The sequence below is a fragment of the Aquila chrysaetos genome, chromosome 16 (assembly GCF_900496995.4).
Source record: "Aquila chrysaetos chrysaetos chromosome 16, bAquChr1.4, whole genome shotgun sequence".
Lineage (NCBI taxonomy): Eukaryota > Metazoa > Chordata > Aves > Accipitriformes > Accipitridae > Aquila > Aquila chrysaetos.
In genome coordinates, this window is record NC_044019.1 from 15,877,995 (window position 1) to 16,166,352 (window position 288,358).

At 39.5% G+C, this 288,358-nt stretch overlaps 3 protein-coding genes and 2 long non-coding RNA genes across 26 annotated transcripts; 3 read left to right on the forward strand and 2 right to left on the reverse strand.

Annotated features, from left to right (window-relative positions):
- The first annotated feature begins 64,433 nt into the window (after window positions 1-64,433).
- LOC121233842 lies at window positions 64,434-79,764 on the forward strand. The gene is made up of 4 exons (XR_005934073.1): window positions 64,434-64,641; window positions 74,724-74,784; window positions 76,691-76,796; window positions 79,625-79,764. It is a non-coding gene; the product is annotated as an uncharacterized LOC121233842 (long non-coding RNA).
- An 8,513-nt stretch (window positions 79,765-88,277) lies between these two features.
- On the reverse strand, window positions 88,278-238,277 carry INSC (INSC spindle orientation adaptor protein). 13 transcript variants are annotated; one of them, XM_030038369.2, is made up of 14 exons: window positions 232,128-232,220; window positions 202,207-202,291; window positions 194,588-194,681; window positions 159,220-159,565; window positions 157,778-157,830; window positions 156,016-156,139; window positions 153,437-153,550; window positions 147,398-147,523; window positions 112,806-112,977; window positions 109,947-110,125; window positions 97,151-97,217; window positions 94,119-94,274; window positions 93,371-93,447; window positions 88,278-91,382 (listed from the first exon to the last, which is right to left on the reverse strand). In XM_030038369.2, the coding sequence occupies exons 3-14, from the start codon at window positions 194,638-194,640 to the stop codon at window positions 91,254-91,256; spliced, it is 1,596 nt and encodes a 531-aa protein (XP_029894229.1). In that variant the 5' UTR covers window positions 194,641-194,681; window positions 202,207-202,291; window positions 232,128-232,220; the 3' UTR covers window positions 88,278-91,253. The 13 variants fall into 13 exon arrangements, with proteins under 13 accessions (XP_029894229.1, XP_029894226.1, XP_029894231.1 ...); XM_030038366.2 differs by lacking the exons at window positions 202,207-202,291; window positions 232,128-232,220 and adding exons at window positions 204,330-204,394; window positions 208,901-208,940; XM_030038371.2 differs by lacking the exons at window positions 202,207-202,291; window positions 232,128-232,220 and adding an exon at window positions 238,070-238,277.
- An 18,555-nt stretch (window positions 238,278-256,832) lies between these two features.
- LOC115351554 (calcitonin) lies at window positions 256,833-271,913 on the reverse strand. Of its 9 annotated transcripts, none has more exons than XM_041128996.1 (5): window positions 271,756-271,892; window positions 260,678-260,773; window positions 260,231-260,362; window positions 257,223-257,408; window positions 256,833-256,903 (listed from the first exon to the last, which is right to left on the reverse strand). In XM_041128996.1, the coding sequence occupies exons 1-4, from the start codon at window positions 271,854-271,856 to the stop codon at window positions 257,249-257,251; spliced, it is 489 nt and encodes a 162-aa protein (XP_040984930.1). In that variant the 5' UTR covers window positions 271,857-271,892; the 3' UTR covers window positions 256,833-256,903; window positions 257,223-257,248. The 9 variants fall into 9 exon arrangements, with proteins under 9 accessions (XP_040984930.1, XP_040984929.1, XP_029894240.1 ...); XM_041128995.1 differs by having other exon boundaries at window positions 257,223-257,411; XM_030038380.2 differs by lacking the exons at window positions 256,833-256,903; window positions 257,223-257,408 and adding an exon at window positions 258,830-259,364 and having other exon boundaries at window positions 271,756-271,913.
- LOC115351555 lies at window positions 265,839-269,686 on the forward strand. Its single transcript, XR_003926851.1, has 2 exons — window positions 265,839-266,027; window positions 266,171-269,686. It is a non-coding gene; the product is annotated as an uncharacterized LOC115351555 (long non-coding RNA).
- Window positions 271,914-273,386: 1,473 nt separating the features above from the next.
- LOC115352090 (vitamin D 25-hydroxylase) lies at window positions 273,387-282,593 on the forward strand. Of its 2 annotated transcripts, XM_041128994.1 has the most exons (6): window positions 273,387-273,499; window positions 275,695-275,840; window positions 276,588-276,729; window positions 277,010-277,642; window positions 280,641-280,970; window positions 282,283-282,593. In XM_041128994.1, the coding sequence occupies exons 3-6, from the start codon at window positions 276,723-276,725 to the stop codon at window positions 282,456-282,458; spliced, it is 1,146 nt and encodes a 381-aa protein (XP_040984928.1). In that variant the 5' UTR covers window positions 273,387-273,499; window positions 275,695-275,840; window positions 276,588-276,722; the 3' UTR covers window positions 282,459-282,593. The 2 variants fall into 2 exon arrangements, with proteins under 2 accessions (XP_040984928.1, XP_040984927.1); XM_041128993.1 differs by lacking the exon at window positions 273,387-273,499 and having other exon boundaries at window positions 275,388-275,840.
- Window positions 282,594-288,358: the final 5,765 nt, after the last annotated feature.

The following is a 288,358-nucleotide window of genomic DNA, read 5'->3' on the forward strand; positions in this document are numbered from 1 at the left end:
CCTTTCATTGTACAGCATCTCAGACTAATCGGTTTTGCATTGCCAGTACCTTCAGTCCAGCTTGCAACACAATGATTTTTATGTGTATAACCATTACAGCAAGTGAACATAGGAAGACAAATGCTTCATATTAAAAGGGAAAAACTCAAGTAAAGGCTAAAACCAAACACCAATAGGTACATTTATTTTCTTCAAGAGAAAAGACAGCAAGAAGCCAAAGAAAAACAACAACCTAACATGCACTGAAGAGCCCAAACTTGAGATAGTCCTGGTGAAATGTACTTCATCACTGGCACTTACACAATCCATACGATGCATAATAATAGTATAGGTCCCTAACTGTGGCAAAGAAAAACAAAGTAATTTCTTATGCCTGGCCTTCAACAGGCAACTAAAACTGACAGATCTCTTTTTTCCATTTTACATAGCGGTTCAGTGGATGACAAATGCATCTTCAATCACATTGTCTTCAAGGCAAAGCTTGCTTTTGGTTTGTTTATTTGTTTCTATGTAGGTATGCAGGCACACAGCACAGGCAGCTGAGGCCTCCAAACACCACCAGAAAGCAAATTATACATTTCAAAAAAACCAAACAGTAAATGGGAAAGAAGGAACACCACAGGGAGGACAGAATAAGTGGGCTCCCTCCTGCAGGACTCTAAATGAGAATGAACAGTGGCTTATACAGGTGGGAGACGGGCAAAGAGAAGGGAAAAATCAGGTTGAAATTGTGTGTCAGCTCCCAAAACCTCACCAAGCAGTAGTTAAAACATTAGCAGAGAGCAAATTATGGGGAAAAAAAAATATTTATGTTATGTAGGCACTTCATTGTTTCTTCAACATCTTGGTCACATATATTCTTCAGGGCTGGTACAATCTGTGCATATTTGCAGTCTGAATGAACTATTTTTAGAAGACCAACAGGATTGCTATCTGTAGAGTAAACATTAGTTGGGGTCCAAGATCTAAGTCAAAGCAATTCACTCACTGTGCACTTGACAGAACACCAAAATACCAACAGGAGAATCTTTTCCTCCTATTTTTTGTGTGGAAGCTTTTGATTTTTTTTAGGCAATCTTCTCTTTCACAGGCTCCAGCTGATAGATCATTTCCTCCTCGTCCCTTCCACTCCCTAGACTCAACCACACTGTCTCCCTAGATGCACATTATTCCCCACAAACTCCTCTGTTTGTCTTTGCTGATCATGCTGGATCCTTGAGCAAACTGGTTCTTTGCTTTTAGATATTTACATTTTCAACATGTTTGGTTTGGTGCTGAAATAAGGAAAGGGCAATGGAGAGAAGAGAATCTGCAAAGAGACAGGAATAAACTTTTCAGCATGAATAAAACCAACTACAGATCCAAATGCATTTTCAGACAAAAGTAATTTCAAAGGAAAGTTAACGGAGATTAGTCTTTGGGCAATTCTATCCATGTATGCATGTTTACTAAGGTTAGAAAATTCAAAGTATAAAACAATATTTGAAATTCTTTCAAGCTTAAGAAGTGAAAAATACACTGCTCAGGTACCTAAGAAACCTTAATTTACCCTATCACCTTGCCAAAAAGTAACCATGCAAGTTTGAAAAGCACCTCATAGGCACACAATTAAAGACTAAATTAGAGTGATTGTTAAAAACATGTTTTCATTTCCCTGATATTGATAATTAGGTAGCACTAAAGTTCTAATTAACCAAGAAAACATAATCTACAGTCAAAAGCTGTTGTAGCTTTAGACTACAGATTCTTCCTCCTTCCTGAGTCTCCCAGTTTTGGAGTGTTGTTGTACGTGAAAAACTTAACTATGGTGAGTGTTCTCTGACTATGGTGGACCACCAATCCATACGGGTTCTGGGCAGGTGTCACCAGGTGGTGTTGTTAATCAGCCTTCTGACTTCTGTTTTATTAAAAGAACAAAAACACAAATGAGACTTTTGCCTGGGAAAAATGTTTTCATCCTTGGTCTGTCTCATAAGCTCTAAATACACAGATCCATCAAAACAGGGGGAAGGGTCGGCTCTGCTAGATCACTTCCTGAGACGGAGCAGCTTCCTCCCCAGTGAGGTCTGAGAGTCTCAGAGGAGAGGAGCTATGCTTATGACTACCCCTGGTGCTGCGGTACAAGTATAAAGACTAAGTTTACTTTGCAATATAAATACAATTTGGGTATTTTTTGTTCTCCAATGAATGGCAATCTAATGCTAGAAACTGGCAGAGGGGTAACGGTATTGTTGGCAGCAAGACAGTACGGTTGAAAGAACAGCATATGAGTTTGACTTCATTATAGCACTAAGGAGACATAATATTGATTAGAAAACAGAGAGGAAGAAATGGCATGTATCTCAAGTTGCTGTTGCAATTAATGGCCCAAACTACTAAGCAGTAGTCACATTCTGTCAATTACGCCTCTCTCAGTTTTGACTCTTCTTGCAGTCTGTGCATTTTTCCACATTGTGTCACACACTGAAAGGTCATTCCATCCCTGGTTTTCCAACTCCTACTGTCAATTCAAAAGTGTTGCCACACTTGCAAAACATCTAGTTTAGTGATGCTTGTTGTGGGGAAAAAAAGGAGTATTAGTTTTGCAAACAGTCTTGATACAGGAAAAGTTAAAAACTGCTGACCATAATCTTTTTGGAGCACAGTGCCTCTCTGCGTATTGTTTGTACTACAGAACACTGGAAGTAGTAGAAATCAAGAACTAAACAGAAAAACTTTTTACAGCATAAAAAGCAAACATCGGAAGGAGGTAGAACAAGTTATATGGTGACGTTGTACACAAGCTCCAAGCACAGCATAAGTATGTGCATTCATACTATGAATGAATTTGGGTTTGCAGTAAAAGGTAAGAAGAAACCAACTGACCTGAATAGCATTTAATGGAGGGGGGGGGAGATAAATAAATAAATAATCAATAATTAATGCTATCCTTTTTTCTATAGACAATGGCCCTATCTTATAATCCATTTTTGCACAGACTTGGACTTTAAAAAGAAATAAAGCTGCAAGAGAAACATTTTTATCAAATATTTTTTCACATTTTTAAAACCAATATTCCATTTGCTTGTGTTCATGTTCCATAAATAGAGACAGCTCTACACAGGCAATTGCCCAGAGAGGCTGACAGCTAAGGACAGCCACGCAGCCCTTGCTTTATTATTTTTCTGCCTATGCCATACCAGACTTACTGGTACTGCCCATGAAGGAAGGCTGAAGTCAAGTGGGGCAGCAGTGACAATCCCTTTGCAGAAAATGCATGAATATACTGAAGACAAAATGCAAAGTCATTTGGAATTTTTTACTGAACCAAAATAGAAGCTATCTAGCCACTAGTTCAGGGACTACAGATATATTTTTTTTTTATATTCTAGATTCACAAAAGAAACTTCTTACATGAATTTGGTTTTCTCAGCCATGACACTCTACAATTGCTGTAATTATTTTAATATCTTTGAACTGGATCCTAACTTCTTATGCAGTTACTTATTACTAGAATTAAGTTCTTTCAAAACTAGATTCTTGAAAACTCCTGTTCAAGTTTTCCTTTGGGATACTTCTATACCCCCTCTTTCTCAAATGTTTCACTTCCAACATTTACTCAATAGAAACTGCTTATGATATTGTCTCTTCATCTTTATTCAATGACATCATTATATAGGTACAATGGAGTCTCCACAGTCTACACAGCTTTAAAGGTTTCTGGTGGTATCTGGGATACAGAAGACAGTTCTGGACAATAAAGAGTCCTCATTTAATTAAGGAGTTATTCTTAAGTTAGCTTACAGTCACATCTCCTTGAGCATCTTACAGAAACCACCAATTGCGTTCCAAGCATTTTTCCCCCCATACTTCATCAGGGGTTAAGTAAAATCATAGTTAAGATATAGATAACAATAAAGCAAAAGACTTCAGAGCAAAGCCCAGCTCAATGAATATCTCTTCATGGATGGGTAATCCAAGCTAGTAATAGTAATATATTTAAGAAGTGAACAACAACGCAAATGGATGCAAGTAAAGCAGCTTGTGCACAGAAAAATAAAAGTATTCAAGGTTATGCTAGACATAAGCCTATGTTAAAACTACTTCAACATTTAGGTTTTATTCTGTGCCAGAAATTCTGGCACTAGTCTGTAGCTTCAAATGGCATGTTCCTACTCTATTTTAAACAGCTAGGCATAAGTATTCAACCATTTGAGAGGCAAAGTAGAATATGCAACTCCAATTAACACTAATGGGAGCTGTATGTTTATTCAGCTACACGTGCTGCTAAAAATGTACTTCTTGGCCCATAGCTTTAAAGTAAGAAAAAAACCCACATTCTGAAATGTAAAGGGAAAAGGGTTCACATTTCAGATATTTTCACAGAGTGCAAAAAAAAGAATATTATAGTGCAGTTGTTATAGGCAGTATAAACTGCTACATAAAGGCAAATCAGGCCTGCAGTAAAAGATCCGAACGCCAAATAATCATTGATGTGTCAAGTCTCTTACACTGATATATAAAACGAATCAAGGCATTTGCATGGATAGAATATAGTGGACGTAACTCACAGCTAAATCTTGAAACTTGCAACCAGCAATTATTTTGAAAAGTTTCCAACTGCTCTGCATCATCTAAAACAACAGTATCATTCTAAAGAGAGAATTTGAAACCATCTGTGTTTGTTAATATGGCCTTAAGTGTTAAATTTGCATTGCTGTCTTGAGCTATGTCAAGACCGTTTAAATAAAAGCTGTGACTTGCTAAATCCTGTCCCTAGCTAATTAAAACCATGAGTTTGAAGTATGTTCCTTTTATACATTCCCTTTACTCAGTGTTCACTGTTGATACACTTACTAAAGAATTGCACAATACAGGACACATATTCAGGGCTGTGAATGCAACAGAAAAAGAAATGAAAATGTGAATTTGAGAGAATTCTTAGAATACAAGAAAATCAAATGTACTGCTGTGATTAAAGGGAGGAGGGGCTTCATACAAATGCAGGAAACTCCTTGGTTTGTAAAGAAATACATTTTTTAATGGATAAGACTCATAAATCAAACAAATGCAGGTTATCATCTGACGTAGATGCTTTATAAGAAATTGTTTTCAGTGTTAGAAGATTGACAAAATACAACATTTAGAATTAAGAAAAAAATTGTAAACTCTATTCCAGGAGGAATTCAAAGCACTTATTAAGTAAGGGACATAGCAGCTTCTTAATATGGCAGATCTCTTTTAATTAGGATTTGAGATAACCCAGAAACAGTGCTATGGCTGCGTGCTCTCTTCCATTTTAGGCAGACACATTGTCACTCAGCTGTTTTAGTTCTGGGCTGGTTGCATTGGGAACTGTTTTTTTACAGTCAGGAAAATGTTTTCCTGAAGTCCAATACATTCAAAAGGAGCTAATAACTATTCATGCAACTAGTGCAAGATACTATCAGTAGAAGGAATCCTGCATATAAAGCTCACGTACGAGAAACTTCCAAGCACTGATTAAGTTTAGATCTGGAGCCAAACTTCATCATTCTGGTTCCTCTCTGTCCATCAGTCAGCTTTCTTATGCAGCTGCAGTAAATTACAGCTGCAAAAGCATTATCTATCAGTTACTGAAGAATGGCTAACGATTGCGCATCAGAGTAAAGCTCTTTAAGTCGAAAGAGATAAAAAACATATTCTGGCTGCTGTTGGAGTAGGCAGCTCTTTGACAGTAACCACATATAACATGCAGATATACCGTGCAGAAGGGAAAGAAATATACTTGGTTACACCCACATGAGCCAGAAACTTCTTAATGTTAAAATTCTTCACCTTCCCAGAGGCAACAAATTCTTGGCTCGTCTAAAATATCCGAGACAATTATCAGTCACAATCCATGTCCCTGAAGCTTTTTCTTTAGCAAGAAGCAGCTTGTGCAACCAGCAGCATTCTACTTCTGTAGCAAATATTGGTAATAAAAGTAATACTTCTTCACATCTTAGCAAAAATGTGGTAGTGCGATAACTTAGTAATAGTTATAACAGGGCTAGTGGAACGAGACCTGGCACTCCTTGGATTGCCTGTGTGATCTCTAGCAATGTCCTTAACCCCTCTCTCTCTCTCTTTTTCTTTTCTGTGCTGCATTAGTTATTCGTAATTGCAAACTTTTAAAGTCAAGGATAGGTTTGTATTTTGAAGATAGCCTAAGTGCACGAGGACCTAACTATAGGCTCAGCTGTAAAAGAAATGAGTAGAAAACAGCATTTATTGAGAGTAATCGAGCAGTGAAATGAGAACAGTACTCCTATCTGTGACCTCAAGGTCAAAAGAATATGTCTCCATCCTGAAGAAGACATCGGGAAGCTCACCATTTCCACAGAATGAATACAGGGATTGCAGGGACATAGACTTCATTGCCAGTCATCCTTAAACAAACCACACTGTAAATGGGGACCAGCCATCCAGCAGTACAGTAACACAAAGATCACTGTGTCCCCTTCACCAGAAAGTATGTACAGGCAAGGAGAAAGTCTGTCTGAACATGTGTAAGGAGAAAAGTGACAACACAGGAGAGGCTCCAGGTGTCCTAGTCCAAGTTTCATCTGAGACCTGGGAGATCTCAGGACATCTTCTGTTTGCAGTATTGTTTTCTACAGTCTCAGCAAGCACCCAGGATAAGCATAGAGGAATTGAGATATTCCAGGAGAAGGAAAAAAAAAAAGAGGAGGAAAAGAGGAGGAAAAGAGGAGGAAAAGAGGAGGAAAAGAGGAGGAAAAGAGGAGGAAAAGAAGAGGAAAAGAAGAGGAAAAGAGGAGACTTTGTAAACTTAGAAAAATTCTCATTTACATAAGACCTAAATTCACGCTGAATTTAATGGAATTACTTCAGTTTCCCAGTTGTGTGATCAAGAGTAAGATATGAACCATAGTTCAGTCTAACTGTATTTCTGAGCTTGCTCTCAGCCTGAAATCCCCGTGCATCAGTGTGATATGCAGAAGCTTTAACGTAAAACCTGCCCTTATCTTTTTCAATACAGTACCATGTCTATTATATTCTACAACTTCATTAGCATGAATAAATTCAATCAATATTTCAGCAAAGAACGAAAGCCAGTTGTGCTTCTTATTCATGACCTCTTAAGGAACTTAGTACTGTACCAATGACAGCCTCACACAGCTTTAGTAAGAGGCGTCTAAAGTAATTATTTGCAGACAAACTGGACAATTTTATGTAATTTTTAATGAGGCAATTCCTGAGATAGTAAGCCATTTAAGAGTCAAAGAATGATCACAGCAACTTATATGTACTGTGTTTCTTAGGCCAAACTCAGCAGCAGTGTGCCTGTCTATACATCCACTAACACTAGTGGAATTACATCTCCTTGCAGAAGGGTTAAACTAGAGCTCATGTAACCATGATAAGTTAAACATTGCTAAAGTCAGTTGTTCACGAGCAAAAGAGCACAGCCCTTTCCTAAGACATAGATCTTCTGTAGTTTATTTATCATTAACAGAAAGTGCTTTACAGCACTGCACAGAGGTTGCCATAAAACAACATTTTAAGGCGCTCTCAACCATATTTCAGCCATAAATGTCCTATAGACATGAGAAGGAAAACCACCAAGGTTCAATATTATCATCTTTATTACAGATGACCTCACTATTGTGTTCTCTATAAAGAAAAAATACTAAACCATTAACATAATCTGAATCCTAAATTAATACAGGTTTACTACTCATATCCAGATCTAAATGGCCTTACTTGTGGTGTAATTATTTTTCTACGAAAATTTTGTTGACAGCCCCATTAACGGTTATCATACCAGAATAAATGTTACCTCTTCTACTAAAAATGTGACTTCTGTGGCAGTGTGCCATATATTAGTACACATCCATCAGCAAGTCAGTTTTCAGAGAAGTTTTATAATGAATAACATATTAAAAAACAAGGCACAAATTAATGAAAATTCAGGCATTTCACTATGTGTTACAAAGCTTAAACAGCTGAAACAGCTATACTGTTTAATCCAGATATTTCTATTCCCCTTATACACTACTTCTCACTAGTCTTATTTGTCAGTATGGTTCCACAATACAAAGATATTATTACAAGTTGTATTATTGCAGCTCATAAAGATTCTTATAAAAATCCAAAGGAGACAGTAGAAAAAATAACATTACTTATTGTTTCATTATTTTTTAAAATAAGATGCATATGTTTGATGCCAAAATGTGTTTCTGCTTAACTTGCAGCTCTGTACATCCTAAATCTAAAAAACCCCAAAGCCATTTCTAATGCCTTCTGTCAGAGTATGGCAATAGCAACAGTTCTCACTTTTGAGTCTACTCTACCGCATTATTCTACTGGAACTTCACAAAATTTGTCTGACTTACTGAAAAGTTCTCAGATAAGCCACACATGATTTATGAAGACGGTCAGTTTTACTTAACACAGCAGATTTGAATCATTAAACTGGCTTTCTTACGTTGGAAATAATTCTGTCTGCAAAAGTCACATTTCAGTACAAAGCAGCATTGCTGTGAAAATGGTTTCCCGTCATACAGTGCTTTAGAAAGGACTTTCTCATATTTGCTCTGGAAAGCACATTTTGCCCTATATAAATAATGACGACTGCAGCAGATTAGAGAAAAAAATGCTGTAATTTTTTTTTTTTTTAACTATTTGAAAATACCTCCTTACCCATTTAATTAATTTTTTTTTTTTTTTTTTTTTTTTTGGTCCTCTGGAAGGTACACACAGAATTTCTTCTTCTAGTTTTAACTACAAAGTACTGCTGGAGGGGGCACATGACTACAGTCACTGTACAGTTGCACCAAAACACAACTGTGAACACTGTTCTGCAATAGCAACACGTCTCTGTTAATCTTGGCAATAAGCTTCCAGGAATTTGCCTAAAAACCAGAACGTCTTACTGCTGTAATAGGCCCCAGATTATTCTTTCCTTTTCTTTTGGCTGTTACTGTTTCTCAAATGGATAACACAGAAATCAATTACAGAAAGTTACATTCTTGGGTTTTTAGGCATGAAAGAGGGCCTAGAGAGATATGCAAGCTAGGCGACAGTATATTCTTATTATTCACCTTGATATAGCTTTTGTAGATTGTGCTCATCATAGTTCAATAGTACCTGACAAAACTAATGCTAGTTTTCATCTAACACTAGCTTGTGATGTTAAATAAGGAGCTGTGTGTGTGAACGTGCTTTTAAGCACTACAGTGCACCAAAGAATGAGCTGTTTTCAGCTAACATTGAGCCACTAATGATTTTAATGAGAGTGCCTTCTGGATTCATATTTTTTTCATAAAATACATCACACTAAAACAAAATCAATGAGAAACATTAATTAGGGCCTTTTTAGACGCCTTCTGTGGTGGTGTTTTTCTTTTGAGAAGCACCAGATGAAGAATGCTGTGCTTTATTTAAGCTAAGTTGTTTGACATTTAGATGAGAGAAAAAAGAGAAAAATACTAACAAACACAGGAACAATTTTTGACAGCTCTTTGTCATGCAAGAGAGAAAAAAGGGGACCGACTGTGAGATACTACTTTGAAGCCCTGGAAATTTGTAATGAAAAATTTAAGATACAAGAGAGGAAGAAAGATGAGCTATTCATTTGGTTCTGCATATATTAACACTTGTAATTCAAACTAAAGGTTTGCTATGTGTTTTCATAATTTTGACTCTAATAAATATCTTGGAGAATTGCTTTGATATTCTAAGATCATGCGTGTAGCTTGCATCCATTAAGAAAAATGGGGAACAATCATCATCAGCCCTCTTGGTGCTAATGAGAAGGTCATTGCTCTTTAATTATCACAGACATGAAACTGAAATATTTCAAAGGGTTTGTGGAATACAGTGGCTATGGGCAAAGCTGTATATCTGTTTATAAGTCTGTCTGTCACTGAGCAAATCAAGTAGGACGTGCATCTTCCATTCTGTAGCCTCCCTGCTTTTGTGTATATTTAATTTTCAAGTTTGTATCACTGTTTCTTGCACATTGGATTAATCTGGGAAATTTAGACCAGCTATTAGCAAGGGCCAAGGAGGAGGGAGGAGGGCAGGGAGAGGAGGAGAAAAAGGGGTAGAGATGTGAGAATAGTAAAATGTTCCTCATCAGGAGGTATTGTGAAATAAGTACTAGTGTGTTGTGTGACCTTATTTCCCACAGTAAGGGTGTTATGAAGAAATAGAAACGATGAGGTGTTGCAGGAAAATATTAGCAAATTAAAAATTTGTGTTTGGCATTGGTTGTGATCTCACTCATATTTCCACCCTTGCAAAGGAAGTGACTATGAGGGGAACAGATACAGTTGAAGCAACAGACACAGCTAAAGCAAAGCAGGGGGTGGAATCAAAAGTAAAAGCGAGGATTTTCCTTTAGGTTCTGAATTCCCCCAAACACTTTCCTCCTACTCTGGTACAGAACTAAAAGAAATCATTACTCTCACACCTAATATGTTTATACTAAACATATTATTTTGGCCCAATAGCAAAATTTGGAATTACTTCAGAATTAAATAGACTATTTTTACTTTAGTAATAGGTGAGCACCCTTTCTTTCATGCAAGTGCCTTTCATGTAAGTGAAAGACTGAAGAATGGAAAGAGAAATTTCCTCTCTGAAGAAGAGAGGGAAGAGGAAGATCCAACTTTTAAAGACTATTCCCATTTTGTTTCGCACAGTTTGGAGTACTACTGCTGAACAGCTAACTTCTCTCTTTTTGCTCAATTTTTACCTTTGGGAGCAGTCACGTTCCCAAATGCAGGGTGGGAGCATTAAAAAAAAAAAAAAAAAAAAAAAAAAAAAGAGAGAGAAAGAGAGAGAAAAAGCATTCAAAATGCCAGCAATTAACCCTCACTCTCCTCTGGATGCTTTGTTGTAATGTGCTTTGTTGTAATGGAAAGTTATGGCAATATGCAAAATTAGCTTCTAAATCTAAAATTCACAAATACTTCTCACAATTAAGACTGTTTCTATTTGCCAGCTCGGGAAGACTGATATTGAAACTTCAATACAAAGTCACTTACAGAACTCAGATCTCTAAATTTTCATTACTGAAATCTGATGTTAATATTTCAACAGAGTAATACAACAGCAAATCTTTATGACAGATGAAAAGTTTACCTTCCTGCAGCAACCTTCATCTTGAAAACCAGTTTAGGTGGAACTACATTAGGTGAGGAGGGAGTGATTTTCCAAATTACTTCCCACAGAAATTCCAACTAATCCTTTTCACAGAGTTTGACCTTTCTGTGGAAATAAGAATTCCCTTTCCTCCCCGTGCCAGACATCAGGCCAGAAAAACTTCTGGGGACTTTCCATGAAATTCCAAGAGCAAAAAACACTACCCTATTTTTTTTCAGTCTTTTATAACACTTTACATGCAAAAAGGCAGCGAGAAACTTAAGTCCAAAAGGACCAGGGGTAAAGTCAGTATAGAGTGGTATCTGCACAAATCTTGTCCATTCAACTGGTAATGCCAACGAAAAGCACTGGACACTGGTAGATGCCCTGAAACCAGGTAAAGTGGCCTAATCCCCAAAGAAGGCAAGTCTCCAACTAAGGGATTCTGATTAAAAAAAGATTGCCCTATTAAAAACTAATGTAAACATTTTCATAGGAGTTTTCCCTTGAGATCTACATACATAGCATTGTATAAAAACATCAGACTGCCTTTTTTTCAAAGAAAGACTCGAGTAATCATTTCCAGGGTGACTAAAGTGACTGACTTGACACGGTCAAAGCAGAAGCATAGCCTATGCCTGTCTGAACCAAGATATACATCTGAACACCCAAATCGAGAAACGTTTTCTGACCTTTCTCCTTCCCACTCTCCTAAGAACCTGCTTTTGACAGTAAAGAAATTTGTTGCATGAGCCAAATGGGGAGCACATTGTACCTCCCACAAGTAGTGCAGATACAGTCAAGGTTACCCTCTGACCAGACTGAAAGGTGCTACCCCTTCACTGCAACAGAAAAACAGAGTTAAAGAGAAGCCATGCTGACTGTGCCAACTCACCCCCACAGCTGGACACTAGCTAATCTAGTGATTGCAGTGATCCCTTCATTAGGCCAGAGAGCTGTCAGTGCTTTCTCTCTTCCCCATTATCACCAAACCCTGAGTTCAATCAGAGAGGAGCACAGAATCTCTGGAATCTCCTCTGAAAGTGTGTATCGTTATCTGGTACTCCCATGACTGGTATTTATAACTCTGTTCATTCTCACCTGCGCTTGTTACTGGACCATTTTTAAAAGAACCTTTGGGGAGAGAAAAAACCCCAACATTTAGTCAGTAGGTAAAATTTTCAAGTGTTATGTCGGAAGAGAGTCCAACCCCTATATGTAGGGATATTGCCTGTGAGAGGAGCTCAAAGGAGACCGTTTGCTAATGACAATCTTGCTCGTGAAGAAAGAGGGGACATTGGTTGGATTTCAGAAGTTGATATTCCTCAGTAATAACTGTGTCCTGAATTCCATGAGAGAAAATATCCACTGTCCAAACTAGGTAGACAGAAACACTGTATAAAAGGGCTTTAGTTGTTCACTTTCCTTCTGCAAAGAGCATGGGAAAAACTGCAAGCATGGACAGGGAAGGCGGGCAGGAGGCTGGAATTTTTCTTCTAAATATATTAGAAGAGGTATTTTCTAAAATTATGAGAAATTCAAAAGCAAATCATTTAGCCCTTGTGATCCTTGTGCTCTCTCTTTTGCACAAGCTTAAGGAGAATGGCACTGTGCAGTTTCTAGCTGCTATCACAAAACAAGTAAATGATAAGTGAAGAAGATAAGTGCTCACACCTGAAGAGAGACAATTTTCATCTGTAAATCAGGCAGCACTAAAAGCACCAAAGAGCAACTTTTCTGCTTCAAGGTATAGTCCTGCTGGAAATATTTAGCATGTTCCCAAATACTTCCCATTTATAGTATTTTCTATCCTAAAAAACACAAAGCCAAGGTATAACTTCAGTACTGCATTCCTAGTATATATTTGTCCCTAGCTTTATACAGCTCAATATCCAGGAATATAAACTACTTTCTATTTATGTAGCTAATTTATCCAAATAATTCTTACTTATAGTGCCCTCTTTCTTTATTTTGAATACCCTTTGCTTTGTATCTTTGGCATCTTAAATCCTTTTGTCATATGTTTTTTCCTCTTGATCATCAAGATATAAAGTAAATTGAATTAGTCCTAAAATTGATCCTTGTGGCACTTCATTTTTCTCCATCTCTTTGTACCCTGAACTGACTTAACTCACAATTATTTTTTTGCCTTTGGTATCAAAGCACTTTTAAAAAAAATCATCAGTTCATGTAGTAGACCCCTACACAATACTTACAAAACTTGCATGTAATTAGAAAATGCTTTGTGCAGCATTGTATCAAAAGATTCTGAAAGGAAATGAAAACCGAAGAATGCTCACAATATTAGAGGACAAAAGTTTATAAAGCAATTTTTACCAGGGCAAGTTGCATGAGCTTTTGACAGCCAGCGGGGAAAAAAAATATTAAATTTTGCTATTATTTTAATCTCTTAACAATGGAATGCCACACAATGGACAAATAACATACCTACTCAAGTTTTCTATTGCCTCAACGCATCTCCTTCTGCCATTATTACCAACCCTTCTTCCTTTTTCTTCACCCCTGCATCATATACAACCCTGAAAGCAGCATCTACCATTGAAAAAGAATACCTTCTAGGCATTTGCTTTTCTTTGTGGACTCCCCATTTCACTGTGATTAACAGCACAGAGGATAAAAAATTGCCACTGATGGAACTGAGCAGCCACTGAGGTGGCTGCTCAGTTCATCTCCATTGCTCCCACAAGAACCAAGTGTGTTGGTAGACATTCATGGAAGGCACAGTGTGCTTCCAGAACTGAGCTAGTAGGTGAAGAAAACAGCTGGATGCAACTCACAGTAAAACTACCTGGAAGTACACAGAACTGCACAGAAAAAGTACAGTTTGCAGCAGTTACAGGGCTCTGCCTAAATGTATCTGAAAACCCAAGCCATGAGATCTAATCTACCCTCTGGGAATAGCTTTACATGTGGAAGGCAGAGGTTGTTCTATAGTTACCCACTCTCAGGGTTAACCAGTGTCTGAAGCAGGCAAACATACTAGTTAAAGAAATTGAGCTCTTACTGCACAGGTATCGTGAAAAAAACTACACATACTTATTTAGAAATAGGAACACTGTGAAAGCTCATGAAAATAAGACTGCTGGAGCTGTAAGGCAATGGAAAACCTGAGCATGAGGCAATGAATTCCTAGACCAACAGGGGCCTAAGGGCCCAAACCCTGCACCTATTAATTTCATGCCATTGGCTTCAATAGGGCCATATCCAATAATGACGAGTGATACTCCTGGTGCGGTTGTTTTTATGTTGTGTTAATACAGTGTTAAGCCAGTTGTTTAAAACTGCTTTGCAGTAATTAAGTAATGGCAGTTACTGTTACATGTGTTTATTAGTAAAAAATAGTAAAGAACTGTTGCTGTTCTGTTCTTTATACGTGGCCTTAGGGACTCTAGCTTTTGTACTCCCCCAAGTGCCCTCTCATTACTGAACTAAACTTGCCAATAAAATACCACAGGGGATAAAGGAGTTTATTTTTTTTCGGTGGGGATGGGAGTTCAGCTGAACCTGAACATCACCAGAATGGCAGCTGCTGATTTCTCGGAATGGGAGAGGTAAGCCATGCAGGGAGGGCTTTCCGTGCCGTTCTCCTCTCTCCTTCGCGTTGCAGCATCACTGCAACACAAGAGGTGTATAGGTAGATGCTGCAATTTTCTTCCTACTTTGTTTCTCTTCAAGAATAGTACACAGGGCTGAAGTCAGCAGTAATTCTTCAAATGAAATGTCAGAAATCTGTAGCACAAAAAGCATGGAGCATTTTTAGGGCAACACTCAAAAGTATTACAAAACAGATCACAAAACCAAAATCCAAATCCACTTCTTTCCTGTATTTGCTAGAAAAGACAAAACAAGTCTGGTTTTTCCATTGCTGCATACCTCATATACTCAACAGGAATGTGAGACTGGCAACACGTAAGAGCTTTACACTCATCGTTCTGACATTTGTCCACTAGACAGGGAAAATAAGGAGAAACTACCTGAAACCCTGGGATAAATGGAATGATGGCAATTCAAAGCATATCTTACGAGACTGCATCATGAACAACCCCAACAACTTGTGACCCACAAAGGATAACTGTATAGATTGCCATGAAACATTTGAGGATCTAAAGATCAAGTGACTCCACTTTTCAATTAAGAAAGGAAGTTCACTCCTTTTACTTGCTGACTTCTTCCAACTACTAAGCAATAAAAGGTGAACTTCTATCCCAAGTAGGTAGCCTAAAACTAAGATAACATGATTAATATAACCATCCCATGTCAAAGGAACGTTCCTTAAATTTACATTTATATTCCACATCTTCTTTTAGTTTTCATATAAATGTTTTCCATGCACTCCAGTTTTGACATATCTTGCCATAAGGAGAACTTTAGTAAGTTCTGAATAAAAGTCTGGCAAAGATGAGCTATGCCTAAAGGTAGCATTTCCAGCAAGTTCAGTAACATGCAATAGTTACAAGATAGTAAGATGGTTTCTCTGGACAAGACTAACTTTCAGCAAATCACTGTCCCACAATACCACAGCTGTGATATTTTAAAGACTATTTTGTCATAAGTTTTAGTTTAAATGCTGCCAATAAGTAAATCCTATGCACATCTGACTTTAAAAATTCAGGAGCAATAGTCTTGAAGATTCTTGTTAAACTGTTTTCTTTCTCCTCAACTCCTTATTTGAAGCATATTTTTAATTATGCATCATTGCCCACACATAAATTCATTTATGTATATTAATTTTTGCTCCACTTAGCAGAGTGGTCACTTAATTAAATGTCTTCAGTTGTTTTAATGAAAAGAAAAAAAAAAACAGCTTTAACAGAATGTTGTAACACTATACATTTAAACATACTATTTGTTGCCTTTATTTCAGTCCATTTGTAACACTGATACTAGGACATTTGTGGAACCCATATTAAAAAGTAATATACTTTTCTAAAGCCCCTAGACTGTTTAGCAGATTTTTAAATTGAAATCAAAATTATACAGATTTTTCATTCTGATAATTTTACCAATTCACTAATTCTTTAATCTTTACAGGTCATTGAACAGCTTCACATTAATGAGATGTAGTTAAGAACAAATTTTACAGTTTTTCTTTTTTCTCTCTTTTTTTTGAAAAATGTTGCATATCATTTGCAAATTAGAAAGAACTTGTTCCATTTATGGTACATTTATTTAAAATAATCGAATGCATGAGAGCCAGCTGAACACTGTGTGCAATGACGCTTTAAAACAAATTACCATTTATTTATAAGGAAGAAATAGACTTTTAAAAAGCACACAGGCTGCGTTTCATTATTAATGGTGTTCTCCATGCAAAACTGATTTCTTTCAATAAGATACAGAAACAAGAGAAAACTCAAAGAAAAAAACAGGAAGAAATCCTATCTTGGGAACATGCATATTTTGCATATTAGAAATTCGTAAAACATAAACAAAAGCTGATGGCATCTGAGGTGCACATATGAGGAATTTCAGTGGCAACTTTTCTGCAGCTGCTAGACAGTCTCAAACTACACAGTGGATGCTGTATTTAAAAAGAAGTCAAATTACTCAGCACGGGCATGTAAAAACTTCACTTTCTTCCAGTATGCACAATGTATTCAAGAAACACTTCTAACATCAAATGCCTGAAAGAATCAGTATTTCAAAATTATTGTAGACTGTAATTTCATTATGTGGAAACAGTGAAAGGTAATCACTTTGGCTCAAGTATGTTAAATTACTATTATTCTATTCTAAATTGAATAGGCTGTTTATCTTTCTAAATGGCAAGTTAACCACCTAGGGTTTCTCGGGCCAGGTTTGGTGCATAGATGCATGTGCACACCACCCATGAAAGTCAGCACTAGTCACTGGCCCAGAGGTCCATTGTTATTCAGTCAAGAAAAACTAACTTGCTGAAGATTAGTTACATGTCCTAGCTGAATATTTTGACTGCTGTTCAACAATTCTCTAGGCTCATTTGTAAAAGCCTGCAAACTGTGCATTTGACTCCCTCTGGAAGTCAAATGAAAAGCATTTTATATTGTTTATAAACAACTATTTCATTACAGAAGAGCAGCAGTCAGGAACAAAGATATTTTTGGGGTAGGTGGTAAGGGGTTTTTCTTTCTTTTTTTTTTAAAGAATAATTGAAAACCATAATTCCATGAGTAAGTGTCTATTATAATTTCAGCATGCTTATTCCCTTGCACTTTAGCTCCCTCTCTCATATTTTATTAGCTAAAATCTGACCTGTAGCTTCATAGCTCAATATAAAGGGGTGCCACACATTTCTTGGTCAATTTTAACAGAGGTACAGATGGAAACATAAGCAAATTTTCTTTTCAGTCAGTTTTTGGAAAGGCTTAGAAAATACTTCAGGTTCAAAGACATACAAACTGTTTGGCAATAATGACTATGCACCTGATTATGAAGATTTCTGGAATTTAGAAGGATGACGTACATAAAGCCTAGAACTACTGTTACTAATTAAATTGCTGTTAACAGGCAGCAATATCAATGCTCAACTGGAAATTCATATCTCGCCAGTGATCTGACAACAATTCCAAATTACTCATTAGTGATCTTCACTTGAAGAGGTGCTTTGTAAAAACCTGAACTAATTCCCTCTTCTCTCACTGAAATAGCTATTTGCATGATTCCTGAAATACTAAAATTTAAGTTTCTCTGTAGCTGCCAGCTATTGTCACTGATGAGATTTGAAGGGTTTTTTTCTTCTAATAAGGTTCTTTACAAGATTTCTTAGCAAAGAATAACAAAGTTACAGATCCTGGGGCCTTTTTCCAGCTCTGCACTCAGCTCCTCTGATGACCTTGCTTTCCAGCTATTCTGATTTTTGACTCTTGCAGCCTTGGGGAGCAACGTGGTCTCTGCATAAGTTCTACTTATTTATTTTAATACTGCTTTCCCACAGCGAAGGGCCACTGTGATGTGGTAGCTTCTCTGATCCTTCATTCCCTCACTTGTTCTTCACTGTCTTACTACCAAATGGGGAGAGAACAACATGCACAGGGTTAGCCTGCTGAACCTCACCAGGCCAGGCTGCAACTCACACCTTAATGTAGCAGTTATACAGCTACAATGGCAAGCTGTTCCGACAGCAGATCTCAGGATTCAGAGTAGACCGGAAAGAAAAATATTTATCCTACCCTCTATCATTCCTTTTTGGTTCCATTTCTCTAACCACAGGAAGAAGGCAGGGAAACAGCAGAGCTCTGGATGAAGACGCTGTCGTGGTTTAACCCCAGTCAGCAACTAAGTACCACACAGCCGCTCGCTCACTCCCCCCACCCAGTGGGATGGGGAAGAGAATCAGAGGGAAAAAAAAAAAGTAGTAAAACTCATGGGTTGAGATAAAGACAGTTTAATAGGACAGAAAGGAAGAAAATAATGATGATAATAATAATAATGACAATAATAATAAAATAATCGGAATGTACAAAACAAGTGATGCACAATGCAATTGCTCACCACTCACCAACAGAACCCCAGTTAGTTCCCGAGCAGTGATCCGCTCCCTCCCCACCCACCCGTTCCCACCCAACTCTCCCCAGTTTATATACTGGGCATGAGGTCACATGGTATGGAATATCCCTTTGGCCAGTTTGGGTCAGCTGTCCTGGCTGTGTCCCCTCCCAACTTCTTGTGCCCCTTCCAGCCTTCTTGCTGGCTGGGCATGAAAAGCTGAAAAATCCTTGACTTTAGACTAAATGCTACTTAGCAACAGCTGAAAACATCAGTGTGTTATCAACATTATTCTCATACTAAACCCAAACTATAACACTATACCAGCTACTAGAAAGAAAATTAACTCTATCCCAGCTGAAACCAGGACAAGACACAAGATAAAAAAGTAAAGACAACACATGGGGAAAAAAAAAAAAACCAAAACAAGAAGAACATGTTCATGGCAGAAGGCTTTGGAAAGTTCAACTTGTCTGGATGCTAGTAGCAGTGAGCAATGTAAGGAAGACAGAGGACATGATTGTCTACTTTTCTCCTCTGTTAGCTCCAACATAAGGAAAAGATGTGCTGCCCTGCATCATCTCAAAGATAATGGTCTGCCTTCAAGTACAACAGCTTCTGAAAGCCCCTGTCATGCACTTCTTATTATGGCCTACACAACAATTAAGCCATTCCCAAGACTTTTTTCCCCCCCCTTTTTTTGGTCCACTCTCATCCAGTATTGGATTTGCACCCTTTTCTTCATGCACTGGCTAATGGAAAGTGCTTAATGGAACCACTATAAATAAGGTTTTGTCTGAGAATCTGATTTCAGCTGAGTTCTAGCTGAGATAAGTTATAAAAGTTTCTGGCCAGCCAATGTGATTGAAACCAAAGTCCATCAACGTGAATTTAAATAACTCATGTAGCAGTACTTTTGAAACATGGTTTGGCTTGTGATAATAAAGTTATAAAGTTAGAATTTGTACGGACATGGCTTAAATTATTATACCCCTAGCACCTAAGTAATATAAGTTTTTATATCAGTAGTGTTTGTCCTACATGCTTAAAGTATAATACTCATGCAACATTAACAAAACTTTACATTCAAGCCTGATTCTAACATGGATGGATGGCCAAGGTCTATCTCTGCTTTTCCCATTAAGGGAAAAACCATAACCTCCACTGCACATCCAAGCATGAAGCTTTATATGGAAATTGAGAGAATAATAGTACAAAAATTGGAAAGGTTCTTAACTTTACCCATCACCAAGTTCTGTGAATGATCAAGAATATACAGGAGAACTGTTTCCTTCAATTAATGATCCCTGTTTCCTAAGATTATTTTCCCACTAAGGTTATTTGTGTTGAAACTTCTAGACCAGCTTTCTAAACTGCGAGTTCTCTGTACAGAGCTGCAGTACACCATGCCTCTCAAAAACATAAAGAAGAGTGGTTTCCCTAAATGTTTTCTTCTCCTCTACTGAAAATAATAATGTCCAATTGTTTGGTGATGCTAGCCTTGGCATTTCTCACTTTATTCTGGAATGAATTTGGACTATTCATAACCCTAGTATATTATCACAGCCCTGATATTGGTCACCACGTGGGCTGGGCACTGGAGCTGCGCTTCCATTGCCTCAACCTGCACATAGCTTACAATCCCCAGGCTGGTCCCTTCCAGTGAGGAACAAACCTGTAGAGTCCCTGGGGGAGAGTCCAGGCTCACAAAGCTGCTGAGATGAATCTTTGTGTTCACCATGGTCATCACAGGAAACATAGTGTGTGGTAACTAATAAAATATCTTTAAAAGCTATCTTTAAAAAAAAAAAAAAATAGGCAGAAGAGCACTATAGTTATACTGAGATGCCAAGGCAACAGTAAAAATAATAACAGGCTCATGTAAGCTTTATTTTGACAAGAAAACACAGACTACTGTTTTCTCTTTGTTACAGGGTAACACGAAGAAATTATTGAGAAAGTAGTTGCTGTAGACAAAAAAGCATTTGAACCCTGCTACTTACAGTTTAAATAATAGAAGCCATTCAGAAAGTGTAAGATGTCACAGTCCTTTGATGGTTTTAGAAAAGGCAGTCACAACTCACTGACAGGAGACATTAATTAATATTCAAGGGATATAAACAATGATAATAGCTTTTGGACAGATATAAACTGCTGGAGAAAGCCCTAAAAGTGCCACAAAACTTTCTCCGATATTAGTTTATTTACCAGACACTAGTTTACCCAGAATAATATCAACCACTAATTTGGATCACATTACTCATGCAATTAAGACAGATCCATGCAGATACATGTGTATATAGATATACAGATCCATGCAAAGCAGAATAACAACCTTTGTTGTCTTTACGTTCACTCTCATGTCCTCTAGTCAGCAAATCTAATCTCTTTGTCTTCTAAAAATCCAAAACTAGTCTTGCCATACCCTGTTGGAGTTGGGCTGACAAACTTCCTAAGCTCCAGGGATTTGTCCTTGCAAAATTACATTCTCCAGCAAGTCAACAGGGCCTTCTGCTGAAGAAGTCTTTGACTTAGAAGCAGAAGAATTATGCAATATTCCCCAGATGTGATCTAATGCTTATACCAGTGTTGTTGCTTCACAAACTAGCTGCATGCCTTAGAATGATGGAAATCGGTAGCATTGTCAGAAGCATACGTACAGGAACCACAAGAAGTTACATTGTGGAAGAAATAAAGGTAGCTGCAAGAGAAAATGAAAGTCCCTATTCTCCAGCTCCTCTCAGCTTTGCAAGCTAAGGCTGCTTCAGATAATAAAGGCACAAAATCTGGCCTGAATGCAGTCTGTCAGGATCGGACTGAATGTAACACTCCAGATTAGTCTCTAGGTAATGTCTGCAATGTTTCATTTCGTGCCCAGCTCCAGGTGGTACTCTCGTTTCAGACAACAGTCTATACTCCTCTGAGCAGCCAGCTGCTTTTTTGTCTGAAAAAGTTCATCTCCTGCGAGACCTACCTCAGATAAGCTGGGTGGTCTGAGGGAACAACCTGGCACAGGCACACGTGTTGACACCTTGTCTCTAGCCCAAGCTGGGTGTTTTTGCCTGCGTTACTGATACTCCTCTCCATTGCAAAAATGGCGAAGTCCATGAATGGAAAATTTATAGCAAGTAGGCCACAAAAAGGAAGAGTTTTTACAAAATACTCTTCCTCTGTCAACACACCCTCACTTCCAGCTTGGTTTCTCAACAGAAGCAAACCCTGTTTATCTTGGGCTCTAGGAAGATTCCTGTGCCTCCTCGGGGCTCTGCAGCTCACCATAGGAGCACAGCGTGGCCCCGTGCTGCTTGCCTGCCAGCCAGCCAGCCAGCCACACAGCCCAGCAGCCCCTGCCCTCACAGGCTCTGTCCCCTGGGGCACCCACTGCTAGCATGAACCACTCTTCGCAAAGGAACATGACACAGCCATGATCGAACAAGAGCGTCCTAATCGTATACATTACAGCCACAAAATGGACATCTATCCCCTTAGGCCAGCTTTAGGGAAAGTCAGCACACAGATAAGTAGAAAAAAGTTATAACTATAGTTATCGTTGTAATAGTTATAACAACCCATTAAAGTTACAGAAAAACTATATCATTGCAATAGTACCAATGAATTCTTCATGTCTTTTCATGCATCTTCTGAGCTCTCCAAACCAACTCTGAATAAAAGTATCTCATGTGACGTCTACTTCCTAACTCACCACGTTTATCCTTAAATAGTCTCTCTATTTCTCTCTCAGGGACATGTTCTCAAAGCGTTGCTGTACTCAAAGGAATTCACAACAACAAATATTTCCCTTCAATTTGCAGTTTTCTTAACAAAGTGCTGCTCTCCTGAGCAGAACCACGTGGTTCTGTTTTTTTTCCCCAGACACTTGGGTGGATGTCTCATTATAATGGGTTTATAACAGATACTGGACCATCTAGGATGACATCAGCCAAAAGCCTAAGCCAGGAAAGTTTCTGCATTTATAACAATCATGAGAAAGTACTTCAATTCTGAATGCTTTAATTGAGGTAGCCAAGAAAATTTGCTCCTAAAGTTCTGCCAAAAAATACTACAGATTGCATGGAGGTTCAACAGTTTGGGATGCTCCCCCCTTGCCTGCCCATTAAGGAATCGATTAATGTTATCATGTTGATGTTATGTGGTGTCACAAATGTCTTCATAGCATTCACTTTTGCATATCCACCAGGTGAGAGACAAGGGTCAATTAGTAAACAGGAGTAGGGAGCTGTTGTGGCAGGAACAATTGGAAGTTAAGGCTCAGTACATCCATTCACCCAGTTTTGCCTACAAGAGCAAAACTCTGGAGCAACGTGCAAAGCAGCCAGCTACAAGGTAAGCAGATAGATGAGAAAAGAGGATTTATAAAAGTTTCATATGATAAAAATTGAAGGGAAATGAGAAGTTTCACACAGGAAAGGAAGAAAAAGAAATTATTCAGCATGTTTTTTCAGAAGAGGATTAGGGGCTGGTCATCAGACAAGACTAATCAAGACCAGAGAATTCAGGCAATGAGAAGAATCCAAGTAAGAACTAGGATTCACTGACAGGCGCCTGGGATGAGAATATTGTAGTGACCATAGCATTTAGTAAACAGTTAATTACACCACAGAAAAACTGGTTCAAGAAAAGGGTGTTCCTGCAACAGGATAGCTGAGAAAATAGTTCAAACTGCTCAAAACAAATAATCTATAGCAAAAATTAATCCAGCAGGGGCCTTTTATACTGTGTGTCTTGCATTAATCTGAAAATTTATGCATTATTTTACATATCAGATCTGCATTTTAAAACTTACAACTTACTGTAACATTCTCTGTTTGTAGAGACTGCTATTAGCAGGCAGTCACACCGTAATATGAAAACAGATATACAATAGAAGCATGCAATAAGTTAAGTTGGAAGAGCCCTCTGGAGGTCATTTGGTCCAAACACCCCACTAAATGCAGGGCCAGAGACAAGGTTAGAGACAACTTCAAAAGTTACATCGAGCTTCTCAGGGCCTTGTTCAGTTGCATTTTGATTATCTCAAGATGGAGATTTCACAGTCTCTCTGGGCTCTTGTGCCAATGTTTAAGCACCTTCAGTGTGAAATTTCCCTAATACCAAAACAGGATGGCATATGTTGTAACCTGTGTCCATTGCTCCTTTTTCTTTTGCTGAGCACATCTAAGGAAGAGCCTGACTCCATCTTCTTTATAATTTATTAAGCAGTTGAAGACAGCAGCATGATTCATCTTCTCTTCTTCAGACTGAACAAACTCTGAAGACGCTCCTTGTACATCAGGTGCTTCAGCCTCCTCAGTGATCTTGGTAGACCTGTGCTAGACGAGCCTCTCTCTTCACTAATGTCTACTGGCAAGGCCCAAGCTGGAGACAGCACTTAAGATGCCATCTCCCTTTCACCGAAGAGAGGGGAATCACCTCCCTCAGCCTGCTGGCTGCTCTCTTGCTGATACAGCAGTAGGTTGCTGACCTTTCTTGGCATAAGTACACACAACTGACTCAGGTTTGACTTGTATCAGCCAAGGCCCCAAGTGCTTTTCCAAAGAAGTGCACCCTTGCCAGTCTGCCACCACAGGTGCAGGGATTTGCATTTGGCTCTGATGAACTTCATGAGATTCCTGTTACCCCATCCCTCCAGCACGCCAAGGTTGCTCTGGATTACTGGACTTGCCCCTCAGCATAGTGTCATCCACAAACTCACTGAGGGTACACTCCATTCCATGTCCAACTCAGTAAAAAAGACATTAAAGCGCATTGTCCCTAGTATTGACTCTTGAGCAATGCCACAGTAACCAGCCTCCAGCTGGACCCTGAACTAGTAATCTTTTCAGCTTGTTGGTGCAGCCAGTTTCCCACCCACCTTAGAGCTCACCTTGTCAGTCCATATCTCAATAAAACATAATAAACAGTTAAAACATTACAGTCCATATATATTTCAGAACAGTCTCAAGTAGGTAGGCAGAAACAGATTTGCCATCCTGAGGAGAAGGGACCAAGCTACTCCTGTGAAGGTGGAGGGGGAGCAGGGACAAGAGGCCAGAAGACTGGGAGATCCCAGGGGAGAGCTTTTCCTTATGCCAGATCTGCTGCCAGTAGTGGGTACAGCTGCCACCTGCCAGCAATAACCACAGAGCACATCGTGTTCTTAACTTCTCCAGCAATATCAGCCAGCCCGAGCCTTCTGGGGCTGTGCACCAGCAATGGAGGGGCAGTAGGGCCGTTTTGCTACCCACACAACTGCTTCTTGTACTGTGACTGTAGTCAGCCTAGATACTATTCTTGGTTCAACTTTCCGGCCAAGCAGTCCATAGCTATAATGTGGAAATTGTACGCGTGTCAAACAAGTTCTTAAAATTTGCCAACATAAGTAAACATTAAAATTGTGATGTGTGTAAATTTTTGCTTTTTTCTTTAAGCATGTATAAATATATATAAATTCTTATTTTTTTCCAGGTAAAATAACAGCGGTGTCTTCTTGCGACTTAAGAGAATCATACCACGTTAGCAAATGCTTAAATAACCAAAGCACTTGCACGTATTGATCCTTCCTTTACTCCCTACAGATATTAGTTATTGCAGTGGTTTGGACCAACTGAAAAATATGTTTCCAGTCATTTACCATTGAAAGCTTATACTCCACTTTAAGACCCACACTAGTGCCTTTTTTTCCCCCGTAAGGAAAAGCATTAGAGATCTTCCATGTCCCCTTTGTGAAATCTGTGTGCTTCTGCTTCACTTCTCAATCCAACTTAACATGTACATCTGTCCTGTTTTAGCAAAACACAAAAAATAAGAGTAATAAATGACACTTGGTTTTAAACTAAGCTTAAGTCATGAATAAAAATACTTTTTCTTCAAAGCTCAAAAGAGACCCTTTCATAACCACTCTTGACAGACCACAGAGGATGGGATCTAGACATCTTTTAAACAAGAGGTTGTAGATGCCAACTTTATTTCTCAAGCGGCTAAGCCAGATGTATTAACTCAAATGGAACAAGAAAGAAAGATGCCTTCCCTGTCCCAACAAACCTATTATCATGAGGGTATGAATATTACGTTTTAAATGTTCTATGTGAAAGAATGAACAGTAAAAGCTTTCAAAATGAAGTCAGCTGTAAAAGCATACTAGTTTTTGAACTTAAGATGCAAGCTCCCATGAAAGTTGGCCTTTTAAAAAGTTAGAGAACAACATTTGAAAAATGAAGGCATAGCACATATAAAATTTCTATATTTTTAGAGCAAATTCAAAGATGCATACACCATAACCTTGTTAAAATGAGATTTTTCACTATACTTCTAGATATGCTTATCTGATGTTTAAGGATGATGTGTAGATCCTTCCTGCTGTAAATTTTGTGTATTTCAAAAAACAAGCATTGGTCCCAATTCAAACACTTATCTTGAATTTCAGTGTATTTGGTATTTTTTCCAGAATGACATGTTTTGAAAGCAGCATTAATTTCAAAAGTAATAAAAAGACAAAATTGCTAGCTTCATGGTTGGAGAGAAAGGCTGGAAAACATTAACTCAATACGCAGATGAATTTCCAGAATATATTCCAGTTGAAATAAATTATCTTTCTCACAGTAGTTATTTCAAAGCAAAATGGCTTTTGTTTCATGACAGAGTGGCCACACAGAGGGATAGTCTGCAGCAAATGACATGCCGTTTCCCATTTTTGCAAAATATCTTGATTTCCTTATTCTCATATAGATTAGACCTAGGCCTTCCAGGCTACACGTGGAAATTACGGAGAAACCTATCTAGACCCACATTTCATTTTTTTTTCTCCCCAGTCAAGACTTCTTAGGGGGTAGAGGGCAATTATGGCCAGCTCTAGGCATAAAGAGTTCTGGCCATTTCCTAGGCTGGCAATCAGCTTGCACATCAAAGATGGCTGTTGCCCCTGAATCTATTTCAGTTCTACAAGACCCCAGTAAGTCAAGCTGGTGACAGCAGCGCTCACTGTCCCCAGCAGGGATACTGGGGTGGGTTAGGGCACAGGGTTCTCCTCACTGCAGCAAGAGCATTTGCTGCCCTCATCCTTCCCAGCCTAGCAGGAGCAGCGAGTCCAACACTGCAGGGCCCTTGCTCTTTCCCAGTCCCTCTCCTTCGCAGGTGAACTCACCCTGGCCCCTGACCTGCACAGTTTCTAAATTCAATTTTTGTTTCATACTCCTGAGAAGCCACAAGCTGAAGCTAAGCACAGTTGCCCATGCGTGAGTGCTTGCAGCTGACTATTCCGGGAAATAAGTTATTGGGGAGCTCTCTAAGGGGGAACGTTTACAACAGGACTCGAGGACTAGTTCTGTCTTAGTGTGTATAATGTGTGAATTACTGTACTTCCCTCACTGAGGATAAATAATGCAGTTCTTTCTGAAGCAAAACATACCCCAGGTCAAGTTTTCCCTCCTCAGTTATACTGGCAGCCTGGAGTACATGGAAACATGCCAGACTCAAAGTGGACTGTAATAAAGTCAATGGCATTTTATCAGATACCATAGCTAGGGGCAGAATATGATCCAACATGTACATTTTGAATAGAATTCTTTTAGAAAGCACTTCAGAGAAATAAAACAAAAACAGTTTATTTTCCTTGATAATATTCAATCCATGCAGTACAACTCACAAGAGGCCAATAAATGATTGTTACTGGAAACTTTGAAAAATCATTGCAAAAGAAAACATTTATACAAGTTTATGAAGGCTTCTGAAGTATGGTTGATATGTTCAGGTCCAAAAGGACTGTAAAGTATCAGGATATTACATAGAGTAACGCTGATAGTTCTTACTCTATTTACATTGAATGCTGTTTAGTTTGCTTTTTGCATATGGGAAAGGTTAATTCTATACTGAACAATGTTTTGATTCCACTCTAGTGAATTTCTTATAGAAACACAAAAGATTACTTGGATTAATAACAAGAGTAATAAAAATAGTTCCCACTTTATAATACAAAGATAAACATATGTATTTGTAACAGAAAAATGCGTTTTGTGGAAAAGATATAAAATTCAGATCTTGGCAAACAGGTTTGGAGAAAGTAAAAGTAGCCTTGAATGCTCACCCAAAACCTCTTTTTAGCCCCTATATTTGTTTATAGCAGAAATATTTTTCTTAAATCATTTTTGGTTTAAGCTTGCTACCGAAGATAATTAGATATGCTTAATCATAGTAGGGTTACAGCAAGATTTTAATCAAAGTGTGATGCATCTCAGGGCAGCTTTTCATCAATATTTGAGCCAAGTTTGCTAAGTTCATGAACCTTTCAGTAAAGCTGGATCAAATCTAGAATGAACTCAGATTGATTTATGGCATTGCATTTAAAATAGAAGTATCTTGTTATCTTCAGAAAGTTCAAAAATTAAATAGTAGCCTCGATATTATAAATCAATGGGATACCCTCCTACGGAATAATTTTGTTCTGTCTATCCTACCTTGAAAGGAACACAGAGAAAGAAGCGGGCAGCTGACAGGATTCGAAACCAGGCAACAGTCATGATTGCAGCCACAGAAATACATCCACAGAAGGAAAGCTTGAAACACTTGGAATTTTTTTATTGCAGAGGAAACACAGGGGGAAGAGGGAGGGAACATGCTAGAGCTACTGCATCGAATGCATGGTATGAAGGAATTCAGATGTTCCCATGTCCCCTACCACTATGTGAGAATAAGCGAAATTTCAGTAAGATTGCAAAAACACTTTTTAAAGTGGTAAAGAAGTTGCTCTGTTTTTTTTTAAACCACAAATTATAAATAACCTGTAGAATTCATTGTTACAATCAAAAAGCTTAGTTGGGTAGGGAAAATGCAGTGATTACATCCAAAAACTCAAGAATATAAAACACGATGCTTAGCACAAAAACTGACTGGTTAAAGAGATTAACCTGATCAAGACAAAATGAAACTTCCCTCTTGAGCACGTTGCCCTTTGTACCAAATACTACTACTACTGCTGCTATTAAATTTATCCATTATTAATTCAGCATTCATATTTCCCCCTATTAACGCCATTAAACTTCCAATTTTTTTTTTTTCATTTAAAAGTTATGTTAGTCTTTATTGCCAAAGGATTGCTCTGAGATGAATCATCTACAAAGATTTTGTGTGTTTTTTCAATGCAGAGGCTTCTAAGAGAGAGGCCTGCAGAATAGGAGAAAGCACTTCATTCATGATTGCTAGACATATCTCCTTGCTTTTGAGCTATCAATAACCTCCTTAAAAATAAAGATAATATAGCCAGATAATTCATATCATTCTGGTGATAATTGATCTTTATCACTGCATACCACCAGAGTAGTCTGGATACTATCTACGAGCTTCACTAAAATATTTGCATAAATCATCATCATGGAGTCCCTCTAGGCATTTGTTGGGTCTGAAGTAACCACAATGCAACAAATTCTCTTTGACTAATAGTCAAAAGACAGCAACTGACACCAGTCGATGTCTGCAACTCTGAATCAGCCACACCATATTTCTCCAGAAGCCTGGGCAAATACAAGTAGGCGACATGGAAAGAAACTAGGAGTGGCGTTGAGAACATGAAAGAACTAAGGATATGTTTGCTGGAGTTATTGGAAGGGGGTGTAAAATACATGCAAGAGTGCCAAATAGTATGGATTAACTACAGGAAGCCAGAGGAAATCAGAATTCAGTTTCTGTAGTCACAGAAACATTTGGTCCTTTTTCTCCAACTTCCTCTGATGTATCAGAGATTGACCACAGCCACAAAGAAAGTACTAGGTAAAGGTGGAAAGCACTCAGACAACACAGAATACGTGTTTTCCTAAACACATAGCTCAAGGTATGAGAACAAGTCAATTAAAAGCCCCTGCTATTCAGGGGGTCACATTAGACCATCAAACCATTTCTCTTCTTCTCAGATTCTAGATGTTAATCATGGGCTTGAGCCATTTTTCCTGTCTGCTTCATTCACTCTGGGTATGACACATCATCTATTGGGTATGGAGAATGGAGGCACTTCGAGGAATAGCAACAAGAAATATTAAGGATTTGAATTTCACCTTGCATGCATGTCCTTCCATTGCCTTGAATACTCTTGCAGTGTAAATGTTCATATGACTTAGGTTTAAGTATGAAGGTTAGAGCATTCAGACTTACCAAGAACAAACTTGGAGCAGACACCCTGCATGATATTTGTTCCATGCCACAGGGCTTTATTTTTGTGGCAATCTGTCACACAACCTTAGATTGAAGTTGTTTCTGTAAAAGGCATTTGCCTCCAGGTACACAAAGCCTGCAAAACATTTTTTTCATTCCTCCAAATGCAACAGGGGTCTGCAACAGTCTGAGGCGCAAAAAAGATTGGGGAAGTATTTTTGAGACCTGTTTTCTGGGTGCCCAACAAACCATTTAAGTAAAAGAAGGATGGACATTGCATTGGCAGAGACAGTCAGTGCAGACACTGACATGTTGTAGGATCACCCCTCCACAACAGAAGGGAAACTTAGCTCACAGCTTACTACCAAGATGTCTCTGGGGAAAGCAAGAGGACCTAGCAGCCCTGCCTACACACTAGATTTCAAACTGCCAGTCCAGCCCATGGCATTTTGCAAACATTACAAAACCAGTTCATATCTGTAGGAGCAGATATATTAAGGGAGTTGACTGAGGCCACTGACGACAAGTGCTGGGCCTTGACTTGAAAGTCTTCCCCTCCACCCGGACTACAGTAGCCTGTACTGCCAGAGGAAGAAGCCTCTCCTGGAGAGCAGTCTCTGGTCAGCTCAGACGAGCCACTGCAGTTGCTGTGTGGCAGACAAGCCAACTCAGCTGGACAACCAGGAGCTTGCAGAAGTGTAGCCATAGCTCAGATTGAAACATACCCAACAACTGAGCTCCACATCTGTGATGTGCATGAACCCAGTAACCTTCTGAGCCTCACGTGTCTTGTGGGAGCAGGGGGAAGGCATTTAAGTTGCAAGATTGGTGGGGGTGGTGATAAAAATAAAAATCACAGCTACTTCTATGATCAGCTTCAGCTGACAAAGCTATTGTCACAAGAAAAAAAAAAGCTAGAAAGTTATTTCCCTTCAAAATTTTAAATTTAGATGAACCTTGATGTTTCTAGGTAGGAGGCCAAAGTCTAGCTCCAGGTAACAGCACATATGCTATGTATGTCACTTATGAAATATATACAACAACTAAAACACATTAGCTGAGAGGCCCATTAGTCATTTGTGTGTTTACAACACACTTCCTGCTGCTTGAACATAGCTTCTCTGGCTTGATGAAGTATATACAGAATACCATTGTGATTCTTCTATAGAACGCTAGCTGGTATCAAGAAAATGCAAATACTGCATAGTGCTATGAGATCCAAATTCACGGAGTACTGTTGTAGCTGAATTGTTTGAAAAGACATATGGCATCCCAAGTGTAACAGATAGTTGAATCTCAAGGGGGAACCATTGTTCATTCATCTGGACCAAGTGACATTCTTTATGCAAGAATAATTCCTGATTAAAGGGTGAGTTTTAATGGAAACTAATTAGGCAACCTCTTTAGCCTGGGCATAATGATCAAATGAGCTGTCACACAGTACCTGATACAATGATCTCACTTGGTACAAGATTTTATTCCTTAGCAATTACACTCCCACGTTGCACTGCATGTGTTTATTGCCTGGAGCACACATGTCAAATTAAAGAGCAGCTTATGCACCTGATATTTAATTATTGCCTAGCACTACAGACAACCGGGAAATGTCAAAGCGAGCAGTCCTGCATTGGAGCAACTAAAACTGATATCTTCTTTGGCAAAGAAAAAAATAGAGATAAAATATGTATAGACGATTCAGTTGTCTTACAATTCACAGTTACAAAAAATGGCCTCCCAAACCTTAAATAATTTACCACCATGCTCAATGCAGAGAATTCTGTCAAAGCAGACGAGTACGTGAAACAGGTTCACTGGCTCACATGATTATTTGTATTAGATGCATCTTTGCATGATTAAAGTGTTTACAAGAAAACGGTGGGATTTGAGCTGTTTTATACCAACTTCAAATACCAAAGGAATAATTTATTTATTCAGGTATGGACTAATTCGCAGGTGTTAAAAGAAACATTTATTTCTACAAGTCTGTTATCCTGCAGTTAACTTAAAATCATCCTTAGCTTACTGGAAATTTTCCTAAATTCCTTCATAGTCAAATCACCTCCTTAATCCTAGTTGTAATAAGGCTGAAATGAAAAGCCAGCAATACTAAAAAAAGATGTAAGCAAAGTGTTTCCAGCAAATTGAGACATGCTAATCAAAAAAGAAAGTTTTATGGCTGCAACAGAGGTGCTGACAGTAAAGTGAGGAAAAATCCATACCGCCCCAAGTTTTGAGTGCAATTTTTAATAAAGAAAAAATGTGCACAATACAAAAGAGTTTCCCTTAGTCATTGATCTGTAATGGAACACCCAAATAGAGATCCAATGGTATCCTGTGGCTAAGAAAGTTGTGTGTGTGTCTTGGACCATTCTACTCCAAATAAAGGAATCTAATTATCTGTAATCTTAATTGCACAGTCTAATACTAAAAAGGCTTAATAAGAGTGCTTTTGTATTTACAAAACTGCACAGCTTGTGAAAGAACCCTCAAAACATTTGGCAGGAATCCCAGCCGAGGTATGACTGACTGGAACCTCTAATGACTACAACATGTAAACAAGTGTTTTGTTTCAACTGATAATCATTAACTTCCAGTGTCAGACTTATCCCACAAGGTTTTGTTCACTGCTTCACCAGCCTGCTTTACAAAGGCATCTGGTGCTAAGGGAAAGGGGCGGGGGGGGGGGGGGGGGGGGGAAGGCGGAAAGTGCAGAGTGCTATACAGTGTTGTCACTCTTAAACTAAAGTGGCAGTAGGCAAATGAAAGGGTCATGAGGTAAATGCTTCTAACAAGGAGCAAGCTGCTGTGATAATTCCCACCATTCTTTGATGGTCCCTCTTACTGTGTGACTTAGTGACATAATGTGCTAGACCTCCTGGTTATTTTACTTTTTAATGAAGAAAGGTAATTTGAAATGGAGCCTCTCTGAATTATTGTTTCATGCCTTGGTAGCTTTCAAAATTAAACATGTGCAAAAAAAAAAAAAAAAAGGAAATTTGGTTTCCCTAACTACTGCAGTACTGGAACAATCTGCATCTAAGTGCTGCATTAAAATAAAAGACAGAGGAGCAGTTGAATATACTCCTACAAGGACAAATCTGGTATCCTAACAGAAGGGAAGCATGTCAGAAATTATACAAACTGCACTGGTTAGCTCAGCTTTGAAAGGGTGCTCAGCAACAGTCATTTTAAAAGTGCACTTCAAATGGCCAGATCCTCAGCTAGAGTAACTCTGCTAAAATGCAGACACGATGGAGAAGCCTACCCGGATTTCTCATCATTCATTTACTTTAACAATAAAGTAGTTACTGTTCAAATAATTTTATGTAGAAACACTGGAGAAGTTGTAAAAAATTATGTCCGTTATGTAAAGTGTTTGGTAAAACCTTGCAGTCTATAAACAAAAAAAACGAATAGCCCATATTTACATTCTCAACCTTTTCTTAGCTTGAGAAGTACAACTACTTCGGTAATTTTTAATCATGCAATTGTATATAGCCAGTGTTTCGAGTAAAACAGCAGGAGTAGCTTATAGATTGCAGATCTAGTACTTCTGTGGCTACCTGTAAGTAAAAGGTCATTTGTAAACTCCATTTAACTATCAATACCATGGAGACTAGTTTCAAAGGTTTACACCTATTTCATGCCCTGCTAGGATCTTGCCTGTGTAACAAGCATTTCCTGATCAGTTTTAGCAGAGCACTGGAAAGCGTACCGCGCATAGCTCTCATGACTGCATGAAGGAATTTATGCATGCAACTCTCCAACAGCTTTGATATATAACCCCGCAGAATCAGGTAGGAGCACTGAATCAGCCTGGTTAAATTTATTTTAAAAACACTTGGCAAAGCAAGTTTGCAATTGTTTAATTTTCATTATAACTGCTGCCTCACAAGATAATGAGCCCTCATAACAGTGTTTTATATAAAAGCACATTATGCCTTTACACAGCACACACAAATGGCCAGTGATTATTAACAATGTTAAAATGTCAGTAGAACCAAGCCAGCATAACTGCATACATTTAGATGCCATAAAAGCTGCAAATGACTGTTACATTGTTTTAAAGGAAGCATCTTAAAAAGGCACTTACAAATAGAGGAAAAGAAATATTTGTTACAAGGAATAGAAATTTATGATGAAATGTCAATCAAATTTGACTTCATGAAAAGCATTAGCCACAAGAATCAGCTAAGCTCATCACTGCTGCTATTAGTACTCTCAGTTTTAGGATTAGAGACAAAATGCTCCATAAATAATTTTTGCTTTTACCTTTGACTCGATTTTTTTTTCCTTGCCATTCTAGGGTTGCAGTGTTTTGGAATGCTTTAAAAAAACATTCTCAAAGTAAAACTTCGGAGAGTCCAAATGTGCACATTTGCCATTGATTTATGGTCTGAAAAAAGGTCCAACATTTAAATGAGAGTCTAGCAAAGAGTAAAAGGTCTAGACAGGGTAATCACTATCTAAATTATTACAAATATTTTAGAGGCTTTTAGCCTCAAAATGTCACTCAGAGCATCATCTTAGAGACAGGTGGGTCTTACTCCTATTCACCGAGGGGAAAATTAACATGGTAAGAATTTTGAATCACAAAGGATTCATGTTGTTAGGCTGTTGTTGGTTATTTACACCAATCCTCCAAAGTTATTCTTGTGAATTTGAAATTATTCAACTAATTTATTAGGCTATGTTTAGGTTCATTTTATTTTTAAATTAGAAGGAAAGAAGGACTGTGGGGAGGGGTTTGGGGGGATTTTTATTGTTGAAGGGTTTTTTTGTTGTGTGTGGGGGTTTTTTTGTTTGTTTGTTTGTTTTTAAGTAACCACTATCTGGCAAAGAAAACAGCACCATCTAAAATTTGTCAGAAGAATTACTGTTTTGTTCCATGTAACTCACAAGCTCTACGAACCCGTGCAAGTTAAACAAATCATTTTTAATTTTAGCTTATTCAGTTGCAAGGCCACAGGCTGCATTTCATTTAATTTCATACATTAACAAAAGGTGTTCAAGAGCAAATGAGTTGTGAATGCTCATTCCCCCCTCCAAAGATATGGTTTTATAAACAAACTTTCAACACCTTTATTAAAAGTGAATATAAACAGAAATGTGAAATCAAACATTTTAGACTGTCCTAATCCACATAATCAATTGCCGATAATATTTTTTTTATTCCCAACTACTATAATTTTCTCTTACACAGACAGTAGCCTATTCAAATGCAATATTCAATAAACATTTGTATCTCCCTCTCATTAACCACAGTCCTAATTTTTTTTCCCTCAGTTATTTTAAACCAAATACTTTAGAAACTGAGTTAGCTCAAAGAATAAAGTGGTACATCTGTATCATTAACATAATATATATTTTGAACCAGGTAGACAGGAGATATTTAAAACATGACTTTAAAATATTAATATTTCATTGCTCTCATTTGGCATTCAATTGTAAACTGAGTTAAGGCAGTAAATTAGTCTTCCTTAAACATGCATTAAATAGATATTGTTTCTCTAAAGTTGGAAATCTATCATTTGTCTCCAGTCAGCTTTAACACTTAGCAGGTTTGTAATAAATACACATGCAAGCAACAAAAGCCTGAACATTAGCAGAGACATTAAGAGGGCAATTAAGCAAGCCACATTAGTACAACGCGATCAAAAACAAGGCATCAGTATCCTTAGGGCAAAAACACATTTCAGGTCAAACTTTACACACACACACACACAGGTATACATATATATACAAACAGGCACACATGAAGAATCAGACAGACCCTTCCTTTACATTAAGTATAAGAAAAAGCATCAGAGTAACTATTTGCACTGGCTGCTTCGTTTATTTGCACTGTAAATTATTTGAGATCAGATTTTAAAGCTCGTTTGATTTTTGATACGTACAAAAAGAAGCCATTGTCTCATATTGTATATACTGATTGCCTGGCACCACCCAATGGCAACCATCAGAAATGCAGATGACGGTTTTTACAGACACATGTAGAAAAATTATCAACGCTTAAACATATTAAAGAAAACAAGCAGTGGGTGTTTTCTCAAAAATAATAAACAGGTATTTCTTCAGAAACTAGGTGGCTGCTCTTAGTCATGTTTTAAATTGGTTCAACAAGTGTTATTCTTGCAAAAAGTTGAGTGCTCTCCAAAATTCATAGCAAAGCAAATTAGTTGGTTAGTGAATGCTTTATTTGTTTTTTAAAAAACACCATTAAATGATCACATTTCTTATGACATCAAAGTTCATAACCAGATGAGAATTATTGTTAAGTCTTCTGTGACAGGAAAGCTCACCTACAGTGCATAACTACAGAGTAAAGGGTAAAAGTTAATCAATTCCATCAACTAGGGAAAGAGAAATAGGTAGATTCAAAGCAGAGAAGGAAAAAGTCTTTAGTGATTTCTTAGCTACTGCAAACGTTATTCAAGCTTACTTGGTCCATGATGCACACTATGGATAATTTAAAAAAAAATAAAATATATGCACACACATACACTCCTCAATCAAATTTAGGAGAGTAAAAAATTCCACTAGCTTGTCCATTCCTCAAACAAGATAACAAAAATCATAATCTGTAAAATCAGGAAAGCTGGCCATTCCCAATGAAGAGACAAAATCACAACTTAATCCTCAGGCCATCTAATCAGTCAGAGCCTTTGTGCAACTCCAAATTAGATTTCCAACATTCAGAATTACAACAAAATGTACAGGCAATATAAAGAGCCCAAAGCTCTTGTTCAAAAATCCTTGGAAACAACTCACTTCCTTTTTTCTCAGAGAAGCTGCTAAAAAGCAGCGTATTTTCATCACTGTTCTACTCTAAGCTGTCTTACGCTCTGGTGCATAGTTTGCTCTTCATTGCATTCCTCATGAAGGCTGAGCTTTATCTAGTGTGATAATGATTTCCTGCAACTCACAGAAAACAATAAAAGAGAGCAAACAGTATTTAGGCTTGTTCTTTTTTTGTTTAAACATACCCATAAGAAACTTGAAAAAGGATGAACTAGTGAGGCATATTCTTTAATTGACAGACTGCTTACTATAGGCTTTGCATAGAACTTAAATGTACTGAACATCTCAAAATTTAAGACCTTCTGGATCTCAAGTGGTACAAACATATACCACCTGCAGAATTCCACAGAAATGAACAGTGCTTCCACAGGAAAAATTAAGTCTCAAATGCCATCATGAACTAAAAATGCTGTGGCAGCTTTATTTAATTTCAGATAAGCTGGATCTTTCCAATGTAAAATGAAGTGAATGGAATAATACATAAAGTTTACTTGCTCCTGCGTTATCTAGTTCCATTTAAAGCTGTTATGCCTTGCCTGTATACTTTCAATATGTTCATGTAGTTCTGTGGAGAATGATTTAAGTATCTACAACTTGTAACACTCGATGTTCCTAAGGACAGAAAGGTGAAGTGAGAACCAACATATGTGTATGTTGCAGATATTCCTGCGATAATGATAAATTGTTTTAATTATGACAAAACCTGCGATCCTCAGGTTTCAGGCTCAACAGTTCCAGCCTAATGGAGGCAAAACAGTCTATGTTTAGAGAGATTGCTCTGGACACTTGAGTGCTAGGAAAGAAAATATTTACACAATTTTTTTTTTTCTGCAGTTCAACAGTGACAACTAAATCACAGATTCTGGACCACAGCTCCATATAGGGACAACAATTCTGCTGCAGATTTCACAACCAGAAAACCACAACACACCTGCGGTCATGAGAGTAGCACTTTCATTTCCATAAAAGCTTCCAGAGAAGAGATTAAAAATCCTTCAACAAATTAAGACACACACAACAACTCCAGAGGTGAGCAGATATTATGACACGTGCTTTATAGCTAGAATGGAGGTACACAGGGATTTAATAATTTTCCCTGGATCAGGTGACAAGTCTGAAGCATCTTGTGTCTTACTCACTGAAACATCCTTTCTCCCTTTTCTTTATTCTCTAGGCAATAGTCATGCTAACGACAGTGGTTCACAGAATTCACTGAGAGAATGGAAAAGGCACAGAATACGTTCTTACGATGGTGGATTTTAACTCGGAAGGCATTATTTGTCAGAAATTCCACAGCTTCAAAAGGAAAAGAAAACTAACAGCAACAGCAAAGCTTGCAGCACTAAATATAATAGTACAATTTATATGTTATTTTCACAAGGATAAGCTGTTTTCTAAGGACAAGACAAAATAATCAACCCTATAGAAGCAGCTTGAGTAGTCTAAATATGTCCCAGTTAAAATTGTTAATGAAGCTGCAGAGTGAATGCAAATCTGCAAGTCCCAGAGCTGGTGTAGCACCATGTAATTTCTAAGTAACAGTGCCTGAGAAGTCCCCTAGCAGCACACCGCAATCCCTGCTAAAGAACTGAGTACTCTTGTAGCACATTAGTGGTCTACACAGCGGCATTCAATCAGTTTCTTTAATCCAAGGAGTGCCTTTTTACTTTGTGAGGAATCTGACTCTACTGGGGGGATTTGAACTGGGGGCCCTTGGATCCAAAACCAGCAACATTACTAACGCGAGCGAAGGCAAACCTCCAGTACCTTTTAGCTGGAGTCTTAAGAGGCCTGTAAAAACAGTGAGAGTCTCTCCCTTGCAGGGATACTAGTTATAAAGGGTAAACCATTCTGCCGGGTTTAACAGAAACGAATGGGGGAGAAAAAAAACCACACAGGAAAAAGGGATGCTAAATTATAGAGGAACAGTAGCATGTATGTTGTATTCATTCCAGGTCAGAGTTCACAAGGCATTAAATCCTGGCAGAGCCTGAGTGCTTTTGGCTACCATAGGGGCAAATCTTCCCATCTTTAATGTTTCCTTATGAAATAGCAAAACTGCCAGTGACCTCCCAGATTATTTTTCCCCACTTAGAAGATGTGGAGTGCTAAAATGAGAGGGAGACGCGACAGAACTATTCTGGCTTACAGAGAGAGATTTCTCAGCATATCTTCTCCCTCTTAAAGAAGGGGGGAAAATCAAATGCATAAGAGAACAAGCAAAGAGGAGAACAAATGTTTCTCATGAAAACTAGAGGCAAAAGATGACTTGTTTTCCTGCTCGGTAGCAGGACAGCTTCCCCCACTGCTGGAAGACTTGGAGCACTTGCACACTCCTTCCCCTGGAAAGAGCTGCCCCCCCGCTCCTGCTGCTGCCCGGTTCCAGGTGAGATCAGCAGCTCTGAACTCCAGCACACTGGGCTGACGGGAAAGCTGAAAGCCTTTCCTAGGGTTTTTGGCTCACGACCTCTAACTTTTTGGGATGATGCCAAAGTACAGCTCTTTCTGTGCTTGTTGGCTCAGCAGCCCTAACAGACTGAACTAAAGCACAGGCCTCTAAAGGACAATTACTCATTTATGCACAATGAGCATACAATCTTATAACAACCAGGACAAACACAGCACTTCAGGGTTAGACTCTGCTTTTGGATAAACATGAAGTGAATAACACACAGTGCATGTCATTTAGACGTTTTTGAGCAAGTCAAAAAAAGCACGTGCTTACACAGAAAAGGAAACCTTACCCCCACTTGACATAACACAGCAAATATTGCTCAGTTGTGCTCTATTTCTGCATTGCATTTGTTACATCAAAGGGGAGAAATCTTCACTACCATATACAATTCTCCAAGAGACACCCTGGTTCAGAGAACTGCATTCATACACTGACAGACAACGGATGGCTCCACAAAACTCCTCAGGAAAAGTTGCAGGATAAATAGGGAGCACTTGGATCCAAAATTTATGTAGTAATATAAAATATTAACTCCAGCCAGGGTGTGCAGCCTTTGCCAAAGCTTGATTGGCGTTAGGTGATTTTGGCAACATTGCCTACAAAGATTTCAATGGAAACGTGGGCAACTGGAAATTTAGTGTAAAAAAAGTTATATGGACTAGCATCTACCTTTAAGCCCTTGTGCAGCAGAAGAGGTCAACCAGGTAGCTGTTATTCTAAAGGCAAGGAGGTGTATTTAAAAGCAGTTTTAAAGCTTTATAAAAAGGAAATACTGATATAGAAGATACCGTGAAACCTCACCTGGCTAACAGCTTATTCTAAAAAGCAACGCCAAAGAAGTGAAAAAAGCCAGTGAGCATGGGAAACCAAGAAAAAAATGTGTAGCATAGGGGGTTCTGTCATTTCAGCTAATTTCTGTGTTCGTTATTCATTAGGTCTTTTGTCTACATCTACTGATAAAAGGCTTTAATCTCTACACTTCAATTCCAAATCTCTATGAATGACAATTTAAGGCATTTTATTTACCCCGTATTTTTAAAAATGTGGTAATTAAAATAATCTGTTTTACACTTATTAAAAATAAATTATTGCATATTTTAATGTTTTTCCTCCCTGCAACTTTTTCTTAATTAGTTATTTAAACTGCGTTGAAAATCCCAAGCCAATACATTTCAATATTCATTTTTCTATTTCAATTTTTCAAACAAGAAGAAAAGTTCCCCTCTTTAAGATGAAAATTCAATTAAAAAAGCAGATTAAATACTCATTGGTGTTATTTTACATCGTTGACAGAGAGCTTTTTTTTTCTTCAATATTTATTAATGACGACAATCTTGCATGTACCCATTATCTTAACATCTATTAGCATCTTTCATCTGAAAGGATCTTTAAGAGCTCTAACAAATGGACACTTTCGTAACTAAGACGAGGGACTGATTCACCAAACAAACCTCTCTGGAACAGAAAGCCTTCAACAGTTTAAAAGTCCATAGCAATGCTATGAAAAGCAGCAACGAGTGCCTTAGCGAACATGAGCAGAATTTAGTGCAAGGTGGTCCCATTCCCTCTTGCTCCCATTGAATCCTAAAGTAAAATTCATAAAGTAAATAAATCAAATGTCAAGCCTGATTGGCAAAGTGTAATTACTTCTGTTGAACTCTAAGATATCAGGCCTTGTATCCCTAAATAAAGGATTAGTAAACTGCATATTCCCAAATTAGAAGTGGCTACACATAATTTAGTAGCACATACTTTCAATTGTGTTGCTGTTTTACTCTCTGAAGAGCGCTGTCACAAAGCCTACTAGTGGACTACTTCAGTATTAGCAAAGAATTACCAAAAATATTACCAAAGACTAACTGCCATACTGGACAAGATGCTCAGCAGATATAAGCAGGTTTTAGCTGTACGCCATGGCCACACAGCAATGCTAGAGCAGAGACATTCAGTCCAGCAAAGTGCTATGACGAAGCTTACAGGGTCCGATGCAGAGACAGAACTCAATCTGTACTGGTGCCTGTCAGACCATAAATACAACTGGATGACCTCCAGATGGGCTGGAAAATTCAAATTAATACATTGCAAAACATCCATGAAGTTCTTTGGGATTTTTTGGTTGGGTAGGTCTTATAAGGCTCTTCTTATATATAGATAGGTGCAATAGAAATATTTTACTAGCATATGCATACAATTTTATGTGGTTTAAATTTAATTGTAGTTACAGATTTTGTTAAAAGAGTTCCAGTTGAAGATAGAAGCATACTCTCAGCTCAGCTGGAACTGAGGTAATCATTACACAGTGTGGAATGGTAAGAAGAATGAACTCGGTAAGTTTATGCAGAAAGTGACTGAGTTTAAGGGGTCCCTCCACACCTTAAAAAAAAAATAAAATTCAGCTCTTTGAATTTCCATGTCTTTCCACCATGGCATATTTTAAACAAACTTTTTACAAAGTTAGGCATATATTGTACTGGGTTTGGCCAGGATGGAGTTAATTTTCTTATGCCTATGTAGACATGAATGTTCAGTGTGGCACGCTTTTTCTACAACACTCAGAAAATACATATCTTCCATGATTTCTGGTTTTCTACATCATGTGTCATTAGAACAGCCAGTGTTACTTGTGTCATCTCTTGTTCCCATGATATCGGTGATGACTGAAATATCTAGTTTAGCCAGTCTGTTTCCAGGCTTTCACATAGATGTCCAGTCCAAGTTGGGGGGGGGGGGGGGGGGGGGGGGGGGAGTAGGTTCCACCTTCATCAATTCCACTATTTTTGCCACTGCAGACTGGTGTATTACTCACGTTGAAATTAAGAAGGTGAAACAGGAGAGCACTGCCTCAGCACAGGGTATTTCACCATCTCCAGCATCATTTTTATTGCTTGCATTGTTTAATGGTTCCCTAATAAATATTGTCTTGCTCTTTCATGCTAATCATATCATAGTGTATGCTACTCTCTCTTTACTTGGCTTAATCTCTTCAGTGTTTGACTGGTACAGTACCTTTCCATCTGGAACCCAGTTTAATTTGGGATAAGATGCCACCTAAAGATGAAAATGACATTGCAGTGATTTACAAATTCGAAGTTCTTCAGTTCCAACACCTCCTTCCCAAGTTTGATATGTAGTTGCCAAGAAACTTTGCAATTTTATACAGAGAACATCTTTAAAGAGCTGAAATAGGCTGCTGCCGGACTCAAAATTTTATCAGTACTTCAGTGTAAATATTAAGACCAGATTCCTAGGGAAATTCATTGCTCTGTGTAGTTTTCACCCTCATAAACTTCCTCTACTCCTTTTCATATAAAGTGTGACCAGTATCTGAAAAACAAAGCAGTTTTCCAAAGTCCACTTTAGAAAGGAGAAACAGAGTAATCCCGTACATGCATGTACCTATAGCAATGCAAACTCCATGTCAAACTGACGTTCTACATTTCTGTCACTCCTGGGCTGGAGTTGCAGAGTCCTGAGAAGCAATACAAGCCAAACAGCAGCGAGTGACTGCTTCTGACAGGTGCCACAGAAGACAGCACCAGGAAAGTTAGATCCATGCAGCTATGAATTCCTTGTTAGGAGTGAAGATGACTCTAGTCTAACCTCCCAGAAACTAACTGCTATCACCTACCATATCCTGATTAACTAACCACAGCAATCCTCCTTCCTCATGCTTTGAGCACACAGGGTAGATATCATTCCTGATTGCCAGGGCTAAGGGTAAAAGGGGATAGCAAAAGAACCCTGGTTAAGTTTTGTCCAACTTGGAATGCAATATTTCCAGATAATTTGCCAGAAGTACACATTGCACTAAATTGAGGCAAAAGAAAAAATAATAAGAGATTTACAAGTTTATGGATATTGCCCAATAACAATATGTTTTCCCATTCTTCAGCCTTATTTCCTTTCAAAAATGCATCAGATTCTTCTTCAGTCCTAGAGGCTTTCTCTGTAGTTCAAGTGAGATAGGCAAGCCATATATACATGACAGAGCACATTATATCCACAAAAAATATTCTTGTGCCCAAGGCAGTGGGTTTTTTTACTTTATATGATCAACATGTTATTCCTACTTTTAACTCCAACATAACCCCAAATAATTTTGCAAATGTCTATCAGGAACATAATACTCTAAAAAAAAATGGTAGCTAAAAGAGCTAGTTTGCACAACAAGGATTAGAACTGGACCCAACATTTCAGCCTAATGCAGGTTAATACAGCTGAAGATCTGAATTTAAAAGTTTTAATATCTGCACTGTGACCAACTGTCCACTCTATTAATTCTGTAAATTGACAACACTGAATAAGAGCAGAAATCTGCAGATCTCAATGCCAAATCAAAGCCAAATATATTGACTGTCACCATAATGTCTTTATTCATGAAAAGGGGGGTACACATGTGCACATAGATACTCTGTACACTGTATGCAAATTCTCATTCTACAGGAATTACACTCTTGCAAAGCAGAACTGGGAAAGCTCTACACTAACGCTACGTCCCTGTGGAAATACTGCATAAAAAGGCTTTTTATTTTTAAAGACAAATTACATTTTTTGTATAATTGAGTCACACTTTTCATGAGGCACTCAGCCTAGGGATGTCTGCAGGAGAAAAGAACAATATCTTACTAAATCCCTTTTAGGATCATTAAATTTAGATCACAAAACTCTCACAGGCATACAATTCCAAACATGTCACAGAAACAAAAGAACAACAAAAAATGACAAGCTTCCCTTACATTATTTTCCTTCTTTACAATGATGTTTAAGGTAGCAAAGTGTTAATGAATTCAGTACAATGTATGATGCATTGTGTTAGAACTTTTATATTGTTGAAAAATTGTCATATTTGGCTAGGCAGCTGCATGGAGAAAAAAAGCTCTGACAATATCTAATTGAGTCTATTTTTACTGTCTTTCAGATAACATTGTTAAAATTATGTACTGTACATATTTCTTATTTTTAGTTTCATACTCCCTCCCCCCTCTTCACAGCCCTTCACTGCGACAGTATTTTACTACTGCTGATATAAATCCAGGTCATTTTCACAAACGAAGAGTGAGTCCTATTCTGTAATATTGAAATGGGGCTACAAGCTGTTATGTAAATCACTATTAATAAACAGAGTATTTGGGACATGTGCCTTTTAAAAGCTAGTCCTTCTTTAGAACTCTGACTGGGACACAAAAGCTTCAAGCTCTGTTTCCTACTTTATCATAGGCTTCCTGGGCATTTTCAAGCTAAACATTTCACCTCTCTTGCTCCTTTCTGTAAAATGGGAACAGCAGAATATTTTCTTTTTTTCTGCTTTTTGAAACCATAAATGCTTCAATGCAAAGACTGTCTTTTCTGTGTATATACCATGTCCAGCATAACTGCTCCAAATCATATATACATTCAGAATTTCAGGTATTGGCGTGGGATACTTGTAGGGCTTTCACCACAACAACTTTACAGCTCTCGTCCTTACCCAGCCTATTCTCAGCCTTTTCACTCGTGATTTTTCATGAGTCTCCCAAGCCTTCATAGTCTTGTAGGAAAATCAGGTAGGTAGGTTAGTCACACAGACAGAACCATTTTCTCCAAGGCTAGAGAAAGCATGTCCTGTGCCTCATCCTTTGCAGTAGCCTGGTTCCCCACCTGAACTGGCTAGGTGAGTTGCATGACACTACTAACCAGGACTGTCAGGAGCACAAGTTTCAGCCTGACAGAAAGTCTTTTTAAAAGGAATCAAATTGCCTGGGGATGCACACACCAAGCAGCACCACCACTGCAAAAGCACAGGTGGAGAAAGTTACTCTTCACACAGCCAGACAAGAGGACAGGACCTTCAATTTGTGCAAATGGAGATACCGTATCCTGCTTCCATGCAGGAGAACAGCACACCAAACTAGGTGAAGCAAGCCAGGCAGGTCAAATAGCCTCAAGTCACCACACAAACAATTTAAAATTACTACTACTCAGACTGAATCTGTCTTAAAAAATATCCCACAATTTAAAAAAAACAAAAACCCCACACCAATATCACCACCCCCAACCCCAAGCATTGTTGTTTAAATATATTTTTGTACCCACAGGCTCAAGGCATGGACTTTTGGGAACAGGATCCCCAGTGAAAATTTCAACCACTCATGACCCAAGAGAGCATTTTGCTATATAATATATATATACATACATACTGGGGAGACTATCAATAGCTGGGCTCCACAACACTTTGGAGGAAAACATTTATTGGGAAGCAGCAGAACTATTTCAGGGACAAGGTGCAGGAGAAGACAGTAAGTAAAGAGGAGTTTCAAGATGGGAAAGCAAACCACCTCACAAAAATTACAAAGACTGCTCAGCTTGCTTACTTTGAGTTTCTGTGACTTCTCTGGTTAGCTCCTATTAGCACTACCAAGATTTTTCCCCAGAAAGTAGAAGAAAAATGTCTCCTCTTGCACTTTGATAAATGTACATTCATGGGGGTAAACTGAAACATTGAGCAAGAAGTCAAAACTCCAGAAACTGAAACTAGTGCATTTAACAGAAAGAAAAAAAAAAAAACCAAAAAAAACCAAAACAAAAAACCAAACACTAAGTTTTACTCTTACTTTTTTCCACCCAACAATAGAAATATTTAGTTTAAAATGAAAAGTAAGATACCATTTTACAGAAGACCCACAAGGTAAAATACAAATTCCCTACACCTCCTCCTTGTCCCTTACCCTCCAATTCAGTCTTCTATAAAAACATATTTTATTGTTTTCTGCATGATACCCCACATTCTCATCATAGCAACCTAATACTGAAACATTGTTCTGAGTGACTCAAGCTTGTGTAAGCTTTTAGGTGCCCATGGGGACACTGATTATTAGAGGAACAGGAGTGAAAAAAGGAATGAAAATAGAACTTGGAAAGCATGGCAGTCTCAGGGAAGAATAGTTGGGATCTAATGAGGAGCTGTACCTGTGAAACCTAATAGCCAGAACAGAATTAGCCATTCAGGGTGACTTACTCAAAATAGTTCTTACAGCAGTTTTAACAGCAGAAGTGCTCCAAACCATTATAAAGTGCAGCTGTAGACACAAGTAACAAATGCATGAGTTAGTAGACCTGCTCCTCCGTTACAGATGCCCAGAGGCTATGGTCAGACATCCAGGATATGAAAATGGATATACCATATAATCAAGACCATAATGCCCACGGCATTCACTTCCATTTAGCCTGCAGGCTTCTGAAAGTACAGGGAAAAGTCTAGTTGATTATGGGAACTGGCATTATATATGTATTGCCAAAAAGAGCAAAATTCTCTAATACGATAACACCGCTTTTCATTTTTCATGAGTTTCCTGATTTACAGTGCATAACATACTGGTCTGAACAGATGGATTTGGGAATCGATTGGCTTGTGCGCAAACTCTCTTCTGTTATTAAAAAAATCAGTATAATTTTCACATGTGGATCTACATAAAGACTAAAAACAGAATGTCACCAACTTTGTAGGCTGAACTGTAATAACCTTAGCAGAGATTCTGCCCATGTCCCTCTGCCTGTTCTCAGTAGAGGTGAGGACTGGGTCTCACATGAAAAGCTTTTTAAAAAACAAATTAAATCTTCTTGACTACTACCATTTACTGTCTAGTGTTATTATGTGACTGCATATAAAAGAGTAACTGCTAATGACAAAAACCCAGAAATACTTAGTAAAGGAGATTTCCACTTTCTGAATGCAAGATAAGCTGTAGCCTCATAATGATTACTGTGACATTTATTATTAATAGTATATTTTTGGAAATAAAAGGATATGCCAAGGTTTTTTGTGCAACATACAGTCTGACCCTTAACTGCCTACTGTCCATACTCAAGATTATAGTTTAACATGGGAAAATAAGCAGCATGTTATAGTCATTTTATGTTCACTTCCAAGCTATACACAGGATAACCATATGCACAAGCTTCCTGCAGAAACACAGAACGTGAGAGTGCTACCTGGACTATCAGCTCCTGGCCTCATAGCTGCACACTTTATATAAAGCCTTTCATAAGCAGTTAAACCTCCACCTTGGAAACAGTAATTATGGTCCATAGGTCTCATGGAAGACAGTTCTAGTCTCTCACTGCTCTGATAGTTAGGTTTGCTCCTGATTTTCAACCTGAATCTACTCATGGCCAACTCATACCGTTTGTTCCCGAGTGTTCCGTGCTCTTGCATCTTCACTTCCTCTATATAGTCTGCTTCCTCTGTTGTTCAATTTTTTCTCCCTTTCTCTTCTCTCCTTCCTGTCTCCCATGCTGTCCTTAAGAGTTTCTTGGGTAAATTACTGTTTGCAAGGACCTACTTGACAGCAAATTATTCATTTCCATTTTGCACAATTATGCAAGTAATTTATTTAAGCATCCTGTTGAACGTGTATACATATAACACACACAATTGTTACTAGTAACTGAATTATCAAACAGCTCTACATGACACAAGTAAAAACAGAGACTTCATTTTTGTGTCAGTAAGAACACTTACGCTCACTAAGGCAGAAAAAAATGTTTTTTGGCTCTTAGTTCTGTTTATAGCAAAGTCAGTTTTCAGAGTGCTCCTGCAGTACATTTCCTACCACAGTGGAGTTGCAGAAGCAAGACTGTTTTCTCTGAAATGTCTCTGCTTCTGGCAATTGTCAAAGAAAACACACTGGACTAAACACACCATTCATTTGCCCCAGCCTGCATCATGCAAGCAGTTCTTACAAGTGAGTTGCAATACTGGACCAATGCTCAGGTTTGTGAACAAATTCCTGCCATAAGTGTCAGTCCCACACCATCCTTCATTTTGAGAACTACCCTTAATAAAATTAGCAGAGGCTGATTATACATTCTTCTCTCTCAAGTAAAAGTAAACACTGAAAAATCATTGCAAGGAAACAAGGGCATCCATAAAGGGTCAAAGTTTCAAAGAAGCATATGTAACAGGATGTAACCATATCTCTATTGTGTTCCGTGCTTATAATCCAGGAAACTAACTAGTAGGAAATCAAAGATGTACTAGAAAGTAAACTCAATTTTAAAACATCAGAAACAAAGTTGAACTTCGTAAGCCAATGTACAATCCATCTTGAAAATATGGAAAAATTAAGCCTCATGCATGGTTTGAGGCTTTATCAAATTTACAGCCTTAATATTTAAAATTATGCAATTGCTTCAAGGCCTCCCTCTATCTCTTTTGGAAAGTCTAATACAAAATTTTCATTAAAGACGACTGTAATCTTGTCTGTGGAGCCAAATAATTTCCTCCTACCCCACTTAAGAAAGCTCTTATTTTACAGGTCAGCTTTGCTTGCAATACATGCCCATTTTGTAAAGGGTTATAACTCATGCCAGCTAGACTAGTGGATGAGCTGTAGTAGAATAAAGAGATTATCCTGGTGACTTGGGGGAAAGAAGTTTATCTAGCAGTTCTATCTGATTAATAAAACATGTATTTTGCATTTTGAGACTAACTTAATTTCTCTTTCCCTTTGCATTTCACAGCCTGTTACAGCCAAGTGGCTTTTTCTTTTTTTTTTTTGTTCTTCCCTCTGTTCACCTTCCTCACTTCCCATGTACTACTGTCCTCCTAACTCTCTGTATTCTCTGTATTGTCCACCTTCCTCCCTGCCACACTCTATCTCACTGCAGATCCACCTCATTTTCTGCACTTCTCCATCTTCCTCTTTAGAGCAATTCCTACATAATTGAGTCCTCCTTCCAGGAGCTTCTCATTCCTACCATGTCCTGAAGGGCTTCTAGCCTGATAACCACCTTTTATCACACACACAGATCACACACAGCAAAAAGCACCCCTCTGGATTGCAGTCTGCTCCCCTCCACACCAGGGCTCTGCAGATTCACAGCACTGGGGTGTCCTACGCGCTGTGAAGGCAAACAGCAAGCCCTTTGCTCCTGCAGGCCAGGGCCTTCTCTACCAGGAGGGAGAGCAAGTATGTCACTGCTGCTTTGATTCACCACACATTTCCCAGACAGGGAGCCAGAAATGCACTCCAATTCTGTTCTTTAACCAGGGGTCTTACAGCCCACATAGGGGGTTCCCAAATCACCCTGCTCAGCTGGAGTTTTGGAGTGTGTGTATTAAAAACTAGGACTTTTCTAGGTAGGATAGCCCAAGAAAGAGAAGAGAAGGAGAAACCGACACGGAACCATTGATCCCCAAACTCTGCTCCCACTGAAGTCAGAACAGCCTTCAGGCTCAGGTCATCTGGTTTGAAGCCCCCAAAGATCACTGACCAAATGCAGATTATGACTGTTTTACCATTCAACAATTCTTCTTCTTCTTATATCCCATCTTCTTATCAAGAGATACACTCTGTACTAGAGCTTACAAAAAATAAAACCCATCTATGCTCTCTCTGCGTGTCTGCATCCAGAAGGGGTGGCTTTTGTCCTTTTTTGCTGCTCAAAAGCAAAGCGGAGAATCTTCCCCATTTATTGATTTCAGAACCCTAAAGGTCTTGAAATAATGTCTTTGCCTTTCAGGCTGGAAGGGTTGGAAGCCACGGCATAGAAAAAGTGAAAAAAAAAAAAAAAGAAAAAAAAGAAGGAAAATGGGCAAACAAAGAAAATGTTTTTTGAAAGCATTCACTCAGCAGTTCAGAATTCATCTGCAGAGCGTGTTCCACTTGCGTTTGCTTTTCACAGCCATTAGAGCAAGAAAGCTCTATTCGCACTAATGCTTTGCCAGAGGGGTGGGAGACTGCAGACAGGGGCCTCGTCAGCTGTGCCCACCCCAGCTGGTATAGCAGCCTAGCAGAGTCAGGCTGCTATTGCACAGAGAGAAGCAAAGACCTAGTCAGAGGCCAGGCCTGGTTAAAAGGAAAAAGCATCAAAAAGATCAGAGACAGCCCAAATGCCCACACTCCAAACCTGCTCCCTCATACATCACAAAAGGCATTTTACTGCAAAACTGGTCAAAAAGTGCAGACAGCTATGTCCCTACTTCCCTTCATTCTGACCTCAGAGAATTAGTCACTCACAGGGATCACTGCACACCGCATGGTGGGGAACGATGATCTTCCCCTAAGCTTCCTCTCTCCTACCCACCATTCGGTTATTCAGTATTCAGCAGCCATAAACTACAGGCTAGCTCCAAAGGAATGAGTCTGTGAAGCAATAAAAGCTGTTGCTTAGCCTGATCTGATAGTGGGGAATTTCTATAGGTCAGGACCATACTTTCTCAGGTAAGAAAAAAGAGGGGAAGGCAGCTGAATCTTTCCTTACATCACCTATTGGTGTATACTTGGCAATTCAAATAAAAAAAAACCAACATGAAAAAGCACATCTGCCCAAGGCAAGTAAAGGGATAACCATCTGTTTGACCTTTAATTGATGCCAACTCAAATTGCTCCATCATGTCTACAGCCACGCACTGAACCACTTGCAGAAAGGAAGTTATTTACCCCAATGATCTCCTGTAAACTTCACATTTTCTGTGTAATCTGAAAAGACTGCCAAAATACTATTTATTTACTTCCTAACATAGAGGCTGGTTCAATGGACCTTCCACAAGTAAAAGAAAAACCAAGCAAGCAATCCTTTCTCTGTCACAGAGCAAAGTAGTTCCTCACTGCTGGAATGCAAGACCCCAAACTTCTTTGGCATATCTCCTGTACATTGACACAAAACAGTACAGGAAGGAATAGCTGTTTGACCTCTCTTTCTACTGACAATAAGCACAACAAACATATGGGATGTATCTCTGTAGTGAGAAGAGCAGACAAATTCTTTATTTATTTAATGTTATCAGAGGCTGGAAGTATTCTGTGACTTAGAAGGTCCCCTACAAACTCAGGCTTTCGTTAAGAGATTATCACCATGGAAAGAAATATATTTAGAGATCTGTTGACCTGACACTTATGAAAAGTATCAGGTTACAACGATCTTCAGGAAGTTAGAACTAAAACAAAAGGAACTTATGGTTTTAGAAGAGACTCAAAAGTTCAACTTTTCAGAATAAATTTCACTACTTCAAGATTTTTAGAAGAAAAAAAATCACACACAAAAAAATAAAATACATGTTTCTCTAACAAGTAGTCCAAGGTTCCGTGGCAGGAATATTTGACAGCACTTCTCATCTTTGCTCTACCAAGATTTTTATGCCATGCCTATGGCACATCAGAGACCTTCATCCTAACAGCTGCCATCCTTTTTCAGTAATCAATACTGACCTGTCATCAGCCAATATAGGAAATTCTTTCCTGATCTCAAACAGGTATCATGATGATGGTCTATACCGTATAGGGCGTCACATCGACATATTCTGCTGCATGATTTGTCACCTAGAATCACTTCAAGTCTCTTGTAATGTTTCTAAATATGCTGCATAGATTTTAGTCATCACATTCACCCTATTACTTGGTATGTTTCTTTAAGGCTGTTCCCTTTGTTGGCCTAAGAAACTTTAGTATATGACAATGAAGAATAAAAAAAAAAATTTGGAGAGATCAAATTCTAGTTTTGTATCTCTAGTCACAAAGCTGCTCATTTTTAATGAAAAACAAGTTATCATTAGAATTCCTTGCAACAACCACAGTACTCATATCTTTCATGGAGCTTCAGGAGAGGTGCTGTTTTTCAGCAGAGCCAGACTTAGGCCTAGCCTGTGTTAACAGCTCTAGGAAAACAAAACAGAAACCATTTAAACAAATCTGAGTTTAAGCTTTCTTCCTGACAAGTTGTGACTGTGCAGAAATTCTTTTTAATGCTTTGGTGCTACTGCCATAATTAAATATCACAGATATTCACTCAGAACTACAGCAACACAAGTGTAATTTTCACCATGTCAAAAATACAATGAATACCGTACTTTCTAGTCATCTCCTGGCCACAGCATGACCAAAAAAAAGAGAGGGGGAAAAAAAAAAAAAAAAAGCTGTGGGAACTGCCTCCTTGGGAAAAGGCTGGAATTTCAAGTCTTGGCACTATTTATGCATGCTATGATTTCTTATGCACAGTCTCTATAGCATGAAAAAGCCTACATCAAATATGACCATCTTCTGAAGATTCTGTGTGGGTTTCGAAAAATCACTTTACACATTCCAGTGCTAGTAGGTACCCACACTGAGTTATGAATAACTCCTAACATGTCTCAAAGCCAGCAAGCCTCTGGCACTACTTCAGGATATGCCTGGCAAGAGAGAGTTTTCCTACAACTGTCATTAGACTCAGGTAGCATTTTGGAAAAAAATATTCTACCTATTGAGCAATCTTTTTTAAGAAAGGGTCACCCAAAGCACTCTTCTTTATATATAGATATGCAAATGGGTTTTTAAACCTGATTTCCTCAGAAAAAAAGGCTGATGCAATCACATTTGTTTATCTGTTTTTCCTCAAAGCTTCCCATGTCAGCACATTTGCAAGTAGAACTAGTATCAAAGATACTACATTGAGTGAAAACATGCTGTCAATAGAAGGAAAAGCTACAAGCTGGGCTTGTGCACTTACTGGTCACCAGAAAAGTTTACACTGGGGAGACCAAAATAATTTTCTGTCTTTGAAAAACCAGGATGATAACCCTAGGGTAAGACAGGAGATCCCTTCAAGCTGGGGGAAAATGTCAGATTTCACTATCAAGCATTCTATGCAGTTCCATCAAAAACGAGTCTAAAGCAGTTCCTCTGCTCACAGAATTACTTGCTTTTACCTTTCATTTTGCTGTTAGAATTCATGTAGCTCAGCAACATTAGAGATCAGAATTAATCTGTTCTGGTTGCACTTGTGCATGTCTGTACACTTTCAAAGCTACTTCATTGCTTTTTTGTTCCCATTTGGAAAGAGAATCTGCACCAGATTCACCAACAAGCAAGCTGGGCATACAGGTCCCATACATCAACTTCATTCATTACACAGGCCTCTTGGAAAGAGCCTACATCTTCTCATTCCTTTACACATACACATTTTCTGAAGACTTGTTATATAACATATTTCAGCGTCACTAAGAAAACTTAGGAGGAGTCATACTCTTTCTCAATCAACTTGGTAAAATCAGTATGATTTGACCCGCTAAAGCAAGGTCCAACCCCATTTTTCAGAGCACAGAGGAGAAATAATCTGGAGCTTTAATTCACTCTTAAATCTAGTTTAGAGCTCTGAAAGTACATCTATATTTGCACTGTGTTCTCATTTGGCAGATAAGCAATAAAATCACTCAGTTTGCTTGATGCTTTCAGCTGATGGCAGGCAGATTGTACATGGCTTTCTTTATCTGATTTTTACTTTAAAAAAAAAAAAATATATATCCAGGAATGAATGAGAACATTAGCCTCCACACATTCCGTACTTTATGCTATTTTACTACTGGATAGCCCTGGAATATTTGCAGCTGGCTATACTGTGTTTTGTACAATGTAGCTCTTTATCATGTTTTTTATCAAAGAACTGTGGTTTAGCACAGAATGAGGCAGTGCTGTATTGAAGCTGTAATGTGGCTCAGGTTACTAGATTGCGTTCTTGATGATTTGGTATTAAAGTGCTCAACACAAAATAAAAATCAACATTTAAAAAATGCAAGTGAGAAAAGCTCTAAATAGAGACTGAATAAACTATAACATTATAGAGATTTTGCCTTACTTTCTATATTAAAACGAGTAGCTTTGAATAAATACAAGTGAATCTCCTTATTATTTTCTTTCTGAGGCAAATTTTCTACTAAACTTTTGCTAGCAGAAAGTCAGGGGTGCGAGGACATGGAATTTGCAACCAACACAGCTGTGCTGGCAAAAGGCCCTAGCATAGATGTGGTTTTACCAGCAAAATTGAGCTTTTGCCAGCATAGCTAATTTCTCTCTTGGGAGTTAGTTTTGCCAGTACAGCTGCATCCAGACTAGGGATCACTGGTGTTACAGACTTTTACAGCTCTACTGTCACTGACTTTCAAGCGTAGGCAAGCTCTTGGTCTCAACCTAACAGTAGTTTGCCAATGTGTGTACATGTTAGTCTCTCTGAGATTGCAACCATGACCATCTAACAAAAAAACCCCAACCGAACCAAAGTCACCTGGCTCCTCCAAGACTGCTTCCAGTATCCTGAAGTTAGTATTATGACTCTTCTTAATATGGTCCTTTGCATACCTCACACAACTTTTTTTACTGCCACAGCTAGTAAATATTTATTGAAGCAGAGACATGTATGTGAGCACATCATATCTTTAATACTTTAGGGAGAAGCTTTGCTATTATGTATGCTTCCTTTCTTTCTGCTTTGTTCTCTTCTTGACTGCTTCCTGCCATCTCACTCTTCTAGCCTTTTTCCAGAAGGCTACATTCAACATATTTACTCCTTTTCTTACCTTTCTTTCTTGTTCTGACTGCTTGCTGTAGGGGTATCACAGGACACTAAGCTAAACTTATAAGGAAAGTTGAATTACTCCCCTCTCTAGCAACCTCAGGTACATCATCTTCTCTCCATTCCCTCTACTCTCCACAAAGGCTTTATGCTTCTGAGCTCAGGTCTGGTTTGCAGCTGATACCTATGCTAATAATTGCCATCAGCTGCAGTTCCATCACCTAGTTATGGTCTTTGCTCAGCTGCTCATTTCTCATCCTAAAGGACTACTGCAGCATGCCATTTCTGATATGCTGCTGAAGTTGTGCTTTAAAGCGTTATCTACTACCACCTACACCCCCTTACCAGTTCTTACTTCTGTCTTTCTCAAGCATTATTGCCTCCTGCCTGTGGTTCTCTTTCAAACTGGGATCTCTCCTTTTCCTGTGGGAAGCAATTTCTGCTGCTGCACCAGATATCAGACGGGACTGCTCCCCCTGCACATTTTAGAAGCTATTCTGCTCTAGTCAGAGTGCAACTTTTGCAGTTAGACGCCACAGAATACAATTGCCTCCCCTGTGCCTCTTCATCAGTAAAATTCTGAAGATGTTGCTCCACGTCACTGTCTGCAGAGCAGTGTTTTGATTTTTTTAATAACTCCTCTGCCCTTAACCTATAGTAAAAAAAATAAACAACAAAACATGGTACTATTCCTGCTGGTAAGGGGAGAAAGACCAATCATAAAGCGATTTACATCAAAGTAAGTCGAAAGAGTAGGATTATTCTATTTTCTACCACTGCTGAGCAGACTCCAGTGAAAATGGGAGACTGTCTTAGATAAGATTGCAGCATCTCAAGCATTTGGCAGGGGGGAAACAATGACTGTTAAAATACGGAATGTTTTTCCTTGAAAGATTGTTTTCAATGCTCCTTTAAACAACAGCTGATTTAAACAACAACCACAAAACCCGCTGCTTTTTAAAAGTGTGTTGTGTTCTTTCTTGGGATTTAAACTGAACCATCTAAATCTGTCATTTAAGTTGAACTTTTAATGATCAGAATACTGTGAAATTATAATTCCTGGCATCCTTTGAGGATGCCTGCTTTTTGGTTCGGTTTCATATACAAATACATGGGCAGCAATTAAATTCCAACAGAGCACTTTGTTCTGTGTCAGCCACCATCAAGAGTAGCATAGCCAGCACCTCCAAAGAGGCTCTGTACTCAGCAGCATCAGAGGTAGTCTGCAAATATATGTAAGGGGTTGCTTTATTAATAGTCCCTCAGCACAGCAAACTAAGGCCTTGATTACTAATGTCCTCAAAAAAACAAACACAACAAGTTGCTACCAGATTTTCTAAGAGTAAAAGTCTTGAGTGAGATTTCTTTGGGAAATAGATTATGTCTATCTACTAATTAATAAAAGCCAATTCAGAAAAACATTTCTTTTTCCTCCTATCCCAGTTACATCATTGCAGGTAAAATACAAAAGCATTCCTTAAGAGAGAAAATTAAACCCCAGAAATCTCCCATCACAAGACACAGAATTCAGCTCTGACGCAAAGCATCTTGCATCCTTTTTGGCAAAGGGCATACAGATAAAGGGATAGTGCTTGCCCTGATCATGCAATTTTTATCATCATGACTAGGATAATCTCCTAGGAGATGAGCAATATGTTTACACATCAACTGGGTGTGAACTGGTAGGAGTGCAAGCCCTTCAGTAAAGCTATGCTTATCCTGAAAGGCAGCTGGATGTGCCATCCTGCAATGGGGGTCCCTGATGGATGGAAGCCTCTACCCATCTCCTGGGACCTTACACTGGGAGAGCTGCAGGATGTTAGAAAACACCCTTCCTTGGGTCCAGGGTTTAGTAGCTCCCTGCACAGATGACAATTATTTTGAAGACTGTCTTTTTGAGGAGATTAACTTTCCTCAGTCATTACCCAGAAAAGACAGAGATGTAATTTAGGGTTATGGATTCTACCTTGAGGATCAGGTGCCTACAAATTGGTTGCTGCAATGAAATTTCAAGTGTCCAAATCTTTAGTGGGTCTTTCCAGTGTTTGTATTGTTTGATTTTGGTTTATTACAATATTCATGTATTTATATCTGCCTCTCCCAAATTGCTGACACATAAACTTGACCTTAGCTCTGCCTTCCTGTAGCATTTTGTCAGAGAAGCTCCATAGTTATTTAATATCCAAACAAAAGCAGTAAACAAGCACAAGAGGCAAGCCTATGATACTTCTAATGATTTGTTATTTAGTATTGGTATTGAAAAATTTTTATTCATTTTAGAGGACATTCACTAATTTGCTAAACACACCAACAGCTAGTTGGTTATAAATGAGGCTTACAGTGGTTTTGGATTTTGGGACAAGCACATAAGACTACCACACTGTACAGGTGAATCTAGCCTTTAAATTGTAAATCTGCTTTGCTCTACTGTTGTTTTTTTCTGAGAACATGCAAAATGGAATCAGGACAAAGCCCGTCCCCATACTTGATTTTTTTTTTTTTTTAATTTTTTTAAATACTAATGAGTAGTGATTATGTAGCCATGAAGACTTTAAAGACCAAGGGAAGCAGTCCAAATAATCTACCAGTGAAAACTCTTGCTACGTGTATTCTGTCCTTCATACTCTGGAGCTGTTACAGCCAAAGGTGATGCCGTGTTCCCTTTAGCCCCAGGAAAAGGGTGATACTTGCCTGGGACACTGCGAGAGTCAAAGAGGTTCAACTTCAGAATCCTCCACCTGGAGTTCTCCAGGCTACTGGCCTGGGCTGAGTTGTGAACAGCTTGGCTTTATTACACTCTCTTTCCTCCATATTCAGTGAAGAGCACAACTGGTACCAACTAACAGTTACTGAGTGTTTAAAATGCCTCCAATTATGCATTGTTGAAACAATTTGAGACAGAGGAAATGATACAGATGCTGCTGGTTTGTTGCTTGGCTGTTTTTTTTTCAAAGCGAACTAGTTTTCACTTCTATTAAATGCAAAGAAATGAAGGGGTTTAATTGTCAATTCTTAGAAATTTATTTCTAACTTAAAGAAAAGATACTGTATGTCCAGAGGGGATATTCTGCTTTTTGTGGGAGGATTTTTTTGTACGAAATAAAAAGTTAAATTCTGACCTCAAGTGCAAAGCAAAACTCCAGTGTAATCAGTGGGATGCAATAAGCATGTAACTTTGCGTTTGGTGGCCATATGAAAATGCACACTTGATTACATACAACTTATATGGGCCAGGTAATGACAGGACCGTGGTTCAAACTGACAAATTCCAACAGATTTTTTGCTAAAGCTAGGACTTTTTACATGCATTTGGGAGAGATTTACACACACACACAGAGTACCAACCATACACTTCATAAGTACCCTAACAGTACAGGCTGCAGATTCAACTTATCCTGAGCTTTGCATTTCTCAGCTATTGTCAATTTGCATCACAAGCATAAAGTTATTTAATATACAAAAGCTTTAATGCTCCTTCCACATCATATAACAACACATGTTTATCTGAGTGCTAAATAAAAGCTTTCAGAACTTTAAAGTGACTTTATGAATTGTATGTACCATAAAATAAACATTAGAGTATAATAATATTCTGTAATTTGGAAAACAGCAACAGAAACCAGTAGAAGACAAAAGAACAAATGCTTGAATAATCTGCTGCATGTCAGAAACATTAAATTAATTTATGCAATAATGTAAGCACAGTGATGTTAAGGTAATATGAAGGACATAAATTATACATTATTATTGTCAGTTCTAGCACTTATCTTAGTGGTATGTCAAAATAAATCCTGATATGTTAATATTTATAGAAATGAACAACAAGTGTTACAGCTCAGGGATTCATCTGTGATATTTTTATATATAATTTGCATTTGCACATATGGTTGTCATTGTCTTTTCTGTAATTTGAGAGGTAAGCATCATGCAATTCATTTCTAATGCATTTTACATTACCATGAAAGCACATTATGCTTCCTCCACTAACGCTTTTCAAATAGATGGCCTGCAATGATTTAGAGATTGCACAAAACAACTCAGCAAATGGGTGACAATCTACCTGCAAAATCTGCAGTAACAATAGGTTACTGGTGAGCAAAGTGCATAGTTTGCTAGTGATAGATTGTCTCCATAGAGTAAATACATCCCAAAGTTCTTGCAGTGACGCATTTCTTAAAGATTAATAGCTCCAAAGAATACATCTTTTCATTCTTTACATTTTCACACAAGATGGGGGAATAATTCATCCTCCTTCCCCTAAAATCAGAGGATCTGTATTTTACCCCCTTTTATCATCACCATTTTCATCCAACAGATAGGTTTCTGGCTGAAGGTAACTGGACGCAACTTGACTTAGCATTTGAAGCTGACAGGAGAAGTTGCCAGAAAAACAATACAAGAGAAGGTCCCCCAGAAGAATTAAGCACACTCATAGTTGCTGCTACCTCAGAAGCAAGAGGCATACATTCTTCCTTCAGCAAGAGACCATAATTCTTCCCCTGAGTAAGGCTGGGTTAGGGATTTTGGCCTTAGGCCATGTCTTCTGGGGTCTGGGAACCATGCTTTGGATGAAAAGGTAGCTATAGAGTTTATGAATTGCTGAGTCTACAAGTAAGGCTACTGTTTCTAATTACCCAAGATCGTTTTGCTGTTTTCCAGAAAAGTAGTGTGAAAATACTTATATTCCCTGATTCAGCACTGAAAGACTTAGCCTGAACCTTACATTAGTGTTCTGCTTATGGAAGGACTGCCATGTCAAAATGATTTGGCTAAGTCTGATGATCCTATCTTTTCCCAATTGTCTCATACACAGCTGAAGCTTGTTGCCCCAAAGTTCATCTGTCAGTATTTCCAGTGTGGAAGAGTCTAAGTTCAGATTTTTGTATCTTTATTAATGCAGATGCCTGTTTTTTAAAAAACTCAACAACCCTCCCTGGTACCAACCTTTATGCTCCATCTTATCTTCTGAAAGAGCTCATTTGGAAAAACAGCTTCAAATTTTTTCTTTTAGTTTCCCTCCCAAAGTATTTCTGGGTCTAATTACAAGTCTATGAAAATCAACCTAAACATTCATTTTGATGCTACCATAGGCACTGAATCCAGACAACAAATATTAGAGAAAGTTAAAGGATTAAGCCATGAAAAACATTGACTATTGTATGTTGTGGCCTAACACACAGCCAAGTTCCATTTGGCATTGCATGAGTGTACAAGAAGTTACAAGAGAAAACGCAGGGAAGTCTCAGAGAGTGGTTTCTGATCAGCATACTCTAAAATCAGCCTAACACTTGAAAGAAAAGAAGGGGCTGCAGAGGTGAAAATTCAGAGTATAAATTGTCCTGTAAGCCCTTTGTCAGGTGTGACAACATGGATGAAAAATCCTACTTGATTTCATCTTTCGACAGGAAAAAAAACAAAACCCAATGACCACATTTTCACAGAATCCATGTACAATTCAGGAGAGTGAAAAATAGCACAAGGGAGTACAATCTCTTTGCACATGAAAACCGTACCTGAAAGAATTCCATACCAGTAAAAGCAGCGAACTACATACATTGAAAGTATATAAGTAAAGCATAGTATGTGGGTCTGATTTATCACTTGCCTTTTGTTTATAACATTTTATGCTCTACAGAAGTATAGGATTCTCTTCCATCATTAAAATGAAACTCCTGTCATCACTGCAGTGAAATGAAATACTATAAAAGGCTGCTTGAAAGTTCTGGGAACAGAGAGGAAACAGACTTGGTGTAAGTGCAGAAAAAAGCTTCTAAACATGCAACTTCACAATAGCACTTAGTCCCTATGGGATAGGTCTTCAGCTACGATAAATGTTATCACTTCACTGAAATCAGTGGAGGAATAGCAATCGATATCAACTGAGGATTTGTCCCACTGACTTCAAAGGACGCACTTACAGTGCACACATTTAAAGCAAATGTATAAACCTTTCCAACACTGGGGACTTTAATGTAAGCACACCAAATCCTGAAGTCCTTACTTAATATTTTACACTACCCTTAGTCAGAAATCTCTCACTGGAATCAATCAGGATACGTAATGAACAGAGTACTAAAAGGTGTTTTCAGACCAAGATACTACGTATGAGAGTCTTACATGTCAAAGCTGTTGAGAAATGCTCTTTAGCAAATTAAGGTGTTGAGTTTCCTGTAGATTTGTATTCTGGAACTGAAATATTTCTTATTTCTTGGGCTTAGGAAAGAAGGGCGTCCTTTTTTTTATTTTTTTATTGTAACTTTCCCAATGTAGATGAAGCAGAGAAGACAGTGAAAACAGGAGGAAAGTTGAAAGTAAGCATGTGTAGACATTATGGATTTTAACTGATTCAGTACCAAAAGGTACAAATAAGAGAGGCAAGAAAAAAACTTGATTCTAAAATAGTGAATGTGTTTTGCAACCATTACTCATTTTTCAACTTTATAAAATAGAAATGTTGTCAAATATTTTAAAGTATTTCATAAACTGTTTTTCCATTTTCCAGCCAGTTCTTAGACACATAACCTTTTAGATTTTATATATATTTTTAGTAGAATTTTAGGAAAATATAAGATAATGTTAAAGGTGTTTAATGTGGGCCCATCCTTCTTGAGCACTCATAAATCCTGATATGGGGAATGGGAGTTTAAAGCATAAAAACATATTGTATATTTCCTCCAATTTCTTCCTCGCTTGGTTTCATCTAGGCTTCTGTTGTATGTATTTGTATAAATTGTGCAAAGTTACTGGAAAATTCCAATAATGGGCGTACAGAAAAACAGAGTAACTGGCACTTGCCAGCTAGAAGGGAGGAAAAGGTGCAACTTTATATTGTGCTGATAGGGCTAAAGCTGCCTCTCTCTCCTAGATTTAAAGGACCCTTTACAAAATGGTCACTACAGCAAAGGTATCTTTAAGATATTTGATCTCTGCTGCCGAGTGGGGTTTAAGAGGCAGCCTGATGCTTGTTTCTTTGGTTTCGTTTGAGCTTTGCCATCACTGCACTGCAACGTATTTTTGGGTCACTTCTTTTTCTCCCCTCTGCAATGTCTCTAGTTTTGTTTATTTCTCCATGCTGCTTAATAACAGCTTCCTTGTTGCCTTTGGCTCTGTCCATCACACTACTTCTCTAAGTTGTCTTCCTTATCCTCCTAACCTCCTTTTTTGTCGCTTTCTCACACATGACCTTTCTTCTTGTCTATCAAACATAGTGTGCTTCGTCAGCTAGCCCACAGTGTCCAACAGCACTCTAACCCAAAAGATAACAGGACACATCCTCAGCATCTAGCCAGGAAACCAGCAGGCCCCTAGGCAATGCTTCTGCATGGAGAAAATCCCTAACTGGCATTGAGCCACTAAAGCAACATATATGGCACGGGCTTTTCTTGCCCATGGAATACAGGATATGTTTGGAGTACAAATGACCTTACTGGACAATCCCAGTGCAGTATCATCTCCTCGAACAACTCTGCAGGCGGTCAGCCAACCATGAGTTAGCACAGTCCTTACGTTAACCTAAATTATACTGGCCACTAGGAAATGACTACGGGATTTGGAATGGGTAAGCATGCATAAACCCGCTGCTGCTTCAACATTTTCAGTTTCTAAAAACATTTCCTTCTGCCTCCCTACATGCAGCCATCACCAAAGTGTTCTTTGGTCAGATACACTGCTCTGTTCCCTAGAAATATTCTGTTCCTCTCTCTCCACGGCATAAACTCCCATGACTTTCTGTTATCAAGCACAATTTCTATTAAGTCACCTCTTAGGTCTCTTCAAGGTCTCCTGACTCTGCTGAGCACCAGCTACCTTGTCTAGACAAAAAAGGTTTAACACTACAGTATTCCTGGCAGGGCAGAGAAGCACATGTGTGGCTAGAGAGAAGGAACAGAAGTCAGAGAGAACCAGTAAAGGTCTAATACCCAGCCACAAAACAAGATCTCCTATACACAGATAGGACCTACTGTATTGCCAGATCTCTATTTAGTGAGTTCTAAAGTGACATATCCCTTTGTGAAGGAGAGCAACAACACGTTTCTCAAATTTTAGGATCTATTTATACTTTTCTACAACACTCACCACTCTCACCTGGGACTGTGTTGAGTCAAATCAGCTTGCTCTATTGCTTCAGAGTTACTTTTCTTCCTTTTTTTGATCTCTCAGGCATAAATACAGAGCATCCCTAATGCCACTGGTAGAAAAAAAAAATCTAAAAATAAAACAGAAACACAAGTTCACACCAAGATAATTTTATTCCAGCTAGAGAACCAGCGTGCCTAGTCATGTGGTGTGCACCTGTAGCTCTCTCTCCTTCCTGTTTTTCACAGGTATTAGGCTTTGGTAGTAAACACACACCCCACACTTTCTCAGGGTGGTACGGGGGTGACATAGCCCGTGGGTGTTGAGAGCAACCAGGCAGGGCTGTGTATGTCAGCACTAGCTGTTCTCTGCAAAGAATGTGTGTTACCATGCTAAACAGGATGCATCTTTTCTGCATTAGGCTAGTAAAGCTTTGCAACTTTGTCAACCTTTTTAGCATTCAAAAAATTCTTTTAAACATATGACTTTTAGTAAGTTAATCCATTCATTGTCTGGAACTGTGCAAAGTGACATAAAAGCACAATGAAGCCTAATTAAACTTGTTCTGTGAAAGCTAATTTGTCAAACCCAGAAGCATAGTTCATAGATAAATGCTAATATTTGAAAGTCAAATTAAAGTTGAAAAGGTTTGTAATAACAGTTAATTAACTCTTGTTTTGTTTTCCTCTCACAAACTTGAACCAGCTGAAATACTGCTCAGTTCATCTTTAACATTTTGGACCACAAAGATAAAATTCAAAGCTTTGAGATAAGCCTTTGATGTTGGTATTCTCTACAGATTATATATTATTTTAAGATCTCTTTGTTTAAAAATTCATTTTTATTATCCCTGCATGAAATGCATGGCAATTCCCCAAATAACTAACCATCAGGGCAATTAACATCTTCGATCGACACCATATTCCTGATAATTAATACAGACTTTGTACCTCCCCTGTGATAGCTGCAAGGGTTTGATTTTTCAGAGCAACTGTTCATTTACAGAATCAGTTTCATCCTAATGAAAATGGATTGTGAAACTTTAATGAACAAGACTTTGCTGTCATAATAATAAAGACTTTGAAACAACACGAAGACCTACATAACAAGCATCTCACTATACTTGTGTTGCTACGCCATATCAAACCAATTAAGCTATACAATGAATATTAACACCAGTGTTTCTGTAAACTACATGGCATCAGATAAACTCACAAAAGTGAGCATAATTTTGCTTCGAGAACTTCTGGCATTACAGCTTAATAAACTAGCATCTGTAGAGCAAGATGGCTTGATCTGCCCTCCTCCCTTTGGTTTAACAAAGGTAAGCAAAAGTCTAGAAATTAAATTTACATACAGTGCTAGTGTGTTTGCTATGAAAGGCAATGGATTGCCTTTCCTGTGTGCTTCTACCAGGTTAGGAGGTACATACAAAGGCAAACAAGCGTGAAAGAGAGCTGCCAAACAATGCTGTCTCTGGCACGCGTGTAAGTGCCTGTACCAGTACCTCAGAGGATAAATAATTCATCTATTAATAGGCAGGCTATCCTGAGGAAGAGTTTGCTGCGTCAACATTAATCTTGGTTGGCCTTGCCAAGAATTCCCTGTCAGCAAAGGGTTAAAGGGTTTTCAACGAGGTAACTACAACAAAAATAAAAACAGAGACAAGGAGAGAGAGTGCAAGAGAGACGGAGCGGAGACAGCAACAGCCTGCAGCGCAGGACTTCGGCACGCAGGGACGCTTCACCTCCCCCGGCCGGCCAGAGCCGGGCCGGGAAGGGGCAGAGGGCCCTGCGGCCCCGTCCCCTCGCCACCCAGCCCCAGGGCGCCCAGCCGCGCCGCCGGTGACTCTCTGGGGAACGAGCGACGAGGAGGCCCCGGGCAGCCTTCCCGCCCTCGGGAGCTGCCCCTGGGCCCGCGCCCTCCTCCCTCCCTCCCTCCGGCGCCTTTCCGGCTCCGCTTCCCGCCTGCCTCATCCGCGGGGACCCGCCTGGCGTGTGGGGCTCCCGGGTGGCCCTGCTTAGCCCCGTGGGCCCTGGCCTGCCTTCCTGGCCCGGGTCCGCGGGGCCGCCCTTGGCGGCGGGGCAGCCCCCGGGCTCCCAGCTCACCCCCCTGCGAGTGAGGGCACCTGAGGGGAAGGGCCGCCTCCCCTTCGGCCCCGGCTTGGAAGGGCTCCGACACATAACCTGAGACGTCCCCTCTGGAAAGGGCCCGTCAGCCTGCCGCTCAGCTTAAAACCAACCAACCAAAAAAACACCTGGTGAAAAAATAAGGTATCTGGCAGGAGGGAGGGTTAAAATTTTCACCTGCTAGGCCAAGATGGTGTTTTTATACAGCCTACCTCACCTCTGTGCAGGGCTCCCTGGAAAGCTCAGAAAGGAATTTTGTTCTAGCTCTAATGCCTTGGCCAAAGGTCTTTCAAAGTTGTAATCTAAGCTATAATACGCTCTTAGTTTTCGTTTGGCTAAATCCCCTCAAACATGGAAATGGCTGATTGTTCCCATTTTAAAAAAATGGTGTACAGGAGGGAAGGGATAGAATCATTAGTAAATAAATGAATGGGATGCTTTTAAAAAAGAATAATTTGCTCAATCAAGAATAATTTGAACAGCATCTAAGTAGTCATGGAAAATCATAAACTATTACCCTATATAGTGCTCTGTTGACTATTAAATGTCTCCTTTTTCACACCACTGGCCTGAATGAATAACTTGGCAGCACAAAATTAGCCAGGTGGCAAAATGTGCTTGTGTCAGCTATTGGCCAAACAAAACAGCAAATAGCAAAGCTCATTTTGCAATGTCACATTAATTCCTTTAACACTGGGGGTACGTATTTTTATATCTGCTGTTTAGAAGTACCTGGGAGCAGGCCAAAAGAGAACCGCTCACTGTCTGCAGCACAGGTGGCCCTGCTCCTGCTCCACTCGTCGCAGTTGCAGGTTGAGGTGATGTTTGCGGTTGTTTCCATACCTGGCATCTGAGATTATACGGAAGGGGCTGCTCTGACATCTGTGTCAGCTTAACATCCCAGTTTGGAAAAACTGTATTCTCCGATGCTCTTTACTGGAGGTTATTTTATGCACAACTTCCTTTACCTTTATTAGAGCCATCTCTTCACATTATCATCATACTTACCAATTTTTCTGTTTTCATATTGTCATTATCTTATGTTTATCTTCAGCTTCTAAGAGACCTTCAGGAAATGGATGTAAAGAGCATGAAGCCAAGTGTTACAGGACTAAACTTAACTGTATTATGTTCCTGGTAGCTTCAATGGAAATACCTCAGAGATTAATCTGGAGTTTTACTTACGTAGCATTACTAACATATTATATATGACAAAAGGACACTTATCTCATTGATGTCAGTGGGATTCTTTTGATAGATTTCACACAATTTATCAAGAGCAACCAATGACCTTTTTCAGTCTAGAGGTTAATATAGGGGAACAAAATATGTTCTTTTATAATTAGCACCCTTTCCCAGCTATAGAAACTCACCTTCGCATTGCACAGCTAACAGTAGATCCCTAAATTTAAGACTGGGCCTGTTTTTTGTTAACAGAGAATTTATTTAACCTTAGTACGTAGTATTTCCCTGAAGTACTATGGAATTTCATTAAGAAAATAAAGGCAGTATTTCATAATTAAGTTGCCAGTTTAATATTTTTTTACATGAGACATGCTTTACTGATAAAACTGACCATGTCATTCACTGTAAACCCAAAGCAGAAGAGGGTAGGATATTGGCAGGTCTATTTTATACAAAGGGCATTTATAGTTTTTTTGGTCCACAATGTATATATCTCATATTTAGATTCACCTCACTTCTGAAAATGATAAACACATTGTACCTAGCCAAGGATGATGTCCTGTTCTTATCCAGGCAGTCTCTTTTCCACTGAGTTGTTTTACATGCCGTAGGCAAAAGACATGGGTGAATATTTTCCATTAAAAACAGCAGTGGTGGGAGGAGGGAATCACTAGTACTGTAAGTTAATGAGATGGGGGGCTTTAAATACACTTAATAAACAGTCACTTAGGCTGAGCATAATAAGTCATGGAAATTTACAAACTATTACCCACTATAGTACTTCATTGACTATTAAACATCTATTTTTCACACCACAAGCCTGAGTGAATAGCTTGGCAGGAAAAAAAATTGGCCAGGTGGCAAAACGTGCTCAGTACAACCCATGTCAGATATTGGCCAAACAAAATAGTCCAATAGAAGCTGATTTTTAAATCCTTTTTTAACCCTTGATAGCCTATCGTGAAGTTTTCTAGGAGCAAACACACTCATATTCCTGAAAAGAATAATATGCATTAGCACTATTCATGTATGTTTTCCTAATGTCGAGTGCTTCTGTCTATCCTGGATACCTGTCCTCTCTATACTGCATATCTGTGCTCTCCAGTTCTGCTGATGGTCACAGCCTGGGGACAGAGGCACTGTCACCTGACGTGTGAGAGTGCACCTGACATAAAGTTTTCACTGCAGGCTTTTAACCCTGGGTTTTGGATCATGCTCTAATTTGGGAGCCTCTCTCACCCTTATTTAAAAATAACATCTATGGAGGACTGGGGGAATTTCCAGTCTAGTTAAACACATCGTGAGTCCTAATCGCTCTTCCATGAGTGAAAAGACTTTTTCTGGTGTAGAGGTAAGGGTTTACCTCTGGATTTAAAACTGTGGCGTGCATGGAGTTACACAGGACAAGGAACGTCTGAGAGGAAATCTCTATGCTTGGTTGCTTGGCCCCATATTAGCTCTGCTGATGTCTGTGGAGAGACCAAAAAACCAGATTTCTAGTAGTTCATCAAACCTCAGCAACCCCCAAGCTATTTAAGCATCTTAGGGTGTCTCATGCCTGGCTGAAGAGCCCCTATATAACATAGTGTAGAAGGGCTAAAACTGGTAGCATATCACACATTGGAAACTATTCAAAGTGCAGATGAAAAATGAGAGGTTTGCACTGTATCTGACCTTTCATCATCCTTTGTGACTTCGGTTAGGCATAGCAGCAGGAAGACAGCAACCTTGTTTTCCATTAGGTCCTCATATCTGTCAGAGCAAAGGATGTATTCTGATTCAGTTTCTCACCCCAGCCTCATCTGTTTCTTCCTTTCTCCCATCTAATACTGTCATTCTGTCTTCAGTGTACTCATCCCCTCTCTGACAAATTTTGGAAGCATTTTATGAGGTTACACAGACAGAATTATCTTTATCTCTTGCCGATACCATCCATCACTACAAATCCAACTGTGCAGCATATAGTGGGTTACACCTCCTGCCACAAGCTGACTTGACAGTGTTCATGTGTGCCACTACAGGGCTAAAAATCATTGTGTTAGAAGGATGACTCAGCCTCCAATGTCCAGTCTCTGTCTAATAGCTGATCCATTCACTTTTTGGGTCCCTATTGAATACTACCATCTAGAAATGCCTCCCCTACCATCCACTGCTGGAGAGGTGGTACAGATATACCACTGAAAACACATCTGGTGAAGCTGTGCAGGCATTAATTATATTCTTGGGACAAAGGGCTGGTGGGAGTGAAAGGAGAGCTTACATAGTGTCTGTTTGCATCGGTCTAGCTGACAAAAGGCGGGGCAATGGGGCAACATTGAATTGAGCCCAATATACATAGCCAAATGAAACTGCTGAAGCAATGTGTGTAGGTAAAAAAAAAATAAAAAAATCCAATTACCGGGCCTGGAATTAGGCCAGAACACCTTCACTAACACCTCTATTCATGAAAAAAGAAAAAAAAAAAGTGATCCTTAATGACCACAAATGATCACAGACTCTGTTTTACATCTCTTACAAAAGCCAGCATATTCAGCAGCATTACATTCCCCAGAGCTAGACGGATAAAGGGGAAAATATGTCATTGATTTTTTTTCCCCCCAAGAAATTCATGATACTGTTTGCACTAATTTCAACAGTACAGAGATTTTCAAAAAGAGAATCAGTCCTGTTTAACCTGGAAGCTAACAGTATTAAAAACCTAAGGTGTCTCACTCACTGCTTTCTTTTGCAGAGGCAATCAGGATCTGCTTCTTTTCAGCTACTACGCATAAAAAGCCTCTTAACCATTAGACTGTAATGCTATTACCTGCAGCAGAATGGAAACAATCAGCCCCTCTAAAGGTACCTTGTAACATCATTCCAATGGGGCAGTTATTGGTCTGTCCCAAAGCCCACTGAAGTACATGGAAGGGCTTCTGTGGGTCTCACTATGTTTTACAGCCAGGTATGCATGCACATAGAAAAGACTTTGCGTTTTTCATTTCCACTAATGAAGGACTATCAGTTTATATGAATGCTAACTGCTTTTAAGGGTCATGCCTTCATATGCCTCTTCTGATATATATCGTTCCGTCTCAAAAATGTCCTGTTTTATACTCAAACCTTGTAACCTATTCATCCACTGGTTATTCTTTACCAAAACTATGTTCTCTGTTACTGGCTACTATCTCTCAGTATTTTGTCCTGCAGTCAACCTCCCCCTTAGCTGTGCAAGTGAGATGCTCAGTTGGGCTAAGCTTAGACTAATTGGACTTGAACTACACAAAAGCTCAGTGGTTACAGAATTAGCAATAGCTCATAATGTACAAAGGCACAATGGAGTATCTAGCTGCTGGATATTTAGCGCTATACCTTATACACATATAAGCCACCAAAAGTATTCCAAGTTCTCTTCAGTATCCATGGGTACATTTTATTTACTGCATGGCACCATTCATCATAGTACTTTCTAATCATTTGAGCCACCAAACTGTGTGAACAGAATGGCATGACTAATGGCAGCAGGTGGCACAATTGAAGAAGCTCTGAAGAAAATGGATATTTAGGGATCCCTGTCCATGAGAGAGGTGGATTTCACCAAGAAATGAGCTTATCGAGCTCTTTATTAAGTTGATAAATATTTTGTGAGAGAGCAAGAAAAGGATGTTGTTTTCAAGTGAAGAACAAAATCTACATGGAGTTCTGTAACTAGATGCCTACATAACACTTTAAAAATTAACCTCAAGATATATCTCATTATTTCAATTAACAGGATCATTGAGATCTGTCCCTTGAAGTCAGATTTTCTATTCATAGGTTAGGAAAACAGAAGGGCTTCCCTGGATTTGCAAGAAGAAAAATATTTTTTCTGTGGAAGAGGGGACAAAATTTACTCTTGCTATCAGGTAGCCTATGCTGCACTTCAATTCATCTATTTTTAACTTTAAGGTTTATTTATTAAGCAGCATAAACCTGAGGTTTAAAATACTTATACAGGTATCCCTGTCAGCCTGTGGCTTGGATTCAATAGGAATCTGTATCTACCTTCTCTTATTCACATACAAACACAGAGATATATCCTCCCCTTCTCCTTATTCGTATTTATTCAGTTCCTTGCCCCCATGAAGTTTGGATACACAGGAGTAAGAAGGACTAACTTGCCTTTACTTACCTATCCTCTCCTCAACTGCAGAAGGAAGAGGAATGAAGAATTAGGAGATAGTCTTTTCCCCTCACACACTTGCTGGTCATCAGTTCTCATTTGGATTCAATGTCTTGCGGGACAATTCTTGGCATGGTGTATTCTTTTTCTCAATAATTTGCTCATGCTATTGCCTACTAAAATCTCACCTTTACTTCGCATGAAAGTTACTGAATTGAAACTAAAAGAACAGCTCACATGGATCTACATATATTCCTCAGATTATTTGTTCAAAGAGACTGATATATTTCTGCTGTCAAACTTACAGTTGGCTTAACACAACTTGGAGCCTATAGTGTTGCTCCAACATGTGCTACTGGTAAAGTTTGCTCTTTCCAAAATGTTACGTTATTTTTCACTGCCAAAGCACACACCAATCTTGTGCTTAGCTATGGAAACTTAATGAATGAAAGGGGGCCATTTCTGAACTCTGAAGAATTTATTTTATTTCATATTCTTTTTTACATTGGCTACTACTCTGAAACACTTCTGCCACTTTAATGGGCAATAAAAAATGGCCAAAATCATTGCTGTCCTTAGACCCTGTGGTGATTAAATAAAACAAAGCAATATTCCAGCTTACATGTTGAGAGGGAACACATAGCCTTACTTCACTGCCAAAGCAGACAAGCATTTTTGCTTATGTGCTTGCAAAGGAAGAGTGTTGTCATACCATCATTGTAAGGTTCGGCATTAGGGTTATTGAACCTGTTCTCATTTCTAGACTCACTATTGTTGGGAAAAAATCCTACATTTAACACCCTAGGCTGACAGGAGAATTAAGAAGCATGAAGGCTTGTTGCTTAATTTCTGATGGGGTGGCACCTTGCTGCTGCTCTGCCAGGGTCCCTGTGATGGATCTGAGCAAAATACTGGTGAACTTTTAAAGTGAAGCTTCACGCAATCCCTTTTAGACAAGAAAAGGACCTCTAAAGTGGCGGGTTTGCTTCATATTTATCTACTTTTATTTCATCTTTTGTCAAAGGAAATAATTATTAGACTCTGGTAACATGATCTCTTCCTTACCTTTTATTTACTGTCATCTTACAACCCTCTAAATTCTGAATTTCATCTAGCAAAAGTTCAGAGGATTTATGCTCCTCTAAGATGCTTGTGGTGTTGCTTTTTTTCCTTATTATATGCCATTCATGGCATCTACACAAACTTGCTGTTTCAGCTATGGAACAAATCCATAAGACAGCACTGTAGATGCAAACCATGTACCCAAATGAGTTGATTTTGGCACCCAGGTTGCTGATGAAATTTATGCTTCATTAACAGATGCCTAGCGTATATAATACACATATTTTAGAATTGACCTCAACCTGGCCAGGGAGGCTGGCTGACCCCATGAAAATACAATTACCTAATGAGAGATTAGAGAGTTTTGCTTATTGTATTTACTATTTCTAGGAAATTACTTTGTGTCTCTGTAGCTGCGTCAGCCTTCTTGCTTAAAGTATGTTTTAATGTTATTAGAGCTTGCAAGCTAAACTAGTGGAAAGGCAGGGAAAGGCAGCACAATTTCCTTTTAGATCAGAGCCAATGTTTCTCCAAAACCTTAGCAGGCTGGGTTTGCTATAAGATCAATGCAGCTGAACACTCCACCTGCAGAATGAGCTCACTGTCTGTGCATTACGCTAGCCCTCTGCCAGTCCAAGTAGTAAGACTCCTGGGGTTGATCTTGAACCTGCTACTCCCCACACTGGAGTGCTAAGCTTTGCTGCCAAGACACCAGGCCAGGTATTAAATGCATTCTTGTTTCTGTTACTTTCAAGCACTCAGAGGACCACATTAGAAAGCCCAGAAAACTTAATTGGAAAGCAAGGAGAATGCAGAATGCTGAAAGACCTTTTACAGACAGGAGTATGTTCTCAAAAAAACCCAAACCAAAACAAAAAAAACCCCATGGTTTTAAATATTCAGCTCACCTTTTCCTTACAGAGGCATCAAAATGATCAATGCTATTTGAAACAAAAAAATAAACAAACAAACAAATCAGGGCTGAGTAAGCTTGTCTTCATCACTGTATTAAATTTTATGTGGCCTGCTCATTTCAGCATTGTAAGGCTTCCATCTTTTGGAGAAGGGGACTTTATGGACACTGTAGCTCAAATCCACAGGTGTAAGAGCCCTGGGGTATGAACCCACCAAGGACCTTCAATTCAGTCTCACTGAGGACTTTGGACGGGGCATGTGCCCCCCGTGAATACCTTGGAAACCACAGCGAAGGGCAGGAGTGCTGCTTTTAATTAATTGGAGTAAAACTAGTGAACAGGAAAGTGAAGTTCCCATAAAAGCGATTTGGCAGGAGGGTTTACCTTAGGTTTTATAGCTCTTGCAAGGGAAAAATGAAAAGTCCATTTGTGGTTTTCTAGTTGAGATTATTGGAGGTAAAAACTCAAGCACCTCAGGTTTATCGTTGTATAGATTGTATGCATGGGAAATAATGCACAGTAGAATTCGACCACTATGTTAAGTCAAGCTTCTTACTTACAGGTTTTCTGAAGATCAAAACAGCAACAAGAAGCAATTCAAAGATTCTGAGATGCAGTGAGGAACTCGGAAGCACATAGGCACTACGACACATTTTTTCAATATAGCTGATTGTTAAAAAAATTAGTAATTTACTGCTTTCTGAACCAGAGCTAGATTTGAGTCTTTCGTTGTTTCACAAGACTACTACTTTTAACTGTTTATTTGTTCCAATACAAGGAGCTTCCCTATTAGCTATGCTTCTTCCTGTGGACATCTTGCTAGCCAAACTCTGATAAAGAAGAAAAGGAAAGCCTTCCATTTGTAGTTATATGTCTTAAGAGAAACATTTCTATGGTATTTTAAGCTACCCTAAACATGACACTGCCTTCAAGCTACTCATGTAAGTCAGGGGGAATAAAGAGGAAGCAGTCATATAAATTTGTATAGCTCCACTATTTACAGTGGAACTGCACTGATTTATCTCTTCTGAGATTTTTAAAACTTAACTGTGTTGTTGGGTATGGAGAGAGAGACTTCCAGTAAAAATTATTTAGCATGTAAATAATGAACATTTGAGAAATCCATAAACCTTCATCAAAATACATGTCTACTGCTGTAAACAGCAGTTCCAAGTTTTCTGTGCCTTCATTTGGAAGAGTTCTCCATTTTGAACAAGAAATTAATTATCAATGAACAATAATTAATCTGATGGTTTTGACAGCTGCTATTTATGTTGAACTTTGAAATACAGCCCAGTCACAGCTTTCTTGTTGGTGGCTTCACAATAAGGTAATTGATCTGGACCCAGACTAAAAGGCAACCATGTCTCATCACAGTTCTACAATGTCAGTCCTCAGTGCAGAGGGAAGCAGTAACTTAAAGAGGCTGTTAATATTTGTGAATAACTTACTTGAAAAGAAAATGCATAAAGTTTTGCTATTAACCCTAACATATTCATCAATTTTCATTTGTACAAGAATAATGAATCTGCTTTCCCTCTGATTTGGCTAGGAACAATGCCAAAGCTAGGAGTGTTTGCACATTAGTGCAAGTAGAGGGTAGCAGTAGAGTTAGTATACACATTTGGAGGAACTATATTGTGTAAAGGAATAGCTCTCAACAGGCTTGATGCCCCTGACTCCCTGAGTAAGTACAGAAATATCAAGCAAGAGCACTAAAGTGGTTTTGTCCACATACATGATATCAGTGAGATCTTTAGATCTAAAAAAAACCCCACCAAAAATAAAAAAAAAACCACAAAGTAAAGATACTGAAATGGTCAAAAAGTTATAAAAATGTGAGATCAAAAGCAACAGGCATACAGTGAGAAATATCAGAAGCTTTATCTGTGTAACTCAAATGTTTTGATTACATCCCAGCCATACTTAGATAGGGGAAGGAAAGTTCTTTGTTATAGCAAGGTTCTTTGACATAGCATGACAAGATCCCATAGCTGAAGATTAACTTCAGCTTCCAGGTGAAAGAAACTCACATTAGAAATACACTGGTTTTCCTTTTCTTTTTTAAGCATAGATCATCATTAATCACTGGAGCAATTTAAGAAAGCAATCAATTTACTGTTAACCCTACAGTAGTTCAGTCAAACTAGGAGGATCTTTCTCTAAAAAACATATACTGACTCAGGAGCTATAGGACAGAGGCAAGGTCACTTATTGCCTTCAAGTGGCAAGCCAGTCTAGATCATCCCAAAGTTTCCCTCCAAAATCCATGACACAGAACAAGAAAAATTCAGTTTAAATCAGTGGAACTATGTAGATTATGCCCCTTAAAAATTGAGGAGAATAATAATAATTAAAAAAAGAAAAATCAGAGTCACTGGTTTTGTGTACTTGTGAAAAGAGACACTGAAAAATATTCATAGGGCTATATGCTAGGCAAGGGGACCTCCCATCCTATTTTGAGTATTATAGTGTTTGGATGCTGACAAATAAATTACATTAATTGCATTCATTCTAGCAACCACTTAAACACCATTAGAGCTTATGCATACAATAACTGTGCCATTAGTCAAATCTAGATACCTCGCTGCTGGTAATCAACATTCTGTCTTCTAGTATAACTATCCTAATTTCTTTCTGCAAGCCTCCTTCAGCACCATTCAGCTTTTGAACATGAAATTAAGGACATTATAATTTTGCCTAATAACATTACATGGTGTTCTCTCAGAGTTATAGTCTACTGGGCGATTTGCAATTACTTGCAGAGAAAAGCTGAGAAGGTTTGCTGCCTATGCTACTGTTTTTTGCCATGCTGCAACCACCTGCTGCAATACCATCCTCATATTACTGTTATAATTGTTGCTCTGCTTCTTTCTTAGTCTGGGGGGAAGTAATACTCATTTTCTTTCCTCTCTCTCTCCCAGTAGACTGACAACCTGGGCCAGGAGGGACATGGAACATGAGATACAGAAGACTAAAAACTGGGTAATTTGCCTGCCCCCTGTATCCACTTTGAAATAAGAGAAAGTGGAGGGTGGAGTGGGTGGCTTCTTGAAATCTGTTTTCCTTCCTTGCCCTCCGGCTGGCTATAGGAACTGCCATCAAGCCCACAGAGTCCTGGGGTTAGGAAGCCGATCGCTTGCCAAAGCTGCCTCTGCGTGCTCTCCCAAGAGTTGATCCAGCTTTAGGGGCATGTGGTCTCAGCAGTCCCCGAGTACCAAGGAGTCCCCAGCTTTGCCATCACTATAGCTGCTTCTGCAAGTGAGGAGCAGGGGACTATGAGCCTTCTTTAAAAACTAGCTTGAAAACACTCTTGGAATTTCACCAGTCCTCTGTCAGTCCATGAGTCACTCACAACAGTGAGATGATTTAGTTTTCATATTGACAGCAAAAACTCATCTATGCACCAGGGAGAAATTCCTTCATTATTTGAGTTAGAGAACTCCTTTATATAATTGGGGGAAAAAATTAAAAGGCAGGGTAGGAGGCTTTAAAACTGATTATTCAGGTCACAGAGATCTCTATTTTTATCATTTCATTAGCATTTGTTTCTGTTTGATCAAGGCAATAAAGAAAGGGATGAGTACACTCAGCATGGTATTTTGCAACTTTGGAAGTGTGTTTTGTCCACACCTTTAAGTGAAGCTCAGTAATAAATCAGCAGACCTGAAAGATGAATCTTGGGAACAGCATCTCGCCATTAGTTCAAACTCTTCATTCCACAGACAACACCTGGCCAAGATTCTTAAATTCAGCATTGATATGGCATTGTCCTAAATGTAACAGTTGTTCATTAAAATCAAGTTCTTTCATTTATGTTCATTCTCCCCCCTCTTGTGGTTCATTATAAAATCACAATTGTTGCTTTCAGAAATGTTCCATAGTTGGGCTTTCGTGCAGAAAGGATAGAAAAGGATCCACAAAATCTAACCAGGCAGTGCTACTAATAAGCTCAACAAAATGCAAATATAGTAAATAATGAGCCTGTCATTCAGGGTAATTCTCATTGCTAATTTAAATGTTCTCTGTAATCTCTGATTGAAAGCAAATCTTGCCACAAATTATATGGAACACATTTCAGGCAGGTTTACCATAACTATTAATTGGATATCATGTGCTATTGTCTGGGGAAGATTTTAGTACTCGCACCCTCAATCATTTATTGTCTTACTAGCTTAACATAGTGTATTGTAGCTATAATGTCTTCAGCAAGATCTTCATCTTGTATAAGTGGATGTAGTACTAAAATACTATGAACTTGTGCCAGATGGTATGCCAGCTCCCTTGTACAGGCAACTGTGTGCATTTCTTACATAGAGGTACGTTTCCCCACCAGGCTGAGCACCCTGACCTGATTCAGCAAAGTGTAGTTATGAAAAGTACTAACTGAAAATACACAAAGACTTTGTGTACAGATCTTGGGTATTCAGAGGTCTGCAGTAAGAGTAGGTTTTAGCCATGAAAATGGTTAGAAATGGATGTGGAGATGCATACAGACTCATGGAATCTCTGTTCAATTAAAAATGTGTTATTTGTGTCATGATAATTCTAAAGAAACTTGTGAGCAGCAGGCCAGCTAAATAAGATTGATGGATTGATAGAAACTTGTCAGTCTAGCAAATCAGAGACACAATGCAGGAAAGTCAATATGTACTAACAAAATTTTTTTTGAGGATTAAAACTTATTAATAAAGTCAGAAAACTGTCATGTCAGAGTTTCTTACCATAATGCTGATAGCCGAACAGTTCCAATTTTGTAGTACGTAAGTTAGACTATCACAATTACAATCTCTTTAGCCAGGCAGTCTCATAACCAGAGCACACTGCTAAAGTGAAGCAACTACCAGTACTAGAAAAACTTTTGTGACTGGGGATCTACTTTGATTCACAGGACTCAACCGAAGGCTGCAGGAATAGGATATTACAACAGGTCATACGCTCACAGGTGCAAAAATCAACATAAAATCTCCACACATCTGCAACTTTCAGAATTAGAGGTAAGACTGGTGGTAGACTTGCATTTTGATGAATGACAGCAGATGGTTTCCTTTTGTCATACCATAATAATAAATCTCCTTAACAGTAGAAAATCCTTAAGGATAGCTTGGTAGAAAGCTTTACAGAAAGTTTCTCACAGATTAGGCAATTGTTAATAAAAAGGACATAATGGGTTAAAAAAAAAAAAACAGGCACAATAATGTGAACCAGCTTCATGTAATATTTGAAACAGTTCTTAGTAAGAATGAAAAATATTTCTTATGCCTGTTACTCTAAATATTGCAGAAAAATCTAAGTGCTGCAAGGTCTACCAATGATTAGCTTTTCTACTAGGAAGATGAGTTTGACTCCACTAGATAATCTTGAATCAGACACTGAACAATCATTTAACATTACCCACCAGAAATCACACAATTTATTTAGTGCATTGTATGCAAAGGCTGAAAATGCAAAATGCCAGGTAAAAGAGTGAGTTGCTGAGAGCCTGTGGAACTACTTCAGACATTGGTAATTTGGCTTTTAGTTTAAGGTGAGCAGGAAAACTCCTACTCCTCACTTTCTACGATTTTTAATTGTATGACACAATCGCATCATACAATCAGGTCAAACTTTCTAAATTCATAAATTCTTTGGATTTTAAGAATTAAAGATTAGGGATAGATGGAAGGGGGTGGGATAGGTAAATTGCAATAGCACACAGATAACATTGGAAAACACACCTCAAGGGTACATCTCAAAGGCCAATTTATTGCCTACATCTTCCTTGTCCCAGAGGGAATTATTTATCACTGGTTCATAGTAGTAAAATTTTGGGAAACCCTGACCCCCATCCAATCCCAGTAAGCCAGTCAGAGGGTTTTGTGTCCCAAGAGGGATTGCTTCATCTTCTCCAATCCCATCCCCCTTTCCCTCCTCTCTGCACACTCCCTCTGAGGAAGCAGATGTATAACCCTGCTGCTCCTGCAGGCCCAGTCCCAAGGTCCAAGTAACCCACATCAGGATGCAAGAAAAGCCTTCGCACTCTTATTGGGCATCACAATCTAGCCCCAAGAAATCAAGAGATTAAAGTTAGAACATGGTTTAAATGGATCTGAGTGAACAATTTTTAATGAATTCATTTAATGATGGATGAGTTTCCTTCCTTTTTTCCATGAAATGTGGGGAGCAGGTTGCAATTTGCTTCACATATTCCTTCCTCATTTAATTCTTTTTTTAATTTCTTTTAAAGTAAGGGGTTGCTACTCCAAGCACAAACTCACTGTTCAATTGCAGTTGGTCCCATAAATCACTTAATATTGTTTTCATCCTCCAGTCTAATGAACATAACTCATGGAATCAGCTTTGTTGTACACAGGCTTACAGAAAGCACATTAGAAATTCACTTTTCATAGTATTCCTGTGTGAGCTTAACATTTATTTCCTGCCAACAGTTATGTGATTAAAGTTTAATAACTCTATGAGTGTGTGCAGGAATTGACACCAAAAGCAACCCCAAGATGGCTGAAGATTTGCTTCCAAATTTGCACAAATATAAGTAGAAATTGTTTCTGCATTATTCATCCAACTTTAGACCTAAACCAAATAAGTCTTGCTAGCAGCCTTGGAAACATACGATGAAGTGTTTTAAAATTCCAGTAGATGTCACCACTTCTCCCCCAGCAAGTCCTTAAGTGCATCTAAAAGAAGCTTTTGAAAACTCAGTTTGCACTACATTATGAGTTGAGAAAGCAGAGAGACTCGTTTTGCTTTGGGTTACATCTATGTGTTTTGACAGAAAAAGAATATATCCATTTTTCTAATCTGTGTCAATTAATTAATGAGTTTATAGAACTCATGCCACTATTGTAAACCAAACCACATGCAGATTAGCTGTCAATTGTGAAGTGATGTTGCCAATACAAAACACTATCTAGTGTTGTATTAATTTTTCCCTATGTCATTTGATACTTCATAAATATCAAAGTTTTCAACGATACTTTAGCCCAACGATACTATAGCCCTGATTGTGACTACAGTTGGTTTTCCAGCTATAATGTTCATATCCGGTCCCTGCAACATTGATTTGCTTTAGTTTCCCAAGTCTAAACAAGCCCCAGTAGTGTCTCCTTCCTAAACACTTGGGTTCAATTCTTTTCAACTTTCACTTGCTGTTATCCACCCCTCTTATGAAAAATGAGACCCCATGCTTCAGTTCACCTGGTTTTCATGGCTACATTTTTCCCCACTCCCATTGGGAGCAAGAGGCCCACGAGGCCTAGAGTTCCCACATTATGGAAGAGGACTCATACTCCTTCTGGTCAGCTACATCCAGACAGAGATTTCTGGTACTTTCCCTTCCCATTTACACACTAAGTCTCCATCAGAGCATATATTTTAAAATAAATATCAGATTAAACCCAAGGCTGGCTAATATCTGGATCTTTGATTAAGGAGACATGACATCAATGGATATTCATTTGCTTATACTGACCTTGACTCCTTGCATCTGACAGCTGTAGCATCTTTCATTGTTCTCTATAAAATTAATAACTTTCCATCACTTTATATTTATCTGCATCATGGAATAAAACAAAAAATTACTTGGTCTACTCTTTTAAAAGAAACTCAAATCCACAGAACATGATAATATATAAAAACAATCTAAGAAAAACTTATCCTGCTATAGAAAAATTCTGTAGTCTAAACTTCATTTTCTGAAGAATGTATTATTCTTTTTCTTTAGAGACAATTTTTACATTTTTTTAAAGAATATTGGAAGACAAAATTAATCCTCAACAATTCCCAAGGCAAGATAATATTTTGTGTGATTTTTTTTTCATGTGACCAGGTGGCCCCAAGAGAAGCTGGCTTTCTGGCTACATTCATCCCTTAGACTTGGAAGAGAATTTGGATGCAGAGCAATGCATAATGATCACATATTTCTGATGAGTTCAACAGTGTTTTAAAGACTTCAGAAAGGTTCATTTGCAGGTCTGTAGATGACTTAATCTTATCCAGATTTCACCCAGATTAAAACAGCCAAACTGACTAGAGACATTACACATGTAAGGAAAATTGGCTCTTAAATATTTTAGGAAGTGAGATAAGATTCAAATGAATCACTAAGACTTTTTAAAATGTCCTTATTCATGTGACTGGGTCACTTGAATTAGTTAAAAAACTATCAAGCACTTTTTAAGAATATTTAAAACATTATTGCTTCAATTCCTTTCCCACCCAGCTGTAAAGGGGCCTCTAGATTACTGTATTGTCAATGGGATTTGTCGAATAGCAGCCAGAACTAACATGAAACTGAACAATAGCAACATTGTACTCCTTCTCAAGAAAAAAGAAAAATGCAGCCTAAGGCAAAACCTTGGGCTGCTACATGATGATTGACTCCTTTTACAAGATTCTTCTGATTGCTTTCTATTTTTTAAAAATCAACCTTCATGTTAAATTTTTAAAATTGCTTCCTTGTTTAAAAATAAATTAAAATTGAAAAAAAGACTTTTTACCTGAACTGTTAAAAGCAGTTTATTGACTTGACTAAAATATGTGACTGGAGAACAATAATAGGAGCAACTATCCGTAACAAAATTGGCTAATTATTAACATTAAGTATTCCAGAAAATGCTTCAGTATTACTAAAATAATGCTGTCTGTACACAAAAGAAATATATTAGTTATGTGGTGAGTTTGACTGCAGTTTTCTAGATGTCAGAAAAGCCTGTCATGAGCAAAGAAATAGGAATGAAGATGGTACTTCAGCGGGCAAGAGTTACAAATAAAGCGGAAAAAGAGAGGTATGCAGATAAAATCAGAATTATCCACAGGGCTGCAGCTCTCAGCTGTCCTGATGTGAACAGGGAGAAGTTACCGCTCAAGAGGTTTTTTTAAAAAGTAAACAAGTCCACAGGATACTGAATGAAGGCAATAGACACCTGAACTCATTAGGGGCCACGGAGCATTCTCCAAATGAAGAAGACTTGGTTGAATCTTCAACAGGAGAAAGCACTTTCAGCAAGACCTTCGCTCTTGCTTGTACTCAATACATTTCCTGGCTCTTGGCCTCCCATGTGAAACAGACCATCAGTTTGCAGGGTAGGACTACAAAATTGCTGCAAGTAAAACCACACGATGTTTGTTCATTTGCCTGTGACTGAAAAAGTAGCCCCTGGGTCAAACTAGATTTTCTTTTGTCCATTGACACTGGAGTGTCTGGACTCAAGGTAAAAAGGGACATACAACCTCTGTGAAATGTCCTGAAAGAAAACAAAATATGAGAACCTGTTTAGTAAAATCTCATACAAAGGCAAACTGAGTATCTAGAACTGCTGAGACTCACCGGGCAGTGAAGAGGTGTTTCAGGACCTTAGGGTGGTTTGTAACTGAGAAGTTTATTTTATTAGTGCAGTTACTAGGCCTTAGAAGAACTGCTAAACTGAAATGTATTAAAAGAAATACTGCATCCTTCTAAAATGTTTACCTACCAGCAGCTGTATTTTATTCTACTGATTACAGCTAAGACCTGTAAATAGTTTTATATTAGAAAAAGTAGCCTCAGAATCTTAATAAAATGTATAGTTTGTCTATTGACACTCACCAGAGAATAACCTGGTGTATTTATTCATAGGCAGCAAGACCCTAGAAAACAAAGTAATGGTTAAAGAATTTTTAACTGATTGGTATTGTGGCTCTTCTCTAAACTAAACAGTTTTTTCTTTTCTAGTTAGCTTTTTAAAACAGCAGAGAGGGTCAATTTCTTTTTTTTTAATAGAAACATTTTTAATTAAAAATATAACCTATTTAAGAAGGAAATTTTGTTGAGAAAAATATATCCATACTTCTTTAGTAAAAGATGTTCTACCTCAAAAGTATCTGAGAACTAATTCAAAATACTTAAAGTCTGAGATCCTGATGTTAATAACACCTCTGTACCAAACCCATGTTTTAATGATTTAATTTTCAGTAGCCTTTTCAATTATTGCCCCTACCCCCCACAACTTACATTTAAATCAGAATTAAAACAGCTACGCCCCCACCCCTTTTTATTTTTGTTAAACTAAGTTGGAGGAAAAGTTAACTAACAGGTGCCATTCTCCAAATAAAATTAGAGGTTTTTATTGATTTAGGCAATTCCACACCCAATATTTCAGTTATGTAAATTTTCCCTTGCTTCTCCACCTCCCTTCAAGATCCTAGTAAAGAAACTTATTCTTCTTTCAGCAGGAATATTTTGCCTGCCTGACAAAGTAACTCTCCTCTTCCCCTCTCCACTATTAATAAATTCATGGTGCATTAATATCTTTCTTCTGCTCACCATGATTCTACTACATGTGTTCTGGTTTCATGGTTAATAGGATAATGCATAGTTAATGTATCTTTAGTATACAGTCCATTTAATGCTTCACAGATCATTCACAATTAATCATTGACAACTGCAAGAACAAACAGGTGAGCTGAGGTTCTAAACTAACAAAGGGGGAAAAAAGAGTTCAGTGTAGTTTTGACTCTGTTCAGCTAAAACCAGATGAATTTATCTGCTCTAGGTAGCAGTGTGATGAAGTAAAAGAGAACTGATCCATTTAGAAAGACATTAGACATGTAACGAACACTACAGAGAAAATCCTAAATCTCTAATTTATGAGGCTACAACTGCAGTACCAGCACATGAGCTTTCCTCTGAAGGCTTTAGCGGGACTTTTGTGGAAGCTGGACCTGAAATTGACAGGTGGATTTCAGCATACAAAGAAAGATCTTTTACATGATTAGCAACAAATAAGTCCTTAAATATATCCTTTAGCATGAATAAAAATCAAAACTGTGTCATCAGAAAACTATCTCAGATCTGGGACATTTTCTTATTGATGCACATAATGAGAAAAGTGAACAAATTATGAAGGTGATCAATGGATAAATGAAGAAGGCAAAACTTAACTGAGCATGAGAAGCAACAAAAGTATTTCCACATGAAAGGGGCACTCAGTTGAGCTTGCAAACAATAGATGTATCAATGGAAAAAATGTTTTAATTCAGCTGTTCTTTTTGAATGAATGCTGCAGCTGAAAATGTGCTTGGACACAAGCAACCATCTCAGTTAAAGCCATGTCAGATTATTAACCGCAGAACAAGCTACTAAGACATTTCCACACAAGGAATATCATAGGATCACAAACACAAAGAACATGGTACTGCCAAAGGAGCTGGTCTTTGTATTAATACTTATTTTTAATATATCATATTTAAGTGGCCTCAAATGAAATGAGAGATCTCAGAGAACTTAGTATCATACAAAAAGATGGAAAGGAACATTCCATCCGTGCAATTTTTAGTCTTAAGTAGGAAAGAGAGCCAAAAAATGAGAGTAGAAACAATTCATGCACATTCATCTGATCTTTGCAGCAGAATCCAGAAATTCCGTCAGAGTGCGCTGCCCAGTGTTTTGGTAACTATTCTACATAAAATGCTTTCAAAGGGGAAAAATAAATAAGATCTGAGTCTTTGAGGAGAAATATTTGTCAGATGGTGATAACTGTGCAAATGAGAAAACAGACAATCTTTTAGCCAAGGTGCTAGACCAAGAGATTGCCTTGATGCAGATTGACAGAGCAATGAGACAGCACCAGCAAACACATTGTAAAACATGTCACTGTTTTGGAGTTCACAGATGTTGGGTTTGATCTTTCAGTTGCTTTCCCTTATATTGGACTGATACTGAAAAGCTGGTCGAAGAAACTCTCTAAGACTTGTTTTGGAGTTTTAGAAAGCAGGCATTCTTTCTTGCAGCGCTGGATGCACGGGGGATAGTTCCACCTAGCGTGCATACCACAGCTTTAGCACTAACAGGTTATATAGAATAACTAATTGCATATTAATCAGATTAGTATACATATACATAAAAATAATTGCAACTGATTATCTTAGTACTGCCTACATCCGATCATGCACAATGAAGGATCCATTTGAGTCAAAGGGCTGCTTTTGCAACCACTGACCCATTTGAAGTTCTTGTCAGCTGTCCTTGAAGTCTTTATTCTTCTCCTTGTTCTTTGCTCTTGAAGCTTAACGCAGCTTCAATCACGTGGTCAGTTTCAACATTGTTCTCATCTAGCGTACAGGAACATCTAGTCATAAGAGCAAAGAACTGCAAAACTTATGAGTAACTACCTCTACTAGTTAATTCCTTGGCTATACTTTTGTCTATTGTTTCAATCATAGTGTTAGTATAAGATTTCTAATAATTATTTACCAAATCTCACTTTTACAGTCACCTAGCAGCAAACCAGTTTCCACGGCTGGTACAAAATATTAAAACCATCAAAATATTTAGACATACCATACAGAATGTATGGAAATAAGCTATCAGGGCCATGCAAATCCTTCAGCTGTGATTCACTCTAAAGGCAAGCATTAATCAGTTGATGTCAGGTGGAAAGGCGTAGAGAAAATTAGAAAGGAACACAGTTGTGAACTACCACATATATATCATCATCTGCAGTGTAAAGGGTTACTAAGGTTTGCTAGCTCAGTGCTTAAGCCACAGTAAGCACAGCAGCAGAGACTTCCATGCAAGGATTTAGCAATAGCCTTGATAGTAGGCAACTTCCCTTTATGTTTACAACATGCCAGCATGGCTTCCAATAGGATGGCCTGAACCACCTAGAAATAGTCCTCATTAATCAGTGTGTTACCCATGATGCAGCTCAGTCCCAGACTGCCTTGTAGTAAAGGGTCCTTTCTTACTGTTATCCTGTGGACCAAGCTTGGTAGTTGTCTAGCCAAGTGCAAAAATTCAGAATACAAATGTTGACAAAGTCCTCTATAGCTACTGAAATGCTGTTGCCTCTATTCTGTCCTCTAACCATGTGGGAAAAAAGGGGTAAAGAAATTTATTGCAGTCCAGCAAAAGTGTATCCAAGAGCTTCTGTATCTCTGGCCTACTGTAAAGTGATGGTGTCTGTGAAATGGCACATTAACGGATATTGGTTTTAAAATGCACCTATATTTATCTCATGGTGTTAATTTATAAAAGCCATACCTCATAATCTCAAACAGCTAAGTGAAAAGCTCCAAGACACACCATTTCTGAAGTTCTCTTGAGTCTTTAAGAGCTGGAAATACTGGATTTGTCTATAACCATAACACAGTTTTTCATTATTTCGAAGAGCAACATCCTCACACAATTTTTCAGTTATCTACTTCATTAAGTAGGTGCTTAATCAAACACTTGTTTTAATGTTTTTATGCAGGAATGCATTTCTAAGGAGAAATGTCTTCAAGTTTTTCAGGTTTCGGCTTTGTATCTGTTCAGCATTCATTTTTCATTTTTTCACCTCTTATTTATCTAATACCACATTTAGAGCTAAACATTTTGAGTTCAAGGAAGAAAAAATTATTAATGTAACAGTAATTATCATGAGATCTTTAATACAAGTGAAGCCAAAGAAGACAACTTGACAGGTAAAGACAAGATAATAACATTACAAGACCATTCTAAAACAAAGTCAGAAATGTAAGAGGAATTTCTTCTTCTTAGAGGTCAGCTTATTATTTTTTGGGAAAGAAGGGATGCTGGGTTTGAGGGGGGGGGGTTGTTTGTTTGTTTGTTTGTTTTCTGGTGAGCAGTAGCTTTCCTGACACGTGCAATGCTATTTATTAGCTCAATGGCATTTCACATATTGTCCAGGATAGCTCACTCTGGAGACCATTCTGTGTTAGTGTCCTGTGACCTGTTTTCTTTCTCCCTTTCTTTAAATGCAAGACATTTTTCTCTAATAAGTATATTATCTGGTATAATATTCTAAGCTTGCTGAGTTGGTCTAGCTATTCCTTGTTTTACAACACTGGCAAACAGGAGTCATCATCTAGTGCATACCAAACAAGAAAATAATGTCTCAGTTAGTAATTTCAAAGGGAGAATCTGATGCTGCAAAAATTTCTCTTCTGGTGGAATTGTATTTGATACATAAACAACCCATGAAACCCCAGCTGAAAAAGTGCCTTCCTTTTGTCTCCAGACTGAGTCTGGAATTCATCTCACATGATCTGAACTAATAGTTAGATGTCGAGGTGTTTAGACATCTCCTCCAAACAAATCATCAGCACTTTTTTTCCATAGCCATGGGGAAAAAAAGGCAGTTCCATGGCATTATGTATACTCTCTGCCTTGGGCAGTCATCCTCAAAGAGGAAGAATTGCCCACTTCTTTCTGTGGTCTACAGAAAGTACCTAAATTACTGGTCTGGGCTATACTTACAGAATTGAACTTCAAAACAGATGAGAATTCCCCCCTAGAGTAAAGCACATGATAGATTTCTTGTCCAGATATTCTAAACCAATAACTAGTCTATCTCATTCCTCAAAGTTTGTGTCCTTTTAAGGATGAGACACTCATGTAAATGATTGGCTGTGCTTCAGGGTATTTAGTCACTTCCCTGTTTATCCATCCCTAAATATGGGCTAAACTTTTGAAATCACTAATTTGTAATAATTGCTGCTCTGAAAAAAAGTGTGGTGTTTTTAATAACTAAGCAGTACAAAAGTAAAGACCTGTGACAAAGGGCATTGTATCTTGCTTTGGAAGTGGGAGCAAGCATGCGTAAACAAGCACGTTACTTAATGTACAAAGCATACTCCTTAAATATTCATGTTTATCACAAAATTTTACAATTCATTTACCCTTAGCTTCATATTGTGAGTTTTTATTTATTTTATTTTATGTGTTAGATCTCTACAGTTCTAATTCTAGGAAGAATCTTGAAACCTGGGGGTTAGCTCTGGCTCTTCTTTACTGCAGTGCAGGCACACTGACTTACCATAGCTTCAAAGAAGTCTTCCCTAGATGATTTGGGCCCATTCCATAATTATTCTTTTGATGCAAGTGAAACATGGCTGTTTCTGGATCTTTTTCAATATATCTTCTCGACTTACCATAAACTTTGCCTTACCTGATGAGCATACATAATGGACATATCTTGTTAGGTATATCCTTCCAGAACTACTCAAAAAGAAGATTTTTACATTATGTGGTATAAAAAAAACAAACCACAGACTAAATTTTTATATACACCAAAATCAGTAGGTTCCTTTGAAGATACGTGTGCATTGTTAGGTCACATTCTAAAGGTTGTGGAGGACATGGACAAAAGCTAGTTAAAAGACAGTGGTAATATCCAGAAAGCTTGAAGAAAAGGGTACAAGCAGTGTACCTTTCAATTAGACATTTGTGACACAGGTGATCACAACAGTGATAGAAAAGATACTGCATTAGGCACACCTCCTTCTTCGTGCCATTTAAGTCTTTTGATCCCTTTTAATTTCCCTCTAAAGCAAATTAGCTGTATTACCTACTACACTTTTTTTTTTTGCGCTGGTTTCCCATAGGTTCGATTGGGTTCTAGGCACACTTGAATTATTAAAACAAAAAGTCACTGCTTGGCTGTTGAAAAGAGAAAAATCTTTGATCTTGCAGTGTTTCGTCTGCAGGTCTAGTGGTTTTCTTTTATTACTTTGATTCAGTGATTATTTGACAGGGGACTGACCCATTCATAAACTCTTTGCAAGTCTGCTTGTAAAAGTACCAATACCTGGAAGCAGACAATTATACATATGTTTTCTCTCAAGTTTTCTGGAGAATATGCTGGTTCTTCCCCCTGTTGTGGGAACAATAAACATTTCTTTTTGTTCTAGGTGACCTAGAGTACATTTCTTTAACAAGCTATTTTTGTTACTTAATTTCTCAGCTAAAACCTTATGAATTTAATAATTAGCAGGACCAGACCTTGGAATTTAACTCTCTTCTATTCAGATAGCTAGCAATTATACAAATAACACTCCCAAGAGGAAGAAATTTGTCACAGCTAGAGAAAGAGATACTCAGACCCAAGAGCAAACTAGAAAGTAGAGATAAGGATGTCTGCAAAGCATGTAAGTATCTAAAATAAATGACCCTCTGTTTTCCTTGTTCCTGGTTCTTTAGCCTGTCAAGGGCTGAAACTATTCACCCACCTCCCCACCAGTTAAGCACTTCCAACTCAAATGAACAAATTCACTCTAGACCTATCTTTCAATGCTCAATGCCATCTTCCCTCCATCCCCTTAAAAATGAGAACACTAGTGAATAATTTACAGTGTCTAGAGTGTTACTTTAAATACATTAAATCTAATATAAATTTACACTGAAAATCAAAGCAGATTTCTCAAAATACAAAAGCCAATGTTATTTTGACTGTTCATTGCTGTTATTTAAAAGGAGATGGTCAACATACATATTGGGAACAAGCCATATGAGATACCAGAATCAGTCTTGTGCTAAGGCAACGTGACACCCTACAGACCAAGTCCCGTCATTTGGATACTAACAGGGAACCCTAAAAAATAGGTGAGACATCCATTTACCAAGACATTATCTTATCCCTTGTAGATACAAATATAATTTTAAATAGAACAGGTCAGACAAGTTACATTCCACATAAGTGATTCATGTACCAAACACAATGAACTGGGAAAAAAAATTTATTCTATGAATGAAACATCTGGGCCCCAAATATCTGTAAACAGTTCAAACTAAAGGTGAAATTTGAACACATTGTCCAAAGTCACTGGAATGTAAATCAAAGTTACAGAGAATCCTGCAGTTTACTGCACGTTTGTCTAACATTTCTAATCTCATACAAAATCTAAAATGTTCAGAAAAATATAAATGAAACTACAATATTTCTGATAAGTATAACATTCCGTTTCCAGAATGATTAAGCTAATATCTAACCTACATGCAGTGTCTACAGGTCAATGAGTCCACATATATGAATTGACATGTAAATGTATTACACATACTGTCTACCTCACTCTACTAACTCTATATGTATATATACAGGAAGTCCAAAGATTGATCCACCAAAATGCATGTTTTAGTGAAAATCTTTTGACACAAAATATTTTGTTTCATACTACATTGAAATCAAACATGTTTATTCTGGCTTAAACTGTTCCTCTTTTTTTTGGTTTAAAAACTGAGAAGTCACTTTCAAAGCAAACATCTGTAATCCAGAATTCATTCAGAAGTAATGAGAAAATAATATTTCAGTATTTTTAATGACTTTTTATTTCCAAGTTAATTAAGAGGAAAGGAAGAGTTATGTTTATTTTCTCATAAACTTTAGCATATACAAAAATAAAGTGCACAACTTCAGGTGAGAGATTCAGACCTAGCAAAAATGGTTTCAATGACACTTAGGTGATAACAGGTCTGAACTGGCTCTTTCAAGATATATTTTTCTACTGCAAATATGAGATCCACCTAAATGTATTTTATTTCTGTAATGCAAACAGCCACATTCATAATATGAACAAATGTAAATGGACAATATGGGCCTAGAGTTATGGCCACACATTTACAGATTGAGAGTATCTGTAGTAAATTCAATTGATGTGAATTCACATTATTGTATCTAAGAGAAAATTAGACTCATTCATTGCTACTGGCCTGCTCACTGAATATTTGATTGACCTGTTAGAAATGGTTTTAAAGCATTATGGGTCATAATGGAATTTTCTTAATAGCTACTTCAGTTCACTTTACAGGTAGGGACGTTTTTTTAAAATGAGATTTTAAGTTTACCTATTATGAGATAAACCCTACCCCATCTAAAAACTCCTATCTCTGGTGTTAGTTGCAGCTGACAGAATGAGGTTTGGTACAGCACATTCACAACAGAATTTGATATGTGTACTATTAGGGATTATCACGCTATCAGCTTGATAGCAACGGGACCTTATTGAGTTCATTTTTTATGAGATTTATGAGTTCATTGTTTATACCAAGAATGTTGATGTTACTATTTAAAGCATCCATGGTTCGTTCATACATGTATTTCTGCTTAGTGAGGAAAGTGTTAAAGTCCATCACTTGTATAACATTCTTAAAGCTGTACAGTACCATACCTCTTAACAACCTCGGAGGTTTAAGGAGCTGTCTCAAAGTTAGCAAACAAAGCAGAATTCATCTCTGCTCTTACTAGAAAATTACATCTGTGAAACATCTGATTCAATGCTTATCTTTGAGTAGTTGCTTATGACAGAGGTCATTGTATGTTTTCTGTTTTAAAACTTCAGTCAAGATAGAGCTCATAGTTAAATGAAGAGATCACAAGGAAGAAATGTTGTTAAGACAGAGACTTCTTAACCCATATACTCAAAGGGAGAAGAAAGTAGCCACCATGTATCACTGCTTGAAGCAGGACAGTTTCCTCAGACACAGAAAATGTGGAAGACAATCACAGCTTAGCAATTTCCTGGTGCCTTTCATCTAAACACCACGTAATACTAAATAAACGTTAATGAATTAAGCTGCTTAGCATATCTACAAAGTAAGTACAGTAAAGAAGAAATGTGTTTACTTTTTTGGCAGATTTCCTAGTACCCTAAAGTTGCTGATCATAAAATGATCCAGAGCGATAGATGCAAGCCATCAAGGAAAAAAATACATCTACTTTCATAATCTACAGAGTGCTTTGTGAGAAGTTGGGGGGAAAAACACTCTCAAGATATTGCTGGTTGAGTAATTTTAAATTTATATAGTTTCTTAATGAAAAGAAAATGGTAAATTTTAAGAGGAATGTTCATGAAAAAAAAAATCTATTTTTAAATCAACTCTATTCTTTATGTTGTTATCCAGTGGTTTAATCTCCTTTGTCAATTCCAAGAGCTCCTGAACATCCCATTTCACAGTTTGAGAAATACAGGACTAGTTAGAAAAATGGAAAAATGGAAATTCAAGTTACAATTAATTTATATGTTCTGATTATTTAGTGCATGCATGGGCAACTTTTCACAAAAGTAGTAGCTTGAATATTAAAAACATGTCTGGACATGCTCACTTCCACAGTGTAAGAATGTCCTCTAACATCATTCCAAGTCAGTATTTGAAAATTTTCTGAAAAAATTTCTCAGCTAATCTATTAAAAAATAATAACATTTAAGAACTGGACTCAGACTGTAACATCCCTTTCATTTCAAAGTATATACTTCTAGCTTTAAGGATTATTTTACTTCTAATGGAGCAAATGCATGAGACTAAAACATTTCATAAAAAAACTGCAAAATGTTCTAACTGTAGAAAAATATCAGCGATAAAACATTATTAGAAGCATTTAACATCAGAGCACCAAATTCTTGGCTTTGTTACCTTGATTCAACTATATTAAACAAGGCAACATTTTGTTAGATTGCAGGGATAAGGTCTGTTGATGTGTCTTGGCAGGAAAAGAAAATAAAAAATGACCTTTGCAAACCACTGAAACAAGTTTGCTCATTCTGTTTCTTTGCTCCTACAAACCACATGTTCATGGTTTTAAAATAAATAAATCATAAATAACAATAGGACTAAAACTAAATAAAATTGTATATGTATTATCTTATTGTATACCTATCACTTTGTTTATTTTTCAAATAATTTTTCAAATTATTTTTCACATTTATACAAAGCTCTCTTCCATATTTGTGCATAGCAGAAAGGAATCCACAAGTCTGGGCTTTACTAGCTGCTGAAAATCTGAATCTTCGAGCCCTTCAGGACTCATAACTGCTAGTCTCCGTAGGGCTGCCTAGAAAAACAAAACAACACAATTGCAATACTGTTAAGGTTTGACAAAGTCTTCGTTGCAGAATCCATTATAACTATCTCTAAATAATAGCCAAGACTCAAAACTGAACTGTGCAGGTCTATGGACTCTTCTACCTGGCTAATGTCTCATTACTGTCTTCATCTGTCAGATGAATCTCCCCTCAAATGCAGCTATGAAATGACAATTCTTTTGGGGCACATTACTTTTAGACCTGAGCAGCAGGGACAGTGGTGTTAAAGAACACAGAAGTGAGACTCAGAGCACTTTGATGGTAAACCTATCTCTGATCTGCTGCACATTTCACACTGCCTCTTTGTATCTCAACTCTCCTCTCAGCTTTTGTCTTATTTATGAGATCTATAAGCCATCTGATTTGGAAAACGTGTGCTACTGAAGTTTTATGCAATGCCCATAACAGAAATCTTCTAGATACTAGTGTAGTAGAAAGAAACTGTATATTTCAAACCATTTGGGAACAAATAAAACTGCCAGTTGTTCCAATTATAAGGCTGCACAATACAGATTGCATTGATGTTACTATTATCTTCACAAATTCTTCCCTTCTAAGAAGTTACCTGTTTTTCTCGCTGGAGAAAAATATACAACAATTACATACCTTCTAGCAACCTGACACGACAGATGCAACTGGAAAGCAGGCTGGCTTTCCTCAAGAACAAAAATTGTCTTCTGTTAGTAAGGTCTGATAGTTGTGATCAGCTTATCGCTGTGCTGTTTTTCAATGCAGCACTAACACAAGAGTTAATCGCCTGCTTCAAAATATACAAAAAGTAATCAACCAAGCTAAAAATACCAAACAGTACAAGCCCTCAGACTTTAGTGATTATACCCATCAGAGCCTGAAGCAGCTTATGTCTCAAGGACAATATTTTTGCCGCATGTTTATCAGAAAGTGTCATCAGACAGTTACTAAAATATCAGGAGAAGCAGAATTGCTAAGACAGACAGGCAGGCAACATACATCTCAAGCGGTAGGCATGAATTCAAGGAATGTGCAGCAACAACTTCAGTGAGACAGAAAGATCACAGTCTGGTTTGCTGCCATCACTCCGTGGCCTCTGCTCTAGCTGTACAAGATTAACAAGCCTTCTTGGCATATATGAAGAACAACCACAGCATTTCTTATGCTCACATTCATACTCTCTTCATCCTGAATGAGTCCTGCTTAAACGAACAAAACTTCTCACGTGCTGGTACAGAACTAGCTGTTAATCAAAGCTGCAATAAACCAAGTTTTACATTTAAAAATAACATTAATACTAAAAAGCACTGTCAAACAATTTACTTCAGTCTTCATTCATCAAAACCTTTCTCCTAACCCTAGATCACCCATGTCCCCAGCACTGTCCTCTCACAGAATGCTAGGTGAAATTACTCAACTCCAACAGTTGACTGGGGCTCACAGTCCATGCAGTTCAGGGCCAGCAGCTGGGATTTTTCTCCTAAGCAGAGAAAGTGTTAACCTTCTCGTGGCCACTCCTTGGCTGGACACTGTATTGTCTTGGAGACCCAAATATCAAAAAACGGATTGTAGTGAAAGCAAGAAATCTCCTTTCCTCTTTGACCACTTTTACATAAATATTTCCATATATTTGTGTGTGTGCAGATAAAGGGCTGCTACCCCTGTGATTCAAGGCTCATTTCAGCAAACATAGCATCATCAGAGGATGGAATTTAAGAATTACTGAAACCTTAAATTCTGAAGTGTTCCAGAGAAATTTTTGAATGCTCAATAATGTTAAGATGAAGCCATTTTTCCTTATGTGCTTACATCTTCAGTCAGAGGATAAATAATTGACACTGTACAGGATTATGCTTAAGGGGAAAAGCAGGAGACCCTGGCATGAATTTAAAACATTCCTGCAATACTTATGCATTTTGAAATCTAAAGGGCTCTTTTTTCTGCATTTTTCAGGATAAGCATGAAAGAAAGATTAAAATGTACCTACCAGACATGCCACTAAAACAGAATCACTGTTATTTCTTTCAGTTGGTGATCTGCAAAGTTTAATTAGGCGAGGAATACCTGAGTGCACAAAAGAGTATCAGGAGAAATAATTTAGAAAAACAAACTCCTTATTTTGAGATGGGGTCTTTTTTAAAATGTTTTATATTTATTTTCCTTAGTAGATATGATCTCTAATGCAAAGATGATATGCAAATACTTAAGGGACTGTCCATGAAGCTATGCAGTTCAGAGCAGTCATAATTAATAGTTGTAAAGCATAAACAAACAAATGCATTGTTTTTACCCACTATTGCTGTTTCAGAGTGGAAATTGTGACCTCCATTTCTTCCCTATCAATCCTCCCACATGCCCTTAAAAAAATTCTGCCAAAAGAACATGTTCCTTCCTGTTAGATTCATCACAGCTGAACCTGCAGGGGTCCAAGTTTTCTGTCCAGACAGATCCTGCACAAGGGTTTACATAAAGGAATGGAGGAGGCAGCACTGTCAGTTGGCAGAGTCTGCCACAGCTATGTGTTGAGTGGACGCTGCACCTCAGGTTCCTCTGGGAAATGAGCCAGAGGTTCATTTAGTACAACCTCCTCAGTCACTCACTCTCTGGACAGACTATATAGGGAACCTATTTCATAAAGTGTACCAAGTGAGGCTAAAAATTAAAAAGAACTTCTCCATGACTGGCACTTCCTCCCTCTTTTTCAGTCTGCCATTAAGCTAGTGATACATCCTTACAGCTGAGTTTTACGGCTGCATCTGCCACTTCAGGATCTCGGCTGAGTCGTGCCAGTGTAACTGCAGATTTCTGTTGGACTCGCTCACAAGCAGCAACTTCTGCTGAATTTCCTGAAGATGATCTTTCAAAGAGCATTTCCATTAAAAGTTGAACACCTGGAAGGATGTAAGAGCCATTGTCATCCTCTCTCCAGCAAAACACTCAGTCCAAAAAAGTAAAGGGAAAAAGCAAGCTCAGTAAATACAGACCAATCACTGCCCAAATAGGGCATGAAGAATGCATAAATGTAGACTGCAGTTTGGCCATCAGCATTCAGGCACATCTGATCTCTGCCTAAGTTTGTCTTCGCTAGGAAGCTACAGAACTTCTGGAACTAGAAAATGCACTAACTCTTCCCTTCTCTAACTTCTTGACTCCTCTACAAGTTAGTATTTTAGATTTCACAAATATATTTCAGTCAAATTAAATGCAATTCTTTATTTGCTTCTAAACTAACCTGAAGGTAAATCACAAACCTAAAAACCTGTAGTGACATATTTCAGGTCTCTACATGAAATTTTGCTTTGAATTAAAGGAAAGTAAAACTTGGTTTTGGTTTGTGTATTTTTAAGCAAGCCTTTAAAAGTTCCCATCTCAAACTGTGTAGGGGTATTTTAGAATGGGGAATCCTTTAATGAGGGAAATGATGAAATCCTGCCTCTTGAAGTTTACTGTGCGACTAACTTCACTTCAGAAGAGGCAATGTCATCCATGTTGAAATGGTTTCATTAACTTATTGTTGCCTGTAGGAGTTGATATTCTTATTGTAACAGCACAAAAACAGATGAGACTGTACTGATTTATATTTTCTAGATTATTTTAAATGTAAGGACAATTATGTGCTATTAGACTCCATACGCTATTAGGCATTCAGATTACTTCAGGTAGTATCAAAGGATTTTAACTGTTAGAACATTTGCATAAATAATTAAGAGAATTACCATCAGAATCATGCAGCTAGATAATAATCAATCAACATACAAAAAAGTCAAAGTTGAGAAGAAAATATATCTAACTTCTCCAGGATTCAAAGACCCTTCTCAATTTGTGAATCTGGCTTCTGACCAGCATCTGATTATTACAACATTAGGCAGACACAAAAAGCCTTTACACACAAGATGAGTGTCAACCCTTCTCAAAAGCCTGGGGGCAAATGGTTCTGTGTGAACTTCCATTATGAAGTGCATTCACAAACTTTACTTCATCACATTGTGCGTGACAATCCACGTATACATCTCCACCTACTGTAGTATCTAGCATGAGTTAGGCTTAGTTGGCTTAGCTGTTAGTATAATTTCATGAACTCCAATCAAGTTTCTGCTGTAGTAGAAATAGAAGAAATATGATCCTACACCTGTCCAAAACAACAAAACAGGTTTTGTTGTGCTCCAGGAAATAGATAGCCAAACTACATAACCTATCTGTTAATCATAAAGGAGTGCAAAAGCTTCCAGGGCATATCTGGATTGTGAGTGGTAACAACAGCGAATCAGGAAACAGCACAAGTCAAACAGACAAATCACCAACAGGGTATTTGCTACCCAGTCCTGTAAGTACAGACACCTAGGAAATGGGAAATCTCCTGGGAAATGTCAGGGTCTTACCAAGAGTTTCTGGAAAAGACTCTGGGTAGGGAAGCCCCATGTGCCTGCACCAAGAGCTCCAGGACCACCTGTCCAATCTCCAGAAACACAGGGAGCTGGGACCAGGCTCATGGCAGGAACCACCACGTGGGCCTGACCGACCTCTCTCTGTGACTGCCCCATCTGTCCCAGGCAACAAGGAGGTCATAGAAGAAACAACCATGCTAACCTGCCTTGCTCCTCCCCCTCACTGCACTGTCTTCTGCATGGGACAGGGAAGTCAGGTAATTTGTAAAACTGCATATATCTGTGATTAAATTGCTTCGGTATCCAGATCCTTTCAACCGCCACATTGTCATTTGGTCTCAAACTGCAACACCTATCCACCTTAGCAAGGACATCAAATGCATGCTACCTCTGCACACAGATGGATCACATCAAGCAAATTAGTTGTGCCTGGTCCTTGCAAGTCATATTTGTGTGCACAGAGCTCAAACGTTCCACTGAAATGCAAGAAACATCTAAATCCACTATTACAGGAATTGGCCAATTCTATTTCCAGACCTAGTTCTATGTAGATGCTTTCTGAAACCCCTTCTCTCACCTACAATCAGCCATGTCTGAGATTCAAACGGATCCAAACTCAAACCATTATTACCCAAACCTTAATTTAAAAAGTGTGGAAGGGATATTCCTAGGACAGAAAAAGCAATATATGTGAAGCTTCGCTGTAATTTAATAACTCCAACAACAACAACAAAAAAAAGCTGTCTTACTATATTGGTTGGCCATGAATTTGCTGGTAGGTGTATTAACAGGGCAGTTACGTCCTCCTGTATCCTAATCCACAGAATTATGAACCTAACTTCTCAGACTTCTGGTGGGCCTGTAACACCTAGGGTTTTTTCAACATAATTAATTTCTCATAACATGATATTTAAAGAAGTGTGGGAAAAAAACTGGCAACTGCTGTATAGTAATAAAAACATAATGCTTCAAAATTTATAATACTTCTGAATACCTGTGAAAAAAGTGACACAAAATGCAGGTATGCATGGCTCAGTATCAGATGATGTTGTAAGAATTGCCACCTTATACAATGCAATTACTAGAATAAAGGTTTTTGAAACACTTTGTTCTACCTTGCTTTGTATCTATCAATTGCTGAAAACATGAGCAATAGGGTCATACATGAAAAGTTTTCTAAAACAGTGGCAACTTCAGTTACATAGAACCATCCCAAGGACTCATTTTGCACCCTGCAGCAATGTGCAATATTAAGCAGAGACGGGATGCAAAATGGAGTATTATTAGCGAAGCCTTTCTCCTTTACCTTGTAACCACTACTTTCGCATCTACCCACATTCTCCACAAACAAATCCAGAATATAATTCAGCTGAAATACATACCATTTCCTTGAATGATTTCTGAAGCGCACTGGTCCAAGACAGACATGTTTGCCAATATTGTTACCACCTGTTATTAAAAAGATAAGAGAATATGAAGCATAGCCCTACAATTCAGTAATATTAAATAGCACTTTGGTTTATAAAATTAGTATGGCAGAAATATGGCAAACCCAATACAATTAAAAAGCATTCTTGTGATTTCTCGGGGGTCTTTATCTTACATAAGACTGCAAACTGAAATCCAGACAACATGAAAAGTAAAACATCTCTTTCTCATGCTCCTATACTCATGCATAAAAGTCTGTCGTATAGAGATCTATGCAGCAGATTTGTTCAGTGGTCAAATTGGTAGAAAGAGGAAGATGAACATTTATAAAAACCAACCAACCGAAAGAACCTTGGAGTCCTACAAAGAATTCAGCCAGGAGCTGCCCGCCCTCAGGAACCAATCGGGTAGTCACATTCCAGCTCAGGCAGAGCTCCCAGTGAAGGCTAAGAACCAGCACACAGCATACATTCAGTAGTGCCAAGTTATTGCTACCTTTCTGCTTCGGGGTTCAGCTGAAATCTTGAGAAATCCTCGCAACAGGTTTGGAGTTTTGAGCCTTGATTCAAGGGAGTATTTAAGGAATACTTTTCAGTTTTATTGAAGCCATAAGTTGTGTGCATGTCAAAGCACTGTCTCAAAATGAGCTGGATTTTGAAATCCATTTATTCCTTTCCTGAGCTAAGGCCAACACTAGGTTTTGTGCCAACAGAAGCACATTTTGAGATCCTGATTTACAGAATTTCTTACCCAAATTGCACTAACTGTTTTCAAGATTAGCTGTAACTCAGCTTGCTTAAAGTGATGCAGCAAGCCGTTGACAGACACTGGATCATGTGGAGCTGTTGGCTTTCAATCACCCATTCCCTTCATTGATATCATATACTTTGTCTCATACATCCTGCAAGATACTCTTTTTCTACTTTATCCTTCAAATAACTTGCTTTCAGCATGCAAACACATCTCAATATTAACAGCATATGTGAGAGACCAAATAAATGTTATAGATCATTAGAATGCAAAATAGAAATAATATTCTTTCTTTAATTTTGTCTATTCTAGTTGAGAAAAACTGATCAGCCTCAAAAATAATGATCAGCTTGAGAACTGGTTATCAGCTTTTTAACAGTACAGTGTCAGTTCACAAACAAGCAAACTCCTTAGATGTAAGTAGGCATGAGATCAGATCACCATTCTGATCTCACTTTGCCATTTTAATAACAAGGATGACTCATTTTTGAAGCTGTGACATAAAGGTCTTCCACTTTTGAAGGTAGTGTTACAGTGTCATCTCTCTGAATAAATATACTTACTTAGGATGCAAATGAGTTGCTGAAACTCTACAGAGTGACAGGTAGAAATATGGTAACTCAGTATATGTCTATGTATTTATTCCATATTAATTATTAACTGTGTTTCAGGCTGAGTGTATATGTTTTCTCATTCTAAATTATATCCTGTTAATGAAAATTGCTTCCTCTATGCAGAGTCTGTACCCCATGTGGCTCACTAAGCCACAGATGAAGAATTCAATTAGCCACAATTTGAATACATGCCAATTATTCCACTGCTTCAAGTTATTTTGTCTAATAAGTATTTTCATACATAAAAATATTTTGTGTGCATCTTTTGACACCAAAAATTATTTGAGGTTATATCTATACTTCCTTTGCGTTGATTATGTGGCCCCCTATATTTTGCAATGTATTTATGAACTAGCCTAATGGGTTTATATGTAACCTTCTCCAGAGGGGTTTATAAAAGACCCTTATCATCAATAACCATCAAGTTCTACCTATATTATCTTTTAAAATCTTTGTAGGACTTCAAAGGCAGTTAAACTATAGATTAGCTCACTCCATATGGATAGATTTTTTCTTTCCCCCCAAAAGTCACATTTTCCTATGAGGTACAGAATGTAACATGAAATAGCATAATGTAAACACATAATGGGCAAGCTGAATGAAGAGTTGACTTTAAATGCTGTATTTCCCCTATACTTGACTATTTTAAAATTCAGTATACGTGCAGCTGTCCTGGTTTCAGCTGGAATAGAGTTAATTGTCTTCCTAGTAGCTGGTACGGTGCTGTGTTTTGAGTTCAGTATGCGAAGAATGTTGATAACATTGATGTTTTCAGTTGTTGCTTAGTAGTGTTTAGTCTAAAGTCAAGGATTTTTCAGCTTCTCATGCCCAGCCAGCGAGAAAGCTGGAGGGGCACAAGAAGTTGGCACAGGACACAGCCAGGGCAGCTGACCCAAAGTGCCCAACAGGGTATTCCATACCATGGGACGTCACGCCCAGTATAGGAACTGGGGGGAGTGGGGGCGGGGGATCGCGGCTCGGGGACTAGCTGGGTGTCGATCGGCGGGTGGTGAGCAATTGCACTGCGCATCATTTGTACATTCCAATCCTTTTATTATTCCTGTTGTCATTTTATTAGTGATATCATTATCATTATTAATTTCTTCTTTTCTGTTCTACTAAACCGTTCTTATCTCAACCCAAGAGTTTTACTTCTTTTCCCGATTTTCTCCCCCATCCCACTGGGTGGCGGGGGGAGTGAGTGAGCGGCTGCATGGTGCTTAGTTGCTGGCTGGGGTTAAACCATGACAGCAGCTTACATGAAAATTTCCTCTGTAATACAGTCCAAAGTTCAAGGAAGTTTAATACTAAAGATTACCTCTCTAGAGGAAAACACAAACTTAAATGTAGACTCAATTTGCTTTGAAAAGCAACGCTTCCATGAGCACTGGTATTAATGAAGTCTCATTTCTTTTGGATTTAGAGTTGATCAAAAACCATAAACAGAACTTTTCCAGTGGTATCTCTCCCACTGTAGATTTTTTTGTTTAATGATACATAGGCTCCTGCTGCAGTCTTTATCTTAGCCTCTCTTTTCCCATTATCTGGCTCCAAATTTCATAAAGCATTAGGCAGTCTCTCAAAAACAACTGTGAAGTCTTGTTGAATCAGCAAACCAGTTCAGGTGTTATTGTGAGACATGGAGCACCTAAACAGATATAGATAAAAGTGACTGCCTAAGCCTCATTTCCACCAGGAAAATAGATAAAAATGACTGGAAAAAAATATATACAAAAGCCTCTTTCAGAATTGAAATAATTTTGAAAGAATTGAAAGACTTGAAAATATTTAACACGGAATCCTTACTGTTCAACTGCAATATTTATTATCAATTTCATTAATTGTTCAAGACATTTCTTGTAAAAGATTACACTCCAAGATTACAAAGGACTGGCACCTGAGACAATTTATGATTCTTGCAACTTTTCTGGATTCCTAAGCCATGCAATGAACTTGTAGTCAGCTCAAAGTATAAAAAAGAAAATATCCTGAAGACAGGACATATGAGCTCTGATCACCTGCAAGTGCTATCATACCGTGCAGAAAGTCTGTGCTGAAGCCACCCACAAATTACAGTACCCTAGTGATATCTTGATATGTGGGATCTGCAGATGTGCTATTAAGCAAAGACTGTCAGAGATTTTCCAGAGAAAAAAAGAAGTTGCTTCATCATATGTGGAATTTTTTAATGAAACATCTGATCTCACATTCTATTGCCAAACCTAATGCAGGATTAGAGTGGACTCCCTTAAAAACCATGTTCTGCAAGAACTGATCCCATTCAGCATAATTCCCTGCCTCAGCACCTGTATGTCTGCTAGGCAGATCTGTTCTGGAGCTAGATCTTGATCCATGCATCTCCAATATCTGTATTCTAACGGAGGTCTCCAATAGACTAACCCAGGCTAGTCCACACTCTGGTCTCTGTTATCCAGATCCATCAAAAATTGCAGGTGCTTCTCTACGGCAGGACTCCGATAAACCTGGTAGCTGCAGCTTTCTCTGCAGGAACTGGCAGCCCAAAAACCACTGCAGTAACCACAGAAAAATAGACTTGATCAACAGATAATAAACTAATACATTTGTTTGCCATCAGATGAAAGCTGAATTATTCAAGTCAGTGTCACATGATTTACACTACTAAAAACAACCAGAGGAACAGGCCTTTCGGGTTTATCCCTGCATTCACCACCTACCTGTTAATATGTGCTATGCACTATGCACCTAAACCACATCACAGTGAGACAGTAAAACACAAAATGCCAGGAAGAGAATTCTCAGGCCAGCTCATGTTTTAGCACCTTTTGAAGAGGCACCAATGGATCAAGATGTTAACATGCAGATAGCTTCACTGGAACTAGTAAGATTTTTCACAAGACTAAGAGGCTAAGTAGTTAACTTTCAGAGCTTAAAAAACCATACCCAAAATCAAGAAGCTATGAAAGTTCACCTTTAAATAATTTGTTGGTGAACTAAGTATGCAGGGGCATTTGCAGGGGAGGGGGCTCCCCTTTAAGTCCATGGAAAATTTCCCTATTTAATAAATAAACTTAAAAATAATACAGAGATTTCATACATTCCAAATGTCAGTACAGCATCATGTTGCTAGTCTCGCAGTTGCCCTGGAAATTAATCTAAAACCTAACTAAAAATGTCTATTTCTCTAGGCAAAATAAGTAAACAGAGAGTAAACACAGATACCTCACTGTAGTGACAATATCATCCATTATTATAAAATTGGCAGTGTTAATCTTGTTGGTTACTGTAGTAAACAAAATCCATTTTTATAATTTGAAAGGTGGTTTTAGTACCACATAGTTTCCTTCCACTTACCCAGCCTTTCACACACATACTGAATTTATGAATGACGAACTTTCCTTTTCAGTTCTGGAGTCTGCTTTGCACTGAACCATAGGAATTTCAGTTGTCAAGAGTGATTTAAATTTGAGAAACCATGGTTAATTATGAACCTTTAAAATAGTTTTGTTCAAAACCTCTTGAAGAACAGTCAGCTTGGAAATTCTGTTGCTAAAAAAATGTAATCACTAACACTGTAATAACCTTTTTCCTTCTAAGCAACTAATGGTGAACAATGCTCATTAACCAGTGCACAAAGGTACTGAACGTTTGTTGCAAAAGTGAAAACTAGATGCAAATACCTTGTTATAAAACTAAGATACATACACTGAGAGTGTAAATCTCAAATGCTTTAGTTAACAAAGAGATATAAACCTATAGAGCGCATATGAAGCAGAAGGCTTCTTTGATAACCTTCCCTTAACAGGAGATTTAAGATGATCTGAAAGTGTTTCTCATTATTGTGAAACCAGCTACTCAGGAAGAAAAATGCAACAGGATTTGGAAGATGAAAGCACACGTTTTAGCCTGTTAAAGGGGCAGTATCTTCCACATTTGAGGGTCACTTACCTCACTTGGGGAGGGGGAGGTGTCTACAGAGCTGGAAGATGTGATGCTAATATACTTTTATTGATAATAAAGGCACACGGTTCAGTAAGCTTTTATTGACAGTCCCAACATAAATAGAAAGTCACAAGCTCACAATGAGAATTAGCAAGTTATTTAATTGAGTGGAAAAGTAGATCAATATAGAATTGCTAATTCTCTTACTTAATTACCCCCTTAAGGCTGATTCATCGCTAAGTAAAATTAATTCTTCTACATATTACAAGTATTTTGTAATTCGGTCAAATAAATGACATAAGGATAAATCAGAGAGTGTCTGCAAAGTTCCACATACCCATCTTCAGAAACAAAGGGGCATTTGACAGCTAATCAGAAGCAAGATGGAGTCTTTGTTTCTGAAAGTGAATTGAAAACATCTGAACCTCACGATTCAAGATCAGTCCACAGGGAGACAGCAAAAGAGTACATACAGCAGGGGTCAAGAACAGGCATTACATGAAGTCTGGGTAGAAAAACCTTTCGGGATACTATTTATTGGGAGAAATAACTTTGCTAAGAAATGTCTAGAAATTTTCTCTGGGACATTTTGTTGCTTAAAATAGAAAACTTAATTCCCATTGCTTCTGATAGCCATTTTTATGGTTGGGAATTCAGTTTTCTTCCTGAAAACAGAGAAATAAATATAGCTAGATAAGCAGATCAATAGGTCTTTCTGTCACCTGACTGAAAGAGGCAAACATCCCCCATAAAATAATAATAGCGGTTAAGAGACAGGAGCTGCTTGCGAAGTGTAGGTCTACTCTGAGACTGTGTCAGGGAACTATAATCTTGGAAAGCCGAGGCAGAGAAACACAGACTAAAACTAAAGGAATCTTACTCTTTGGAATGAAAGATGTCTTTACTACATTTTTATTTACTTTACTTCATATTGCTGACTAATCTAGCTAAGGAATAGGCAGAATAACCAGTTTCTCACATTTTTTGTTTTAAAAAGCACATAGGAAATGCATCCTGCATGGGTCACATGGTGAATGGGCATGTCCCATAAACCAGGTCACATGACTCTAACATAGCGATGGAGCTAAAGTGTGTCTCCTACCTCCCTTCTCAGGCCACAGTTTTCTGTCTTTCAGATGAAAATCCAGGGGAAAAAAAATAATCACCCCTCAGACTTCTTTCATGGTATTAGAAAGCTGCTTAGATTTTGATACTGACTCAATCAACCGAAGACACCTAAGACATCTGGTCTCCCTAGAGCAGAGCACAGTTTGGCCTAAGCCAACACACAGTTGTAGGAAACACCTTTGCTTGTCTAGCTAGTCCAATTGGAATTAGGGTTTGAGTATGTGGGAAGAAAGTTAATTACTCCCATTTTAGAGGAGGCAAAAAGTGCAGAGAACTAGTCCAACTGCCGCTAACTCAAGCAGAGTGGTCAGGAAGTAATTTCTGGTGCCTTCCTAGAAGGTAACAGTTTTCTACTTGAGGAGGAAAAAGAAACAAGAAACTGTAATCTGCAGAAACAGTTTATGAGCTCACCTGCTCAGAACCAAGACTGAAATAACAACCTTCACCTAGGCAGTGATTCTGTTTTGGAAAAAAAGATCAGTGGCAAAATTCAGAGGCTGTTCGAAATCTGCTATCTCATTTCCTGAAGGACTGAAGACAAAAAGACAACAAATGCAGCAAAATGCATACACAACCATGTCTGACTTACAGCTTTATGACTGGTACAGCCTGCAGCAAAGTCTCTTGTTTATAGTTTCTGCAGTAAAGAGCCCAGCACCAGCCTGATTGTACTGTGAACCTGGCAGGCAAGGGCAGAAAATAAAAACTGCAATGAATTGTGCTGACATAGCATGTTTCCTCTAGAGAGACTTTACACTGAGTAAGTGCAATGTCTGCCCAACTTTACAGATGATTAAACAAAAATGCAGAGAAGTTAAATTGCTTCTTCAAAATCAGAGCAGCAGCAGCAATATTAGGAATCGATCCCAGGAATAAAAACCTCACCACACTAAGCTAGCAAAGAATAGCAGAGTTCTTCAACTGAGCTGAGGTTTTACTCTTCCAACTGAACCTATTGCTTTGCAAGTTGGAGCACATTGTCTTATCCTGCATCAAATCTAAATGTGAAAGGCAGAACTGTAACTAAACAGGCATTTTGTCTCCAAAAAATTTAGTGTTTAAGAGAGAGAGTCAGTATTGGACCCCTGAAATGTAACAACCCCTAACATTGACCCCATAATGCCAGTCAATACTATTACTTGTATTTTTATATTGGTCGAATGTATATGCAAAGACAGTGATAACCAGTTAAAAAGAAAGAAAGGACATTAGGGAAGTGATTACAGTCTTACACAGAAAACTAATTAGGATATCAATGATATAATGGCATGGTTAAAGTTCAGATACAGTCATGTGACTTTTGGCCTAATTATCATTTTTGCATCTGTTACTGACAGTCTTGTTTCTTGTTTAATTTCTTAAGGTTTATTAAATAACTTAATTATGTAATTTATCACCTCTCTTTCTAGCTATATTAGTTGAAGACACGTTTTCTCAGTGTGATCTAGTCAATACTGGAAAGGATCACACAATTTTAGCATATAGTTTACCAACCACAGTTCACAACCAGAACACTGAGAGGGAGGGTAATCCTAACTGCACATCTAGTCACCACTATACTAACGTCAGAGCTGGATATGAACAGAGACCTGTGCAAGTAAACTGTGCAGATACCCTTTTATGACCTCGTTGTCCTTAAGTAAAGACTTTGTGTTGCATTTTTACCCACAGTGTGTAAATGTACAAAAGTGTATTGAACTGCAGAAAGGATGTGTGAGCATGCAGTTGAACCACTTGGGACTGTTAAATGTTACTTTGCAGCTGATCTTGAAAATAATTTTCAAGAACTAGACAGGAAGCTTAGGCTTACTGAAGTCAGACCTGACAGGCAGACCACCAAAATTTCCTCCTAACCCTGTCACTGGCTGCTTGTGTAACATGCCATAGGTGATTGAGTCCCAGGGTACCACATGCATTTCTTCTCTGGGACAGACCAGCTGATGGCCCAGCAGTGGAAGCGGTATTCCTCTTCTGATCCAACTGGGAGAGGGAGCTCCTCCTTCCATACTTCTTTTGCTCCAAGAAGAGAGCTTTAAAAAGCATAAATGAGGACTCTTCATCAACTGCCTTCCCCCTGACCAGCAATGATTTTGTCTAATACTTCTTGTCAGATGTAAGGAAGACACACACCTCACATGGGCTGCACTGCTCCAACTCTACTTCAAGCTCCCTGTTCTTATTAGCCCATACCAGCTTCCATACATATGGGAAAAATTGGGCAGCAGTTTAAAAAAATGCAGTCAGGAATTCCACAGTCTTCATGAAAACAAGCAGAAACAAAAAGCAGTTGGCAAGGAGTAATAAATTCCCCAGTGTTCAAGAAACTCAGCTTGAGAAGTAGCACTGCAAGTTCCTTTCATCCAGGCAGGGATTTTCAAAAGAAGTCTAAAAGACCTGTTAATATTCTTCTCATTAAAAACATTGCTCTCAAAGTCTTTCACTGGGTGTTAGGCAACATTTAAAAATCAAAACTTCTTTATGTTGAAGTAAAATCTGTCTCTGCTCTCCTCTTGACCCTACAATCTCCCATGTAAGAGAAGAAAGGGCAAAAAAGGCAACAAAATGCCCTGAAAAAAATGGGAGCAGAGAAAAGGATGTGGAACCTAGAGGAAGAATAGTATTGAGGGTTTCAAATCTTAAATGAGACAGAAGGTCTCAGCTTCAGAGCCTGCAGCATCTCCCAAACACCATGAAAACAGGAAAGAATCTAGCAGAAAAAAAAGCAGCAACCATTTCCATTTTCTCCTTCCAACTTAAAAGACTTTCTCCACCTCGGACCTTTTTGAAACATAATTCACTGATTTTTAGACCTAGAAATAACCACTTTAAAATGGATGTGTTCACTGCACATTAATTCTTTGTCTGCCTGAATAACAGAAGATCAGAACCTGTTAGACTATACCTCCACAACTTCACGGGTAAGGTGAGAATACTAGCAACACTGAAGAGACAAGTGGGAATGCAGAGAGAAAAATTTTATTATACATAAACAAGCTGTGCACAAACATACATATTTCATGTTTTTATATGTACAGTCTAACATGATGGTTAAAGTCAGGAAGGCCCTGAATGATAAGTGTTTTGGCTAAATCCTTCTTCTGACAGTGCTTAAACTCCATTAAGACATCTGACTGTATACATTACCCTGCTGAATTTAGGCATGAACCCTCTGAAAGGGTATTTTCATGCTCCTTTGAAGTAAAAAACCTGCTATCCAGAAAGTAAGTATCTGCAGCAAGAAAAAGAACATGGCACATTCATATCCATTTTGACCTATAACTAGAGGCTAAGGTATCTGGAAATTACAGCTTTATCTGACAAATCTTATACAAAGTATTTTGTTATAAAACTAAGCAATCTCAATGTAATACTGCTGGTTACAGTAGAAATACATGCTTCTATAAAATGGATAATGATTATCTTGTTTATCATTAAGTTCAGCACTCAGTTCTAGATTTCTTACCTGACCTAATCTAACACTGCCTGGAAAATGAAAGAGGAAGGAGGTGGGTTTTCATATAGTGAAGGCAGGAAATGTCTGTTATCACTTCCACAAAAAAGCTTTTCAGAAGTCAAAAGAAAGAACACTTTTAGAGGAAAATACTTTCAGGAGGCAACACACAATGCATCTGACATCCAACTCCTGGGCAGAATGTTATTTATTTATACCATGATGAAGGGTGATAACTAATCAGTGCTAGCTGTCCTTAGAAAGGCTGTATAGAAGGACATGCTGTGACTTTAAGACAAGGTAAAACAGCACAAATGAAAACAAAACTCACTTTTCTTTTCTTTTCTGGCATTTCAGCCACCTTTCTCCCATTTTTGGCTTACAGTGAGCAAGCTTCAGTCTGTTTTGGCAAATTACAATTTTCTTAAATCAGCAGTAATGCTGAAGTAGTAATGTATTTAGAAATACTGGGTAGTTTTCTATAGGATAATTGTGTTACTTAAACTAAAGCTCTGTATGAGAAACAGGGCATTTAAGTTTGAGGGGCTCTTTTATAATGTCTTATGATAATTAGACCATATTTTGTTGTATTTGCTATGAATCTTATTCTTACTTTGGTTAATTGTTTCAACATTTAGTATAGCTTAATTCTAATTCATCTATTTTATTAGCCAGGATGACTTGATCATTCAGAATGGACATTAGTCCATAAAAACATATTTCCACAGTGGTTGCATATTCCAAAATAAATCCTTGAATCAAAAAATTTCCAAACTTACTCAACTTTAATCTACATGTCCTTAGGCAAATGTCTACTAGCTGGGACATAATAATATATATAATGGGAAAAGTTAGTAACTATGCTATGTACCTAAAGGGAATTAAAGTATATATATCAAAAGCCAAAATGGCAATTTAGGACACCCTTATAAAATACAGTATTGTAGTGTTGCTTTTCTCTCTGGCTGAGTGTGTTTTCCTCATTGCAACAACTAGGCACAGAGCAAATTAAAAAGCAAAATACTCCATAAAACTGTCATAACTGGCAGACACACCAAACACACGCCCCCCAGAATAATACTGAAACAACTACCCTTTTGAAAGGTGAGCAATCTACTCAAACACACACTTGTTCAGGAATTCTAAGGAAAACCTAAGGCTGTTGCATTACCAAACCCACTTGACTAGTGACACTGACAGCTCTTAAAGAGAAGAGGAGCAGCATTCACAGATTCCACTTGAATACCAGGTGCTCAGTAATGGAAGAACACAAGGTAGGATTTTATAGTCCCCATTGCTGCAGAAATAACAAGGAGTCAGCTCAGAAACTTACTGCAGCACACCACAGAAAACGTCACACCTTTCTGATCTAGTTTTTCATTCCAAGAAGGAATGCAGGGGGTTATTGGGGATGAAATCTCCTCAAGTCTTGGAAGGAAGCCACTCAGTTCTCTGTTCCTCTAGCTAATGAGATGTCCTGCAAGTTGCAAAAGGCCTAGAACTAGTCTCTTACCTAATAAAGTCATACATATTTCTTTAAATCTCTGCCTTCCTTATACAAAGAAGGAGCTTGCTATGCTGCCCACAGAGCAAACTGCAAACTCACAGCTGACAGCAGAATTAAGATGAGGGCATAAATAAATAAGGAAGACAAAAGTATGAGAGCATACAGGAGGAATAAAAAAAGAACATAAAGAATTGCACAAATGTAATAATAGTATACAGCCATGTCAAACACGGCAGCTGACTTTCCCCAAAGAGCAATATAGTAATTATGGCTTAACTCCATCTTTTCATAAACACTCTTGAGCTAGAAAACTACTGAGTGCTATTAATATAAGCTAAAGCAGCCCTCATAACCCCTCTAGAACACCAATAATCAGTTTCTAAGGTCCTTTGTGCCTTGATTTCCATGGCCTGGCTCCTGTTGAAGGGTACACTTAGTTTTCTGTGGCAGTGCAGATCCCAAGTCTACCATAAATCATCTTTTGGCTACTTCGGAGATGGGAAGGGGATGGGCTTGTGAGGCCTGAATTACAGACTTCTAGTTATATTCACAGTGTCTCATAAACAGATGGAGGTTAACAGAGGCGACTAGCAACCTCCATCCCTTAGTAATAACTGCTGAAACCCTCAAGCCTCATACTTGTTACTCTGCTGAGGCAAAATTAATCACTGAGATGCCAAATAAGCAGTGCCTCTGCAGCACCCCATTGCATGGCAGTACCTGAGAGGAACAAAAGTATTCCCTCTGACTTAATCTGTGCATTAGCAGAGACCTTTAATTTTCTGTGTTGCTTTACTAAAAAAACTGGTGAAAAAAAAGGGAAATGCAGAAGTACATCAGCAGTATTTGCCAGTAAAACTTGCAAGCCATCTACCACGCCGTTAGGACTTGATCCAAAGCCCACCGACGTCAATGGGCTGAGGATCAGATCCTTATTCAGCTTTTGGAGCTAATTCATCTTTGAACTGACAATTGTATATTTAGGCTACAGTCTCCATTTATATCTTACTTGCCTCAAAGCTCTGTCCAGTCAAGTTTTGAATACCTCCAAAGATGAAGATTCCACAGCCTCTCTGGGCCTCTGTGTCACTGTTTGGCCATCTTCATGATGAAAAAAAAATTCTAGTATCTTAGAAATATGGAACTTTGGTTTTGCTTTTGTTTGTTTTCAAAATCACATTAACAGCTGTCCTATTTCATAATGCTCGTAATAAAAAGGAACAGAAACAGATAAAGAGTGAGCCATATAATGAAAAGAACCAAGAACGGAAGACACGAAAGCAACTTAGGTTTGACTATGTCAAAACAGATATAGAGCTGAAACCTGTTGACTTTTACACAAATGTGCTCAGACAGCATCTTGCTAAGAAACCACTCACCTGATCTCTGGAATATGGAGTATCCACTATGTGTTTGTCTGAACATGCTGCTAGAAGAATCTTCATCGCGTTTAACTGGAGCAATATTTCACAAGCCATGGTATCAAAGAAAGTAATATTGGCAAGAGCTGCTGAAGCCAGCAGGAAAACTTCACCAGAGGAGGCTTCTTGGCACAGTTCTAGGAATGCAGAAAATAAGTTGAAAAAAAGTCATTCCTTCATCGCAAAAAACATGGTTCGGTGTTTCAAAGCAATATATAAGCATCTGCAACTTGCATTAGTAATTGTAGTATCTAAGATCAAGTTCATAATCATCAAGATAAAAAAACCAAACCAAAACAAAGAAAATCATCTTAATTTTGTCAATTATATAATATCATAGAATCATAGAATCATTTAAGTTTGAAAAGACCTTTAAGATTATTGAGTCCAACCACTAACCTAGCACTGCCAAGTCTACCACTAAACCATGTCCCTAAGTGCCACATCTACACATCTTTTAAATACCTCCAGGGATGGTGACTCAACCACTTCCCTGGGCAGCCTGTTCCAGTTCTTGATAACACTTTCAGTGAATATTTTTTTCCTAATATCCAATCTAAATCTCCCCTGGCGCAACTTGAGCCCATCTCCTCTTGTTCTATTGCTTGTTACTTGGGAGAAGGGACTGACACCCACCTCACTACAACCCCCTTTCAGGTAGTTGTAGAGAGCGATAAGGTCTCCCCTCAGCCTCCTTTTCTCCAGGCTAAACAACCCCAGTTCCCTCAGCCGCTTCTCACAGGACTTGTTCTCTAGACCCTTCACCAGCTTCATTGCCCTTCTTTGGATGCACTCCAGCACCTCAATGTCTTTCTTGTAGTGAGGGGCCCAAAACTGAACACAGTATTTGAGGTGCGGCCTCACCGGTGCTGAGTACAGGGGGACGATCACTTCTCTAGTCCTGCTGGCCACACCATTTCTGATACAAGCCAGGATGCTATTGGCCTTCTTGGCCACCTGGGCATATGTCACATTGTTATGGTGCTTTATAAGCAATATTAACATTAGGCACCTTCAGCTGAACCACAAAAGCGGGGAAAGATGGAAAATACTAACCTGGACACCAAGTGTTTCTAACATTGATCTAATTAATGAGATGGTCTACCTAGTATACCATTCTACAGGGAATATTCCACTCAATGTTGTTCAACATAAAGCTTGATATAACTAAATAAAAGTAAATACAGGAGTCAGAAGGCTAACAGTAACTGATCCATAAGAGAGTAATTCTGCTATATATCCTATTCTTTAGAACAAGATACATATACATGTGGCCCATCTCTAAACCTATTCCTCTGTAGTCAAAGATCATCCTGTGTATTTTCCAGCTTCAGTAAGAAGTGCTGAAGACACAGCTACCTTTTAATTCCATGCACACATGTATTTTAACTAAGGTCTGAATCACCTGGTAATTGGATTTCAGCATGGTTTAAAAATTAAACATATTACAGTAATTCAATTACTGAGTTATAAATATTACAAGGAAACTAGTGTGTGATTACTGAAACGGCTCTTCCAAAGTTATACATGTTCTATTTTTAATGCTCACATTTCTTGGGCAGAGTATATACTACTAAAATTCCTGTGGAACTTAAACAGTGACAATCAGGGAAATGCTCCACTTGCTACTATCTTCTGGATAGGCTGTTCAGATCCTCCCTTGACTGTGGTACACTGTAACAACCTGGAAAATCATCTTAAATAAGTCATGTCAGATGCCTCTAGCAGTCTAGCTACAGCAGAACCAAGCTCAGCAGAGGTTAATTCCACCCACTCAATTCAGGGCAGGTTCAGGGCAGAACCTTCAGTGTTTGTTGCTGGACAGTCTAATCATCAGGAATAAATTGTTTCCTTGATTTCTGCAGCACTAGTTCTGTTTGGGCGTATTGAAGAATGCCTAAATACATCTCAGATAACTCCCAGCCACTGCAGAATTCTCAAGCACTGGCACTACTATACTCTTTTCTTGTTCTATTTTAAAAAAAGAAAAAAACAAAAAATGCATGAAAATTGAAGGGCTGTAGTTTAACTGTAACCATTGGGCTCAGTATAGAAATATCCAAATGTATTGATCTATTATATATGAGAAATCAAATTAGATGACCCAAACTGTACTTTCTGACATGAGACTCTGGGAAACTGAATTTCCAGATCATAGAGAGGAAGAAAACGCTTGACTGAAAGCTTCTGGTGTTTGCGAGGGATGGAACACAGTGCCAGAAGTAAAAGATTCCTCTCTGTAGAAAGTAATGAGAAATATCATTTTATTTTTCTGAAGTGTCCTCACTGACCCAGGTTAAGGAAAAGCTTGCTGTTACCTTTGCCTCATTTTACCATGGATCAGAGGCCTAGACAAGAAAGATGGACCTTTTATTTTCTTGTAACAGTGTCCATAATTATACTATACTGTACTTTTCCTTTGAAGTATCATACTAATGTAGATGCAGTGGTGAGCCTGAGTTCTAGCAAGTTTAGAAAATACAACAGGCATAAAGGTTATCAACTATTAAAAACTGCTCTTTTACAGACAAACATGGGACAAGAGGGTACTTTGCCGAGTCTCCTGTGGCTGTTATGGTGGAATTTCACACAGATGTTATTTTGACAAATATGCAAAAATTCTATTCAAATATGGACTGGAGTAAAAAATACTATGTAATTACCGAATGCTCTGATTCAGAATTAAAAATTACTGAGTTCCTTTATCTAGTAAGGAAAAAATGGCAAACATTATTTAGGGAATATTTCTAATGAAAGAGTCCTACCCCAACGTGTTATTTTAACTGGAAAGACTCTGAAGTCCTATAAAGAACTTACTGACAAGTGCTGTTACAATTTCTTCCATATTTTCCAGAAAGCTGCTGAGATGCTGAGTGAATGTGAGATGCGGAGATGTGATCTGTGCAATTACTGCTGCTGCTTCTGCATGAGTTGCTTCAGAATGGCTGTTATCAGTAAGAATGTCAGCCAGGCACAGTATCCCATCAACCTATGGAAAAACAATAGGTATAGGTTGGAAATACTCCAGGAAATACTTTTGCAACCAAAGATGGGTTTACAGTTCCCTTTTCTTGGCTGTGGCTAAAGTACTCAGTTTATTTTTAAAAATTACTTAAACTTGGTGGCATTTATGACATAAGAAGTTTCAATTTAGCAAATACAAATGAGTTCAGCCTGAAAGTTTGTTGACTAGCAAAGTCTTGCATTTTCTTCTCCCTTAATGTTTCTGCTGAATTCATTTTGGTCAAACACACAAGTCTTTTCTGACAGACATCTCTAGTTAAACATTAATCCAAAAATAAGCTCTGATAAGCAACTGCTAACTGCTACTATGCCACAGTCTCATTTAAGCTCTTGTCTGAATGTGTTACATTGGAAAACTTGAGCCTGAGCGTGCAGTAAGTTCTTCGCAGACATATTTTTTTGCCACTTTTTTCTGAACTTGCCACAAAGCCAATGCAGGGTCAAAAAATACTATTAAGGAGCGGCCCTGGCCAAACCACACCTGATGAGCTTGCACAGCTCTCACATTAAAGCTAGGTCCGTATACCCCTTGCTTACTTGGAAGGGAAACAGAGATATGAGTAAAATGTACATAGGTTTATGCTTTTAGAGTGCCTGAAGTGTTCTGAACTCATTCCTTCCACAGTTTAGGCAGATACATCATATATGCACACCTTGCTCTGGATTACAGGAGACCCATTGACACAATGAAAGACTGCAACTGTGCATAGCCAATGGGATGGCTTAAACTGCAGAAACATATCAGCTGTTAACAACCAAACCCAGCAAAGGAAGGTTCTCTGTAGACAAGGATATAATCTGTGAACTTCCAAATTAACAGGACTATGTTTCTTCTGCTGTTTAACATACCCTGAATAATTCATCAAGTTGTCAAGTAGGTAGGTAGATGTGCTTAGAGGGGACAGAGCATGAAGAATTATGTAATTAATTATGGACATGTTTATGTCAAATTCACATAAATTCACTAATTATAATCTTTATATGAATAAAACTAATGTAACTATAGGGATAGTTTACAAATGATCAGAGCTTTTACAAACTTCATAGAGCAAATGTTTTAAAAACTGCCCTTATTTATTTATTTATTTATTTATTTGAAGTTCTGAAAAAGCGTGGTGTCAATTGCCTTATATGTTGCTTGGACACTTTATAGATACAAAGAGGAGTTATAAAGGCTTAGCACTGAAATAAACTTTAACAGTCAAACACAAACAAACCCACGTTTATGTTGTGCATTCACCAAGACTCTTTCTTAGGTCTGTTGTTCAGACTGCATTCTTTGTCTATTCAAAATTTCCTCAGAGCATGCACATTAAGTCCTATCCATTATCTCCACCAAGGGTATTTAGCAAATCTCTTAATCACATTTTTGTTATTTATTAATACAGAAGGTTGAGTTATCTTAATTACTTATCCTGCAATGGGCATGAATTAAATTATTTGATAAGCACTGACAGTTACTGTATTTTACAAGAAAAGCTCTCAGATTGATGGGAGCAAAAATTACCCTCTGGAAGATCATTCATTGGGATGCACTTTTTAATAGGCAGTAGACTATATCATTGGAACTCTAATAACATAGATAAATACAAAAGAAATTATATCTCTATTTTTCCTCGGATTACAAATGGGATTTAGTATAGAAGCTCAAGTACTGGCAAGAAGAGGAAGAATAAATTTTCAACATTAAACTTTTTCTTGACAAGCTTTCAACATGAATCTACCTACAGCAAAATATTTCCTCCTAGTTATGGCAGAATTCTACAGCTTGAAACAGCGGATTCACATAATTCACTTGGCTTCAAGGTATATTAATAGATCTCAGTGTCAAGAATTAATATATGTCCTCACAAGATGATTTAGTAGCCAAAGTGTGCTAGACAATATCATATGCAAAAACCCCCAACTTTGTCACCTTGAAACCTCCCCAGATCACACCTTGTCTGGGGTCCGAAGGATGCTAATAACAACAGTCAGTATAAAAAGTTAAATATATTCCAAGGCATTAAAAAAATACTTCACAAGAAACTTCTTCTAAGATCTGGTAACAGGATACAGCACTCTTCAGCTCTAAATTTACTGGTTAAAATTCGCCTGGCCAACTCTTATTCAATGACCTTGACAAAATGACTTTAGAGTAGTTTTATGCTATTTCAGAACAAGTAATGGCTTATGAATGACAGGTACAAGCACCTTGTTAGATTTTTCCATCACCACTGATTGTTTATATCTACACTATAAAATACAAGCTTCTAACAATACAGGGCTGTACTTAACTTTTAAATTACATCTTTGATTTTTGTATTTGCTAAGTAATTGTTTTTGGAAATTGGGAGTTGTTGAATTGTAAATAGAAGTGGATATATGGTTTTATTCAGCATAAAGGTACAATACATATTTTGGATCCATGAAAGCCAGCACTAGTGAGTTTCCTTTCTATTCAGAATCATGTAAAATACTAACAAATTCAGCCTAAAATTTGCTCTGTACACTTTCGTCTTCCATCTTTAATATAGAAAATAAAATAATTCTACTTCAGCAGGCAACCCCATTTATAAGTGTCTACCAATAAATTTTAAAATGACAGGGGAACAATCTAATAAAAGCACTTTAACATCGAAAAAGAAATTGCTGCTCAAAGCATTTTTATAATTAGCTTTCACACTGAAAGGAACTTTGGATGGCTGCCCTGTTTTCTGTTTAATTTTGGTGAAGTAATCAGCTAAACGTCAAATCTGTTCATCACCTTGGCAATACAAAAGAATCAGTTAGCCAGATAATGCAAACAAATGAATTCCATGAATGCAACAAGATGCTGTGGAGACCCTGCATTTGAGGAATGGCGTTCAGTAAATGCTTGATCACTAATATTTTAATATTGATAACTGGAAAAATGCCAGGAACTTACATCCTTATGAGCATAGCCCTGTTATAGAAACTTAATCCAAGTGACAAAATAAATGCTTGACCGCTTTACTGCATAGATCAAGTCTCCTGAAAGGAAATAATTTCTTTTCTCTGCAACAGGAATGAATGAGTTCTGGGGCAGACCTCTTCTTTCTTCGGTATACCTGTTCTTCCTCCTAAATATATTAAATAAAACTAGGCATCTGTTAAAGATACCAATACAGAGCTTGGGATGAAGTGCATTAATGACTTCATGATTTGAAATATTAAGCACAACAACAGTCTTAACCCTCTGCTTTCCACAAGGAGGTTCAAGGCAGGCTTTCCATGCCACTCTGGCAACCAAGACCCATTGCTTTCTTTTTAATAATGTCTCTCTTCATTTGTATAAAATGCTGCTGAAGGTCTTTTCTCATACTATGACTTTCTCTAACACTCCTGTTTGCCCACTCTTAACATTCAGACAATCACTACATATTGGTAAACTTTCTCAAAGGTTTTTTTCAAGTTCTTTATATTGATCTCCAAAGTCATCTTGCTGATATTGGAAAGCCTTACAGGCTATCAGTTGATTTCCCACTGTCAAATCCATGGATAACACTATTAGCCTACAGCTGGGTGCTTCTGGTAAGCAGCACCAGCAGGTTCCAAAGCAGTTTTAAAGGAAGAATGGAAGGGAGATGTTGAGATCCAGGTATAAGATAGCAAACGTGGAAACAAAATCACAAAGGGGATCACCTCTTAAACACTGCCTCAACCTTCCCAGGAGGGTAGAGGAAAATTTCAAAAGCAGCAGCTGCTTCAGTCAAGAACTGACAGAACAGTGTTGTGTTTGTTTTATCCTTTCACACACGCTGTGATTGAAGCGAGGACAGGTTAACTATATAGGTGAAGACATGAACATTAGCAGACTAAATAGCAAATGCATAGCTGGATGAAAACCCAAACACATTAAAATTTATGGGATGAGGAAGAGGGCAACAGAGAAGGAAGGAAGGAAAAATTAACATGTTCAGAAAATGTTTGAATCTCCTGCTCAGCATTCTTTGAACACAATCTACTTCACTCCCCAGACCATCGCATGAGCTATGCAGTCACTTCACTATTCTGCAACTCCATTGAAAATGTCATCCAGCAGAATTCATATACTGTTATTTTGATGACTTTTTACTCATGAAATGAATTCCTGATCATCAAGGCTCAGGTATATCCTATGTCAATTTCTGTAACTTATTCTGCACCTGTAGAAGGCCTACAAGTCTTCTTTAATTTCTATGTTGAAAGAAAGGAAGGGAAAAGGACAAAGGTATTCTACCTTGCACACAATGATCTTTCATATTTGAACAGTTGCCCTGCCAAGTGCTCAGCAGATAAAAACTGCCTTAGCTCCACTGAGAGCTGTGCTGATTTAGACCAGATGAAGATTTGGTCAGCTATTTTTAAAGTGAGATGATATATTAATAAAGTCATGCCATTAAAATGTCCACAAATACTATTCCAAGTAATCAAAGCTACTGCAGCAATTCCATGGTAGCAGCAGTGACCAGTGAACAGAACTGTAATGACTTTTATAACTACTGCTGTACTACAGTGGCCATGGGACCTAATTTATAAGCCATGTTGTATACTCTACAGAATAGTGGGGGGCTGAATAAAGGTTGAATGGTTCCCAGCTCAGTAGCTTTAAAACTGCTGGCAATAACCTTAGCTTTGAATCTAAATTGGCTGTGAGTGGGTGCTTTAGTTCATGGCAACTTCAACTAAAGCTTTCCTTTTAAACTTCTCTCCTTCAGAATGTGGTCAAGCTAATTAAGAAGTATTTGTTCTTCCTTGTATTTAGCCATCAAGGGGCAGTGTGAAGATGATCTGATCTATATGAGGAATATTGTTATATTGCGTGAAAAAAATATATCTCAACCTTCTCTCTCTCAAAAAAAGGGGAGATAGTTGGCTGCTTCAGCTTGAAGGATACATCAAATGTGGCAATGCCTAAGTAGCAACCTTGCAGCCATGCTGCAGGAAGAAACAAACTGCAGAGCAAGATGAATTAACAAGTTCCTTATTCTGGGCTGACTAGGAGTGAAAGGATAAACAGTAGGTAACCTTTTCTCACTACAAAACCTAGGGAAAGCAGTCAAGTAGTCACCTCGCAGTGCGTGTTCTTTGGCACTCAGAGATGCTCTAAGCTTGTTGCAGATAAAAAGTACAACTGTTTATCAAAGAGTTAATAGAGAATAAGTCATTTTACAGAAAGGATGGACAAGATCAATAAGATCGACATCCACACTTCTCTCTTGTCTTTGCTTCAAGGATAAGGGAATAGCTGGCTTTGAGCTCCCTCAATTTTGAAGACTGATATGAAGGGTAAGACAGTCTTTTAAAGTTTTATTTCTGTAGTAGATAAAAGAAACCGGGAACTGTGCTGCTATTAGCCTAGCAGCTCACATATTCCCACTGCCATAAATCACAGCTTACATTGCTTCAAACTACCCTCTACAAACATAGGTGAACCACTCAAGGATACATTCAACTTTCCTCATCTGCTCCTCACATGCCTCCAATGCTACATGATAGCTGCTGAGTCGCTACAAAGGGCAGAAGGAGAAGAAGACAGCAAAGGAATTCACTTGCAGTTATGTAAAGCTCTATAGTATAGATCCTTCTACTCAACCACTGTTGGTGTTTATAGAATTGGGATGCATTGATAAAACAGAAGGAAAACTACTGAGCACAAATGAGTACGGTGGATTGGAAAAAAGACATTTGCAATGGCCTCTGTACTCAGCATTTGTTACATTCTCTTTCTCCTGTCCTGTCACAAATAAAAGACAATCACAATAATGACTATGTTATCTGTAATCTCAGGAGCATACAAGAATAGGGGAGAACTATTTGTGTTCACATATAGTAAAGTTAGAGATAAAATTCTTCAAGTTACATGACACATGACAGAAGCCAAAGGTTTCTCAGATTCTTTTGCCTTACAGTTTGGAGGGCTGGATATACTGGCTTGTTTTTACATTGCAGGAAATCTATTCCTATTTGTAGGATTTTCTTGATATCTGCATTACAAATTCCAGAAACTACATGCTTGTTTCTTTTAAATAATGGATAAGGCTTTATATATTATACTTTGGGGCCTGAATTTCATTAAAATGAAGCCACACGGACACAAAAAGGACTCGGCAACAAGATGAGAGGAACTGTCATGTGTTACATAAGAATGCTGAACAAGATACTGGGACCTGAAGTCTGAGTTAGGGAAAGACCATATATTAGTAGTTTTCACATAGCCCTCATTTTTATTTACCCTGGGGGATCATAGTCTGAGAAAAAGAAAAAAAAACCACCTCAACTATTCCTATAAACAAACAGGGGCTCCAGGGTTATGCATAGCAGGGCACTCCAGAAAATGAGATGTGCTCACTGAAAAAAACATGCTCCGATCATCTAGTTTTAAATAAATAATGTCACAGACACTTCATTGCATGAGGGCATATTCTCAAACACCTGGTATCTGGCATTTAAAAACAAGAACACTCTTTCAACGTGTTTGATTACTTTGTGTCATTTAGGTTTTGGTGTGACACCATGGATTTTATTTTCAAGAAGTGTCTGTTAGTGTACCTCTTCATGAGAAAAAAAAAAAAATCCCATGCACACCACATTTTTAGAGGACCCTCTTCATCTATTACAATAATGAGAAAGTGCCTCTATCCAAAAAGAGCAGCATGGAGGTCATAGCCAGAGAATCAGTCATTATCAACTAATCTAACTCTTCACAGTGTCTTTCTTCTCTCAGGAAAAGTATCTGATAATCTTCCTGCTAGAATTCTGGATGTGTTTAAGTCAATACTTTCAAATCTTAACATGATTATGCTAAAGACTTACTAAAAGAGCTTATTATTATTAATTATTACTGTAATTTCACATACAACTTCTTCTCTCATCAGATTAAAATTCTTGAACAGGTCATTTTACCATGAAGTTAGAAACAAACATAACCCTACCCTATGCTCAAAGTATGACAATGAAAACACCACAGCAGAAAGTAGAGAGTTACATTAGAAAGCTAGAAAGAATGAATGAGCAATGGAGATAGCACAGGATGTCACTTTTTTTACTGTTACTTTAAATACGAGATTCTGCAAATGCATTCAGAAACAGATCCTTATGTAAACAATTTTCCTGCAAATATTCCTCATTTCAATGGTGTCAGTCGGTTTAGCCTAAAAAATATCCAGTCTCTGAAATACAAAGCCTCTACAGTATTTGAATCACAGGTACACTAATTAAACACTCCATAACAGTAGGACATTTATCTAATAGAATGCATTAAATATATACAGCAACTTGTTCAGAAAATATGTTTCTATGTCTAAATTCACATAATTGCCAAAACTGACTCAGTGCTTCACCCATGTTGTTCTTTCTAAAACTTTTTGTTGCTTTTAAGAAAAGCACTATGAGGCACTAAGCGTTAATATAATTGTTTGCTACATTCATTGCTTCACAATGGCTGTTCAATTATTTTAATAAATTAATTTAAATAAGTTAGCTCCAGAACCGACCTTGTACGTGCCAGATTTTTATTGGCAGAGAATTTTTACAAGCAAGTTATAGAGCTTTATGATAGCCATTTATAATGAAAACACTCACAGCACTTTAGCTATAAAACTTTTAGTGAGCAACTCAATAAGAGTCCATTCGTGTTGTAATAACAACAGAGGAAATTGCTAGCCTTATTCAAACAAGAATTTAAAAAAAAGTAAAAATGTAGCATTTTTCATCTGGTGAAAATTGATGGAACTTCACTGGCTGCAGCAGGCTCAAGCTATTTGGTCCTAAGATTCGTCTCCTGACAGGAAAATCTCCTTGGGTCTCCTACAAACATTGATTTATTTCTATGACTGCAGTGGCAATAAAATAATTTCAGAATTGCTTTAAGCATAAGAATTTCAAGTTTAAGATCAGCTGTTTGCATGGAATCTTTATGAGCAGTCAGAGGTCTACTATGAGCCATCAGGTAAAATGATCTCATAGGTTTTTCTCTCCATTAACACCTCCCAGTACTGCTCTTTGGTCAAATATAGTTGCTATATTTATTCTGTATTAGAAGAAATAAGGACAATACTAAGAGGCTGAGAAAATGGAATATTTTTACAAGCTGAATTTTGATTTTTCTTCTACTCAATATAGTTTGCTGCCTTACCAGGTCTCAACATAAATAAGCATCTTTATCAAGGATAACAAACATAAATATTTAAAGTTAAGCTACTGTTTGAACACTGCATTGAAGGAGGAACAAAACCACAAATTCGGTTACACTTTCAATAGAGATTATTTCTGCAGCAAGCAAAGATAGCTACAACATAGCACTGTGATACAGGGGCAGTTGCAATTTGCATTCAAAATCATATTTGCAAGTCACGCTTAATTTCATAAACTGATCTCACATCAGAAAACCATGTCAGAACTCACTGAAATTGAATTTATCTAGTGAGAAGATTTCAGCTTCAATAGCCCAGGATCTTCTCCAGTTATTTTAGATGGAAAAATGTGTAAGCATTATGTTATGGCAAAGATAAAATCTCAACTTGCCATATTTTAGCTAAGAAGCTGCATAGATCTGGGAAAACAAGCATGTTATTGAGGAAAGTCCCAAATACTGTTCTGATTCTGTCATTCAGTCACTGCCTGTTTTTCTAATAGTGTCCCTAATCTATGAGCCAGTTTGTTCACTTGTAGAATAATACTTCACAAAAGATGTTATGACAGAAGGAACCTAACAACTAGCAAGTACTAAATATTAGAATTCCCCAGTAACACTCAAGGTTCACTTCACATAAGCAGTAAAAACTCTCATTGCATATTCCAAACCAACCTAATCCTCCTGATCTGTAAAGCCCAAGTCTGGGCCAGAAATCTGACGTGATCAGGCTTTATTCTGCCACCTGCCAGTCCACAAATAACACAAGAAGAGCCATGGCAGCTCTCCACAGAACGGTACAGGGCTTCCCCTGGCTCCAGGAGAGGCTCCCAGGATTAGGACCTATATTCTTCTGTTTCAGAGGGAAGCAGAGATAACATCATGGGACATCTAGAAGAGATACTAGAAAAGCGTGACAACTGAAAAAAAGGGGTATAAACACGTCACTCTGAAATTGGAACTACCAAACCCTTGCGGCCAAACATAACTTTAGATCAAGGTATACCAAACTTCTAGAAAGAGTTTAAGTTCTGTTGAAGATCAAAGAGTCTGGGAGAAAGAAAATGCTGTTCTGAAGGACAGCACCTTGCTAGACACTAGAATGAAATAGCGGCTTACTGGATTATCTCCTGAGACTTGCTTACACTGCACTGTCCTTTTCTAACAGCACTAACAAACAGAATAAATGTCATAGAAACATAGAATCATAGAGTCATTTAGGTTGGAAAAGACCTTCAAGATCATCGAATCCAACCGTCATCCATGCCCACTAAACCATATTCTGCAGTACCCTGTCTACGTGCTTTTTGAATACCTCCAGGGATGGTGACTCAACTACTTCCCTTGGCAGCCTATTCCAATGTCTGACAACCCTCTCAATAAAGAAATTTTTCCTTGCTGCAACTTGAGGCCATTTTCTCTCATCCTATCTCCAGCCACCTGACAGAAGAGACCAGCACCAACATCACTACAACCCCCTTTCAGGCAGTTGTAGAGAGCGATAAGGTCTCCCCTCAGCCTCCTTTTCTCCAGGCTAAACAACCCCAGCTCCCTCAGCCGCTGCTCATAAGACTTGAGCTCCAGGCCCCTCACCAACTTGGTTGCCCTTCTCTGGACACGCTCCAGCACCTCAATGTCTTTCCTGTAGTGAGGGGCCCAAAACTGGACACAGGACTCGAGGTGCGGCCTCACCAGTGCCGAATACAGGGGAACAATCACCTCCCTGCTCCTGCTGGCCACACCATTTCTGATGCAGGCCAGGATGCCATTGGCCGCCTTGGCCACCTGGGCACACTGCTGGCTCATATTCAGCCAACTGCCAAGCAGCACCCCCAGGTCTTTCTCTGCCGGGCAGCTTTCCAGCCACTCTTCCCCAAGCCTGTAGCGCTGCATGGGGTCACTGTGACCAAAGTGCAGGACCCGGCACTTGGCCTTGTTGAACTTCATGTGATTGGCCTCAGCCCATCGATCCAGCCTGTCCAGATCCCTCTGTAGAGCCTCCCTACCCTCAAGCAGATCGACCCTGCCTCCCAACTTGGTGTCGTCTGCAAACTTGCTGAGGGTGCACTCAATCCCCTCATCCAAATCATTGATAAAGATATTAACCAGAACGGGGCCCAACACTGAGCCCTAGGGAACACCACTTGTGACCCGCCGCCAACCGGATTTCACCCCATTCGCCACAACCCTCTGGGCTCGTCCATCCAGCCAGTTTTTCACCCAGCGAAGAGTACACTTGTCCAAGCCATGAGATGCCAGCTTCTCAAGGAGTATGCCATGAGAGACAGTGTCAAAGGCCTTGCTGAAGTCAAGGTAGATAACATCCACAGCCTTTCCCTCATCCACTACTCAGGTCACCTGGTCACCTGCAGGAGATCAGGTTGGTCAAGCAGGACCTGCGTTTCGTAAACCCATGCTGACTGGGCCCATCTGCTTGGGAATCTATTTTGGAATAATTCAGATTGTAAATAAAATATTAAAACAGAAATATTTTTACAACATTTCAGCTCTACAGCTGACAAAGAACAAAAGGAAGAAATAATTGTGAACATGTCTCTATTTATATTAGGATTGGAAACTCTTTCAGCCACCTCTTACAGCACAGCTGTGTCCAGCTTCATTGGGCAGCAGGTAGAGCCCGGGTCACATTCTTCTCACCCGTGGGAAATTGTTGCAACAAGTCTGAGCTAGCACTGTAAGCAATGATAGCAACTGCTAGGGAAAAGCCAGTGCAAAGCCTGTGTTATATCACTCCCACTATTTTTTCCCAGAGATTAATTCAGCGTAGTTTTTAAATTTACTTTGACCGATGTCTGATGAAGAAGGTGAGCTATACAAAATAAGACTTAATATAAATCAGTTATGCCAAATTCAAAGCCAGCAAGGATCCTGGCAAGGGGGGAAGAATAATCAGTGCAAATAATTTTTAAAAATAACCCACACATTTTAACATTTTATTCTTGCTTATCACTAGATTAGTAGCCTCCAAACAGAAAGTTCAGGCCAATATCTCTTACACATTTTCTTTTGCTCTCCACGTGTAACTTAGAAGAAGAGACGTTCTAGTAAAGATCATCCAAAACTTTGTCTTGGACTGAGTCTCTGGTGTGCTAAGAACCACTGTCTCTCTCACTTTCCATGAACAAAGAGCATGCTACAGGCTTAGTTTCACATTAAATGTGTGAAATGTGCCTTGCAATTCAGACACATTAATCATACAACAAACACAAGTCTTATCGTTCCCCAGTGAAGTTAGGGCCATCAATAAAAGTCTTTCCACAGGATCAAGACCTAGTTGAACTGAGAACTGTTCCACATCCCATATTGTCCCAAATTTCACTATAGGTCTTTACAGTTAGGAATACTCTCAGACTGCCTAGACACCTAGATGTTCTGTTCACAGTGTCTGCTCTAAAGTTCTGTTTAATAATCTAAACAACAGTTGTTACATTGAACAAGTGGGCTTTTTTTTCCAAATATTTATAGAATTGTCAGTTCTTAAAGAGACTGTGTGTGTGTATGTGTGTGTACATACAATAGTTAGCATCATAGGGTTTTGGTCTGTGAGTATGCTTTTTCCTGATACCCAAATCAAATACCAATAGCATTTGTTTCCATATTGTTCCACATCAAAATAATTTCCATACTGCCAAAAGCAAAGATAGCAGCAACACTGTTGGAGTACTCTAATTAAATGCTTTCACTCAACGCCTTCTAGCATTTCTTCCTGAAAGCCTATGGACAAGTTTGTCACAACAATGTGACATTTTGTTAACTGTAAGATCTATTAAATATCAGTACATTTACTAGATGTGTCTTCACAGTCTCCCAAAAGCTACGTTACCATTCACCTGTACATGGTATTGCCCTTGAATATATACACATCTTAAATGAGTTTCCACCTTGCTTTTCTTTCCTGGCACTGTTATGTCATTCTTGGAAGTTACAATGACTGGTTGACAATTTTAGAGAGCACAACTTCTACATTTAACATTCAGACCCCAAAGAAAACATTTATGTTTATAACAGCGCTCAGACTTCAGCAGAGCAATGTAGAGGGTTTTTTTCAAAGTCTTTTTCTAAAACACTTTTAAAACTGCTTTGTAAAGCATCTTTTATCGTGCAACCAGGGAATTTTGGAAGCAACACATTTGCTTCTAATTAACTGTTGATTTCCACTCAGATCTTCTCAAAATCCAAAAATCCATTCACCATGAACTCTGGAAATTCATTAGTCACATCAATGAACAAAGGTGTCTTTATAGCAAAGCAGATCCAAACTACCTTCTAGATGGTCCTTGCCACAGCAGAAAGCTAAGGTTTCCTACTCCTTATGCACATAGCCTGCTGGGTGTCTCTTTGTTGTCTCCATTGCCAGCTATTACGGACTAGTTGCCCATCTACAACAGAGATATTGGCTGGGCTTTTATTGACACCTATGGCTTAGATCCTTGGTTGTCTTACTGAAGAGCACCATTAACCAGAGGCAAAATACAGAAGTCTTTACAAACCAAGATGATTGGCCAAGGTAAGTGCAAGATAGTACCTACTCCAAAGCCTGAAGGATTTTAAAGGAAAGTGCAGTTGTGTTTCTGTTCAGAACAGCGGCCACAAACCATTCTGCTTAACAAAAAAAAAAAGGGGGGGGGGGAGTCTAATCAGTCATTTTTAATGAGCTTGAACAACTAATCTTTCTTAATTCAATTGTAAGTCTTAATCCATGTTACTGAAAACGTCTTTGATTGTTGTATCCTTTCCTATCTCTCTCTCTCTCTCTGTTATTTTCTCTTTCCTGCAACTCTAAAATGCCATTTATTGGTATAGCCTGACTGGCTTCTTTTTAGGATCAGAAGTCAGCACTTATAGCTTTCTTTAAAAATTAAGAGGCAAAAGGAAAAAAAAAAGCCAGCATCATCTCTACTTAAAATTACTTCCTTTTCCATTACCAGTTTCAGCAATTGCCATACATTGTGTCTTTTTTTTTTCCTGTGAGAAAAATCAATTGTAATCACATGAGTATGTCTCAATTGCCTGTCCTTTTGGGGGATTAAAGTCTTCATCTGATTAATTGGACTCCTCTGTCCTAATGCCTTCTCCAATGCCCTAGGTCCTAGGTGCCTTACCTTCTTCATACATTTTGTGGCAAGTCCTTTATTTTGACTAGTTCATACAAGACAGAAATCCTTCTAGCAAAGAAGTGGTAAAACTGTGCCAAAAGTTAGATGCAAGTGTGTTATTTCATGTTTAAAGGAGTTTGAAGGGAAGATGAACCAAAGGGGAACAGCACACAGAACTTTTACTTAGAGTAACATCAATATTGCTTGCAATACAAGTTAGATGACAAAGCCAGTACAGGAGAGGTGTAGGGTCTGCTTCTCAACATAATCTGACACAGAAGCACAGAAGTGCCATGGGCTGGGGAATTCAAACACTGCTAGTTCCCTGGGGCACAATTCCTCAAAAATCCTCTTCTGAGTAAGGGGAAAAGCAATTTGTTACAGCCTTTAAACACATACAATAAATTCCTCTAACAGGAGCAGGAAGTCAGGAGACATATGGCTTCATCCATTAATATCTCCTATGTGAGATCCTGTGACTTGTAACCCAGTTCTTCTTCCAGGATACAGGATGAGATGGGAGAAATCTTTAATGAGTAACAAAAAAGGTGTCTTATGCCTTTTAATAATTTTGCTCAGCGCAAATCAAGTATCTAGCTCAAAAATAAATTGCAAACATATTCTAACAGCTCTGATTTGCCTTCCCTTTCATTATAATTCCTTCCTCAACTTAGACAGTAGTACAACATCATGTTTGGATCAGCCATGAAGTTCATATCACACATTTGAGGCAGCTTCTTACTCTTGAGTGATTTAGTTTTGCTCTCACACGTTGGGCTATAAAATGAAGATAAAAACCTACTTACCTACCACCACATAATGCTTGGATAAATGCCATTGTAATGATGCTACCTATTATCATTAAAATAAGCAGCCATTTCTCCAGAAATTATGAGGCCATGTCTTACACTGAATAGTAACTTAATCAACAGAAAGTCCTGGTGACTTAATGGGATCACTTGCAAAATATCATACTGCAGCAGTGGCAGAGCATGCACTTAATAAGCAGCCTCTTCTGCCTAATGACTTTTGCACCTATGAAAACAATTCCAAAGTGTGTAAATAAACTAGTCCAACTATCATTCTCCCTTTCTTAAACTCTTTCTTGACTGCAAAACAACAGTTACTAGAACATGCTTTCCTGCATCCACTTCTCCTTGCAGATCTAAAATGATTTCAGCATGGCCAAAATGCCAAAGCATCCAGTGCTTACAATGAAATGTTAAAATAAATGCAAAAAAGAGGGGTAGAGAATACTAAACCAGTTGAAAATGAAAGTTTTCTAGGAACTCAGATCATCATCCTCATTAATCACTTTTTTCTGATAATATCAGACACTGAGTAGGCATGCAACCTGGAACTGAAATCCAAGCTCAATAGCACTAGGTACACAGGAACAATTATTCTAATTCATTCAATTCTCTTTGGCACTACAAGTTAGTTACTCCCAAATCCCTGTTCACCACAACTATTTGCCATACGTAACTCCTGAGAAAAAAATAAACAGAAGATGACACATATAGCCTCATTCCCCATGGGGCAGCATGTTGACCAGCCTCATAGTAAATAATATATTCTTTAGAGAAATCTGATGTTCCATGCACATTGTAACATATCGAGGACTCCACGTTAGGGGGGGTTGATCTGCTTACAGCTTATTATTAATGTCCGTTTATTTTTGGTGGTGTTACTGTTAGCATTGCCTGAATTTAAAACATTAAAATATGCTCCCTAAAGACTTCCTTCCCACCTACGTGACACACATCTGGCATTCCTCCTGTTCTCACTCCTCTCTCACACACCTTACAGCCTATTCAGATTATTGCGTCTAAGCCCAGACTACAACTGAATGAGGAGCCATGCTTTCCTTCTGTTCCTTTCCCCTTGCCCCCAGGCATACATGCTGCTCTTCACTTTCTCTCCAAGTTTTTGAGGCTGATGCTGTCGCTATGCAAGCAGCACTTTCAGGGCAGTAGGAGTAGAGGGCATTTTTCTTCCACTCCCCAGGATGCTCTTGCATTAGGTGTTGCTTAAGGTTTTTGAATTAATGCAGCCAAAGCAGCGAGTCTGTCCCGTAGGAAAAAGGTCCTCACGCTATCCAGAGTTTGTTGTGAATAGATAACATAAATGCTCAGATAGCCTAACCTTTTCAAATTATAAGCCCGGCTGGCAGGTAAGAGTTCTTGATTTAGGAGAACACTTAAGTTGTGCATAGCTTTGGTCCTCATAGACCTACCTTCCCGAATCAGCGCCTGCAGTCCTAAACTCGGGGTAGATTTGGGCAAGCCTGACCCAGCAGCAACGGAAACTTTGCTGTAATTCCCGCCTCCACTGGGTGCCACTATTGCATAACGCAATGCGTGGGTTACACTGCATGAGTCAACAAATTGGCAAAAATGATTTTCACCTTGCACTTCACTCTCATGAAGTTTTCAAACCATATTCAGAGAGTTATCGCTCATTTTTTATGTCCTTAAAATACCATATGATAATCCTTTTAGAGACAGAAGTACAAGGAGGATTTAATTCATCCTAGATCACTACAGCAAAAAGGCTCAAGTGCAGAAGTGCTCAGATTCTTTCCTGATTTTGTACTTGAATAGGCTTTTTAGCCCCACGAGTGGGTCTCTTCCTCCATGCTGACTGATAAGCAACTTAGCACCCTATTTTGACTTATCTTTTTTGACTTCTGAAGGGACAATAACCACATGGCTCTGAGCAACCTGCTCTAGTTGAAGATGTCGCGGCTCACTACAGAGGGGTTGGACTAAATGACCTTTAAAGGTCCCTTCCAACCCAAACTATTCTATGATTCTATGATTCTATGTCTCCCTCTAGTGTTTTGATGACCGTTTAACTACCACAAAGGTAAAACCTTACCACAAACCCACAGGTGACCTTAACAACACTCACTCAGTGAGCATTCTTAAACTGTGTGCACATCAGAAGGATGCCACGTGGTACCGCTGAAAATACATTATCAGCCAACTTTTAATTTAATGGCAATTAAGTATTAGTTTTATAGAATGGATGTCATTTCCATCCAGTTGGTGGATATCCACAACTTGCTACATACCCAATTTCACTCTGGTGACTTAACCTGGAATCCAAAAATACTGAAATTTAATATTATGAATCACTTTTGAAAATTCTGGCCAGACACTGCAGTCAACTTTAGTATGTCTGTTTCACAGCACCCCTGCTCTCAGATTTTGCTTTACTTCCTTTTCCCAGGCCTCTGATAAATAAATAAATAAATAAATAAATAATACCAAGATTTAATTTCAGTCTTACCTAATAGAAGATTCTGAAAGCTTATTCTAAACATGAAAAATTCTTACAGGCAAAAGACTGTTATAAAGAGATATCATGCGATCCTTCTATATGGGAATCATTTGTCATACTATTCACTTGACAGGACTGACATAACCACAGTTGTTTCAAGTTGCTGAGGACAGAGGAAGCAGAGCAGTGTCTCTGTTTATGAAGCCTACCTTTATAACTTCTGGTCTTTCCTCTCACTCCTCTCAATGCTCTCTTGTCTGGTAGATGGTGGCATCGATAAATACAGAAATTTCTATAGCCATTGATCTTTGAAAGGATCTTAGACTTTTTCTAGCAGAAATCCAAAAGACTTTCTTGAAATTCTGTTATATTCTAACAGATTTTCCTGCAAACAGAGGCTTATGTGACTCTGCCAACATCGGTTGTATTATCACAGAGATGGGCAAAAAAGGAGAATGTGTAAGCAGTTGTCTGGCAGTACAGGCTCCTTTAGGGCAAAGAAGATACAGTAGGAAGGGAGAAAGAAAGAGACTATACGACAAACCAGGGAAATCAACAGAAGCAAAGAGCAAGTAGACTAAATCTTAATCTGACCTGCATTTTTTCCACAGCCAACTAAATCACTGGCACCACGCAGCAAAACAGATCTGTGGTGCAGCTCTGCAGGCAACAGACAAGCCCAATGCCCTGAAGTCTGGCCATTCCTGAGTTGCTGAAAAACTCACAAGTGTCTGTTTGTGGCTAAGGAGAAACAGCAGTTCATTTGGTAAGGTAAACTGCTAAATTCAAGAAATCCACCCAGGGCAGACAATAGAAGTACTTGCAAAAGAAGATTGAGACAGAGGCAGCATTTCACTTTACTACAACAGCCCTGCTAGGGCTCTCTTCTCAGCATGCAGGCTGTTATTTGTCAGACACAGCAAACTCTGCGGGAATGACTATCACCCTTGTACTTGCTCCCGTTGGAATGACTATCATCCACATAGCTGCTCCCGTTATACTTACTTATTGAATCATATTAAAAACAGCAACAAGATAAAATAACTATCTACCTGCTCTTTAAATTGATACATGGCTATTAGATATATGTGTGTGGATGCAAAGGAAACATCACAGATGGGAAGAAGATCAGGATTATAAATCAATTTATGCTATCACAAAACTGGAAAATCCCCATCTTTCCATTAACAGCTGAACTGAAAATTTCTCAGTAGGAGAAAAGCCCAGTACTATTTCTAGGAATCTAGAACACATATATTCTTTCCTACCTCACCAAAGGCTAGGGAAACCGCCTGTTCACAACCACCAGAAATACTTTCCAAGACATTCTTGTTCTGCCTTCAGAGTTCTTCCGAGCAATGATCAGGCTACCAGAAGACTTCAACCTCAGCATTGCTGTCTCATTTTATTTATTTGTTAAGGATTTTTTTTTTCTTTTCTTTTAGGTTTCATTTCTTTCCCTTATTTCATAAAGATTAGTTAATGAGGGTCTCTGGTCAGAAATGAAAGGACGCTAAACGAATTTTATCTCAGCTAGACATAGCACACTGCAGCATTACTCAGTATAGATGAAGATCTATAGACAGTAGACTGACCTGGGAATGCTTTCATCACATGCATGTGATGATGTCATCACATGCAGATCTTGCATGGCTCTAGTTGCACATCTTCATGTGACAAGGTCTCTGGTAGCATAGGACTTCAGCTTCATCCTCATGAGCAACCAGCTCTGCATTGCCTTCAGTCATGTCAAGGCTGTCATCCACTCCTCTCAGAAAGGGGCTTTGAAAATTCAAGATATACATAAAGATGCATATTTCCTTACAAAAAATGGATGCATAAATAGGTGGGAGGAGAGGGTATAAAGTCCTGAGGGCCAGAAGCAGTGCTTTTAGCTGGTATCTCAACCACTCAGTTGTAACTAAGGACAGCAGTGTAGGGACTAGTAAAACTAATGAGACAGTTTCTGCTCTACAAAGATATTACTGTTCACAGTCCTTGAAGTTAACAAGTAGGCTATATCACAATCTCTGCCTTCTGCCTTTGGAGAGTTTAGCTGCTACAGGAAGTTGCTTCTTTCTTCAGCAAGATTATGGAAAAAGTTAGAATCATGAAATGGTTTGGATTGGAAAGGACCTTTGAAGGTCAGCTAGTCCACCCACCCTGCAATGAGCAGGGACATCTTCAACTAGATCGGGTTGCTCAGAGCCCCATCCAACCTGACCTGGAATGTTTCCAGGGATGGGGCATCTACAGCCTCTCTCAGCAACCTGTTCCAGGGTTTCACCACCCTCATCATAAAACATTTCTTCCTTATATCTAGTCTGAATCTACCCTCTTTCAGTTTAAAACCATTACCCCCTGTCCTATCACTACAGGCCTTACTGAAAAGTCTGTCCCCATCTTTCTTAGAAGCTCCCTTTAAGTATCTCTCTGGAGCCTTCTCTTCTCCAGGCTGAACAACCCCAACTCTCTCAGCCTGTCCTCATAGGAGAGGTGCTCCAGCCCCCGATCATCTCTGTGGCCCTCCTCCGGACCCACTTGAGTAGGTCCATGTCTTTCTTATGCTGGGGACCCCAGAGCTGAACACAGTACTGCAGGTGGGGTCTCACCAGAGTGGAGTAGAAGAGTGGAATCATCTCCCTCAACCTGCTGGCCGTGCTTCTTTTGATGCAGCCCAGGATATAGTTGGCTTTCTGGCCTGCAAGTGCATATTGCCAGTGAACGTCCAGTTTTTCATCCACCAGTACACCCATGTCCTTTGCTGCAGGGCAGCTCTCAATCCTTTCATCCCCCAGCCTGTCTTGATAGCAGGGGTTGCCCCAACTCAGGTGCAGGACCTTACACTTGGCCTTGTTGAACCTCACAAGGTTCACATGGGTTCACTTCTCAAGTTTGTCCAGGTCCCTCTGAATGGTATCCCATCCTTCAGGTGTGTCAGCTGCACCACTCAGCTTGGAGTCATCCGCAAACTTGCTAAGGGTGCCCTTGATCCCACTGTCTATGTTGTTGATGAAGATATTAAACAGTACTCTCCCAGTACGGACCCCTGAGGACATCACTCATCACTGATGTCCATCTGGACACCAAGCCATTGACCACTACTTTCTGGATGTGACCATCCAGCCAATTCCTCATCCAACAAACCTCATCCATCAAATCCATAGTTCTCCAGTTTAGAGATGGATGTTGTGGGAGACCATGTCAAAGGCCTTACAGAAGTCCAAATATGTGACTTCAGTAGCTCTTCCCTTGTCCACTGATATAGTCACTGCACCACAGAAGGCCACTAACTTGGTCAGGCAAGACTTGCCCTTGGTGAAGCCGTGCTGGCTGTCTCAATTCACCTCCCTGTCCTCCAAGTACCATAGCTTCTAGGAAGATCTGTTCCATGATCTTCCCAGGCACAGAGATGAGGCTGGCAGGTATCTTTCACTAGACCAGGTTGCTCAAAGCCCCAGCCAACCTGGCCTTGAAGACTGCCAGGGACGGGGCATCCACACCTTCTCTGGGCAACCTGCTCCAGTGTCTCACCACCCTCATGGCCAGAAGCAGTTCCCTTGGCCTGCCCTTGTGTGCCATGTGCCCTGGCCCCACACCTGTATGATGAATTTAAGCTTCCTGACAACAGTGGGCTTTCTTCTTTGGATTTTGTGGATGCCAAGGATCTTCCAAAAGCAACTACTTTACTAGTATAGCAGAGCTTGATGCTAGGAGCATGGTGTAAATGATGCCAGTATAACTAGGTTTATTTTTACAGTGCCCATCAGCGATATGCTTGTTTCTCGGAAAATAATCTTCCTTTCTCTTTTTCTTCTTCCTTTATATCTGCCTGGATCTGGAGGACGAGAGCCCCTCTTAGCATTCATACAAGCAGCCACCATACAAGAAAAACACACACAACGGGTTTATTACGGATGGGTTTATCACTAAGCAGTGCAACTATTATGTGCTTACTGTCATCCTGCTACGTAACAGTGCGTGTTTTTCCCCGTGTGCTGTTTCCCACCCTGTGTGCTTGTCACCAGTCAGAGGACACGGCTGCAAAGACGGGCATGGAGGCTTAGCAAAGTAACCGCAGAACCGAAGCCATTAAGATACAGCTCTCCTAATCCTGAAGAAAGAGTTCCTCCTGAAGGCAAAAACTGGGACCTGTGGCTCTAAGTTATTTGAACTTCCCACGTGTTTGCATTGCATGTAAGAAGATGACCCTTCCTTATTATACTTGCACTACATTGAGCCCTAAGCCCCAAAAAAGGAACATGCAATCCAAGGAGTGCAGTTACAGAGAAGCAAACATTTACAGACTGGAGGAACTCCAGCGTGCAGGCAAGGCAGTAGTAAGTGCTGGGGAATGACAGTAGGGTGATTTCTTGCCAGAGAATTGGCACGCTGCTTGGCATCGCTTAGAGTGAGCAATGGATTTCAGTATTCATTGATGGACTATGGCGGTCACCGCTCATGTTGCATTATATTGGTAAGAACTCTGCCCAGACCGGTTGTTTCTCTCCTAAACAGCTTGATTTACGTCTTCATGATGACATTTTCACCCATTTATTTCTACTTAGGGCCTAATCCAAAGCCTGCTGGTGTAACTGAACATTTCTTTCTAACTTCTGTTGTGTCTCCATAATGCCACACTTGTGTGTCTCTACAAGAGTCCTAGTGTTTCCTCATCTGTCTGTGTTTAAAAGTGGGGTTAGCTGGATCTCAAAAATTGGGCATTACTGGCATGAATACTTCAGAAAATTGGATTTGGAAGGGAGGACGAATTTTGCTCTTACGTACATGCTGTGAAGCCTTGTTCACATTCAAAGGGGAATCTAAAACATCTATTGGTGAAGAAGTTGACCTTTTCTATTAAATGTGCCATCAAATTCTGTGATGGCATTACTGCAACTAAACAGGGCATTTAGAAAAACAAAATGTTGCTAATAATTGCACGTGTTTTAAGGGGTAATAGTGGATAACTGACCCTGCACAAGAAGTAGCAAATCACACAGGGCGTTTCCCTAAGAAACAAGGTCTGCAAGAAACAAACCTCTTACAGTGGGTTACTGTAAAACATGTATGAAAAAAGACAAATATTGGAGCTTTGTTAATTTTGTTTGTATCTTAAAAGTGTAAAATTCTTTTCTTGTGACTGAAACTAACAGTTTGTTTCAAATAAACCATCCTGTACTCAGTGACAGGAAAATAAGGTCATCTGGCAGCTATATACGAAGTATAAAGGGGGCACACATACCTGCCCAGTATGGCAGGATTCTCAGTATTAGGAGATAGTGTCAAAGGCCTTACAGAAGTCTAGAGAGATGACATCAGCAGCTCTTCCCTTGTCCGCTTATGTAGTCACGCTATTGTAAAAGGCCACTAGGTTGGTCAGGCAAGGCTTGCCCTTGGTGAAGCCAAGTTATTGGGGAATCTTCCTACACCTTCTTTGCGAGATCAGAGTGACAAAGATGAGCTCTTATAAAAACTGGAAAGACTTCTACCTTCTTAACTGCACCTGCTCATCCCATAGGGATTCCTTCTGCAAGACCTCAGCTGAGGATTCTTGTCAGATCAAACTTTTACTTGAAGTCTAAAAGCTAGTGGAGTTAAACAAAACCAGCTATGCACAACAAGGCCTAAGAGACAATCTTCAGGACTCCAGATCACTTCCAAATTAAATAACACTAAACACCCAGCTCAAGTTTCCAGCTCAGGTTTATGTCAGCCCTCATTAATCTGTGAACTTTACCTACCTACCAAAACACAAGCTGGAGCAGGAAGCCTGCCATTCTATAACATGCAGCAAAGTATCTGAAAATTGAGGTTGATTTTGCATATCAGCATGCCCTGATCCATACAAAAGCTTGTTCATCCATTCCCAGGGACTGCAAATGAACAAACTGAAAGCCCTCTGAAAAAGGAAAAGCTCTAGACAGTACTGGCAAGGGAAGGAACAGTCAGTGAAAGAGCTATTGTCTGTGAATTTAATGACAGGCAAGAGAAGTAAGATACAGTAAATATATAAGCAATGCTGTTAGATGTTTAGTTTTTCAAAAACAGGATTATTAACTTAAACGGATGAGATTGTTTTTCCAACAGCTCTTTAAATGTTTTCAAAGATGCTTTATGAAACATGAAAGTTTTAGTATAAATCAGGCAGAGTGCCAGATCTAAGTGGTTTCCTGCAAACAAGCCTAAGCAAAAAAAACCATTATACTGACGCACAAACACGCCTTTACATCACCTGCCATTAATTATTATTTAACCTTCACTTTTTTAAGAAATACATGGAGACTCATACGTGTCATGGGTGAGCTTCAGCTAAGCCGCACAGCAGCTCTTATCTTATTACAAACGTGAGGTAAGAAAAAACTTACACAATTAACTTCCTTTGTTTTTGTTAGGAGCACATGCAGGATACTTTACCTGACTAATTCAATACTTCCAGCCCTGACTTAAAATGCACATCACAAGGAAAGGATACTGAGTTTCAGCTGATTAGTCAATTAATTAGCTTACACTGCATTTGATCCTCTGTTTCTTTTTTACAAATAGCTCTGGGAAAAAACTCAGCTCTAGTAAGAGTTAGCATTTGGCCCATGCGACAGAGTCAAAATATACCAATAATGACAGGAAAACCCTGAGATAGTTTTGTGTTTATATAATGCTGTTTGAGTGGGAAAGATAACCTGCTAAGTGCTCATTTAAACCAAGCAAATCTACTGGTAGAAAGTTCAACAGTGGCCAGTACTAGAACTGGTCAAAGCTGTTATCATAAAAAAGATTCCTGTATGTACTTTTACCCTGTTTTGTAAAGCATTTTCTCACTTTGTTGCAGTGATATGTACTGGAGAGAAGGAAAGAGAAAAGAGGTTTTGAACCATGTATTTTGACCATAATTTTGGCAAATAGTTGGTGAAAACAAAAAAATACAAGCAACTGTATATGTATAAAACGAGATTTTCCAAAATACAAATTTGTGAATTCCCCCCTCAGTAACAATAACCAGAGCTTGCACATTTTGGGAGCACTGCTAGGGCCTGATTTGCAGAGGTTCTTTAGTACCTGCAGCTAGAAAAGATTCCCAGCATACACCTGCACTGAACCCTGTGTCACAGCAGGACTCTTACAGCCTCACTGCCTAAGCAAGTGTGAACACCGATAAGTGCTGTGATGCAAGAGGCTTGTTAGCCCCATGTTGAACCCAAGGAGGGGTAGTTACACTCATGGGAGTACAAGAATTACAAAAGTGGTTTTGGAAAAGAGCCAAGATCTAAGTTGAGCATAAGCTGAGGTTTATGTATTTTGCTAGTTTGAACTACTTCTAAAAAACAAGCCCAAGGAAGTGGTCAAGCTGAGAAGCTAACTCTCAATATGGATGTTCTTGTGAGGAAAAACAATTTTCTGCAGCACCCTCAGGTCCTGACTTTCACCCCAATAGATGACCAATATTAATTACCAGATCAAAGCAAGTCAGTCACTTTGTCTAGCAGCCTCCATCATGTTACCCTTAGGTATGACTGAGATCAGCTCATTTATGGATGAGTTAAAAACTCCAGCAGATGGAACATACAGAGCTCTCTGTTTCCAACTGGCATGCCCCAAAGAACAGAAATATAAATCACCTGGAACAAGGAGAAATAATTTTTTATTTTTGAGAGGTTTGTTCATTCAGTACTTCTCTAAGTGTAGTTTTATATTAGTGAGGAATTCCACAGCTGCAGTTAGATGAATGAAGAAAGGATTTTCTCCTTTTGCTTTTCAGTATTGTGCATCTGTGAGAGGTCAGTCTTTCAAAATTAAACATGTGTAAAAGTTTTGAAAGTCAATGTTATGCAAGCAAGAATAGATACACAAGAAACCATATAGAGCTCTAGAAAACTCCCAAGAGTCATAGTGAATTCAGGCAGGAAAATAAATATGGCAGAAGCCTTAGAAGGGAAAATAATGCTAGTACTGAATTCTCAGGGTCCAGAGGCGTTTAAATCCCTGTTGTATAACCAGATCTATGTAGGTACGCTTTTCTTCCTGCAAAGATCTCTGAAATCAGTGAGGTTTTAGGCAGCTCAAAGGTCAGCCAAACAAGAACTGGAGGCTCTGAGCAGTAAACTCTTTGGACTTTCTAATGAGTCACAAAAATCATTAACAACACTGAGTCATGACATCTGCAGCAGAATATGTCGGTTAGACTAGCATATCTAATTTCAGCAGAGATTTTGTGAGGGGGGAGCTATCTGATGTGTCTGTCTCATTTAATAAGTATTTTCACCCCTATCTCTCCTCACACTTTATTGTGGCTACAACTAAGCTATTTAATGCATACAACGTAAGCACATTCAGTATGTGTGTTTACATATGGATACAAATGCAGATATGCAGTGCAACAGATTCCTGCTGAGTGAGAAGAAAAGAATTATGAAAGCTACTCATCTGATAGGTCTTTCTGTAAGGCCTTGTCTTTCCAGTTTCTTTTCTGCCTCTATCAGGGACAAGAGGAATATTTGAGGTCCAAAATAGCTCTCTCCCTGCACTCTTTTAAACACTTCAATTGATTCTCATTAATCTCTGCCTTCAGTTTAGCAGCTGAGTAAGCTTCTTCTTTCATCTTAAAATTAAATTTGCTTGATAGATTATTATTATTATTATTAGGTAAGGAAAACCCACCTGTCATTTGATGTGTTGGCTTCTGTTCCTTCAGACGTCATTCGTGGATCATTTGCTGCCCTGATCATTGTCATCACTTTAAGCAATATTTTAAATCATTACAGAAAAATCATCATCTGGTAATTTCCAAATTATTTTTCATTTATAAAATTCTTTTAACATCCTGACTTTTGAAACATAAATCTAGAGCTATTTGGAGTGCTTTAAATAAAATACTTAGTGAAATATAAAATCAATAGATAGCATAAAATACCAACATAACTGACTGCAAAAACCATGTGTAAATTATATGGGAGCCAAACAAGTGCAGAGTGGTAACCTGGCACCAGCTCAAATTTTCAAAATGAAGTTGGAGGGAATGGCAATCTACAGGCACTGCTCCAATTTGATTTTGCACATTGCAGCGTACACATCAGTAACCTGGCATAGTCTGAGGACTTTCCTTTTCAGCTTTCAAAATCTATTTCAATGAAACTTATCTTTCTAAAACAAGCAGAAGAAATCTGAAGATTCTCTCTCTCTTCCATACCTCAGCTAAAAAAAACAGAGGAGCATAAAGAGACAGAGCTGAGAGATAGATGAGAAGAGAGGTTGTTCCTCCTACAGTGACTGCATCATATAGGGGAATCAAATGCCAAAGTACACCTAATTCTATCAGCTCTCACTCTGCATGGACACTGCTCTGGAGCCATGAAAAAAATACAACAGAGCAGTGGCAAGATTTACTTGCAGCACATCATTGATAATACCTGAATGCCACTGCAATACCTTCTCCTGATCAGGTTTTGCTGAAACATGACAAAACCTGAATAAAACAGGGCTGCTTTAACTGTTATGAAATTTTTGCATGTGGACATGTTATTACAGATCCATGCTTAAGTAATATGCCACTTTAAGCACAGGACAAAAGGAAGCAAAGCCTAAATCTGTGGGTGACATGGAAGGACTCACACTAAAGGCAAAAGACTTAAAATGTTTATTGTTGGGTTAGAAGACTGCTTGCGCTTTTGTTATCAATTTATAGATAGATTTATATCTCAATTCATAGACTGCCTGCTGCGCCTCTATTGGAAAGACAGACAAGGTTTATCAAAGAGTCTGGTACCTATTTGATCCGACTCTGAAAGTTTTGCTTTGTTGCACAGCACTATGTGTTCAGTGATCACCACATGAATAATTACTCTGAAATTTATTGTAGTCTGAAACCTCAATCATGAACAGACCAACAGATGTGCATCTCTGTTGACATTTTTAACGCGTAGCGTAGGGGTTCTATGAAATTACTCACATGCTTAAGGCTAAGTGCATGTGTATATGTTTGCAGAGCCTGGGTCAGGCCTCATATCTAAATGAGGATCTACTGATAAACAACAGAATCTGTGTCCTCCAAAGGCAGCTATTCACCAACTCCTTAGCTAAGTCTCACATTGTCCTACTTCGCCAGTATTATCAAAATGTTTATCTTTAGTGCTATGCTTGCTGGCTCCTTTCTCCCTCTTCTAAAATCTATAATATGATTAAAGTGAAGCAAGGTTTGTAAGGAGAGGTAATATCTTTTATTAGAGCAACTGATACATATCTCCTTAGACCATCAGGGCTACAACAACACAACCACTATAATTTCATTAGTCATTTTAACAGAATTGGAATAATGGCAGCAACCTCAGCCAAAGCATTTTGTATGTACTTTTTTCCTACAGAGATCTGGCAATGTCCCATAATCCTGCACTAGCATGTCTGTCTTTATTCAATTCCATGTCTCTTGAATATGTCCATCAAAAAACCACTTGCTTTTGTCTTTGCATGATAAAGTGGGTACTACCATAAAGCAAACAAATTTTAATCTGCTGTGTGACTGGCAGGAGGTTTTCAACAGACCAAATGATACTGCAGAGATTAGCTGCCAGTTGGTGGTGGTTTTTTTTTTTTCAGAGGGGGGTTGTTTTGTTGTTGTTTTCTTTTCTTTTTAAACATGTTTTCACACTGGTTTTCAGTATTCAGAAACGTGTCCCTTCCATGACTTCCAAAGCATTTTGCCCTAGGACTGCAGTGTGTCGCATCTGAAGATGGTCAGATTCTGCAACAACCTATGAAGTCTTGCTACACCTGCCTGAGATTGTGCTGAAAGAAGCTGCATTTACTACTTATGTATACATAGCTGTGTAATCAGGAGGTAAAACTTGAAACACCACCTAATATATACGAAGCCAGCAGTTGAGGAAGGGCAGTTCCTGCACTCTCAGATATGATTTAATGAATCTTGCAGGGGCTTTGACAGAAATGTAATTTGCCAAACCCAGCACATTTTTCACTGCCAATTAATTAAACAGCCTTACTGAGAAGAAGTGTCCAGTAAATTAAAGAGCTGCAAGCCTAGAACTTTACATTATCTAATTGTACCACAAACTCAGCTACTGAAATAGATTTGCCTGGTTATCAAAAAGGCCATGTGAAAAGCAGCTTTTGAAAATGTTGTTCCCCACACTATTCCTTACGGTTGGCTTATATTTCTGTTTCATTGTAGCTCTTCATTCTCCTGTGACCTACACAGTTACCCAGTGACAACAGTGTGACACAGTTCCCAGCTCCAGCTATCAATGACACCAAGTTTCAGTGTGCTCTGCACTGTATGTCAAAAGTTGCCTGAACTAGCCTTTAAAAGTTTATCCTCCTCTCTCAAAATTCAGAAGAGAAATCTCTTTATCCATTCCTGCTTACTGTTCATAACTTTACAAGCATGATTTCAAAGCCTGGCTACAAACGGCCGTGGAAGATGAGCCAAAACAATGTTTTCAGATGGAAAAAAGAGCATTATGCAAACCAGAAGAACAATTGACTTTCCAGCCAAAGAGTTGTAAAAGGAACACATCACTTGAACTCTCTCCATCTAAATCATCTCTCATGACTGAGCACACAAGCCAGTGTACTGTGGTTTTAAGCATGCAGAAAGAAAGTCTCCAGTCTCTTCCCAACCATGAAGCTTCACATGTTTTTCCTGTAAACAAACACTACTTTGGGGAACAAACAAGAATCATATTCCCCTTCATAAAACAGTGTTGAGAATGTGTTTGTCAACACAACCCATGAAAAACTCAGAAAGGATTATAACTTTGCATGTTACCTGTTTTTGTGGGAAAGAGACAAGGGCCCCTTATCAACTTATCACCTTCTAATGACTTCTAAAAGTCCTGTATTTTGCTGTTAATACCCAGCCTTGCCCTATCTCACTCAGGAGACAGAATAACATGAAATTTGGCTTTCCATGAATTAAAACTGATTTTTGAAAACTATGGGTTTTTTTAAAAAATATTTTTCTTTTAAAAAAAAAAAAGCTTAATCTTTTAAGCTCTTGAATTCAACTCATTTTAGAATAAAATAGCTGTGTAATTTTCATCATCTTATAGGCCCATCTAATCCCTTGTTCTTAAACTAACTGGGTGCAAACCCACTGAAATAGGCCATAAGAATTTTTCATATATCTACCAGACAAAAAGAAATTTTAACACAAAGCTCTTCTCTGAGGATAAGAGAGGCTAACAGGCTGAGGCAGACCCCTGCACTTCCTGGATTTTCTCATTGCTGAACGTCCCGTGAATAAGCCACTACCTGCTGTAATAAAAATCAACATTTCACTGCTGATCAGAAATCTGCATACTACTCTTGCGCTTCTTAAAAGAAGCAAACAACCTGCAGACATGCTTTAAATGAGGCAACCTATGGGTCTCTCCTTCTTAATCACTAGCAATCTCACACACCTTTTCTAGGAGACCATTACTAATGTTTTGCTTCCCCTGGTATTTTGCATTTGGAATGTCCAAATATGAAGACAGCTATATAGTTCATCCAGATCAGGCAAATTTGTGATCTCTTGTGTGGTATCGGAGTTATTTCCATCATATACCAGGTACTATGAAAATAAAATCATTCATGATTTTGGAGCATTCACATGCTGTGACAATGAAATCCGTGGGCCACCAGCTAATTTTTGTGTTCAGATTTTAGAAGTGGTGAATATACCCTCATACCAGGTCATCCAAGCTCTCATAATCAAAGCCCGCTCCATAATTCTCACTTCTGTCTCACTCTACAGCTGCACGAACCTTAGTAGTTTTAGCAGCCCAGATTTAAGGCAACACATATACTTCATCTGAAACAAAGTTACTCCCTGGTTTTGACTGAAGTTAATGTTTGAAACTGAGAGTTCAAAGTGGTTAGAGCTGAATGAAGTAATCAGCTCAGATTCACCCAAAAGCTATAAGTAAATGGTAGTTGTAAGTGCTGTAATAAACTTTTTCCTTAATTCCCACCAAAAGCTTGTTTTTCATATATATCGACAGACTACATCCCCATCATGCAGAAATTATTACTGTGTATAAGATCATGGTTGTTCTTAAAATTCAGACTGGGTTCACAGTGAACAATACATTTTAGGTCACTTATGTTTAAGAAGTCTTCATGAAGTTCATACAGTTTCCCAACCACAAAAATTGTACACTTTGTACTTGCTTCCCCCTTCAGATTCTTTTTCTGGAGGTAAGTAATTTGATATAATGTGCTTTAAATGAAGGATTCAGAGCAATTTATAATGTATACCTAGGCAATTTTGCTTAAAGCACAGTGATAAAAGCTGTGTCATTCGTTAAAAAGAAGGTTTTATGAAAGTAACAACTGTTGTCACCAGTCTCTCTGGAATATCTTCTCTTAATGAGTTGATTCCAGGCGTCTTGCTATCTGGAGTAGTTTAAATAGTGTAAGTAAACATACACTGCACAGTGTTAATATATACTAACAAATATATAGCTGCTTGAATGACTATTTGTATAAATCATTATGGTTTTGTGGCAGTTGAGCCTTAATCTAGGTCCCAGCTGAGTTGCAGCTTTTTAATGTAATAATGTTTCACATGCCCAGTAAAAATTGCAGTACCTTGCACTATCTGTTTGCTATTTATTTCTGCACTAACTCTGCAGTTCTTTTATTGCAGTGGGAAGTTTGCCTCAGTGAAAATCACACAACTGAGCTTTAGCATAGGGCAAAAATTGGAAAGACATGCCTTCTAGTACCCGTCAAGAACAAGCATTGTATGGACAGATTTGAAGCAGAGAAACTGCCACAGTCTTTAGACTTCAATGAGGCTGCATGCCAGCATATGCATAGGAGACACTATGTTCAGAGAGCTCTGCAAAAGAAGGACTTAATGCAGCCTCAGGAAAGGAAAGGGCTGAAGAACTGCTTCAGGCAAACAATGTGCTAAAGATGTACGACTGTATTCAAACATAAACACCTTTTGCAGGCAAGGTTGCTTCACGTTGAAGACAATATCTGTTAGATTTTATGTGTATCTTGATAATGAAAATGGTATTTGAAGTACAGTTATTCCTAAGGTAATTTGCAGGACATACATTATCAATCAGGATCACTTTTTTTTTTTTTTTTTTTTTTTTTTTAACCTTAAGTTTCATGAAATGCACACATTAATCTGTTCTAGCTCTGGGCCTTCATCAGTCCTTCCAACATTGGGAACACTTGAGGTAAATTAAGTTTTCAAAGCACACTGATGAAGGTTCAGATATTCTTCCCTCTCAAACCCTCAACAAATGCCTATGTTGAGAACCAATCTCCCGCTACATCAATGTATTTCTGTCCTAAGCCTCAGGGCTGGATACACAAACAGGTCTGCATGTTCTTCAGTTTCCAGTCATGCTCACGTCCCCCAAACTCCTTTCCAGTTCTTCTGAATTTAGCGATTTTAGCTATTTTCTGTATTATCTATTACCTGTATTATATATTGACTCTGCATAAAATCTGGAATGCCTAAACCAAGAATAGCCATCCTTTCTGATGCAGTGAGCTTTCTCCTAAAAAGTTTGCATGCTCAAACGCCACAAGACACAGATGACAAACCTCTCTTGGGTACAGGGACAGGCAGCTACAGGAATAATGCAAAGGAGGAAAATTCTGATTGCTTTTCCAGGGTCTCTCCACTCCTCTCTGAAGTGGGACTGGTGAGGCAGCTGAGACCCAAGAATGATCTCAAACCTGCTGGTGTCAAGTGGATTATGAAGTTAAAGCGTACCAAACAACCGGACATCCATAAGCAGCTCGAAGGACCAGATTTCCACTTGTGGAGCACAGCTTACATAGAACAACATTTATTTACACACAGTCCTCAGTCACAAAATGAGACTATTTCTTCACTATCTTTAAGTGCCTGACTAATTTGTTACTGTTGAGTTCCTGGACCTCTGTAGTTCAATGTACAACAAAGTAACAGTAGTTTTTCAAAAGTCAGTAAAGTACTTGCAAGTGAAATAATAACTATTCTAAAAAATATTTTAACCAACAGATTTTGCATTATTGTACATACAACCAAATAGATTCACCTAAAAGAGTAAAAGCTAGTCACTGCAACAACTACTTGTTCATTATAATTATAGCAAAGATCAGCTTGTTTATCAAGATAATGAAAAAGTAATAATGGTTTCTTCAAGTGTGGTGGTAAGAGAATAGTGCAGATATATAAAGATGCATGACTGGGAAGAACAAGAATTATTTTTTAAAAACTTAAGGAAAATATTTTTGCTTAAAATAGGTAATTTTCTACATCTTTAGAAATGAGCACTCAACTGTTACTTTCCTTCACTAGTAAAGGAGGACAGTATTTCCACATTGCAATCCAAAAACTCACTCAAGACAAATGCTTTAAACCCAGTATAACAGCATTCACATTAAATTTGAACTAATTATAAAGAAAGCCTAATATTCAGGTATCTTAAAACCCATGAAAAAATGTTAAAATACTCTCCACTTGGATTGCCTCCTGTGATCTACTGACTTCCTTGCTTGCTTTCTAAATAACCATCTACGTTAACACAGATGTTCTTGTGACTTTCTTGTGTTGCTACTGAGTTGGCAAGATCAAGGAGCATTGGATAAATAAACAATATTCCTAATGTCTTTGTTAATTAAGCACCACAATTACTGCAGAAAGTATACCACCCTCCTAGTTCATCTCCCAGACTTTCTTTTAAGTGGTCTTTTAAATGCTTTAATGGTTGTGAAATCTAATTGAAAAACAGAGGGGGGGGGTGTTGGGTTGTCTGTGGTTTGTTGGGGGGGTTTTTTTTGGGGGGGGGGGGTGTTTGTTTATTTGTTTTTTTTAAACCTTGAATTACCTAATCTGAATTGTTTGGAGGCCAAGCTTTATCTTTTTGAATGAGGTTTCTGTCATTAAAAATCAAGTTCAAATTGCACTGATGTTTTAATGCACTAGGTGGCATAATGATATTCACATTAGAGCAAATTAAATGCTTCACCACCACCCAGGTACTTAATTGCATAATAGAAGCTACCCTTTCTGCCAGATAAAAAGTCCTATGGTAATTTCTGTAATGAAAGGAATGCTAATATTGTTAACCCTCTTTTTTGTTCTTTGCAAGAGTACTTCAAATTTTGAAAGAAAAAAAAAATCATTCTTATTTAAACAAGCCAATATGAAAAACTGGAGTGCTGTTCACATTGAAATACTGGTCAACTGTTCCATGCACTTTCCATTGATTCCCTATGGCCAGAATATCTTATTGCTTCTAAATAGGTGCACAAGAAGGGTGAAAAGAGAGTACAGAGAGTAGTAAAACTTTCTCATTTACTATCCTTCCTCAGCTCTATAAACTGGTAAACCTGGGCTGTCACCAGCTGATAGATTATTTACAGATGACATAGCATTGTACTGGCCTGTGTTGTTTAAACTCCATTAGCACTTGGAGGATCATTAACCTCCTTGCAGAGAAAATTTCTTTGTTTCTCTTGATATATAAAATATCTCATTCTCCCCCACCAGAAATCAGGCATGTACTGGATCCACATAACATACAGATCCTCAGCAACACAATTTTAAGCAAAGAAGTGGACAAGGTGATAACCAAATACTCCTGTCATAAACCTGTCTGTTCAGTCAAGTCAGTAGGATTAATATCCAGCCCCTCGTGTTGCAGACTCAGTTTTTGGCAAGATGTGATTTAAGAATTGAAGGCCCAGGTGAAAAATGAACTACTGAAAGCAGAGAGTTCAGTTAAAAATCCTTTAAACCCTACTCCAATCCTGATTGTGACAAAGTTTACCCTGAACAGTTTTACTTGTGAACAACATTGAAGTAGATCAAAGACACACGAGTTTGAGAGTTATCACTTTTTCTATGACTCCTGTTTTGTCAGCTTTAATATGGGCCACATTAAACGCATGCTGACACTGCCAGGAATTAGACCAGGTGAGTTGAATCAATCTTTTCCATTTCTAACTCTATTAATTCCACTATTATAGTGGACATAATGAAAGATCCTTTTAGACTGATTCTGGTGTCAATCTGAACCAGCATTATGTCAAAAAAAATTTAAGTCATCTTCATTTACTGTAAGCTCAGAGACTTGCTTTTTGCTGCAGATGTTCTGTCACGGTTTGCTTAAATTCTGGGCAGTAAATTACAAGATACGTCAATGTAAAGTGGCAGTGAAATCATTTATCATTAACTTGAAGAGGCCATTATTCAGCTGTAGAAGATGACTGTTTTATGAAATACAAAGGATGAGATCATGATTTAGTGACCAGAAGTGTTCATTTTCCAAAACACAGCAGTATGTAGTAAGAGTGAGAAAGGAACGGAGCCTAAGCAGTTGATAAAATTTTATCTGGATAATGTTTTGATGTTTGCTGTCCCAGTTAAAACTGGCTTTTATGAGACCTGCTGCTGATTAGCAGACTTTTCTCTATTGGCTAGCTACTATAGCTGTCCCAGTTCTTTCTGTGCAATTTTACAACTCTCACAAGTTACTGCAGTACCACAAGCAGGTGCCCTACCTGAGCATCAGGAAAGGATTTAAAGAGGTATAAAGCTTTCTGTCTTTTAAGGGTTATTTAAAACATAGGAGTTTCTAAACAAACACTTCAGAGAGTCCAGAAATTATAATTTCCCTAGTTTTTGACATATTCACTAACGTGTTTACCTATTTTATGAAAATTATCCCCACTTAGAAAGCTTATTTGTGCAAGCAACTGAATAGGATAATGTTATTGCTGGGACTAATTTTGTAAAGACCGAAGATGCGCTCAGTACAGAAAACGTGAGCATAATATGGAGCACAGTATCAAACACCACCAAGTTACCAGTTCCTAGAAGAGATTATGACACAGTCAGTAAAGAATGCTGAAGTGCCTACCTTTTCCAGCTGGTGCATCCCTTCCTCTACGCAGCAAATGGATGCCAATGTTCTCAGCGTCTGGGGATAAAGACACCTGAAACAATCCTGGCGACAGATCTTAAAGAGAGCAACTACACCTCCTTCCTGCAGGGGAAAAGCAAAAATCAGCACTGAATGTTTCTCTGGTATTTAACTGAGATTGGGATGGGGGCAGATTCCTCTAGTAATTTATCCAAATTAGCTATCATCACAACACCAACAAAGAGGGTGTTAAGCTCACACAGAGAACTCAAGTTGATTAACGCTTATATATTAAGTGATGAAAAAGTAATATAGCCTCAGTGGGAGGTGTGCTTAAGCGATTGACTTTTACCAATTACAAGCACAATTTAAATTAAACTTGACATTCATGTGAAAATTACAAAGAATTATCAATAGGCAGTAATTGGAGTGACATATAAGTCATAGTTAAACCATATACTATTAGTTTAAAACAGATTTTTGTTAGCATATATCTCCCATTCCTCTACATATCTGAGCTCCATACAATATTTACTTAATGCTAAAATATGAAAGAGAAGATCATATAACTGAAGAGCTACTGAAAATAAGGTGGAAATAGGTGTCAAGTTCCATACAGTTACAATCCATATCTTCATCCTCTAATACATAAAACTTGCATTCCTACAACTTTTTTCTTTAAATGTGGCAATAATGACAAACACTTCAGTATATACACAACCTTACAATAGCTATCCTTAATCATTTCTAACACAACTTGTAAACATGTGTGTTAGCAAAGTTCACACAATAAATGGAAAGATATACATAAATAGAGGCAATATATGCACTTCATGTGGTGGGGTTTTTTTGGCTTGTCCTTCATTCCAAAATGTTATGCCATCAGGTAGACTACAGATGCCTTATACTATGTAAAAGCAGACTTGCAATGAAAAGGAAAATATTTAAAATATTAATGACAGATGAAAGATCTCAGACTGAAGTATTCAGATTACAGTAGTAAATTAAAAATAGTTGGAATCATGGACCAAGTGGAATATACAACCTCCTTTTTAAGCCTAATTCGGTAGCTTCAGTATAAAAATATTTTTCAGATTCACAGAAATAATCTTTTTCTCCTCAACCATTTGTGTTATTTGAAAGCTCAACAGGTTGTACTGACATAAAACCTCCAGACTACAATTCAGACTTCACTCATTTTCAGAATTCCACATTTTTGTACCAGTTCTGCTGGAATAGAGTAGACAATAATAGAGCAAGCAAAGCTATCTATTCAGTCTAACAAAAATATATACCAATTTATAAGAAAATTAGAATTAGACAAAATTAGCACCTCAACATATTTTCAGGACAGAAGTTTTTTATTATGTCTTTGCACACATATACATAATTTCTGTAAGATCAGTGAAAACAGTAGGCTTACTGAGGTTTGCTAACAGTAAAATTTATTTCTGGAATTGTAAGAAGTGCACATGTATCTCTATGAGTTATTTTATATCTAGTACTGCTATATATAGCCTACTGCAGAAAGACATTTCTGAGCCTTTAAAGTAAAAAAGAGGCAGTACACCAACAAAAAAGTTTGTCATATTTTTCCTTTCACAAAGGATATTGATATTTCACCCAAGCGGTAATTAAATTATCTATGAAAAATATAGAAAAAAGCTACTAAAGTATTGTCCCCAAACCTAAGGTAACTGGGTTTATTTATTTATTTTATTATCAGTTTGAAAGTCCCCACAGTTCAGTGGAATTGGAGATGATCTGATTCTCTGCTTTAGTCATAAGCAGAAGTTTGTGGACAACACTAGTAAAGCTCAAGTGATGTTTGCACACTTGCTTCAAGCTTTCTATATGACAAATGGGTGCCCTGCTTTTGCCTCTGAGGGACAGGAAGTGATTTATCACTGCATAGGAGATCTAAACTGTTTATTTTGTGCCCTGTGTGCCATTACCAAGCTGTAAAATATTGATCATGAGTAATGAACCTAGAGAGCTGTAAGTGAAATATGGAATAGGTAGGAAATACTGAGCCTGATTCTATGGTTTGTCAAAAGCTCTCCCCTCACTGGGATCTCAGTGTTCCTCAGGACGTATTCACCTTTTTCAAGATTTGTCCCCTGCATCTTTTGCAATGATGACAAAACTGTTCCATCTGACAGGGATACAGATTGGTCAAATGTGTAAAAGGTACCATTCAGACAAAGAAACATAACAGCACTCAGCTTTGCTTGCTTTGGAGATTAATTTGCATCTTTCCAAAAGCTCCCAATATGTCTAAGCATGCTTTTATTTTTCCTTTGCAGACTTTTTGGCATTTCCAGGTTTTGACCAAATAACACATAAAATGCTGCTCTTGCTGTAGTTCAAGTTTCATCTGGGACAGGCTTCACATATTCTGTGAAGCAGTATCTGAGAGAGAAGAACTTGCTTTACTGCTTGATGACCTACTTCTCTCCTATATTAGATTAACAGGAATTCAATTTCATTGAGACATCCCTGAGATGCTGTTCAGAATGGCTAGTAGTAGATAACAAAATCACCTGAAATACAATCACAAAAAGTATGTGAAGGGGGTCACGACTATAAAAAGCCCCACTATGCATAGTGAGTTGAATGAACACAGAGGGGAGAGAAAAGGCATCCAGCTGTAAGGTGTAATATTTTCCAGTTTCAGCCTGAAATAACTCAAAGTGCAGTGAATTCTCATCAAGCCTTTCCTCATGATGAAGGACAACATTTATAATTAGCTTGAAAAATGATCTCCAAAGAAATCTTTATAATAAATACTTGCTAGAAAAGGAACTGACATTCAAAGAAGGTAAGGCCAAGATGTATTAGGAGCTTCTCAGAGCAAGTGATCTGCTGCACATCCATATGGAACTCAAGTAGTCAAGCATTCCCCAAAGAAGGGTGTGATAAGAAGGTATGGCTATCCTCATTATCTTCATTTTTGCTTCTCTGTCTTTTAGGAGACTATTATTATGGCATCCAGTTCAACGCAGTTGGTATTAGACTCTATCATCAGTGAAATGGATTTATTTACGATGACTTTTTTCCTTTATCATTCTATGTCCCAGTATTTATTTATTGTAACTCTGGAACTGATTTTTACTGATTTCTGGTTGATAACAACTTCTTCTGGTTGTTATGAGGCCAAATCAGGTTAGAACCAGTCTACTTCAAGTAATGCTAGTTTTTGACAGTTGCTCTAGTCCACTCAAAATTTATAATTTCTGGTTTTTAGCATCTCCTTATGCTCTCAGAACACGAAGGTAAAGTTTTAACAACCAAGTCTAATTTATAATTTTTAATATGAAAGATCCCAGGATCAAAATCTAATAGATGTAATGTAATAAAAAAGACTTTTGTGAACACATCCCTGCAGACAATGATACAGCAAGTTAGTTACATTGTTTGATGCTTAAGTATGTGTCGTAAGACTTGACAGAGAAGTATTTTAGCAGTATTTGGTTCCAAAGGTAGAAAACTGATCTGCAGACAGAAACCTGACTAAAACTTTTCCCTGGTAGTTACAACAAGTGCTCTACTTAACTCTTCCTTTCGTCATTTTCTCTTTTTGGTTTTCAAATTATCTAAACTGGTGGAGTTTCAATTATGCTGCCACCAGTGTAGTTGCTTGTAGATGAATACTACCTATTATGGTTCAAAACTCACAGCTCAACGTTGGTTATTCTATTACCTCAGAATTCAAGGATTATTATTATTATTATTATTATTATTATTATTATTATTATTATTATTATTATTATTTAGGCTTTCTATCTTCATTTCTTATCTTGCCCTTGCTGCTACTCACTTGTGTTAGAGATCTTAGTCTTTATACTTCTGACAGCTAGTGAGAATGACTAGCTGGCTGTCAGGGTAAGTCAGCAACATGACTCTCTCGCAGCAGACTAAAGTTACATGCTAAAAAAAAAAAAGTCAAAGAATGCCTCCAGGTGGAATAAAATTCTAGGTGACACTTCAGCATAAGGGGTTGGTTTTTCAAAGCTTTTTTAAATTTTGGTAAAATACTGGCAGGGGAGGAGAGGGAGAGAGAGAGAGAAGACCAAAACCCTTATCAAGATGTAAAGTGAGAAACCAGTTCCTATAATATTCTAGCTTTACAATATTATCATGGTTCTTTGTTTGCATGTCCAAGATTTTGATTGCTTTAGAGTTGTAATTTATAGCTTGGGATAGGAAAAAAGTGAACAAAGTTCCACAAGATCACACATTGTCATGGAGAGTAAGACTGCAAGGTTACATGAACAAATTTGTTTCGTTTTGCTTTCACTGTAAATAAATATACCACTTCTCTGGCTAGTTTTTACAGAAGATAATGTGACAACTCTCAAGGGAATTTCTGTACCTGTGGGAGGTTTGAGATCTTTGCAAAACTTGAATCCATTCTCACCCTCTCAATGAGTGGGCACAGTTCCAGATTTTTTTTTTTTTTTTTTTTTTTTTTTTTTTTTTAAATCACCCTGCACTTTCACTGTCATAAGCTAACTAGTCAAGTGATTGAATTCAAAATTCTGGTCTGTTACAATTCCTCTGCCACCTTGCTCACTGATGCAGGTAACTGAGGCAATACAGAGGGTGAAAGATAATGGTGAGTCAGGACAAATGTATTTCACAGTGCACAGAGGAAACGGACACATAGGACAGGTGGTGCAATCAGCACTGTAATTTGGCAACCAAACGCCACTTAGGGTTCTTTGCATAAAGGGATGCACTTCCTCCCTTGTAAACCTGTGACACATCCAGGTTTTAGCAATAAATTAATTTAGTGATTTGTGGAAGGTCAGACTTCACTTCTGCTAAATTAAACTGTTACAGGATTCACACAATGATAAAAAGCACAAGACTGATTTTCCTCAATTTGTTAGTTCTGCACTTCCTCAACACTCAACATTTTAACATTTGTTTTTGGATACCACTGAGTGGAGCTCAAATACCAATTTAGAAAAAATTAAACCTCTCGGGCTGTTGCCAGGATCCACTACATGTTTCTGAGTCTACCTCATTTTCAGCCTTCAGAACAGAGCAGTAACTTTAATGAATGGTGCAAACATCCATCTAAAGGCAGATCAAAAGTAAAATGAATTAAATGCTGCTGTTTAACCTCATCTCTGAGCAGGACAAGGGATTGGCACACCACTCCACAAGCAAAAGCTTGAGAAAGGAGGTTTTCTTCTTTCTATATACGCTGTGGTTGTGATTATCCTATCCTCGACTCACACAATGCCCTGCCTTTCTCACTTTTTCAAGATCCAAGTGTCCTCGAAGGTGCAAACTCTGCAGGGAATGCCAGTATCATTGATCTTGGCAGAACAATTCATTTATACCAAAAGTTAGCATTAACTACTCAGTAAACAGGAACACATGCTGCCAGAAGTAACTCTGTACATTCCTCTGTAAAAGGAAAATAACAGATGCAAAGTATTTCTAAAATTACATCTTTAATAATATCCCTAACCTCCTCCGTACACATAGCTCAAGAGGTCTTGCTGTTTCTCTGCATACTCAGCCATATGCATGGCTAATTATAAAGTTTCTCTCCGTGTATGTGTCTGGTACTTAAAAAGTACTCTCAGGAGAGACAATAAAAAGATGCCCAAGATGCTGAAGGGAGTGGTAATACCTCAGGTGGCACAAAGACAACTGTAGCTGAATCAATGCCCAGAAGCCTGTTGGAGCTTACCATCCTACTGCAGTTGCTTGCACAGGCACTGAGCTTTATTAAATTGAAGATTTGGGGTGTTGCAGCCTTTTTTTTTTTTTTTTAATATAATCAGATAATTGTGGTAATAAACCCTGCAGAGTAAGGCTTGCAAAAGCAGCAAAAGAAGAAAAAAAAAATAGTTTCTCAGAGTAAATTTTGTTGTTCTTTAACCTAGATTGTCTCCTGAAATACAGAATTTCATCTTGTACTGTACATTTCAAAACTCACAAACATTACTGTGTTCAGTAAAAAAAACTCACTTGTATTACTAGTCTACTTGGGATTAAATCCGTATATCCCCTTACCTTAGCGATGATACGGCACAGATGAGAACCTTCCTGGGTAAGGCTGAATAAACTACTAATCGCTGACTCAGTGATGTACATACTATCCGACAATTCTATTTGTCTCAGCAGGTTCTGTGTGACATAAGATAATAAACATAATTTACTTCTAATGAAAAACTTTAGTGTTATATTTAAAGATAAGATAGAGTAGAAAGACTAGTTCATTTAATCCATATCATCTTGCTTCTCACCCAGAGAAAGGAAAAAACCATGGGCAGGAGTCAGACTGATAACACCATAACGCATTTATCATTGCATTTGAATAGATGTAACCAGGAATAGTGATATTTAAAGATAAATACGAATAGAGTAAGAGAACACATATGTGTGTGAGAACATTCAATAAAGAACTCTTCAGCTGCTTAGTAAATTTTTATTGGGTTTGGCCTGGGATTGAACTAAAATTTTCAGAAGGCAACTAATTGTCTTAGTGTAAGAAGCTGTATCACAAGGTGATACAAGATTTCCTCCCTTATTTATAAGGAATATTGCTAAACCCTTTCTAACACTAATTTCTAAGGCTCTTGGTTCATCACTCTTCTTGGTCTATGCAGAAAATATCATTGTCCAATACAAGGAATTCTTGTAGAAAAATATAGTTTATTTATCCAATGTATGAAATAGGTTAAATATTTTTATCTTTGCAAATAATTATCTTGCTTTTGCATGTGTGCCATTGCAGCTTCACAGAGAAACACAGCTGTCAAAAGTATGAATTTTATTTAATCTTACTCTTTCTGAAAGTACATAAAATCATTAGAGGAAGAACTAATTATATTTGCTAGGAGGGAGAAGGTAAGCATTTTTATATTTAATCCAAACTTTGAAAGAAGTGCAAGGAATTATCCTACATTTTACACTGTTATTTATACAAAATTAAATTATCTTCCCTTTAAGAGGCTGTGTTCTCCCACCTTTAGCATTAGAAAAATGTTCCATAAAAGACATAACTTACCAGTTCACATTTTGATATGCAGCTATCCTGAACAAAATCCTGATATGCTGATTAGAAAAGAAAGTACTTGAGTACACAAGTTAAACTGAGAGTTCTGGCCCCTCACACAGACACTTGGTCTGTACCAGAGCAGCAAACTACCCTCAGACAATGCGGTTGTACGGCAGAAGTGGGCACGCAGCCTGACCGAACGGCTCAGAAAACTGTTCTTAAAAGTGTTTTTATTAATGACCTCTAATCCAAGTCTTCAGCCACACAAATACATACGAGATGATGCAGAGTAATTAATTCTGCTCCCTTAAAAGAAAAAGGAATTAGGATTTCAGGTGTATCAGTAGGTGCCAAAGTGCCCCAGGATAGGAATATTAGCAATAAGAGCTGCTCTTCAGATTAAAAAACAATAAGCATCAAAACAACCACAACTTACTCACTGAATTTTCAATATTCAAAATTATTAGCACATTTCAACTCATATGTGGCATTTCATGTAGTTATAAATACTAACCAAAGAATGTTAGCAGGTACCTTGTTGGCTTGACTATAATTCTGCAAATGTATACTGGAGATTCTTACCTCCTAGTAATAATCTTTTAAAACTATAAGGGATGTTTCTGAAAGAGCCACAACTTTTTTTTATCTGAATGCATCAAGGTATGTTAGAATTTGTCCAATACCATGCATTAATTTTGTTTTAGCACTGTAGTAAGTACCATTTAACTATTTCCTCTTCACTAAGTCTCTCATTTCTTTTTCTCCAGGGACAACACAAAATTTTAGCATAACATCACCTCTAAAATATGGACAAATTAATTGAGCATAATTACATTTGGGGTTTTTTATTTGAGGAAGTTTAGAGGGTGCAACGGGATTTCTAATGAGATCTCAAGAAAGAAACCAGTGTAAGTCAAGATAGATTGGTTAGACTTGCAAGTTGTTGCTATTTCAAGAATGGTCTAATGGAAAAAAAATTAATGCATTTGTAGTCTCTGCCTAATTACTCAGTGTATTTATCTACATTTAATCACCTCTGGAAACTATACCTCATGCCTGCAATGACACAGCAGTGTTTCTAGATAGTTACACACACACATATATAACCTGTACACACACTGTATTTTAACACTACTTCCTAGAGTCTAAGACATGCACTGGTTAAAATGTGTTCTGTAATAATATACTTGCTATATGTACATCTTCTAAAAAGTTTAGCTTTTAGTGAGAATCACTGAGAGCAGGAGAGACTTTTTTCAAGGTTTCTAAAGAAAAGTAGTGTCTGTATGAAAGGAAGAGAAAATGCATCCAAAGGTTTTATTAACAAGACATTGTCCAGAAATTAGATGTCCTGCAATGAAGGAGACATCAGGAAAAGTAACATAGTGAGCCAAAAAATCATTTTGTTTGGGATTTGAGGTTATTGGAGAATTTGAGAATACAAACACCTAAATCTCTTTGCAAGTTAGTTGAATTACTGATCATAAATTTGCTGAAAATTGAGAGCTGTAATTCTAATCCTTCTCTTAATAGATGCTCCCCCTCAAGATTCAACAATTTTGAAAGACTGTTTTTTAAACTATAAACTAACCTGTGCCTCATGTGTTAAAACCAGCTCTATCAACTGGCCAAAATACTGAGCAACATTAGTGAGCGTTTCATTAATAGAAGATTTCATGGACTTCAGTATCTGTTCATCTTCAGTTTGTATGCACCTGAAAAGGAAGAGAAAGGAAAGGAGTGAAGGAAAAAAGATGCAACAGACAACTATTGTTTTATCAAGCTGATTGTCACAGATGAGGTCTGCGGGGATATAATCGGAATTCAGCTGTTTACAAGGACACTGTCTTTGTGCCATTAGCATCATACCAGACTTTAATGAAAGCTTTGTCTACACATAGTAAGTATACCAAGGGACAACAGTGGACATTAATGAATAATTTGGGCATCACAATGTACTTCACAGACCGCAGGCCAATTTTTGCTGCAGATGCTGTGTCTTTATACCAGTGTAACTCTGCTATTTTTCCACTTATGCTAATAGTTACAGTCACCCTAGGATGCTTGCATTTCAACTGCAGCTGTGTATATCCATCCATCTTTCATGACCAAAGAAGTGCTTTCAATAATTTTCATTTCTTAATGATAGCAGGGTAAGGACCCAAAATGGATGTATGTCCAGATGAGTAGAGTTCATTTAAAATTAAACAGCATACTCAAAAGTAAAATTTGGCCTTCTACGCAGAAAGATTACATACAGCAGCTTTACAGAGTTAGTAAAACTGTTCTGTAACCAGTGACATTTAGCTGTAACTGAAGAAAGGAGATAAAGATAGAAAACTTTATACAATTCAAATGAAATAACTAATACTTCCTCACAGAAATGTATTCATTTGAATTGTCAAAACATATTCCACCCAGGCAGGCCACTGTAATGGAAGATATTATTTGGTTGATCGGTGTCTCCACCTACACAGTAGGTCCCCTTCTCAGCTCTACCTTTCTTTCACCCACCTATAACAACTTTTTGTCAAACAGACAAGCAGGGAGAGGGCTGATTTGGGACAGGCACTATGAGATCAGAGCTCTCATTAAATCAATGTGTCTCATAGTAGACTATAAAAGTAAGTAAAGTCTGAGCTGCGTGGGTCTGGCAAAAAGCAATAGTACTCAAGAAATGTTCTTTCCTGATAATTAGATGGTCTCTTTTTCCCTGATGATCCCCCGAGCAGAATGACTTGCACAGTGTTTAAAGTAAATCAGAAAAGACTGACTGAACTGTGCTGGAGGAAACAGGGTAACTTATGTTAGGCAGAGGAAATATCATGAGAAGAATTATAAAGACATACTTATTTTCCAGTCTCAGCATCCTGGAGTGCACAGAGCTGAGTAAACCTACAACCACAATTTAAAGGAATGTGAATTTATTTCAGTTTGATTTACTAATACGTGGATATGTGCATACAGGACCATGTAGTATGACAGTCTTGCAACTTAAGTTTTCACACCAGCTGAAATCTTGGCTCCACAGAACTTGAAGAGAATGTTGTCACTGATATCACTAGAGCCAGACTGTCTTCCTTGATGTCTAAAAGCCAAAAAAATCCACTTGCATGTAGCTTTGTGTCTATGCTAGGCTCTGTGCAACAACAGATCCCATCTTTCATTAGGATGCGGTTTAGATAAAAGCAACTCACTTCACCCACCAGAGGCTAACATTTAGAAAGCCTTTCAGAGCTGCAGGGGCCTAGTTCAAACATTTGAGGGTGTTAGTGGATTTGTGTTTCTCATTAGAAATTCTACAACATAATAAAACAGCAAAATTAATATTTCAGCTAGAAAATTTAAATTACCTTTCTGTGAATGCTGTAAATTCTGAGCACTTGTCTATTAAAAGTTTTTCAAACTGCAGAAAGAGGAGAAAGTGGTTTTAAAGCAATATCCATATACACAATTGCTTTCTAAAAATAAATAATGCTTGTTTATGATACTTAGGTGAAAATCCTCCAGAAACAGTATTTCATATGGACACACTTTTTCTACTCTTCTGAATAAAACAAGTAGAGATGAAACGGGAGTTTTAAACAGGCAGAAGTGTTGATCTGCTTGAGGGTAGGAAGGGAACTGGACAGGCTGGATTGATGGACCGAGGCCAACTGTATGAGGTTTAACAAGGCCAAGTGCCGGGTCCTGCACTTGGGCCACAACAATCCCCATGCAACACTACAGGCCTGGGGAAGAGTGGCTGAAAAGCTGCCCGGCAGAGAAAGACCTGGGGGTGTTGGCCAACAGCCAGCTGAATATGAGCCAGCAGTGTGCCCAGGTAGCCAAGAAGGCCAATAGCATCCTGGCCTGTACCAGAAATAGTGTGGCCAGCAGGACTAGAGAAGTGATCGTCCCCCTGTACTCAGCACTGGCGAGGCCACACCTCAAATACTGTGTTCAGTTTTGGGCCCCTCACAACAAGGAAGACATTGAGGTGCTGGAGTGCATCCAAAGAAGGGCAATGAAGCTGGTGAAGGGTCTAGAGAACAAGTCCTGTGAGAAGCGGCTGAGGGAACTGGGGTTGTTTAGCCTGGAGAAAAGGAGACTGAGGGGAGACCTTATCGCTCCCTACAACTACCTGAAAGGAGGCTGTAGCAAGGTGGGTGTTGGTCTCTTCTCCCAAGTGACAAGCAATAGAACAAGAGGAAATGGCCTCAAGTTGCACCAGGGGAGGTTTAGATTGGATATTAGGAAAAAATTCTTCACCAAAAGGATTGTCAAGCATTGGAACAGGCTGCCCAGGGAAGAGGTTGAGTCACCATTCCTGGAGGTATTTAAAAGACATGTAAGATGTGGCACTTAGGGACATGGTTTAGTGGTGGACTTGGCAGTGCTAGGTTAACAGTTGGACTCAATGATCTTAAAGGTGTTTTCCAGCCTAAATGATTCTATGATTCTATTTTATGACTCTGTAAAACTGAAGTTAAGAAAAAAGTAGTATTTTCTACATCATAAATGCAAAGGAACTCACAATGGGGCATCTAGTTACTTTAGTCCAGTAGTCCTCAAAACCAAAACTTTTTTCAGTGTAATTTGTCAACATTATTAACATTCAGAATCAAGCCTATGATAAAATAGGATCCAAAATTAGCCAAGAATGTTTCTATCACTGAAATAGGATTAGAAAACCTTAAACAAGCGACAGGTATCAGTATGTCAGGATTTCTTACAGACTGTTTAAAGTAAGTTTTAATTACTACAATAAAAAAAATTAAACAAGAGAAATGTGACATCAGGTAAGGCATCCAACCTGGTGCATTTCTTCTGAAGAATTCCTGGTGAACGTATTGTATTCATTTATCATTGAACGTACATGACAGTTGACTCTTACTGTCATGCTGTGGACTCTCTGCCATCTATTCTTCTCTAGCTTTTGAGCAATCCTGGTCAACTCTGTGCTTATGATCCAAGCTCTTTTTAATAGCAGCTGCAAGTTATCACATGTTCTATATTGTGAGGAAAGGATAACTTCTTTTTGTTCATCCTTCTCAATGCTGATTGGCTTGGACTGGAGAATACACATACATTCACAGTCTGTCATCAACTTCAAATCTTCCATCCATCGCTGAACAGAATCCATTTGAATTAAGTGCATGCTAGAAGGCAAAGAAAGAGCAGGAAGAATGAGGTAAAGCAAAACAACCTTAGAATTACCACCAGCAATACCATACGGTTGCATCCACCTACCAGGTTGCAATGGATTAACAAAAGGCAACTAATTGATCAAACAATTTGCTTGTAGTAACACAGTAACATGCTTAGCTTTCTATTCCAAACACAGGTTTTGGTTGTCTAATCATCTTTACGCTACATACCCTGTTATAAAATTATTCGTGAAAAATCAGTAGAGATTAGAGTTAAGTAAACAGGAGAAGTTTAAACTACACTTTTTGGGGGAAATGTTTCTTGTACAGAGTTTAATATGATGAAGAAGCAAAGTTATGGGTGTGTTTGCTTGTTGTTTATGGGACTGTACTGTCAGCTTTTTCTAGACACTTTGCCTATTAGACACTTAACAGAAAAAATTTTACCTTGCAGCATCTCTCCAAAGCCCTTCCACCCACACTGACACAGCCAAACCAAGACAGTGAACAATACTGTCAGCAATATCTGTTTCTGTGATATCATAATCCTTTAAACCTCAGCTGGATTCGACTTCCTGACCAGTCCTTCACCTTCCGCCTTATTTCTCAATGCTCTCTGTGCAATTTGCACATCTGACTTCCAAAGCACATTTTCGCAATACAGCAAATATGACGTGAACCAGTGAGGCTGAAAAAACCTCCTTGATGAGTATAAATATATATTTGCAACTAGATGGTCTTTGGCACTAGATGATCTTTAAGGTCCCTTCCAACCCAAACCATTCTATAGCCTGACACGAGGTCAATGCATTTTGTGCCCTTGCACCCTCCAGCTAGTAAAATGTGGTACCCAAGGCAGCAGCTGTACTGAGCGTTCTGACCTCATCTTTGTGATGGATCCGAGTTCCCCAGAGCCTTGCGGTAGGGTTGCCTAGATTTTTTTTCTTGCAGTGTGGTGCCCAGATCCTAATAAAAAACCCCCTTAATCCTCATCCCAACCATATACAGAGACAGGTTTTATGAGACCTGACTAGCATTATTAACATTGTATCTAACAGCATATAGAGGCCAGGCAGAGCAAAGTTTGCACAACTGCATTCATCTTTACCTACTTTGTCTTTGCAGACAGGCTATGGTTTCTGCTTTTGTTCCATTTAGCTGAGGGAATTCCTTAGTGGCAGCACCCTGATCCCTCTGACTCCCTGAAAATTCGCTCCCTCTCTCTGAGGCCTGCCTGGCCCATTACTGCCTCCTGCAGTCTCTCAGACCTTTTGTCTGCATAAAATGCAGACTCCCAGCTTTGTATTTTGACTCTCACCTACCACACTTAAGGCTGGACCTCTGTTTCCCTTTATAGGAGGGATCTCCCCAAGGAAGGAGTGTTGCCTCTGCCAAGGGGTCCCATCTGGCCCTTGGTTCCAAACCAAGGACAGAACTGACACTGTCTATCTCCAGAAATCATCCGTACAAAATTCTTTTCAGATTTACCAGTAGGTGCAGATTATTTCAGTTTACATTTCCCCTCCTCAATCCTCACAAGAAACCAGTTCCTCTGGTAAATATATACATAAAAACATACATAAAACATTTTAAATATCAATAGTAGATATATAATAAGTATGTATATAAATATATATATAAATCTAAGTGAGAGTTACATAGAGCTAAGGGAAAAAGACAAGAGTTATTGTTAAAAAGAAAGCCATAATGTATTTTTAAATTACTTAAAAATTTACCTTATCTTTACGCAAAAGCTTAAAAGATTCTGAATGATGGTTGCTGAAGTTAACCATGGTTGCAATGGTAAAGACTGACTTTATCAGTATCTGTCCCCCACTAGGCCCATTATATCTCCTCTCAGCGCAACAACATTCAGTGGTAATAAAGCAAAGCAGGAGACCAAGAGTTCAAAGAATCATTGCAAGTCTTCATGGCTTAGGGGATTTTTATTTTTATAGGTCTAAAACAGTTCCTGCAGAATTTATAAACACAAGCATGACCAGCAAACATAATATTTGCATACACAACACACTTCCAAAAGAGGCACTTTACTCAGCAAGTATTTCAGATGTCTTATCTACAATGAATAAAATAACTTTTTCTGACCGTTTTCATCAGCTGAAGACTCGGTCTTAATTTTTGGCAAGTCTTCTTAATAGTACCTCTTCCCCTAGTGAAAGATGGATTAATACTAAAGGATTCCAATGAAACGATGATGAAAAGTAAAGAAGAAATGCGATTAAGTGAAAGCAGGAGAGACTGGGCTTAATTATTTTTTTCCAAACTTCTATTGCTATCCTACAGCTAGTCTGACAGCGTAGTGGATTGTTGCTATACCAGAAAGAACAGAAAGAAAGTTTGTATTATAGCCCCCACTCTTTTAATCCAGATACTGATTTATTGCAACTCAGCTTCACAGCAATAATGCTCTGTGCTGTTATATAAGCCTTACTGTTAGAACAGAATCTGCAATTACATTAACCAGGCTAAGGATGGCCAGGCCAAAGGCCTTTAATTCTTGTGCTTTCGTTTATACACTGAGTACCAGCTGAACTCAAGAAATCTCCTTCCAGACCACTGTAGTAGTATTCCACAAATGACCAAAATTTATTAACACACATATGAAAAGGAGGCTCACTTCAAGTATAGTTTCATATAAATCAACAGCAAATAAGATAAGAGATCCGTTTCATTGATCCAATCCCCCTTTTCACTATATACAATGAAACTACTTTTAATTTTAAAGTTCACAGGCTACTGCTATTTAAGGTTTTTGTTTCACTCATCTTTGAATATTGTGTAATTGCATTTCATGATCGATTGTGGCTTGCTTTTTTCTTGCTATGTGTAGTCTCCTTATTGCCTTTTTGGATCTGAAGCAAGGTTTCCTAATAAACAAAAATACCAACTTTAGAAGTTTGAGACCATGATTTATAATGATGTACATAGCTTGCATGCAGTACAGGATAAACTCATTTGACACAGAGTAATGTGTTTTTCATTTCTAAAGTGCACTATGATAATTGATTAAATCTCTGTTTAGTAAGTACAAATAAACTCCTACATTATAAATTCAAATGGAAAAAAACTAGAATAGAAGGTTAGTCAGGAAAAAAAAAAAAAAACAAACCAAAAAAATCATTCATATTTCCTTCAACCCCAAAAGCCAATCTTCACTCTGAGGAGAAAAAAGGATGATAGAGTTGTACAAAAAGGGTACAGATGTTAAAGAAACTCTCCTTGTTTGTCTCTGTTCCTACTAATTGTCAGAAGTACAACTGTAGAGTTTAGGATGTTCTGTCATTGCAACTTAATATTCCTTAACTCACAACAATGGCAAAAATAATACCATTCACCTCTTCAGATAGAAGAGCCACAGAAAACTCCCCCTGCTCACTATGTCAGCTTTTCTGACACATTATTCTTTAAAATACACATATATCATGATTACTCAAGTGAAACATATAAATGATTCACCTTCATCCACTTCTCCCTGCATTTAGAGAAAATCTTCCTAAGCATTCAGTAGATGAATTTGTAGACTTATTTTTTTTATATATTAAGGAAAGCAAAAAGTGTGATCATTCCCAATTAGCTATTAAGAATCACATTCCAGACAGCATTTACTGAACTCCAAAAACAAGTTGGAAATTTCCATTTTGTCTCCCCATTACTGAAAAAAAAAAAAAATAAAATCTACACCTACAAAATAAAGACAGCCATAATGGGTCAGACCAAAAAAAAAAAAAAAAAAAAAGAAAAGAAAAAAATCTGTCTAGCCCATTATCCTGCTCCCAACACGGCCATTAGGAGATGCATAAGGAAAGATTATAAGGGGCACAGCAAGAGCTGAGCAACCCCTCCTTCCCATCTTCTGGCAATTAGTGGTTTAGGAACTTCCTAAGCCAGAAGTTGTGTCTGAGCAGGATGTTTTTACAATTCATGAAACAAAAGCAGCCATTAATCCCTTTTTGAACTCAGTTAAACTTTTGGCCTTTACAACATCTGGTGGCACTGTCTCACATTGATTATTTTTTGTATGAAAAAGTGTTTCTTATTGTTTGTTTTAAACTTGCTGCCTGGAGATATGAACACAAACTCTTTAGTTCTTGTACGCCAAGAGATACTGAAATGATAGTTCCGCGTTCACCCTCTTCGTGCAATTCAATATTTTATTTGCTCTACCCTATCTTTTCTCAGTTATCTCATTTCCAAGGTAGAGAAACTCAGTCTACCTAGTCTGTCACCATGTAGAAGTGATTTCACTCTTCTGATCATCTACTTACTCTCCCCACCTTTTCAAAAAGCCTTTTCCAGTTTTCTTATGTCCCAAGATGTGATGGCAAGAACAGCATGCAATAACCAAGATTCAGGTGAATTATGGATTTATACATTTGAATTACATTTTCTGCGCTGTCCTTATTTTCCAAAAATACCCAAAATTAAATTTCTCTTCTACTTAAGTGTTTTCCAGAGAGCTGTTTCATTTTTACCATCTGGAAAAATCTACTACTTTTGATTTCAGAATCTTTTCCATGAGTGATAATATATAATTTACAGTTCACTATTCTATATGTATTATGAAAGAGATTGTTCTTCAGTTCCCTTCCCCTCCTCACACGCACTACTTTACGTTCATTAACATATAATTTCTTCTGGCATTTTACATTTCAATGACTCAGTATTGTGAGACTTTGTGTTTACACATTATTTTAAATGAACCTGAAAAGTTCTGCATCAGCAGGAAGTGTCCTGCTATTATAACTATTTTTCAGGTTGTTAAATACATTAAGCAAGATTGGTTTGAGCATAAGGGACCCTACTAGTGTGATTTTCCCCAGTTCTGTTTAACTGAGCAACAGTAGCTGGCTAACTGGCAGAGATCCTGATGTACAGACATGGTAGTTCCCCACCAGTTAGAATTTCTGAATTTAGTATATCATGGCATATTGACAAAAAAAGCAATTTATCTAGACTCTACACTATAAAAGCAGCATTTCATGTAAAAATAGTAGTAAAAATAATTCAGTGCAAAATAAAAATTCAAGAGAAAGTCTCCAGCATTTCTTCAAAGTCATTCTATTTTAATTGAGGTTGTAAAATATTTGATGAAGTTTTCAAGAGCACTCAAATGAACTTGAGTAACTAGCAATTTGAATACTCTGAATTCTAGTGTGCTTGCCAAAAAACAGTCTTTTAAAAATTGTGTTATTTTGACAAAATCATTTGGTGTCAATGGCTGAGACGAACTTAGAACAACAGCATGTTAAAAGTATATTGCTTTGAAAGATGCTCAGACTTTGTTTCATACAGATGTTTCTGCACCATATAACACATTGCAGGCAAATTTCATCCTGGAGGAAGACTCCCATAAAAAAAAAATACTCCCATTTTAAATTTCTAAAAAGAGGCATATCATATTCAAAGTTCTGTTACCAGCATTTCTCTTCTTTTTTGCTATTTTCTATCATCTAGTAAGTAGCTTGTTAACTAATGAATCACAAGATCTTTAGGATAGACAAGATGGATTGACGTCTAAAGGATTGTTCTGTCTTATGTTGGTGCTACATGAATACAAAAGTGAAGAATGAATAACTAGATCATTTGTTTAAAACTTCCAGCTTGGAGCTCTCTACTACTGTTTTACTGGCAGCACATGCACTTCTTTTTTAAATTGCAAATGTTACAATGAAAAAGAGTTATACCTCCATTTTAGCACTGAGTTTCACTAAGTGCAAAAGTTTCATGTTTTATAACATTGTGTTGAAGTCTGAGCTGATCAATTCACGTGAATAATTCTAGCGGTCATATTTATAAAGCATAAAGACTTCTGCTCAGTCTTAGCCTTTTTATCCATTTTCACCTATTATGACAGATTTATTACCAATCCTAATGATAGCATTCAGTACAGCTTCCAGATAAGCCTACGGTGAAAGTCAATGCCAAGTCTTACAACTGCGCTCAGATTTATTATTCTAATTAGTGGTAGGTAATTAATTGGCAACAAACAACTTCTTGAATGGATTTAGCCCCCTCTTTGAACATAAATAATCTCTAATTTTTTTCTAATTCATCTTTTCAAAATTACTCATAGGTACCAAATATACCCAGGGTCAGTTTCTACATCAATAAAATGGACAGCAGAACTCAACTCTCAGTGGAAGGATTTAGTGAAGAACCATCAAGACAGCTCTTATTTATCCTCAAGTTGCTTTACATGAATTGCATAAAAGAGCCTTGTAGATCCATGATATTGTATTCACACTGATTTTAGCAAAATTTTATAGAGCTATCTAGAGAGCTAGCTTAGAAGACACAGAATAGCTTTAAGGTAGCTGAGAATCAGATTCCTGATTTTTAAGCAAACACACTGGCTTTGTAGATCATTCCTTTGGTAATAGAGGTCTATGAATATTTGGTATTTGCAATTGATGTGGCAAGCTAAAAGATTAGCCAGATGATTTGCACTGTGTTCTCTTCTCCATCTGATTTTATGTTCTTTTCCAGTAGGACATCAGCAATCCAACTTGACTAGGACAAAAGATGAGTTTAGTATGAATTATTTAAACCTTTAGAAAACACTGATAAAAGCAAGTTAGTTCCTAGTTTTCAAAAAAGTTAACAGGCTATATTAAAATGGTATTTTAATTTGCCTCAATGATTACTCAATCATTATAGTTATTAAAGTCTAACAATTTCTCCAAATTAAGTCAGTAATAGATAATGCAAACTACAGCCCTGAAACATTTCTCAAAACAAAACAACTTAAGGAAAGGTGCACTGTAGTCAGCCAGATATACCAAAGTGTATTGTGGAAGGCAGAATTCTGTTAGCCAGCATTGATCACCCTTCTACATTTTAACATTTCCATTTAATTTAGGAGTAGGTTTAAACCACAAAGAAATGCAGCAGAAATAATAGAGGTAGTACCACTAGTTTCAGGAAGCTGCACACCTGTGGGCAGAATAAGTAAATATTGGTTACAAAACCAGAATTACTCAAAGATCACAAGTGAAATACAAATGTATTACAATAGTGCTAAGTTAACTGTTTTGTTGACCTCAAATATTGCTACTTTTCTGATCTCTTCACCTGACCTGAAACAATGGTCCCTCCTTGCCATTTACTGAAAATCCAGTACCACCAAATTCAGTCTGGCATCTGCACTCTGGGATGCTGGAGTTACTCAAACCACCAGCCTCCTCAATCAGTGCTACCATAGAGAAAATACATTAAAACCACAAACAGTTTGTGCCTTGTTAAGCACCCATCCAAATTCTGCAGGGAGATAAATGAAGACCAGCCTGTGAAACTTAGAACTGAACATTTGTGGTGAGGCTACCGCATTTTGTGAAATCTTATGTATTCACCACTATAGAAATGTCTATAAGGAAAGTAAAAACACTATAAACAGTGGTAATATATAAGGTACGATGTGTAAATTGACTGTAGCTTCATCGCACCTATTTAAAAGGCCACATAAATCATTTAGTGTTAAGTGCTGCACCAACATTCTTCTCAGATTTTTATGTTTTTCTGAGAAATCCTCACTGTAAGTTGTCCCTCTAAAAACGTCTGGAAATATTATACCATCCCAGAATTACTGGCACACTATAGAACATAAGGAAGACACAATATAAAACCACAGACCGATTCAGCTTGCTGATTAGCTTATGTAAAATCTGGGATAAACTTATCGCATATTAATTTTCTTTGCATGGTTAGAGTTTAAGTAGGCCCAGATCCTTTCCAGCCTCTGTCAACTGAAGGGATAGTCAGAAGGCAAAAGGACTACTTCAAATGGTTTTTGTGGATTTTTACTTTGTGCCTGGTACATTAAATTGCTAAAACAGTAGCTGTCTCGACAAGCACATAAGCCACTGAGTTCACAGAAAGTAAAGACAGCAGTAAAAGAGAATATAATTTCCTGGCGGAAAGGAGCAAAATGCTAATAAACCCTGCTATCAGCAAGTTAACGACAGTATAAGGCTGCTAATTGGCCGGCTTACAGGCAAAGCTGAACAAACAGTATGCTAACATTGTGACAATGATCACCAACTAAAATATGTGTTGAATTTATATTTGTATAGTATTATTAATTCATACTTGCAATGAATACTATTGCATTTGTAGTGTCATTATAAACTAGTAAACTGACTAAAATTTCCAAAACCAATTAGCTTGGTGAACCTTGTGATATTGGCGTATTCAGGCTTAGTAAATGGACTGTTATGGACTCAGATCAGACTTGATGGACTTTGATCCGACTTGAAGAATCCACTAGACTTAGAAGCAGGCAATTTTAGGCACTCTACAGTTCATACAATATGGTAGATAAGGAAAAAAATGCTCTCCCACTGGCCCTGCTGCTTGATAGTCCATTCATGTTGAAGTGGGAGTGGGGGACTGCCAATATAAATCCACTGCTCCTAGATCCCTTCACCAAAACAAGTTGGTATGAGTTAATGACATGTTTATATTTTTTAGCCTCCATTTGGCCACTGGTAAAACTAGAAATGAAGGTGAACTTATCAAATTTTGCAAGTGGAACTCTATCATAGAGCACTTTTTTTTTTTTTTTTTTTAATATTGGCCTTTTTTATTCTGTCTCTGTGTAAGAAAGTCTGTTACTCATTGAAGGTCAAAGAGAACCCAGTTGCAACAGGACACTGATCATTACCTAAACTATGCTTATCTCTGCAAGTTCATTTCAGCAGCAGTATGCACTCCATCAGCTACACTGGCCTATGTGTTCTCTGGGCTGAGATGTCTCACTTAACCAAACCATATGGTAGTTTTGTGCTCTGCACAAAAAAAGAAACTTCAGGTAAGACCATCCAGTGAATTCTCTCTTGGATCAGCTCCCGTTCATTTTTAATTATATTTACAGAATATCAGTGTGAGATAGACAGAAGAGTTACATATGAAGTAAAAACAAACAAACAAACAAACAAAAAAAACCCAAACCACCACAACAAAAATAATCCGCTGACCAAGCTTTATGAAGGAAATTGGTTCTTTTGTTCAGCATGTTACTTGATTGTTTGTTCTGCAGTGAGTAAGCAGATTCCCTTCGTTCCTCAGGCAAATTGCTCTTTGATGAGCTGGATGAAGTAGCCATTCCCTCCATCCGAGGTTAGGTCCTGAAATAAGAAACTATTCTCCAATGCATAGACAAAAGCAGTGCTGAAGAGGCAAGATGCCACTACTCTTGTTCTCTTTACAGTTGACACCCTGGGTCTTGCAAAAACATGAAACAGTTATAGTTTTTCTGAAAAATGAGATACCAGAGCTGAGGGGTCTTAGCTTTTTGCACAATGACAGAATCCTTGACTTTAGACTGTATTTAGCCTAATATAAGCAGAACAGGATAGCCTGATGGAACATCACAAGGCAGATCTACTCAGAATATTTTTACAGCTTCTTTCAGGACTTTAAATCTGACTTGGTGACTGAAGTTTGTTGATAATCTTGAAGGGATGTTGTCATCAGCATATATTTAAATTGCTAATTACCAAGTACACAAAAAGTTCGCACTCCCATAAATAGCTGGGCATGTTTTCTGCATTATGTGACAGAAAAGTCAACAAGGCCATCAACAGGAGAGAATGTGCTCAAGATATTAACCAGAGAGTTCATCCCAGTTCACTGCTTCCTGATGCTTAGGCTACGCTTGCAATTGCAGAGGACAATATTCCTCATAGCCTTGTAAGAACAATATGCTGTAAGAAAGTAGTCCTCGTAAACACCTAGCAGGGAGGGACAAATAGAAATGAAAGAGAGAAGGAAAAACACAACACTGGAAATAATTTGGGGCCATCAACCATGGAAACGTTCAGACACAATCACAAGCCAGGTCTAATTTGGAGACTAACGTGAGAGTCCATGAAAATAGTGCCAGTGCCTCATTGAACATTTTTTTTTCTTCCTCCAAATCTGCCTTAATTTGTAGTATAATAACAAACAGTACAGCTCTCTGTGCCTTTTTCAAAGGCCTTATGACATGCATTATGAGCAGCACCATTAGCCTTTCACCTTTTACTATTTACTCATTTAAGGTCCTAACCCTAGTGATTAAGTAAAGCCTGGATTACTTAATGAAGGAAGCAACAACCATTTTACAGGGAGTTATGAGATCAGTATCACTCAGGAGACCACAGAAATTTGGGGACCCTCAGTCACATCTATTGCACAGCAGCTCTAGCTAAAACGGTCAAAAAAAGAGGTAAGAAAAGGATAGCATAGTGTTGGCTTTTCTAAGATTCACATTAGAACATTAACCCTTCAACAGACAAGTTAAAAAGATGAAAAGCAGCAACACAGTGTCACAAATACTGGAATGAGTTGGTAAAAAAAAAACCTTTAGTAGTCTTATTCAAATAAGAAAGCAGTTTCTAATAAAAAAAAAATTCTATATTTATGCACATACTTATATACTTCTGTAGAAGTCAGAAGACTGAAAATGAAATCTTACATCATCACATCCACTCGTCTGATACCAGAAGCAACCAGATCAGATAATTTGTTCATAAACAGCTTAAAAATCAACTCTAAAAACTATTTCTTGTGGGCTCAAAAGTGTTCTATTAAGTGGCTATTCTAGAATCACACTGCTCCGATGGTTAGAAATTTCTTATTTCTAATCTAAATTTCTTAAGAGCCAGTTCATTCCCATTTGGTTTCATCTTTCCTTTTAAATAAGAATTTATCTTCCAATGCATTTCTAGAAAGCAAACACATGCTCTCAGCTTTGTTTTGCAAGACTTAACAAGCCAAATTCTTTACGTTCCTTTTATGAAACTATGTCGCTTTCCACTCCCCTTGCCCTAAACAGACTGCTAGATCTGTAGCCACTGCAAAATTCATTTTTTACTGAATGACATTTGCTGTCAAGCATGATAGCAAAATGAAGTCTCACAGTAACTTGCACAGTGACATTAGTACACCCTTATCTCCACCAGAAATATCTCACTTCATACAGTCTGGGACTGGTCTCGCTACCTTCATCACCACATCTTCCTGACAAATGCAGTCACAGTCCTCTCATTATCAAGTAGTCTACATAGGTCCTTCTCCTAATTTTTTTTCCCCATTGAATGGACTACAAATTGTTGCACACTTTCTTGTTCTCAGCCTCCAAATGTAAAACGTTGAGATTTCAATTACTCATCTCTTTTCTTCAATACTTGAAGTCTACTTCTAATTCTCTGCTTTCAGAAATAACCCTTGCCATTACCCTTTCCCATTTTACCCTTTGACTAATAACTACTCCTTTCTGTATTTACTAGTAAATTACCACAAGTATAATCTCCATTGAATTTCCTTTGTTAAAAGGGAAAATACAGAAAACAAAGTTACCTTATCAGAGAATGACAGCAGATTATTCAGTACAATGCATCTTTGGCAGGTTCATGTTTTGGCATCCCATTTCCTGCTCAATCCCAAACCTTTAGCTACTCTTTCCTAGAGTTTCTTTCCTGAATTTCTCCTCTCTTCCTTTTCCTTCCCAGTTATCTCTTATTCTACCCTCTCTCGCTCCTTAGATATAAGCATTATGTTTTGCTACTTTCCACTTGGAGTTGCTACAAAATTTTGCTAGCAAGTTCAGCAGCCTAGAGTAATTTTCTTGCCTTTTGTAGATTGAGTTGTGTTTTGTTTCTCTCTCAGATGTTTTTCTTTCTCTTTCCATGCACTTGACAGAGTCAAAACTAGATGATTAATGTTCCTGCCTGCTTTGTTCAGTCAGGGTATTATGACTGCATTTAATATCTACTCCTTACTAATTGCATAAAGTAAGCATTTCTTACCTTCTTTTTTAATCTGCACGGTTATTGAATTTAGATAGTATTCATATATATTAAATTGCTTCCCTGAACGAAAGTCTCATTGGAAAAAGTATAACTGACAGTATTTACTAGACTAGAGTCCTAGATAGTCAAATCACCACTTAAAAGCCTATTATAATAAACACAGACCTGCTGTGTTAGTCTGCCCACCTGGACCCTTCTTTATACTCCAAATTAGGGTACAATAACACCAATTACTCTGTGTACGTGTGTGTGTGTATGTACACACATATGCATATGACATTCCCCTTCTCTGCACACTACAGCCCTCCCAAACAACAGATTTTGTCTAAGGCTCTGATCTAATTGGAAGAGACCCTGTTTCACTCCTGCCTTTTGAATGTAATTCAAAATTCCGATTTCTCTTTCCTTTCCCTCCTGCTGATACTACTATTTTATTCTTTCTGCTTCTGTATCCACTGCTCAGTTGCCAGAGAGAGACCCCTGAGCCAAGCAGAAGCAGGAGATATTTGCACTCCATTTGCTGTACACAGCCAAGCTTGTATTTTCTGAATTACTTAAAGCTTGTGCAGCCCTCCAGCCACAATATATTTACTCAGAACATCAGAGTGATCTAGCGGATAGACTCCTTGAGTAGAAATTCAGAAAGGTGGGCTCCACTCTTTGCTTTCCTACTAATATTCTGACAAGGTTTGTCACCTTCTGCCATCCTTCTCTCCTGCTAGACTCTGTCTCTCTCCTCTGCTTAGCCTATGAAGTGACAATTTCTTGCTTTTGCACTGAGCATGGCGCAGTGTTCTGATCTTGATTGGAGCTTCCAGATGCTACTGTAACACACGTAGCAGAGAAAGGCAAAAATCTAAGTTTTTCAAAGCAATGCTGAGAGGAGTTCTGAAGTCCAAATAGCAAAAGGAGAAAGGAAATGAGCAGTTATTTTTACTATCATAAAGTTGCTTTTGAATGAGGGACAACAGCTGAAGCGTGAAGAATGCCTGAGCTAGAACAGTCTCATTAAATTACAAAATCCAAAGCATTAGATCTTGGAATTAGATTCCAAGACCTGAAAAAGACAAGAGTTCAGGAGGGTTCTTCAAAATGCTGAATGAGGTGAGGAAACAACCACAGTCTGGTTTCCTGGTGAAAGTAAAGAGTGGGTTAGGAGTCCCACAGATTGCTCATTCCTTGGAAATAATTCATTAGCAAGGAGTTTTCACCTTACTGCTGTTCACAGCAACTCTGGTAATCTGAGATGTAAAAGAGGAGCAAGGGAGAGAGCAAATCTTGCTGACAAAAGCCCCATTGCACAGGTGTCAATCTTCCTCTTCAGCAGGGAACAGGTGAAAAGAGTTACATACCATGCAGCATAGAACCAGATGGCTTTTAGAGGGACCCAGAATATTACAATGATGACAAGAGGAGAAGATGGAAAAAAGATCTCTCTTTTTCCCCCTTCTTAGTGAGTAGGATGAAACAGCATATCTATTTATTTCTCTTCATTTAGCAAGAGCAGGGTTTGGGTCACTGTCAGTGAATCTCTGGCACAAATGAGTTATCCATGATTCATAAGGGTATGCAGGCTTCACATTCTGCAGTGCATTAAAAACAGAACAATGATGTTTTCCAGAAAAAAAAGCATCGTTCTGGTATCACTGCACAAAAATAAGTCAATTATCCCTTCTTAATTATTTATTTAGCATTAATAAACTCTTAACTGGCCATGAAAGGAACCTGGGAAAGAGGAGTGAAAAAGTGTAGTGAACACCATTGATCTGCAATAATACATCCCAGGTTCAATGAATTAGCCTCTGGCACCAAATATAAATAAATGGGTATTTTATATGAGTACAGTATTTTGCATTAAAAACAATTAAAGGATAAGTGGAACTAGGTTTTTGTCCTGCTATAATGCTTTATAATATCTCACAGTAGAGCAAGCAAATTGGATGTGAAAAATGTATCAGAAATGGAAGCAAGGAAATGTTCCATAATATTAAGTCTGTTATCATCACTAGCCTAGCTAAAGAAGTTTGCTTCATATAAATTACTGTGGGATGACAGAACTTCCTCACAAATGGGAAAGACATGTCTGATACACAAAAAGTGGCTTATTCATTGAATTTTCTCTTTTACTTTTCCTTTGTCAGTCTCTATTATGAGAGTAAAGTCTTCAGAGGAAGGAAAAATCTCTCTGTGTATTTGTCAAGTGTCTGATTAACAATCCTTTCCAGCTGCCATCATATAATCAGAAAATAAGATAACTGACTTCACTGTATAGAGAAGCGAATACAAGTAGATCCAGTTTTCTATGTGATTTCTATGTTCTACTGTTTTCCAGAGTGCAAGAATAAATCAATTTAGCTTTATTAAAGGATTTTCATCAGCTCATAAAATTTTCAAAGCACGCGCTCAATAGTTTCTCAAAGTCTATCAGTTCTCAAGCAGAATGTACTTTTCTGTAGCTTCCACTGATACAAAAATTCAGGCAGGAATCTCAGCGCTAACTTGGCACACTGACTGCAAGCAAAAGGCTGTACAATTCAGGTTCCACATCTCACCTGACACCTGTTTATGGAAGGACTCAATGCCCTGAAACCCAGATCCTAAATCTGAAACATTTGAAACAAGTTCAAAACTGTGCATTTGGGGCTATCTCTAACTCAAAGGGAAATGGAGTTTCTCTCTCCAGTGTCCTCCTCACCAAAAGTTTCACTTAACTAAATTCATTATTAGACTGGAAATTATCCATAAAAAGCAAAGCAGCTGGACCTTCCTCCTGAAATCAGCAGACAAGAACCAATTATGCAATTCCCATTTTGGGAAAGATACAGCATTTCTCTTCAATATATTCCAGAAATTAATAATTTAAATAGATGTGCTCTTCAAAAGGCACTGGCAGGTACCTCTGTTCTGTTACCAATAAAACAGGCGTAAAAAACCCACGCATCCCCCAAACCAAACAAGAATGTGCCCACTTTCCTGCTTTTCACTACTGCTATGCACAAAAGCCAAAGACAACTCATTTCTAGTGGACAGCAGAAAAGAAATGCCAATGAACCTATTTAAGACTCATCAAAAACAGGCATTAGAAATAGTGTGAAGAAGGTGCAAGCAAAACTAATAGCTCACCACAATTTCCCACATTTAAATTACATTCACTTCTCTATGTAGAAGTAGGGGGAAAAAAAAAAAAAAGAAAAAAATCAATGCTAAATGCTGCAAACTTACTCTTATAACTGAATTGGTGAACACAACATTAAATATCTTCCGTCTGTATTTTGCCAGATGTGTACTGACAACAAAAGTTGTGTGCTTACATCTTTCCTTTTCTCTTCTCTTCCCACCTTTTCCCACCACCTCAACCCTCCAGACATCTGACCTGAACTCAGAAGTTTTGAAGACTTGAGATACTCCAGACCGCACTACTCAGGTCAAAGTATGACAGTGAAGCTTTGAAGAGCAATGCTGACAGAAGTGCCGTTGGTCCTACTAAGACTGGGGAGGGATGGGACAGTATCCTCTTCCTGTATTCAGGAAATACCACCTTTGTCTCACTAGACCCTTGATCTATTAATTATATGGCTGGATTTTCCATCAAGCGTAACGTTACTGGAACTAGTCTTCCCTGTACTTCACAGCTGCCTGGAAAAATGGCTGGTGATATCAGGAGTGAAACTATGACAGGGCATATGCCAATTAAGTCATTATCTTACTTGTGTCCGTATCGTATGTATGCGCTTACTTGTAGAAACACATGCAGTTTAAACCAAATGCCACCATCCTTCATACGAAAAAAAATGTAATTACTAGATCCATGAGACTACAGACCAAATAGCATTTTGATATTTAACACATCAGACCTAGCAGTGGCTGGCCATTTTCTGAGCAATTTTATTTGTTTTTCTCTTTCCCACCACCCCCCTTTTTTTTGTCAGATCAGTTTTTATGTACCAGATTTGCAGTCACAATGAAGAGTGCACATATATGCAACCCACGCTAGTAAAAAACCCAGCACCTGGGGATTAATAACAGGCCAAATATCTCCTGACTCAGACCACGAAGCTGTTCCTTCAACACATTTTAAGTATATTCCATCTGCTAGCTATTTGCCGTTCTAACATTGGTCTCATGCAATAGATAGGGAAATGGTTCCAGCAGAATCAATACATATATGCATATTTATCCAGAAAAATATTAGGGCATTTATACTGAACTTAGCCTCAAGTCCCCACTTCAAGGGATATTTTTAGGAAACACAAGCTATGTGAGAGAGGGAAAGATCTTCCTCTGCTGGTTTCAAATACTTGAATAGAATAGACAAGAAACATTACACAGAGCTAAAAAAAAAAATGCATTTGGTAGCTGAAATATTCAAACAGAAGAACCATTTCTCAGCCAATTGTGCTCAGAATTCTTGTTAACTTGTTGCATGACTTCAGCTTTGAGAAAAACAAATGCAAAGACTTGATACACAGTCCTACAACACCCTCTATTCCCCTTCATTTTATTCACAGACCTAAGCTGCTGTGAAATAATAATCTTAAGCCTGCATACAAGATTCATTCAACTTTCTACCTTCATATTTCTTAAGAACACTGCAGAAGAGAGGTTCTCAAAGCAATTCTCGGCCATGCTAAGTAATCTGAGTCACACTACTATTAGCTAGGATACCCTTTGACGGCCTCTTCAGCAGTATGTGGCTCAGCATACCACTTGCCTACCCCTTGCACAGGTGCCTAATAGTGACAGCATTCTGGGCACCACAGCTTCACAGGTTCCCAGAAAAAAAAAGTTTGGAGAATAGTGTTAAGGCAAATATCAACAGCGCTTTGCTGCCTATTAGCGAAAAGTTCCACTATTTCTGACATAAAAGAATGCCTGAAATCCTAACGTCTTCTCTTTTGTAACCATAGTAAATTAGCTAATCTGTACCACATTTATCTGCTTGGAGTAGAAAAAATTGTCCTAACAAGCTGCAGAGATGTATACAGACCTCTGATGATAATGGGCTGTTTCCACGGTTAAAGCTCTTTGAGATATAAAACATAACTAAGTTCACTTCTAGTTATAGACCACTTAAGGACCTAATTTGGGAAGCAGCATTGCTGTACTCCAGCACAGGAGTGATTGGAGGCTATATATAGGTCCAAATAAAGCTAAGGTTAATATACCTGCAGAAAGCATGTACGATTCCTGTCTTATGTTTGTGAAATATTATGCATGTTCCAGCTTCTCAGTTTTATCTTTCCTAATTAATTTAATGCCTAGCTGACCATATTTGTCAAAGGCATTTTTTCAGAGTACGAAACAGGTAATCAGAGTCATACGAAAAGTGTTAAGGGTGGGTTCATCTGTTCTTCACATGGGCGTCCCCATAAGCATACTTTTACAACAACGTGGTCATGTGTCCATGTACAAACAAACATTGAGGGGGGTCCAGATGAAATGCTGAGTAAGAGGTGAGTGAATGACATGACACCAAGTATATACAAAGTTAATACAAATGGAGGGAGGACCTCCCCACATAATTTTGGTTTTCTTTGTAACCTGTCTTTGTAAGCAATTCTGAGAAAATCTCAGCTCAAGTGTCACTGTCAAAAGCATCATGTATACAAAACAGAAAGAGCAGTGATGCAAAAGCATTCCTTGTGACACACTGGGGGGACAGCAGGAGAGATAGTTATAAGTAAAAAATAAATTATAAACCTCAAAGAGAATGCATCACTCAAAAAATGCCTAAAAAAAATAAAGAAGTAGAGAGGATAGAAAAAGAATGGCAATAAAAGTTTTTGAAACATATGGAGACCTTTTTATTTCTTCCAAACGCAGTTTTAAGCCTCTCTCTGGAGACATGAGATCCTGCACAGATTTGCTAGAAGAACAAACTGAAATCAAATTTTCTGTGCTATTGCACTATGAAAAGAGTGTGTACTGAATGTATATCTTACTTATCCCTATGTTGTGTCAAATTAAAAAGCAGATAGCCAAATGCAGTCCTAAACTTTAATTGAAAAATAAAATCAGAACTACCCAAAGACCTTCCCTGTTTCTCCCACAAGCGCATACATACACACACTGAAATTTAATTCATAAGCAGAGAGCAGTATCATTTTTAGATGCTGGGAAGTTCACAGAGATAACAGGAGAAATGGCTTGAACTCTTGTCTACCATTATAAAGACAGTAGGTAAAGCTTTATTACTCCAGTTTCTCACCTCATGAAGACATGGGGCCTGATTCATCCTACCGGGCACTAACAAAGGCTGAGAGTGGATGCAACTGCAGTATAGCTTTGACCCTACTGCAGACAAAGCACCTGTCAGTCCACTTTAGCTTTCACCTCTGTTACCATAGTCCTTATAGCACACACAAAGCACTGTGTGCCTGCAAACTTCCTCCACACGTGGTCTTCTGACACATCTACTCTTGGATGCTACGCTACACTTAACAGTCCTACAGGGCTGGTGTTCTGCTGGCTTAAAGGCCCTCCGTGTGGAAGGTGTTCAGTAGGTGGGCTGTGGAGGATTGGTTCATGCAATCCAAACTAAGGAGCTGGAGCAAACGACAAACAAGGACCCTGCTTCTCACGTCACAGCAGACATTTAAATTAAAAATCCAAATTCAATTTTTTTGGTTGTGGGATCAGTTGAGGAAGTATGTAAATTGATATCAAGGTGTCAATTTCAATAGTTTTTTTTACTTTTTCATTTTTTATGCTCAATTTGAGCATTTACTGAGGGCCTTGCATTTGCAGCAACTAGAACTACGATAGAACAATGCTGAGTCCAATGTACACTTTGAAATACCACCACCACCACTCCCCCCCTTTTACAGCAGGGCAGCTGTGTAGCAGGTTACTGGGTTGGACTGTCTTCACACTTTACCAGTAAAAAGATACTTTTTCAAAATTACGGAGGTCAACCTCCGACCCAGCAGTTGAACCACAGAGAACGTTCAGTGCAACTCCAGCCCTTTGGAGCAGAACAAAATGCTTGGGGAAAAAATACCTTATTTTCCCCCAGCAGTGGCACACTGATTTATTTCCAGGTTGTTCCTGGTACTTTAGCCAAGAGCAATACTGGGTTAGAGTCTCTACCCAGCTAAACCAGGAGTGTTCCGATCTAATCACTTCCTGATTCACTCTCACGACATAAACACAGCCCTTACGCCTCCACATCAGGACTGTGCCACGGGAAGTTCTGACAGGTTTAAGAAAAGGTTGTTTGCTTTTAAATGAGATGGAAGAATTAGCTTTATGCCTGAACCACTACTGAGAGAAGTTTCTGTCAAAAGAACGTTAAAAAGAAAAATTTATGAAGAGATATTGCTCTGCCATATTTCTCCATCCTGACTTCCCACTGGGTGCACTGGACTATAAGAAAATGTTAAACATGCTACAATAGTAGCATAAATATATTGTTTCTTGAGATCTGGAAGCCTGAGAGATTCAATGTTATTCTCAAGATTGGGAACCCAACTTAAACACTTGTGAAGAAAGGACTCTTGGCTGCTGCAGGCTGGATGCATGTAATATTCACTAGGTTGCTGCCAAGGTCTCATCCTTTAACCCTTGAAGACAGGCCAGCATGTTAGATTTTATACTGAAAATTTTAGCCTTAGTAATTGGATTTAAGTGAATTAGTTTTGAAAGTGACAATCATTTTTTAAAAAGTTCACAAAATAAAGGGAAAAGTGTCATTTTGCATCAATGGCTCAAAACACAGAAATCTCTGATCTTGAATTCTGAAGCCACTGGCCCAGAATTCAAGCCTGTCCTATATGTCAGCCTGCAGACAACTATGGCTCCCTTACTTTGGGATCCTGACAAATAAGAATAACAGTCTGAATAAGTATCATTAGCCGATTTTACTGCTTCCCAATTCCAGTATTTACTTATCCTTTGCTTTTTGTTCCCCCACCCCCTACATTTATCCCAGAAGCAAATTGGCTAACACATAATACATCAAAATAATTTGACCAAAGTTTGGAAAACCAGTCTGTAAATATGAGAGTTACCAATATAAAAACAAAGGGGGGGGGGGGGGGGGGGGGGGGGGGGTGGGGGAAGAAACAGAAAGAGATAGCCCTGCTGCAAGCAGCAGATGGAACTATATGGGCTGGAACACCTCCCCTATGAGGACAGACCGAGAGAGTTGAAGTTGTTCAGCCTGGAGGAGAGAAGGTTCCAGGGACACCTTTTAGCAGCCTTCCAGTACTTAAAGGGGGCCTACAAGAAAGGTGGGGAGGGACTCTTTATTTACTTTGTGCTCTGAACTCAGCAGAATATTTTTAAAAATGAAAGATTTGATAGAATATCACACTGTGAATGTTTGCTTCCTGGCTAGTTAGAAACCATAGATTCATAATCATGTAACATCCTTTACTTTTCAATTTATTAATTTTTAAACTACAGATAAGCCAAATTAATTTGCTCTTCTTGCATAAGTAGTATCAAAAACAATTTTTCATTGCTGCAGCACAATAACTTACTTCCTGCATCACATGTTTCAAATTGGATCTACAAAGTTCATTTGAAAATGCAAAGTAGATAAATTCCAAAATCAAAATCTATGTGTGCACAGCTGATACTGAACAAGTTATTTTTGCTCTGTAGCACTTCTAAAAAGGTTGCTTTCAACTGTCTTGCAATCCACTTCGATACCATTTCCTGGTTCTCCCCTTTTTCCTTTGATAATTTTCTCAGCTTTCCCCTGTTTTGCTCGTGTCTAATCTTTATTCTGAGCTCAGTCCTGCTGCCATTTAAAATAGTTGAAAAATACTTTCATTAACTTTAGTTGGACAGAATATTATAGAAAACATCTACATCAGGAACATATTTCTATTGTACCCCTGGAATAACTTCAACAATAAAGTATCCACAGAAGGCAAGATACAAAATTCAAATACCTGAAGCATAGTCTATACATGCAACATAATTAAAAGTTTTTTCATTAAAAACAAGTAAAAGATTGCATACCTATAGTCCTTTAGGCATATTGCCATAAATAAAATAACATATACACACACACACACACACTCTTCATAAAATTCTCTAAAATACTGTAAGGAGCAAAAAGAATCAACTGGCACTGCTAACAGTCACATTTCAGCTTAATATTGAACCCCCGTATGCATTTTGCTCCATCACTCCAAATCCCTTAGGGTTAATATGAACTCAGAAATCCAACCGCTAACAGACACTAGCAAATTTAATGAGACTAGAAATGGGGTCAGAGCAGCACATTTCTTAAGATCACTATACTATTTGTCAAAAAGGGAAAAAAGCAAAAATCCATTTACAAAGTTGTAGCATTGTTCTGCTAGCTTTCTTAAATTTGCTCATTACAAGTTACTGAACAACTGATTACAAGATCCTTCCACCATCCCCAGGCAGCAGTGAACCAGATTAAGAGAGACCAGACGATTAAGTAAGGAAGAATTTCCCAGGAAATGTGAACTGAAGTGACAAATATTGTATTTAACACAATATGGTACTAGTATTTCTAATAAATAGTTAAGACGACAAGTCATAGTAAGATCATTAAAATATCCTTAATGAAGTGATTTATTTTTTAAAATCAGATTGTGAGAAAACACCTCAAATAACAATGTATGGGTAATTAATCATCATCCTCTGTTATAGCCACAGCTGTAAAGAGAGTTTAGTGAACTCATGTGCCAGGCAACACCACTGTGAAAACAATGGTAAAATATAACACATGGAAGAAACAGGTTAGTTTCTGTGAACAGAAACACGCTCTTCGCATTTACTGAAAGCAGCTGCTAGGTAGTATTCAACATTACCAACCTGCTACAGTACAATAGGATGATGCACACATATCAGGCATAACAAGGCGTATGAGTTCATAACATACCGAGTGCTATATAAGTCTCCTTTAAAATAGCAACTTGTGGACATAGGCTAATGAGGACTTCCATTGTGTTTCCCCAGCTGAGGTGGAGGAAGGAAAGACACAGGAAGGTAAAGTGGTTTGCCTAAGGCAAGAAGATTAATCAGCATTACAACCGAGGTAGAATCAAGAGGAATGATGTATAATGCTAAATCAAAATTAAAGTTTCAACAAACCTTACTGCCCTTTTGAAGATGGCAACACTTTCTCACAATAAGATAATAACAAATTCAGTGAATATGCTTTCTTGAGCATTAGGATCCCTTCAGTAGTCCGATCTCTGTTTTCAAGTTACACGAAGAGGTATATTCCCATTAAGGAGGGCCACTTGGTTCTTTTCCTTCTTGGTTAGCACAGGGAAGGTGAATGCCCCTGGAATACTTCAGCAAAGCTTGCATTTTATACAGGAAAGATATTTTGGATATATTGAAGTCAACAAACAGGATTTCAACCTTAATTGCCTTCCAGGGCTAACAAGAACAATTCCAGCTACATTACTAACATGATAACGGCAATAATATGGCCTAGCTGCTAAAAGGAGAGGCAAAAGTATGGATCTTTACTCTTGCCAGCAGAACACTAAATTCAGATTGCTTGATATGCATAAAATTGCATAGAAAGTCAAGGTCTCTCAGCAGTTTTGCAAAACAGATAACTACTAACCCCATATTGTAAATGGAAAAACAAAGACGCAGTCTTTACTGTAATTTGTCAGAGTTCAGAAAGACCTGGAAAGTAATCAAGTCAAAGATTAGACACTGCAGGCTCTGTTTTCCTTGTAAGCTTCCTGAAGACTCCTTTTAACATGCAAACTCTTCCATGCATGACAGAACTTGCTAACAAATCCAAAGTAAAGTTTTCTAAGATGCACAGTAAAAACTGCACCCAGTGCAGCAAAAAAGTTCTCTGTACAGTTCACAGGCAGCATTTGAGGCTCTCCTGTGCTCTTGTGGAACAGAACAGGAACAAGGATGCAGTTAGTTTCAGGATGACCTGCCAATGCCAGGTTTACCGTTTCTGGCTCACTGCTTCTTACACCCAGGAGACAGCGTCTGAGAGCAGCCTCAATCCCTCGAGCACAGCACCACTGCCAGGCACACAGCATTGCTCTATAACCACGAGACACGACTGCAAGATACAGTCTTGAGTTCTGCGAGACACAGCCTTCAGAATTCCTCCACTCTTAAGTGCAAGTTTGACGACTGCTTATCTTGCGTGTCACAAAACATAGCAAGTCATCATGATGGTCTGATCCTGTCGTGGTCTTCTGTTTCTTACTCTGTATTCCTTTTTCCTTCTTAGCCATACAGTTGCCAGGAGAGGTTCCTTCTGCATATCCATTCCCCACAGCTAATACATTGGGTTCAGAAAGAGTACGCCTGCAGTTCAGGCTTACTATTCTTTGATGCCAGGAAGTTCACGTAGACAATACAGAAGCCAAGAATGTGGCTCCTACCAGCTCCCCATGGCTGAAACATTATTACATAACAACATACATTCTTGCACAGCAACAACTCAATCAAAGGAGCTATTGAACTTCTATGGTAGGTTTTAGGAAGTTTTTCCTAAGCCTTTGTGGCAAATAAGCAAGACGTGGTAAATAAGCAAGATGTCTAGATACTTAAGATTGTACCAAAACTAAACAGTTTCAGGTTTTGGTTTTGTCGCCGCTCCCCCTTTTTGGGAGGGGGGGGTGGGGGCGGGGTGGCACATATGGGACACCACCTGTGAACTAAATGGGAAGACTGATAATGCTAAAACAGGTATAAAGTGTAAATCATTATAATAATAGGCAGAGAATGCTGACATTAAATTCTGAGTTAAAGAACTAAGATGGCAATATAAATACAATTACTTTACAGTTTAAAAATTCCATGAGCTCCTCATATATATTCCAAACTTCCAAGAATCCATCTACATTACTAGAAGACTCCACAAAACAGGCAAGCATCGAATTGCAGTAAAAACATTTGGTAGACTAAAGAAATCAAAGCATTTGTGTCAATTAATTCATCGTTCATATTGTTAGATTCACAAACAAGAAAGACGACTCCTACGTGCAAGATAAAACCTTAAACACAAAATTAACTAGCAAGGCTGTCTTCTGAAAACAGAGCATAGACATCCAACAGGAATGGTAGAATATGTGTAAACCTGATCAGCATCTCTTCTGAAATGCGCTACAGAAAAATAAGTATGATGAAGATTTGAATGCAAGTAAACATAACCAACCACAAACAACACATGAATTCTTTGAAAAGGTCCTGCCAGTACCAGGGAAAGTTTGCAGAGAAGCACAAACCATGGAGTCAAAGCCATAAAACAATGGCTAGAAGAGGTAGCTACAGGGTGCAAAGGTTGACAGGATTACTAATTTGATGTCATAATAAAAATTTCATGCAATAGTTTTGAAGATGCAGTCAGAAAGCATCATTTATGTCTGGCAGATAAGGTAACCTAACATTCAGGCATGTTCTGTCACTCTTGTTTCAAAGACATTAATTTGAGGGTCCGTTCTGAAAAGGATACCAAGTCCCAAACACAAGATATTCATCAGGCAGATGGGGACTACTATTTCTCTAATACACAAAAAGAAAAGAGTCTATAGAAAGGATGCCCACATTTCAAAAATATGCATTCTGAAAATAATCAGCCAAATTTCTTCTATCATAAAGGCTATACCAGCACTAGCTTGACCTCTTTACAGTGCTTGTGTGCCCACATACTATGAAACATCCTACTGACTCTGACAAGAGGAATTCAGGATAAAATCTTAACTGTCTTTAAGATGAAAGATGGTGCTTGTTCATTTAAAAAAGTTCCCAACTAACAGCAAGCCACAAATATGAAATACCAACTAATGAAAAAAAGTCTAGTGAGGCCAGTTGAACACATTGTTTAAATTCATCAATTCGTTTGCATTTTAAAGTCATCATAAGTTCACAATTATAATGGACAAACTCAAATTTCCTTCAGGTCAAAAGCCAAAATTCTTTTGACTTCTACAGTTCAACATAAAATATTTTACAGCATAGCTCTGGGAAGTAATATAATATGTTTCTACAGCATGTTATACAACTGAATATAAAGATATAGTGATAAAGCTATCAGAATGAAAAGGTTAGGAAAAATCTTGCATTCTGGCAGACTTGCACACCCCAAAAATGCATAAAGTACAAGCAAAATGCAATCATTTTTACTGCCTGTGAGCTAAACTGCTGACCTACATTTTAACATCCTGAATATAGGAATAGAGATATTTTACCCAGAGATTCAAAGAAAAAAATAAAAATCTGTTGGTTCATATTCCTCATGAATGCCACCAAATGATGACAAATCAATAGTTGCTACTTTACTAACATCATCCTTTGGATCCAGTCAAACAGCATATCCGAAAATCCTTCCCAGAAGGACCATATGGATACACAAATCTGTTTTAACTACCACCATCAAAACTCCCACAAACAACCCGGCTTTCAGTTTGGTTACAGGTGGAATATAAATCACTAAAATCAGAAATACTTCAGAGTAAGATAAGCTCCCTTTCTGAAGCTATAAGATTCTTTGCTGAATTATTAGAGGGTAACTGAGTGAAATGAAAAGAATACAAGGTCATTAAATGAAGCATCACTAGTGCCTTGATCTATGCAATAACTGAATTTATTCCTTGTCAGCAGAAGGTAACTTTATTGCATTATTAGCAGAGCACCTTTTCTTCTGTGGTACTCTATTCCTACAGCTTGCTGCAAAAAGAGGTTTTTCAAAAAACGTTTTCAATTCCCCAGCAAGCATTCCATTCTTGAATGGTTTTTAAAAATACATACATAGAGCAGCAATTCATAGAGCCACATAAGCACACTGAACTTTGAACTCTGAAAATCTTCAGCTCTAGCTCTAGTATTACAGCTAACATACATTTTTTTCTCTAGAGTTTCTTGCAGTCTTTAATCTGAATGCTTTAAAAAGAGCCACAAAATACAAGTTCCTGACATCATCCAAATAAAACTGATTCTATGAAATGTAGGATTCAAATTAGCAGGGCAAGATCTATGCACAGTAAGTAGCCTGTGAAATACAAACAGGAAATACAAATGTTTTCTACTTTGCATGGAGTGCTTGTCAGACAGGAAGTTCACTTGGCAGACATGGGTGGGAAAAGCCAGAAGTACAAGCCCTTGATTATCAGCAGACAACACTGTAGGAAACCATGAAAGAGTTCAGCACTTCTAGAAGATGTCTAGAAGTGTAAGGCCATATACAATCACTGATTAGACTAAGCATTTAAAGCACTTGTACTTAAACATGATTTTATGATTAATTATGAACATGAGCACAGTCTTAGAGTTGTGCATACTTACAAATGGATTGCTCATTCTTGAAGAGTCAAGGTGCTATAAAAAACAAATGAAAAAGTGAGACAAATCTTGTGAGGACAGGCACTAATAGCAGAAGTGGTAACAAAGTGCAGAAGCCATGCAGATACGAATTAGAAAGGTAACAAGAACTGAGATGGTGAAAAAAAGAATAGACCAGAATGAGATAAAAGGGAATAACCTTTATTCAGGTTAATTGACGGAAGTCACATCCCTAGGAATCATTCACTTGAGAGATTCATGTCTAAGAAAACAGGTAGATAATGAAACAGGAAATGTTTCAAGGAACTGACATGCAACCAAATAACTTGCTGCCAAAATTCAGTCAAAACCAGAATTTAACACCAGATGAACAGATGGTATCAAAAGCTACAGATTCCCATCACCTACAGAATATACAAGGGGCAAGAGATCATTGGCTAGCTGAATAAAAAGGAACATACCTATGCAATTTTGGCCAAGACTCACTTTTTATGACTGGATAACATAATTTCCCTGCCTTTGACTCTGAGGACTAAATCACCCAGTATTTGTGAAATTTTAGAGCCTCTAGGGACAGAAGCCCAATAGCTGAATCCATTCTTTTCCTGACAGCCCTATTTGGGGTTCTATTTGTTATTAAAGAACATCCAAACACAATATTAAACAAGTTAAAAAGCTCTTCACATGTCTTATACTTCAGACTCAATGTTCTCAAAATACCTTGTTGTGGTTTAACCCCAGCCAGCAACTAAGCACCACGCAGCTGCTCTATCACTCTGCCCCCCCTCAGCTAGACAGGGGAAAAAAAATATGATGAAAGACTCATGGGTTGAGATAAGGACAGAGAGAGATCACTCAACCAATTACCACCACAGGCAAAACAGACTCGACTTGGGGAAAATTAACTGAATTTATTACCAATCAAACCACAGTAGGGTAATGAGAAATAAACCCAAATCTCAGAACACCTTCCCTCCACCCCTCCCTTCTTCCCAGGCACAACTTCACTCCCGGATTCTCTACTTACCCCCCCCAGCAGCACAGAGGAACGGGGGTTGGGGTCAGTTCCTCACACAGTGTCTCTGCCGCTCCTTCCCCCTCAGGGGCAGGACTCCTCACTCTCTTCCCCTGCTCCAGCGTGGGGTCCCTCCCACAGGAGACAGTCCTCCACAAACTTCTCCAATGTGGGTCCTTCCCACGGGCTGCAGTTCTTCACAAACTGCTCCAGCGTGGGTCCCTTCCACGGGGTGCAGTCCTTCAGGCACAGACTGCTCCAGCGTGGGTCCCCCACGGGGTCACAAGTCCTGCCAGAAAACCTGCTCCAACCTGGGCTCCTCTCTCCACAGATCTGCAGGTCCTGCCATGAGCCTGCTCCAGCGCGGGCTTCCCACGGGGTCACAGCCTCCTTTGGGCACCCACCAGCTCTGGCATGGGGTCCTCCCCGGGCTGCAGGTGGAGATCTGCTCCACCGTGGACCTCCATGGGCTGCAGGGGGACAGCCTGCCTCACCGTGGTCTTCCCCACGGGCTGCAGGGGAATCTCTGCTCCGGCGCCTGGAGCATCTCCTCCCCCTCCTTCTTCACTGACCTGGGGGTCTGCACAGTTCTCTCTCACATATTCTCACTCCTCTCTCTGGCTGCAGTTTCTGTGCCAGAGCAACTTTTTTTCCCTTCTTAAATACGTTATCCCAGAGGCGCTATCACTATCTTGATGGACCCGCTGCTGGCCAAGGCCGAGCCAATCTTGGAGCCGGCTGGCATTGGCTCTGTCGGACAAGGGGGAAGCTTCTAGCAGCTTCTCACAGCAGCCATCCCTATAGCTCCCCCCAGCTACCAAAACCTTGCCATGCAAACCCAACACACGCCTCTTCTGAGCTGTGCAGAGGCAACATAAATCTCTAGAAGTAAAATCTGATGTGAATAGTCCTTGAAATAATTCAGTTCCTGAACAGGTAGAAATGCATCTTATTTTACAAAGATTTTTTTTTTTTTTTTTTTTTTTTTTTTTAAACACATCTTCCTTACTAGGAATATTTTGTCAAGTGTCGAGGCTTTTTTGGATGAGGAATGCAATTTCCATTATAAAAAAATATAATCCATTATAGACTTTCATATTTTTCATCTCATACGTCCATATGTTTCATAAAGTTCTACATGTTTATCATCCTGATTTGGCAGAGAAACAAGTAGAATTAATGCAGTTTCTGCATTTCTCTTGCTTCTATTTCAAGACTCAACTTCCAACTTTTGGCAAATATTATATGTCAAAATATCAGTTAATCCCAAATATAAACAATTAATTTTTTCTTCCAGTTTCATAAAGGTTTTAGCATCATTTCAATCAACACCTCATTCCCCACTGGGCAAGCAACAAAGTACTTAGCAAAGTTGTGAAAGAGAACATGGTGCCCAGCACTTCATAGATTGAGGGCATTGGTCCTAGAGCTCTGGAGGTAGCCTTAGAAGTGTTTGCTCTCTGTTTGCTTAGTAAAAACATGCAAGTTATTCTGAACAATTCATAGAATCATAGAATGGTTTGGGTTCGAAGGGACCTTAAAGATCACCTAGTTCCAACACCCCTGCCTTGGGCAGGGACATCGTCCACTAGACCAGGTTGCTCAAAGCCCCATCCAACCTGGCCTCAAACACTGCCAGGGATGGGGCATCCACAACTTCTCTGGGCAACCTGTTCCAGTGCCTCACCACCCTCACAGTAAAGAATTTCTTCCTAATATCTAATCTAAAACTGAAAGAGGGTAGATTAAAACCATTACCCCTCGTCCTGTCACTGCACTCCCTGATAAAGAGTCCCTCCCCATCTTTTCTGTAGACCCCTTTAAGTACTGGAAGGCTGCTAAAAGGTCTCCCTGGAGCCTTCTCTTCTCTAGGCTTAAACAAGCCCAAATCTCTCAGCCTGTCCTCGTAAGGGAGGTGCTCCAGCCCCCTGATCATCTTTGGGACCCTTGACTTGACTCACTTGAGCAGGTCCATGTCCTTCTTATGCTGGGGGCCCCAGAGCTGGATGCAGTACTCCAGGTGGGGTCTCACGAGAGCAGAGTAGAGGGGGAGAATCACCTCCCTGGACTTGCTAGCCACACTTTTGATGCAGCCCAGGATACGACTGGTTTTATGGGCTGTGAGCACACACTGCCAGCTCAATATTCAGTTTTTCATCCACCAACAGCCCTAAGTCCTTCTCCGCAGGGCTGCTCTCAATCCACTCATCACCCAGCCTGTATCCATGTTTGGGATTGCCCTGACCCATGTGCAGGACCTTGCGCTTGGCCTTGTTGAACTTCATGAGGTTCACACAGACCCACTTCTCTAGCTTGTCAAGGTCCCTCTGGATGGCAATTCACCCAGAATTCTCTACAGTCTGCAGTGAAGTGGTATTCCAATTCATATCATTTGCTGAGAAAATAAAGTTTCGGGGTCTCTCTCACTGTGCATTCCTTAAATCCTTCAGTATTGTCCTTGGATTTTGACTGTAACCAACAAATTCTTCTTTTACTGCAAGTCCTCACCCTTTAACACCCCATCCCCCCCCCAATTATCCTCAGTTCCTCTGGACCCAAGGGGACAAACGCATTACAAGCTTCCAAATATCAATTTCATCTGTCCTTATACATAGTTAGACGAGGAAATATAGACACAGAACAGTATTTTTTTCTCATAACCAAGCCAAAGCTGACCTCAAATTTTTATACTGTGAGATTTGGCATCTTCTCCACTTTAGCTCTCTGCACCTTAACCTACTGTTTATTCAAGGGCCATCACGGTGTGGGCCTTGCAATAGCTCTGTTGCTATATTGCTATCTCAGCTATGTGGGGGCTTGTCACACAGACCTTTCTAAAGCCCTGCTCTTGCTGCATGTTAGAGAAGCACATTCCTCAGCACATATTACTACTTCGGAAAAGGTTTCAAATCTGAACTTAAAGAACACACTGATTTTTGTGTATGACACTGGAAAATAGCAACTCCTGCATTTGGGGGTGTTTGTTCGTTTTAACTACTCCATTTATTTCAGCAAACCTGAGTTTGGGGCAAGATGATTACATTCCTACCTGGACTTAAAAGGCATACTCTTCTCACATTAACGATGTTCTTGCTTCCATTGTAAAGTTGTGCCTATAACAGGATTTTTTTCTTCAAGTCATTTTATGAATCTCCTTCCTTCACTAACTTCCATCATATCTTACATAATGTACAGATCAGATGTAGTTACTACAGCTTGTACAGTTTCTTTCACCAGAGAGAGCATGCATGCACAGTGAACAGATCTCCACCTACCACATTACCTGCCATGCACATATACAAAAATAGCACTGCAAGAAAAAAAAAAAAAAAAAAAAAAAACAAAAAACAAAAAGTAGGCTAAAAAAAACCCCAAAAGCATACTGGAAGAAATTTAGATTTATTAAGAGCTGATAGATACATTAACACTGATATTCTTAATAGCAGAGGGCATGTTAATCTTAATTTATGTAACAGGACACCTAAGCAGATCCTCTAGAGAAGTTACCAGAACACCTGCAGATACACAGTACATTTTAAAGAGCAATGCAAGGCTATAAATATGCATGACATGACCTTATTCATATTGTTCTTTCACAGGACTCAGATCTTTAGTTCAACAAAAAAAGGAAGAAAGTAACAAAAGGAGGAAAGACTGTCTTTTGGTTAAGAACTGGGAGACAGGAAGCCTGGATTCTATTTTTGGCTCTGCCACAGAAGTCCCTTACGGCAAATTTTTCCAGCTTTCGGGTATCAAATCAAGGAAGTGATTTTGAGAGATGAAATGCTACGAATGACTTAACCACAACTACCTAGATTTGAAAGGCTTGTCTACTTTCTCTGCCTCACCTCCTTCATCTGAAACAGTGATAAGAATTCATATCTATTTCTCAATGATTATGTAAACTTCCACCAAAACACAACATAATAATAATAATAATATTAAAACCAGGAAAAAGAAACTAAATATAGACACCTACTAGGTTTATCTTCCTGGTCTTCATATTCAAAGTATTGACTTTTTATAAGCAAACAAAAAAATCTTTAAATAATCAGTATTGCCCTTTTTTTGTATGCAAGTTGAAATTATAACCTCCAGTATCATCTTTCATTGTTGAAGCTATAAGGATGTTTAGACAATGTATTAAATAATCCAGCAGTATTGCATTTCTGAAGATCAGGAAGACAAATTCTCTCTACTCCAACCCCCACTTCATTTTCAAGAGTACCTCTGAGATATATAGCCCAAATTTCAACATCTTTCAGCAAGATCGGGGCGGGGGGGGGGGGGGGGGGGGGGGGGGGCAAGGCTGGGTTGTTTGTTTGATTGGTTTTGTTTGAGGGGGTTTGGTGGTGGTGGTGGTGGTGTTTTTCCTGATTTCCACACAAGACCTTACTTTATTCCTTTTTAAAAAATGTCTAATCATACTGTATTTCTCACAATTGCAACACTGAACTGAACATATAATCTGAGAAGCAAAAAGTGTCCTATTTCACTTTTTGTTATGAGTACTCTTTCTTTAGCTGAATGACTCCAGATTCAGCACTCCAAATGTTTAGTTTACTATCCAATATGAAAATTACAAAAAACCATGACAACAATGGAAAAAGCTGTAAATTACAATTTTAACTTAAAGAAAACAAAAAGGCCAATGATTTTTCATTATACCGGGGGGGGGGGGGGGGGGGGGGGGGGGGCAGGGACAGAAGAGAAACACAGCTCCTTTTACATTGCCTTTCCCATCTGGAAAAACTGACCAGAAATATGGAAAACCAATACCAATAGAGAGATGTGAGGAAAGGGTCACGACATTTTTCAAAAGCTATAATAAAACAACCCTACTACAGAATGAGAATATATGCATCTCTAAGGAATATATACACATTTCACCTGCTATAGTGAACTGGCCATCACTCATGGCAACAGATTATTTTTTATGGTCCTGTGAAGTGCTTTATGTAGGACTACTGACAGTTTTTGGAGAGTCACTAGATCAATTCTTTATAAAAGTAATCCAATTCCAACTGTTTTCTCTCATAAGGGACAAAACTGTCACTAATTGTAAATTCCTAACTCACTGAAAAAGAAAATAAAGTTTCTGTAACAATAATTTGGGTTTTTTCCTCAGGATACTCTCTAGTTTTAAATATTGTATCCATAGCAGTCTGGATGTCAATTAGAGAAAGTAGGTCTGACAGTATGTTAGAAAACCACTAACATAGTGACTCAATACTCTAGAGACTTGCTGATACAAGCTGTGTTTTCCCACAAAATCTGAGGAGAGAGAGGAGTGTAAACAGCAATACATGCAGCATAGAGACTTGGTTTAAGGCCCCAGTTCTAAATTCCTTATGCAGCCAAGATAACTGTTGACTTTAATGGCTGCTGTGGAAACACTTGGAATCAGTTTGTATGTGTATGGTACACTTTTGCTATGGAGACAGATAGTCTTGCTTGGGGATGTGTCTGCTTTTACTTCTGAAAGATTCTGACCTAAACATAAAGCAAGACATGGTTGTGGTGCTCCACAGGACTAACTTCAGTTGGATTTGTGTTACCTTTTCCCTGTGACAGGACAGAACAGTGCATGCCTTCAAATTAATTCAAGTCCCCCTCACAAAAAGAAGGAGCATGAACTGGAATCCTGAGACAGGCTTACATCCTAGGCTTGGTTACATCAACAATAAACAATAAATAATACTTGAATCTTGTTAGTTATTTTGAAACCTGACTTAATCCTTTTAAACTCCCTATAGGATCCATATCACTCCTTTCTCTAACCCAGAGAAACAATTCAATCTCACATAAATTCCATTTCTTTGGAAAAAGCTATTATGTTGAGTGTTTAAAAAAAATCATCAAGAAAAGCATTTTGTACAGCTCCTGGACTTTATTGATCTAGTCCATACTGGTTTTTTTCTGCAAATTCTTAGGGTAAAAACATGTTTCCTCATTTTCAGTTCCAGTCTTCCCTGTGCCCTTCACCTGTCTGACAACTGATAACTTCAGTCTGCCTATCTTATTACATGGGCTTTCTCTGAAATAACCCTCATCAAAAGGAAAAAGGATTCCCTTTCAAAATAAACACAGAAATTAAGAGCTCCTTATTTTATTTGGGTTGGGGGAAAGTATTTATTTTTATATTTCTCTGTATAGCATTGCCCTGCTGAGCCAAGCTGTTTGCCAGAACATAGTGCTTGTTATGTGGGACTTCTGCAGATCACTTCTTGTGCCACGATACATTGTAGTGCAGAGTCAGTGTAAGGTGGCATGGTTTTACTCACATAGCATGGCAGAGTTCTGCTTCCCTGGATGCAGTAGAACTGACCTGCAGGCAGTTTCCTTTTTCAGAAATCTTTAGCCTACAAAATTCAGTGCTCTTCAGTTCTGTGCTGCTGTTACCTTTGAGTGCTGCATGCAATATTCCTACTCCACATTTCCAGTCACTAGCTTAGAGATTTTGCAGCCAATTTCCCCATTTATATGTTGGCAAACAAAACTTGCCACCATCAACCTGGATCAGCCATCCACAGGACCTACTGCCTTTGGTTCTGCTTGCAGCTAGTTTTCTACTACAATAAGAGGCTTCACTGGCCCATTTTGCAACCTAAGTTCTTGGCATAGCAGCTGGCTTTAACAACTTCTTTGACTTTTGATCCAGGATTCAGCTTCTGGAACCCATTAGTTATCACCAAGCAATTAACCTGGATGTCTGACACCTTATCTGACCATTGGGTTGGCCTGAGCATTTCCATAGCAAAGTCATTAGCCTGTTTTCACTGCTGTGTGCATCTGAAGTTATATTCCATGGCTCCATCCCATGGAAGAAAATTAAACTAGTAAGTAATACAGGACACCTCATTGCTGTTTATACCAGCCCACTCCATGCTTGGCTATTCAGGGCTTCTAGTACTCACTGAATTCCAAAGCAAGTTTTGGCTAGAATCTAACAAACAGTACCAGTTACTTTGGCACCTAGGATACCCGAACTATGTTCCTCCACATGGTATTTCTTCCAGAAGACAATATACTCATATGGTCTTACTGTGACTGTGAGCTTAACGGCATTACCAAAGTATCTGCTAGAAGACTCAACCAGGGAAAGGTAGAAAAATATCAAATTCCTTATGAAGAAAACATCACATTTTGAGATTGCATGTCAGCAGCCAGTTAACTACAACAAAGAATTACAATCTGACCTGGAGAAAGACGACTAGGAGAAAGACTGAAATTTCAATCCTTTTTATTTCTGATTTTATTCCTGCATTCAGCAGCAACCTCCCCCCCCCCAAAAAAGAGTCAGTTGTGCCACATATCAAGACTGTAGTTCAAAGAGAATGCAGAAGGTTATTGTATTCATTATTCATTTTTTTCTTTTCATGGAACCTCCTTTACGCTAGAAGTGAAAGTATGCTATGCAGATACAGCTACTAGATGCCAACCAACAGCCAGATTTTAAAAACTTGTTGATTAGTAGAGTCACCAATGTCTCCAGTCCCACCAGGGCACCACAGACTGGAGAGATTATACTATAACCTTCGTATCATTACAATAGCTACACCTGAAGAAGTCAAACAGGTTAAAGAAAGTTATATTTATAGTTTTCAGCAGTCTTCACAGAGTGCAGCGAGTTCCAGTGATTTCCATTATGACAAAGAACTGATCCAGTAAACACAGTCACATCTCTACTGCAAACATGTTCATCCACTTAAAATGATGACTGCATAGTCACTGTCATGATTTACCAGACTTCAGGTATACAAAGTTGCAAATGCTTTGAGAAATGCATCCCAGATTTCCACATTCATTCTCAACATACTGTGTGAACTTTACCTAAAACTGAGTTTAAAAATAAGTTTTTAAGTGTCTTTGGATCCTCAAAGGAAAGTGCAGCTGTGGCCTTAGAGACATTGAATCATTCAAGTCTGGATGACAGAGTGCACCACTTACCGCTGAACAGGTAACGGAAGAGAATCTAAGTGGTCCTCGCCCTTAAAAGCCATATTTATCCTATTCTTATGTGCACTTCCCCATAGGCTGGACTCTAGAAAGAAAACAAACAGTCATTTAGTAAACCTAGGGAAACTCAGGCCTCTTCAGTCCAGGGTGACATGACATTCTCCTACTGATCTGTGGAGCTAACTCAAAAACAATTCAAAAGGCTACCACGTAACTCCAGCCAATAACCAAGGCCGTCAAGTAAATTTCATGGCATAAGCAACATAGGGTTTGCGTATTCCTGGACTACTGCACAGGTCAGAGCCATCTGGGTTGAACATTTCTGAGTTAATATTGAGTTATTATTTAACCTTGTTTATTTTGAATTAGCTTGAACTCTAGAGGAAATTGATTTAGTATAATTGTAATTCTTCATGTTATTGAGAGAAAGATTGCAACAGAAAGCAAGTGTATGTGCATACGATTTCAGGATCATTTAGTACTACATTTACAGAAAGGCCCTTGATGTCTAACTTACTGAAGTATTAGATCCTTCCATGTTAAATGACTTCATTTTTCTATCAGTTTGAAATGCTGTACACATCTTTTTTCCTCCATGTTTTTCCTTTATACCTGGTGACTAAGAGACACATCCAAATACTGTTGTACTAGAAAGAGGCAAGAGAGAAGGAGAAAGAGAGCGTCCTCATTTTCACAAAAAGGAGGGGTGCTGCCTGTCTCCCTCTTCTCTTAATTAGCCCCATCTCACATTAGGGCATTACCTACTATAGATCAATACATATTCTCAACAAAAGCCAGAGACAATGTATCGCACCAAAAAAGGTTAAGTCATTCCCACTCACCCACATGGCTAGAGGAAAACTAATGCAAAATATTTGAAGGAAAAGATTAATCTGTGACTTAAGAATAACAAGGAGGAGATGAATGAATGTGGAGGAGGAGACAGGAACAGTGGGGAAACGATACTTTCTTAGATGTGAAGAAAAACCTGGGATCGATGGATCTCACTCTTGGAGAAAATACTTTACACAGGAAATTAATGTTGTTTGTGTCACCAACTGAGACAAAGTTTTTGATGTAGCCACTTGTGAAATTCTGCCATTTGGTTATTGGCTACATTCTGCAAGCTGAGTCAGCCAGCATTTAAGATATTTGCCACTCCAAATTGCTCTTAATTGACACAGAGTGGTCCTCAGCGTCCTTCCTAGCAAACTAATCTCATTGCTAATGCATGTCCTTGTTTTTTTCCCAAGATCCCACAAACATTGTCCTGAGTACATAAAAGTATTACAACCAAAGTAATGCATTCACATGCCCTGTCCAATTTTTGCACCAGATTGCTTTGGTAATGGTGTCATCCTGTGTTCCTCCCTACCACCCAAATTTTCCTGGAAATAACAAACTTAAACTTCTTAGTCCATGCATCTAATAAAGGAGTATAGTGAAATATGGGAGAAGAACCTCTTTAGAAAAAAGAATAAATAAAAAATAGGCAGTTCAAGTGTTACTGAATTCTCCAATTTAAAAAGATTGCAGACATTTGATAGACTGTGCCTGAAAATTTATATGCCCAAGTATGAAAATATTCATATGTATCCTGCTCCCATGACACACCAAGATTTGAAAAACAAGCTTACTGTTGTTTTTTTAAAGCATTTAGCATATGATGCACAGACGTCACTAACAACTGGAATAAATCAACTATCTTCATTTCTTTTTACTAATAGAATTTTTTGGTCTCTTTGTCAAAGACTTTTGAGATCACCAAATACAGATAATCATATAATCAGATTTACTGAAAATAGCCACTTATCATGATTATCACTATCTTCATTTGGAGGAGATACCCTTAATCAAAGATGAACACATCAGCATAAAACTTTAATCTCCAAGATGAAGTTTCCTCTCCTAAATCCTATCATGTAAAGGATTGAGAAAATAGCATTTCAGCCTGCAGAAGTACAGACTTCATCAACACTAGCTATCTCTTTCTGCTCAGCCTTAGGCACAGGATTTACTTTCGTATGCTACCAACACAGAATCAACAGCTTTCCTCTGGCAAGCTAAAGCTACTTCACCATTACCTCAGCCCACTAACAATTTCTACACATACAAATCAAAGCATCTGCTTGTACTCCATTACTTGTGATCAGTGACATAATGTACACAGACATAAATTAGATTATTGCATGTCATTGTTCCCTATAAATTAGAAACCTGACAAGAATGCAGCTTCTTATACGTTGTCTTCCCACAAAACACACATTTATATTATGGCTGAGAGCCTTTAAAAACATGATCAACTCCTACTTAGAGGTCACTTATGCTCCAGGAACAATAACAAAATGCCCACACCGCTATCTTAACCAAACAGTCTATCTCAGGACTACGATTAGGTATTAGCTCAAATCTTTAAGCCCAAGTTAATGTTGACAACATGAGGAAATGCTCTCCCCAAGCACCTGGCAGGCTGCCAGAGGACCAGCTGTACCCCCAGGACAGCAAAGTACCACACTAGCCCACCTACACCCATGACTACAAGTGGGGGTTGAAGACCCAGTGCCTGATACGGTACAGGCTTCTGGTCCTGCTCAGAATGCTCCTCCATGCTCTGGGCAATTACGGTGCTCAATGGCAGACATTCAGTTTTCAGTCTTCTCATTCACCTTTCCAAGTAAGACCAAGACAACTGTACTTCCTAGTAAAGGCCATGACAGGACTGATGAATCCTTCTATTTAGTTGATGCTGCTTTTTATTAAAGGCCACAACACAGTGTTGAGCTCTAGTCAGCATTCTAAAAGGAAAGTCTCCTACTACAGCTGACCACGTAGATGACGCCCTAAGCATCACCAAGTCAAAGCAAGAAGCTTTCAGAGTATCAAGTATTTCATCTTCTACAAAAAACATCCTACTCGGGGTCAAAGTCTTCTTTAGTCTGGCAAATACAGGACAACAGACATGGAAGAACAGACACATGCTGTTACTAACAAACACACATGCTAAAAATCTGCCATGAAAACCTCTTCAAGACTTTTTCTTTGAGGAACTGAAACACGGGTAGGGCAATGTGCACAGCCTCTGCTGTAGCTGCTGTCTGAGTCTCTCTGCAGAAACACCAAGAAGTTCAATATCTTTCACACAATGGCTATATGCAACTAAAACAGGTGGCACACACATGAGCACATGTGCTCAAGGGTACACAAACTGTAAGCATACGCCCACATCTCAATCCTTCCCGCTAGCTGCTTCCTTACAGATGGTGGAGACAGTATTGTAGCAAGCAGAGCTACATATCTGAAACAGTGCCTCAAGTCAGAGACCTTTCTCCTAACGACCATTTAAAAGATGCCCCTCTGACTTAAAATTTCATAAAAACATATATATGCTTTGTATATACGTTCTGCCCAGGGAAGTGGTGAAGTCACCATGCCTGGAGGTATTCAAAAAGCGCATAGACAAGGCACTTCAGGACATGGTTTAGTGGGCATGGTTGATGGTTGGACTCGATGATCTTAAAGGTCTTTTCCAACCTAAGTGATTCTATGCATGTGTATATATACACACACACTCACATTTATTAAATATATACATACTAAGAGGCAACATTAGCAGAGTTGCGCAGGAGAGGCTAATGGCTTTTTTCCACTGGTTTCAGTGGCCACTGATCAGCCACACAGCTGGTCGGAGATGCTGTCTAGGTAAACTTGTACCAAAAAAATGACAGTACTTGTAGTCTGCAATATTGGTCATTTTGCTACAAGCCTGAGCTCCACTTAGGTTGAAATAATAAAATTGTCGTTCTTCGACACACACTAAGGCCAATTTTTTAATACCTTACATAGGATTTTACATAAATAAATGGCTGCACATAGATTTGTATCACAATTATAACGACTTATAATTGGTTAAATTCTTCTGGTAGATAGCAGCGTGTGCATGTGGAATTAGATGTGTTTAAGGCAGCAGTCTCTGCTTGTGTCCTTCATCTTTCTCTTCGTCACATCAACACTGAATTAGATTTCAGGATGTTATTTCCCCGTGTTTAGTGGATAGATGGAGATAAGCAGACCACAAACCACATTTCATTCCCAAAGACAGTCAGCCAAAAGCTTCTTTCAAAGAACTACTACACAAGAAAACAAAGCATCACACCTGAAACAGCACATAAGCATTGCTCACAGAAAAAGCAGTGTCAGCAGAGGATGTGACCTTCATGGCCAACACCCACACCCCCCCCCCCCCCCCCCCAAAAAACCCACACCACCAGGAAGAGGGAACTTGCTCATATAAAAGCACCAGGCCCTGATGCTGGCAACTGACAGAGAACCAAAAACAGCTTAAAAACCTATCAAACTAGCCCACCCACAAGTTAAAGAAGGAGGAGCCTCATCCTAAATTACACCAGGCTTGGCAGGACCTGTGAAACCTTTGGAATGCCCCGCTAGCACAGCAATGCAGCTGGGAGCTGTTAAACCACTGGTTCCACAACAGCAGACAACTCCTGCCTCACAGGAACTCCCTGCTGGGAGCCTCCTATTGCTCAAGTCTGTTTAGCATTGGAGGGCAGCTTCTACAGTGCAACATGGCTTTTTAGCATCCTACAAAAGATGTTATTTCTGCTAGGAAAACAAATTGCATCTTGTAAAATCTCCCAGTTTAAATTTCCTCACCATCATTCAACATGTTAGCTTATATTTAACAAGCTAGAAATTCAGAGGATTTTAGCCGTCAGGATTCTGTTAAACACATCCTTGTCCAAAAGTATCACAGTAACGGCATGTATTCAAGGTAAAATAAGTGTGACTCATTTACTCCTACTACTGATGGCCCTGAAGAAGTTCTCCATCACAAAATTATGTCCTAAATAACTAAGCCCTGAAACTCATACAATTAATTTCACATTTTTTAACTCATTCACTGCACGCGTGTCCAGCCTTGTAAAAGCTTAAATCAAAGAGCAAATCCATAAACTTTCACCACCCCATTTCTAAACCCTAACTTAGTAATTTCAACACTAAGCACATCTTAAAATAAGGTCAATCAAGAGCATCATTTCTCTTTCTGAAAGACAGAAATCCATGAATCTAGCCTTTGATTATTAATAATCATCAGAATTAGAAGAGCATGTTACCTCTAAGTAATATGGTTAACCTGAGAATAAGAAGTCACTAGCTAAAAGTCATTTCAGACTAAATATCACTTGATTAATATGAACAGTTCCTGTCTGTAGTAAAGTACAATCTCTGTTCTGCCAAATGGTGCCTGTCCTTATGTTACAATTCTGGGAGTCTGGGAATCATTAATTATTATTCTCCTGGTACACAGAATAACTGTTAATGGAATGCCACAAATCAAGTTAAGAGCAAAATTCTGACAGCATTTATGTGATAGGTCAGAATGTAAATACATACACTCTGTCCTTCAGCAACACATCTGGTCCATCAGAAGTTTTTCCACACTAACCATTTAAGGACTCAGGATCCCATTGTCATTTTGCATTATAACAGGTTTATATAGATATGAATTAATTACAATAGTAAAAGCCAACTCAGAATTAAGCTGGGTGTCACAAATCTAAGCAGCCATAAAGCCAGGAGCAGAAAATAATGAAGAGTCCTTCAAATGATGCATTAAAATGGGTTGTATTAGCATGGGATCATATACACAGATGTATGTACCACACTCCTAGAATGCAAAATTAAAACTAGAAAAGGGGAGATGGGAACAGGTGCTACCTGCAGCATTCATTCATGACAGCCGCTCTTACAGAACCAATAATCAAAGGGGAAACACTGATGAGTAGTTTATGCCTTACACTTCAAGTACAATCTGAAGCATAAATCCATTTTCACTCACACAGGGTTTTATTTTTAATGCATATTTCTTCCCATCTTTTCTCTCTATTTTCTGCAGAGATGATCTCATTTTAAACAAGTCTTTATCTTTGACAATACTCCTTTTTATATATCATAGAAAGGTTTGAGTTGGAAGGGACCTTAAAGATCATCTACAGTTCCAACCCCCCTGGGGCTGGGTAGGGATACTTTCCACTAGATCAGGTTGCTCAAAGCCTCATCCAACCTGGCCTTGAATATATACATATAAAAACATATATATTGTATAATAGAGTATATATTTGACATTTATTTAAATATACTATATTATTATATCCAATTATATTATTTTAATATTTTTTCTAAAATATTTTATATTTTGTTATTTTTAAATTATTTTACATTCTTTCTATTATGTTAGTATTTTTATATATTATAATATATATGTGTATATAAAAAGGGGGTATGGTGTGTGTATATATATCTCTATCTAATGTAGCTATTCATGCAAACTGAAGCCTGTGCTACTTCTTGTGTTCTGCGTTTTTCTCATCTTAGCCTTACTGTACACAGTTATACCTTAGAAAGTACCTTAGAAATACACGGGGCGGTGGGGGTGGGGCAGAAGAGGAGAAACAGATAAAGATCTATCTCAGTTCAGATAGATCATCCTGAAAATTACAGACAAGGGACATTACTTTGTAGATGTTAAGATAGCACAAGTAGTGCAACATTGCCAACTGCAAATACCAGGGTGGGGGGCTGTGAGGGGGAAATCTGAAGCCAGTCCCATCCGTTTGCATACAGAGTTTGATTCCTTCGTGCACCTTCTGGTTTTAGAGTCTTCAGCATACCCTCCTTGAGCATATACAATTTTTTCTTTATGATAACCACAACACAAAAGTCTGTTTTTCAAGCAAGAGATGTTGGATTGCTCATTCCATTTCTTTATTTTAGCAAGCGGATCATATGGAAACACAGTAACTAGAGTATCTGCAATGCAACCAGAAGATCTGATTGCATTGAGAGGGGACACATAGACCCATGTTACCCAGGTAATCCAGCTTTCCCCACTACACAGATTAGGAATGGAAGAGATCTGTCATTGCACACGCACTACAGTTAGTCCTTTTGCCAAGGCATGAGTTTTCTTACGATGTATCTTTAGCAAATTTTCCCATTTAGATATAAAATCTCTAGAAAGATGGAGTTTACATCATCATGGACTACATTATGAAAATATTCAATATAAGAAGATAGAGAAGGGCATAACAGATTTTAAGGTTTCCTTTCCACCACTACCACCCCCCTTAAAATTATTTTCGGCAAAAAGCCACTGGACTAATCACTTAGTTGGCACCCTTTTTTAAAATCTTATTGTGAAAGTCTTTAAAAATCTCCCCTTCTGGAAGGTGCACACCTATTTATACAGATGGCAGTATTATGGGAGCAAACTGATTAGCGGTCACATTTCTAGCAATTAGCATTTTAGAGGCAGTTTTGCTGGAAAAGAATTTGCTTTTGAGGTTCAGGAACTGAGTAATAGGTGGCAAGTTGGTGCACTCCAGAGCTGTATTTTATCTTTTATGTGATGCAGAACAATCACCATATAAAAATGTTTATTGGTTCTCAGAGCGGTATTAATGCAACTTGCTACCTTAAAATGCTGAGAGGTACAACTCCTCTGTATTTACACTTCCCTTGCTTTCTGACAGGATGCATAGTGCTTTCCTCCTCCCTTCTTAAAATAAACCAAACAGCCAATTTGACATCACCCGCACCAACAAAAGCCTCAGTTCGAACCCTCACAATAGACGCATCCCTGCTGCTGGTCACAGCCTCTTGGTTTCAAAAGTATTTCTGAGGAAAGAAACAGATAAAGAGGCTTTAACCACCTGGTTTGCAGACCACCTCTCTTCACTGCGGGTCGCCCTGAGCCATGGCAGCGCCTGCATCGATGGCCCCTACGTGGTACGAGGCCTTTCTCTTCGGAGACACCCAGCTGCCATCAGACCAAAGAACAACTCCCGCTCCTTTTTCTTCCCCCCACTGCTTCCCGCCTGAATATAAAGCAGCAATCGGGAACATACCAGCTGTAAATTCAGTACCTCACAGGCACGGCTCCGAGCCGCCCCCCCCCAGGCTGCGAGGGGAGCCCCCAGCTGCTGCCCACTGGTTGGAACCGGTTCTAGCCGGCCCTGAGGTAAGCAAAAGCCCAGCAGCAGGACCCAGCCCAAACCGCAGGCCAGGGCAGCGGCCTCAGGGCTGAGCCGAGGAGGGTCCTGCGGCCACCATGAGGGGAACCGCGAGGAGCCTGCGACCACCATGAGGGGGAACCGCGAGGAAACCATCGCCAGCACCACCTCAGCCCCCCAGGTCTCCCTGAAAATAAGGGCGGTGGAGGCCGGGTTGGGGGGTCCCCCACACTTCCCCCAACATCTGTATTAGAGGTCGGAGGTTTGCGTCGATTGGCAAGAAATCAATTCAAGTGAAATTCCCCTGCTTTAGTCCGATTTACCCTCGACACCATAGCCGCATGCAAACAACATCCAGTCTAAAGGATTTCATCTTGTCCCCTCAACAGGAGGTGGGATCTTGTGTCTTCCCAGTCTCCGTGTGGAGAACAGAAATAAAATGGCTGTTATTTCAACTCGCCTTTGTGTGGGGCGCAACAAAAAATAGATGGAGGAGATTTTTGCACCTTACCTTGTACAAGCCTGTACAAGCGTAGACCATGCTGCTCAGAAGAAATGCCTACAGAATATCATGGTTTTGTTATTTGTTAACACGAGGCTTCTGAGTGCAATGAAATTACAGCTAAGACTCATTACTTCCCCTACAAGCATCAAAAAAATCCAAAAGGAGCTTGAAATGAGGAGATAAAAGAAAATCATTTCCCTATCCAGGCAGGAAAGAGAGAAACAAATTAAGTGATTTACCCAAAGTTAAACGTGAGGCAAGTACAAATTGAAACCAAATATTCCAATGGTCAATACTGTAAATAAGTACATAGACAAGACAATAACGTCGTATTTAACAACTTCAATGAAAGAAAAAGAATAAGGACCCACACAAGTAACTCGCTGCAAGGAAAGATGACAATATCTTTGCACATCTCTGTGTACAACCCATTTTCTGTAATGAAAAGATTTCATCTTACTTAATATCCATTCCAGTTCATCACACAGGCAGTCTGAAAGGCATCTTTGCTTACATTGATATTCCTCTAAACAACAAAAAAAATCTGACATTTTAACAGAGATGAGCAAAACAATATTATTAATTCAGGTCACAGCCTACACTAGCCAAGTTTCTATCGGAGTATCACAAGGCATTACATGGTAAACAGTGGTGGTATTTTCACAATATTTGCCAGCAGCCATTAAGTTTTTCATTTTCCAGGGTTAATATCCAATTGCTCTTTTTTGTCATAGCTCTGAAAACCTTAAAACCAGCTTTAGACCACTACAGATAAACACACATTTACCTAAAAGTTAACACAAACACAAAAGGACAAGAATAGCTCTCTCTAGTCATTGAACCACCTCTCTATTTGAATTACTGATAAGCTGGCTACTTCTATCACTAAAATTTATCATTTTTTTTCCCTTTCCTCTACATATTGGGAAAAGAAAGAAACGGACATCAGAAAGCTATAGAAAAGTTAAAATGGAAGAAAGTACATGGGAGATGTTAAAGTTATTGCCCGCTGATAAGGTATCTCAAGAGAATACAAGAACAGGAGATCCAATTTAGTGACAAGCATGCAAGATGAGCCAACACAAACCAAGGAACATGTAAAGCAACTGTGGTTAAGCTATGTACTTTCAAGGATCCCAGCTCTCTGAACAGCGATTCTCCTCCACTAGGCTATCTTCATGCTAATTACAGTCTCTACCTTTAAGCATGTCTTTTCTAGACAGTGACAATTGCAGTAGACAAACACAAACTTCTTCCTACAAGCTGAACAAAAAAAAAAAAAAAAAAAAAATCAGAGTATACTTGTGAAATTACCAATACACACACACACAAAAAAGAATGTTTGAGCCTACAGCAACATTTGAGTGTTGTTTCTATTTCTTGCTTTTTTCCTTTAATAACTCCAGTTAACACTTGCAGACAGCCTGTCAGCAGAACTACGTTGCCTAGTCATTAGAATTCTACATAAAGGTCAAGTAATAAAGCAGCAGTGGGCTTTTTTTCTTTTTAAGGAGAAAATATTGCATTTATATTTTTGAACCACTGCCAAAGAATATCCAATCATCAGACATTTTCTTCTCCCTCTGTCCTTTGCACAAAACAACATGAAGGAGCCAAAAAGCTGTAATAACAATGCAGATAGGGAATCCCCAGCAGGACTTGAGGCACAACCGCCCTGTAGGATCGCTCCCATACTCAGTGTCTCAGGGGCAGGTGGCCCATGACCAGAGCACATCCAGAAATCCCTAGCAAATCTAAAGGCTCAGGAGCACTTTGCAGCCTGTACACATTAGATTAGATTTACACCAGAGACCAAGTTGCATCATGGGAACAGCATGGAGCAAGAAGTGCAAAGCCTACTAGTCAACATGCTGCACTCAGTCTTTGTGTGAAAAACACTCCTGAGCCTCTGGCTGCAGGGCTCTGGAAGGACAAGCGAAAACAGTTCAAATGGTATTATCTGATGTAATGACACAGTTTTCATGGGGTTTTGTGGTTTGGGTTTTTTGTTTGGTTGTTTACTTCACGTCTGACATCCCCCCCCCCCCCCCCCCCCAATTCATAGGCTGAAGTTCTAGTATGGAAGGGCCAAGGAGGAGAGCACAAGCAACAAAACAATAAGGAAGAGACTCAAGGAGAGAAGCATTGTTTGTTAGCAAGTAAAGTTTGGATGTTGATGGATGTACACATGAAGAACTGCTACACCTGAGAGCTTATAACATTACTGATCCTGACAGAACAAAACCGGATGCCCTTCTCCAGAAACGTGTCCATCAGTGAAAAGTTTGCATGACTTAGGATTCAGTGCAAATGGGAAAGACAGACCCTCAGGGTTTGCCACTTACACTCAGTACAAGGACAAAAACATTAGTGTAGAGCAAAGAGGGCTTTGTGCGAGGCCTTTTGGTTTTTGTCTTTTGTTTAAAGTTCAGCTATGCTGTAGAGACAACACAACATCCTCCATCAGCTTATAGCAATATTGAGTAATATACGTCATAACTCTGTATTACACATTACCATTCCTACAAATATTGTAGCTCAGTAGACACCTGTGTAGTTTGATTTAAAAAGTGACTATCTACGTGTCACAGTACTTTTACTTAGTAAAGCTCCAAATTTGGAAGGTATACAAGTTATAGCCTCTTCTTTTTCATTGGTAACTCCCAGATACAAAGCAAGTTACTGGAGTCCAGCAACTTCACAGCTATCAAGTGAACTACAGTAACTGACTGTGCTCCTCAGCTGATATTTGGTAACCTATTACACAAAGGAACTGACAGGCAAGTTTTGAGTACGCGATGAACTACTTCACAGTCTGTTCCAGGACGGCTGTATTATCTTTCTCATGATTTTCTAAAAAGTGATATCAAAAGTAGAGAAAAATTATCTTTTAAACAGTACAAGTCTCATTGCAGAAGAGGGCTAATGTTTTGATAAATATTTCTCATTATTATAATGAGTTCTAATAGTTTGTGATGGCACAAGTAGAGATACATACACCAGAATTAGTTGGAAGTAAAGGTCCCAGAGCCAAGCTTTTCCTATTAGTAGCCAAATTCAATTAATTCCTAATCATTAGGCTTAGGAGTGCTCAGATTCCAGACTTTATTTTTCCTCCCCATAGAAAAACATAACTGTGACTTTGGGGTTTTTATCCACAATTTTGGCTTGAGCCTTTCAGTTATTTATGACTACACCACAGAACTTGGTCATTAATACTTCACTGAAAGTCAAACAGACGGATACACATTAGGTTCGCATTTGGAAAGCAGTCTGTTCACTCCCTTCCAATGCAAGCCTGTGCACTACTAACCCTCCAGGCACATGAAATTGGTAAGACCAAGGAAATCTTTAAGCAAGAAAGTTCTCCTTGAACTTCCATTCCCAGAAATCTGGTGTTGACCATTTCAGGTGCAAATGCACCAAAACTTAGCAAAGGTCACAGAGCTGATCCACTGCCCTGAAAACTTCAGTCTTCAGGCTCGTTTCTGTTATTACCTGTGATACATGGGCTGTGGAGCAGACCATCTCCCATTTGCAAGAGTAGCCAAGTAAACTCCAAATCTCTCCAAAGAGCTCATTTCGCTATTAAAATACCAGCATTTTCCCATCTATCATCTCTAGAGAGAATTTAATGTTTAAGAGCTTCATACATCTCCATTTTTCATGATCAGCCTCAGAAAACTCTGCTCATCTCTAAATACCCATCATCTCCCAATATTGCTAATGCAACCAAAGCCAATAATCAGCCTCAGCAAGAGAACAGACAGGTACCTAAGCCCTCATGGGGAAAGAGTATATATTCCACCCGCAAATATAGCTTCCATTATTTTCAGGGTACCTAAGCTTAGAGACAATCAACAATCCAACATTTACATCAACTGGATCTGAAGAACTGCCTGTGCCAATTACACTTATGTTATACCAGTAAATACCTGAGGGCCAGGCCTATCAAATAACTTGCTAGGTATTGCCAATCCCCATCTACCGATGTGCCAGTACCTTAGCATCCAAGAGGAGGAAGAATCTGCCATCTGAGCAGTCAGGGAGACAGTATGCCCCACCAGCAGTAGAGACTGCACATAAGTTCTTCTTTAGATATGTGTTATCTGGACAAGACTCAGCACAGAGGTTTCAGGGGAACAGCCCATGACCTCTCAGTCAGTGCTCAGGTGAAAGAGTAGGATTCCTGAAGCCACATACCATCTGTATTTATTACCACAACTTGAATGTCACATAGGTAACTTGAAGCTTGTGTACACGGGCCAGCTTTTGTAGCTACTGTCAATACAGACCTCAGTGAAAAACTGTCCCCAAAAGCAGAATCAATACTTGTACAGAAGTCCCCAAAACTGAAAAGTTTTTATTTCTTTAAAGATGGAGAGCTATGACCAGCAACATATACATGCAAGTTAAAAAGTGACATCCTTAAATTAGAGGAAAAAATTTAAATTACTGCAGTGGTAAATGTAAATCAGTTCTGAGACCCAGCCACCTAATTGTCCATTAAGATATCAAAAAACAGATTCTTCTTTTAATTTAATAGTCTTCTAAAAGAGAACCCAAGAAAATGCTAAGCATTACTCATGGTGGAACTACAGGACAGAGCTTTCGACTCATGACTCATCCAATAAAAGTGAAAGCAGTTCATAAGCAGATTCTGAAAAGTTTCAAAGCAGAAGATGAATTTACCTTTAAAAAAAAAAAACATTTCAGTAAAAAAGGGGGGGGGGGGGGGGGCGGGAATCAGTTACAGGAAACATAGGGCAGCAGTTACAGCTAGGGAATGAAAATAAGGAAATCATCCTGCTTTCTACAACAAGGTTTGTCACCAACTTCCTCGCAGCTACACAGCAAGTTATTTAACCTCTCCATATTCTGAAGTAATGGTGTATCAATTTCTTCTGCTCTCTTCAGTGCAGTGACAGATTACCTTTGCAATAATGTTGGAGGCAGGGGCTTTTTTGTTTGTTTACAGCCCTTGAACCTCAAGTTGATTATTTCAAAATATCTGCCCAAATCTAATTCCAAGAATTGAAGAGTTCATACATGCGAGAGTGGAATGCCTACTGCACAAAAAAAAGTTTAAAAAATATGAAATTGTTGACCAATGACAGGAGATGACTAAGAGGGGAATTCGGTAGAGAATAAACATGGAAAAATAGGTCAGGAAGCTTAACATCCTGGAACACCTAAAAGATTAGAAGAATGAAAGAGAGCAAAGTCAAAACTCAGAAGTGAAATTCTTTTTTTGTAAAACACGTGCCACTTGTTCCCACAAAGTCACTGTGACTCAAAATCAGAAGCCAAACTTTCAATGACATCCTAAGAGGAGGATGCAATACAGGTAGCAACTGTCTTGAGGTGCAAGACTTGATTTACAGATAATTTTAATTAATTGTAACTTTGATAGTTTGCATTACTCATAAGAATGTTCCTTTTTGAAGTTTACTGAGGTCCCTTCAACCTCAACCATTCTGTGACTGTGTGATACCAGCTTCTAACTGAAGACCAACCTATTCCAGGATAACAGGGACCTGAATGGAAGAACTAGATGGGCCAGGAGTAGTCAATGAGAAGGACAGATGCTTTAAAGCACCTAACAGCCCTGCCACTGACTTCAGTGGTAAAATATGCCAAAAACATATTGTACATTTAGGAGTTAAGATTGACTGGGACCTTTCTAAAATTACATATACAAAATAGCAACTTCTGCAAATAATTATCAGGTCATATACCCATAAAAGTCAAGAAAAGATATTTTATTACCTGCTCATCTTACTTATTTACGGAATAGAGCCAATATCAGTCAGCACAAGTAGCTGCTTGCAAGCAAGAAGGCTTCAATCAGTAAGGAAGGGAGGTAATTAAAATGAAGGAAATCCAAAACACAGTTATACCTACCAATCATGTCATCTAAATTGTACTATTTTATTCATTAAAAATAAAGCTTTGAAACAAAGATGCCATATTTTATGCAAGTTCTTGATTACCTTTCTGCCGAGGGAGCGTGTAATTTACAAGAAAGAGGACTTAAAGCTTTAAGTGCCTCTGACTTAATTCAGCTTGCTGTATTGATGGTCCCATTTAGATTATTCCATTTTAGGCCCTTCTAACGCATTAAAGGCATGACTTACTCACATCCATTTGGCTAATGATCCCCTACTGCTCTAAAGTAAATGACAGCTATTTACAGTAAATTATTCAATTAGATAGAGGGAAGTGCAGTATTCATTTTATATTGTTTGACACGGCAAAACAGAAGTGTGCAAGAAGGCAGGTAGGGCATTTTAATCTTTCAGAATCAATTGCTTAATCCACAGCAAGAGAATAAATACACTCCACAATACTTGTCAGCATCAGATTTTTATTGTAAACATTCTAAGAGAGACTGAAGTGTTGCAACTCCAGATAATACAATTCTGCCCACTTCAGAAGTAAGTCATCATACAATGCAAGGAATGCTAGTAACCAGCGTCTTATAGAACTGCTTTATTTTAAGCACAATTTCAAGTAACACAAAGTGACTTCTTTTTTTGAAAACGCATGCTAGCAGAGGACCAAGTTTCCATTTAAAAAAAAAAACCAAACAACCCAAAAACCACTAGGCATAAGCAATTCTGAATCCCATTTATTTGTAATGGGATTTATACTACTAAGTGCCTACCTCACTTTCAGAAACAGGACTGAGTCTTCCAAGACATTTGGATAGTGGGGTATTTTTAATTCATGAAATCCCAGGAATGGGCAGCTCAGCTGCCCTCACAAATTAAGAGGGGGATTTGGAAAAATAATCAAATAAAGGACAAGCTAGAGAAGTGCAGGTTGGGGCTAAAACATAGCCTAGAAGAAGGAAGAATGATCACACTGCAATAACTCGAAAACAGTCTTAGATTTTAAGACCTTTTTACACATTTTTCTATTGTTTCCCAGGTGCTGAAGAGTGTGCTTTCATGCATGAGCACACACACACACATTACAATCCCCACTGTATACATGCTAGTGTGGCCACCACACCTGGAAAAAGGCTGAAGCCATGACTTTGATGTCCCCTGTCAAACCCCTGCCTCATAAAAGAGAAAATAAAGGGGAAGTTCTCTTTATTATGGGTATGAACACAAAGTCCAAGGTGCAGGTAAGGCTACTATGCATCCTGAGCCTGCCAGTGACCATGCTTTGCACAGTTCTCAGGCCTCCTAGCATTTAATACAGAGGGGAAGAAGGAAGAGGCAATTTGTCCGAGCCCTCCTGGCTAGCCTTGATTTTGAGAATTTCTCTCTTCCACAAGCCCAGAGCACCTCAGAACAAGTGCTGAGCACCCCAAAGAGAAGAACACTTTCCTCTGGCTAACCTGCCAACACATTTAATTTTCTACAGGCAGAGGGCCAAGTTCAGCAAGCACAGCTCCCACTAAGTTTAATGGGAGTTGCACTTGCCAATGCCAGCAAGTGAAGTTTGCCGGAGGACTGCAAGCAACACACTACAGAAAATACAACTGTAGCTAGCATCCCTATTCAAAGGATACATTTGAATGGACTACTCTTTTTTTTTTTTTTTTTTTTTTTCTCCTTACTATTCCAGTTCTTCTAAAGCTGCTGACACAATGAAAACCCTTCCTACTCTTAGTATGTATTCACTCACTTCCATGAGCAAGGATTCCAGACTGGCTGTTTGTAATGACTATTTTAGTCAGACCAGCTTACTGCAACTAGACTATTATGAATTTAACTGTCCTTTGGTGCCTATATACCCAAAAGTGCTGGCCAGGTTGTTCAGAAGACCTCCTACACACCTGGCTCCTGAATTCCTAACGAAGGGCTGCATTTCAATGGCTCCAGAGGCTATTTTCTGCAATTTGATACTTATTAAATACTGCTTATTTTGCTAGCTACTTTTCCCCTCTTATGAAAGATTTATCTTGTTTTAATTTCTAGCTCTACCAGAACCAAATATATTAAGGTAATTTTAGTCCAGATTCTCAGTGGCTTTAAGCTATGGATGCTATGCCAATTTTTACTAGGCAGCGATTACTCCATTATTATTTACAGAAACTCAAAAATCCCCTCCTTTTGAAATACCTTTTGGAGGCTATAGTAATACATGTAATAGTAATAACAATTCTAGACCTTAGCAAGCAACACTCTGGTCTTTCAGTCTCCAGTGGTTATCTCTGCTTGGCCTACACCTCTTCATACAATGTCTTCCTTGTCTGCCCTCCTGCTCTCAGACTAAACATACTTATATCTGCTGACATTCCCTCCAGTGCGCAAGGAAGCGGCTCGGACTTACATTCTTTAAACATGCAATGATCCTCTGAAACATTCCACAGTTAATTTCCACTGAAAAATTACCTGCCTGAAAGGCACCGAGTTAAACCAGATGGCAAGCCAAATCCTTCATCTAGTAAGAAGTTAAGATTAGTGAAAACACTTAGAATGGCACTTGAAATCACCCGGGAAGCCCAAACTATTAAAAAAAAAAAAAAAAAACAGATTAAAAAACCTGGGGGTAATGTGAATTTGGATCCACATTTTTAATAATTCACTAAAATAGAATTCTTTACACCAAATAATTAAAATCTATATTTTTCTAGTTCTGAAATCCCCCAGACAGCCAAACAGGAAAGTTCAGAGCAACCGAGACATTCAAGGTACCTTGCCAGTAAAGCTGCTACACATCATAGCTACACCAAGCAGTATTAAAAATGAAATATTGAGTGTACAAAATAGTATACATATTTCTGAACAGTTGTTCAGAATAGGCTGCTTGGAGTGGCAAAAGTTAGAAGACACTGTAGTGGAGGATGCTGGAGGAGTGAATATTGCACTTCAGTTTTTCCCTAAGCTCTTCACAGGTAAGTTCTTCCTTCCCCAGGGTCAGGCTGTGATGGATGCATTAGCTGCCCACGCAGCTGTTGGGAGCATACCTCAGTGGGCCGCTCACACCGGCAATGAGAGCACAGCCAAGTTGGCCTAAGAACGTGGCTAATACTGTTGCCAAGAAAATATAAGAGCAACTATTGGAAGAAATGACTTGGCCTAGGGTAAGTCACTTGACATCATCTCCTTTCAGATAGAACAGACAGGAATGTCAACTTGCAGCTCCCGTGTCCTCATCTCCACTTATTGCCAATCCCTGTTGTCCCAAGCAAGAGCCCTGTCCCTGTTGTGCGCAAATTTCTCCAAAACAAGGACATTAACTGCTCCCAATGGACTTGATTTACAAGAATTATTTACAAAGCACCCAAACATCCCTTGCCGAGAGGCAGACCACAGTAAAATTTTACCAAAACACAGTACAATTTCCCTCCACCTTATGCAGGTGCACTGCATCTTCATTCACATTAAAATTAACAGACAGTACGAGTCAGGCACACACATCAGCTAGAAAATGGCACAATGATTACTTAGCCCAAGCCTGCTCACATAACATCAAACTTGCTTATTTTTTTGAGGCTTTTTTTTTTCCTCAAAACCCTTGACATTGTTCTCTAGCTATGTTAATACTTAGGTAAATAAAAGAACAGGCAACATTTCCACATGAGATATTGAGTACACTACCCTATAATGGCCCATCTCCCTAATTTCATAATTCATACATGTTTAGAGTAGAAAAAGGTATACACAGAGTATTTTTAATAGAACCGAGCACAAGGTAGAATGATTCCCAGAGTCTTTCCAGGTCTCCCACAATGTCAGCAGCTGTTTAATACATCTCTGTAGAAGTGGAAGTCCAGCAATATTTTTTTTTTTTTTTTTTTTTTTTTACATTTTCTTTCTCAGCAGCCAGAGGTCACCTTCTTCTCATAAGTCCTATGAATGCTCTCCTAAGTCATATATTTCAGAGCTAGAAGTGGGAGGAGAGAAATAAGAGCACTCAAACACACAAAGGATATAAGAAAACAGATACAAAAGAAAAATCTGCTCTATGGAGGCACTTGCATTGAAAAGGACTATGCCCTTGTCTGACAAATAAGCAAAGAAGATGCACCATGAAAAAGTCTCATTGCATCCTATGCTTCTAGCTTAGCACATCAGTCTGTGTTGGAGACAGTAAGTCCCTGGCATGGGGCAATGCTTCAGCAACAAGAGCACATTTCAGGCACAGTACTGTGTTATATTTTACTCATGCATCCTTCAACCAGACAATCCATGTTGGCTACATTTTTCTTTTGTAAATCAACATAATTAAGGCTCTTTTAAAATTCCTCTTTTCCTTCATTTAATGATTTCTCCAGAAGTGCTTAAAATTGAGGACATTGAGAACTAAATTACAAGATCTGGCATACGAAGGCTCAAATTCCTATAAATAGATGAATATCCCATTTTCTGGAATTCTAATCAGCTTCTGCTTTTTATTTCATCCATATTAGATGGCAATCTCCAGAGCATTTTTATGACTGCTGAATATTCATTCCTGCTTTTTCCTTTAAGGAAGCCTATTGATTGACTGATGTTGTAACTCACATAAAAGTGCAGGTCCCAGGAGAACAAAAATAAAGTGGATATAAAAGCACCAAAGTTTATACCTTAAAGTAGAAGGATAACAGAATTTCAACAGCAAATCTTTCTACTTGAGAGGCAAGTGTAAAGCTCTGCACCTTACTGACTATACATTGGTGTCCAACAGTGCTGCACAGCATGGCCACAGTGTAACACTTCTAGAGAAATCTGGCTCCAACTTTTTATCTACCTCATGTTCACGGATGATCTACATTTTCTCAGGATGAGAGCCAATACCATGTTTATATTAAATTGCTACTCTAACTCAGGGCTAGCAAGAAGGGCCCTTTGCTGGTTAGCATGGGCACTTGGAGAAAGCAGGGAGGATGGAGCTTTGCGTGTAACAACACTCTCCAGCCTTCTCATTCTTCTCTCCCACTCTGCTGCCAGCAATTGCTCCTCTGACTTCTTCCCAGCGGTCAAATTCCCTCACCAGCGCTGCAATGGGACCAGCAGGAGCAGCATCCAGCTTGTGTCTGCTCAGGTACCTCAGTGGCCGTGTCAGGGAGCTGAGCAGTACCAAGTCACAGCTGAAGGCAGCACTGGGAGCCCTGTCCCATGCACAGTTGTCAAAGCATACACTCACCTTTTCAGTTAGGAAAGTCCGTGAAAATAGGAAATCAAACCAGACTTTCTTTTGTTCACATAGCCGTGTTCCTGTGAGCACCTTATATAAAAAGCAAGAGAGGAAAAGCTGCTACACAATACACACCTAAAGTAACCTTACTTCAGCTGCACTTTGGCAAAAGGCCTAGGCAGCAACAAGACTTTTCCCTTCAGCTAGCAAACAGATCCCATTTCCCTTTTTTCCAGGGCCCACATCCGTATATTCAACTATAGCTTTGGTATCAGCATTTATAGCTTTCATATGGTTACCATTCCTAAAGGAAACCACTTCCTCAGTATAGACACAGTTAGTATATTTTCTTATTTTCATGCTATTCTGGATTTGGCAGAATACTTGTAGAGTGTGGGAGAAAGGGAAGGAGAGACTGCGAGGGATAGAAATCAGACCTCGAAAAATCAAAGGTGTTTAAGACACAATAGATCAAATACGCAAAAATCACTACAAAATAACGTTTCAAGCTCACTTTCTGCCTTTCTTTTCTCAGTACAGCTATTGCAACCATTCAGATCTTTTCTGGTGGGATTTCATGTAAGTGTGTAAGTGTTGTGTGTAGAGGGACTAAAGCAGCCAGATCATCATCTTCACTGCTATTATTTGCCTAGGTGTATCTAGCTCTGCTTTCCTGGGGAACACAGTGCCCTGGAGAAAACAGTGAATTTGCTCACCTGCACTGTCTGGAATATGACACAACCATCAAAGCATCTGCAGAAAACGCCAAGTGGAATCTCTAGCACATCTACACCTTGATGTAGTGTATCATGGTGGCTAGCTAACAGAAGCAGCAAAGGAAACCAAAGTCTCCAGCACAGGTTGGGTATTCTTCTACTTTATTTTCTTTCTGTTCTAAACAGCTTAGAAATAAGCCAACGCTAAAGCCTGTTCCAACAGACAAGGAGTAAATTTGTCATTTCAATACTAAGTTTTGAAACAGCAGCTCCAGAATCCAACATACATGAACTCTTCAGGCTCTGAGACAAAGACTAGTGTTAAATACCATGGCTTTTAAAGAAAAATATAAACCCCATCCTCAGTTTGTCCTGGTATTAGTGGCTACAGTCTCCCAGGAGCAGGCTTTTGCCTACCCTAACAGTTTACAGGTCAATGCGTTAAACTGATACTGATAAAGACACAAGTCCAAGAAACTCAAGAGCACACGTTTCAGTCTGCCACTGCTGTTTGCAGGGATTGACGTCAACCATTGCAGCTGCTTGCTCCATCACAAGATATCAGAACGATTTTTTTGACACATAATAAATACCGCCTTCAGAAAACAACCAGCCACCCATCCTGAAACATCTCACCTGGCCTGTAACAAACAAGAGTCAGAAAAAATAAAATACCAAAAGGTCAGTCCACTATTGGTACAATCAATGCATTCAAACTCCCTTGCATTTGGGCTGAAAAGACATGTTTAAATCCTATACACAGTGTATGCTTGACAGTATAGCTCCTTTATATGAAGAAAGCTGACATTTGCAAATTACTCAGATCCTGATCTTTGAGAACAAGTCAACCTAGTTTTAATTCTTCCTGTGCTTGACTCTTTGAACAGGTTTGCTTTCCCAACCACAGCTCCTGGGAAAGTATATAACCCAGCCAGCCCTCAAAGATTGTTCCCTACAGTATTTTCTAATGGTTTCTTTCTGATAACAGCAAAGATCTTATGTATATATTTTCTACCTGTTTAATCTGCCGGTGGTACTCCACCTGTCTTCTGAAGACAGCTAATGATCAACAGGCCATTTGATGCCAGTGAACAATTTTTCAAATATATATATTTTTTTTCCTCCAAATGAAAGTAGATCTCATGAAGCAGATCTTGAAGAACAAAATCTCTCAAGGAATCAGATCAGATTCAAGGAATCAGATTTTCAAATAAAGAAAACATAACAAAAAGAATCAGATATCTTTTGTAAGTTTGATGAACACTCATTTTCTGGGTCAAATATACAGATTCCAGGATAACCCAAAGCACGCATCTGACATATGAATTGGAAAATTACTTTTCTGAAGCAAAATATAGTGTTGTAATATAGATTGGTTAGGAACATAACCTATGGTGAATCAACACCTTCTGTTTTAGTGGAGGACAGCATGGATTCCAACAAGAGTTGGTAATCATGGAGCAGTGCCAGGTTACATCAGCTGATATTATGGCTCACTCCTCTTGCCATAGAGAGCTAGAATCTAAGAATACTATGTTATGGCCCAGGTTTATTAATGTGCATTTCCAGCTATTGTACATTCTCTGAAATTTTTTATACTCTGTCCTGAAGTAGTCAATGAACTAGAATTCAGCATATGCAATGCAACAAGCCATCCCTGGGTAAACGCAGCATCTCTGTGTACCACTTCCCCACACAGAAAACTCAGTTGTAAATGCTACACTTCCTTTCCCCCATACATTGGTCTTACCTTGCAGTATAGGGCCAGTAAGTGGAAATTAAAAGCTGATTTTCTGTAGGATCAGAGCACAGGCTGAAACTATGATTCAGAAAGTCCTCTTCAGGATATATAGTTTAAATTTTGTAAATACTAAGAATTTATCAGCAGTGAGCTAGTTAAAAAAAAATCATTTGTGTTGTCACTATTAACTAGTGTATATGAAGAATAATTTTTAAATCAAAATAACTTGAAGAGATATCACATAAAGCAGAAAAATATTTAGCTGCTCTTTCGAAAGTTTTGCAACTTTATCTACTATTTTTAGAAACTATTTACTGAGCTGTGTGTTACAAAGAACTGTAGTCACACAAAACACCCAACTAATGAATCAATTGACATTTCATGATTAGTAAAACACCATGTTAATTACTACCAGAATGAAAATAGTCTGACTTAAAGAAAATGAGAAAGAGATATCATTATCACTATGAATGAAGGCAACATTCATTTCCAGTCAAAGACTGAGATTTTGATTCTGGTGTTCACCTCATCTTGTAACACTTAGAAGCATGTATAAGCCCATGAAATTTAAAACTAGTCAGACAACCCAAAAGGTACCTTTCCCTTTAAAAGCTCAAACTGTTCCTTTGGATTATATGACACAAAAACACTCACATTAAGGCTTAAAAGTAGTTTTCAAAACTAAATCAAGAACAACGAAGAAGCCAGCATACTAATGCAATATAGATGTAAAGTTCAATTTGTTTTTCACAGCATAGTAGCACAGCTTAGTACTTAAATGTGGCATTTACTTTTCTGTCTTTTAATCCACCCTAATAAACAAGCAGGCATTTATCCTACAAGCCACTTTTTCAAGCCATCTATAGGACTGTTGAGTGCATTTCTGCCCACTGCAGGCTTGCAGAGTGGAGAGCAGGAGAGTAGTAAATGCTTTAGCCCTGCATGGGCACACTGCATCTCTATACTAACTACATAGAGCACATACTTCTCCTAAAAAAAAAAAAAACAAACACAAAACAAAACAAAAACCTACATACTGCCCAAGAGATTGCTACATCTTCCACGTGCTCCTTCTTCAGTAACCTGAACAAAGACAAACTAGCAAAACTAAGGTCAAAGAATTGCTCCAAGAGACATTTACCATAATTGAATTAATAGGCTTACCAGGAAGGGGATGAATGGTGCACAGCTTTACTTATTTTACTGTTCTTGTGAACACTAGCCTGCCTACCAGTTTGGATACCACTGGAATATCAGATACTATTAAACCAAAGCCTTGGCCAGCAGTTGACATAATGCTGAAAGTAGACTCAATGCCTTCTACTTCCACTGGAGCAAGGAACAAAAGTTGAGATCATGTTTTGTTACCAAAATGGAATTTTTAGAAGAGAAATGAAGGGGCCAATTCAGCCCTTTTGAAAATCTATGCAACCTCAAAATAATAGTCAGGTCTGTGATGGGATTGAGGCAACTGGTATCATATTTTGGGGGCCAACTTATTGGGTATGCTTTTGGAGTTACAAGTTTACATCCATCTGGCTGGAGGAACAGCAGTCATTTCCAAGAGATCAGCATTTAATTGTTAAAAAGGTTTGGGGGTTTTGGGGGGTTGGGGTGTGTGTGTGTGGTTTTGGTTTTTTTTTAAATAAAATTCCTTCTGAAATCATATCCTCTTTGGTTTTTTCCTTGGCCCAATTTTCAGTACTGGAAACTCCTACAGTCCATCTATCTCGGACAGACTCATTAGCTGGGAAGACAGAGTACCTAAAGCTGGAACAAGACTCCTTCCTCTGCCTGAATAGTTTCCCTCTGCACTGAAAAACTGCTGCATTCTCCCTCCTTTCAGGCCAAAGGATGGCCTCAATCAATGTGTAAAAATCTGTTTTAGAAGAACAACAGGAAACCTGCTAGCTATGACAGTGCAAACTGGGCAAGTACAGTCCAGCTCCTGCTGCCTGAGTCGTGACAGCTCTCCCAGCCTCGGTTCAGCTTTCTTCTCATCAGCCAAAAGGAACATATGTTGTTCTATGCTGAAAAGTCATTTGATGGTTCTTAGCATTTAATTCAGCTAGTTTATGCTAACAACTAACACCTTTTGAAAAATTCATTGCATACAGTATTTGCCATCCAGCCTCCCAACTCCCTCTTCAATAATATATAAAAACAGAACGAAGAAACTTTACAAAAGAGAAGGGTATCACCACCAAAGAGACATGGAGGGGCATATAATGCAATCATGAAACATAAGCAGAATCAAGCTCAATAGCACTCATTTTCTAGTATAACTAATACATCATTTATGACCATTTGCTGTTAGCTGAGTTCTTACCTGAGCACATTTTGTTTCAGAGGAAAAGCATAAGCTCAGCTGTTGCCTTCATGCTAAGTGCAAATACAACTCTCAAACTCACCTCTTTTTTGCAGGCTGGAATACAAATAATTCCTTCTCTGCAATGACTTATTTGACAAAATTGCAATTCTCTCTATGGACAGCCTCAAAGCTCTGGAAGAGGAGTATTTTCTGTTGGTTTAAATTTTGTGGGGTTTGGGAGGGGTTTTTTGTTTGTTATCCCTAAGCTCTTTAAACTTGTTTGCATATCTAATAGCAAGAGAATGTAGACTCTTAAATATTATAAAAAACAGTAAACTCTTTCAAGCACAGAAACAAGCAAGAACAACCAAAAGGGAAATAGCATACCTACGATACATAATTTAAGGAAAAGCTGCAAATCTAAAGAAATTCTTGCTTTAACTTACACCGCTTAATGTGCAAAGATATCCAGGGTTTCAGTCCTGCCAGGATCCCAATCCAGCAAAGTACTTAAAGATGTTCATAGGAACCAAAATGAAAAACCTCACATGTTTAAAACCTGACACCCGCTTAAGTGCTTTGCTACATTAGGGCCAGCAACCTCAGCACTTCTCAGCTAAGCTGCTTGTGAATCTTCACTGAAATTAGTTGCGTTGTCCTTCGGCGCTTGCCTTTAAGCTCTCCAAATACCCCATGGTTTGGAGCATGGGCCACCTGAGGCTTGCCTCACCACAGCTGCTGTTTCTCCACTAAAATGCATGGAGTAAAAGTGGTTTCTAAGCCTTTGACATAGCTCTTGAAGAAATTAAAGAGAAACCTGGTACAGAAACTTTCAGTAAGAACAATGCTGAAAAGAACATGACCCCCATGCAATTGCTTAGACTCAAAACATTTTTTTTAATGCGTCGTAGGGAATGGCTGCACAGCACACCTACCTTAAGGGCTCTTTGGAAGCAGCTGCCCCTGGTAGTTCATTTGGAAGCAACACACTTTTCTGGACAGACATGGTTTTCTGGTTAGAGCACCAGTCTTGATTCTGTCCCTGGTTCTCATGCAGCCCAGTGAGTCACTTACACCCTGATTCAGCAAAATGCATGTCTAGACAGGAAGATATAGAGCATATGCTTAAGCCTAATTTATTGCATTAAGATTTGAGCATGTTCTTTACCAAATAAAGCAAGTTTCTGCTTTGTTGGACTAAAGGCTTATTTTATATTCTACCAAAAAAAATTTAAACAGCAGAGGGCTATTCTTCCCTTTCACCTGCCTTTCTCTCCTGCCTATTTAGTTGATCAGCTCTACCAAAATGAAACTTCCTTGGGTTGCCCCTTCATATTTAGCACAGTGGAATGGTTTTCAGTACAGGTTTCTCAGCACTGTTATGTGGTCCACCTTCATGGTGAGTGTATGCATTAGGATCTTTAGTAGTGCTTCTTTATGAAGTAAGTCCTTAAAGACATTAGGGCTTGGGGGTTTATTGGGGGGGAGGGGGAAGAGGTTTATATGAAGAAGTCAAGAACAACACTACAGCATCTGAAAGTTTTGGTTTTCCCTCAAGCTCCAAGAAGGAAATAACTGCAGTGTATTATCTAGGAAGGAGCTGCAGCAGAGCAGATGCAGAAGTCTGCTTCCCCTGAGTTGCCTCAACACAGTTATGCTTTTGACATGGTGTCACTTGGACACAAGCTGGTGGTCCAGCCCTCCAATCAATCTAGATTAGAAATAATCACATTCCTCCCATCATTTCTTGCTTTATACTATTCCTTCATCTTCCAGTAGCCTCAACAAATCTAGGTCCTGGTTACCAGATTTGACAGGTATACAGGACACACTCAGAAACCTATATTTTCTGGACTGGATGGAAACTCATCAAGTTCAAAATTTTAATAGGTCTGAGAAAAAATTTCAGTCTATTTTATCCTCTATTGTGTGAACATAACTCTCAGTTAAAGACCATTAGGGTAAATTGAATAACTCCAAGATGTGAAAATTTGGCCAACATGGGGGGTTTTTTTAGACAAATTAAATATACACAGATTGCAGTTGGCAATCTATTTCAAATGATAAAATATGAGACACAGCAATATGCTGTACAGACATCCACAGCTTTCGTACTAGAAACACAATGCGTAGCAACCAAGTCTTTAGATGTGTGTTGCAATGAAGAAATAGTACCAGACACATAGTTGTAGGCAAGCGATGGTCTTGCAAACAACAACATAGATTCATGCAGAAAAAACAGCACGAGTGGAGACGATCTTGTGAATAAGAAGTTGAACACGGGACAATGATATCACAACTCACAAACTTAGATACAAATTAGTTTATCGTTTAGAAAAAAAAGAAAAACAAGGGATGGCAAATTGAGGCTGCTTTTAGTTATATGCAAGTTTGTCTCATTCTTTACCAATACCCTGACAAGTCTCTGCACATGCTGTCCTTTACGGTAACAAGACACAATGCAAGGGCTACACATCTGTCGGGAGGACAATGTTTTAACACATGAAGGAGGTGTCAGCACACTGTGGGGATGATGCAGCATGGGTGGCTGACAAGCATCTGCCTTTTCATCATTCAGCCTCTGATCCCCTGAAATATTATCCTCTACAGAAATTATTTGCACAAATGGGTGTTTTGAACATCAAATGTAGAAAGCCAGGGTACTAGGAAAAAAACCAATATATGGAAGTATATAAGATTGTCTCCCTCTCTTTGACTAAAAAAAAAGAAAAAATAAAATAAACCAGGTTAGCATAAGCCTTGCCTGCATACACGAGTATGTCTCTGACATCGGCTCACTGAGACACACCACCAAAAAGTCCCAGGTTCTAGTAGCAACCCACCACACCTACTCATCTTTACCTTGTAACAAAAATCCAAAATCCACACAGGACTAAGTTCCCCATGTATAAAGCAGGAGTTCATTGTGCACAGAACTTTTGAAGAATCCTTCTGTTAATCTGGGATCCCCCAACACACAATAAGCCTATTAATACATGAAACATCCCAATATTTTTGGTTACGTGCCACGTATCAGTAATACTGGAAATCCAAGTGTAGCTCTATCATACATACAGTAGCTCCAGCACTTTGAAAGCAAAGCATATTTACTGCAGAGATACAGTCACAGTACTTAAAAAGCAGTAGTCCAATACTTCCTGGGTGCTTCAAACTTACCGCAAGTGCACATAACAGCATGAGTATATGTATTTGGCCAAGAAATCCCAGACTGGCATATATTAACCCCATTTAACTACCCAACAAGAAATGTCTTCTTTCATATGTCACTAGAAAGCACAGAACCTTCAAACGAGGGACAGCGTTTCCACTGTAGCAACCAGCACTGCAATGCTCAAAGAGAACTTCATCCCACGCTCACATCCCAGAGGAGTGATAAGGGCTCTCCAGAATAAATACAATGGTCCACTATTGTGAACCTTATTTATCAAGTGAACCTACTGACTTCTTGTCAGTACAAGCACTTCTTTTCATCACCAGAGGTTTGTCAGACCAGAGAATATTATTTTGATACCGCAACACTAAAAACACCATACCTTGCATTTGATCTAATTATGCTATTGCCTACAATTTCTAGTGGCACTTCAAAGTCCAGACTTTACTCTTCTGCAATAGCACTATAATAAACTACAGCTACATACAGTGAGGCCTAACAGTTTTTATAGCACTATCTTAAGCTTTCTTTTAGCAATACCCTTTTTTTCCATGTCATAAACAAGGACTGCAGTATACCAATATTGATCAGCACTGAATTATGACAGATTCCTGTCAACAGAGCTGACTTGCGTTGAAGTTTGGCCAACTGCTCAGCATTCAAGCAATTTCACTGAAATCCTTTTCTAAGATGCATCGCTTTTGTTACTTTGGACAAACCATAAACATCTCAAAAGTTGTCTCGCTGTTTGCTTATATTTTAATGTATTAGTGTAGTGGTTTTGATCCATTTGCACAGTATTTGAGGGCAATGTTACAAAACCATGCTCACAGTCTGAGGAGGGACTGCACACAGCTACCATTGAATCAGAGCCACGATGAGAGCCATGTCTAGCTTCCTTTTGTTTCAAAGGGGTATGAGAATGGGCAAAGCTACTTCTTTGGCTGGATAAATGTAACTCCCCCTCTTGCTTAGCAGGCTTATAAACAGCGAGTAGGAGGCAGAGGGAGGCTTTGTTCATTCCATGCACGCTGTGTACTTGTACAGAAAGGCAATAACTGATTTTATTAGTAACACCTTGGAGGTTTCTGGCCTCCCTGGTACCACACTTGCCTTCTCAGACAAGAAAGCTTACTGTAAAACTGATACACCAGACACTTTTATGCTAAGTTTATCAAGCATAAAGCCTTTCAGATGGCTCTAAGAGAACTTTTAAGAATCCAAGACATTAAAGATTACAGACATATCTACAGAACTGAATCTTCTTTCACTCATTGTTAACAGATTTCTACTACACAACCTTTTCATCATTTTATCAATAATTTATCTATTAACTGGCCATCCAGTGAATTTTTATAAAAATATTAAGAAACCTCTCCAAGTTTAACCACTTCTCATCTAAACATATATATCATTAACTGTGTAAATGAATTTGCAGAGCGATTCATTTGAATCTCCCCCACTTTTCAAGGAATACTAAAGCCATCATAAAATACAAGTTCTAAATTGCGTCTTGTTTTTCTCTCATTAACATTAGACGAACACACAGAGTACTAACACACTATTAAAACCGCTACCGAGACAAAACGTCAGCTCTTAAAAGTCCTACATAGGTGGCTGCCTTATTTGATTTATTGTAGCAGAAGCCACATAGAACACCATGTGTGGTCTTTGGGAGAGGTCTTTGGTAGTGGTGTTGCTGCAGGAAGGGGTTGCAGCCTCCCCTCCACTAGGCAAGACACAAGCATGAGAAAAGCCACAGACTAGACCAGGACAAACATAAATAGATCATGAAAACATTACAGACATGGGAAAGACCCGAGACAGGCATGTCCTGAACTCCAAAGAACTTTGAGGAAGAGACAAGACTTCCTATATTAAATGGGCTGCCAAACAGCGGTCACAGCCAGGCTTCAGGATTTTATTTCCCTGCTGCTTTTAGTCTCTTCTTCCCCAAATCATCACTATATTGTTCAACAACAAACACAGCTGATTCCACCCTTTATGCAGAATGAAGTAAATGTTTACCAGCTGTGCCAAAGCCATGAAAGGCTCTGTCATGAAAGAACAAAAAGAGAAGCTGAAGTCTTTGGCCATCCCAGTACATCAAGCTATCAAAGTGTTTGAACATGGTTATTATTACATCTCTGTTAACATTAAAAAAATTAAACCAACAAACAGTGATCTTGTACTATATTTGTATAATAACCTATTAATCAACATCCCTATGCAAAGTCTGTCTCTTACTAAAAAAAAAAAATTAGCTTAACAGATTAGCTCTACAAGAGCAGAAAGTTGTCAAATTAAAGGCTGTACCGTAGTTCTCCCCAACAGCTTTTGGCAAAAGAGAGATTGACATAACTTTTCAACATCCCTAGTTAATTCACTGGCAAAAGGCAGAAGAATTTATATGCCTCTTGTGTAAGGTTATGTTAAAATTGCATCTATTTTTGCAGCAGATCTTACGCATCCAAATCCATCTGTAAATATCCTTCCTCTTCCACAACACTGAAGCCACCGGGAACCCAGCACATCAGAGATCAGACAATGACGAAACCCCTGTCTTCCCACTTGCAGTGTGTCATATGCAGATTGTGTATCGCCTGAAAAAATAAATAGCAAACCCCTGACAAAAAGGCAAGATCAGGATTAATTCTTGCTTTGCTTTTAGGTACCACATATTTGAGTTTGAACTCTACAAATTCCAGGAAGCCAAAGAGCAAATCAGAACAAACAAATACCGACACAGCACAGTTTTCCCAGGTCTGGCACTGCCAATCTGCTGGTTTAGCAGTTCCTGTAGGAAGTGGTCTGCTTGCACATCTGTTTTAATTTCAGCATTCGAGACCATTGCCTACTTAGAAAAAGATATTGGGTCTTCTTGACTCCTGGATCCTGTTCTCATGTGTGCCTATGACTAAATGAGACTTTGGGTATTCACTAATTTATTTTTCCTACAATTTACATCATATTTACCTTCCTACACATATGTATAAAACACTTAAAGATTAATAGCTGGTCTAAAGGCTTCCTAGGAAGTGCATTACAGTATGTGCAATGAACCAAATTGTCTTTTCAGACACTTAGGAAGATTTGGCTCCATAAGAACAGTTATCACAGAAACCCCCAAAATACTTTTCCCTACACTTGCCACACCACAGTATGTGATGTGCCACAGCCATTTCCTCTCTCTGAAGATGCGCATAATTGTGGCATGTTAGATAATGCAGTGAGCATGGAGAAATGGTAACTTTTGAAATGGAAAAATGATAGTTTGCACAGTAATTGCAAGCTATCATAAATGGCAGAGTTACTTCACCACAAGACAGAACAACGGCTGGCCCCAGTTTGAGGCAATTAAACTCTGCAGCAATCAAAATAAGAATAAAAAGCTTTTGTCACAAGTGTACTTTTTTGTTTTTACTGGAAATCATGAAGGAGCTCAGCCTCAATGAATCAGAGCTTGAGCCAAACTACAGGTCTCCCTCTGTGAAGACTCTGGTCTGTGCCCTTTGTGCTTTCTCTGGGCAGCTGGCACCGAGGAGAGGAACAGGCAGCAGCTCCCAATATTCTTTCCAAGAGTAGCAGCCGGGTCAAAGGGAGGCAGGCATTGCCTTACAGAGACCTGGAGCTGTTACAGGGTTTGTCTGGCATTTAAGATATGATCTCATCTCCACTGATGGGCACTTTGTTTATGGAATCAAATCCATAACAAGTAATGAACAGATTGATTTGGTGCATAAAGTCGCACTTCATTATTTCTCCAAAATCTAGAGTTATAGTTACTTATATTTAGTATATGTAATAACTAATAAAGCAATTGAGTTAATACAACCTGAAAGCTAAAAGAATACTTCTACAGCACCGTGATGGGTCAGTTCCCTCCTTTGAGCAGCATTATTCCCTCTTTAGCAATATTATTCCCTCTTTCACATTCCTGTCATTTTCTTCAAACCAATTACCCCTGTGCCCATTCCTTCAATTTATTTTGGAGGTGCCTAGGCTGGGGGGGTGGGGAGAAAAACAAACTATTTTAAATTGAAAAAAGCTCTAGACAACTTGAATACATTTTTAACAAAGAAAACTTGAGGCAGTGTGAAAAACTCTTTACATATTATCCTTTTATGAGAACTTTTCTCCCCTACTAGTTCACCATTCTTATTATTCAAAAAATGAGTTCTAGCTCCTTACTCTTTTTTTCCCCCTTCTCCTCTCCTTTCTGACACACTGTATTTGCTTTCGAAAGGAATTGGGAATTTAGAGCCTTTTCTGTACCTGGTGTGCTAGCTGTTAGAGAGGCCTTTCATTAGGAGATTACATAAATGGTACTTGAAGCAATACTGGTGCGAAACAATATTCTAAAGGAACAATTTATTCATGTGATAAGAATTGCCTCATTTATTTTCCATAGAATTAGATCTGATTAATGTTTCTATTTTCAAAGCCCATTAAACTGTAGCCTGCTTTTGGCAAACGGTAGAGATTCACAGTGCTAAACAATGTTTTTGTTTTGTTTATAATGAGTTTTATTTACTATTATTTTGTGACATAGCTTCTTGTGCTCAGGTTTTGACAAAGGCAAATAAAATTCTGTTGAAAATAGAAACAAATAACAAGATTGACACAAATAATTCCATCTTCCTAGCCATGTCCAAAAACTGCAAGATTCGAAAGAAAAGCTGAAATTCTCATACAACGTACCGTTAGGTGCAAGAGCTGCCGACCAGGATCATAAAGGCAGAAACCACAAAGGAGGACTCCAGGTACAGGGAACCTGATTAATCCCAAACTATTCTCCTGTCCATCCTTTAGGCACAATTGCCAGCCTCTCCATGGAAATAGCTCCAAAATCTGCCACCAGGTGTTTGTGAAGTAACTTCACTCTAGGAAAATGCATGGTTTTTAAGTACCTTGTTTAGATGGCATGTTTATCCATGGAAACCCCCAAGAAACTAAGAGAAGAAAAAGAATATTCTTATATCAAACAATATTATCTAGATTATGTCCTGTCACAAGGTCATTCTTCTGCACATAAGGGTTTTTGATGAGAGATGGAATGACAGAGCACTAGCTCTTGAGCTCTGGCACTGCTCTTGAGCACTACGGGGTGGGTACCTGCCATTCCCATTAAAAGCTACAATAAAAAGAGACAAAAATAGTGTTTATCTTATGCAGTTTGAGTAGGATCATTTTTAGAAAGGGATTTGTAGGAGTCTGGAGTCCTACAGTCTCTTCCACCTCTAGAACAGGGCTTTTGGTTTCCTTTTTTGTCTTAAAATAATTTCCTAAAGACAATTGAATTAAGCTACTTTGTAAAAGAAGTAAACTCTTCTCTTTTGTCTATTAGTACAGTAACAAAGTACACAATCCTTAGCACCCAGAGAGCATCCTTCCACCTTTGGCTTTAGTTTGGACAAGGAATTGTGCTGTAATGATAGTCTCCAATGTGACAAACAGCGTGTTTCTGACAATCTTCATTGAACCTTATCTGCATTGTTATCATGCTCAGATCAGCATCAAAATTAAGATGGTGGTTCAATTTCCACCTATCATCATGAAGGGAGTATGGAGGATTCAGAAGCATTAGAAATTTAAATTATCGAATTGAGAGAGAAGTGACATCTGTCCTACCTATTTTGCATATTTGTCCTATTTTTTGTTTAAAACCAAAATGTAGCAGTGGCACGTCCACAACTATGACCAAACTGTTTTGCCATTTTTGTACCTTATTATAAACAAGCAACACTAACAGGTTGGCAATGGGCTTCATAGTAGTCCTGGCAATTTACAGCACCCCCTCTCTCTGCTTTCACATCCGCAGAAAACAGTCCCCATGACGCTCAGAACAAAACAAAGACTCTATTTTTGTCACATTGCTGCCCTTCAACACCAACAAGACACTTACCAGCACTACAATTTACCATTACATCATTTTGGACCTGTTTGTAGTACCCAGGCCTATTTCATTGTTGACCTTTCTGCAACATGCATTGGGTCCTGCGGGATATTATGAAAATAATTGCATAAATCCTAACTTTTGCTAGAGCTGAATAGATCCAACATGAGATAATCTTCACTGTACACAGCTATTCTGAAGGTCTTGATGGGAAGTTGTACGCTTTTTTGGACTGCCAGACAGTGGGAGCTTTGGGGCATTTTAGAGACAGTAAGGGAAAGCAGAAGGGGGGGGGGGGGGGGCGCTTAGAGAAAGGAAGTGGGGAAGAGGTCAGATTTATACACTCAGGAGAAGAATACTAACTCCAAAGTACTTACTGAGGAATTTACAGCATCTGCTGTTTGACTGAAATGAGCTCTCACAGGTATTGGCTGTATTAATCCCAACACACTTGGAAACACATTTTCCATTCGCATGGTAATTATGAGCCAAGCTTTTTTTTTTTTTTTTTTAAACTCCATTCCCCCCCTAAAAAACCAGCAAACATGTACACCTATGTCTAGTTGAGCAGAACAAAAAAAAAAAAAAAAAAAAAAAAACCAAACAAACAAACAAACAAAAAAAATCAAAAAGCTACCCCATCTTCCAAAGCATAGAAAAACCAACCTCTAAGCAGGAATCAACACAAATTTGCATCCCTAGCTATGAAACCTCAGCTGCAGCTTGTAAGTGCAAATGTAGGTCCACACATGTAGTACATAATCACAACCACACATCAGTTTAACTTTCAAAGTTAAACAGATTCAGGAGGTGCAAAATTTTCTCTCCAAGTTCTACATTTCAGAGCCAGTCAATTGCTTTTCCATTTGTAGAGGACAACAAAATAGCAATGAAAGCTTAGAGGACACTTTACCAGGAAGCGTATTTCAGACTTATTCCAGTTTCAGAGATACTGATTTCAAAATGATACTTCAGATTAAAAAAAGCAGTGATTTACAATTCTTTGCCAAATCCCCTGATGTTGACTGTCCAGCCAGTTGGGGTTTGGTTTTGTTTGTTTTCTTGTGGTAACTAATTCCCCAGCAGCCCTACATCTTTGCACAGGCGGTGCCTCTGCAGCAGGGCACTCAGGACTATCATATTTAGTGACTGCTATGGGTGCCTACCAACATCGCTTTTCTGAGGAACACAACTGGGGAGGGAAACACAGTCTTAAAAGTTACTAAACCAGTTAAGGATTAACACATGGAACAGAGAAATTCTCTGGCCAGGAAAGCTTTCTCACAAGTGATTGTAGAAACCCTAATTTGAACGATGAGAGTAAGGTGGTGTTCCAGCCAAGAAAGTTGCAAATATTTTAAATGAGATAGTTTGAGGATGCTGATGTTTTACATCAGCTCCTCCAGGGTATTTTTGTAATGTCCAAGATGATAAGGCCCTAAACCCAGATCTAGATCACAAATTGCCAAGAAGGAGACCTATATTTTTACTAATTCATATATGGAGACTGTAAGTAGTAAAATCCCTATATCTAGGGCAAAATTCTGCAATAGATTCACTGTACGTAAAATGTGCTATATCATGCTATGGCTTCTTGCGCTAGGACAGAGACTGTCACAGAAGGCTCCAAGTAATATAAAGTTTAGAGAAAAGTTTGAGTTCATAAATCACAATTTGTTTAAATATTAACAAGTGTTCAGTTGCCCAGTTTCAGTACTCTTGGAGCATACTGAATAAACTGTCTGCAAAGCCTCAGACAGGTGCCTTGTACCAATACAAGGGAACATTGCATTTTCCTAACTCGTAGCTGTGTTCACTTCCACAGGGAGTGACATGGACCAGATTTTATCAAAGATGAAATCTGAACTATCTTTTGAATTGTGTGTTGCCTATTCGCCAAATACAACAGGAAGGAATTACACCAAGTCTACCAATTACTCGACTTCTTTCCCACGATGGGATCTAACCATAAAAGAAACTTCTTTGTTTCTCTAGGTTTATTTGCAAGGAACATATGATGAAAGATATCTATTGCTTACACATTTTACAGGCTGATTATCTGTTGCTGTTTCTGTATATAAGTTTGTACAGTCATACACTTAAATATACACTTTTTATTTAAATAAATTCAATCCTAGATCTCTTGAAAATGAAGCTATCCATTTTTCTTTTTTTATAAAAAGTCTTGACTCCTTACCCCAGCTGTGCTTTGCACCTAGGCAGTGGCTTGAACAGACAATTATTCTGTGGTCTCTAGCTCCATTCACTTGAAAAGCCAAAAACGTGAGCCATTGTTGAGAAAGCCAATTATTCAAAGCTGCACAGCTTAATGGCCACAGAATACTTTGCTTAGGGTGCAGTTTTGCTATGGCCAGAAGTTTTGGTGGTGGGTTTTTTTTCCTAATGATTAGGTAGCCCCTTTTTGTAGGTATTTTCTTTTTTGGGGGGGGACAGGGAAGTTTGAAGTAGACCAAAAAAAAAACCAAACCCATTACTAAATATCAGATTTACCAATCTATGCAAGTCACAGCCTTAAAGATACATCCATCAGAGACATCCAAGAAAAACTTTGACACAAAATCTAGGAAACTGAACCAACAAAACCAGAACCATTTCTTTCCATTAGGGATGCTCATTGCAGAGCAGGGCCAAGCACAAGGTTCTGGATTTGAAGTTTTCAAGGCCTTTCCTGATACATTGAGAGATACTTGCATAGAAGACAGACATATATCTGTCATACACATGAAGTTTCAAAGCTCAGTCAGACTGACAGACAATATATTGGAGACATAACTAGATTTAAAAATCTTGAAATCATTCTCATAGATATCTATTTCAGTTAGTGCAAACACCTAGTTTAGAGCATAAATTAGGGTGCCAACAAAGAGGGATTTTGGCCCCGAGTCTCCAGCCTTTGCAGGCCACGAGACAAGGACAAATTAAATGCCTGGAAAAACAAGAGACAAGCTACCTTCCCCACTTCTGCAGCCAGCGAGGTTAAAAGCTAATCTCCAGGGTAAAGCTAGAGCAGCCTCCTGCAACGTGGGCTAAGCGACCTGCTGTCCCTTAGCCTCTGTTGGCAAAGGCTCCTGCAGTACAGCAGCGAGTCAGATGTTTGAAGAGCTCATGGGGAATTGCCCACGGAGAGGAGAGAGCCCATGGGGTATTGCTGCACTGCTGTGGAGATACCCCCAAGCAACATTGAGCAAGAAGATTCTCGGCTGCCCTGGGAGCTGAGCAGCCAGGGCCCTCAGGAGCATCACTAAGGGGCCTTACTTTACATGAGGAAAGGGGCTGGTTTCATACAGCTTCACTGCAGAGCCAGAGGATGGTGGTACACCATCATCATCTAGCTCCACACATGGGCTTGGTTTCAGCTTAAAAAAAACAACCACAGAGACAAATCCACAGAAGCAAACATACTTACGCAACTTCCAGGTTCATAGGAAAAAAAACCACGGCCTTCCTCTCATGCGCTGAAGCTACCACCTTCTTTTCCTGTCTCAAATTGCTCTCCACTGTGGTGGTTGGTCAGTGACACGCACTGATTTTATGTTTATCAAACATCGTTTCAAAAGCAGCACTCCATAAGCTACTGACTTCGACCCCCAAACACCAGCTTCTATGTGAAAGGCACAAAAAAATAAGTACTCCCCTCAACACCCACTCCCAAATACTTTCCAAGCTTATTAATATAAATCTAACCCACCTGTGCAAGCTGGTAGAGAAGCACAGGCTGAGCTTGTCGGCACCAAACGGCAGTGGAAGGGGAGCGAGAAATAAACACAACAGAAGCTATGACAGAGAAAAGCTGTCCTGCTCACATTCAAGTCAATGGCAAAAGTCCCAACAAGAAGCAGCGTTGTGCCCTGCATCAGCAGCCAAGAGCTCAGTGCAACAATCTTACTTTCCCTGTGCCTTCCTGTGCAGCTTGCTAAAAAAAAGAAATTCCTGGTGCACTCCTTACACAGCATATCCCTTATCTTCTCACTAGAAACACAAGAAAATTCATTGCAACCAGACCCTGTGCTGTAACACTGATCGTATTTCAGTACAACTGATAAATAAAGAAAACTCTTACATAACAGTCTTCATTCAAGACACTTAAATCTGCAGCATCACATCCACTTTATGCACTTTCAGTCACATAAAAGTAAAACACTTTCCCCCAGAAGAAAATCAAGGATGGTAGAAAAAGGCAATGTATTCTGCTGGCCCATTTAACAAATGAAACATTTACTTTCTATTTGGTGTAAAGTGACAGCCGGCTTATTAGAGCTGACACTGATCCTCCCGAGAGGATTTCAGTGAGTGAGTCGCACAGGTGAAGGTCAAAGCAGCAAAGGAATTAAATGAACAGAGGAAGGAAGCAGCATCCTCTTAAGGACAGAAATTAGCTAACAAAAAAGCTATTCCTAATGCGGCCCTCGCTGCTTGGAAATACGGCACTTTCAAAATGCTCTGTTCTCGAGAAGTACTTCCAAGAGACTTTTTTGAATTTAAGTTTTTTATACCTGGTCTCCAGCTGCGTGTGCTGCAGGCACGACCCCAGTGCAGTAAGGACTCCATGAACGCAGTTTGTGCCATGTCGCTGCCTGACTTAGTAGCAGAGGCAACACGTGTAATATTCTCACTTATGAATCAGACGTTGCTTTTGACGTATGTGAGAAGGAAAATTAACATGGGATGATCCACTTTTTAAAGTGAATAATAAGACAAACAGCCGCACTGCCTCAGTGAGTTTTAACTACCCCGCCAGGCACGCGCAGCTGGCTGCAGAGAGCTGAACGAGTTCTCTGGTTGCCCTCGGCAGACCTTCAACACCCCAGAGGAATTAAGAGTTTAGCCACGAGATGATCAGTTTTCACCAAGGTTTGTTCTGCACTCCTGCTTTTGCCTCCCCGGGTCCAGCCCAGGCCACGGCCTCCCTGCGGCACCGGGACCTCGGCGGCCGCTGCCCCGCAGCAAAAGCTGGAGGAGGAAGTTCGCACCCCACGAGGGGAGAGGCAGAGCTGGTGACAGAGGGTGTAGGTCCGGTGCACGGCTCTGGAAAGAGATGGGGATTTGCGCCCTGGCAGCGTAGGAAGTCCTGCCTCAGGCGAGGTGCACCATCTTGTTGTGGCAAACCCCTAAGGGGAGATGGAGCCCATGCTGCCCACATCGTCTGATTTTTGTTCCTTTTCATGTTTGCTCCGCTGAAATTACAGCAGTGAAAATAAAGCAGCACATTTTCACTAACCCTGACTCCACTGCGCTGAGAAGGGCAGCGTGTCTGTGTCCCCGCTAACGCACATGGTCAAATCGAGGACGCGGGTGCTGGTGCACATGTACCCGACCTGGGCGGCTCAACAGCCTGGCACGGGCGACGCAGGATGGCTCTCAGCCACCTCGCGCTGTGCCCCAACTCCAGGGCAAGCCAGGCTCGACTTCCAAAACTTCTGGATGCTTCAACTGGGCAAATACCAAATGACTTGGGTGTGAGCCATGCCTTGGGAGCCCCTGCGACCAGCGTGTTTGTTACACCTTTCACGTTTGAAGAGAGCAGAATAGCAGCTGAAAGCGCTAAGCCCAACCTCGTCCAGCACAGCCCCCTCTGGAAATCTCTTACTCTGAATATTTCAGCTCCCTTCCAGCACTGGTTTTAACTCCTTCCTGACTAAGAACCCAAAAAGCATGAGAGCGAGCAGTTTCTGGCTATCAGTGACCCATCACCATCTGGGCGTTTTGGGTTTCCCTAACAATTCTTGAAGTCAGTGAGGTGCATTTGGGTTTGCACAGAGAGGTTGCTAAATTAAATCTGATGGGTGCCAGCAGCTCTGGTTTTAATCTTGGCACTCTCCAGGCACAGTTGTATGATCCAAGGTTACAGATTTTATCCTTCCTTCTTGTAGATATCACTTACCTAAACCTATGAGGGCCTATCCTGGCCAGAGAAAAATTGATGTGCCTCCACTGACTACTTTAGGGTTCTGCCAGGTTATACAGGCTGGGGATGTGAGCATATAAAAACAGCATCATTGCTCTACAAGTAACTTTTCACTGGTGTTTACTAGGTGTAACCAAAAAATTTACTCAGTAACTCTGATTTATTGCAATTTTGATGAGTTGGCATTCTGGTGTCACAAATGATCATGTGCAGCTCCATGTAAGAGAGCATTCAGAACCACAGAAACCAGATTGTTGTCACTTGATCTAACTGGGGATGAAGGTCCAAAAATAAGCATGTTTGAGAACAAATTTCGATTCCTGAAATGCATCAGGCAAGTAATTTGGTCTATTGAATACTGTGGTCAGTTTTCAGAGCTAGGCATGGCATATAGAGCGGTACTTGACCCTTTTCCTCCTAAACACAAAGAAGTGAAATGGGTTATTACCTGGTTCCTCTGCAATCAGGAGGGAAATTATGCCCATTTAGGCCACCAGACATGGCACCAGTGGCCCTGCATCCCCACAGGAGCTCACAGAGGAATGATTCCCAACTCTTTCTGGCTGTGCCACAAGTTTTTTCCCATATGACAGGAGAGCTGGGCAGGTTTACTTTCACAGAATGTTCTAGATTTGCTAGATGAATAAGAGTGACACAGAGCAGGTGTATTATCCCCATGTGTCATGACTTTCCCAGCAAAATAAGAGTCACAAATCCAACTTCCCGATTCTCAGTCTTCCTTCAAACCACTCCTAGTAGATTTGAGTCAGTTTGCCAGACTATTAGATTTTTGTTTGGCAACGCCTCTTTCTTACGCTGACAAGATCAATATAGTGCCTGGATGTCAAAGCTACGCTCAGAAATAGCACATAGAAAGACAGGATCTGAGAAGTTTGGCTTAGCCATAAAGCCTTGCAGAGTCCCAGATCTTCTCATCTGATCTACTCCAGTTTCAATCAACAGTTTAAATCCTGATGCTCTGGATAATATCCTGAGTTTGAGCACATCTCCATGGAAGACCCCAAGGAATAGGTATATGTAATCAAATACATTCCTTGGCTCTGCACAATTTCTGTGAAATACTGAAGAAAGCCACTTGCATGCTATTCACACTTAATATAGAGCTCATACTCAAATAAACATTCTAAGGTAGAAATGAACTAATAAGTAGCTCTAATCTCTTTTAAAGGTCACAAGCCTGCTAGAATGTTTTCAATGCATTTTCAAGTATGAGCCTACCCAAAACCAGTGGATGTCTTTCCTTCTGCTGGGTTCCCAGCACGAGGTCCTTTCCCTCCCTGTGGAGCTCGGCCTGCAGAAGTTCAGGCCTTCCCAGGGCTTTCTCTTTGGACTCTGATGTCTGCAGAGTGACCGTCTTTCACCAGACCGTCTGTCCCTGGCTACCTCCCACCCCATCGACCTCTGCAGACGGAGGGTTAGAGTCCAGAAAACACGGCGGGGATAGCAGGGAAACAACTGAGCTACTTGACTTGCAACTAAGCACAATCCGTTTAGAAGTCCAGTTAGAAAAGTTAAGGCTAATTGCCACTTGGGAGGGAGGGCGGGAGGGAGGGAGAATCAAAGAAAAAACCTTCTTGCTTAAGAGGTAAGGACAACAGTATCTAATCCCATCTGAAGTTCTTCCCTTTGTGCTTAACAGAAGTTCACTCCGTTGGGTCCTCTGTGTAGCCCTCCCAAATCAATCTAGCTTTCATCTGATGACCTACATTATTCAAAGAGACTCTTCCAGCAATCAGGAAAAGAGCACGGATACTCATCCTCTGAATTTCCTTTTAGACAGCACTGCCACCTCTGACACTCTCAGGGACCCCTATGGAGGGCTACAAGACCCCCCATACCACAGGGCATTTCCATATGGACCAGTGCCACCCATTTTATGGCCCATTAAGACCAGATAGCCACCTGGGGAGATGACTGAAGAATGAAGAATGGAGTTAATTGGGCCAGGTACACAGGAGGCAAAAGAAAGTTGGCACACAGTCGCTCACACTACTCTAGCTGATTACACTGGTAGTAAACCTTGTACTCTTAGACCACATTTGCTTTCCAGGCCCAAGAAAAATATGGGCTTCCTCCTGTGTTCATTAAGTCAGTATGAAGACTGGTACGTAACTCCTGCAAAAAAAAAAAGCTTTCCATGGCTGTGCCATCCTGTATGTACCTCTCCAGCAACTTGCTTCAAGCCCATTTTATTTCCTCTTTCATCACCAGAACCTTCTGCCAGAAATGACACATTAAGTAGTTGGCATTCAAAAACGCAAAAAAAAAAAAAGGTGAATGGGGAAAAACCACATCTGCACACAGAATGATGGTTGTAAAGAGAGCAAGAGCAATGTCAGTGCCCTTTGGAAAAAAAATTTATATAGGCCAAAGGATGACTGCCAATAAATACTAATATCCTTTATTAGACATTGCGTGTCTTAACCCCATTTCCCTTAATGCTTTATTACACATTTTACCTCGTACGACACTGATGGAGATTTAAAGCCACCTCAAAGAGTACAAGGGTGTATAAAAGAAGCAAAGAAACATTTTGATTTCCTCTTTACCAAAGAGCAGGAAACAAACTAGTGATGATAGCAAAGTGTTAAAAATGTATAATCTGTTTTTCAGTCTTCCAAGTATCCTCCCTACATACAGTCATGTAGACATACCAAATCCATAAAATACTTAATTTTTGTCTCCTCCTACAGATGCAGCACAATTTCGACCTCCAACACAGTGTGCAGGTTTCTTGGTGAGATTTTCAGCAAACAAATTAAAACCAAACTCTCTAAAGACTGGAGTCCCGCAACATGAAACTGCAAAGATTTTTAAAGTGAATATTATACTCCTGTGTCAACCAGTTCCAGTGAGACTTGTCATATGTTTTTACCTGTACGCATAAATCTTTAAAATATGAAACCCTAGATATGGGGGGATTTACCCCATGTATTTATATTATGAAACTTAAAATAGCTTTTATGTTATTCTAGCATCTATCCGTCTTGACTTAAACCCACGTTTCATTTAGTTAAAGAGAGGAGGGAAAGGAAAAGCAGCGGATAAAAAGGTTTTCATGAAAACGGCCCTATTTTAGAAGGAACCTGGTACAACTGTCTTCACACTGCCAACACACTTCCACACTCCATTTGGACATAAACCACTTTAAACAAAAAGCATAGATATACCATTACAGCTTTTTTTAGTCCGTCTGTAGAAACTGCCACATGTGCAACTGAGAAAAAGTATCTATCCCAGTAATAGCTTTCCCTTTCCAAGAGGAAATATTTGCATCAGTGTACGCAAGTTTTAGAAGTACAGAAATAAGTGCCTAAAGGCTGAGCTATGCTCACTTTCCACAGACTGCAGAGATAGGACCGTTCACATAAAAAGAAGATAAGATTCAAAATAAAGTAACGATACAAAAATATACGCTAAGATACAGAAACACAAGTCTTGAATAGCAGAAGAAAGAATTCTGAAAAACGGTGTTATCACATACACATTCACCTCCTTTTTCACATTCAAAGACTCTGAAAGTTCCAGTCCAAAATGCATTGACAGAAAACGTTGCTCAACTGCCTAAACATCACATTTAACACACTCACTCCTCTTACAGAGTGTCGGTATGGATTTAACCTCACAGACAGCTCAGAAGACTATGGACAAATATCATCACCCAATAATAATTACCAGTTGTTCTCATTTTCTTTCTGTATATACTGACAAATATGCCTTTTCTGCTTTTTCAGCCGAAGCAGCCAATTACCTGCTGTGCTTTGTAAGCTCCCATCCACACTCCCCAGGAAACGGATAACGTGCTGTGCAGCACAGTAAGGAGAGCTCACTCGGATGCAAAATAATTCTGAACTTACTCAAGTAAAGTCTCTCCGCTGCATTCGCAGGCTGAGCTATGTGTTAACCGTATTTATTCACCACTGAAAGACTATACAGTTACAACCCTGGCGAATACTGAGCATTTAAATAATTCTACTTTTGCTTAGCCGCACAAAGAGGTTTTATTCTTCCATCACAGCTGTACACAAAAGAATAGAGTGCCATTTCAAATCAAGACTCCTGAAGTTACTACTTACCAGCTTGTGATTATACATTCAGTAAGCCCGATGAGCTGAAAAGATTTTGTTGCAGAAGACAAAAGTTACAAAAAAGCAGGCAAAGTTAACAGAAATGAAGGGAAACTAGCATAAATCCTCTCTTCATTCATCTACTTAAATGTTCCTGAAGACTAAAAAGGATCTTAAAGAAAGTGCTCTCAGCAAAGACTACATCCTCTTGTCAGTCAAACCCTGCATAGTTTCAGCTAGGCAGCCGTCCAAAAAGACATGGAATTATTCTATTTTTGTCTCCCAGTGCAAGTGGAAACACTTTTACAGATTTGTGGTGAGGATTTCAATTTTTGTAGTGGTCAGCTAGTAGAGGAATGTAATTAAAGACCCTCTTAGACATAAGACTGTCCACAAAGGAGGAACTGGACATATCTGGAGATAAATAACAATTCCATTACAATACGGTCTGATATAGAAGCACAGTAAAAACTTTCAACAAGGTTAAAAATCCAGATGTGGTTTACTGGAAGAAAGTTATTAAAAACTTCTTTTTTAAACAGCATTGTTGTCAGGAGTAGTGGGACAACACCACATTTTCAACAAATGTAGGCTTATCTTTTTTAATGAAATAATTTTAGTAAAAAAAATTAATGATATTACATGGAAAGCTAAACGTTTGTTTTACCACCCATGTTATGTCTGGTATGTTACTGTTTTTATTCAACACAGGTGTTTCCTTAGAAATGCTTCACATTTTGCCTATTGCTGACCTATAAAATAAACTTTCTAAACCTCTGGCTTTGTAAAGTATGAAAATACCTTGGAAATGATATGTTTTGCTTCTGTTGCATTTAATTTTTACTCTTATTATATCAATAAGAAAGTATGGTCATTTCCTGTGTACATTCAGTCTGGAAGCTGAAACTGAAACTCAGTGTACATCTTTACTGATCCCCTGAGCTCTCCAGATACAAGACTTTCCTCACAAAGGAAGCTTTTAGTTCAATTCCCCAAAACTCTGCCATCATCAAGGAGGCTGAACTTTTGTCCCTGCTGCCTTCTCCTCTCTGCTCCAACCTCCTCACCCATTGCGCCTTTCACGCTTGCTTGTCATTCTGCCCCCGCCAATCCCCCCTCGACGTCCCCCACGGCTGCCCTTTCCACTACGCGCTGATACCTCTTTTTAGTCCCCTTTGCGGCTCTAAGTCCCTGTCTCCTGGTCCTGCTCGCCCAGTGAACGCCCTGCCCTGCCGGTCAGTCTCAGGGCTTCTCCGGCCAGCGCTGCCTCCCGGGCTGCCTCCCGAGCTATTCCTAAGCATAGAAAGCTCTCCCCTGAATGAGTCCATGAAGTAAGCCGCTCCTGGCTGCCGTCATCCCTCCGGTCAAAGCCTTCATCCACATGCACTGGAAGGCATGAGTCAACCGCAACAGTAAGTTGGAGGGCTGTGAGGAACAAACAGTACCTTTTTTATCAGAGAAGAAAAGAGGCACTCGCTGTCCCCCTGTTGCCTGGTTCTCCATGCTTACACACTGCTTTTTTGCTCTAATGTTTCAAGTTCCCTTACAGTGTGAATGTCCTTGGGGTAGGAAATATCTCTTACTACATTTTGAATTAGTCTCTAGTATAAGAGGATCCAGTCTTTTTACACTGCTGGGCATTATCGCAAAGCAAGCAAGAAATAAGCTCTTTCTTTAACATCTTGCTACTTATTATCTTCTTTCTCAAATCATAGCTCTTGCGAGATGTAGCTTCAACTGAATGAAGAGATTCATTTTAATTTTAGGGATGAAAAAGGGAGAGAAAAAAACTCTGTGTAGATGGGTGCACATTGTAGATGGGTGCCCACGCGTTACCAGAAAAGACAACAGGCTATTAAAGCTTCGGCAGGACAAGAAACTTGCTTCCCTTTGAAACATCTCAGGCACATTACTGTGCAGGCTTCCCTAACTAGGAACATGAGATGCTACCATCCCATCCTTTAATTCTCATGTTTGCTGAGAGTGGGCCAAGACAAGATGAAGGAGAGGAGCACAAGCTGGGGCGCAGCGGTGGGGGCCGAAGGAAGCCCTTACTGCCGAGGTGCAGCTCTGCTTGGATTACGTTTGGGGAGGCCAGATCAGGATAAGGCAGGATTCTCTTTATCAAACTTGTCAGCCCCTTTCTTGCTGACACAGGAGTTGAATTTCTCCATTTGACCCTTAGTTACAAGGATCCCTGGTAATCCTTCACCCCTTGCCCTTGCGACAGGTAGAGAAGCATTTTACCTCAGGTAGTGCCGCGGGGGTACCCAGGAAACCATAAACTTTCTTCTGCATCATTTTTTATTCAGAGTTTCTGAATAATGACAGCTTCATCCACTCCCAGGTCCTACAAGCTTGCCCATATCTGCTCTGCCTGGTGCCTACTGATGGACTATTCCCATTTCTCTTCTCCCAAGGAGCCATTTGAGTCCACCCTTTAGTTCAATCACCTGGCACCCTCTCCCATAGTAAAACTGTGGCTGTTTTTACAGCTTGCTCCTTCCCGGGTGGCCTTTCTCACCAGTCCTTCCGTGAGCGTGCTGGGCAGAGCAGCCTGGTCCTTGCACCCACCGCAGCACCTCTGGAGCCTGGTGTGACTGGGGAGACGACTGCGCCTTCCAAGCTGAGCCAGCAGAGAGGGTTTGATTTTTCTTGTGCCTGCCCAAATGAGGTGCCAGTTCGCCTCAAGGATGAACAGTGCCTTTAGGATGAACAGAATACTATGAGTTAGGGAGTTTGTCATTTACCAAAAGAAGCATTTCTGTGCTCAGCGCAGGTCCCAAGTAATAAAAGACTCAGGGCGACATAGTCTAGAAACCGAGGCTCTCAAACCCTATCTTCCTCACAACGGTGAACAGCCTGCCAGCACTTCCATGCCTTCTCTCTGCAGCGGACAACCCAAAACAGGCAACCAGCACTGACGCAGATCATTGTTAAAATCCACTGCCAGGACGTAATATTGAATACAATTCCCAATCTTTCTGACATCCAAAATTTAGGAAAATACTCAAGGCTTTGCACATACACAATTACTAATGTCTAATTAACATCACATTTCTTGCTGGCTGGCTATGGGCCACTATTACACCAGTACGACACTGACTTTTAAAATGGAGATACTTTATGGCACCTATTGCTTAACTGTCTTGTTCTAAAATTGCCTGGTCTCCAAAATTCATCCATTTTAAGGAGTTCCTGAGAGGCAAAAAGCTCTGGATTAAGATTACTCTTCCATTATTGGTCAGAGTGTTAATTTCCTTCCTGTGATACCAGGCTGCTTATCATTTTTGACAACACATTTAATTGCTGTTGCAACCCCCACAGCTTTTTCATAGGTGCTGTCAAGATTATTTTAATTAAAATAATATCTATATAGAGGTTAATGAAAACTGGGAAAAAAATTCCAGCAGGAGTTTGTCATCTGCCACTCTTCATTAGGGGGTTCATAAGAAACCGAATTCCCACAGTCCCCACGACTCGTGGAGACCAAGTGGGACCAGGAAAAGACCCTCGGATGGCCTCCACAGAGCTACGGCTCCAGCTCACCCACTTTGCCATGCAGATCCAGAGCCCTTTCCACACAGTAACCGTCAGACAAAGTCCTCGTCATTTGGCCCATTCTTGTTATTCTCCTCAGAAATACTAATGACCATGGGGCATATAAAATTTCCCTCATTATATCAAATGCTACTTTGATAGCGCCATAGACATAACCTGGGATCACCTGTACTTTGTCAAAGATAAGACGATTTAGTATCAAGAAACACATTCCCTCTTACATGTTTTAAAAACAACTAAACGATACTGCATGTGGGAATCCATGCTTCCAACAGTAAATGCACTCAGACAGACACACCCACTACAGTTTTTTTAAAGCAATCTAGTCTCTGCTTTAAATAAATTCTGCATATAATTAGACAAATCGATATTTATTGAACAATATTTTTCTTTTTTCAGTTAGCAACCCTCACTTAGTACTAAACCATATCTCTGCAAACTGTTAATCTAGTAAATTACAGGCTTTCAGTCAAACCAGCTCAGTTTGTTTCTATGCATGATTACAGTCCTCAAACTTTGCAGGCTGTTTCAGTAAAGCTTCTTGCAGTAACACTCATGAGTGTATAGCTCGCTCATTAGTAATTCTTCCTCCATTTTACATACGATTTACTCGCTGCTTGTGTATCTTTCTTTGCGTGTAGGTCACAACAGGCACATCAGTCACCTTCTGCAATTCAAAGCAATGCCTTTGGAGCCAGCTGGCTATAACTTCAGGCTCCTCTTCTAGCTCAGTTACGTGTTTTTTCCGTGCTCTCACTTTCTGTCATATGATCAAATCACCACTACCAGTTGCTTTCTATTTGAAAAATGGTCACCTCCCCAGATGACCCACCTCTGTGCTGTGAATGCACACCCATACCCATCGAAGAGAAACTGCAAAGTCCGTATCTCTGTACAAGCAGCAGAACTAGCAAAGGTTGTTTTACTATAGATTTCCATGTTGTTTATTAGACTTCCTAATCTCAGTTCCTTACCATGTTCCATATTACACCCGTTATGGCTCCCCTGCCTCCTTCTGACAGACCCCTCGAGCTCGTCTCCAGCCCACAGTGACCCGTAGTTTCTGTAAAAGAGACCAGCTAATTCCTCACCTTTCCCTTAGTAGGAAACTACCTGGATGCTGACTTTGATAAAACTTGTAGGAACTTAGTATCTATGAGTTGCTGGGATTTTACAGACTTTCCTAGTTACATAGCTGTCAGACGTGTCCTACTCCTACCTGTGAAGTGACCATCCCAATGTGAGGATACCGAGTATGACTGACAAAAACTCATACTCCATTTTGGAAAGCAGAGCTCTGAATGTTGTGGCATAACACAGTACAGCTGGTTACAGGCTTACTACCATGTTGCATACTGCTCATGTAAAAAACATGCAGTTGTTAAATAAACTATGTATTAGTACCAAAAAAACCCCTGGGAAACAAGCTGGAAGAAATCCCTTATGAGGTCAACTTTTCTGCTCTTCAAGGGGAGACAGAAAACCGAGGGCCCACTGCAAATAAGGAAAAATCACTAGGCATAGCCAGTAGCAGAGATATTTTCATGGAAAATTTGGCCAAATGACTGGTTCACATTTCATCTGAACATGTGGTATTCCCTTCGTCCTGCCTGCAAGCATGAGCATTGTTCTGTTAGTGGGAACTTTTTTTTAAATTAAAGTTGCCAAACATAAATCAGCCTTGAATAGGAATAATTAGAGCAAGTTAGAAGATTAAAACTATGGGAACAAATTGAAACATACAACAACTTTTCTGTAGCTGTGATTTTCTGCGGGGAATGCAGGGGATCCTTGTTCTCTCTCACTCACTCTCCATCGGAGTATTTTCTAGTAAAGGGACAGCATTGTCACTCGCTCTCAGACGCAGATTTGCTCATGCCTTTTTTGTGACTGTGATGATGCCTCAAAGCCTTTTCTATTAGCCTTTCCCATTATAAACCTCCTTTAGCTCGTAACAGTTCAGATGCTTTCTGCTGTAAGGATAAAGGAGCTCTTCACTCCTCACATACTGCAGTGATTCTGATTACTGGGAGGATATTTGAAATGTAATATTGTGAGGAGAGGTGTAATTATGTCTGTATTTGAATGGAACTATTCTAAGAGGCTTTGCAAAGGCAGACTTTCATGACTGCTATAGGCCCTTGGGGTCAAGCAGTTCATTAGGAAATAATCAGGACCTGAAAATGGTCTGGTTGTTTTTTGGATGCTTGGCAAATTCCACCACCTTCTCAGGAATCTGGTATTAATTGTTCTCATTGTAAGCGCCCAGACTGGTCAGTATGCACTGGCACCGATACCAGCACTCCGTAGCACTCCTAATGGTACCACCAACATGCTTTTTTTTCTTCCTGGCTACCGGATGTGGTTGCGTCCTGCAGCTGCATTCACACAACAAAAACCAGCCTTTCTGCTGAGCCTGGATTTCCTTTTTTCTCTTTCTCATTTCATTCAATGCAAATTAAATAGCATCCCAAATTCTCTTAAGATTAGGACACATTCCTTGCTCCGTACAGCTTATAGTCAGAACTGGCCTCCCAAAAACTTGGAATTGGGAAGAAGCAGAATAATCTTCCCTCTCTGAATTTAAGGTTTGCATTTTAGCCCATTCCAATTGATCTCTTCCTATTTTACTTTATATATATTCTCACTTATGTGCATTCTCAATCCCTGCTTAGTCTTGCCCCCCCAGTAATGGGACTATTGGCAGTGCCTGCAGTAAGGCACACACCAAAGTCCTTGCACGATTGCCACTTTAGTTTGCTCTTAATCTTCTGACTAGAAAACATGAGCTTCCTTTCTCCTTTTCCACCGCCTCCTCTGCCTTCTTCATGTATTTATTCCAGCATTTGATAATGTAAAATGTGTTGTACAAGCACTGGAGAAAGCCACCACCGTTAGAGGAAACCCAGCTTTTCATTTCTCAGACAGCCTGACCTACTGCAACAGCCCTGAGGAGAAGGCCAGGTCTCTGCGTGCTCTTCCCACCCGTACAAGCGCTGTGGCCCAAAACAAGGAGTTTAACAAGGGTTTTGCCGGGATAGCCCAAAGTCAGCTTTGCTGAAAAATCTTCCCATTTTGTCTTGCTTACGGTCGCAGCGCTCAGCCTGGCTCCCTCATCCTAGTAAGACCTGCTGGGTGCAGAGCTTGTTTGGAAACCTGGCCTGAGGAGTGAGCAACCAGTTTTTAACATCATCTTTTTTGGAAATGTTACCAGCCAGACTTAAGCAGAGTATAACCCTCTCAACGTATATCTCAAGGGAGGAATGGATCCAAATTTGGGCTTAAAACATCAAAGCCCCTTGGGAGCGCAGGCTGCAGGCAGCATCAGTCAAGCTGAGAGGAGTGCCGGTAATCTCAAGGGCCATTCGTGTGGGATTTCCACGAGTTTAAGTTACAGTCCCTTGGGAACACCTAACAGTGCACCCAAAGCAGCCTGGAAAAACGCTACATAACCTCTACCAAGGTCAGTTTTAATGCAGCAGTTGAACATCGTGGCTCTCAGTAACCACATCCAATCATGCAAAAATGCCAGAGCCACTGGAGTCCTTCCACAAAAACCGGGTAGTGCCCACATTCAGATGTCTTCCATTAGAAGACAAAATTAAGGCCTTGCCATCCAAAAAAACAAGCTGAATGGCTGGGCGGCTCATGTGCAGAAACATCTGGACTGGATAGGGAATAACACACAGAAAACAGCCAGCGAGTGTCAAAAGTTCAGAGGAGCAGTAACTAGCCATCGTCCTATTTCAGCTCTATAGACAAAGATATCACAAAAAATCAAGTCAAAAATTACACAAGCCTGTCATGCAGGAGAAGTCACAAGTACATAACATTTTAGAATAAATGGTTTCCCAGTGAAGCTCCCTATAAATTATGATCTTTTAGAAGTCAAGCTCGGAGAATAAAGTACCAAACCCCAGTACTGTAGATAGCTCCAGTCATCAGGTAGGAGGGCGGGGGCCTGTGACAGTGGCAAGATATAAATATGTATAATTTCAAAGAAACAACACTAGAACTTTTCCATGTCTCTGCCTAGCAACATGGTCTCACCAAACAGAGCTAGCAAAGGTGGTGTGCGTCTCTCCTATAGAAAATGCAAAGACAGCAGTCGTCTACCACATGAAGTTAATAATGTATTCAGTCAAAACCTGCATTTTTAGGACTAACCATGTACCAGTCTTCTGCAAATTAATATCTGGAAGAAAAATGCCTTTAAGCAAAGAGTCACATACTCTGATAGCCATATGCTTAGATATCCAGTAGCAAAGCAAATAACCCTTTGGCTTCTTACAACAAAGTATCAGATTATTTTGCTAAACTTTACTCTAGGATTGCAAGGCATCCTAATAAGTTTTACTTTCCCTTTAATGAACAGGAAAAACATTGTAATAAAATGTAAGTGATATTTTTTGAAAACATTGGAGGATTAAAAAATCAAATATTCTGTGACATTTGATGGTGAAGCAATATCTATACCTTGTTCTCGGGGAATTTTGAGTAGTACAACTGCTCTTAGCAGTAACCACCATAAGAAGGAAGCCAGACATCTAAAATGGGATATCAGCTGAGTGAAATTAATCTGCATATTACTATATACTTGAATTTTATATTAATACAGTGCTAAAAAGGTATTATTTAAGATACAAAGTCACATGCGGGGAAGCTTGAGTACTCCAGCTTTTCCTTGACTCATTATTACACAATTCAAAACGCTGCTCTGTCTTATATACTTATATTCTATTTTGTCTACAGGGTTCTGTCTCATTGAGTACACAGTAGAGATGGCACTCAATGAACAGTAGTTTATAACTTCTCAGCTCTCATGGCACCACGTGTTTCTCAAACCCTGTGGTATCACCCGCTATTTTGCTCTTGGATTTTCTTATAGCACTCATCACTACCACATTCAAGCCCAGCACAAATCTGAAATGACAGCATGCTTGTCCCTACCAGTGCTTCTCTGCCATAAGTGGATACCAGCAATCAGAATATTATGCAGTAATTTTGAATGTTTTATTGCTTCCACCGAAGTTTGTAATGGGGTTTCAAAGAAGAAATTTTCTTTCAGAAAGATGGAAGAGTTTGATTTCCAGTTAATTCTATACAGGGGTTTCTTCCCCTGCCCTGTAATCTTTCCTCCAGGGCTGTAGATTGAAACACTGATTCACTCACCACCACTATCAGTAGGCTTCAGCAGAAACTCCCTCCCAGCACCATTCAAAAATAAACCTCCACTTATTTTTTATTTGAAAGGCGAGTTCAGTTTTATAGACACAGTTGGCCTCACGATTATAACTTTCTCCACCCCAGCTTCTCTGCCTGCGCTGGACATCCTCCTTTAACTTCTCCACTCAGCACTTTAACACATCACTGACCATTAGTAAACTGTGACAGCAGTAGGACAACCGTACCTCGAGATACCTACCTTTTTGATGAGGCTGTACAGTTCCTCAACTTCCAAATGCCAGCTGGAAAAATGCTTCATGGGCTAAAATTACGTTATTGGTACACACCGGTTTTTGGAACCGGCTCTGTGTTGATGTATTCTGTGTTCCTGCATTTATCTGTCACATTTATTAGGAGGCATCATCAGACTTGAGCCAGCAAGCCTGAAGATGTGCTTCTCTTTAAAGATGTGTAGAAGTCCATTGCTTTTCAGCAAAGCACTTGAACGTACTTTTAATTTTATGTCCATGGCACCGGAGCATGCACTTAACTGTTTTTTTGGAATTAGAGGGACTATTTCTAGATGAGTAATGGACAGCTACCAAACACGGTTGTTCCAATTCATTTATACAAGGTATTAATTTCTGCAGATGCCTACCTGGGAAAACAGGCCAGGTGTACCGCACGGGCAGGGCTGTGCCGTACGCTGCTCTGCTCCTCAGGGGTGTTTATAGTAACTCTCTCTGCCTCATTCAGGACCCAATGAATAATTCAGAGGCATTTCATTACTCCACCAGTCCTGTTTTGTTTACTGGAATATCATCCCATGGTTCAGCACCCATCTGGCTTCAGGCATAAAACCTGTAGAAAATGTAGCAGTTCCCAAAGGCTGGAGGGAATCTTTTCTTTGATGCTGGAGCCCTACAGACTCACGGTACCTTTGATTTTCTGTTTGAGAAAGAAAGTCAACTGACCTGAGAAACTCAGCATAAACAAAAGGATACGTACCTCTTGTCTCCTTTACAGACTGTGGCAAAGTTCGGTTCTCTCATCGGATTACTTTGAAATGAAAACAAAACACACTGGAATTTGGGGAGGTCTTCCAAAGAGCAGCTCAGGATGCTCTGTTCCTCTCACACATTTAGGGTAAGCCCTGTGAACTCTATTCTCAAAATGCAAACAAAATAAGGCTTGGTCTATACCGCAAAGTCTGCCAATATCCCTCTCACACAGGTATTATACTAGTAAACACATGGACCGTAACATAAAACACAGCAGGATTTCACTATCACAGAAATACTGTGTAGGGGCAAAGAAAAGTTACAAAATATTTTGACCAGACTGGCTAGACAAGTGAAACTCTGAAGTCTACGGTTATTCCACTTGATAGCAATGCTCTTATGCCCGTGAACACACCTTTCACTTTTTCCATTAAAAGAATTATTAGTAGCTCTCTATTTTAATAGTTAATAATAGGAGCTCTTGCAGAACATAAACTTAATACTAAACTATTCTGGATTAAAAATGGGAAGCATATATTAACACCTTCATTTAGATCAATAGCTCTACAAATAATAGATTTTCCTTTAGACTCTCTGCAAAACTGATAAAAATCCCAGAAGATGTTTGTGCTTTTCAGTCACTTCTTTTCAGAAAGAGAAGAAAAGCAGTTTGAACTTGAGCAGCAAGTGCCATTTCATGCGAAAGCAACAGAAAGTTACTCTGACTCACTCAGACCTCTTGATAACTGAGTTATACCAGAGACTTTCTGTGTCTCCTATGCCCTCTAGCTTTTAGAAGATGTATTTACCAATCACTCTCTTGAGCACATTAACGTAGTTTTAATTTCTAAGCAGTCACTAAAAACTTACTAAGACGGAAAGTGAAATGTCTTCCCCTCTCTTCTTCCCAGATATAATTTTTACCTGAGACTGAAACGAAGACATGAAAATGTTAGTCTAGATTCTCATTTACATTAAAGGCACTTCATACTTCTGTGGCAATATAAATAGGCCCTATAGGTACACACTATATTTATATCGATTTAGGGTCCTCCATGAGTGATGTAAAGAAACTTCAGCTCACCTGAGAAATGCCACCTGAATTCCAGGAATTGGATATACTGATCTTGAGGAGAAAAAGTGAGTTGTGAGACATACGGGATATTATTTCTTAGTCTGACTTAATTACAAAGTTAAATAAGGTCATTTAATGGTATACAGCAAAAAGCACCTTTATTTTCTAGTCAGTATGCTGGCAGCTGTACTTTGTGAAGCCCCATCAGGTTGAATTTCTGATTAGAGAGTAAAACCTGGCAGGGGGGAAATGTGCCCATAAAAAAAAAAGATAAGCCTGGTGTCCATAGCTAGAGATCCTGCGGCCGGCAGGAGAAGGGGGGTTTCTTGCACAGTTTAGGAGGGCTGATGGGCCATGACAGCTAAAGCTGGCTGGCTGTGAGAGACAACTCAGGTTAACTTTTATCTTGACATATCACCAAGAGCTCCTGAACTAGGAGTGCTTTTCACCTGCCAAATTACTAACATTTGTAAAAGTGGGGCCTTTACCCCAAATCCCACCTGCCATATCATTAGAGTGGCACCAGTGGCAGCCTATAAAGCATAGCTTCTGCAAATGTTGCAAGGAATAGCCAGATAAGCAATAAAACTTTTGGTGACGGGAAATACTGGTGATTACAGTGAGAGAAAGGTCTCGGGGATCCTGAGGCTATCCGGGCTGTTCTTCTTTCTGTGAGTGCGACACTGGCAACCTGTGCTACCAAGAGACGGGACACAGTCCCAAGGCTTTTAGTTACCAGTGCTGCAGCTATAGATGCTGATATTATAAGGTGGTATTCCATCATCTTTCTGAAAAGTCACTGGACTGACTGAAATACCAAGAGCTTCAGTGACAAAGATCTTTCAGTTAGTTAAATACTACATACATGTGGTTTTAAAATACACAGTTATAAAACCAGTGCTTCGACACCCAAGGAGCAAGCTAACACATAGCTCTGCCACTGTCTAGTGGAAATAATGTACAATACATTTTGTCTCTTCTGAGAACCTGAGTTAGGAAAGAGAAGCAAAAGGCAGCTTCACATAAAGCAAACAAAACTTTTTACATTGAAGTGTGTAACCTTCCCAGGAATATGCTTGAACTAGAAATAGCCAATGCATAAAGTTTATGAAAAATTCTTTGACTCCACTGTCAATATACATAAAATATTTCAAATGGCTTGGTCTCTGATCTGCTTATCTTTAAGTCTTTTAAATGAAAACTAAGACAGTTTTAATTCAAACTCTGCAACTCCAGCATTTGAAGGGCAGATCTATTTCCTTTTTCCACTTAATTCTCTTCTTCTGTTACATTCAGAACACAAATCAATATTCATTTTAATAACTAATTTAACACTTATATAGTATCTTTAACTATAGAATGATAAAGAAGAATTTTCCAGCCTAGGAGGAAAGGACTGCGCTAACTAAGAGTAAAAACCTGCTTGGAAAATATACACACACTCAAAAATGTCACCAGCAGCATTGTCTTCTTAAGCCTCTGTAGGAGGACTGACATGCTAAAAAGCACCTTTAAGCTACCGAGACTCTTCCATAGATAAAATGTGCCAGTCCACATGAAAGTCACCACACCGGTATTGTCATCCTTCCCCGCGATACACTTGCTTGGGATTCATTTGTGGTAACAGGCCGTTCCTAGCCACTAGTAATAACTGTGATGTTGTTCAACATAAAAACATGGTTATATCATGAGCTAAAAATGGAATTATAAACTATCTATGTAACTATTTTAGGAACATACGCTAATTAGAATAATTGGATCCCTCCACAAGAGCCAGTGGAGACCTGGAACAACAGTCTTTCAAGCATGTCAGTGGAATAATGGGCAAAATAACGTGGCTGACATAATTGATTTGGAATGTCAAAGTGTTTTCAAAACTACAAAGAAGCTATAAAGACTCCAAACAGCCACAGGATGAAGTTCTTTCATGGAGCAGAAATGGCCTGAGAGGGAGCAAACAGAAAGTAGGCAAAATATCTAGTTTTCTAAGCAGCAAAAGAGAAGTGTTCCTTATGACCATGACTTCCGACCTGCGGCAGAGCTATACAGGAAGACAGCTGATGGTGCAACAAATACAGCCAGTGGGACCTACCAGGACGGGGACAATCGGGGTCCATGGGCTGTTTCCCTCAGCCCTGCGGGAGGAGGAGGAGGAGGAGGAGGAGGAGGAGGAGGAGGAGGAGGCACCCTCCAGCGTGCCCAGCACCCTGGGCCACGGCTGCCGCGGGGGGACGGGAGCTGCTGAGAGGCAGCTAAGCAGCACGGAGCTACACTCCTCCTCCCGCCGCGACAGCGCTGGCACCTCGGGAGGCGCGCCAGGCCATGCAGTACGGAGCAGCCTTTATACCCCTCTCTCCAGCGGCCAAGAGGAGACACCTCGGCCACGGGACAAGGCTGGGCCTCCCGCCCGGAGGAGCAGAAGGCACCGGTCGCCCTCCCGTGGCCGTGGAGGGGCTGGGGTACAGCCTGCCCTCGCGGCACCTGCCAGCCCTAGAGCAACCTGCCCTAAACCAGCCTGCCAGCCCCTAGCACCGGGGACGTCCAGCCCTTCTGACCCGGCTGAGAGCGGGGACTCGCGGACAGGAGGAGGTCACCAGCAACGCTTGGCTAGCGCTGAAGGAGACAAAACACCACGTTAAGAGAAACAAGGCGACGCACCGAAACCACGAATCTGACCGTACTCTCCACCTTCGTATGCTCTAGTGGGAACTGTGGCCTCTCAGGGAAATGCCTGGGGTGTCCGGCAGGCAGCTCACAAACACCGCTCCGTACTGCATCCAGCACTTCGTAATTACACAAATTGTTTAGTGTTTAAAGCCTTCATTGCTTCCTCTCCTTCGCTTCATCCCGAGGCAATTTCCTTTCTAAAGCGTAGCTCCTGGCGTTTCAAGCGCTTGTGTTTGCTGGCAATCTTGGGAACAGTTACTCAAGACAACCTTGGTAGGGGTTACTCAGGACCGTTACACCTACGTCTACCATATCTGACCGTCACCTGCAGAAGACCGCACTCCTTGCCATGTAGGCTCCTCAGAGAAGACTGGCTTGCAGACTCTCAAAGAGCAACTGGAAAATCAAATTGATTTCTTGCATATACGATATACACTGTACTTCTTGGACACTGAATAGATTAATACAATGTCAAATTGCCTCGTGTGCCAATGTGACAAGATGCTATTAGGAAAAGCCATTGAAAAGAAGAAGAAATGTGACACAACACCAGAAGTAAATAGAAAAGCCAAACCAGCAAGAGTGTAATAATCTTTTGTGGACAGCAGATATGAGAGTCATGAAGTACCAAGTGGGACCTATGAGTATTTTCTCACACGTTAGGTGGGAAAAAAAGCCTGCCCAGAGGTACACATTCAGACTTTTAAAGGCAACATTTGCTTTTGTGAAGGTGACACTAGCCAGTTAGCTGGGATCGCACCTCAGCCCCAGCCAAAAGAGTAATTGCTGCAAACAAGAATTGTGATAAAGCCAAGAAGAGAAAGAAAAGAGAAAATGTTGCAATGATTCTTATTACTCCAAGGATGGATCGGAAATCTCCTAGAGAAGGTATGGCAATGTTTGGCATAATTAAGACATGGGAATTATTTACTCTCTGGAAAAAAAAAAAGAAGGTACTAATACTCCTTGGACATTTTCTGCAGAAGAGAACAACTTTAAAAGGCATAAGGTGCATCCAAAGTAGCGGACAATACTGTGCAGAACAGGGGAAGGATGTGGTGCTTTTAGAATAGTAAAGAGGCAGCAGATGTATGCACCATGTGGACCCCTTCCAGCAGCCAGGGCAGGCTTCACCTGATTGTCGGAAGCAGTGAGCACGACCAGCTTGGAAGGAAGTTGCCAGCGCTCAACACGGGTGAAATCAGGCTTGAAATGCCCAGTTTGTCTCTAACAGGTATTCTGTTCTGAAATAGTTCAGTCTAGAAAAATGCACAGACGGAAATTCTCCAGCATGTTTTAAACTCTTCACCTTGTAGAGATGTTCAATCTGCTAATTAGACATGACAATGCTGGATTAGATAACCAATACCAAAATTTACAACTGCCTGCTTTAAGTTGCTTTTGGCAGTGTTCGGTGTCAGAAGCAATAGCATTAGCTCTGCTCCTTTCTCACGCTGCAGATGATGGAAGCTTTCAGGAAGATGAATTAAATTCCACTAACAGAAGGAGAAAAAAGGGATCTAAATATCTGGAAAGAGCCACAGTGAAAGTCCACTTGGGTTATTTCAAAATGATGCTCTATCAATACATGCAGCGATGTCCTGGTGCATGATCCTGAGCCAAAAACTCAGTCGGATCTAGGAGCAGGAGCCCACCTGCCCCGTGGCAAAAAGCACACAGCCGAACAGCTCCCGCATCTCTCTTTTGGCAGCTGCAAAGGGCCATGGGGACACGTGTTGGTATTAGCTCCTCTGTTATCCATCGCCTGGTCCCCACAGCAGCCGGCGCACACCTGCCTGATAGCCCGTGGGGTGCCACAGCCCTGCACGGTGGCCCTGGGGGCCAGTGACACCCCGAGGAGCCCACACCACCCTCCTGCAAGTCCCCGTCCCTGCAGCCCACTCCAGGAGGCGAGCAGGTGAGTTTGCCTCCTGGCACCAGCCCAAGTGGGTGTCCCTGCTCACCCACCCCATGTCCAGCTGGAAGCTGAGACCAAAGCAGGAGCAGGTGGGTAAATACTTCACCGAGAGGGACCCCCATATGCCCTCGCTGTGCTTATTCACTGGCCTCAAGATGGTGCTTTCCTACTTGCCATCAGCTCAGAGCAGAGGACTGGGCAAAATTCATAACCTTCCCTGGGCCCACATGGTGCTCGTGTCCATATTTGTACTGGGAAACCAGACCACTAGAAAATAATCTGCAAAATTAAACCCCCGCAAAATCTATAATGGCATGGAAACAGTCATAAGTTATCCTCGGATATTTCTTTCTCAGAAATTTCTTCCCTCTTTGCCTTGACTTGCAGAGTACACCCCCCAAAGCCTTCGTTTGCACACAGCTTCAAAAAACAACGTATTTGTTAAAGAAAACACACACTGGCAAGCATCTAGAAACGTCAGAACCAAACTATAGGCATCGTGATATTGCCATTGTAAACAAGAATACAAACACTCGTGCATGACTGATCTGTATTGTCTTGGCTGACTGAATACTAAGTAACTTGGGTTTGATACCACTCGCACATACTGCACCAACATTATATTTTCTGCCAGCTTTCAGCACGCTTAGAATGGCAATGTAATTAAAATGGAAAGGTAAGTACATTAGAAACCATACTTTCCCTTATTAAATGCTAATTCCAAAATAGATTTTCTCCTGGGGTAGGACTTTGGGGTTTATTTAAGACCTGACAAGTTTGGGTAATACTATCAAGAACAGCACTTTTGAAAAATGGAAGCAATTTCTTCCACTTGTTCACAAAGTCAGTCAAAGCATTTGACGAGCTTCTAGTGGCTCTGCTATTCCTTCTACCATGTTCACTGCCTTAAAATTAAAAAAATTAAAATATTAGTGTTTATACCTCTAGTTTGTCTTGTTTCAATAATAATCTGCTTCTCCTAAAGCTCTGAGCAACTGCATTTTGTCGTGAAGGGTTTCTATCTCTACACATCACGGAAAAGGATGTAAGGGTCCTCACCTTTTTTGCTATTCATCCTTGCTTTCATAGAGCTATGGCCCTCTGTCCTTTACAGGCATATTTATTTGGTGAGTGTATTGCATTGCTGTGCAGATAGAGATCTTAATGAGAAAAGAGACAGAAGATACAACAGGAATACATCTTGAGATACGAAAGTAACTATTTCTTCCTAAGGAAAAAAAAAAAACCCAAAAAAACCAAAAAACAAGCAAGACAAAAACCACGTATCAAGTTTCACTCAACTTTCCTCCAACCAGGATAATGTAAAAACCAGCACCAAGGTTACTAGAATCTGGTTTACGTGTTAGGTGTGTGATTTGGTGTAGAATATTAGTCTGAGGAAATCCCTTAGGCCAACAGAAAAAAATGCATAACTTTGTCAAACTGAAAAGAAGAACTAATAGTTTTTAGAAGGGATGGACACTACAGCTGTCATACAATTACGGGAAGCAGCCTCGCGTGTCTCTCAACAGAGAATGGCTGTAAATGGAAAAAACAAACTGTCTGAGCATTCAGACTTCAAAGCCAGAAGGGGCCCATGAATGTTGCCTGGCTTCTTGTTGAATACGAATCATTACATTACACGTATTCATCCCCATAACCGTGCTTAGGCATTTTATCTTGGAGAAGATTAAGCTGTTGAGTACTGTAGTAGGGAAAAAAAGAGGCAACCTGTCACCTGTGCCCAGAGGCTCTGCAGCGACAGGGAAAGGTGTTATTGAGGTAGCCAGGGGATCTCGGCATATAACCCCCACTTTGCGGAAAGGAAAATGGGGAAGAATACCTGAAACCTGGTGCAGAATGCTTCCAGGCCCCAAAACGGGCAGCTGGGTCTAACCCAACCAGATCCTCATACGAAACCTGGACAGTGGCTCACCATACGGGCATAGTACACCCAGTTGTGGCCAATCTCCGATACTTCAGAGGAAAATGGAAAAAAGCACTAGACTGTCTCTGGGCACCAGATTTGCAAGCCAAGTCTGAACATCCCTCCTTTGCCCTTTTAGGCACTGGAACTTTTCCCTCTAAATGGTTTACATCTTCTACAAGGTCTGCTTTATACGCTGACTTACCAGGGCTGAAATGTTCCCCAAGGAGTAAAACCATAGCCACGAATAAGCATGGTATAGAAGCGTCGTCCCTGGACAGCCTTACTGGCTATGTCTACATCTGGTTGACCATGCTTCTCTTTTTGCTATTACACCTGCAGCAGAGACAGACAGAGATATCATGAGAGCCTTAACCTCTACTTTGCTTGACGAGGTGATCTTCATCTGAACTGCTGAAGCAGATCTTAGAGTCCAGCTGTGGAGCACAAAACAAATCTAAACAAATATCTGACTCAGCTACTAAACTGAAACAGCAGCAGCTTTGAGAAGGAAGTTGGCAGCATCACTTAGAAGTCCGTGGATTCCTTCCAGCTACCCTCTTCTCCACTCACTCTAATTATTTATCCCTGATCCCTAAATAGACTTTGTTTCAGGATTGCTTAAAAGAAATGTACATTTCCGTAGCTCCTTTTCCTCTCCCTTTCTAATTCACTTTTTCGACCTTAGACAAAAATCTACAAAGCATGTTAGGCCATTTCATCTGAACTACATCCTGTATAAAAACATTTAGTCTTAACCCACAGATGATGAAGTTTGTGTCTATGGCTTTATTAAATCTAACTGTGGCTTCTTTTTACTTTTCTAGCAGAAGTCTCATTAAGTGATGCCTTTTTTGAGCTACTGCTTTATGACCATATATAAAGGCAGCTATTCTTTCTGTTCTGAACTTTTGACTCAAATCCTAGTATTTATCGTTAATAAAGCTGTAGCAGATCAATGGGCCATCTGATCTGCAATGATGTTGGGTTAGTGCCAAATGTTTCCTTAAGTGTGTTCAAATGAAAAATCAGTTTCTCGATCCAAGTGTATCTAAAATACTTTTTTTTTAATTTTGCATAAATTCACAAATGATACAATATTGAAGTGTTTGGGGTTTTTTTTTAAACATACTGTACAATCAGGTTAGTTAAGTGCTTTACATCAAGGCACAGCACACCGTATAATACACATATGCCTTGCCAGGCAGCCGTTTAGTATAATCCCCAAGTTTTGGCAGTAGTGCCAGGATTAAGTAGCATGGATCACATATAAGCTGGAAGATAAATAAATAATAGATGCTGTCACATTTTATTTGAAATAGAGTTGCATATAAAAAGAATATACAATAATTTAACTTTAATAACTAGATTCTCTTGTACTATACATAACAGAAGTGTTTTCATTTGTATTAAATAAGACATTTTCAATATTAGGATGCAAAATTAATCTTCTTTTCGGCTGTCTTGATTTATGGAGAAGAGTTGCTTTCGTTAGAAATTGAAGTTGAACTTTCAGTTTCATGGCAATCTGAAAGAAATGAACCCAGAGTTACCGATATGTTGATAATGAAGCATTACTGGCAACATAAGCAAATAGTTCCAACCAAACTGTTGCATTTAGATGACTAGCATCGCAGTGCATTAACTAAGCAGAACATCTAGAAAAGCTCTTCTTCACAGTCCAAATGTGCTACTGGTATATTTGTAACATCTTTTTTTATACTGTTACTTGCTCTGCTTTCTCAGAGATTACCACTGTAGGTCTGTTACTCATCCAGCAAAACTAAAATTCTGATAATGCCACAGGTTGCCTGCATTGCAGATTCAGTTTATTGCAATGTATTTACCATATTCACATTATCATTCAAGCTTTTTATATTTGAATGCTTCTTCTTCGCCTGCCGAAGGCCTTGGATCCCACGTTGGTTGGTACGAAGTTGTTCTTGCCCACTGCTCCTGACCTGCTCAGAAAGTCTGCGAGACGATGGGTCACACAGGTTGCTGTGTTGCATGCCCTCTTCTGTGCTGTTACGCTGCTTTTCAAGAGGAAAATAAAGGGTTAGTTCCTGAAGTACCAGCCCTGCAGACAATGAAACGTCAGTAAGGGATGCTACGCCTTAGAAAGATTTTTCAGTAGAAGTAGGCTTGCTGTGCAGCCAGCATTTGCAACTTTTGTGTGCACAGCTTACACGCTCTAAAAAATGAGTCTTTATGTTTTTCTAAGTGTCAGTCTCAGTTTACAAAAGGTGGCTGAGCCCTTCCTTTCTTGGGCGATTGGACTGAAGACTAAGCCAAGCCAGATTTTCAGCAACGCCCGAGCCGTTGCCTGCCTCCAGCAAGTCATTATAACCACCAGAGAGGTGTCGAGGAGGTCCAGGTCTGGAGCATTTACCCAATCCCCACTTCCTCCAAAAGCTGAGATCTGTGTTTTGTTGGTAGTGCCGCTGAAGGACAGTAGCAGACACTGCTCTTCAGCTTCTCACTTCAACACCTATGCTCCACGGTGCCCAGAAAATACAAGAAATCCTACCATCACTGACGACAACAGGAGATTTGTTGGTGACTGCGGTAGGGCTGTACCTGCGCAGCAGCTCACCGGCTGCTTTCAGAGCTGAACCACACATAAACATACTGCTTCCACGTATTTAATGGGAATGTGGGAACCCCTCTTTCCTGGGGTTAGACCTCTGTCTACTACAGCACTTCACCATGGGAGTAGTTCACAGACTTCAACGGGATTAGTTCTGTGCTCAGAGTTCAGCCTACAGCTAAGAGTTTTGCTAGATGGGGACTTCAAGGCATACGCATTCACACAGTCCTTGCTTGAAGAATTTTCTACTAAAGCAATGACTTTTTCTTGCAGTAGGAGGTATTTTTTCCCAGATAATATTAATAAACTGTCTTGTAATAATGCTTAACAATGAATACTGTTCATAACCTCAATGCCAATTTTTTGGAACAGGCCTCTGACTACAAGATAGATGCAGCGCTGCAACAGAAGAACTGTAAAGAAATCTGGTTTTGGCCCTTAATTTACAATTCACCTACATTATATTGTCTTGAATTAATAAAAATATTTTAAAGATACCCGAGTTTTAAATATACTAGTGTAAAGCAAGAAGGAAAAAGGAAAAGAACACGGAATTCTTACCTGGAAGTGTTCAGTACCCAGTTTTAAACAGGATTACATTTCTAGTTCGTTTGAGCAAATCTGTATGAGCCTTTCCTGATTCCTTTGCTTCTCAGGATCCTTACTAACAGGATTGCATGTATGCCTGATGACACCAGTACATATGAACGTATGCATATAATTTCAATTTCTAAGCTCTCCTTCAACTTTTCAAGAAATTAGTGGCATTGCCTCTCTTGAACATTAAGACAACTTGTAAAATTTTGCTAGCCTTACCTAGAAATCTCACATTCTAAAACAAGTTATTAAACCAAGCAGATCTAATCCTTATAGAAAAATAGGTTTATTGAACAAGTGCATGGGCAAGCACAAAAGAAGAGTCTACTTGTACATTTAGCAGCCAGAAATGAAGAGCCTTGTTTAGAATTTTTTTTTAATCAGGGTCTAAGGAAATCGCTTGAAATGTCAAGGCAGTGCTGTTCATTTTTTTTTTTTTCCCTAGCTTGGTATGCATGTTATGTTCTCTGTCTTCCTAACATTAGGTCCATCTCAAACATTCTCTGTCGAAAACAGAATCAAAAGAACATAGCAAAGTTAGCAATCAAAGTTAGATCCACATGCATCAGGTTAAAAAAGGCAGAAGGGGAGAAATAAGCATGTCTAGTTGTTTCCTAGGGGGTCCCCATAGTTTGCATAGCGTTCGTGTTCCAGGTCACTCAGCACATTTCGTTTCTTGCCAGGAGTTCCAGCCCCGACGTCAGTGCGAGGGTAAGTTTGCAATTTGTGCAATTCTTGAGACAGTTTGCCCAGCACACAAGTACTCAGACTGGCACAGCGTTTGGAAATAGGTCTATCCAGGCTGCAGGGAGGAAAAAAAAACATGCCCAAAGGGAGAGTAATCTCAAACATGCATGTTCATGCGTTTCTTCCCTAGATAAATATCTACAGTTAGGAAACTAAAAAAAAAAAAAAAAAACCAAAAAAACAAAAAACCCAAACAAATCATAAAACCCCAAAACAACCAAAACCCCAAACCCTCCACATCACATTCCATGCAAGGAAAGTTCATACAAATGCAGTCAGAAGGAAAACACTATATTTCAATGAATTCAACTTTGTTGAAAAGCAAGTTCATTAGCCTTTTGGATGCTCAGAGTCAGAGGTCAGGAAGTTTTACTTCCCATATATTCAGCATGCTGTTCAGTCTCTCATACATCACCACCATGCTTTGCAATACAAATCCTGTTAGGATAAAGCAAATGCTTTTGCATGCCTTTGGTCTACGGGGGAGAGCGGCGCTGCGCTGCGTGCATTAGGGGAACGCATCCCCTCTGCCAGGGACTTCCCATGCCTTACAACAGCATGCACTTTCACGACAGAGAATCCAAGAGTGACTGAATGGCCCCTAACACTCCCACTAGGAAGACATACCTTGTGCTGACATATTTTAACATAACCCCCTCATTCAAGCTCAAATCGCCCTCCTCTTTCAGTTGTAAAAGACAGACAGAAGCAGGTTAACTAGGTGGAAACCATTCTCCTGATACCAACATTAGTATGTCTCAGCAGTATCATCCTTTACCAGTTAGGTGACCACAGTTAGTAACCCCAGAAAAGAAAAAAATCTTGACCTGCAGAGGGTCTGCTCAGATGGCTTTTGCTAAATATCAAGCACATAACATTTCCCCCATCGCCCTTCTTCTGCCCCAGGACTGCAGTCCTTACCTGTTCCCCTCAGAAGCTTGCTCCAGCTCTTCTGCTGTCATCTGTATGAACTCTTTCACCAGCGCATTTAATAACCTCCGAGCTTCGTAATCACTGAGCGTCACTCGATCTGTTATGGACTCCAAGCCAGGTCTAAGCAGAGGCAAGCAAAACAGGATGAATAAAACCCAGACTGCTGCAGAGAGCCACGCACAGGAGAGAGGGGTTTGTCAGGCATTACAGCGTGTCATTGACAGTGTCTTTCACTGGTGTGAATATGTAAACCATCCTCATGCACAGCATTAGGCGTTTTATATATGTAATAAGAAGCCACAGTGTCAAAAATAGCATCAAAAGAACGCACCTTTCTCATTCAATGTAGTCTATTGCCCTCCTAGACCTCTAAAGAATATTAAGTATTTTCATGCCACTCAGATACAGCACTCAGCAACAGGACCAGCTCCTTACCTGACTGGGGCTGCCTGGAAGCTATCCATCTGGCACACAACCAAGGCATAAACAGCAAGGAAAGATGAAATCTTCAGCATAACCATGATTTCCTCTCTACAACAAAGAGGTACATCAAGCAATGGCTGTTTTCCAACCCTCTCAATCCTGTAAGTTCTACTAAAGAGGTCACAGTTTCCTGGCCACAAGTAGCACAAATACTAACAGCTTTTTTTTTTTAATATTACCTTTCCATTTCTTCTGATTATTGCTATTGTGCTTTGGTTTTCTCAGAATCTTAAGATAACTTAGCAGCATTACAAGGGATAAAAATGCAGCTTTTCAGAGCTGCAGCTCCGTACAGCTATCTGCATTCAACTTAATGCAAACTTTCCCTCAAACTGGCAGAAAACGCGTTCTTCTGACTGACTGACGCATACAATGTCATAGTTGGCGTGTCCGACACGAACAGCACAGTTACGGGATATGAGTCACAAGAAAAAAATAAGTGTTCAGTGTTTAATATTTTTAAGAATGAAGTGCCACTGTTAGCACTTTACCTGAAACTGCTTGCTTCTTGGCAGTTAGCACACTAATATGCCAGTTGAGATTACACTCTAAGAATTAATTAGTTAAATTTCAATAAATATTTCTACTCTGAAACCAGAAGGAGGGTAAGTTAAAAATTAGTCATAACAACAAAACCTGGAAAAAAGCAACCCTGTGATTGAAGATACCTGCTTTGAGATGCACCTCTTGCTCTCAACGCATCAGTGTCTTAGACTCAAAGGGGCACATCCTTAACTACCACGTCAGCTTCATTTTTGCTAGCTCCCACTTCTCGGTGCGCCTCCCCGGAACGACGAGGCACCTTCCAAAGGACGTCCCGCTTCCCCGCGGGTGCCCGGGGCGCCCGGACTGTGCCCGGCACCGGGCAGGGCTGTGCGCGGAGAGCCCTCCTGCGTGCCTGGCGGGACGGCCCACGTCGTGCGGGCGTGGGAAAGGAAGAGAGAGACGGAGGACTAACTTTCTCCCCCTTCCCCCGGCTGGCTCCCTCGCACACGCGTGTGCCCGCCCGCGCGCACGCACACGAACGAAGGCATTACGGCCCCCTGCCGCACCCCGGGGGAGAAACGGGACAAACGGGACTCACGCGACCCGCCCCGGAGCCGGCCCCGGGGGGCGGCGCGGTGCTTGCGGTGCTTACCGGCGGCGCGGAGCGGCGCGGCGCGGAGGAGGATGCCGGTGTCGCCGCCGACCCGCGGTACCACGCACCGCCCGCCGGCTCCCCTTTATACCTGCCGCCGCGGCAGCCTGCGTGGGCGCCCGCGCGGGCCCGCCAGCCAATCACCGCCTCGGCCGCTCGACGAGGCCCGCTCCGCCATTGGGCGCCAAAGCCCGGCTCGGCGGTGACGTCATGCCCCGCTCCGTGAGCGTCCCATTCACAAAAAAATCCGGCGGGGGGCGAGGCGCCGCCGGGGGCACTGCGGGCGGGAGGGAGGGAGGGAGGGAGGGAAGGAGGGGGCGGCCATTCACGCCGCGCGGCCCGGCCCGGCCCCGCTCCCCCGCGGGACCGCTCACGCGTGGCGACCTCTGCAGCAGAGGGACCGCATTGCAGAGCGGGGCCGCTCCCTCCCCGGGATTCCCCCCCGCCCCCCCAGGGCCGCCCGCCCTCCCCGCAGCCGCCGCGGCTTCAGCGGGGAGCCCGGTTGTAGCCAGCCGCCCTCCCGGCGCCCCGACGGCACCTCCGGCCGGGCGGGCGGGGGTCCCGGCCGGGCGGGGGCCGGGGCCGGGGCCGGACAGGGTGCGCGGCGGCGGGGCAGCGGCAGCGCTGACCCCTGCCCCGAGGCTGCACCCCCGGAGCCCCTCGCTTCCCCGGCAGGGGAGGGGGCTCTTGCGGCCGGCGCCCCGGAGCGAGGGACCCTCGGCACCTGCGAGCGGCCCCGCGGCGGCAGCGAGCTGCTCTCCGCGCTGGGCGCCGCCGGGCGGCCGCACCGCCTCCCCCGGGACGGGTCCGCGGCGTAACTCCGCGCTCCGACACGAAACCATCGTCCTCATCGTCACCGTCACCATCATCACCACACACCTCTAGGGGCAGGTGCAGCGCCTTTCCGTGCACGGAAGAGGCAGCGGGGAAGGGGGGGCCGCCTCCCGCCGGCGGGGATTACCGGGCAGCTGCCCGCCGCCCCATGCATCACCCGCGGAGGGCCCTTTGTCACGGCGCGGGGGCCCTGCACCTGCCCGCGCAGGATGTTTGCCCCGGCGGCGTGTTTGCCCAGGCGCAGCAAGCGCCCGGCCGCCGCGGGGCGGGGGGGGGCGGGGGGGGGGGGGAGGACGACGGACGGACGACAACGGCCACGGGGAGACGCGACGCGAAGCGACACGACACGGGGGTGGGGGAAAACTGCTGCCGGCCGGAGCGGGCGCGGGGAGGGGGAGAAGGGGGCCGGGCGGACTGCTCTGCAGCGCCTGGAGGCGGAAAGCCCCTCCACCTTTCCCTGCGGGCCGTCAGCCGCAGGGCGTTTGCCGAGGGCGGCGGCACCGGCAGGCCCCGCCGGTGCGTGCCCCCACGGCGGAGGGAATGCCCAAGCGCTATCCCGAGCCCCGGCGGCCGCCGGCAGCGGGGGGGGGGTGGCCCGCAGGGACCGCGCCCGGAGGAGCGGGGCGGGGGGGGACGCTGACCGTCCCCGGGACCGCCGGCCCGGCGCGGCTCCGCCCGTTCCCGCCCCGGCCCTCGGTGCCCCGCGTCGCCGTGGCCCTGCACCGTTCCCGGCGGCGGCGGGCACCGCCCGCGGTAGCGGCGAGGAAGGCCGGTGCCGCGCTGCCGCGGCCGCCGCCGGCGGGGACACGGCAGCGAGCGGAGCCCCGCGCACCTTGCGCGGCCGCTCCGCGGGACAGGCGCCGAGCGCAGCTGGATCGCTCGTTTCGCTCTGCGGGGACCGCCCGGCGCTCCTTCGTTCGTGTTTTTGCAGAAGGCGAGGTCGCGGGTCGGTCCCGATGGCGGGAGCCGTGCGTTTCACCTGGGGCGGGGGGGGGGGATGAAGTTGGGGAGAACCGCGGGGCGGGTGGTGTTTTGTTGCTGCGATTTTAGCTTTGAAGTTGGAAAAGGCACACGGACATAACTGAAAACGCCCGGCGAGCCGCTGATCAGCCGGTGAGGGTTTGTTCTTGCCGCCCTCGCTGCCAGCCTTTGGGGTGCCGGCACCCGCTCAGCCCCCCCCGCCCCGTGTCCCCCTCCGTCCCAGCGCAGGGCGGCACACCGCCGGGCTCCGCGCAGCTCCTCCGCGCTCGTTTTGCAGAACGACGACTGCAAAACCGTTCAGTTTTGGGGGGGTGGGGTGGGGGTGGCTTCTGGGTTTGGTTTTGTGGGTTTTTTCCTAACACGTCTTCGTAGCTTTTCCTGAGTTACGGCCCTCGGGGGTGGGGGAGGTCGTGCGCTCCCACCCGCCGAGCTCACCCGCGGTGATGGGAGAGAAAGGAGCACGGCGGGGGGGGGGGGGGCGGTGCGGGTCTGGGCACAGCCTGTGGGGCTCCGACGGGTCCGAGCTTGCTCCGTGCCCACAAGCACCACGGGGCAGCTCCGAGGGAAGCTCTCCCCGCGGAGACCCGGGCTCGCCCCGCCGCAGGCGCTGGCGGAGCGGGGTGAGGGGTGCCCGCAGGACGAGGGGTGCCCCCAGGGCGAGGGGTGCCCCTGCCCGGGGCTTCCCCCCGCCTGCTCCCTTAGCTCGCTTTGCGGGCCCCGCTGGCCCCCTCCCTGGGAGGCGGACGGCTCCTCCGTCCCCGCACAGGCACATTTAAAATTTCGTTTTAAATAGCAGCTCCGTCGCACGTAGGCTCCTCACGGGAATCCCCCGGGAGAAGGAGTTTAAGTATTTGATTTTAAAGCTCTTCCGTTTCCAGGACTCCTACTCTCATTTTTAAGCTAGTTTTTCTGAGGTTGCGTTTACGACCATTAGGTAGCACCCGAATAAACGGCTCAGCATCGCTTTTGCTGTTTTAACGTGACTTGTACAGCTACACCGACAGAAATAAAGTGTAGGAACTTAAATGACCGGGCTTCCAGTCAGACATTTCTCTCTCTCTCTAACCCCACCGTTCCTTTCCTCTTCCTATGTTATCAGTTAATCATTCACATTTCCTTTGGAGATTTATTTACTCCTTGTCCACACAGAATATTCCTGGTTTAACCTTAAAAAATCCAGACGACTCTGTTGTAATAGCAGATTTCAGTTCTTCAGGGAGGAAAAAGTTAAATTTCATTTTGTGGTTGATTCCAGTCAGTTCAAGTCCTTTCCTTGCCAGTGCGACTCAGCCTCGGGCTGGAGCCTGTAGAATGCAGTGATTACAGGATTTCAGATGCCAACATTTCTACTTTAAGCTTTCACAGGAAGAAACGTAAATTTAAAGCAACAGGTATGAATGCCAATAGATCTACTTTTGTGCACGTATAGATGAAATAGTACTTGGATGTTGGCAAGCTCTTTGGCTGCTCCTTGCCAGAGCTAATGGAGGGACTCCCAGCTGGAACGCTTGTCCTATTTTTGCCCCTCAGCTATACGTTATCTGGTCTTACCAGATACATTTTCTTTTTGCAAACCTCTCTTCCCTTACACGTAAGAGGGAGAAGGACAGTTGACCAGTTTGTCTATTTTTGTAGCTGTAAAAAAGGTACAGGGTTTTCACAGGATAATGGTCTCCTGTCACTAGATAAATCCAAAACTAGAGGTTAAGTATTCATGGAACAACTAGCACAGAGGGGTACATCTGAGCACTGCACTAGGAAGGGAAGACATTTTACTGAAACAATCTGTTCCAAGGAACTTGTTCTGCTTTTTTCAGTGCCTGGTAATATATCAGGTAAAATAATCGATGGGTATAGGATTATTTTTTTTTTTAAAGAAATCAGATGATCTAATGCAACCTGCAGCTCCAAGTAAAAGGAATTTCCTCTTCAAAGAATTTTATTTAAATTTGTAGGGAATAAGAAAAATCTGTCCTATTTTAAAGTGACTTTCTTTCTCTACACTAGATACAACGTCTTACAATATTCTACTGTCTGATATTATTTAACCAAAACATTTTAAAGTGCAACCATTTTTTCTACTCTAAATATTGCCATTATTTCAACAAGCCATAGACACTGTAGTGAGGTTCTTAAATGTTACCAGCTGACATTCTGTTAAACAAGAATTTCACATTTTTATATTACATTGACATTTTTGTTCAATAATAAAATGTAATTCTTCAAGACAGACAAGACTGTGAGCTGCACAGACAAAATTTCCACTCCCAAGAATGGTTCCTATCTGACAAGAGAGGACCTACAAAAAGGAAAGGGTAGACAGTGACGATGCCATGATGCACAAGCACGGTAAGTTCTTCACAAGGGAGGTGAGCATGATTCAGGTCTCTGCTCTCTCTAAGCTTGTTCTTCATAGCACCTAATTAAGTCTTTTGTAGATAAGGACAATTCATGATAAAACCAGCTGTAAAAATCACATGCTTTTCCTTTAGGAAGAGAAGCTGGGGAGGTACTTATCTGTGTTTCTGGTGGATGCGTAGTCTCCATGAATGACCAGAAAACGCTACACCCAAGAAGACTCTACAAGCCACGTCAGGGAAAGTGAGCACAACTGAGCTGCTGTGAAAGCATCTTTCCAATGTTTCATTGTAATTTGTTCTGCAGAAAATTATGTAAGCTAAGCCAGAGTTAACAAGATCATACTGTTGTAAAAGCAAGCTGTATATTAACAGGAGTATCGTGCTTAAGGCCCAGGAGGTAATCCTTACACTCTACTTGTTGCTGATAAGATCTAGGTCTGCTAGTGTACTCTGTTCAGGACAGCATGCTATACCTCAAAAAGACTTGAGCAAGTTGGAGAAGGCCAGAAAAATACCACTAAGAGTTATCAGAGATCCCATAACACAATTTAGGAGAACAAACTCTAAGATTGGGGAAAGCGTTAACAGAAGGAAGTACTATGGAGGAATGTGATAACAAAAATATAAATACTTGCCATGAAGCAGTAATAATCTACACTCTGGTACTATATTCACAACAACAAAAATATATGGGTTTAAAAGGCAAGAAAGGGGATACCACACAAGAAAGATCTTTCTACAATTGAGATTAATGACATATAAGAATAGGTTGCATTGCAGTTATGGCATATCTTTCACTGGAGGGTGTTATGGCATGGTAGCCTAACATCTCTCAGGAGTTACATATATAGTTGATATGCTCTGGGGAAGGAACATAATCACCTAAATATGCTCTCTTCATATCTTTCACCTCCAGTTTCTGTGATTCTGTAATTTTAATAGCTAAGAGACTGGCTTAAACTCTGAAACGTAATACCTTACCAATCATTGAAACTTGTTAGCATTTGCTTTTGCAAAACTTACATCCCCAATTGGTCTAATCCTTTGCTTAATTCTGCATCCATAGCCTCCAGGAGGCCATATTCAAATTTAGAATAAGCTCACATCAAGCTTATCCACACAAACAATATTTTATCTATCCGGTTTGAATTCGGCCCAAAAATGAAAGCCTCTTTTTTATAAAAACGCAGTACTTTCCTGAGAATCAGAACACTGATATAGATCCCAACACTAAAGCGTTCCCTTTTTAATGGACATTAAATCTGGATTTAGGTTGCTTCAGTGACTACTTTTAAGAAAGCGGAACTGCTGTTGAACTAATTACTGAGAAAATTATGAATCAGTCTGGAAGCAAATTTTCTTCCAAAATGCCTTAGAAAAGCTTCCAGATTGATGTACGGAAGACATTTTAAACAGAAGATCAGTGTTGCATTGTTTTAATCTCATTGAAACATTCCTACTGAGCTTTTTTGCTCAGTAGGTTTCGCAGCAGTTTCGCAGCAGTTTCCCTGTATGTGTTAAAAATCCAGTGCAGAATAGTATTTCGAAACAAACGGGGCCACGCTGTCCTGCACTGAGGTTTGCTTGGCAAGGCAGAAGGGGCAGACCACAAGGAAGCTGGCTATGGCTCTGTCATCTTCCATCCTGCATTACGGCAGCTCAGCCTCTGAGCAGGTTCACAGAGGCCCCAGCCCTATCTCACGCTACCTGGCAACACGCTCCCACCCTCTGACAACTGGCAAAACTCAGCTCGCTCCAGCCAGACCCCGTTCTGTCCCAGGCTGCACCTCCAATAGGCTGACAAGGGGAATCCCTCGAGAGGAACTTGCAGCTCACCAAATACAGCCAGGGTCAGACCTGCAGCGTGACCGGGGTAGCACAAAGGGGATGAACTATGGAGGAAAATCTCACTCTGAAAATATTTCAAAATCAGCACCTATTTCCACTCCAGTTCTATGCATTCTGCAGGTAAGATAAGAGTTGAACAAACTCCTTATATGGAAAACAACCTCAGCACAGAAAACTAATGTTGTTAAGCAATAGCGTAGTTATAAAACTTTGATTTGATTGCTTGCACAAGTGCTATGCTACTATCTTGCACGTCATCAGAGCATGTCAGCAAAAATATGGTGAGAAACTACATCCTAAGTCCTCAAGTTAATCCCATGCTTGTCCTTTACAGGTTATAAGAAAGTTGGAAGATCTCATGTCATCATTTCATTCTTTCTCTTTGACAGTAGTGAGGTCTGATTAAGCCACAGGGTAACTTAGTATTTTTCTCAGTCCCTTCCAGGACCATTCAGTTGTCCTGGCAGTGTCAGGCACTACAGCTATACACCCCTGCTGTTTCCAGCACTGCCCTCTGTGTGAGGAGGACCGTGCGATTGTTTCTCAGCTGGCTGAAAAATTGTGTGATTCTTGACAAAAGGAACTTGTGCAAGGGCAGCGATATAGCTTGTACCTTCAGCTAAATCGGGGACCAAAAAAGGTCTCTCTCCTTTCAGTGCTGGTAAATAGTACATGAAGGCAAAGGCTATTACAACATAATATTTGGTAATCTACTTACAGCAGAGTTTCTGGGAACCAACAGTCATATGAGACTATCAATTAAAAAGATAAATTTCTAAATTTATGCATAAAATTGACTAAAGTATGCCCTGAAAAAGTCAGCAAATAAAATAGCCAAAACTATTTTTGAAGTTACAGTCTTTAAGCCAGTGTCATAGCTTTCTGAGTCCGCCTGACAAACATAGAATATTTAGGCACAGTAGGACTGTGATTAAGGAAAAGGGTTTTTTTTCAGCAACCGATCACCAAATTCACAAGGGAAAATATTAGATGTGTTTTTCTGTTTCAGCAAATCTATAAAGCACCAACATCGTTATAGGCTTAGCTAAGGAGATAATTGTAACATAGAAATTGATCATTCACTATGATGATATAGGTGTGTTAAAAAGAGCTATGTGAGTGTAATAGATAATGTCTGCACATGACTCTAAACTTGGCAGTGGGCTTACGAAATTGATTTCTTCAGTGAGAAGCATGCCTATTTTGCATACACCTATACAGATCTCTTGCTTTTCCCTGGCCTGCCCTCTAAGAAAAGGAGCAAAATCTTTGCATTTCTGGCTATAAAGAACTTCTTTTCCTGTATGACATTTTATAAATAATGGCATGACTTCACTGGACAAGAGACATTATTATAGGAATGAAAAGCACTTTAGCCTGATAAAGGTTTACCTTGTTTTCTAGAAAAAGTGCAGCAACGATGTCAATGCTAAAGAGTAAGAAAGCCGAAGCCTGCTTCAAACGAGCTGAATACAAGTTTGTGAGATACTTAGTAGAACTTGGAAACTACTTAATTTTTCTTCCAAGAGTGTAACAGAGTTATCATCAGGATCTTAATACTGTTACTAAAAACCAGCCACATCTGTCGGTGTATTTCTTCAAAAGTCTAAGCTATGTATATGTATGTGTAGTCACTCCCCGTCAAAGAATCGCTTTCTGCTTTTCTTGAGAAGACAGGAACACAATCATTTCCTGTTACTTGATTGTCTCCAACTTATCCTTACAGAATTTACAATGCAAAGTAATTGTAAATCTTGATGACTAGAATGTTTTAGAATTTAATAAAGATACATGCTTTAATGGGTTTCTTTACTCAGCCATCATTTTTTATAATTGAAATCAAAAACCCTTTACTCATCCTATGAGTTTGCTCATTTGATCATCTGTGATTAAGATGAGTAAAACCTTCCCAAAGAAGCAATTCAGCACAAGCTGCCCCCACACTTCTGAAGGAATGAAAGAAAAAAAAAAAAAGGATCAGTCGGAAACTGGCAAGGAATCCTGCCCTTGGATAGCCTGCCATTGGAGTTTTGCATCACTAAACCTGCGTTCTTAAGTGATTTCATCTATCTACAAGGGTTTATTTATCACTTACTTTTGACAACTTTCAGTCATATTTATCCATGCTGGTCCTTTCGTCCTCCATTTAATAATGCTTACTTTAGAGGTTCTCGGATCTATAATCTTGGCTGATTCACCACCTTTTTGCATTTGGCTTGACCAAAAGGGATTTCACTGTTCTGCAATCATGCTCTTCAGTTTCTCTTCCTCTGTTACAGTGGATAACACTACCGTCTCTTCTCCATCACCAGGGCTCAAACACTACAGTAAAGTCAGTTTTGCCTGTTCTCTCCCCTGCTTGAAGATAATTGTCAAATCTTGTCTACTTTTTTCACGATACAAGTCTATTCCTTCCTTTTTAGCCAAACATTTAGACTTTTCTTCTGTATCTTTTCTTCTCTTCTTGGGTCTCTCCTATGCTATTTTCCCCCCCTGTTTTTCCCCTTCAAAATGCTTGCTGCCAAAACTGTCAATCACCTTTCCTTTCTTACACAGATGCAGTGGAAATCATGACCATCTAAAACTTCAGGTTCATGTGAAATATTACACACTTAAATAACAGAACATGGAAGATAAGCAGTAAAAATCAATCAAAGCAATAGTACCTCCTCTTACATTTCCTCAGACACTTTGAGATGCAAGTATCGTCTTATCGAGGGGAGGATGAGGGGAGGAAAGTACCAACTTCTTTTTTCCAAAGACAGAAGCTTATGTACATAAATGGTTTACATCCTTCTAACTGAGACTGCAATAATAACCGTATGCATATATACCATACTGTACATCATATAATTGCATGATGTATCTGGAACATTAACATTTTCACTATAATCAACAGCAATTTCATCTTGCAAGTTAATTCTGTATAATATCTGTAGTCTGTGAATTACTCTTTCTCACTCTGTTTTGAAGTGTTTTCTGACCAGCGAGTCTGTATGCTGAGCTAAAGTGTTTGGACACCCCCTCTTTGTTTAAATGTGTGTAAGTAATTAGGTTTAAATCTATCTGTTTGAGTCTGGCACCTCTTGTTTTAATCCTCGGCCATCTCTCCTCATTCTGCTCTGGCTGGAGCCAAGCTGAGGTCCTGAATCTCTTGCCCTCTGGTGAGAAATCTTAAGGCACTGACATTGAAATACTGACATTTTTTGCAGGTATGGCACAAGTAATTCAGTTAAGACACCAGGGAGTATCATACTGGAAGAAAGGATGAAGAAATAACTTGAAAGAAGAATGAAAAAAATAAACCTCCAGCAGTGCTCAAGCTCTAGCAAACTGGGTAAGATTTTGATACAGGACGCTGGCTTTGACACATGCTTTACGGGCATTTTGCAGCTAGGACAAAGAAAGATGCTGAGGCAAATCAAACTGACTGCTTGTTGCATGAAGATTCACCTGAAAATCAGAGTGTCTCACTGTACTGACCCATGGAAACCAGCCCAGACCCTGGTCCAGCCAACCAGCCCAACCAGCCTTCAGTGCATGACAACACACGGACATCGACAACTCCGGCTAAGAAAACTGGGTCAGCATCGTTGCACTTGCCTTTGTTAAAAATTACTGGTGTGTTGTTCTGTAATATACATGGGACATTTATCTTTCCTTCTCAAACATGAGCGAGTACACTCTTTGAATTCTGTTCTCCTTTTACACTTCATAGCCTCGGGGTCTATTCAGCAAGCACGCAGATAGCCAGTTTGATTGCCCTGAAGCCTTGCAGATACCTTGCAACCAGATTGCCAGCCAAAAAGCGATACTTTGTAATTTCCCAGCTTGCCTCCTTGTTCCCCTGTTGTACCCGTAGCTCTTACCTCCTCTCTGTCCTCCCAAAGCGATGGCCTTTGCTGTGTTTGAGTTCTTGACCACCTGCCTTCTGAGCAACATCTGGGGCCCTCCTCAGCTTTTGTGCCATGTACTCTCAGGTCAGTATCACCACATTCGAAGCACAATGTCCCATCGCAGGAACGTACTGAGAATTAAACATTCAATAGTTAGATTATCAAGTACATGGTGCATTTTGATCGGTCAGGTTATTAATGAACTTCATCAGCATAAATTCTTTTATCAGTTTAGATCTTACCAACGTTTTTATGAATCTACGCAGAGATATTCAGTTGGATTCAACATAGAAGAAATCTCAAGTTGGAAACAGCATAGAAATTTTACCAGGGCAGGAATGCTTCTGTTGCGCCTAAAATTGCTTGTAAAACAGCAGTAATGGAATAGCAAAACCAGTGCAAGTGGCAACAAATCTGAGTTTTTTATAGTGTTTTAGCAGAATGCCGCACTGCACAGCAGCATCGCTTTCTTAGCTCTGCATGATCTTGGGTCTCTTCAGCAACTCGAGCCCTCTTTCCTGAGGCATTATCCCGCTGAGTAACAACAGCCCTTACGCATTAGGTATGCGATTTCCTTGCCGCTTGGTCACAGGACCAGGGGACGTGTCCTTCTGTGCCCAGCTGCCTGTCAGTGCGGGGACGCCAGGCCCTTCCTCCCTGGCCGCTGCAGCACCCTGGCATAGCCGTTAGCTGGGTCGGATGACCAGAGGCCAGGCTGCGCAAGGCAGGGAATGACAGCCACCACGCGTGAAGCTGCCACGCACCCACCAGCAGGAGTCTGCACATAGGCAGGGTGAGGTTGGAAAGGGCAGAGCGGGAAATGCAGCGGGATTTACCGGCTCAAGGTTCCTCAGAGCCGAAAAGGCTCTGGGAAGGACATCTCAGAACTGTGGATTTTTGCTGCTGAAGAGACTTAATAGCAAGTAACTGCTGCTTTTCTCAGCTGCCAAGGTCAGGGCATGAAGCACGCGGTCGGCAGTGGTTTTTCAGCACTTCATAAACCCGGAGGGAGCAACTTTTCATATTATTCCAGGCAAAAAAAAGAGGCAAAACCCGACCCGCGTGGGGGCCGAGACCCCTTTTCTGCCCTCCCGCAGGCCACAGGAGGACAGACCCTTCCCAACGCTTCCCGGACGGGTCCGGGCGGGGCGGGCCGCGAGCCCGGCACGAGCCACCAGCCGGGACCCCCGCGGCGGGCACCGGGACCCCCCTCCCACCCGCAGGCGGCAGGCCGGCAGGCAGGCGGGCAGGCAGGCAGACAGGCAGGGCGGCGGGGCCGCCGCCGGCCGAGCCCGGCCCCGCTGCGAGTTCGCGCGGTGCGGTGCGGTCCTGGCCCGGGCCGGCCCGGCCCCTGCCTGACGCGAAGGGGCGGAGCCCCCCGCGGGCCAATGAGCGCGGGGCGGCGCTGCCACCGCCCAATGAGGGCGGCGGGCCGGGGGCGGCGGCAGGAGGAAGCGGCGCGGCGGCGGCGATGTGGCCGGTGGCGGGGGGCCCGGGCCCGGGCGCGGCGGGCAGCGGCACCTGCCTCCTCCTGCTCTTGCTGCTGCTGCCGGCGGCGGCGGTGCTGGCGCTGGTGGTGCGGCAGCTGCTGAAGCAGCGGAGGCCGCCCGGCTTCCCGCCCGGCCCCGCGGGGCTGCCCCTCATCGGCAACATCCACGCCCTGGGCGCGGAGCAGCCGCACGTCTACATGCGGCGGCAGAGCCAGATCCACGGGCAGGTACCGCCGCTCCGGCGGCGTCCGCCGCCTCCTCGGGGCCCTCCGGAACGGGAGCGGGGCGGGCCGGGGCCGGGGCCGGGGCGGGCAGCGCTGCCGGCGGCAGAGCCCGGGGGAGAGGCAGCGGGGCGGGCTCTCCCCGTCCTGGGGCTGCCGCGGAGGAGCCCGGACCCGCACCGGCAGCACGGCGCGTCCGGCCGGGGGAGGCTGTCCCGCCGCCCGGCGCCGGCCCGGAGCGGCGGCGGGTGCCCTCGCCCCGGAGCGGCTGCCGGTTACGCCGCCCCGGGGAGGAGGCAGCGGCGTCGCGGGCGGAGCACCCCCGCCGGCTAACGGGAGCCGGGGAAAGGGCCCGGTACCCGCGCGGTAGCGGGGCCCGGAGCGCGAGGCTCCGGCAAAAGCGGGGCTGCGGTCAGCCCTTGCCGTGGGGGCAGGGGCAGCCCGGCGGCGGCGGCGAAGGGCTTTTCGCCTCTCTTCTGCCGGAGCTCCCTCCGGAGGTCGGCAGGGCGGAGGGGAGCCGCCCGCGAGCCTGGCCCTCGCTTTTCTGTTGTGGTTTTGGTACGATGCGTACACTGGTGTCCCGCTGCAGATGGAAGTAACTCGCTTGTTTCGTATCCGTGAGCCTTGGACACGCCGAAAGGGCTTAAAATCGACCGAAGTACAACCACCAAATAGCGGGCACTTGGATAATCCAACGTTTTCACTGAAAACACGTTGCTTCAAAGTACCTTCAGTGGGATATTTGCAATACTTACTTACAGTCAATTAGTATAACTATGTAAGAATGGATTTTTTCTTTTTTTCATACTTGCTTATGTATCAGGTGTTTCTTTTCATCAGCCAGTTTCAAGCAACCAATCTATTCTTACAAACTTCATGAAAGTTAAACCCAAACTAGATCTAGCAGGGAAAGGCAGGCAGGTGTTAGCACTTGTAAGCGTGTATGTGTACACGTACGTAAACGCACACACACGTAGGTACGTTTTGGTAGCAGCTGGCCAGCCAGCGCGCAGACCCTGGCCAGCCGTTCGGCGTGCCCATGCATCTCCAGACTGTAACGCCTGTGGTGTTTTACTTGGCAGGATTATCACTGGGGGCCTGTGAAGGACTGAGCTTTGTGTCCAACAAACAATCGTTTGTCTAGAAGAATCACGTCCTTCAAACTGCTAGAGGTGTTTAAATATAACACCCCTAACAAGCAAATAAAACTGTTGCTAGAACCTAAGTGCGTCAAAAGCTTTTGTCCAGATCATTTATGAAACCTACAGCACAAACAGAATAAGTCACAGTCTTGTCATGAATGAGAAGCGAAGCAATGTGCATGAATTAAAAGCGTGCTAAATGGCAGAAACAAAAGAATAATATTATCTTTTGTTTCATTTATTTTGGCAATAGAAAAAAGTAAATGTGTTTCAAGCAAAATACTAGGAGAAATAGAATGGAAATAGGAAGGAAAATGTCATCAAATAGACTAAGCTTTCTACTTGCCTGGAATACTGTGTGTAGTTTTAGTCACCTGCCATCAGAAAGGATCCTGCAGAATTTGGGGGAACTTGAAGACAGCATATCAGGATTTGTGGGGCTCTGGAAAAATACAATGAAAGGGTTTTTTTTAAAATTATGTATGACATAGGAAGAAAGATAAATAAGCTATGATCAAAGTATACAAAACTCACAAGTGGTTTGCAGAAATATTTTGGGATTGTCATCTTGTCACATAAAAAAGAGCCATTATAACAGTGAAAAATACCAAGTTTGCTAAAACAAAATAGTTGTAGAATCATTTAGGTTGGAAAATACCCTTAAGATCATCGAGTCCAACCATTAACCTAACACTGCCAAATCCACCACTTAAACCATGTCCCTAAGCACCACATCTACATGTCTTTTAAATACCTCCAGGGAGGGTGGCTCAACCCCTTCCCTGGGCAGCCTGTTCCAATGCTTGACAACCCTTTTGGTGACAATGCAGTTGTCACAGAATGCATAATTAGGCTAACACTATTTCATATTGTGGAGGTCAACAGCACTGAGATGAAGGAAAAACTAGAGATTTGTATAGGTAAAAATACAGATTTATAACGCTAAGAAAAAGCATGGAAAGGGATACAGGATTTCAATCTTGAGTTTAGCCTCGTTTTTAATTTTTAAAACTTAGGTTAAGATTTTCATTTTGTTTATCCTGTATGTGCCTTCTGCAGGATGTATTGCATCTTTCTCCAAAGCATCTAGTGCTAACCACTTCTGGAAACGGGAGATGGGACTAGCTGGGCTATGCTGTCATTTGTTGGCTGTCATCACGGCTCTCACTTCTATCATCTGATGGTTCTTTGGGAGCCTGTGCAAAGTAAGCCGGTGTCCAGTTTCAGAGGTAGAAAGGACTGGGTGCAGCTTGGTTGTCTTCACAACTGACACCACTTCTGTGCCTGCCATTGCTAAGTGACATGTTGGAAGTCTTCGTGTTATGAACTTGTAGCTTCAGTCATAGTGCCCTTAACCAAATTAAGCTACTGGAATTTACCTTTACTCAGGCAGGGAGGAGGAGCAGATACAGTAGTAAAGCTTTCCTCCCTCCAGTGAAAATCATCTCAGCAAATTAGGAAAGTAGACCATATATGTACTTTGTTTCTAGTTCTTATTTAAAAACTCTACCTTATATCTAGTAATGTTATATTATATAAGTATATACTTGTATCTACTAATGTTAGGGGACAGTACATTTTTTCTGAAAAATGTGCCTTGTTGTACCAAATTCATGTTTTTTTAATGACCGTATGAAAGCATCCCCAGTCCTTACTTTGGAGAGCTGGTCATTTTAGGTGCACAGCAAAGAACAGAATGTAGTGTGGGCTAATTTACTTTACCTTTTGACAGAGTAAATTAGCTCACAACAGACTCTACTGTGTAATGCCACAGTTATATCACCTCTGGTTACCTGTATGTCCTACTGAAGTTTATTCAAGACTGTATTTTGCATTGATGTTTAGTGCTGTTTCACTTTTTCATTACTTGTTTTTACTTGTTTTCATTATCTGTTCTTAAGATTTGATTGTAATAGCATTTTACAATTTTTATTATTTTTTTCCTCCCAAAGATCTTCAGTCTTGATCTTGGAGGTATATCTGCTATTGTCCTGAATGGCTATGATGCAGTAAAAGAATGCCTTGTTCATCAAAGTGAAATTTTTGCTGACAGACCGTCTCTTCCCTTGTTTAAGAAGCTGACAAACATGGGAGGTAAGTGCTAACGCCTTTTATATAAAAATGTAATTTTTGTCCAATAGATGGGTTTGTGATCACATGAAACATTTGCTTTAGCCGTTTTCTCTACTTCTTTATCTCCTTTCATAAAATACTTGATGCTTCTTTAAAGATATTCTTTGGAAAGGATTGTCACTCTTGGACTATGTTCCATAGCAAGATGTGTGTAATTTTTTGTCTCATTAAATAATTTTTATTATCTTCTGGGGGAAAAATAAAGCGTTTCATAAAATACTGTGTCAAAATATTTTTTCAGGCTTACTGAACAGTAAATATGGCAGAGGATGGACAGAACACCGCAAATTAGCTGTAAATACCTTTCGAATTTTTGGATATGGTCAAAGGTCCTTTGAACACAAAATTTCAGAAGAATCTATATTTTTTCTTGATGCCATTGATACATACAAAGGCAGACCATTTGATCTTAAGCACTTGATAACAAATGCTGTTTCAAACATTACTAATTTGATTATTTTTGGAGAACGTTTTACATATGAAGATACTGAATTTCAGCACATGATTGAGATTTTTAGTGAAAATATTGAATTAGCTGCTAGTGCTTCTGTATTTTTATATAACGCTTTTCCTTGGATTGGTATCTTGCCATTTGGGAAACACCAGCAGCTGTTTAAAAATGCAGCTGAAGTCTATGACTTTCTTCATGAGCTTATTGAACGTGTCTCTGAAAACAGGAAGCCTCAGTCACCTCGACATTTTGTAGATGCATATTTAGATGAGATGGATTGCAATGAAAATGATCCAGAATCTACATATTCAAGAGAAAACTTAATTTTCTCTGTTGGAGAACTCATCATAGCTGGCACAGAAACCACAACAAATGTTTTAAGATGGGCAGTGTTATTTATGGCTCTTTATCCAAACATTCAAGGTAAGAACTTTAACTTTTTGAGGAACTGATACACTTTGCTACTGCAAATTTCAAATGCTTTTTCAAAGTGGTGCAGTGATCTATAGTCATAACCAAAAAGGAAGGTTTGTATATATTATTCTATTGTATCATTTACCAAATATACTATGGACAGAGGCGAAAAGCTTATTTTATATGCAGATGGAGAGTATATCAAAAGTCCAGTATGATGATAAAATTTTAGCATATTATTTTGTGAATACATTTTTATGAAGCTTTAATATTTTTAATAAAGTATGTCTAATATATTTAAGTTTAGTGTTGTGATGCGTAATATTGGTTGGCAGATGTACTAATCTAGGTAGTTAATAAATAATAAGCAAATGCAATTAAATACGAAATTAATAAACTAAATGAAAAATATAAAAACATTAGCAAAAATGTAAATCAGGTTGTGGTTAACAGTTTAGGTATCATTTCTTTTTATCCTTAAGTGCCTCAATTCACAGTAGATTTACATATTATAGACATGTATATTTATACCTTTGGAAAAACAAAAATAGCATATAAAAATAAAAAGATGTGTTACAGTCATTCTGAAGCAAGACAGCAATAGATGTTTGAATATCAGCCCAGACATTTTGTGTAGAAGTTTGGATTTAGAAGTGAACAGTCACGTTTCTTGTTTCACAGCCTCCACTTTGCTTTTCCTATCAAAACCTTAGCAGTGCTTAGTTCAACTAGGGACTTTCAGTATTTGGAGAAAGAGTGGTCTAGATAACTTGGAAAGTTACTACTGATACTTTGATCAAAGAATATTGCTCTAACATCAATTTCACCATCATCATCCTTTCAGAATGGGGATAACAACATTACCTATAGCTATAAGGCTCTTATGATCTGAAGTTCTGCATAGGAACCAGATATCTTTGTGTATGAAAGATTGTATCTTCTTCTTATGGTAGTAGGTACATGACTGTATACCTTCTGATTTTCTCAGCTAGAATAAGTTTTAATTGCAATTGGGTGCACAAAAAGCAATTACTGTTTTAAAATTAGAGATGAAATTTTATATTTATGTTTAAGGTAAATACAGCTTTACTTGAAGAAAAAAAAAGAAAATTAAAATATGATGATAACGTATGTCAAGGCCTGGCATGCTATACACAGTGAAAATCATTCAGATTAAATAAAGAAGTTGATGCCAAAGCTCTTTTGTTGTGCTATTATCATTATTTTAAGTCCCATATTCACTGAGATGGTTAAAATATCTGGCTAAGCAAGTAGAACCAAAGTTCGCTCAAATAACTCCCAAAAGCCATAACCTCTTATGTATTTTCTTATTTTCATTTACTCAACTATTTTAGTTGGTTGATTAATTAATTGAACAGGAAGAAACTGATTAAAGATTAAAAAATAGGAAAACTTTCTTCTAGCCTAGGATTAAAAGCAAGATCTAACATGATTTGAGTTGTTAATTTTAAAAGCTTTGAGGGACATACTTAAGAGAAATATGTAGCTTGAGCTCACTAAGTACAGCTAATAATTTTTTTGTGGAGGCTTAAAACTGCGATTGCTATTTTTAACCAGTCAGCACGTTTCAGACGATTTAAAACAAATGAGTTTAAAAAAATTAAATGTTGCTTTTATGCTTCTGAGTTCCACTGATTCATCTATATGCTTTACACAGTATAATAAGAAAATCTACCAAAAAAGAAAAACACTTAATAAAATGTAAAAAAATTGTGTCTGATTTTATAGGTACTTAAGTTTTAGGATGCATATATCCATTGTCCATATTTTAGTTACAAATATATTAAGTGCCATAATTAGTCAATAGGATATATTTATGCTTTACATTATAAAAAAAGCCCAAATGCAAAAAGGTCCACGTATATCAAGGTTTCTGATCAGTGTGTCCTGGCTCACAAACAATATTCATATCTTAAACCAAGAACAACCTTATTCCTTCTCAATTAAGATCTGACCAAGATAGTGTTTTTCAATAAGGATCAAGAAAACTTTCTAGCTTTGTGTCTCCTATGCATTGGCCAATTTTGTAGAGATCCACTTACCTAAAATAATCTTCTGATCTCATATCTTGCGATACAATGAGTTTCTGAATTTGGATTCAAAATCAGTTCATCTGGATAAAAATAAAAATTAGTTACCTTTCATTTAGTTAGACTTTCTTTGTCCAAGTATTACAATATACACCGATATACCACTACATCACAGAATGTATTTTCACTAAGCTGCTTTTTACCTCTTTATTTTGATGTGAAACATTGTCACTTCAGGTTGAAAAACCTGGTGATTCTGGTAGAATTTTTCTGCCATTGTCCAGACTTTCATTATTGGTTCCACGTGAACTGTAAAAGTCCAACTTTGTTTTAGTTACGAGCTGTTTGGCAGTTTCAACAAAGAAAGTGTATCAGGAAGAAGAAGATTGAATGCCTTTGAGATTATTTAAATAACCTGTGAACTTAATTTTACAAATAGGTTAAAAAACCGCAGTGATTGAATCTGTTCCTTTTCAGTTAAATTCAGTCTCCTGTCCCTCTTAACTCTGTGTTGTATGAGTTATTTTCAGTTTAAGAGTGAATGATTTTGCACTGTGACAATTCTAAAGAATCATAACAGAACTAGACAAGGGAAAGTTCAAGTGGCTAATTTCAGTGTTATCTGTGTTCACTCAAGTATTTAATGTACTTATCTTTGCACTCTTTTGCTTGTTTCTTTAGTTTTGAAGAGCTCCAGAAATAAAAATATACACAAGCAAAAAAAAGTATGTTAAAACACAGTTTTACTGAGAATACTGGTATATATGCTAGTAATAATTCCTACTAGCGGGGTAAGGAATATAGAGTCTAAATTTAAAAGCTTATAAGCTACTATATTTTATATAAGATATTTCAAGTTTCAGTATCTTTTTTAAAAGTATATATTTTATAGCTTAAATTAAAAAATAAAGGATATTACATGATAAACATCAGCTTTTTATTCCTGTTCCTAACAGGGCAAGTTCAAAAAGAAATCGATTTAGTCATCGGCCCAAACAAAATGCCTGCCTTAGAAGAGAAATGCAAAATGCCATACACTGAGGCTGTTCTACATGAAGTTCTAAGATTCTGTAATATAGCTCCACTAGGTATTTTTCACGCAACTTCCAAAGATACTGTTGTGCGTGGTTACTCTATTCCTGAAGGCACTACAGTCATTACAAACCTCTACTCTGTTCATTTTGATGAAAAATACTGGAGCAATCCAGAAGTGTTTTGTCCTGAGAGATTTTTGGACAGCAGCGGACAGTTTGTCAAGAAAGATGCATTTATTCCTTTTTCACTAGGTAAGAGTGATTCCTTTCACTGTTCCTTTTCATAAATCTAGAAATGTATAACAAATAAGTGATGGCAATAAATCAGGAATGGACAGAATAATATAAAATATCCACAGTTCTGACGAAACAGCCATTTGAAAGATATTCAATATAATGCACTCTGGGCATAACACATTTAGCATAATATCTTTTATATAGATGAGCTCATTATTATATATAAACTAACAAAATAAAGACAGCACAATGTCATCTCAGTGGTCTATACATTTTATATCATTGCAGTACATTAAATATTATTGGTTTCACAATTAATAGTCATTTGCTGCTAAAGTCATTACATACAGGTGATTTACACAACCAGCTTTCAAATTTCAGCACTTAGATCAGCACCAGAAATTGCAGATTTTATTCAGAACTAGCTTGGGTGTCAGCACATAGCATTGCATTCTGTCCAGAGGAAATACTCTGGCAGTCCTAAATCATTATGGATTTGTTTTTTGATGCCTGTAAGAGTGGATAATTTACCTTATGTGTGATTTTCAACCTAAAAAATTAGGTGTTCCATATAAGCTAACTGCCAGGGCTACCTCTGCAGCCCTTAGAAAGACATAGCCTTGTGTAGAGGGTGACTTGGTTTACTTATCCGGGATACTCTTTCTCCAAAAAATAGGAGATAAGACAAGACAATTCCCTTGGAATAGAGGCACAACATCTAAATGGCCAAAGTTAGATCTGATGAAGTCCACAAGTTAGATTTGATGAAGTCCACCTTTATTGTGTATTCTATTACATTTCTTTTTGCCTGTTTGATCTCACCAGTTCTAGATGTTATTCATTCATCTGTGTCTTCCACAACCACATTTATTCCCTGTAACTAGTCCTACACGGAATGGGAACTAATATTTAAAGGCATTATCCAGACCTGTTTCATATCTTTCTACTTGCCAAGTTATAATAATTGCCAGGTAATAATGACTGGCAGTAGATAAAATTAAGAAAATAGTAGGGGACAAAGGCTGAAATTCACAGTATCATTTTTTTTAAAACATCTTCTGTCTAGATTGGCACTTCAAGACAAGATAAAGTAGCTAATAGCTTATCTAAATAAATTTGACAGAATTAGTTACTATGGCATTTGTGTAGCAAGAGGAACAAACCTGTTTCTTGCTGTAAATTATCACCTAGCCTCTCTTACAGAATACTACCACCAAGTTCATACAGCTCCTTTTAGAACACAGAAATGACTATTCTTATTCATAATAAGAGTGAAAATGTAATTGAACACATTTTAAGTCTTTTGAAAACCTTCTTTTCAATCCAGGAAGAAGACATTGTCTTGGAGAACAGCTAGCTCGAATGGAAATGTTTTTGTTTTTCACTTCATTGCTACAACGATTTCACCTGTGTTTTCCTCATGGCGTGATTCCAGATCTCAAACCAAGATTAGGCATGACATTACAACCAGAACCATACCTCATCTGTGCGGAAAGACGGTGAAGAGAAGGGTCTAGATTGTGGATCAGGTGGAGCACAATGCTCCAAGTTGCAGCTGAGGATCCACTTTGCCTTCTATTTCTAAATGCGTTCATGTCAGAACAACAAAAATTTAAAGGACTTGCAGATAAATTTTGACTATTGGTGTACAAGTTACTAGTTTCTTTTTACTTTGTTTTCAGAAAAAAATCCTCAACCAAAAACGTGAAGCACATCCTGCATTTAAAGTTGATGTTTTCACTCCAGAAGTCTGTTTTGAATCTAACTTCTGATTCAGCTTTTACATATTTAATTACTTAGCAAGCCATTTTACTTTGAGAGGATATTTTTATAAGCATGGAGAATATGGCTCAAAATGTTTATACTTGGATTCATCCGTGGAAATCTCATTTACATTATAACAGCAAAGCTGTTCTTTATAATTCTCCATTAATTTTACATAGCTAAAAAGGTTTTAAAGGTATCTATTTAAATTTCTGTAACTCAAAATAAACTATCTTTTCCAGCCTTGAGAAACAAATTGTCTATTAAAGCACTTTAATCCTTCCTTCTCCTTGCCCTGTCTTCCCAGTTAGTCATAATTTTCTAGTGAATCAGATAACTGTGAATTCACTTTTAAGATCTTTTATGGCTTGCCTCTCATTTAGTAACATACAAAGTGTTCAATTATTGCCATACTCCTGACAATTACAGCAGTCTTTTTTGCCAGTTTATTGTATTTCTAGACACATGTCCTCCATTGTCTCCCACCACAAAGCAATATGTAATGATTAATCTCTGCCTAAGTAGTCTGGAAAAAACAATGTTTGTGTTACCAGTCACATGCAACTATACTACGAGTCATGAAAATAAGCTGCTCATGAGTCTGACCAGAGAAGAGACCTTTTTGGGAGGGGGGGTGGAGTAGGGTGGGGAGAAAGAGATTTTAAATGGATTTTAAGCACAAGTTTTAGGCATAACAGCTACTCTTGACTTCTGCCAACTTCATTTTTTATTCTTGACAGCTATTGCTTTTTGGTTATTGGTAGATAAAGATTTATCCGTGCAGGCCCCAGAGGAGAACCCGATACTCTAGATGTGGTATGCTCAGTCCCCACTATGTGGGGAGAAGTAGGGCCTCAGAATAAGGTTCAGAACAAAACACGCTGAGCAAGCAGCTATATAAGGATGGCTGAATATTAGACCTTACTCTTTATACAGCTTATGCTTCAACTTGGAGCTGCAGGAAAGTTCAAAGGCAGGAATTGGTGTTTTTCTGCTGACCTGATGTTTTCAGCTTATACTGAGCAGAAATACTTCCTTTCTTCTGAAATAGTAAAAGAGGAGGATCAAAGAGAGCTAATACCAGTCTGCTTATATAATAGCCTGTTGACTTAAGATGCAGCTGGTCTGGATTAAATTCCTTACTCTGAGTAAGTCAGACCCACATGTCCCACAGAGAGCATCTCAAACACATGTTCTGGTGCTCTGAAGAGTGTGGGCAAGCTGCTACTCTTGCTGAATAACTGCCTTTCTGTAGAGAAGATTTAAGATTCAAAAAGGAGAGGAAGGAGGTAAGCCTTATTGCTGTGCATTGGGCACAGCATGAAAGCTGTGAATAAACCACTCCTAAGATACTGGCAAACTGGGGCTTAGGAGTCAAGACTGAGGCTTTTCTGGATACCTGCATAAGTAGATGTTGGGCGCTTGTGAAATGCTTAAGTAAAAATTGTGGAATCTACTGAATTTAGGTGCCTTCAGTATGAAGTAATACCGAACAGAAGAGTTCAGTGCTACAGTTCTGGACTCATGGTAGTTCTTCCTATATCCCACTCTGTGCTCTTTCAGACAGCCACAATCTTGTTAGTATCTAAGCTTGCTTTCTGGGTTGCAAAAGCTCTAGGACATCATTTGGATAAAACATGATTGAAATAATCCTAATTGAAGTGAGGGGAGGATTAAAAAAGTCAAGAAACAGTTCTTGCGGGGGCTACACTCAGAATGCAGCTGGCCAGTGATTATTCCCTTTTACTGAGGTATTTTGAGATCTTAACTCCCGACTAGTCTTTAATCCATTTAATGAGAACCATATTGATTATATGTCATTCTGGTTTCTAAATCAAAACGCCTTATAAAAGCCTCAGAATATCAATCCAAACTTTTACCATTATCTGCCAACTTATGGTCTCATTTAAGCAAATACATTTGACAAACTGTCTTTTCTATAAATCTGTATCAGTATTAGTTATATTTACATGCTTTACTCTGTATCAACTTTTTCATTATTTTCCCTCTGACTTAAAGTTATCCTAATGATTCAATTTAACAATTTGAAATACTACTACTAATAATTTTTTCCAGTCTTCTGGAATTTCTGCATTGTATCAAGATTGATTAGTAATGAACATCAGTAGCCAGCCAGATGTTCAGAATTTCCCGGTGAGAGTTTTCTACAGCTGAAATACCTAGCATAGCTGCCTGCTATTTAACATTGTTTTGGGGTTAAAGGTTGATATATTAACCAGTAGATCTTTTTCTGGTTGTAGAATTTAAGGATGAAAAAAGACATTAGAAGTAATGTGTCAAAGTAAGATTGTTCCCATTTGCAGGGGTTTTTCCTATCTGGCTTTAAATGTCCTAATGTTTTGGATTAAAACAATGTGTCCAGATACCGATGGAAAGATTTCTTTAAGTTGTAACCTCTCTATTTCTGTATATTAATGCCATTTATTGCACTCTTGGTTCCACCATTTTCCTAAGTTTTATTCCTCCAGTATTTATAGTCTTCTCATTTTTGTCTTTTGCAGAGTTAGCTCTTTGAATTCATGATGATAGTTTTGAACTGGAAGAACTGTTTCCACATACAGGTGTATCACAACCACAAGAAGAAACTTTGATGTACCTGCTCTGTAACTTTACTGCCATTCTCAAAGGCAGTGAATGACTTGGTGTAAATGTAGCTAAAAACGCATACTCAGCTTGATTTTGCTGCTCTCAATCCCTGTACAGTTTTGAATCATTCTCTTTTCTACTTTGTTCAGGAAAAAGTCCACTTCAGCTTTTTTCCCTTCCCGTGAGATTATTGCAATGTTCTTTGCACTGTTTTTCAGTCTTGTTCAGTATTTGTAAATGCAGACTAGATTCACCAGTCTTAAGGAATAAGAATTTTAGGATTAAGACCTGATTTTATATTCTTTACTTAATTATTTTAATTTCTTCTTGAGCAATAACTAGTTGTCTTTTCTGAGTATTATCACAGAAATTCTGCTAATTGGAGGAGAATATAGCCAACTCACCATTGTATTAGTTTACTATATCCCATTCAAAGGACTCCACAGCCAACTACAGTGCAATACCAGTAGGAAGATTATGAGCTGCTGTATGTTTCTCTTAGATCTATTTTCTCCATCTTGGCTCTGGTTTTGTATACTTGCCTTAAACCAGAAACTCTAGAAGTGGTTCTGTGTCTTTGCTCTTTCATGCCATTTCTGTACCACGAGAATGGGTGCTTTCTGGCCTATTTCTCAGACACAGTCTACTCCTATATCTACTCCTAGGCTTAAGTCCAGGCCCAGGGCAATGCATCTTGCTATCCAGCAGGAGATTCCCTTCTTAACACTGATGCATCAGTGCTGCAGTCAGTACCACCATAGTATCTTAAATCTTCCTTTTTAAAACGCTATCCTTAAGTTTTTGGGTTAACCTTGGCCATGCCAGCATCCCTAGAAACTGAAAAGGGAACACTATAAGCATGTCATATATGACACTGAAACAAAATCTTACTCTTTGGCACTTAATTTCCTGAATTTCCACCAGTTTCTGTGATATTGGTGAACATCATAAGCTTAGTGTGAACCTAATAAATGCAGGAAGGTTCATTAATTTATGTCTTCAGAAATTAACTATACAAAATGAGATTTCATAAAAGGTCAAGAAACACTACTGCTTCTCTGAAAGTAAATAGTTTGAATTTATTGTGATATATTCTTTGTATGTATCCAGAATATGTTGTGAGAGAAAGACCTAGAGAATTATAATAATGCTTTTTTTGTTAGCTTGCCAGTATGTACTAGAAATAGTTCAGCTAACTTAGACTATATACCAGGATGTAGCTACACCTTTTTTTGGTGAACAATCTCTCATGTCTTAGATCTCAATTTCTCTAAATAAGAGAATGATAAAACAGAAACGGGAAAAGGAGAATATTGTAGCTGGTGTTTATAATATAGCATGTATTTTAATATTACGTACACACTGTCAAGTGTGTAATAACTGTCCAGAGAATTGGTCATATCATCTGGAAAATGAGAGAAAGTTAAATAAAGAGAAAAATTACAAATAGGGAAGAAAAGAGTAGATTGAAAGCAAAAAGACAGTGTGTTCTAATTTTTGCAATTATTTACAAATCATTATGGAGCATGACTGGTTTATCTGGAAAAATAATTACAGTTCTTTTGATGACATTTCTGGATTGAATTGGCAGAATTTTTCAGACTAATTACAAGAAATCCCTGTATCTGTAGCAGCTAAAGTGCTATTTTAGACTGGAATTTACAAAGAGACTGCCTTTTTCATCCTTAAACTAAGAAGTGTATCATAGAACTGTGGCAATTCTTAATTCTGTATAGAATTAAGCATGAAGATGCTTAAGGTGAGCTCATTTCTTTGCAGATCACGTTCAACAAGAATTGTTGAAGCAAATGGTCTAGGTACAATATCAGATCAGCTCCTAGTAGTGTCCAAGGTGAGATACTGGGGTTAGCTTTAGAGATGTACAGGCTCTTGCAGAACTGCACAGATTAGACTGCAAGGGAAGAGAAGCCTAATTGGTACCTGCTATATAATGGCCATCGTACTAATGCAGTTTCTCTGCTTATTAACCCAACCTACCCTTAACAACCATTCTGCATGCCTGTGGACTCATTCCCCTTTCTTCTTCCTACTGCATTAATATTTGCTGAATCCTAATACTGCTGAACAGATGGCACATCTTCCTTTCCTCCACACCAAGTTTTCTTGCAAAGGAAACTTCAATGTACTCCAAGTAGGAGAATAATTCTGCATCCACAATGTAGGCACTGCTGATAACTAGTATTACAGTGCTGCACAGGATGATCTGACGTGCACTGACTTTATGCTACAGGAATTTAGCATAGTCTCTATTCAGTGGTATTCATCATCTCTCTCCAAATGTTCCTTGCCCATAACTAGATTTGACCAGAGCTTGAGGTGAAGTTATGGATCTTTCTGCATTTGTTCTTGTGATCCCTCCTTAAGCAGCATCATCATCATGCAGGTAAGTTTCCAAGACAAGATCACTCTATTTTCTATTAATGTTGCAGAAGTTATAAAATTGTAATTCTGAAAAGAGTTCAGTTGATTTACATTCATTTCATACACTCACACTACAATCTATTCATTTCACAGAGTATGTTTTTGACCTCCTGTGGGCCAGATCCAATATCAGTAGAAGGAAGGTCTTTCCTTCTGGACTCTGGCCTTTTTGGATGTGTCCAAATATAAATTCAGATGTCTATGAGCCAATGACACAGAAAACAGGCATAGGATGAGGGAAATCTATATTGAAAAGCTGTAATTCTGAAAGAGCTTGGGATTCAAGGTGGGTTGTTAGTTAAACATGAACTTGAACTGTGCAGCCAAAAGATCTTGTGTTGACAGAATATTGAGTGAGGATAGAATCACAGAATCATAGAATCATTTAGGTTGGAAAAGACCTTTAAGATCATTGAGTCCAACTGTTAACAGATACAGAAGCTATATATGTATTTGGTGCTGGCACAAGCATTCCTTGAATACTGTGTCCTGTTCTGTTGTCTATCACTGAAGGGGCATTTAAAAAAATTGGTACTGTTCCTATAAAGCTGTAAAAAGGACTAAGAATATGTTTATGCTATATATTCTGG

Excerpts from the sequence above, each read along its gene's own strand:
- INSC (XM_030038365.2), bottom strand. The coding sequence starts at position 231,921 with ATGCAGGGCACAACGCTGCTTCTTGTTGGGACTTTTGCCATTGACTTG. Across the intron at positions 159,566-194,587 it reads CTTCCGTTACCTGTTCAGCG|CATGCACTTAATTCAAATGG; the intron begins GTAAGTGGTGCA and ends TTTGCCTTCTAG. Across the intron at positions 153,551-156,015 it reads TTTTAACACATGAGGCACAG|AACCTGCTGAGACAAATAGA; the intron begins GTTAGTTTATAG and ends TATGTCACACAG.
- LOC115351554 (XM_030038380.2), bottom strand. The coding sequence starts at position 271,856 with ATGGCACAAAAGCTGAGGAGGGCCCCAGATGTTGCTCAGAAGGCAGGT. Across the intron at positions 260,774-271,755 it reads TTTGGGAGGACAGAGAGGAG|AGAGGAAATCATGGTTATGC; the intron begins GTAAGAGCTACG and ends TCTTTGTTGTAG. Across the intron at positions 259,365-260,230 it reads CAAGCTTCTGAGGGGAACAG|CCTGGATAGACCTATTTCCA; the intron begins GTAAGGACTGCA and ends TCCTCCCTGCAG.
- LOC115352090 (XM_041128994.1), top strand. Across the intron at positions 277,643-280,640 it reads TCTTTATCCAAACATTCAAG|GGCAAGTTCAAAAAGAAATC; the intron begins GTAAGAACTTTA and ends TGTTCCTAACAG. Across the intron at positions 280,971-282,282 it reads ATTTATTCCTTTTTCACTAG|GAAGAAGACATTGTCTTGGA; the intron begins GTAAGAGTGATT and ends TTTTCAATCCAG.